Source organism: Pholcus phalangioides, unplaced genomic scaffold, assembly GCF_987345545.1.
Source record: "Pholcus phalangioides strain wild (caught in Gottingen) unplaced genomic scaffold, Ppha-v1.0 ptg000011l_1, whole genome shotgun sequence".
In the NCBI taxonomy this organism is placed as follows: domain Eukaryota; kingdom Metazoa; phylum Arthropoda; class Arachnida; order Araneae; family Pholcidae; genus Pholcus; species Pholcus phalangioides.
The window spans coordinates 18,090,205-18,378,562 of NW_028301604.1; the positions used below are offsets into that span (position 1 = coordinate 18,090,205).

The window sequence follows — 288,358 nt, forward strand, 5'->3', positions numbered from 1 at the left end:
CGTTTGCTTCCCTTGAGCCTGTTCAGAGAAGAGATGTTTGAGATTTCTTACTCGTGAACACTATTTGTTAATAGCTTGTGTCACCTGCTGCTGACACCGTCTTCTGTTTCACTAGTCTTTGGAAGAGAGCATGACCCCTGCCTTTCTTTATCCCCAGTGATAGATTGTGGCTCAGCAGATACGCGGTAAAAGTATCCCACAGAGAACATCTCTACCTCCAGGTACGCGCTCCTAATTATGAATCAGGCTTAGTATCATTGCATTTTTGTTCTTCAGATATACAAGAAAGATAAAGTCTTACAATCACTATTCGGAATAAACTATGTTTGGATATCTATACAACAGTGAGAAAAAAAAATCTCTGATTTGAAAATGTCAAAAACTATGTGAGCGAATTGAAAACCACGATCACAGAATTAGACTTTTTTTAAATTGACATTAGTATAATAAACATATTTAACCTCTCTATGGGATCCCCCCCCCACCAAAAAAAAAAATCTCACATGACTTAATTAACTCTTAAATGCTCAATTTTTTTTGCGCTGAGAATTTATTTCATACTTGATGACGTATAGCCGGAAAAATCATTTTAAAAAATATATTTCTAATTGCACTGCTTATACAGGGCTTTATTGAAAACGTGTAAAGCCCAAAAAATTTCACGTAAAATAAATGTATTAAAGTAATGCTACTTTCCAAATATATATCTACCTTCTTTGTGCGATTCAAAATACATTTTGACTATATTTACTATAATAAGATTCGAATTACAAACTTCAAAGTAAAAAAAAAGAAACTCGACAAATATTTTAATACATTAGCGAAATCACAGCCGCACATGCTCTGCATAAAACAAAGAGTTTTTGTCGTTAATTGGAACATACCAGCAAATTCAGAATATACATTAGAACGGAAAGAATATGATTTCACCTTATATGCAAAGGCGATTCTGAAGTTTTATCTTTAAACTGGCTGCAGTAATGAACGTTTAAAAATCCTTTGCACATATGCAAAGTGCACATTTAAGGGTTAAAGGTCAATTAAAGGGTAACTTGTGAGCTTCCAACGAATGTAATTTCGTTCCAGTTAGTACAAAAAAAAAAAAAAAAAATCAATCCATTTTTTTTATTGACTAGATTTTTGAATATTTGAACGAAATTTTCATCTCAAATCATGTCTTGTCTTAATATAAAATAGTGACTGCAGTGAAAGTCATTCATGCCAATTCAATTTCTGAATTTCTTGTAAAATCCAGTCTTTTTTTTTTTTCCTCCCAGTCAAGCAAAATGCATTTGAGAAATAAAAAAAAAAAAGGAAAGGATACAGAAAAAAAAGATTATTAAATTTTTCACGAATAAGTTCCTTAACACCAGAGTTAAAATTTAGCTCTTTCAGCAAAATTCATATCGTTCTCTGAAAGAAATAGAACAAAAAATAAAATGCATTCTAATAGTTGGAGAGAATGTTTCTGAGAAAACTTGGAGGAAAGAGAACATGTAAAGTAAAAAGGGGGAAAAAAAATGCAATAGATATATATATATATAAAAAAATGGCGAGAGTAAAAAAAATTGTTGCGAGTTTAAATGCTTCGATCTTTTTATGAACAGTTCTTTCTAGAAGTTCTTCTATCTTTTTAATACGTATCTTGTCAAGTTGAGAGTTATTCTCGCTCACGTACTTCTTTTTTTTTAGTATAAAGTTTTCAGCTACTCGACGATTGGAAAGAAAAAATATGCTGTTATCTGTTTTTAGGAGAGTGCGGAAGGCTCTTAGGGCTCCACAATTTTTTTTACTCCTTTTCTTTGTTGAGTGTTTCCTTTTTTTTTTTTTCATACATTTTTTTTTCTATCAAAGCTGTTATTAACCCTGTTTCTTTTTTCTATTTTTTTTTGGTTGAACTCGTTCTAAAATTGTCTACATCTGAGGCTAATTGAATTTAGTTTGAGCCTTTTCTAACGTCACTGATGCCCTTTTTGAATTACTTTGTTAATTGAAGCTTGGATTTTATTCTTTTCTTCAGTATCGATTATTTATTTTTTTTGTTTTAGAATTTTTTTTTCTTTTCGTGTCACGAAAGAATAACGTTTCGCGGTGATCAAATGAAACTATGTTCATTAGTTTGCTTCACAAATTAGTTTCCAGCGGCTAACAAGATGACCGAATTCTATAAAAAAAATCACTCAAATGACAATTAGTTGTTATTTTTGCAATATTTTGTGATTTACACAATAAGGAGAATTGAATTTTGTTTTTTCTGTAATTTTAAATAACGTGATTATATAATTTTTTTTTATAATTCAACGATGAACGTTCAAATAAAGAAGAAAGAAAACAAATGCTCTTATATATATATATATATATAGACACCCATTTTTGCTTTGAGAGTGCAGGTGATAGAAAAAAAAGGCGTATACATTGACATCAAAAATTTAAAAAAAATTATGACGTACGCCTATACTTATATATAGATTATTAGTATCAATTTTTGATTTTTAAATTTTTATTTTATATTAACGTCGTTGTGTCTTAGTTAAGTTTCGTGTTTTTTACTTAAATATTTTTGATAATGAATAATTTATAATGGAAGTGCGATAATAAATTGTTTTACTGGCATTAAGTAACACGTTTTGATTTTTTTTTTGATGTGAAAACGTCTTTAAAATCGATGCCGGGCGAGGAGGCAATCGGCAATAGCGCTCAAATGAACGACAGTTTCTATCGAAGTAATTTCAAACTTCAATAACTCAAGTAAAAATAAGGATAGAGAAGCTATCTTGGTCTCGTTTTAAAGAGGAAAGACGGAAATTTTTGTCCGTACAACTTTGACATTTGTGGCAGCCGAATAGCGCGGAATGCTCTCGCTCACTCTGAACCCACGATTTTAGATTTTTCGGATTCAACATGTGTCCACAAATGGGATCATAGCTCAGAGATTAATCATTCGATCCGAGTGAATCAAGTGTTGTTTTAAAGAAAAGTTTATGTATTGTAGCTCATTTTAAATTTCAATTCTGTATCTTGAAAACTCTCTCGAAAAGATACAAGGCTGTGAATTTGAAAAAGTTTAAAAATGGCTAGTTTTCCTTCAAATGTCGCAGTATATGAGGGGAAAGTACAACGAGTTACAAAAATCATACACAAATGCGTAGAACAAAATTTCAAAGAGAATAACACCAAAGACGCTGGGCCCGAACCTAAAACCAAAGTGCATTGCGGTCACGAATATAGAGGGTGATGCCTTGAGTTCCTTTGCTGCAGATTGCAATAGTGAACAGGCATTTTGTATCTGACATGTGATACATTTATTCTTATGTATTTTTGGGTACAGAATCAGAATCTGCCTTAAAAATGAGCTAACATGTAAGGTTTATTATAATGAATTAAGGTAATTTTAGTATTTTTTAAGGTTTTCGTATTGTTTGCGTTCTTTATTTTGTAATGCACGCCGGAATGCATTTATTAAATTAAATTTGCGACTATATGTTTCCATATTGCTCGTTGGACAACAACAAGAACATGGATTGCAACATGTCACTAAAAATCCACTCTTACATTGATTTCTTCCCGAATACTTCAGATGCTTATAATGATGAATAACGTGAATGCTTTCACAGAGACATTCTCCCTATGAAGCATCGTTATCAAGCACATTGGAATCCTTGAATACATGAAAAACAACTCTCTAATTTGAATTTTTAGGACAGGAAAACCAAATAAGTTTTTTTCATAACTATACAACTTCTTTCGATATGAATGACGTATGGAATCTACACGTTATTTGAATAATTTTTCTAATTGGAAGTATGCCCCTAGACTCAACGGTTCGCCAGTAACTTTTTGGTCAATGGATTTAAAACATCACATTGTAGGCAACGTAAGGACAACTCAGGCGGCATCTCAAGAACCTGGTCAACTACGGATGTGGGTTACGATTTTTTTTTACTTTGCTAACGTATCTAAACATAAGCTAAGATCCCCGTCAAACCACATTTTAAAGTACGAAAAATTTAATTTCAGTTTACTCTCTAAACATGGTTGAAGTTTTCACGAAAGTTACTGCAGTAGTGTCAGACACTGCCTATCCTTTTTTTCAGTAGATTCCTTGTTTTTGCCCGCGATTAAAGTGTTATTACTCTTAGATTTCGTGTTTAGAAAATTATTGGAGCTTATGCGGGGTGTAATGAAGCCTTTGAAAGAAAAGAAAATCACTTTCGTGTTTCATTTACTGCTGCACAAATGACACGAGTGATTTGCATGGCGTTTATGCAAATTTCGGTGAAATTACTGTATTGAGGTAAATATATTCTATGCTTAAACTTTGGTTGCTTTGCTGCAGACGTAAAACATCGTGGTGAAAAAGAAAAGAAAAGCGATAGATAGAAGGGAGAGAAAGAGAAGTGGAAACTAAAAAGAAAATAAGAAAAGATTAATGGACGTCTTGCCGCAGGATGGTAAGAAGTGTGATTACTTTCCCAAAGCATACTTTCTCAGGGAGATTTATTTTTCGCTTTGGTTTTGCTTTGGGTTACCGAGGACGACTGCCATGGTTTTTCATGCGGAAAGGTGGTTTGTTTATTTTCTGTGCATATCCCAAGGAAATTCGAGTGATATTGGTTTCGTAAATATCATTGAAAATGAGCAAGTACGAGGTAATCGTAAGATATTGATGACAAATGACAACCAATAGGTCATTTCATTTGCCAGTGAGAATGCATTTCACACACGACTTTCAAAATCGTTGATGGTTCTACCTTTGTAATTAAAAAAGCGTATAGCGACCTGATACTACTTCTACCATCTACAGTATTTCCTTTTTAATATACGGTTGTTTATTGGAGAGTTTATTTCGTGAGTAGTACATGTGTTACTATCTTTTATGTAGGGATATTGTCCTATTGAGTGTTTAACTCTATCTTTAAAAAAAATCATTGAAGCTACTTTCTCATTCAACGCGTTTTTAGAAAATTATATATTTTTGAAGCCCCCTATATAAACAACTCTCTCAACATGTTTAAACGTTCCGGAAAGTTGAACAAAAGGTTAAAATAGAGAAAAATAGATGGTATATATGAATGAAATTTCTATCTGTGAGCAGAAACTCAAATTTTTTGCTCTACTGACGTCTGAAAAAACAATTTATTTTAAATTCTGTTCTGCAAACCACGTTATGTGATGCAAAAATTTTAATTTTTCTCAGCCCTCAAGATGAAAAATATTTAATTGATTCTAATTCTACATCGTTGGTTAATAAAATAGTCACGCTGAAGTTTCTTTGTGTGTTTCACTCTATTTTCTTTTTCAAACAAATAAACTTTCACTTTTCCTTTCTGCTTATGCATCACGCATGAAGTATTTGAGGGAAAAAAGTAAATGTATTCGTGCCAATGACATGATACAAATGAATCGGAAAGAAAAACAGCAACTGTTAAATGTTTAAAAAGTGCGCAAAATGATTTAGTTCAGTTTTATTTGATGCGTGATGATTAGTATAACCAACAGAAAACAAATCAAGCTTCTTTAACGCTTGTTAAATGTTAATATGCATATGGGAGTTTTTCTATGTTTATTACGTTATTTTTTGTTTTCTGTTATGCAATAGATTAACTTTTATCCACTCAGCATCAAATCAAAGAAAAAAATTTAGAAGTATTTCTCAAAAGAGAGAAAACTGTTCATGCATTTACAGAGAAAAATATCACAAAAGTCGAAGCAATCCAAGCGAAGCAACTTCTTTTTGGCCCAAGTTATAAATCAGTTCCTGGCTAAAATAAAATAAAAACTTGTTTTTTTCTCTAGTGAACCAAACCTACTGATAATTTGAAGTTGTTTGATGGAACAGAAAGAAAATCTTCACTGCTTAAATCTATCGACTTCCATAGGTTTCTACCAATCGATGAGAATACAATGTGAAGGGGCTGTTTGCCAATTTGAAACTGCTGAAGTTGATACAATTGGCAGCAGTACTGATCCATATCGTTTTGCGTCTGATTCATTGATTATACTTTCATGGCATGCTTTTTAATTAATGATAAATGATAATAAAATCTGTTTCCCTATAGTGATGTGAAGTTTAGTTGATTTTCATGAAACCTCAAAAGAAAATAACAGAAATATCTCAGTTAGGTTAGTTTCAAAAACGATAGAGGACAAGGTCTTATATGTTTTATTTCGAGGTCTGGCGAATTATATGTATCTTCTTTTAAAAATTTTGATACGTTAATGTAATCTAAAATATATAAGGATGAAGAGAGGAAGAAAAACGCGCTACTGTAGGTTTCGCAAGAAAATTAACTACAAAAGTTGCGAAAATTCGTAAATTCGTATTTTTTCAAATGGCGGTCTAAATATAGGCTACCAATAATATATTTGTAGAAATAATAATAATAATAATAAAAAATCAGAAATACAGCCAGCTTTCATAGCACTGATTCTCCGCACACACGCGCGCGCGCACAAACACACACACACACATACACACTTAAAACCGTTGAGGTACAATGAAAAACCAAAAATTTATAAAATGATATGTGAGTGGGAAAAGTGTCCACCAGCCAATATTTGGGCTAAACGTATGTTCGAGTTTTCGTTGAGAGGCAGCCGTTATCAGTTAACGGTATTTCCTTGATCTAGGATATACCCAATTATAGCTTACCAGTGACATGGTAACAACGAAACATGCAATAATTATCAATTAAAATGTACAAAGAATCAAATCCACTTACTTGATAAAGTGTAGAGGTATGAAACGGATTTAACCCAAAGTTTCAAAACTTTTCCTGACTCGCATTATAACTGCCACAGTGGAAATCACTAAACATTCTATTAATTGCCATTTACTTTTAAGAAGAATATTTTTTGCCGATTCGATTGTTTGAGCTGATAAACACACGACCGGATTATCGAGAGTTTACTGTATGTTAGTTAACTGCCATGGCTCCCCCCCACCACAACACCGAAAATAATGATAATGAAAAAATAAGGAAGGAAAAAAATCCATAGTTTTTTCTGTTATTTACGTTGTACGCATAATCGTATACTACCTCGAACGGAAAAAGTAAAAATGCCCACCCCCCTCTCTCTCCTTCAGTCAACATACTTTGAACTTTGAAAACTACTCCGCCTACTGACAGTTGATCGACAGGTTGGAGGAGGAATGGAAAACACGTTTGACTGTAAAAGCAACTTCAACGCAGTAGCTGGACTCGCTATTGCCGAAATAAGAAAGTTTCAAGAGAACGAGATAGTTCGGGATTGCCGAAATAAAGCGGATCAAGTTAGACGAGATACCTCGCCATTGACGATGCATGAGTTGATGGAAAAAATAGTGTTGCTTTTCAGAAGTCGATGACATCGATGACTCAAGACCTTTTCCTAGCCACAATGTGATCACAAAGAGGTAGAAACTTCTATTAGCTAATTCAACAGCTAGCCCGTCTTTAGACCATAGCATGTATTTGAACATTCTCCTCTATACAATGAAAATAAAAACTAATTACACTGAAAAAATGATTTTCGGAAGACATTGTGCATTTTCCAAATTAAAAGAAATTCTCGATTGTTCCAACAAAGAAGAAATGTTTACGTATTCTTTCACTGCTCTTATACGGTACAATTCTATTCACAAACTAACAACGTCTAGGACAGAAAGATCTTTCCTTTTATTTCTAGAGAGGCTTTTACATAGTGAGCCAGCAGCATCGTCGCTCATAGCACTAGGGGCAATCCTTATTACCTTATGTTCGAATAGGTGGCCTATTATTCTAGAACTCGATAGGGACTCGGAAATAAAGTCATAAAAAGGGAGCTATTTAAGTGATCTGTCGAACGGGAACTCTTTATCATTTGCTCTACAGGAAAAACTTCCTTCGTCTCCTAACTTCTTCTTTGCGTGTTACGAGATAAGGTTCTGACAATGTTCTTTCTTTTTGATCTTTCAGCTCTTTCGTGTGGTGTTTTTTTTTATTTCAACAATCGCAATAGGTGAAATAGCCAAGAATATCTGATTTAACATTTTGTGTTCTAGAATAAAATACGGCAAATCTTTGATTTAGAATAAAAATATTAATAAAAAGTAGTCCAGAATAATCATCTCACGGTTTCAGGTCTATGTAGTAATACCCCGACTTACGCTATTTCGGGTTACGAGATTTTCTGCGAAAAATGCATATTTCTGGAATTCAATCATAATTACATGATTATTGCTGTGATATTAGAGATTATTAAGTGATTATCAAGTAAAGAATTGTTTTATTCGATGAGAACGTGATATGTGATGAAACTACACTGATATTTGACAAGCTACAGTATATGATGATGAAAATTTTGCCTGGATTTAGAAATGGAATCCCAAGGCTTGTTTGGTACCTGCCACTTTGACAAAGAATGTCACAATTTCATACCTGAAGTACAACGCCAGCTTCAAAAAAAAAATGTTTGATGTGATGCTCTTTGATTACAATGCACCTGTTGTGTAACTTTGAATTAATTTCAACTCATGAATGAAAGTTGTTTTCCAAACTCCAAGCAGATTTTTCATTCTTTTTGATAGGTCAAGGTGTTATCAAAACATTTAAAGCGATTATCACGTGAATTTTCTCAGATTTTGGTGGAATATAGTCGTTTTCCCCGGACTTGTTCATTACAGTCATAGCAAGAAAGAAAAAAACAGGTGGTCTTCAAAAATTTGCTCTCAATTAACTAATATATTTGTATGCATTTTTATGGAAAACTGTATCTCGAGTTACGCGGTTGTTGCCGGTCCCACCTATCACGTAACTTCAGCATATTACTGTACATGAAAATAAAGATTTGTTACTCATTTTACACAAGTTTTGACATTTTTACATATAAATACTATCACGCACTCAGAAAAATTTTCCAAACCAAGTTTCTGAAAAAACTTTTATTGAAAAAAATGTCCCAGAAAACCAAATATAGATTTCTATAATACCTAGGAACAGCAACTACAAAACTATCAAATAATACTAAAGAAACTATAAAACATTGAGGAACACACACACATACACACACACACACACACACACGCTGTCCACAAGGTTGTCAATATATAAGAATATACAGGGTGAATGCAACCTATTCTGCCAAACGGAAGGGGGTGATAGACGAACCCAAGTGGTTCGTGAAACACCCGATCAACCGTGTTCTATCTCAAACCGTTTTCGAGTTATGGTGGATAATTGAATATGGAAAAAAAAATGCATTAAGTCTGAAAAAAACCAGAATTTGTGAATTTTTTGAAAGGCCTATACGCAAACTAAGCACACATTTGGAAAAAAAACAGAAAAAATGCTATAAGGAGACATAAATTTCATTGAAATATTTGGTTTTAATGGCGAGCTACAAGCGCTGAAAGATTGGCAAAGAGTTTAAAATCGAATTGTCGCTAAAATTCTTAATCACCAATTCTGCAAACACCCTTCTAGCTACAATCGGTAAAATTTTCCAGAAACCTGCCCATCAGCTTTCGAGAGAGAGAGAGAGAGCTTACAATAAACTACACTATATCGGTTTTCTGGTTCAGGAGAAATTTAGTTTCTGTTTGCAATACACATGACTGAAATCAGTGTTTGTCGAAGTAGGTATTCGACAAAAATTCGGAATTGGCGGTTGGCGGTTGGTGAATTGGTGGATTTTCACAAAAAATCCTATAAGGTGACACTACCTCTATCTAAACGATATCCGTATTTCATGGCGAGCTACAAGCGCTGAGAGATCGGTGAAGTGAAAAATCGAATTAAAATTACTTCGACGAACGCCGATTTCAGTGATGTATTGCAAACAAACGACTAAATTTCCCCTGAACTATATGACAAATTTGGCTTATTCTAGGCACTATGGAAAGCTGTTGCAATAGACAAGTTTTCGGAAAACTTGGCCGATTGTGGCTAGAAGGGTGTTTGCGGAATTGGCAATTACAATTTTTAGTTTAGTAAGATTGGCGAAGAATCGCCAATCTTTCAGCGTCTCTGTACCTCGTCATAAAATCCAGATATTTCAATGAAATTGGTTAGACCTCATATATTTTTTTTGCGCTTTTCAAATATGTGCTTAGTTGCGTGTAGGTTTTTGAGAAACTTCACAAATCCGGGGTTTTTTAGACTGCACGCATTTCTTTCCATAATGGATTATCCACCATAACTCGAAAATGGTTCGAGAACGGACAGGGTTGACACGTTGTTTCATGATCCACTTGAGCTCGTCTATCAATCCCTTTCGTTTGGCAGAATAGGTCGGATTCACCCTGTATAGCTTGCCAATTTTTCTCGCTATAAACATTGTGTTTCTTTTTAAACGTGGCTATTGTGATGAAATTTTATGACAACATTAGGCTAGTTATTTTCATGTACCATATTTACAACTCTGTTAAAAAAAAATGACCCCGTGACGCTGCAATCTAGAATCATTCCAAACCAACTGATACTGGTGTCCTTAACTCGAATCGTTTGGTCAAGATGTATCGACGTAGTTCATGGTTCATCCCATTAAAATTCTTGAACACTTAAACCTCATATCTCTCTGACACCTACGATCTTGTAATGGAAACATATCCAAAGAATGAAATCTCTCAGTAACCGAAGCCTTGCCTTTTTCCGGGACCAAGCCTATACCTTTGGGTACACCAAAATCCTAGGTTTAGCCAGTTTTACATTTGTGTATTTTCTTTAATCTTAGGGTAACAAATCCAGCTGGCCACTATAAAATTTATTTTGAATCATGCTGCAGTAGACGCCACTTATTGAATCACGAATAATGTTATCATTCGGGTATTGTTATCACCAAGGTTCGGATGTTGTTGCCCTGAAAAATCTTGCACGCACGCTCACACACACGCACGCACGTACGTACGCACGCACACACAAAAGTGACTAAAAAATTCCCTACAAAATGTCATCAAAACAATAAAACAAAGTTTTCTAGAAAAACCGGACGTGTTGGAATGTCGAAACAAAAAGGTTTGACAGCATCAAAATCATATATGCAAATTTTTTTCTCTCTCGTTTAAATTTCATCAAAAATGTGTTATAATTCATGAAGCGGTTAGGAACACTGGCGTTATGGCCCCCACAAGGGTGGGACTGACAGGGTTCTAGCTTTAGGGGCTGAGATGATTCTCTTAATTTGTTTTTCACAAGAAATTCACTTTTCAGAGGAATGTGAAAAATCTGACCAAAGGGCCACGTCACTAGATGTGGAGGCAATGACTGGCGTTCTGGGAAAGGGAAGAAACCGGATTTTTTGCTGTAAAAAACGAAAAATGAACGCCCCAAATCCCTCCGACAGAATCCTGTGTATGCCTAGGTTAGGAAGATAAAAGCATCTTTTATTTTCCAAAAAATTCAAGCATATTTTTTCGTAAGTGCTCGATGCAATCAGTATTCATATATTCTTTTTCAATCTTTCCATTGTCAAAAAATTTAAAAAGGGAAAAATATCGTGAAAATGCCAAAAGATGCCCTAACAGTGAAAAAAATCAGAGAAATGAAAAAGATGCAAAACAATGCGAATGTCATCAACATCTGGGCCCTGATTATCACTTTCGCCAAGAACGGAACGGGCCTATATTATCAGACGGAAAGTTTTCATTTATTAGTTACCAGGAATTCTCGGTTTATGTTACCAATTTTTTTTAAATCCAAAGTTTTTCCTTATGCATTTTGAATCGGAAGATGTACCAGAGTGTTACTTTACTTCAAGTTATCACACTGCAGACTTTGTGCTGAAGTGCTATGAAACCCCACCCTCCTCCATCTTTGACCATTTCTATACTATATTAACGCATCCCTCATCGAGCCAGAGTAATCACTATAAACGCATGGCGCAGCGTTCGCAATGCATTTTTTATAGTGGGGGCAAATGAAATGTAATGATAATAACCTTCAGTTTTTGGTCAGTTTCTTTTACTTGATCAGTTTCATCGTTCCTCAGTCGACATATGATCATATAATTAGCATCATTTTATCGATAGATTTTTTATGATCGATGACTTTTTTATGGATAGAATTATTAATTTGTTATTGTAATCAAAAACCCCGTGTTCCGATGTCATCACATTTAGCGGTGTGCGGCGTGGTATTATTATTAAGAAATAGTATCAATCCTAATGAGAAAAAAATACCAGCGAAACAACGGCAAATACTCAATGAGAGTTGGAAATGATATAACAATTTCTTGGACCCTCTGAAAAATCGATATAATTTATCACAGCCATCAACCGAGTGTGCATCGATACTTTCGAAGTTTGAATATACCATTTTGAAACTTTTGGAGAGAATCGACTAGAACACGTCTTTTACTTTGACATGCTTGACTCCCGTTGTCGTGAAGGGAGAAGTTTCTCAAATTCTTTTCATAAAAGTCAGAAGGGAAGAGAAAACGACAAGGCAACACATTCTAGCGGAGCTTGCTGTTCATAAATATAATGCAAACTTTAATCTATCGTTGAATTTATTGGTTTTCGAAAGGAAGAACGTTGTTCAAACTTCGTTGAGGCAGAGAGAATCGCGTTAAAATCTCATGGTTTCCGTTGATTTCAGACGCTTATCAATTTGTTTCGACATCCAACTCTTTCACCAAATTTGATATGACATTTAATATGAATTTCTTGTACGATCCAAATTCCTACTCGTATTATACTCGTAAAAGAGAAAAACTTCACCCCATAACCCCAGTTTGTGAAAGGAATTGAAACTGATATCCCCTTGAAACTGCACGAAATGCATTTCGAACTTTCTAAAATGGAGGTTTCTTTTCTTGAATGGTCCTTTTTGTGAATATGTGTGTTTCTCCCAAAGTGGCCAATATCGCCCCCTCCGGAAGATGGAATGGTCCAGAGGGGGCGATAGAAGCTTTGGGTTTAGTATAGGATCATATGGGTTGGCTTTAGTTGGGGGGCGATGATGGAGAAAATATCCGAAAAATGGTGCAATGCAAACTAAAGTTAAGGAAACTATGATAAACAGAGAATGCTCAACCTTCAGGACAATGTGGACCATATTCATTGGTTTGAAAACTCGTCACGGGCCACTAAATTAATTGATCTGAAACAGCACCGCAGGTTACTTAAGTGATCTGTAAATGAGCATCGGTCCGCTTGAGCGATCTGTAAATATGCTGCGGATAACTCTTAAGTAATCTGGAACTATGCCGAAGGTCCATCAGGCGATCTGTAAATATGTCACTGGTCACTTAAGTGATCTGGGGTTGTGCCGCGGGTTGCTTAAGTGCTCTGGAACTGTGCCGCGATGATTTGTGAATATGTCGCGGGTAACTTGAGTGATCTGAAAATGTGCAGCGGGCAAGATGTGTGATCTGAAAATGTGCAGCGGACAAGATGAGTGATCTGGAGATGTGCCACGAGTCACTTAAATGATTTGCAAATATATGGCATGGGTCACTTAAATATTGTGTAGCTGTGCCGCGTTGTCACTTAAGCTGCGGGTCACTTAAATGATCTATAACTGTACCGCGAGCCACTTGAGTGATCTGAAAATGTACCATGGGCAACATGATTGGTTTGTAATTGTTTGTGTCCTGAGCCACATAAATGATCTGGGAATATGCCACGAGCCAGTCAAGGGTACTGCACCGCGGGTCACAGTGATGTGGAAATGTGGCGCTTGGTTCAGATTCGCATCAAAATTAGGTTTGAAGCAGCAGCCCACACCAGATGAACCCAAGGGCCGCATTTGGTCCGTGGGCTATAGATTGATTGGAAAAAGAGAGGCATCTGCTATAGAAATTTCATTTCACTGATGATAAAAATGGATTATTTTTAAATTAGTCTCACGACAATAAAAAAAGAACAAGCTTGTCCCGTATTCACTACTTTTACCCCGAGAGAAGAATTCATTTTTTCTACTGCTTTCTTTGAATGTACAGTATTACTTTTAATGTATCAATGACGTGAAGATATATATGTCTCGGTAAGAGCCCGGAGAAACCGGTAAAACTGTGTTTTACCAAGACGAGTTGATAAAAGCTCGAAAGATGCATGTAAACGTTTTTATTTCGAACTTTTCCAAATCGAAGCCCGTTCTTAATGAATCGATTAACCATCATCAACTTATTAGTTCCTGACGCTTCAAAATCAATAAATATAAGTATGTAATAATTACACAATAAATTAATAATTAACTTATGCATTATTTAACCCTCATGAACTTTTCACTTCCTGACGTCAGGTGATAATTATCATTATATAATTGATTAATTGATTTGAAGTTCATAAAGCTCGGAATAAATAAATTAATTTACTCCTAACAGTGGAAAAGCCAGTTTTTAATGAAAGTCTACTGAATAATTATAATTATCAATTAATTGATCAGTCAATTAATTAGAAAAAGTACCCAAATAACATGTATAGACCACACATACATCATTCATATTCTAAGGGGTTGTATAGTTATTAACATGAAACAAAATTCACTTTTTATACAGACAACCTATCCTAAAAACCCATTTAGACTGTTGTTGCCCTGCCACTCTTGAGGCTAACAAAAAAATGTTCCACGTTTTTAAATGAAATTCGCTGATACATTTGAATTCAAAAATTGGAGAAAAGGTTGGGGGGGGGGGACAGCATAAACTAAGGGAAAAGCTCTTTTTACCTCACTTATGCTGTTTTTATCGACTTTTTTCAGAGTTTTGAATTCAAATATTTCAGCGAATGCTGAAATGTGGAATTTTTTTGTTGGCCACAGGATAGACAGGGCGGCAACTTTGTAATTGGGTTTTGGAGCATAGAGCGTATACGTATGAAAACCTAATTTGTTTTATTTTAATAACTATACAACCCCTTGCATAATTAATGCGTATCTGAGGTTTACACATTATTTGGATACTTCTTTTAATTGTATGACTTTAGGATCAACGGTCCGCCTGTGATTTGCGGTGCGAGATGTTAGCTATGCACCCTGTATATAGGCTCTTTTTAACCTCCTGATTCCTGAAGAAAACTTTGAATTTTTCGTATATTTTTCAACTCTTGAACTACCTAAAATTCTAAAATTAGTTTATCTTGACAGATGAGTATGAATAATTCCTTTCCAATTCTTTACGACATCTTGAGCTAATTTTGAGGTCTTTGTGAGCACTTCTTTTGTGAGAATTTTTTAACTGCTGTCTAGTGCCTCCTACAGGTGAAGCCAGGATTGAGGACGACAAAGACAAAGTTATATAAGCTATTGAAAATGTCATTAGATCGGCGAAAAATCATCATGAGAAACAAGCATCGACTGAAATGGTCGCCTTTAATCAGCAATGCCACATGGATTCTACTTTCAATTGCGTCTACGAGGGCGTTCTGACCACAGTTTTTCGATATGACACTAATAAAAATAAGTTTTACGATGGAATATGCACATGCGATGAATGTATATCTTTTTTTAGAGTGCAATTGTTAAAAATCAATTGCTATACTTGAAATATGTTGATAGAAAAAAAAATGGAATTTTTTAAACTAATTTTCCTGAACTGTTATTCAATGCACCATTTATTCGTAACTGATCTCTGAAATGAGAGAGTTTTGAAAATTTCCAAGAAAATTTGATTTTTTTTATAAAAAACGAATAAATAATAGTAAGCGTAAAACGTGAAAAAATATAATTAATTATTAGTTTCGTAGGAGAGAGGGAAAATATTTATAATCTTATAAAATTACAACTACTAGACTCATGCATAAACCATTCAGTCACAAATGGCTTCGATAATGGGTTGAATAATGTTTATAAAATTGTAACTGTTTCTTCATGAGAGTGTGAATGTTTTTTAATTAGTACTATGATCAAGGGCGGATGGGAGGATCACCCCCCCCCCCCAAGTGAAATTCGATAATTCATGAAGTTTTCGGAATTTCTATATAATAATATTGCAACAAAATATTATACAACATATTCAAGAAAACTTCGACTAAAAACCGGGTAAAACCGGGCCATTTTTCAATAAAGTCGGGAGGGAGGAAAAAACAGAAAAATGTTACTATCACAGAAAATACGGGACGGTACCCATACTGATATTAATTTTTAGCAATTTTTAAAATCACCCCTCACAACAACGAGCTCTAGATCGGCCCCTGACTATGACAGCATCTACGATAAATGATTTCATGGTAGTAGGTACGCAAATAAATGTTTCATCATGTGATAAATGGTTTCATTCCAGTTTCTGATTATATGAAATGTATTGATCTTTTCTGTATCTTTTATCTAAGAATATTCTATAAACGTTACGGTGGAATGTAAATGTTCTAATAAATTATATGAATGTTTGAACACTGAATATCATATTAATCTGTTTTGTAATCAAAAGCGAAGTCTTTCTTTCAAAGTTATGCGATAGTAAGACAGCTACTTCTTATTAATATAATATAATCAACTGATTTTACAGGGTGCGAATTTGAAGTCTCTATACACCGTTTATCTTTTGAATCGTTGGTTCTAGGGAATCTTTCAATAAGAAAAAGTATCCACAAAAATAATATGTCAATTTTAGTTGTCATTTACTGATCTAGGTATATATGAACTGAGACACAAATATAATTTTTTATATGGTCCTCTTCTCTTTCAACTTCCAACGAAATAACGAACCCCTCCGCTAATTATACGCAGTACAGATGACTGGATACCAAGCGAAAATAAATGGACAGAAAAGTCACATTCCTCTGTGGGGAATCGAATCACCAACCTCACACTTACCATTAAGCTACAGAGGACAGCCATTTTCTTTCCGAGGAATACTATGTTCCTTTTTGGGCTGAACGGGACTGCGCAATAGACAGGCCTCCTAACTCAGCAGCAGCTCGTAACGAAATTAGCTTCCAGATCGCGACCTAGAACGAAACGATGAACCTCCCAGCTAATTATACGAAGTACAGATGACTGGATACCACGCGATACCACCAACCTCGCGCTTTCCCGGTGCGTTCTCTCGCAACCCAAAAAGGAACATGTGTTCCTCTGAAAGAAAATGTCTGTCCTCTCTGTAGCTTAATGGTAGAGGAGCACGCACCCGGAAAGTTCGAGGTTGGCGGTTCGATTCCCCACAGAGGAATCTATCTAATTATTTTCGCTCGGTATATCCAAACATCTGTACTTCATTTTAACTTGCAATTAAAAAGTTGCTGTTCTGTCTCTACTGAGCCCAACAAAAAACAATCCATGTTTCCAAGTGCAATATTGGACGAGATATTTGAATTCAGAAATCACTAAAAAAATGAGAGAAATAGTAGCATATATTAAAGGATAAACTGGAGAAAAAAATCTTTCTTAAATTGCAGTTTATTGAAGTTTTCTAAATTCGAGATGACCTCTTGCTTTTCAATGAGAAATATCTTGGCAAATAATTCACTTAGATGCATGGATTTTTTTTCCGGGCTCCGTGGAAACAGGGCAAAAACTTTATTATTGGGAGTTAAAAGATACGGGACACCGTATAAGAAATAAAATTTTGTATCTCGGTACATATACCTAGTTAAATAAATGAGGTATCTGAAACTGACACATTCTTTGGATACTTTTTCTCGTAGAACAACGGTCTTCTATAACCACGGTTCAAAAGATAAAAGTAATGTGCATGGACTTAAGGCTGTACCTCGAATATTAACAGTTCAAAAAGAAAAAAAACAAATAAGTTTTCAATCAATCTCACAAGAATCAATTTATTTCTTTTCAGATACAATTTCGTAGTGGTGCGAAAGTCAAAACACTCTAATCAGACGTTTCAATATTACGTTTTTTTTTAACATAATTACAATACTGGAGAGCGATTGTAATCTGATAAAATTTTGGAATTCACTACACTCAACAAAACAACATATCACGGATTTCTAAACGTGAATCAGAACACTGAAAAAGTCTTGTTCTGCTTATAGCAATTTGATACGAAGAAAAAGTAACAAAACGAGGAAAAATTATCCACTTTCAACAGTGACACGCCATGCATCGGCAAACATTACACATGTAAAACACCATACTGTACCTAAATCCTAAAAAAGAAAAACAATTATGCTTTTACAAGAAGGCATCCATTTCGTCGTAGTATCAATAATATCAGGTAACAAATTCTTTTCCTCCTTATATAAGTCTGACGAAGTATAATTGACAACTCTTGCATAACAAGTAGAACACAAGCTAAAATCATCCACTACTTGACAAATCCAAACAGTTAAATTGTTTTATCCATTTGTACATAATTATTCAAAAAACGTGAAACATATATATATGGCAAAAAGTTTAAATAAAGTTCAGTTTTTCAATCATAGATTTTTTTCTCAAATACATACACATATAAGCTCAGAGCACAAAAAACAAGAAAGAAACAATATGTTTGCCCTCCAAGCGCTATCAAATACAGAATTCTCTTCATCACATGGGATATAAATTATTTGAATTCGAGAACTTGATTCACATAGCCTGCTTCTTTTATCTCTTGAATCGGTGTACATAAAGATATACGAGCTTTTACTTTTACGTATTTCCAACCGCCGAGTTTCAGTTCTAACATAAGCTCCCAATTACACAGTTAAATTCTCGGACTTGAAATATATAAAGTTTTACGGAGGATTTTTAGTTAGGAAACACTGCTCAATAAACTGGATTTTTTTAATATACCAAAACGTTCACTTAGAATAATGTAATTATGATAGAGAGAAACCACCACAAACACTCTGTCAATTTTATTAACTTTTTAGATACGTTCATAAACTATAACGGTGCATGATTCATTCATCATCACTATACATAATATGTTTTCTCGAATTTATTTTCTTGCAGGACGGTGTCACTAATTAAATGTTAGATTTACTTGAAAGGGATCTGGCTAAATATTGAATACTGCTATTTTATTGTCAAGACATTCACGTGAAAAATCGATACCATTTTATTATACTTGAAAGTATGTTCCGCTAAACTTTTGTCTTCTAAAGAGGTACTATTTTAATAATGGTTTTGGATACATGAAGAAGTAAACATCCGGATATTTTCACTAAGAAAGTGAAGATTGTACTATTGGTGATAATAAAGCACTGCTCTGCACCGGCGTGAAGCCAATTGAGGTTGCACTATTGGCATATGTATGTTTCAAAATGATCCCTCTCACGATCAAAAATATACTATCCTCGAGTGTCTATGATATCAAGCGTACTTAGCGCAATTTGAATTCACGTTATACCGGAAATTATGTGAAATTGAATTTCGAACATTAAATACGTTTTTAGCACAAAGCTCTTTACTGCCTATCCCTGATTATTTAACTCCACTATCCCCTCACTAATCTTAGTAATTCTGAAGTTTTTACTCAAAGATTGTGACGAAACTAAAATTTCAGGTACTGATCATCCGAGCAGTGTTTCAAAATACAAAAACTTCTTTTGCCGTTCATCAATCGGTGACATATTTGAATGCAACCGGGGCAAAGAAACCACTCCGAGAGAGAAACAAATGTATGGTTCTGATTCCAGAAGCAGAAGGATAGAGTGCATACTCGTTTTTCAGATTTAGCATTAAGTTGCAGATCTAACAAGCCACAGTATGAATGTCAGCGTGGCTGAGCACAATACAAACACACAGTGTCGAAAGAAGTGATTATCAGCCTGCTTTCAGATGATATAGGACATGACTCTGCAAATTTCAAATTTTTTATAGAGTCACGCGGTACATGCACGCTTATCAACATTCACACGCACACTAGCATACGTTTGATAATTTTGAAAAGAGGCAAAATCTTTTTTGAATTGAAAATTCATTTTTTTGGGGGAGGGGTATGACACACTCACACTTTCACACAGAAATAAAAAATATGAAAAAATGAACGGAACTCACTTCTTTACACATAGTTTAAATTTTTATACATATTTCATATATTACAGCAACCAACTATCTATTAACCAACATTTTAACACTATATATCCATCGATAAAACGCTATAATGAACATAATAAAATAAGTAACACGTAGATCGGATTATTCCCGAAAATGAAACAGAAATCATCTTTTTTTCCTGTTATTTCGAGTTATTTTGTTTTTTGAATTTAAAGGATATGAAAACATTTCGAAAAAATCCGAGACTTAAAGAAAAGCTTACGAGAGATTGTTAATATTCTACAAGAATTTACATAAAGATGGGTTACAGTTAAAGCAGCATGGAAAAAATAAAATAAATGTATCATGCTCAGAGTTATTACACCATGAAACGCTTTTGCTACAAGCCCACAAAATGACTACATTCTTAAAAAAAACACATTAAACGGAAGAAAAAATTTTTTTTAATAACTGCGCTTGCATTCGTAGATTAAAATCGCATATAAAGCGAATTTAATCTACTTATTTCAGTGATCAAATGCAGATATGAACGAGTAAACAGGCAGTGCTAAAACCCCCAAGATAACCGCATATGAATTACTTTGACATGAATGAAAGAAAATTTCACTTTTATAATTTTTTAGTATAGAAATGAAGTATTTGAATCACTCAAGAGTGTATATATATATATATATATAAACAAATATATATTCAGAAAATCGGAAACTAAATGTTTTTGATGGTTTACAGAAAATGTGAAGCAAACCATTTTTTAAATAGACATAATTTTCTAATCAGAATCGAAATTAGCGAAATTGTTTTTACAATTTTTAATAATCAACTTTTGTCTCGGGATATAACTTTCGCGCATAATAAAAATTAATCATTGGATATTTTTGTAAATTTTTATTTTAAACTTAACTGAAGTGAAATAAAATACTGCGTTCCCACAAAAAACAAAAAAAAATTAAGAATATTTGTTTTTCATACATATCGATGAAAATCTTTGTTAAATGCAGTTGCGAAGAATTTTTCAATCTGACGCGTGAATTACGATTACATTAAGAATTCGCATAATTTATTACGATTTGAGCAGGTTAATACAGGCTGGAGACTGAAAAAACCCGGGAGTCAATTAGTGTATATACGCATATATTCAGCACGCTCATAAGAATCATGAGATAAATCTAATTTGATTTGGAGCGTCTGTAAGTCATGCGGAACAATTAAATATTGATGATTTTATTAGACAGATATTCATGTCAGGCAAATTTTATCAATGAAGCAAATGGTGGTATATGTTACAGAAAGCTCCTTTTCCAATTTCTCTATTACATCTAAATTTTCCCGATTGGAATATGGAATCCAGCATCTGCTCAAGAGAAATTTTGAAATCGGAATATATTAATGAAAGCAAAATTAAAATTCCAATTCAAACCGCTCTGAATTTCTTATATATTTTTTTTTCCGATTCACACGCAAGCACAGTTGAGAAACATACAAAATGTTTTTATTATTAGATAGAACAGAATCTGCTTGTTAAGTAGCAGAGCCAATGAGAGAGTGACGTTAAATTATAATTATATATTCGAAAGCAACAAGCGCCATTCCAATCAAGAAACGACGAAGGTGGGGGCTCGACCAGATGAAAAACAAACGAAAACAGTAACAATCAATTATAGCAATTGATTTACAATTTTTTGTTGAGAAATTCTTCAGAAAATGTGAGAAACAGGACTGTCATCAATAGAAGTGATGTGGAAGTTGTAAGTGTACTGGAGCCTCCTTTGGTGAGATCGCGGCGTTTCATCATAACTCTATCGATTACATGAATGATGCCATTCGTAGCCTGAACGTCTGGCCTCACGATGTTAGCTTGCAAACCTTCCCATTCAACAATAAGTTTACCTGCAGTATAGATTAATCACAGCTATGAATAAAAAAAATATTTTAATTTTTATATTTCTTGACCTTTTAATGAGCTATTTTTATTCAAGCGTACCATTTTGATATCCTGGAGATATTTTGAACATGCCATGAACCATTTGGATTTTATCTTCACGTTGCAAATCTTCTTTTGTCAGCTGAGAACCAACTACAAGGTGGCGATCCAGAATCTATCGAAATGAACAATTTATTTTTAGTAAAACTCTGGATAAAGTACAACTTTTTATTCGATTAACTGTTTTATATTGCACGAATAAGATAATTTGCAGCTAAGAGAAGAACGGAAAATTATTCACCAAAATGGGTAGATTGAAAACGGCTCTTTCATTGAAATCATCGGGTAAAAGTACCAAGTAATACAATTGCGTTTAAAAATTTCAGTATGATTAATATATATACCAGTGTTATCCGAAAAAATAATTTTGAAGAATAATTTCACTCCTCTTCCAAATTATAAGGGATATTTTTGTGACAAGAGGGGGGGGGGTATTATTTTTTTGTTAGTGGGAAATAATTCTATTGAAAAAATACCTAAAAAAAATTTAGGATGATTAATTGAGGAGTATTTTCACCCATTAACGAAATTCGGAAGTAAAACTGAATTTTGATCAAGCATTTAGATGTGTATTAGCTAACACTGATATATTCCGCAATTTCTTTAGTATAATCAACGGCTTATAGCCCCGGTTTGGTGACTGTCACGCTTAAATATACAGAAACACCTTACATATATGTTATAATTCGTATACTATGTTGTTATTGACGTATTTCCATGGATGATGTCACTATCCGCTATCCATACGAAGGTTTTGAACTGCTGGCTGATGCGAAGATAAATTCAGGAAAGAGGGAAAATACAACTAACCTTGCGGGAAATTGAACCCACGTCTTCTCACTTTCTGGGTGAGTGCCCTAGCCGATTCCACGCAAGAGCAGTTAAATTGTTTCTCACTCCTGAATTCATCTTCGCATCGTTCAACTGTTGAAAACCTTCGTATGGATAGCGGAGAGTGACGTCATCCTTGGATAAGTCGCCATCTACTGGCAATATTAGTATTGTGAGCTCTGGCCGGAGTGTTAGGTCCGACCGTCCATGTATGATCCCGTTCAGTGCACATACACTCGAAGGAAAGATTGGTGCTTTTTGCCTTTGTAGTCTAGTGGACTAGGGCACTCACCCAACAAGTAAAAGGATGTGGGTTCGATTTCCCGTATATATATATATATAAAGGGCAGTTTAATTTTCTCTCTTTCCTGAATTCATCTTCGCATCAGTAAGATGTTTAAAACCTTCGTTATTTACGTAACTGGCATTTCGGAATAAAATTAAATATACTGAAGAGGTCTAAAGTGTTTTCACTTCTGAATAAAAGTTACTGGAAATTCTCAATTACGCGAACATCACTTTTTTCTAATTTCTAAAACACAATCCACCTATCGTGCTTATGCTGCGATACAGAATATATCCAACCGACAATGTCTTGACATGCAAAACTCAAACATTGATTAGCATCATTTTATAAATGATTTTTTTTAGGAAAATATGTTGTCTAGAAACAAGGAACACCCATAAGTTAAAGAGGTCTCTCATGAATTTAAAAGACTGTCTCAATCAATAAACCTCAGCTGCCGTGAAGTGAGCATGCTTCCCTAACGAAAAGTCAGAATTCCATGTCATTGAGCTCATACCGTTGATTTACCAGTCTTGCATTTTTTATTATTTTTTGGAGCAACTAACGTAATGGCTGCGTTGATTTTCTTCAGTTTCTGAATCCCGTGACACAAATGGATTTTGTTAACACGCATTAACGAGAGCGAATGACGTATCCAACCATATCGGCACAGCAGTATTAATTTTGATTTGAAATAGTAGACGACAGTATATATGCAGAATATGTATCACAATTTGCGATATTTTAGCGGCACATGAGGGCTCAACTTAATAATAGTCACTTTGCCCTACTTATTTCAAAATTCTTATTCCTATATCTTTCAATTCTACTATAACATAATTATCGTACTTACCTTGTGAACGTGGTAACTGAATTGGCCTAAATGTAGTTGCTTGTGCTCAGATGGCATTTCTCGGCTGAGATCCTCCCAAGCTTTGCGGTTCGGTACGAAAAAAGTGTAGCTCTTTTCTTTATCATTGAGTTTCAGGTTCCATTCCTCTTGTTCGCTGAGCTTGAACGTAGTGCTGAAATAAATAAAATGAACACAAACATAATTTTAAACATTGAAAAATGAAAAATGACTTGAGAGAGAAGTTTTGAGTTAAGGGGTCATTCAAGTATTACGTCATCGTCGATGAAGGGGGGGGGGTTTCCGCTTTGCTGACTTTTGATGACAAGGGGGAGGGGGGTTTGGATGATGCTTACGTCATCAACCACCCTTTATTAAAATATGAAATATTCCTAATTCCATCTTACTCGGTGCGCCAAAAACGAGAAAAACCTTTCAATAGTTTGTGGGCACTTAAAGTAACATTCCCCCTTATTGATAAGTGCCATACAGAGCCACTGTAGTGATCTCTAAATTTTTCGCGCATCCAAGTGATCTGGAAATGTGTCCGGACCGTTCAATTGCTCTGGAACTGCGTCACGCATCACTCAAATGATCCGTAATTATATGCCGCAGATCACACGCACTTAGATAATCTGAGAATGTGCCGCGGGTAATTTGAGTAATGTAGAACCGCACTGGAGGCCACTTAGGTGCTCTTGCCACATGTCACTCAAGGGATCTCTAAATGTGCCACGGATCGCTTAAGTGTTCTGGAACTGTGTCCCGGGTCATTTAAGTGATCTGCAAATGTGCCACGGGCCGCTTAAATGCTCTGCAATTGTACCACGAGTCACTTAAACTATCTGTAAATGTGCCGCTTAGTTCATTTTTACAAAATTAGGTTTGAGGAGGACAGGCCGCATCAGATAACCCCCAGGGCCATATTTTGTCCACGGGCAAGGGCCTTTATGCGATTTATCATGTATGGCTTAGAGGGGGGGGGGGTCGCAATGAATTTATTAAAGATAAAGTTTGGGTTCATAGCCTTCAAATAGCATTGAAATTAACAGAAATTGATTATAATAACATATAAAGGTATTTTCTTAAGAAATTTTAATTTAAAAAACATTTTTTGCATTTCAAAAATAAATTTTTGATCGTCGGGGGGGGGGGGAGGAGCACGAGCCCCCTTCCCCTTGCCTCTCATACCCTTCATGTACGTCTCTGATCCCAATATGCGTTAGGATTCAGAGGGGCAGAGCTAATGACAAAATTTTGCTGACAAGGGGGGGGGGGGTCAAAAATGGTTAAAAATTTGCTGACGTAATACTCGAACGGCCCCTAAAGAGAGTTTTCCAAACTCAATGACCGAAAGGTTGAGGAACTAAATTTTTTTGCTTTCGATTTTTATTATTATTATTTATCCTTGGTTTCGAATATCAAAATTATTTATAGCTGTGGAATGTCAGGAAATGTTTTGTTGAAATTTGAACATAAAAAAGTAATTAAAATGAGTTCTAACAATTGAGGAAATTAAGAGTTTTAGATTTTAATTTACCGAAAATCTTGATACCATTATATATAACTCCATATTATAATTCACCATTACAACTGCGTATTACAATTTATCATTACAACTGCATATATATAATTCACCATGCATATATATAATTTATATATATAATTCACAATTATTATTAACTGCATCTGCAGCTACAAATAATGAAAATTCGACGTGTTTTAATACACGGCTTGACAAATGCTCAGAAACAGTGTTGTTTTGCGTCATACCTAACGATAAATATCCTTCAAAGAAATGAAACTTGGCACATTTTTACTAGACATCCTGAGGTATCTTTATTAAGCAAAATGAAACAGAGATATCGCCACATGGCAAAAGAAAGATAAGCAAAAAAAAAGGTGCTCTACAGCGACTTTAAACAGTTACGAAAAGAACGAATCACTGTCATTAATGAGATGGGTTGGAAATGAAGGCGTTGTCTATCGGTGGCCGCCTCAAGCTCACTAGGGAAAATGTCTCATCTATATCTTCCCCCGGTTTTGAATCCCTGAGAGATTGTTTTTTCCATTCGACCTTCAAGACAATTTTGGGTTCCCGTATAGTTTGAGGAGGTTATGTCTTTGAACAATATGTCTGCCAAGTGCTGGATGTCGTGGGACGATCACCACACCTCTAGAGGATAAATATGTCTGCCTGATGGCGAAAAGAAACAGAATTGCTACTTCTGGCCAGATAGCCGCAGACCTTGCTAATGCTACTGGAGCTCGCGAATGTGCTAGAACAATTTCGAGGTGATTGAATAATGTTGGCTTGTATGCACAGAAGCCTGTGAAATGTATTCCGCTACGAGCACATCATAGTCGACAAAGATTACGTTGGTGTAATGAGCGTATTCATTTGGATCAGCAACAGTGGTCTAGAGTCATGTTCTCTGACTAATCGCGCTTCAGCATCAACTGTGATTCTGGACACCAGCTACTGTGGAGAGAGCAGGGAACTCGTTACCATCAGCAAAATGCCCAAGAGATTGATCGCTATGGCCGGGAAGTAATGGCGTGGGCGGGTATCATGCACAATGGTGGCAGAACTCCGCTTCATATCTTTGATGGAGGCATTGTAAAACCACAGCGGAATTGCTCCGAAATTCTCCTGGGTCATGTCCGTCTTTTCCTCGGTACAGTTGCTCCAGACTTTCGGTTCGTGGATTACAATGCCCGTCCGCATAGGACAGATGAAGTGGAAGACGCACTAGCAAGATATTAAGCGCATGTCATGGCCTGCATATTCGCCGGACCTAAATTTCATTTCTCAAAGAAACAACTCTCCTCGAACTATACAGAAACTCAAAACCACCTTCAAGGACAAATGGGACAAAATCCCTCAAGATCTCCTCAACAATTTAGTGGACAGTATGCACAGCAGATGCCAAATATGCATCAGTGTTCGGGGAAGTCACACTTTATACTGAAGAATTCCTATCAGCCCTTATTTCCACTTTTCGTAACTGTACAAAATTGCTGTAGAGCTTCTTTTATTTTCTTTTGCTTATCTTTTTTGCCATATGATGATATATTTTTCATTTTGCATAATAAAGATACTTCAGGATGTCTATTAAAAATGTACTAGCTTCATTTTTTTGAAGGATGTCTATCGTTAGGTATAACGAAAAATACACTGTTCCTTAGCATTTGTCAAGCAGTATAGAAAATTACTTCTTATAAAAACTGATTTTATGAACCAATTTTGTTTATACTATATAATAGATTGATGTTTTGATGGATCGAAACAAACTTCCTGAAGTTTACATTCTGAACGCTTATAATATATATGCATCTATGTCAAAAACAAGCTCCGTACCAAATTAAAAAAAAACTTTTTGTCTACGTCATAATTCTTCCCCTTCACTGTCTATTTTTGGAGATCAATAGCAATCACGTAGACGTTTTTAAATTATTAAGACATTTCAAAGCATATTTATGTTAATCTAGAATTGTTTCCATGGTTCGAAAGCCCGAATCTTATGTATTTAATTTGAATTACGCAAAAAGCCACAAGGATATAATTTTAAATTAGTTTATAATCTTCGAAAAATTCATTTATTCTAAATATTTTTAATTCTAATACTCCAAATATACTTGCAATTATTTCACGAAAACACGTGGATTTATTATGCGCAAGCAGCCACATAGGCATATTTAATGAGGATTCCACGCAAATAATTGAATAAATATACTGTAAGCTCACTTTGAATTTATTACATATAAGGATGCAAATCTTGAATGAAAACGAAAATGAAACGCAGTGTTTCTTGGTAACTATTTTCGTTAATCAGCTTTAGGATCACGAAAGAAGTTTCAGATATCACATCACGCACTCTGTGATAACAAAATGGATAGGAATAAGTTATCCCAGTAATTATGCAATACGTTTATTCACATCGTTTCTAATTCATAGTTAAATTTGTATATATATAACGCAGTTTATTTATTAACACGACATGGCGCTTTAGCCACTTTGTTCTTAAAATAATTACTTTGATAATATCAAATTTTTATGATAGAAATGTGCTGCTTCGAGAACGTGATATGCAATTTAAATAATGGATACGGAAATCTCTGAACGTTTGTGGGGGGGGGGGGGGTTTCAGGGAAAAAGATGGAAGCTATCGTTAAAACTCTGTTTTCAACGCATTTTTTTGAATTTTTTGAAAATTTGCATAGCCTTGCTTTAATTTGATATTTCACATCGAACAGTTTGACGTATTTTTGATCGATTAATAACTAACGTAAAGGCAGCACACTGAAAAATAAATTAATACCTGGATATGTCTTACTTTTTAAATAGATATCTTACATTTACACGGGAAAACTTATAAAAAGCATGAATAACAGAAAAATAAAATAACAATAATGACAAAATAAAAATTCCCATATATATATATATATATATATATAACAGGGTGAATAGCTAACAGCTGGCACCACAATTTACTGGTGAACCATCGATCCTACATGCATAGTTGCAACTAGAAAAAGTTTTCAAATAACGTGTGGAGTTTGCCAGAGACTGGCAGAGACAGACCACAAAACTAGCTATTGGAATAATACTTCATTACAGTTGAGAAACCGCAGATCACCGCCATTTTAAGCGGAATAGAGCTGTATGATGTCTGAGATCGAACACCAGCTCTGCATGCGAAATCTCATTCCGATACTCAATTTTTGTTGAAGGCTAACAAGGATACCCATAACCATGATGCTACACTGGAATTGTTTATGAGACTTGAAATGTATGTTGGGTGTTAATGTTGAATAAAACTTGCGGAAAAGTTAAGATATGAAATCTGAAATTTTCATTTTCAGCAGACTGCACTTTCTATTCTCACATTTACTTCATTTTTTGAACAATTTTCACGAACATTACAAAAGAAACACTTCAATCAACGTGCATGAAATAAATAATTCATAAGAGTACGTGATTCCACTGGGAGAAACAAGGGAAAATACTTTGGTCATGCAATCATCATTGGTATGTAGAAACACTCACACCTGCTACCTGAACAAAATAACTAGCTTTTTACCCTTAAAAATTTAAACACGACTCGAAGGTAATTTGTCACAGAGAGAGTTTCCATAATAGAAAACTTTGTTTTGACAATCCTCACTAATGCTTTCACAACATAAAGACAAATCACGCGAAAATGAATTGTATGAGTTGCTGAATGTTTTATTGCAAATTTCGAAGAGTTCTTGTTTGTACTACATGTGCAATGAATAACGTCTGTTACGCATGTACAATATATCTAATGTGTGTGTGTACAGATGTTTTTAAAATAATATTTATTGACCCTATTGTACATTGTATGGCTGACACAAGGAATACTATTTTCAAATCTTCATTTACTCATATAAAGAAATGGGTTCGTATCTCAATGTGTTTAGATGCTGGATGATCGGGACTGAAAAAATAAGAGTTTTTAAAGTACAGGGTGCCCCATAAATTCGTAAATAGTTTAAAAATTCATAAAAGTTGAAATCGGTAAATCTAAATGTTTGCGGGAAAAAGTTATTCTCTCGAAGGAAGATTTTTTTAGTATAAAAAAACATTTAATTCAATTTTTTGTTGAAAGAGGGTACTGCATGTATGCAAATCACTGAATATATGCAAATCAGAGTCCTATAAAATGCAGGATGAACGATTAACAGCTCATTTCTGAATTTTCCTGTTACTGGCGCTTACATAAGGTTTTCATGTGATAGGTGGATGAAGCTTTATTGGTGAAGTGTTGTTCTACCAAGTCACGAATCACCATCCTGAAGCTTTACGAACGTTTTGGGCACAGAAGAGATTGAAGAGAGGCTCACAGGTCTAATCACTTCTGCTGAACTTGTTTTTTTGTTCCTCTATCGACCAAAATTAGAACTAATTTTTTTTCTGTGCCAAAAGAAATTCCCCTTTCTCGTGAGAATAACTTTTTCATAAACCGTATTAACCAATTCCTTTAATTTTTATGGATTTTTAAATTATTTACGAATTTATGGGACTCCCTGTATTTGCTGTGCAGATAACTTATGACAGAAGACTCACTGAAACAATCATAACAAATTTTTATTGCCATACACATTTCTAAAAAATCTGTATAACCCACGAAACTTTGTTGGTTTGATCTATGAATTTTTACGTTACTAATCGCATCTTCATCTTTTAACGGCCATATTCACCGACAGAGTATAACTACAATCGCAGGTTAAAGCATTAGTGGCCGTATTCACCAACACAGTTCAAACTGCAATCGCAGATGAAAGGATTGAAAATCGAAACGGATTGGTTATATAAATGCGTGATTTTTACCAATCTGTGTCAATCTCTAATCCTTTAACTTGCGATTGCATTTAAACTCTGTTGGTGAATACGACCGTAAGTCGCGAAGTATACCTGAAAGCTAATATTTAAATGAAATTGGGGATTGGCTGTTGTGGAAAATCGTCAAAAGTGAAACCTTTAGTCTTGTGTGTGTGTGTAAGGTATTTTTTTCCCTCTTTTCATCAGATTGCTACATGACTGCCTAAACTGTAGATAATAGTTTCCGACGTGTGTTTAACAATGAGCGGTTTGGAGTTTTTTTCACCTCCAGCCAGTTTTTACGTGTTTGATAATTTTTTTACTTTGAAGGTATGTCAGAAGCCTTCAAACACAACTGTAGTCCCGATCAAGTAATATCTTTCAAACAGTAACGTTTTATTACATGATACTGAATCTTTTATAAAATCCAATCAGAAATATTATCTTATGTACGAAAATGTCTATATCACATTGTAACACATCGCAAAAAATGATCTTTGATTCTTTCCATATATTGCATGAAACAACTATCTATGAAACACATGTGTGGACAAACATGCCTATTTAGATTCAACCGTTCCAATTGAATAATGATAAAGTTTTGACACCCAAGTTGACGAAATTCGTCGATTGTTGAAGAGCAATGGCGTTCATGCATTTGAATGCTGAAAGGCAGATGATAGAACTAAGAGGACATTGAAATGGTGAGTTATTGAACTTACGTATTTGACTTGAATTATTCATTTTATACATCTCTTATACCAAACCTCTTCCCACATTGTATCAATTCATAGAGAGGTATTCCTCTATCGAATACTCTCTCTGCTCTACTATAGAATTCAACATAAGTTAGAGGAGTATAATACTGATACGAGATAAGGGATAAACTTATCACACATCGATTAAACTATCTTCGGCTCAGTAGATAGTAGCTATGGGTGGCGAATAGTAATGACGTACTCGAATTGTGGGGAGTCAGTTTATATCCTGCATGTTGGAGAGCTTGAAACTAGCTTCCGATGTCTTTCATGTGAGTAATCAACGAAACGTTCCGGCATGATGTATCGCTGGTTGTCTATAGAAGCATTAATACATCTGAACGCGCCCGATACACATTAAAGGCATATAATACGAATCGGTTGTCTATCAGTTCACGAAGACACGCGCTTTAGCGAGCCAGCCCAATACAGGCTTCATACTACACGTAATTTCAGTGTCTGATATAGAGCACCTGAACAATATTCTTCTATTCCTCACAAAAACCTATTAAAAAATACAGTAGTCTCTCAACTATCTGTCCTAGTTTAAAAACACTAATAAGTTTATGGATGTTACCTTTTCACATTTGTATAATAATTTATCATTGAACAGTATCCTTGTCAGAAACTTTCCTAACGCAAGGACACAAGAAAACGGCGACATGACCACAGAAAAAATTGCTACCGCAAGGAGTCTCGCATCAAGGGGTTAGCACACCAACCTCTCGGTGAGTATTAAAAAAAAGCTGACGTTCGCGGAATCGGAAATAAATTGTAGGTCCCGGTCTAATTATATAGCCCTTGCGTGCAGAAAATCACCGTGGTGCGACGGAAATGATCCTGTGATCAAATTGAACAGTAAAATATGTTAAAATAATTTTTTAAGAACTTAGCCTACGTTTAACGTTTATGTTTGTTTATTTTGAAAGTGTATGTATTTGGACTGTATAGTGTTTTTCACAGGGAGGCACCTCGCACTCCCTGTAGAGAATTTCAATTTCCACGCTGCCTCCCCATGAAGTCCAAAATGTGTTGTTTTTATGATTTGCATATCACAGGAAATTGAAGTTATAAATTACAATTTCACTACACTAAATGTGTCCTTCATGCAATAATAATGAATGAAAATAACCCCGTGGATCCACGGAGGTCCACTGAAAAAAACTGCAGCACACAATGTACATGATTTTATGCTTCCTGCAATTAAGTTAGACGTTATAAAGTTTACCTTGAAATGTGTGCAAGATTTTTATTCTTGGACTTTCTTTTTTAAAGCAATATAGTTCACACAGAACATAACAAACACACATTTATTAAGTACTTTCTTGTACTCACCAACACAGTTTAAACTACAATCGCAGATTAAATGATTAGCGATCGACACGGATTGGTTAAAATTCTCGATTTAACCAATCCGTTTCGATCTCCAATTCTTTCACCTGCGATTGCATTTTAAACTGTGTTGGTGAATACGGCCGTAAGAGGTCAGAAAGTATGAATAAGAGCGGGTTTTCGTATAAAAAGGATATTTTTGATTTTATGTGGGCTGGGGTATAAAGTGCTCCCCAGCGCGACCCAACCCGCAAGGGTAAAAGGCTTATATCCCGGGTGGGACAGAGCCTGGGTCGTGACTGGTCTGTCGGGGTAGGAAGTGAGTATTTATGAAACACTGTCCTATCTGGCTTTTCCGTTATCCGGCCTTCCCTTTCACCACGTTAGGCCGGAGAGTACAACGTCTACTGTATTTGAACGTATAAATTAACTATTTTGCACGAGAGAAAAAAAAAATTAATGTCTTCTATAATATTAAACGCTCAAATGCGGGAAAAACTGATTTTGACATTTCCTTTCGAGTTTATTTGCACTGTCACTATATATAGTGCATGCCATCGAAAGCATTCTTCAATAAGTATTTATTTCACTAAGGACATCTGCGGATGTTTTTTATAGGACAAATTTCACCTTCAAAAGATTTCTTAGTGATCCGTCCGTCAAATGCTTTATGCACTGGTTAGTTTTGATAGGAAATGTAATAAATGGGTTCAAGAAAGACGCATAAAATGTGTGTTAGTGATAGCATTTAGACCATGACTCGACAAGTACAACAGACTTGGCGAGATGAAATTTCTTGCTATCAGGAAGCAAAAAAAAAAGACGATTTGTGGCCTAATACCGAATTTTCTTACACATTTGTATGTGCACGGAACGTACGTACCACTGAAGTCATTCACAATGACGTCAATATGCATGCAAGAATGTCGGCAAACACAGGAAGTGTTATAAAATTTATCGACTTGTGATCTAGAAAGATATCGGCAAACGGTCCATACTTAAAAAATAGCTCTCGTATACCAACTAGTAATCAACGCATACTGCTTTTTTTTAACGTGAATGTCTGAATGAACAGCTTTGGTCATTGTTTTTTTGTCGATAGTCATTTTTATGCCCCCGTTCTCGTATACAAGGGAATATCTGGTTCTTTATTTACCACCATTTTAGTGTTTTCCCGCATCTTTGCTACAGTCTAGACGTTTTCCCAGGGTACTATCAGTATGTTTTGCTATTTTGCATAGGGCCTAATCATTTTTAGTGTTAGGAAATAAGATAGCTAATACTAATAAGCATAATATTTTTTGGGGTGTGTTGTGTGTGTGTGTATGTATATATATATATATATATATATATATATATATATATATATATATATATATATATATATATATATCTTCTTCGTGATTAAGTGTTGAGCATTTTATTTAGTGTATTTTAGTGTATTTTTACGTATGTTTTGCATTGTAATATTACATTGTTAATTTTAATTAATATTTTCTTGTAATTTTCTCGTAGAAATTTATTGTAAAGTATCTTAGGTTATTTTAATTTGTTTTAACGATTTTCTCTTTCCTTTATGAGCGGAATTTATTTCACTTCTTATCTAGCTTTAGCATTAGTATGCCTCGACCTCGAATAATGTTGTGCAAAGGTAGCGACGGGAGGTTTCCCTGAACAGGGGGGGGGGTAGTAGCCGATAGTTTCAAGTGTAAGGGTTGTTTGGAAATGGTAAGACTACAGCTCGAGGTCGAAGCATTGCGGGACAGAGTTAGGGTTTTGGAAGGCTCGGTATAAAGAAGCCACCTGTTGTCGAAGAAGCAATCTCCACGTACAACGACAGTTTAGAGGGGGGTGGGTGGTTGAGGGTGAGGTGGATGGTGATAGCGATATTGGTTTAATTATCGGTGATTCTATGGTTAGGGAACTGTGGAACAGGGTATGTAGGGATTTTCGGGGTTTCTAGCGCTGTTGTTTTCCTGGGGAAGGTGGCAACGTAGACGAAAGTTCCCTGAACAGGTAATCATGATCAAATCAAACAAATCAGGTAGGAACAGATATTAGTGAGTCTCTATCAGAGTAACGGGACTTGTTATTATTCGCCCGGGAAGGGGTTCAGATGCGGCAGTGATTCCAGCACTGGCAAGGGGTAGTAGGTGTTATAGTAGTAAGATCTACCACTTTAGGGATCCTAACTACATCGCCAGACTTCATGATGTAAGCATAATGTTCCTACATGTGTAAGCATAAGAGGGTTGTCAGATTACGATTTCAATTACCCGGGTATCGATTGGCAGAACCTTTCAGCTAGAGATTAATATGAAAGAGACTTTCTTAAGTTGGTGCTCGACAATTTTTTCTATCAGCCTGTATCAGAAGCCAAGAGGGGTCTGCTATTTTCGATTTAGTTCTAGTTCACTATTTCCGAGAATCTTGTTGAACAACTTTCGGTGGGGACGAGTTTTCCTTTAGTGATCATAAGGTTATTAATTCGTTTTGTAGCTTCTTCGCGCATAAACCCGAACAACAAAAGAATGGTTCCTTGTTTTCGAAGAACCAACTTCGAACTTTTGAAAAAAAGGTTAGGATTGATTTTCAATGACCCGTTGGTATCAGTGAGTGTGGTAAGTCAGTGGGAGGGATTCAGAACAAAACTGTCCTCTGTTTTGCACGATACCATACTCTTTTTTCGTAAAAAGCGGGTTTGTTCATCGCAACCCATCTGGTTCACGGATAAGGTGCGTAATCTTTATCTTGAAAACAGAAGGAAACAGAAGGAAAACAGTCTGAGAATACAAAAGTGGAAGAGATGACTTGTCAAAATTTACTGAAAAAAGAAGGGCGTCGAAGAAAGCGATGAGGGATAGTAAAAAGTAAGTTGAATCTATGTTGGCGGATAACATTCGGCTCTGACCTAAAATAATTTTTTAATGCACGTCAATAATGGATGTAAGGGGGACTGCTGGCCCCCTATCGGTTGGAGGGTCTAGAATAGGAAGCAATGTAGAAATTTTAGTGATTTCAATGAGTTTTTCGCATTAGTTTTTGAAAATGGAAGCGATATGCAAAGTACCAGTATAGCATGGGGTGAAAAACTCCTCAACGAAATTAAAGTGGTAGATGTGGAAGTTCTAAAACTGCTAAAAAATGTATGTGCAAGCAAACCACCAGGACCAGATGATATCTATCCTTGGGTCCTGTGGGAATGTGCAAATAAATTGTTGGGGTGAGTCGCACAGATTTACGGGAGTAGTGTTACTCAGGGTATCATCACGACGGATTGGAAGCTTTCTAATGTGGTTTCGATATTTAAAAAGGTTAGTAGAGAAGCCGTGTCCAATTATCGTCCAGTGAGTTTGACGAATTCACTCTTGAAAATCTTTGAAATTATTATCAAAAAGCAATTGGTGAAGTGGATAGAGGAGAATAATCAGGATAATCAGGGTTCAGAAAGGAGAAGTCATGTATAACCAACCTACTTTGCTTCTATGATCACGTGACTTAGGCTTTGGGTAAGGACAAAAATGTAGACGTGTTCTGCTTTGATTTCGAGAAGGCATTCGATAGGATCCAACATGGTAAACCCTTGAAGCGTCTACATGAGATTGGGATTGGGGGCAACTTGCACAATTTTATTGAAACGTGGTTAAGAAATAGGTCACAACGGGTTATGGTGAACGGGGAATTTGATTGGACAGGTGTGAAAAGCGGAGTCTTTCGTGGAAGTGTCCTTGGCCCCATACTTTTCACTTCTTATCGATAAACTCGATCAGGGTACCAATGGGATTGTTAGGAAATTCGCACACGACTAATGGGGTAGTCTGGAATCAAAGCGATAGGGAATTGCTCCAGACTACCCTTAACCGGATTGCGTCGTGGGCAACTGGATGGGGCATGCCTTTTAGAGTCGACAAGTGCATGGTCATTAATTTTTTTTCGAAAAACCCACTTTCCCTTACGATTTGTGTTATTATTCCGGATGGAACTAGGATCACCGATCAGGGCATTCTTATTGATGAACGAGTTAGGTTTTCTGAACATCATTCAGCGGTGGTCAAAAAATCGAACAGAATGCTTGGTTTCATCCTCAAAAAGGTCTCTTCGCACTCTCCAAAAGTGATATTTCTACTTTTCCGGGTCTTAGTTCGTCCTGAATTGGAGTATGCTGTTATATTTTGGAGACCATACCTTCAGAGGGGCATTGACTTGGCTGAGGGGGTTCAGAGAAGAGCCAGCGGGATAGTAATCGAAGTACCAATAAGTAAAGTACAGTATAAATAATAAAAAAAAAAGTAGATTGTTTTTCCTCCTTGTTTTATTATTATTCTCGGTGTTGAGTGAGAGCATTTATCACCTTCCACAAAATCAGCAAAAAATAATAATTTTCTTAAAATGTGTAGCTTTTGCTGAGTGTTTAGTGATTTCCACCGTGGCAGTTATAATGCTGATCAGGGAAGTTTTAAAAACCACTTAATGGGTTGAAACTATGTGTGGTATCATATTTACTTAACCCTTTACTTTTCTTTCAGTTTTTCACATAGGCACGAAGTGTAAAACATATTCTATGCCGAAAAGACGATGAAATTCAGAAAAATATCAATGTCATAATGACGAGATTTCATATCCACTCTTTTCTTTCCAAATTAATCGATATTCACCGCGATTTGGAAATCGGAAGTTTAAATCATCGGTGGGTGGGGGGGGGGAGATTGATCATTTAAAAATCTTATGGGTACCTTAGATCTGTTATCTACACATGTAGTACATACTATTGATTAGAGACGAATTATTTATAACGTGAAAAAGGAAGTCCTTTATTGAATAATAATAATAAAATAAATCGATAAAACCCACTAAGTTTCATCTAACACTCTTTCAATGCGTATAGTAGAATTTCTGAACACGCTATATATAAATGGGAGCCATTACGAAACGGCAGATCGAGTAATTTAGAAGAAGATTACGTTTCGAACGTGCTTTCTACACAAAAATAAAAACATTTTCTTGACATCTAGTCATTACGTTTGTTTTACTAGACGTAATGCATGGTGAAGTATGAGCAAGTCTAATAAAATCTTCCCATACTGTAATATACATTTCTATTAGGTCTAGTTCAATGAAATTCAAAACCGCTGTCAGATACTGCATGAACGTGATTTTTCTTTTTGAAAATCTCTGTAACAAAAGCAATGACTTGAGTTTCTCGATACTGTAAACGAAACGGATCATGAAATTGATTACATAAAACAAAACTTCCAAACTAGATCATTTTACATCAGAAAAAATTTCTTTTATACAATTTCAAAGTATGTTTAGTTTAAAAAATACGCATTTTTTATTTTAAAAGAGAATTAATAATCCATCCAATATTTTTTTCTAATTTTAATTTATTGGATGAATTTATCAGTTCTTTTTAATAGGATAGTAATTTTTGATACATAGTTTTTATATGTCCTAGGTATGTTGAACACACAAGACGTTAAGGCGAATTAAAATGGTCATTGGTGAAGTGTAACCTAAGAGATAATATCAATAAATCATGCATTCATAGAAATATAAATATTAAAAATAAATTATAAAATAGAGACTAGATGAAAAGATTAAGAGCTTTAGAAACAAAATGTTTCAGGGCTAATTCATAATCGAAAGAAATGCGTAAATTTCTGTCATTCAACAGTAAATGCAACAACAACTATTTGCTGTCCTTTCTTTCGGCATTTGGTGCGTATTTCCCAGCCTGCACTTCTGCACAGTCGAGCTTACCATAGCGTTCGCATTTTTCTCGTGATATTGTCCACGCCATACCGTAATCATAAATTTCGACAACGCTGCACCGAAAAAAAAAGAATATGGGTGTGGTTTAAGCACGGTATATATATTCGCCTCCCTAAATTACAAGGATCACGGAAATTTCGAGTTCAAAGATAAATATACTCAATACAGAGCAACCATGTTTCTTTTGATACATTTATTCGAATATATTTTTTCCCGGTCGTTTGTCTCTAGGTTGTTATAGAAAGTAATGATCTCGGGATACGTATAACATATCTCGATATACAAGACATACACACGAAGATATTGAAGTGTTCCTTAACTGTCGTCAAATGATCAATGAAGTCTGAAAAGAAGCTAAAGAAATATGGTGCATAATAGAAACTTCTTTTTATATCATCTCCCCTCCCAACACGCATGCACATATACTGTACATAAAGACCCTGCACATGCATATATACATAAAGAGAATGGAGGAATCATAAATGAAACTAATTTCATTTATATTATAACAGTGGGTTACTCACTGAAGATCTGGGTCATGCTCTAACTTGCTGTAAACAGTCAAGTATGGCATTCCGAGGACGCGGTTAATGACATGGAGAATACCGTTTGTAGCTCCAAGATCCGCCATTACTGCTGTTGCATTCACTCCTCCTCCTTCAACTGTGAGAGCTGCAAAAGACGAATGGAATTTTCTCGTGTAAAGTGAGTGATACTGACCAACAAACGTAGTGAAGAGATTCACGTTGTTGTTGTATAAGGATTAGTCCTTCCTCTATGCAAAACTGTATCAGTAACATTTATAGGACAAATGATAATTGGTATCTACAGTACAGTAAAACGATTTGGAAGCAAAATGTGCAATGTAAAACTTAACCTTACTTCAAATTAAAACTTTTAATAAAAAGTTTAATGTTGTATCATATGAGAAACGTAAGCATTTTTGTCTTCTAGAAATATGAAGATAGAGTGAATACGGAAAGTAAATTTTCAGCAGTTAGATGATTCAAATACAAATACAAGGCCGCAACAGGCAAAATGCCCAACGAGGTGGCTAAGGAAAAGATGCTCATAACAAATATGGATGGCATATATTACTAAAATACAGCAATCCAATCAAAAATGCAATTACAAAATAATGTATATACACATGATAAAATATTATTCAATGCCCATAAAATGTATTTATCTTTGTCTTATTCTAAGTATGGATAACATCTCGACTTAAGCATGCTTATTAATACTTTCTAATTCCCACCATGTTTATCGTTTCATGCAACGTCATTTCATTTTAAAATTGAAAAAAATACCACGTATATTTTCTGTTTAAAAAGTGAGTTACTCAAACTTAGATAGCATTTAAAATATTTTTATAAAATGTGAATTGTGGTGTTTATTACCAACGATAATAATTTAAATGCTACGCACTTCTGTTACGATCTTCTCCAACAGCTCTGAAGTACAAGTTTCTCTGGTTGTCAGAAGCCATCATGTTCCAAAATTTGTCTTCGCTGTTCCACACGTCAATAGTCGCAACAGATTGCATTACCATGTGAAGATCCAAAAGCTGTAAACAAAACTTTTTTCACTTCTCAGATAAACTCTGAATTGTTTCTGTCATTATTAATTATCAAATTATGTAACTCAAAAAGTCTAATCTCTGTTACGGCTCTCAGCTGCACTTTCATGTCTGATAGATTGCTGTCAGAAATTTATGAGCAGATTAAACCAAATCTCATTTCTGAAAAAAACAGTGGTCCATTAGATATTAAGTAAATTTCTGTGGATACGCCAGCACTTCAATCATGAGCCAACAGGAGATATTGATAAGTGAAAACACAGGACGGGCATTTAGATGTATGTCAATATGTTACAAAATGACTTTGCACAGTTCATCGAAGTACCCGTGTTTCTATTTATCCATTTTGAAGACGCTACGGGATCACATGACCCGGAAACTCAAACGAGAGTCTGCTTTCAATCCAATTTTCATTACTACGCAAACTACCAATCAGCTAATTTTGTGGCTTTTAGAATAGTGAGTTGAATGGAAAATCTTGGATAAAGTCATTATGAGGACATCACAGCTTTAGCGTTCGAAGTCAGCTATAATTTTTATGAGAGAAAACAAAACATTTGAATAGTTGCCTTCACTTCTAGCAACTTTTCAGACTTCTATTCAGACCGAAAGCGATTTTATACTCGATAACATAGGATTTATTCGCCCCGATATATATAAAGAAAACAAACAGCTACAAAGAAATAGGTAATTGAGCAGAAAGCATTCGCTATCATGGAACATTTCTTTTTTTTATTCTACATTTACTAGATATATTTGTTGTTGCTTGTTTCGGCTTACAGAAAGTTCACAAAGAACTCTCCTCAGTTATTGAAAATACACAGGTAGTTTCAAGGTTCTCAAAAAAAATCTTTTCTTTCGGGGCAAAGTAATTTTTTTCCCGGAAAGAAAATGTTTTTTTTGCAAAAAATGATTGAAATATAAATAAAAGAAGATCAATACAAAATTTGCTATACGTGTTTTAGTTGTCCTTGAGATTTAGGAAAAGAAATCATACATTGCCGTGGCAAAAGCAAAAACCTTATTGCACATTACCTCCGGTATCCATGTTGACATAAGCTCGGAAAAAAAGTCTTATTTGAAACTTTTTTAAATATCTTTTCTTCGGGCATAACAAATAAAATAATAGCCTAAGAAACACAATAGAATTATTTTTTATTCTTATGCGATATTTTTTTGTCCGCATTGGGATTCTGGTTTTCTTTGTGTTTATACTGAATCTACATTTTGCGGAAAACATGAACCAAACGCTTTGAGGTTACATAACATATCCATAGAAGTAGAGTCGGAGAACCCTTGATTCTCAGAAATATATTTTAATGGGTATCGATTGGTTCCACTTTTTTTTTAAAGAAAATGTCTTAAATTCTTTATTTTCGTCATCGCGGAAATTGCGTTGTATCATTTCTTTGTGAAAAATTAGTGAATGTATTTTCAGAAAAATGTAATTTGTGTTGCAATCCAAACATTTTTTTTTCCTCAACCCTTATTTGTAAGAAGTGGCCGCTGACATATTTGCCCCCAATCGATTGTAAAAGTGACCGCGGAATGGAGGTACTTTTAGCATCATGATTAAGGAGCGATCGTTCGTTCTGAGTAAAACTGTCCTTGACGGGACATTTTTCATTTCGAATAGAGGTGGCCACCTATTTATGCATTTATTTTGCAAGTATGAAGATAAATACGCAGTTCAAATGATATCTAGAATTTGATAAAGTTCATGTAAGTTATGAGGCGTAGTGTGCAAGAGTGGTGCAAGTCCAAAATAGACTTTCGGAATAAGTAGTTCTTTATGGGAACTTTTTGAATGCCGGGATTGCACTATAAAAGTTTTATAAAAACTTTCTTTTATGAGACTTGAAAAATTCAACCAATAAGCGCATCGGTTACATTCGAGCAAATGTAAGCGATAGTCTCATTGGTTGTTTTTTTTAATTTTAGTAAAATATCTTTTATCAAATTCTTATAGAGTAATCCCGACCTGATTTAGAGATATTAAATAAAGCATTTTTTTTATTCACAGTTAACTCATTATTGAATATGACTAACTATTTGAACAAGTGACGATTATTGTATACGATTGTGCAGGTTAAGCTACCCATGTATGGTGTGAGTCAGGATCGCTGTAGTAATCGTTTCTCGCACGAAGAAGGGGCCGACAATGCCTCTGGCGCATACCGCAGCCCATGCAGTAACTTTAGGCGAATGCAGTGGTTTCTCTTCACACAAATGAGGATTTTCGGAACCCCAAAATCTCCAGTTTTTTTTTTTTAATTTTAAAAAATTAAAAAAAACTAAATTCGAAATTTCTGTACAACATTCTTACAGTTTTGCTAATAAACGTACCGTTTACCGCATAATTCTATTGATCTTTGTTGTAGAGATATTTAATTTTGAAAGGGCTTATTCGCTGATCACCCTGTACAAAGGCAACGAATTTTCTTCCCTTAGAGCTCTCGTACACTGAACGTGAGAAAACGTGAGTTCGTTCTCCGCAAGTACAGTTGAATTTTCTTTCCTGGATTTATCTTCGCATCAGCCAGCGGTTGAAGGTTTCAACCGCCGTTGCACTTTTTTCGTCTGCTCACTCATTTCTTAGAAACAAACATGGAGTCATTGGGAGAGATCCTTTTCGAAACCGCCTCCGCAGTAATTTGCGTCAAGAGGTATTTTCCTAGAAATATATTGCTCTTTCAATCCATTTTTTCTGTTCTGGAAATGAAGAAAAATGAGAAGAAAACGAATCTGAAATATACAGTTGATGAGGAACAGTCCGAGTATTTTTTCTTTCGAAGACTTCGGTGGTGATTCGGCAATTTTCAAGTAAAATGGCCCTATGTAGCTGTATTTACCGATACCTCGGATCTCTACGGTGTTGGACGCCCACGACGAGGACAATCGAGTACGCCCTCTCTCCAGCGTTTACAAATAGGAATACATTTTCCCGAGTTGTTACTCTTTATCAAAAAACGTTTTGCAATGCTCCTACTCCTGATATTTTCAGCCGAACGTTTAAACTTTACTGCACACAGCTTTTTTTAGCAACTTGATTTTCTTCGTTTGTCAACAATGTCATACTCTCTTTTCTACTTTTGCTCCTTACCAGCAAAAGCTATGCGTGTTGACAAAGCTAAAAATGCCACATTGTTACGAGTCATTTTTACAGGTGTAATTCTCTGAAATAGCGTCAAATTTCAATTTTTAATACACAAAATGTGAGGAAAAAACTCGTCTATTTATTTTTTTATCAGCCTATAATATAGATAAACTTACATTACGAGCTGCTGTAGCATTTTCTTTGATATTTCTTAGTTTTTCTCCATCGATAGCCTTGAAAGCTTTATCTGTTGGAGCGAAAACAGTTTTTTGAGCTGCATTTCTAAGATGGCTGATGAAGATTGGATCTTTGTTCACTAGACTGTAGAATGTTCTAAAAAATAAGGAATAAATCTTTGAAAATCAAGTGAACTGTCAGCTACTTTAAATAACGTAACTATGAATTAGTGCTGCGTATTTTTCGTACTGCTGAATTTATTCTTCAAATGGAAATTTAAATCGATAATTTTGCTTTTTCGTGAGAGTATTATATTAAACATGAATGCATTAATTTAGTTAGATGATAAGATGAAAATGTGTAGGACATTTCACAGAAAATGGGAGGCATATGCTTTTTTCGAGTAATGCTGATATACTTAATGTTTTTAAAAATAATAGTTAATGAAAAAATTTTAACTTAAGATAAACACAATGTGCACACACATATCAAGAAAACATTTATTTTCTGGATACTATAATATAAAGAAAATAAATGTTTGCTTGATATCTTGGGCTGAGAAAAAGCCATCCATCTCTCACAATGTGCATAACTTAACCAGTCATTGAATCAACAGATTCGTTCACACCATTCGAATCACTGACATAGGTAATAACCATTCCAGTGTCACATGAATCGCTAAATGTTAGCCCTTAAATGCGTGATTTTTTCGAATTTTACTGCTTATACAGGGTCTTAAAGAGGACGTACAGAGGCGTCTCAAAAACCACATATAACATAAATGTATTGAAGTAATATTACTTTCAAATATATAACTACCTTCTTTGTGATTCAAACTGCAGTAAGGAAAAGATCGGGTTGAAACATCAAGGTAAGAAGAAAGAAATGCAAAAAGAAAGCATTTAAACAAATTAGTGAAATCACAGCCGCACGTGCTATGCAACAAACAAAGAGTTGTTGCGGTGATTGGCTCATCTACCAGCAAAATCAAAATATAAAGTAGAAAGAATATGACAGTGTTTGTGTAAAGGGGATTCGAAATTTTTATCTTCAAAATTACTGCAGTAATGAACGTTTAAAGCACATATGCAAGCTATGCATTTAAATGTTAAAACTTCGCCAAGATCACAAGGACTACACGTTAACACCATCGGTTTGACCATGGAGAGAGGAAGAATTGTTTATGCCAAAGTGTTCATCTAGGTTCTAAACCGAGAGAAATGTATAGGTAAAATTCGTATTTTAGGTAAACGTGAAAACAAAAAAATTTCAACGTACTTTAAATTGTTGTCTTTTTCCTTTTCGACGAGATCTAAGATTTGCTGGTCGATAATAATCAGAGGGTGACTGATCAAGTGAACCACTCCATTACTTACTGGAATATTTGGTTTCACGATTTTTGCCCTTACGACTCCTTTCCTATGACGTGCATCACCTTGGATGGTGTTACTTTCGATGAACCCTATCAAAAAAAAGGAAAAAAGAAAAATAACGATTTTGGAAAAAAAGAAAATAATTGATTTGAAAAGCATTGATATCAAATATTCCTGGATATTGAAAATAAATTCAACTTTAGGAAGAGAATATTTTTCTAATTAAAATAGTTATGATTCGGAGGGATAGTTTTCATATTTCAATTTAAAGTTCTTAACATTTTTAGGTATTTCTTTTAGATTTACAGGTTTGAAAGCTAGAATGTCAATGAAATTAGTTCCCTTATTGAATTTCAGGAGTTGGACCTGTTTTGCCATTAAGCAATTGTTCCAATCATATATCGGAAAGTGGGTGCGGCTGTTCTATGTCATTTGAACTTCTATTCATATTCGTATTACCGTTCGTATAAAATGTAATTTTATAGAGACGAAGAAAATTTTCATTTTTCTGTGTCCGTAGGTGTTTAAAGAAAGTTTAAACGCAGCGTTCGTAGGTATTTCGACTTCAAAATTCTGCATGCCACCTACGAGTATTTACTCAAAATTTTGCATTCCTATGCATCCAAAATGTTTATTCAACATTTTTCTGAATTTACAGATTATCTTTAGTAGATGTAGTTTAGTTTTAGAACTAGTTTGATTGGAAAACATAGAGAAGAAGAGATACTGATGATTTCTTTATGTGTAGCGGAATTTTTCAATGATCTAAAAAAAATTCAGGAAAAAAATTTTGTCAGACCAGCATCCAAAACGATTTTTTTTTTTTTTTTTTTTTTTTAATAACATACAAACATATATACAAGCATATACAGAAACACATTTAAACATACACTTTTGATCTCAAGGGACATGCCTGTCCTTCCAGTAGGTCTACAGGGTTTCTCAGTAGATTATTTTTCTTAGCAACAGCCTATTATGGTTTAGGTCGGTTTATAATTGTTCAATATACAGTTTTTTTTTTGTTTTTTTTTTTGTATTTATGTTACAAAGAAATTTTACATACAGATGGATTGTATCATGTGGTTGTATTATTGTTGTAATATAGATTCTAGACTGGTATTCATAGAAAACGTGAATATATTGTTATTAGATCTTATGTAATTATTTGTATGATTGATTGTATGGTATAGATTCATTATTTTTGGAGCGGTGTATCTATAACTCTTTTGAAATAACGTTTTATTTGTATTTGGCACTTTATATATGTTATTTAATCTAGATGACGTTCTATTTTGTTTCATTTCTAACCAATTATTGTTTAAGAATGAAAATTTTATTAGTCTATAAACATAGTTTTGTCTTATAGTTAGCTTATGGCATTCTGTTTTGTTGGTGTTTATTGTGGTGCTTGTTATTTGGGATCTTATCTTGTTATATATATTATCTAGTTTTTGTATATCTGTTTGATATGCACCTCCCCAAGCAGTGATTCCATATGTTACTGTTGAATATATCCAAGCATAAAATAAATCTTTTAGAAAGTTATTGTCTATTGTGTCTCTTAGTCTATAAAGAATTGCTGCATATATTCTTAATTTTTTTATTATTTTTTCACACTGTGATTTCCATTTTAAATCATCTTGTATTATTATTCCTAGGTAGTTGTATTCATGTACTCTTTCAATTTCTTGACAGTTACATTGTAATATATGTTGACACGGACAATGATCATGAATTTTTATACTTAAATTTGCCAAACTATTTATGTTTCTTGTTTTTAAGCATATGTATTTAGTTTTCTGTATGTTTAGTTTTAGTTTATTTTTCTTGAGCCAGTTACTGATTTTAAATAGGTCCTCTTCAACTTTTTTTATTAAATTTGTAATTTCAGTGTCTTCAACATACAGTACTGTATCGTCCGCGAATGAGATTAATTTACCATTTATGTTGAGTTTGAATACATCATTTATGTAAATGAGAAACAATATCGGGCCAAGCACAGATCCCTGGGGGACACCTTTTTTTACTTCTATGAATGTACTCATTTCTTCACCTATTTTAACTGATTGTTTCCTATTAGAATAGTATGATTTAAACCAGCTCAATATGTTTCCACGTATACCAGCTGTTGACAATTTTCCTGTGAGTATCTCTAAATCTACGTAGTCAAAGGCTCTTTTTAATATTGTATCGGCTCTATTGTATGTTCTACTGTTTATATAGCAATAGTAATCTATTATTCCCTCAAGATTGTCAATATAGTAATTAAATAATTCTTCACTTTCAATCCATATTTCACTTAGGCATATAATATCTATTAATTCATTTAAAGTTCTAAGAAATACCACCAGACTGTCAAAATTTGCTCTTATACTTTGAATATTCAATGTAAGAAATGTCAATGTTGAGTTTGGTTCACTGGGGCAGTTCATACATTTTTTTGCTTCACTAATGTCCTCCAGAGGTCGTTGGTCCTGCATTTCGAGAAAGTTCTCTGTGATCATTTGCACTGTGGCTTGATTCTAACTTTTGCAAATGCTCTTGGTTTGTTATCCTGATTACCCTTGAAGTTTCATCCCTCCGGAGAAATGTTTTCCCTTCTTTCGCCCACGCGAACTTGAAATCCAGTTTGTTTTTCGTTTGTCTAGCCAGGTGAAATAACTTCTTGTTTTCAATTGTTAGATGTTCGTTCACATATATTCGGACATCTTGAAAGATCGGGTTTATTTTATCTGCTGTAAGGGTATTTTGTCGCTTAGCCTTTTGAATCCAGATGTTTTTTGATGTTTCACTATTGAATCTTACTATGATTGATTTGGGTATATTCTCATTTCTTGTTGGGACTCTGTGAGCACATTCAATTTTAGTTTTTTCAGGTATTTGTAGTTGTGTTTTTACTGCTTGAATTATTTCTTGTATATTCTCATTTGGGCTTTCTGGTATTCCATTTATCTCAATGTTATTTCGTCTCATTTTGGTTTCTAACTCATTCATATGATATTTCAAATTTCCTATTTCTGCTTTCATGTTTTTATTTTCCATCTTGAGTTCTTGATTTTCTCTACTTATTTGTTGAACCATTTCTTTCAAGTTTTCTACCTGCTTTGAAAAATCTTCCATGCATTTTGAGTTGTATTCTATAGACTTTATAACCTCCTTCATTTCATTTCCCATTGCTTCTTGTTTATGTATGATTTTTTCTGTGACTTGTTGGATGGTTTCCATTACTTCCAGTTTGAAATCACCTATGATTTTTTCTATCCTGTCAAAATTGATTTGCGTTAGTTCAGTTTATTACAGTATTCGTACGGCTGAAAATTCGACAGTATTACAGAAAATTCATTTACTTAATTATATATATTTTTTCGATATCGTCGATTTTTTTTACATCGACATAAATTATATTGTATGAAGTTCAGCAAGTTTACTCACACTCGATATCATCGTCCTTTTGATGAACTTTATTGTCACCTATTTTATTAGTAGTCAATCTAAGTTCTACTTTTAGACCCTTCTCGTCATAAGTCTCAGATTTGTACGATTTCCTGCTCATGGTACGGGTAAAGAGAACGTGCTTTGCAATCACGTGTCCCTTCACAACCTATTTGAAAAAATGAAATTTAAAAAAAAAGAGAAAAAAAAGTTTACTGAAAAGTGTTTTAAAATTCGATAATTAAATCTTTAAATATTCGAATATTGCGAAATGACAATGGAGTTCTAGTAAATTAGGACCCGAATTATCAGCTCTTCGATCAACCGAAGTATTTTTCATTAATTCATTTTAAAAATTAGGGGCAGTAAAATGACTTTCTAAACGCCTAAACACCCCGCGAAACTGGTTAATAGCATGTCACAGCGTGTAACAAGATATCTGAGGGTATTGAAGGTAGAGAATTTAACCGATGTTTCTCGAAATGGGTGATATCGTCCCTTGAAAAGGGTAGTGGAACAGATCGGGGGACGGTAAGCTACAGATGTAACATGGGATCTTATACATTGGGTTAGCGCAAGGCGATACGAAATTTATTATTCCCGAGAAGGAGTTTGATGAGAAAAATAACTTCAGACGACTCTTGATCAAACATTTCAAACCTTTTGCTCCTGAGCAACATCATGGTGTTACCTGAAGCATTCAATACTGCTCTATGACAGAAGCCATTCCAATGCTATTTTTTTAACGTACAGTGAGTAATCTTCGAAATATTATAAACCTTAAATGGATCACAATACTGTACGTACATTTATAGTGCCTTCACATTTGATCGCCATAATGCATTGTGAAGTAATTAAAAATAACTTTTATGGAACGTAATTTTCACCATTTATATCTTTACCAGGTAGAGTCAACCCACATGAGCTCGGATAATCGGGGTCCTACTGTATCTCCATTTATTTTTTTAAGATATCACTAATTACACTATTCGTTTGTTTATGGCACATTGTACGAAATATAATGTAGGTAAATTTCACATATATTCACGCATATACAAATACGCATTTTTATACACCGAATATTCAAATGCGTCGATAATTATGACATGAAAATTACATAATTATTTTAATTTAATTTAGTTTCATCCTTCTCAGATTTGATTACAGAATTAAACTTGAGGAAATAAAAAAAACACGCAAAACTCCAAAATAGACGAATAAGAAGGCATTTATTAATAAATATTCTATAAAGAACACAGTGAGAAAAATATATCAGCATTGAACCCATCGTAACATACTGTTTTTCAGTGCAATAGACATTTTTTTTGCTGTCTTTTTCAATATAGAGACGCATTTTTGAACCTAAAACAGTAATCACGAGAAAACAATATCATAGGTGAGAAATGAAAATAAATAAAGGAAAACAAAAAGAGAGAGATATAGAAATACCAACTAAGTTACAGGTCATATTGAGACAAAAAAAATAGAGGAAAATGCAACTTTTATCGATGTTCTTTTTCATTTTTTTTAGTTTTACTTTGAAGATAAACTAGTTCAGCCTATCTCATACACATACATACACACAGAGACAAAAGAAACAATAAAAAAACGTTCAAAGGACTTTAAAGGGCCAAAGCGAACGCAGGTGGTGGTAGGCATAAGAAGAGATGAACATAAGAAAAAAGTCCAATAACCAAGGACACATTTTCTTTTGCTGCATTTTTTCATCCCTTTAAGAAATTTCTTTATAAGAAAATAGCTTCTCATTTTTTTATATGAGCAAAATATAGAATTTTACGTTGTTTTCAGTTTTTATTCCAAAATATATATATATACGTATATAATTTTTTTACGTTGCTCTAGGAATTTTTTTATACATTTTTTGTATTTTCATCTGTACATAAAATATTCATTACCGATAGCGGGAAATTTCAAAGCATGCAGGCAAAGGAATGAAAGGGAAATGGAATTCTTGAAGCGTGAGGTATAAAAAAAATCGTTTTTCTTTGAAATAACTTTCGAAACTTCTGATATAAAATGCTTAATGGTTTTTTGGGAGATCTGATGGAATGTCAACAAAAAATTTTTAAAACTATATGGGTAGAAAATGCATAGTGCCCATAAAACAGGCTCCAACAGCAGTAACAAGGTCGTTTACTCGTCACTTTTTGTTTTGCTCTTGGACTTCGAAAAATAATGTGATTAGAATTTGGTGTATTATTGTCACATTGAAATAATGTATAAATAACAATACATGAGTTGTTTTTATATGAGTATGTTTCTTTTTTGAAAAAATGTAGATATTATTTTATGTAATCCACAGAAATTTTAATCGTGAATTTTATGCTATACACATTTTATATAATACACAGGTATTCATTAGAATGAGGTAACATACAAATGCAAAGGTCACAGCAGGCAACTTGCCCAACGAGGTGGCTGAAAGAATTATGCCCATAAAAAATATGGGTGTCAAATATAACCAAAATACAGCACCCCAATATAAAAAACATCTATCACTAAAAATAATAATTAATAATATATAATACACTGCCCATAAAATGATTATGGTTGTGCTATCTAAGTATGGAAAGCTTCGCGATTTATACTCCTATGCCTACCGTACTTTTTTTAAGCGTGTCAATTTTGTGTTAGAATTCACGACCCCCGGAGGTAAGCTTTTCATTTGTAAACAATCCTATTAGAGTAAAACTCCCTGCGACACCGCAACTTGGAATAGTCTCTTACTAAACGATACTGATGTTCCCTTGTCGAAGCAGTTGATTGACGGTGTATTAATAACTCCTAGCTTATCCTATTTATCTATCCTATTAAGTGTTTGAAATGTTAAACACTTCGATCATATTTCCTGACACCTGCGTTCCTCCGATCTAAAGATATTCAAGAAATCAAGTCTTTCTTCATAGCACAGGCCTTGTGAGTCAACAAGAGCAAAGCGTAGCTCTTTCTGTACGACCCCCTTCCCTCAACCAAGACACGAAATGAATATCTCTATGTTATTCAAGGTTGTGGACCATCTCGTGTACTTGTTTTCTGAGAATGCGATTGATAAAGTAATGAAACATGCCAATTTTCTCATTTCTTCTTTCAAGATGGGGAGTAAAAAAAAAGTTGCTTATCATGAAATAACTTACATGTTTGTCCGTGTCCTGCAGTTTCTTGAAGTTTTCATTGTCTACTGTGCCAATAGGAAGGAAAAACGTGTGATTTCCGACCCTCTGGAAGACATTTTTCTCTTCATCAGTCCTCACCCGTGTAGAGAATGCGCTATAAAAGATTTAGAAAATACCGTAAGTATCCTTCTAAATGTTTTCTGAATTTTTGTTCTCTAAATTTATTCATGGTATCATTTGTTTCACATACAAGAAACACTATCATTTACTATGAAAATATCTTTTTCAGGAGTATGACAAAGTCGTTTCTTGCCCGTTTGCACCCGAACACCATAGCTATAACGTGTTAGATAGGGTATTATCGATATCTGTATTTTACTAAAAAAACTATATTTAAATTTTTTATATTGTTCAACAGTATATTTTGAACTTTTGAAATAGGGCTCATTTAATTCGAGACTAATTATGAGGTTGACCCTTTAACCCCATAATCGTCCTGTGAACAGCACCTTCAAACGGTCACAGCTTCAATGATCATAAGCACACATTTCGCCTACTGTGATATTTTAAATGTAATAATAAAGATATACTATTGCATCAGAATCATTTGAAGTAATTTTAATCAAATTAAATTTTCATAAAATGAAAATCTCGTGAAAATAAAATGAGAATTTCATGAAAAATTTCGATCCCTTTAATGTTTGGTCAAATAAGTTGAAGAAAAACCAAAATTATTTAATACGCGTAATTTGTGCGATTCTGTGTCAATACTGTTTCTATAATATCTGCCACTAGTTTTCTAACTATGAGTGAAGTGTTATGATTGAATGATTTATCGTTGTAGGACTGTTGCTCTCTGTGGCGATACTTTTTAACGGGGAGATCGGCTCGCATTTGCGCCTTGAAGTTGGGAATCACAGAAAACCAACTTCAGCCGACCACCACTGTGGGGTTCGAACCCGGATCCTCGCATCGCGAGTCCGTCACTATAACCACTCGACCACCACAGCGGAAAATTTGGTATTTGTATTTGTAATATCTGACTGTAAATTAAGTTTCATAAAATAATATGTGTCTTCCCCCCCCCCCCGCCCATTAAAAATTACTTTTAAGAACATTTGGTGGAAAAATATCGGCAAAATCACAGACCCTACAGTCGTTTTAGGGAAAAGATTTCGCAGGAAAATGTCGCGAAAATGCAAAAGGTTAAGAATAATTGTTATTCTTATCACTATGGGAAATGTAGTGTATTAAACGGTTTGAAACACTCAAAAAAAATTTTTTTTAGCAAAATCATGCTACATCCAATTGTGAGCTGGAATTCTCACTATACATACACACATTTGTTAAAAATTAGCTAGTTTCTCAAACTAATTAAAGAATATTTTCTCTCTGAAACATTTCAGTTTAGATAATAAATTAAGAAGTGTGAATGTGTGTGTGTGTCATCACTCTTAGATACGCATTTTTTCATAGATCGTTCATAAAAATCACTTGAAATCCTTTTTTTATTAAAATTTCAAAAAGCTATCTGAGAAATACCATAGTACATGCAGGCTTGCTTTTATGATCTTCCTTAAAACTTTAATACTTGCGGATGATTCCGTATTTGTACAAAACGTTCACTACTTTCTAAGAAAATTTCAGAAAGATGATAGGAACAATTACCTAGACTTATACAGAATTTCTATCCAAGTATATTTATATAGTATATGTATATATACAGAACCTTCACTGGATATGTGTGCATCCTGTTTAGATTTAGATAAAAAAAATCTTTGTAAATTTAGTACTTCCACACCTACGTTAGTTCGGGCTAATGAACATTCAGGTCCTATGAAGTTACAGAGAGGATTAATTTCAGCCAAACTTGGAATTCATTAAGAAGTGCCACGAAATTACTAATTGGCGGATTTGTTTCGGGAAGGAAACCGGCTACGTTAATTGCACCTCTCGTCCAAATTCACCCTCTTTCCCATGAAGATTATTATACCGTGGACGGAAAGGGTATGCAGTGGTTCTCTTGTGTAAACGTCCTGGGGGTTTTAGATTTGTTCGATGGCAGAAACTGCATTTAATTAATAGGTTACTTTTCTCAGTTACCAGTTTATATTTTCAGCTTCTGTTTGGCGAAAGGCTGGTGTTCGTTTTACGATAAGAGAATGGAAAGGAAAGAGCTGCTCTACGGAAATCCACCATATTTTCGATAAATCCCCAATTTTTCATCGAAAATGATATAAAAAATATTCTCGAAATAAATTTTTTAATGCACTTTGTTTTTGTTTTAAATGATATTTAACTATGAAAAAAATTATTTTATCAATGACCAGATCAAGATCGTTTGCGCATTTTTTTAAATTTAAAACTGACACAATTTTTAAACGGTCATAAAATTTAAATTTAGACGCAAAGCTGTTGGTACGAAGGTTTTAACAGTCTAGAGCTGATGCTGAAATGAATTCGGCAATAAATCCAACTGTCTCTGTGGGGAGGGGGATCACACCACATCTTATCGCATGTCGAGCGAGCGAGCTAGACCACTACGTTACAGAAGCGACGAACTCTTTCTTAACAGCCTATATGCATTGACATAATCTTTAAATAAGCCGGCATCTGGTAGCAAAAATGTCAGTGAATGTAAACTATTAGCTTAATTAGGTCTGACTGTCCATGCACGGTCTCGTTCAGCGTATATAAACCACAAGGAAAGAAGTTCGTTGGTTCTGTAGCGTAGTGGTCTAGTGCGCTTGACCGGTATTCAAGAGGACATGGGTTTGATTTTCCGTAGAGACAGTTGAATATTATTCCCCGAATTCATCTTCGCATCATCCAGCTGTAAAAAAACCTTCGTATGAATAGCGGAGAGTGACACCACACGCATTTTTAGATAAAAGATGTTGTTAAATAGAAGAATTCAACCATATAAGTGAAAAATGATCTGGTGAGAAAGAAGCACACATTATTTATCTACAATGCAGTCGTATTTGTTTTAAAATAATTGAACAAAAATGAAAAATCAGACTTTTTTCAATTATTAGTAATCGATTTGAGTAAAATAAAGCTCCAAATTATAATATGTCGAGCATATTTTTCGTTTAATCCCATAAATTTTTAGTTTCATATGATTCAGTGATGCGTTTGTTTTATTTCCCATCCGTTTCGACGGTATTTTCTCAACATGATAAATGTTCAAAATCACCGTTAGTGATCAATGCTTCAAGTTAAAAGAAACCCTATTTTTCAGGTTTAAATGCTTTTTATAGTTGTCTTAGTGAAACCGGCCGTTCATGAAACAAATATATATAGTCGTTTCTATATATATATTTCAAATTTCTTTCAGATCAAAAGATATTCCTAATCCTCGGAGTTTCTTCATTGAAGATTACGGATAGCCATGTCTTCCTAGGAATGATGAATCTATGATGTATCATTAATAATTTTTATCTCCCCATTTTTTACAGGATTTTTCCTGTGCTTTTCGGAAGGAAAGAATGGAGTACAGAAGCTTAAATTTCACTTTATTTTATTTAAGATTTCACGTCTAAAATTTTTAACCTTTTTTTAATAATACACACATGTGGTATTATAGTAAATTTAATTCATCATTGAATCCCATGAATCATTCTCTTAATGACACAAGTGAAATGTTAAAAGTGTTATCATTTCTGTTAAGTAATTACTAAAAATATTGTTCGGCAGTGATTTATTTCCCATCTTCAAATACCTCTGAAAAAATTAACGGTAGAAAATTTAAGAACGGTGAACGATAGAACCAGAGTGATTTAGTAGACACAATAAAAGTCCGAAGACGAGTAAATCTTAGGTTTTATCGAAACGAACTGGTGAAAGTCGGAAAAATACTCCAGAAAGTTCCTCTTTTAGGCTTTGGCTAAACCAATTGGAAAACCCAATCATGAAAGCCCATTTCCTTCTACTAGTGATTAAACCAGCACGCATTTTCCGGAATATGTCAGTAACTAACAGACACATTCACTAAAACTTATTTCTAGTCATGGGCGGTGATACAAAGGGGGGGGGGCTCCCCCCAGCATCAATGAATGCATATACATATATATGGATTAAAATCATCATCATTCTGCCCTGCTCAGCGTGAACATTGTGCCCTCGCCCCAAACCTTCGAAGTTTATCACCGCCTATGTTGCTACTTAGTACTTAACATTTATTAACCGAATGATATTATTAATTAATCATATATTGATAAAATTAGCATATTTATATATACGCTTATGTGTGTGCATATATTTTGTGATAAATATTCAGGAAGATAAAAAACCTACGTGTTCCAAAAATTTTATTACTTAGTTATAACGATACTTATATGTATAAACGCTTCCATTATGAGATTTTACCAGTTCGCTTTGGTCATTTTTGCCGGTTCCGAACGGCAGTCTTTTTTTATACTCACCGAGAGGTTGGTGCGCTAACCCCTCGATGTGGAACCCCCCGCGGTAGTAATCTTTTTCTGTGGTCATATCGCCGTTTTTGATGTACCCCTGCGTCAGGAAAGTTTCTGACAAGGACGAACCGGGTATCTCGCGACACCTCTAAACATCCTTTGGTACTTCAGGCGAGTATCTTATCGACCTGGGCTACCGTGCCCAGTTCGCTTCAGTTAGTCCTAGATTTTACCCCTAAAGTCAAGGATTTGCCAATCTTTGGGCCTTTAACGTGAGACGCACACGCATATAAGGTGCAGTTAGAAAAGGAATCCAAATAACGTGTGGACTTCAGATACGTCATTCATATTGCAAGCGGCTGTATAGTTATTAAAGTGAAAAAAAAAACTTTTTATACGGACACCCTGTGTTTAAAAATCCATCCTATTAAAAAGTTGTTGCCATGTCTCTCTTGAGGCCAACAAAATAAATTCCACGTTTCTAAGTGCAATAACGGTTGAGATATTAGAATTCGAAAATGGAGAAAAATGAAGAGAAAAAGCATTTTCCGCTAGCCTATGCTGTTTTTTCCTAATTTTTCTTCATTTTTGAATTCCATTTCTTCTGTTGGCCTCAAGAGTGACAGAACATCAATTTTCTATATAGGTTTTTTAGTAGAGGGTGTCCTTAAAAAAAGTTAATTATTTTATTTTAATAACAATACAACCATTTACAACATGAATGGCGTATCTGATTTCTACACGTTATTTGGATACGTTTTCTAATTGTAAGTATGCCTATAGGATCAACGGTTTGCCAGTAAATTACGGTGCCGACTTCAAGCTATGCACCCTTTACATTTGTTTATTATAAAATCAAAGTAAAATATGAAGACTGAACAAAGGAAAAAACGGGGAACTTCGGTTGTGATAGTGGATTTTCCAACAATATAATTAGGTAAAATTTAAAAATTAAAATTTTTATACTTATATCTTATTCAAAAAATATCGAATAGTAAAATTTCGGTCCTAAAACTGTATAGAAAATAAACAAGGTATTGGTTGGAAGACGAATCGGTGTGTCCCCAAAAAACATAAAACACACATAATATCTGTAAATCACATTTACTCAGCTACCGAGTCAAGTTATCGATTTGTGACAAGAAAATTTAGAGAATCCTCTGCGCGGTACAGATAATGCCCAAAAGTAGTACAGAATGCCGCAAAAGAGCAAAATTAATGAACTCAGCTCATAGCTTAATTACATTAGTAATTATTTTTATTAGCTACTCGTCCCACCCATCAAGTTAAATTAGCACCAAGAATCTCGAACGAGTTCTTTCACGCATTCTCTATGTTTTAAAAGGGCATTTTTCCTATTACCACATCTAGATATGCCATAGTTATGCTGTGAAATTAAAAATGACTTACGATTATGGGCCAATAAATTTATCGGCGCGTTCATAAAACATATTAACGGACATCATACAGTAAACGAGTGAAAGAATTCCTCATAAAAAACATATCTGTCCTTGAACTTTGCCTTTTATTAGATAGCACTGAAATATGAGTTTATGGAATTCAAACTCAAAATGACGATCTACGTGTTTTTTCAGCCATTCGGATTTCTTCGTAGTTTTCAATCAAATATTTTGTTTCATCAAATAATTTAAAAAATATACTGTATCTTTTTTTCTATTTTTCAATAATAGAAAATGTTGATGATTTTTTTAATATCATTTCAAAAAAGTTAGTTTTAAAATTTGATCGTTTGATCATTTTTGTTGCACCACTGTTATTTTCTGCACACGAGGGCTAATTAGACTAGGGCAAACAATTTATTGCTGATTCCAAATGGCAGCCATTTTTTATACTCACCGAGAGGTTGGTGCTTTAACCCCTCGGTGTGGGACTCTCTGCGGTAGTAATCTTTTTCGGTCATGTCACCGTTTCTGTTGTACTCCTGTGTAAGGAAAGTTTTTGAGAATTCCGAACCCCGGATATTAAACTTGCGACAACTCTAAACATCCTCTGGTACTTAAGCGAGTATCTTATCGACCTGGGCTACCGCGCTCTAGTTATATCAAAAACGAGACATAACTCATGTTTCAGCAATATCGGACGATTCAGACATCTCTATGTCATCCCCTCCCCCTTGTGCCAGAAACATGATTGCACAAATTTCAGAAAATTGGAAAATTACTTTTGAATGTTTACAGTATGTCATGGATGCCATTTTTCTAAAATGACATCCGCAGGATGAATGAACGCAGGAAAAGTAGTTAAAAATCAAAAATTTCAATCCTCTATTTCTCTGAAAACTTCAAGGTGTAAATTTGGCACTATAACGAGATGCTCAAATTTCATTCATTAACCTTTTTATTGAGGTCTGCATAAAAGCTTTGATTTTCAGATCGCTCTCAATTATTATTGTATTGAGATTCGATACGGTTGAGGTTCCCTCTATTTGTTGAAAAAATAATTCAAATATATTCTATATATATTTCTAAATTTCAGAATCAACCGAAGAGTTTTTCTTAGTTTCGGGCACCATTTATAAAGTACACTGAGTGACCACTTTAAATCCCAAATTGTATGCTAAATGCTGTGTAACATTACTAAGAATAATTCTACCAAAAATTCTTTGTTTCAACAATTTCATTTTCAAAAATACTGTTAAATGGTTATTAGAAGTTATTGAAAATTCTGCTCAAAATTTAATTTGAGGAAACTATCGATGTTTTATGTGCAGTTTAAGAATTCAGATGTCATCTTACTTACTTACGCGAATAGTTATTTTTTGAGCATGGAGATGAATGAGCATGAAAATTGAATAATTTAATGAATGAAGAATGAAATATTTTTGTTAACAAAAATATAGAACGTACATATATGCGAGACATGTTAGATTTATTTTAGTAATTTAAAATGTTTTGTGTTAAAAGTCGTGTCACAAATAATTGACCATGTCACTACCCTGAGATTTTGAGACGAATCCCAGACTGTTGGCAAAGATTCTTGTCAACCATCTTGGCCCAATATTTTGGCCGAACAATGCCAAAATATTCAGGCATTTTACAAAGTTTCATTATTGTTAGTGAAATAATCAATCTACGTTTCTGGCAGGTGTTTGCGCTCTGGCCGTTGCCCACTCAATACTACAGTGTGAGGTATGATTTAAAAATGTTAATCAAATACTGACATTGGGGGGGGGGCAGGGCTAGAATACGACTTCTGTGAAGTTATCCTTGCCCCCATGTACATAAATTAATTTGATCGAAAATGCTCCTCGAGTTTTGATGCTTGATCTATAAATTCCATTTTTGCCTTAGACTGATTGTCATGGCGACGAAAATATGTCGTGGTGTTGCATGAATTGATGAGTGAATATACTTTCTAAAATCATATCAAAGACATTTGGATTTATAGAACGTGTTACGGATATACGGAGATGTGAGGGCTGATGTACAAGAGGATGCCAAATATTTCGTATATGGATGTACGAATGTGGAATTTCGTCGAAATGAATCTATTGCCGGTAACGCGTATATAAATATGGAAATTACTCCGCTTCAGCCAAAACACTAGAATCCTGCTGTCGAAATAACGGCCTTTCTTTCGCTTTTCTTCATTAGCGTATTTTGTATCTGAGCCCCTTTTGTTATGAGATAGAAAAAGATCTAACTCTCACAGCTGTAGCATTGAAATATTAATATATTCGAGAAAGAGTCTTCTATTCTCGACAACATGGTAATGCTAGAAAAATCTTCCTGATTACAATTGCAAATGGAGAAAATTCGCTTTCTTTCAACTCTCTCGATAATCTTGACTTTTGTTCAAGTTTCATTCTGTCAAACATAACTTCATGCATAAACTTCTCAGAATCATTCAATATATGGCTGAATTACCTATCTCTGTGGATAACAATACATAAAAACCGGAAAATATGTTCCACAAGTTTTAGATGAATTGCATTAACATGGCTTGTTACGCCTGCCGTTACCATCACTCGGCCTATATTATAATCACGAAATTCTTTTAGAAATGTTTAGGAATGAATAACGCAGAGTTTTGGAAAATAGATATATCTCCCTAATAACGAGTACCCCAATCACGAAACAACTTGTTTTTTCAGTTTTCCTTCATATTAATAAACTTTTATTTTCTGCAACACCACTTGGTTCAAATTTACAAAGAGGTTCGATCATTTAAATCATGTTACTGATCATGACAGTTAAACCAATTCATTCCACGGTTACAATTTATAATATAATCAATGTCCGTGCAAGAGGCACTTGGTTTTGCTAAATATTTATGATGCTTGTCTTGATTGGTGTTTCATTCATAGTTTAAAAGGGACTTTCAAAATATATTGTTCAACTTTACTCAACTTGTGTTTATTTAAATACAAGGTGATTTTAAATTCATCGGAAAAAATTTAAGAGTTGATATAAATCCCCTAAAAACAAACATATTTGATCATAGAATGTGCTGTCGAATCGCAATAGCAAAGACAGTAGAGGGTGTTTTCAGAGAGTGCACAACAGCATTTCACCAAAAACAAATATATTTTTATGACGAATTTGCTGTGACATGTGCTATGAACCGTTCGAGGGTGCATATGAACTTTATGATTGGATTGTAGTTTGTTTTTTATTAGGTGCATCAAGGTTATGCTGTGTCAAACAATGGTCAAGCGGTATAATTACAATGTGGTAGAAGTTGCGTTACCCAGGTTACACCATTAGAAGGCTACCATACTACATGAACTTATTGTAGCAAATTTGTCGTAAAAATATGGTATTTGCTTTTGGTGTGCACTTCTGGTCTGAAAAATACCCTCTACCGCCTTTGCTATTGCAATTCGACCACAGGTTCTATGAAGAAAAATTTTTGTTTAGGAGTGTTATATCACCTATTGAAGTTTGTTCATAAATTTAAGATCACCCTGTATATTATTACTATGATATTGATAACAATTATTATTTAAATCATCACATATTTTGCGTTGAAAAATTTGAATAAAAATTATATAATTGACTTTCGACTTACAAAATAGAATTATCGCAAATACCGGCCATCATAAATTCATTCCAGCCATTACACAAAATTTTACTATAGATAACTAATAACAACTTATTTAGTTTACTTAATTATTTCCAGATAGAATATTCAGCATTTATTTATGAGCAAGAAAAATGAGGATCAGATTTGTTATGGCTTAACAACAAGTAAGTATTAATAACCATCGAAGTATATTATTCGTAAAAAACCAAATTAGTAAAAAGCTTACTCTAATGGTTCTGTCAAGTTATATATACTAGGTTGCTTCAAGAGGTCCATTGCTGTTGGAGGTAAAGTGGTAATAGGCTTGTACGGTTCCAAAAGTTCATCGATGACATAAAGAAGTTGCTCGTCACCCTCTGTTCCTCTGTACACGTTTTCACGTATGATTTTGGCATTATTCACGAAATATTCCTGGTAAAAAATGGGAATAACTTCTATAGGTAAATTTTTTATCAACTGTAATGCAGGGTGAGCAGAACTTGTCTTGCGCATTTCAAAAATAAATTAATTTTTTTTTTTTATACTTTTCCCCATTCAATTAAAATTAGAGAACTGAATATAAGAGTAATAATAGTAATCAAGGCTCTTTCGAAATCCAAGCTACCAAATACTTGGAAATTGAGTATAATTTAGACGTGGGTGAAGTCACCAAGAGTGGACGCACCAAAATTTGGTAGTTGTATGTGAAAAATAAAATAACAACACGCTAAAATAAATCCTAATACGTACTGTGCAATATCTAGTGTGTAGTCGTTTTCATATTATGATGTAGCGTCATCAAAGCGTTATTCTCTCAACAAATATTCTATATTTCTCAGAAACATTTCTCGACCACGAAAAGCACTTGACTGTTGACGTTGGAAATGATTCTATTTTTATCTCCTGCTCCTGATACACAAGATGGAGTTGATGTAAATTTTCGTTTTTCTTTTTCTTGTCTTTTTTTTATTATTATTCTTATGTTTATCTCGGAAGATATGTGTGTATATGTTGACGACGCTCAAGGTGTTGTCATTGTCCCCTGCATATGTGTAATACGTGAATCACCTTTTATTTAATTAAGTATTATGTTTTCAGAAAACAGAGTGATTTATTCACTCGTGGTACCGAACAAACATCACACGCGAACTTTTAAATTTCACATTAATTATAGAAAGGTACTATGGACTTTTGGTTCTCCGTATGTAAAGTGTAAACCACGTAACTCTGAACATGTAAATGAATTAAACAAAAATTGAGAATAAAAAACTTTAGTTCCAAGGAATAACAGTGGTTCAGAACACTTTTTAATCTTATTTTTTTCAAAGCTGTGATAATCTGTTTGAATTGTTATTATTGTAGTCATTGCTAGTAAAAGGAGATTTTTTTAAAGAAGATTATATAGACTGTAATGAAGATTTAATATCCAGTGTGTTCCATTTACTCCTAATGCGGCTTTTATCTCATCAACCGTTTGTCTTTGAGGTATAGTTCTAATTTAAAAAACGTGTGATTCTGAACACGTTCTCAAAACGTGTTCAGAAATCGGTCTGTATCAGTTTCGAGAGCATAAATACAGTGTGTCATAAAATAAAAAATTGAATTTTAATACGCTCCTCCTGTCCTATAATTTTCAATTAGAAGTTGTGCTGTTTCTCCTGAGTCCAAGAAAAACATTCCATGTTCCTAGGTGCAATATTCACTGAGATATTTAAATTCAACTACCGAAGAAAGTTGGGAAAGAGTAGCATAAACTAACAGAAAACGTTTCGTTCCCTCGTTTATGACTTATCTTTCGCTACTTTTCTACGATTTCCGAATTCAATTCGAATTCAATTATCTAAGTGAATATTGCATTTAGAAACATGGATTTTTCTGTTTGACTCGTTCAAGAGACCGAACAACAACTATTTAATTTGGTTTTAGGGGAGAGAGTATCCGTATAAAAAAATTAGATTTTTTATTTTATGACACACTGTATTTTCACTCTCGAAACTGTAACAGATTGATTTCTGAACATATTAAGAACATTTTTTTTTAAAAATTAGAATAATACCTCTAGGACCAATGGTTGACTGAGATAAAGGCCGCACTTAGACGTTCAGGACACCCTGTATGGATCACACTTCACATAGTAGAACGATTTAAATAACATTTTAACGTGTTAGAAAAATGGCAACCATAAATGAATATTTGGTTGCTGCTATACAGATTTGGATACACTGTAAGCCATGTTTCAGAATGAAATCACATACCTTCGGTTTTCTGCGCTCAGTTTCTTTCATGCTAAGAAAAAGTGGTGCCATTCCAGCTAAGTATGGTGGTGCGAAAACAGGGAATAATTCCTTCTTAGCCGCAACACTCGCTGCAGATGAAAATAAAAAGAAAGTAAAAAAATATTTTTATCACTCTTAAGGGAAAATTTTTTGTAATTCTAGCAAAATTAAACAATCGTCTGAAATGAAACCCCTGTAAAACTTGAATAGTTGCTTCATTGTAAGCATAGTTCTAGTATAAGTAAGCCGAACATCAGGCGAAGATATTTTGTTATTCATTATTGTATTTTATTAGTGTTGTTTTACCGATTTTTTTTCTACTTTTAGAAAATATCCTCATTGGATCAAGTTATGGAACAGACATTTTATTCCTAAGAAAAAACTTTACTTGAATAAAAACAGTAAACCATATGAACATTGATAAATCATACAACGTATGTTGAAAAATCTATTGACTCGGAAAAAAATCACCCCGCTTTCGAAAATTCTAAGTACGTATTGTACTTTGTAACTTCGAATGTAACGTTTTTTTTTGTTTTTGAAGATGTAAGCTTTTCAAGAGAATTGTAACTAATAGCCAAACTTTGCACTTCGTATATGGTGGTAAATAATGATAGCGTATCTCATAAATATAGAGACTGAGTATTTTTTTGAATAAAATATGAACGAAAACAACCAAATTTTTGACAGGCAATTATAAAAGTAATTAATGTACGCCTGTGCAGTAATTTTAAAAGTAAAAAAAAAGGTGGCTATTATAACATGCATAGTAAAATTCTAACTCAGATTTTTAGAAAAGTTTAAAAAAATGCTGTCTCACATTTACTTTAACAAAAACTTTATTATTTTATTTTATTGTTTTGTTACAAATTTTACAACTTGTTCACACAAAGTTGGATTGTATAAGGCAATACCTCTAATCCGCATATATAAATGAGTTGAAAACTTTGCTGTGTATATATATATGTCTGTGTGTGTGTGTGTGTTACTGCGAAAGCCCGAAGTGGCCGGCCTGTCACGAATTGGCTAAGAGTTTTGGAATAAGTCCGAATTTCAGGAATGACTCGGAATTTCAGCCTCCATTTCGCGAAATGGCTGGAGATCGCTGGTGAAAGCTCAACGTGCTGACGTAAGACGGCCCAGTAGGAGCCAAATCCAATTTTTTTTCATAGCCAACGTGTGATACATGCATATATATAGCAACTGCATTGGATTAGCTTCATGTGACGTGAGGGAAAAAAGTGAAATTTGAGAGAAAAACTTTAATATAAACATAGTTTTTTTCTGCCAAACTTTGGAGAACAAATGATTACCGCATTGTGAGTATAGTTTGATGGGCTGCCATAACTAACGTTGGCATAATTATCACGAAAAAATATGCTAACTTGGCGATGATAACAAATCTTGTCATTTGTTATCGGTCTTTGGCCGACACCGTCTGGCCGAATTCGGGTTTTGGCCGTAACATATATACATACATATATATATATATATACACTACTGTATAACATTTTCCTCGCAAAGGGGCTATAAAAGTGTGGAATTTTATAGAATGGATGGAATGTTTCGTAAATTTTTATGAAAATTTCTAGAAGTAAGTTCAAGCATGAGATAGCGTATGGCGAAAGGATGAGCTAGATGTTCAAGAAGAACATCAGAAAAAGACGATTGTGCCATTCTCCTCGATTGTATTCATCGCAATAGTTATTTTTATGTGTGTTATGTTTTCCGGTATTTGAACTGCAATATCCCAAAAGGCACACACGTCATCGTATCCAAGAAAGTGACAACAATGTGTATACGCAGAAGGTGTTTGTCAAGATTTGACGAGCACTACAAATAAGCTCTATCATTGTTAGCTATATCTCGCATGCTTTGGAAGAACGATAGGTAACAATCATTTGTTTTAGTGAAAGAAAGTGTTACTTTGCTGGCCCAGATGGTTGAAACTACGTATTACTGGCACCATTTGAAACGTGAATTTTGCAATGCCTCTAGTAGATAGAGCTGAGGAACGCACATTTGGTATGATATGCGTAGACTTTGCATCCAACCAATTGATCAATACAGAAGTCTCGAGTATCCCAATCCCGAGAATTCGTGTTTCTGGATATTCCAAGGCACTGAAAATTTTCGCATTTCCTTCTAAAGACCGTCTCTATTTTTTCCTTCAATAACCAAACTTCTTTATTTTTTTCCAGGAATACTACGTACGTTTAAGAAGACAGAATTCCGAAATTAAGACTTCTTGAAATGACGCAGAAAATTTTTGTGCTTAGGTGGCAAAATGATACAAGTCACTTTTTCAAAATCTCACGATGGCAAATTTGCAAACAATACTTTGTCAAAATGCGATACCGTGCCTTTTTGATTTATTACAATTTGCCTCCGTTGCTCCATTATAAACTGGAAGAGGAAAACGAAACAATTGTTACCTTCCAAAATTGTGACAAACGAGAGTCCGGAAAGCGAACAACTCAATTTTTTGGAAAGTGACTTATGACATTTCGCCATCTGAGCACAGATTTTAACTTTCGGGGTGTCGCTAAGAAAGAGGAGCAAGTTTGACCGTGGACAATTAGTGGTGGATAATGGCATTGTCCCCAAATCACATACGTAAAATCATTGGAAAGGCAGCTGAAAGCTATCAGCGTCTCAGCGTTGTTCACCACATCAATCCCAACCTTCAACTCTTCTGAATCACTCTCTCATCTTCGCGCACTTTTCACATTCTACATTTTTTGAAACACATCATGTAACAGAACTGCCTTTGCCTAATAAGTCTCAAAAAATCGTCAACGGATAAGGCAAATACCTCCTAAAAATAGGAATTTTTTAGTATTTACTGGTATTTGTCTTATCCGTTGACGATTTTTCAAACATCATGTAGCACCTGTATCTTATTCAAGAATAATAATACAGTAAGTATGCTAGTACTGCTTTTGCTTGCCTTTTTTTAAACGTAAAACCAACATTTCAGGCACGTTTTATTGTTTTTCGGATTGTTTGAGTTTTGAGTTTTTCGATAATCCGAGGTGGCTTCGGTCTCATCCAACTCGGACCATCGCGACTCTGCTGTATTTCTTTTTTAAAAGGAAGACAGAATTCCAAAGACTCTCAGGATGTTCCTAGTCACCACCTTCTGACTTTAGCGTAAAGTACCAGGCAATGCGTTAAGACAGTACTCCCAAACGAAGGTCTGCCTCTACAAAATTTGGTACGGATGGCGTGTACTTAGCTCTGACCTTTCCCTTTTAGAAACAGAATTAAGATTCGGATTCATTTTTATTAATTTCATTTTTTAATTCCTTCTAATAAACTTTCATTTTAGACATATCAGCAGAGAAAATCATGAAAATATTTTTACGTATGTCATCTGGACTAACTCATATATCCACAGGAAGAAAGTTATATTATTTTCATCCTCGAAAAAATTGTGTTTTTAGAAAAATACATTTTAAAACTTATTTTATGTAATCGCTTTTTTTGTTCATATATTATTAAAAGAAAATAATCAATAATAATAATACTTATGAGACGCACCATATTACATGATTGATATACGCTGTTTTAAAATGAGCATAATAAAATGCTCAACCAAAATTTTATTTATTTATTTTCTTTGTAAACTTTGAAAGCACAATTTTCTGCATTAATAAATTGAGAAAAAAATATTCGCTTTTCCACAAAACCACTTTTTTTTCTCTAAATCGAACCTAAGTATCCTTTTTATTGTATAACTGGAAAGAATGAGAAACAAATGTTCTTATCTCAGATTTTACTGAACAAAATAAAGAAAAACATGATATTGTATGAGATACACAGTGATTTATCAGAGTTCCGAAGATATCTTTGGAAGAGAAAGTCAATAATGCTGCATCGTGCACGCAAGAATAGATGGAAAAAGGGTAAAACCCAAGCTACGAACTGTTCCAACCAAACAATTTCGATATGGAACTATCGTCATCTAGTATATATATATGTATCCATATTATACTGCCCCTCTCCAGAAAAAAGTGATTTTGCGCGAAATAACTCTTTGTTTCCTGAGAAAGAAGAAACTATCCAGATAAAATGTACAAAGCAAAGGGTACGCAAAGATTACAAGTCAATGCTAGAGCAAAAAGCGCTTTAGAAATCTCTGCTTGATTCTGAAAAGTTTTCCAATAAATCAGTAATCTTCAACAGAGTGAGAAAGTTACTTTATCTGACCGTCTCTGAACTAGAATAACGACTTTTAAAAAGGACGGGATTAAGCATTTTATTTATGGCGCTCATTTTCCGATACGAGATAAACTAACAGAACACATTTTAAATTTCTGGCGAAAAGCATTTAATAACAGATAAAAGCGTTTAAATTGCTTGTTAAATGATAATTAACTGCAAGTGCAATAAGAAGCTCATCTTTGATTCTTTGCAAGAGCGTAGAATAACAACAGACAAATTCTCTCGGATTAACATCCTAAAGAATTCGGCTACTTTCACTAGAACTAATTTAAATTGGAAATGCAAATCCAATATGACTTAGTTAAAGCCATTTACATTTGACTAAGCACGATAATTATTTGAACATTCCCTGCAGCTTATTAGATAAGGTTTTCGACGTTCTGAATGCTATTGATTTTATAAATAATCAATGCAAGTTTGAATATAGAAATATCTGACACGACCAAACCGAAATGCTGTGCATATCAGAAAGCATGTATAAAAAAGAGTTTATTCATTTTTTATTTTATTTTAAAAACGAATTTCAGACGTGCAAAATTAAGTAATTGAGATTCAAGTTCGTTCAGTTGAAAATGTATTGATTGAGCATTATTTTTCCCAAACTGTCACTTCAATACAATTTTAGTCTTTTGTGACAGACTTCATTTCATTTGATATATGCACTACTGATTTCATAGTTACAGAATTTAAAAACTGTGGTGGTTTAAGTAAAATGTTAGATAGTTTAAAATGAATTGAACACGATATAAAACATTTTATGTAAGAGGTATTTTTTTTTACATTTTTTCGTAAAAGTATAGTTACGTACATAAGATTATAACAGTGAAATTTATTATATCTGTAGATATACATACAAAAACTATGCATGAGCTAAGAAAAAAAAATGAAGTCCGGACAAGATATACTATTTCTATCATTTTATGTTGCCGTTATTTTCAAAGTAAGATTTTTCGAGATTGAATTAGTTTTTAAAATGTAAGAACAGAAAATACTTTCTTCTACAGCCATTTATCGGTGCTCTCTGAAGAAACGAAAAGTAAAATATTTGTAATTTTTACTCAATCCAATTATCATCTCGAGCGGTGACATTTGTAACTGCTACACATTTATAATGAGGTGAAAAATTCACGCTGTCCAAATATTCCGGGTGAAATTGACGTTATTCTTATGTTAAGAACATTTTTCGAGAATTTTGAGGGAAGACTGCGAAAGAAAGAAAGTTGCTTGAAACTTAATTAGCATCCTGCAGTTTTCCGCTAAAACTTCATCTCATAATTAAAACCAGACAGAAGTCCTTTCAGCAATTCCGAAAGTATTTTGCTATTCATTACAGGCCTCTCAAAGCCCTCATTACGAAACAATTTATTTCAGTTGCAGCACTCTAGCTCATTTGTCTTAGATACGGACGCAGTCACAATGTCTAATTGAAGATCAATTAGTGAATCAAGGCAGCAGGTTGCAGCGCCTTTTAAGAAGCGAGGCATATCACAAAAACAGATGACAGCTTTTGAGTATCAGCAAGGATACTCTCGATTTTTCAGTTGCTCTGGAGCCAGCCATCGTTCGGAACGAGAAGTGTTAAAATTTTTTTTTATCTTTTCTCTATTGAAAGTTTAATTGAGAGAAAATTTGTTAGTCTCTAAGCACCAAACATAGCGTGTGATAATCGTAAATTAGTGATAACTTTTTTCTGGATTTACCAAATGTCTACGCTGGAAAGTATCCATTTGAAGATCGTAACTAAATATCCTGAAAGAAAAATTAAACAGAGAAACAGCAAATACAATGAGGGGGAAATGATTTTCTATAATACGCTAAGTACTCATCGATTGACAAAGATATTCGACTTACGACAGTTGGGTTTGCAAAAAGAGTTAGAATTTTGATAATGCAAAGTAGTTTTTGTCACTCAATACAACGGGCATTAATTATGTATTTCCTCCAAGTTAAAGATTATGATGGTTAGACTGTCTATTCCAAACACATGAACTGTTTAATACGCGTTTTCTAATGGGTTTAAATTTTTTTTGTTTAAATAGTACTTGTACCTTGTGTTTAAGACCAGTTTGATTGAAAAAGTTCCGGTGTTTATTCCACCTTCTGTATGACATTCCGTTTACTATTATTTGGAAAACTGCTTTGAATCATACACGAATTAATTATCGAGTTAATATGAATATAAAAAGAATGAATATAAAAACATCCTTTACGTCTGAACATTTCACGAAATTTTTGAATACGCAAACTCAAATATGAGAGAGCAGAAATTAAATTATGAGAGACACGAATCTTTTTTGAATCGATTGAACTGAAGTCTTTCAAGATTTTTTTTAAATAAACTTTTTTTAAAACAACTAATTTAAAATTTGCACATACATATAAAATACTCTGTTTAGACAAGAGTGTTATTGGTACATAACAATTTTGTTTTCTGCATATAAAAGATATGCACTGATTAAGAGAGATTATAAGCACTCATTCTCGAACCAAAATTTAAATCTCATAATCTATGAAATGAAAAATATACGCTTCAGTCATTCACCATGGAGACGAAAAGTCAGATCTAAAGCATACGATCTTCATTACAAAATTATGAAAAAAATAAGCTGTTGAATTGTTTTATTTAAAAAAAAAACGGAGTTGGTTTCACATCAGTTAGCTTTAAAAAATTTTAATTAAAAAATTCATAATATTACATTGTACCAAAAATCATCTTATAGAGTTTAACCGACCATTTTAGGTCAGTTAATAAGGTAAGTGAGAATAATATGGTCATGCTAAGCTTCAGTCATTTTTGCTGAGTCGTGTATGACAGTCTGAAAAACAATGCTTTAAAAAATGCTTTGGGGAGTTATTACAAAATATGTGTCTCCACTGTATATCTCAACGTAAAATATGAAAAAATAGGTTTTTTCAGAGTCTACTACCTTTTGGATGTATTCCCAACATGTGAAGGTTATATGGCCAATGGAGTCGTCAGCGTACATATCTCAACAAATTAACAAGCATTTTCACGAAAACTTTTGATTTAAAAAGTTATTCAACTGAACAAATTTTTAATTAAAGATAAAATACAAAAATATACTTTGCTGTAAATAACCTTTAACTAAATTAAAATAATTAATCAAAAATTGATAATTTTTTAAGGGAATTAATTAAAAGACACATTTCTCTCTCTCTCTCGAACAGATAAACCATTTTTCTTCCTTCTTAAAGAATAGAAATTTACGGGGACTAGAAATTTGGTCAGATGAAATTTCTGGCACAAAACATTTGATACTTGCACATGCGCAGGGAATATATCATATCCGGCCATAAAATCAACTTGCCAAATATTCTAAAGAAACCTACATGACAGACAGAATATTATACAGATTGAAATGAAAACGAATGCAGTTGAAAAGCATTGAAAACTACAGGCCATGATTAACGAACTAAAGTTGTTGAATAATGGAGCGTGAGAAAAAATACAAATGTATCACGAAAAATAACAACGTGATTATTTGAATGACGTTTGCAGTGCAATATGGTAAACTGGTTGATCAAACAAGCAAAAATATTTAGGTCATGTCTCTTCACAAATAGCCACACAGTGTAAGAACATCGCATTTCGAATTCTGTTCGAAATGAAAAAAATACAGAAAATTGGCATATTACCATCAGTCACCAAGTTTCATTTCATGTTTTTATAAGTATTATTTTGTATTTTGATCATGAGTAGTGCTGAATTGAATAACTTATTAAATTTATGTGATGTACCCTTATAACAAACAAACTACTTACTTCGAAAAGTTATATTTGAATAATTTTAAATTACTTTAGAAAATTTTGAGCCAGTAACGTTATAAGAAAAAGAAACTCAGACATCCCATTTACCATATGTTAATACGGAGAGTCGAAAATCTACGAGAGACTAGACTAGAATTTCATTTACTTTTCAGCGGCCCCAACATGACTTCGGCAGACGCTGCAAAAACATCTATCAACCTGAAATTCTGTCTTCTATGTGGGAAGGGAAAAACGTAAAAAAAAAATATCTATTCTCTATAGTCATTAAAGGGATAGGGTAATTTACTCAGGAACTATGCTCATCTCCTGAGTGCTTCATGGATCATTTAAGGTAGGTTTTTTTCCAGCCAGATACCCTCATTTTACACTGTTATCTAGATAGCTTCTTTAGAGAGCATTTTCAAGGGTTTTCTTTTTAGCGCACCGGGAACATAAACGAATAACTTTCTAAAAGAATGTTATTTCTTCTACAGAAAAGTCACCAGAGCTAACGCTCAGTAAAGAGAGCAATAGCTTGGTTACCGAAAGTAGCTGTTCAATTTTCCTCATCATTCTTCTTGAAGATACAGTTTGAAAAATAAAACATTATTGTATCACCTCACAGTTTAAAAAAATGATTTATAAACAGAATTTAAAATATATATATATATATATATATATATAATTTTTCAGCAACACATAAATAAATGGTTTGATAGATAGGGTAAAAAAGGGTTTTGCATATTGTGATGAGATGTATAATAATCGTTAATAAGATAATTGGATTTTCAACTTCAAAAAGCATAACTTCCTGAATCAATGTTTATCTACTAGTTAGGTTTTTAGACATTTATGATGGAGTATATCTGAATTAACATTCATATAATGACGACAATTGCAGTGCCGCATGAAATGACTTCATTGCGTACACAAAAATAAATCCTAGGTGCTTTCAACATCGTTCAGACATAAAAAATTTACATAAGACAAAAGACTTTCTAGATCCAGTTTCTTTTGTCAAAAAGGCTTTCCAACCAATAACATGTAAATCCGAAAAAACGAATGTTCCTTTCAGAACTTAGAAATAAATTTATACTTGTATTTTTTAGTATCTTCATAAACTGAAAAGAAAAAAGAATTGTTGATTTTGTTGTTAAAATACTGAAAAGTTCAGCCATTTAGTTTGAACAGTATTAGTTTTATTACGGATTTCTGAAAATAACAAAAATGTCTTTTATTTTGAAAACGATGTGCAGAGATGTCCGAATTTTTATTTAAATTATATTTTTTGTGTATTTGTTTGGTATTGCTTTGTACTCCTAGTTATCATCAACTTATGAGGTATTCAAGTAAACTTCTGTTCTTGGGATAAAGTTCAAAAATAGAACCAACATGCCTAGTTCAGCATTTATAGAAAATATTTGTTTTAGAATAAAACAGCAGCAAAAGTTGGAATTCAATTTAATAGAGTTGTAGTTTAGGAGTAATATATAAAATTCCATAGATAAATATATTTGCTTCAAATATTTTCACTTCTTTAGGTAACAAAGAATTTTTTAACGTGAAAATATGTATTTATCTTACACATGGTAAATTTGGGAGCGGTAGTCCAGGTCGATAAGGTACTCGCCTAAAGTACCAAAGGATGTTTAGAGGCGTCGCGAGTTCCCGAGGATACCCGGTTCGTCCTTTCCTGACACAGGGGTACACAACAGAAACGGCGACATGACCGCAGAACAAATTGCTACTGCAGGGAGTCCCGGTCTAATTAGCCCTCGTGTGCAGAAAAATGACCGTGGTGGGACAAAAATGATTAATGATTTCACAAATACTTCTATTTCATATAGATAAACAGAATAAGATGATTTCTATTTTCCTTCAAGAACCACTTGTTACGAATCAAAGAAAAAGTTAGAAAAAATGAGATACGAAGATCTCCAGAAAATCAAAGGGATTCAACGTTTATGACAGTTTTCTGATCTTCACATAACTTGGTCAGATCAAATCAGAATGTGACTTTTGGCCGGTTCCTTGCTTGAGTCATCTCTCGGTTTAAAAACTGGCTCTTAGAGCCCTATGAAGAAGGGGGGAAAGGAAAGGCTGTGTAACTGACAGCGGTAAGTGCAGTGTGTGTAAGTGTTAGCGTATAAGAAGGGTAAAAAAATTTCAAATTTAGCTGTTCAAGAAGACACGATCAAAATTAGGATCATTCATCCAGACGTCTAACAGCGCCATGTGTCCAATATAACTGTTTTTTATTAATTAATTCCAGTTCACTCAATTAAAAATGAAGATCAACAATTTTAATCGCCAAAGTCATCAAATACAGCAGATCAAGACAAAAATGCCCTTCATTCAGTTTTTTGCTCTTTCTTTTTGATTAAAATACGATTAAATAGTGCCAAAGTAAATGTATATATATGAAGAAAGAATAATTAGTATATTAAATAGCAAAAATTATGCGATTTAATAGGTGCCAAAATATAAAAGTAAAATAGGTGACAAATAATACCAATTTAAACAACACAGTAGCTAAGAAAAAGTTTATATACCGCGTGATTCAGAAAAAAAATGGGAAAAACTTTAAGAGGTGATAGTGCAAACAGATACAAACAAATGTCATCAAAGAATGCACGGTCTAACATGATACGCAAACGCGCTAGCGGGTTCCGAAACGGCCGCTCCACAAACGTTAAAACGACATTCCTGTTGAAATTTATCGGGAGAAAAAGAACACCATACATGCAAATGTAACCTGGGGAATAAGATGCCGTATGCAAATCTGCGTCACAGTGAATAAAAGTAGCGGACGCCAGCACTTCGAACTCCAGCGTGCAACCGTTCTGACAGTTGTAACGTACGGGATAATGGCGCACTTTATTAATACTGAGTTCGCGTCTTTTATTCATTGCGACGCAGATTTCACATACAGTTTCTTCTTCTTCCCCAGGTTACATTTTCATTCATGGTGTTTTTTTTTCTCCCGATAAATTTCAACCGGAATGCCGTTTTAAAGTTGGCGGAGCGGCCGTTTCATGTTAGAACATGCATTCTTTGACGAAAATTGTTTGTATTGGGGTGTGTGCTATCACCTCTTAAAGTTATTCCCATCTTTTCTGAATTATCCTGTATACTTAATCATACATAAAAAAACAACTGTGTTATTGCTTACAGAATCAAATTAAACAAGGAACTAATTGCATTTCATTTAATGCGATGGAACTTGTTTAGTTGGGACAATGCCGTTAGAATTTATTTTGTCAGAAAAATGACCATATATTTCAGTTTCGAAATTTCTTGGCTGGTTTTAGTTAACATGTATCTGTTTTTTTTTTTTAATTTTTAACAAAATAATGAAATAAAATAATTATTCTATATATTGTTTTTACTTTCGCGGTGAATTTTAATTTAAACTGCTTGTGATACTGTCTTCAAAAGTTCCATATCGTTTCACAAATTTTCAGCACAGATCGGAAATCTAAATTTTCTTATGCATTTTTCAAATGAGGAGATATGAATACTCGACACTTTTTATGTTTATTAAAAGTGAAAACTTTTTATGTTTATATATCCTATATATATATCGTATGTTTCCAATAGACTTGACCACCCAAAAAAATTAGAATCTATTTTTGCCTCTACAGATTGTTTTAAATTCAGTTTCTTTCCCAATACCATAGGAATGGAACAAGCTCCCCTCTACTATTGTTACTCCCCCCACTATCTCCGATTTCTTGTCAAATGTTACAAAGCATATGTGTACAAATCTACCGCATTCTCTTGTATAACCCTTGAATGATCAACAATATTGCATAAATAAAAATTCGTCTTGTCATTTGGCTCCATACACCAGGTACACACTGCACCGGTACGATATGCGATACTACCGCAACATCGACACGATTGTGTCGTCATAGAATCGATCCAGTGTGAACCCGGGCTTAGAGTATAGCATACTAACTTTTGGTTCAACGGGACGGGTTTCGCGGATTATGAATGTGTTCGTGCGGATTTTCATCAATGATCGTAAACGAAAAGTTCCCTTCGAATCCGCTCTTGTGTACATGACATAATTGTAGCGTGACGACAAAAGTACTTACTGACATGAAACGAAGCCAACTTCGTGTCATTGAGAGGACGTTTGCCAGCGGCCCTTCGTATAGCGTCATTGGTTGGTGCGAATATTGTGACTCGTCGTCTGTCCAAAAGTACTTGAAGAACCTCATCTTTGTTTATCATCTTATAAAACTAAAATAGAAAACAGGACGAAAAATCAGTATCACATTTCATGAGAGCGTATACCTTGTAACCATCTTTTCAAATGCATATATCTATGATTGACTAATATAATATGATAAATAGTTTTCAGAAATGTTTTAAGAATGTTAAATCTTTCATCATTAGTCAAACGAAGAAGTATAATTCAAAGAAGTTTCTGTTCCATATCGTTATTATATATATGAACTTTTTTATCTTTCCTTTTTTCTCTTATGAGAAGAAATAAACACACCCAATATTATGCAAGAGATATTTCTGCAGAACGTTTCATGCTGCGTTACTCAATGGTGTTTAAGCAAACTTTAGAAATCATTCACTTCTCTGACTTAAATGACACTACTCGCGATTTGCAAACGTTGTGTATCAAAGCCATTGAGTGCATATGCTCCTTGATGACGCGTATGTAAAAAAAAACAGCATTTCGTGCATAGAAAAAATGAAAGAATTCTAAGCTATATCTTTACGCATTATTCGGAAGCATCTCCGACACCTGTGCTAAAAGAGAATGAATGTCCACAGAAAATTCTAATGGGATAGAAGCGCCAAAAGGGGATGGGGAGTAAAATATAAAGAAAAAAAAGTTTGCTGAAACGTCTCCCCCCCCCCTCCCTTAACAGGCTTATTTTCATTTTAAAATCGTCGTTATTCTTCATAGTTTTAGTCCCATTTGTCATTCGCCTTTATGTTTTTCCCGTTTCCGACCTTTCAGCTTCTCTCTTATACTTTTTTCTATTCAATTTCGTTTTTTTTCTCATATTGGAAAGAAGGATATCGTTAATTTTATTTTGTAATGGTTTTCCATGCAACTGAAAACATTTGATACGTGTTTTCGGAGAGTTATACTTTATTGCCGTGTATTTTAAGCAGGAATCATATGTTTGAAAACAAGTTTTATAGTCGTTATAACAATTTGCACCTGTAACTAAATTGAGGTTGTTCTTGTCACTTACCTCTCACACAGCGCTCAATGTTTTTGCAATACGTTAGGCATTGTCTGGTTGCGAAATTTATTATTTTTCACCCTCTCCACCCAACATGTAACCAGAGAATTATCATAATAACAAAATATTACGGATTCCAGTGTGCATCTTTGATCCACCTGTATAATTCTGGAAGAGCAACCTTATTCCGATAAGGACCCATTAAAACGTACGGACACCCAATTCCAAAAAGCGTTAAACGAAAAAAAAATGCACTTTCTAATGATATCAATAACGATGAATCACACACACAGATGGCTTCGCTTTTTCTAGTTCAGTTTTTTATTTCTAAATACTGACTAATACATAAAACACATAATGCTTAGATTATGTGTTAAATTAGCATTATTAAATAATGCTTATTTCCCTGGACGGATCATGCTGATCCCTTGGGAATACGTGTGGATCACGTTTATTCCAAAAAAAAAAAAAAAATTATAAAAAAAAATATAGGTGTATGTTTATGGATGTTTCCCCGCATGTACTTTTAAATGACATATATTCTTTATCGTACAGTTGCATTTATTTGAGACTAATTAGTAATATTGTAAATATTTTAATTGATGTGTTTCGCAGAAATCTCGATCGATTATGCACAGGTATAGGATCTGTAGTTTTTCTCAATTATTATAAGTATATAAACATACATCGTTATGAGAAACTGAAAAGTGTATCTCTGGTGTATTGGTTAGCGTACTTGCTCGGTATGCAAGGGGAGCCGGGCTCGATTCCCGGAGGAAGCAAATCGCTTTTCTTTCCAAATATCAGTTTCGACATTAACATCCAATCGATTTCTCAGTATATTTCGGGTCGAAAAAATACCATCTCTTCATACATCGTATCCATACGTTTAATTTACTATTTATCACGAAAAATGCTCCTTCACCTATAATTTCTCCACTTGTTTCACAATACCAATCCGGCGCTTTTAACAGAAACTATCTGTCAGCGAAATAATAACTGTATTCAAACGAAATCAATTGTGATTGTTTAACCCCAGCCATAAGCGGAAAACAAAAGAAAACGAGAACAATTTTAAGTTTGGGGTAAGTTTCTCCAAGCGTAATTGATACCAACGTTGTTCCTAGCCAGCACTTACGCGTAACTTGTTACTGATCACAAGCTTTAATCCTAAAAGTTATAAACTTGCTGCATAACGTGTGAATAATTTATCACAACGCCTAGGAAAATGACAGCCGTTCACCATTAATGGTTTCTGTATGTAAATGAGCATAAATAGTGCCAAACACACAAGAGAGCTGTCTAAACAAATCGCGTAAGCACATAACACCGCAGTTGAAGTTGCACGCATATTCTCGAATGATTATCGTACACTGAACTACGAATGAATTAGAACGACGAAATCGTTGGTTAGGTTGAAATCTCTTATAATTTGAATTTTTCGAGTTCTGCTTTCCACTAATTCAATTTTCACTGCATGTATGAGGCACGGAATAAAAAGGTTCTGATATTTTATGGTGAATTGCGTGATACTTTCTATACAATAAAATGCCCTAGATGCTTTGAATATTTGTTTCCTTTAGTTCGCGTACGCGCAAACGAACAAACTGAAATATTAAGTATAAATCACTGAATAAATCTCATTTTGTTCGATTTTATATATATATATAATGCTTATTTTATATGAAAAATGTTCTTCCCTCTCTCTCTCAAACAGATTTCATTTTTCATACCCAATGAAGAAAAACATTTAACTCAAAGGAAATTTAAAATTAAGTTTTATGCGTACGCTAAGGTGGTGTCATTAGGAAAAAATATATGGATGTCCAAATTTTTTTTGGCATCAATCAGTTCAGTGTTGTACCTTTGTCAAGTTAGAATATAAAAACACGTATACAATGAATATAGCCGTTAGAAAAATTAGATTTCTGTATGATTATAGAGAGAAATAATTGAAGCAAAATAAATCGTTGAAATTAAAAGTTCACTCTCAACAACGTCAACACGTTTTTAAAATTTTCAATAATTTTTTGTGATTTATATAAAAAGATAAGCTGTGTTGCATAAATGAAGATGCATCCAAAAATCCCCAAGTGTCTTGTAAAATAGTCAGCAAATTATGATCGTCTGGTGGAAAAGTCACGCCGAAATTATTTTTCAAGAGCAATGAAGATAATCGGTATCTCGTATTTCTCTCCTTTCCGAAATCAGTTCATCCGATCGTACATCAGGTTGAAAACAAATGAGAATCTTGGAATTATTTGATTCGAGAAATTCACTCTCTGGGAAGATTATTTTAAATTTAATTTAAGGAAAAATGAAAATAAAAAGATTTTTTTGCATCAAATGTAATCGCGTGGTATACTGGAATGAGCACATCAAATGTAATTAATCGGAAAATACTGAATATATCAAAGGCATGCTTTAAATTTCAAATTAGAGAGAACTTGCAATATATCATATTGAATACAATTTGCAGATAAGAAGTCAAAAATCGTTGTATGGTCACAGGAGGGGGTAGGAATAATTTACAATCAAATTCCTAATCACAAAAATACTCCATTTGTGAAAATAGCTTCGAAAATCAACAATGGTTGGGTGTTAATTGTTTTCCTTATAATCACCTACATACCACACTGTACTTGTAATGAACATGCAACTTTGAATCGTATTCAAGGTTACATTTAGGCTGGGTCACACCGGCTAGACACGACAAGGTAAGACAGCTTTAGATGAGCTTAGTCATTGTTGTCTACGCTGCTTTGTATGGCTCAACGCACACCGGGGTTAGTCAGAGACAAATTGAAACGTTGCGTCATACAAATCAATGTGAACAACAATGACTAAGCTTGTTTAAAGCTGTCTTGTCTAGTCATGTCTAATCGGTGTGTTCCCAGCCTACGTATTTAATATAAAACATATTCTTATGGGATTTAGGCAAGAAATTCGATTCGCTTAGGGAATGTAACCCGATTTCCATTGTCACTAAACACGAACGGCAATGTTTCAAACCTTTGAGACGATAATAAAAAGATCTGGGCGGTTGGGAACGGCAACAAAAAGCTTTTACTTTGTTTCTATATGCTCTTTAACTACATATTCAGTTAGAAGAATTTTTTACAGTTCATGAAATTTGATCAAATAAATTCTTGGTGAACTATAGAAAGAAATTCTAAAAGTTTTTCGACCGCTTCTTTTGTTTTTAAAAACAGAAATGAAGTCCGATGGATCTTTCATACTTAAGGTGTCTTTCCGTTTTGCAAGCTCTGAAAACGTAAAAGCTTACAGTTATCCGATAAAAGTCTCGAGAAATCCAAAGGGCTTCTGTTTCCTGTGGTAACGCATTTTTTTCAACACTTGTTTAAATCTCACACAAAGGAATTTTTATTCACTTTTCTGACAATGAGTCCATGATTTTTAATGGAAACAAAGTTTATTTATGACGGATCAAGAATATTGATAAATTACGAAAAAATAATCTTTTTTTGTGAAAGGTACTCTACAATGCCATTCTGGTTTACATTGCTATTTTAGTCAGCAATTCATTATGACTAACTATGAACTCTGGAGCTACCGAAGTTTTCTTTTACCCCCTTTTGAAACTTTGAGGGACGAATAATTATTTAAAATGTTTGAAACAGCATGATGAGAAACCTTTGAAATTGATGAAAAGTTGCAAATTTGCTAGGTCTCAGAGTTAAAACAATGCCCCGCGTCACATTTTCGAAATTCAAAATGTGCCAAAGAAGACACATTGGGGGCATAAACGGTTACATGCTTTTCGAATGGGAGGAGGGTTAATTTCCCTCTCCATCCTCCCACCCATGCTAATAATACAATTTTTTTGCTCTTACTCATATCGCCACCCGGGTCCGCGTATGATTGGGGATTGTAGTGGTAAAGCTAAAAGGCTGTAATAAACTAGATTTTTAATAAATTCTAATAAACTAGACTTTTAATAAACTTATAAGACTCTACCAAACTCACAACATTTAATCACTTCAAAATGCCATTTTTAAAGCCTTAAAAGTAGCAAAATATATTGGATAAAATTAAGTAATTTTGTATAATTGCACACACAGCGACAGTATAATAATATGTTACTTTCAATTGAAGATCATTTAGCGTATTATTATTATACAGGGTGAATCCGATCTATTCTGTCAAACGTAAGGGGTGTTAGACGAGCGCAAGTGGATCATGAAACACCCCAACAACACTGTCCTATCGTTAACCGTTTTCGAGTTATGGTGATAATCGATTATGGGGTGTTTCATGATCCACTAGGGGTCCTCTATCACTCCTATCACCCCCTTTCGTTTGGCAGAATAGGTTGGATTCCCCTGCATTTTTAACAATGTTTCGTCTACTGCCGGATGTTTATAAGATGAGTTTTACCAAGTTGCTCTGACTAACTTTTTCATGAAGATTTTGTTTCCATCATAAAACATAGAAAAGTTGAAGTTCTCAGTATAATGTTTTCAGTCATCTTTAGCATAAATAAATTTATAGTTATTTGAATGCTTCATCATTGCTATAACAGTTTTTTTTTACTCTATAGTTTACCTGTACGTTGTTATTATCAGTACGCTTCCCATTTTAGATGACCCGAGAGTTACTCCAGAATCATAAAAAAATATCTTGATCCTATATATATGGAAGATCTTACGCTCGCAATCTCTGCTTTATAACACGGGTTTCGACCGAACCAACTATTCCTATAAAAGTTGCGTGTATCCTTAGAGATTTACCGTTATTATCAGAGAAGGCAGTGGTTTTTGGTCCAGGTCTAAACCAAAAAGAGAACGAAATGAAGAAATAAAGTTACTTTCCTGCAGCTATCAGTCTGTATATTCATTCGTAGTGGCTCTTTCTCTAAGAAAAAAAAATAAAAGTAACGTACTTTCTCTCCATATGTTTTCTTGAATAACTTCAGATCTTTCCCAACAACCTCATTTTTTCTCTCAGAATCCAACGCGAAAACTACTCAAACCATAGAATAAAGGGTACGTTCCACAAGCGAGTCTTTCCACGATTTTTTTATTCAAACAAAGCTTCATCTTTACGTGTCTGTTGGTACATATATATTTGTGCTTATGTGAACATCAATACACACATCTAAAATTAGTCTGAAAGTCAAATGCCAACGAAGAAGATGTATATGTTACTGCCAAAGTCCGAAGTGCAGCCAATTCGTGACGGGGCGACCACTTCGCGAATTGACCGGACATCCCCGGTCAAAGCTCGATGTGCTGATGTAAAGGTGCCAATGCAATTTATTAATCGCCAACATATATATAGCTGGAGCAACATATATATATATTGGATTACCTCCATGTGACGAGAGAAAACAGTAAAATTTGAGAGAAAACAGTAAAATTTGAGAGAAAAACTATAAAATTAATTATATAAACACGTATATATATTTTTTTTTGCCAAATTTTGGAAACAATGATTACCGCTTTTTTATGAAAAACGGTTTTTTATAAAAATATTTTTATGATAAAGTGATTACCTCATACGGGACGGCCCTCCCCGCCTTCTAACTTCCATATAGAAAGTTTTTGCTTTGTCTCTTCTCAGCCCAACAACAAAAGTCTGAGAAAAGTTTGGAAAAAACAACATAAATTGTTGAAGGAAGCCTTGTCTGTTAGTTTTTGCTGTTCCTCCTCAACTTTTCTCCGATTTTGAATTCAAATATCTCAGTGAATATTGTAGTTAAAAGAACCGGATTTCTTTTGTTGGTCTCAGGAAAGACAAAGCAAAAACTTTATAATTGGGTTTTTTAGGGCATGGCGTCCATATAAAAATTTCGGTTTTTTATTTTTTGAGACACTGTATTTCCATTCTAAAAACTGATACAAGATGATTTTCGAACATATTTTTTTTAGCTTTTTTTAAATTTAAATCGCAACTCTACAACAAACGGTTCTTGAGATAAAGCCCACATTAGCACTTACAGAACCTGTATATATATATATATAACATTTAATATGATAGTAATAATTTCTTTCGTGCATGTAGTCTGAGTGATCATAAACATTGGTCATAACATTGGGTCATTCATTATTAGTCATAAACATTGGGTTGATAAACATTGAAGTAACAATATTTCACTTTTTCACTCTTATTAGCACTGCCGATAATTTTAATTAATGATTTGTTGTGTATTGTGTGGTTTCTTTGTTTATTTTGTATTGACTTTTATAATTTTGTATTGTTCACGGTTGTATAATTTTTTTTGTGTTTGTTTCTTTTTATTTTATTCCTTAATTATAATCAAATTTTTTAATCATCTATACAGGCATCATTTGCCTTTAGATGGTAAATATGTTCTGTTTAAATTCATTTATGGAGAAGCAGCATAAGATAGCTTCGGATCATTAACTTGTTCTGTTAAAATAGCATAAAAAATTCTTTAAGATTCATGTAATCTAACAGTATGAAGACCCGGTGACTACTTTGAAAATAAAACGAAAAGAAAGTCTTTGACAGGTGGAATTTTAGTGGTTATTAGCAACATTTTCTATAATTTGAATTAGTGAGCTACAGCTATTTGATAAAGAAACGATAAAAAAAGTTCCAAAATCATTCCGTTCCTTTCCACATTAGTAGATGGGTGATGCTAATTAAAAAGAAAACCCGCCTGGCAGACAAGTGTGTTAACGTACCAAACTACTATTTTTCTTTCTGGACCCCCCAAAACTTTCTATCATCACTGAGAGAAAAGCAATTTACATTTTGATCATTTCTGTCGCACCACGGTCATTTTCTGCACACGAGGGCTAATTTGACCGGGACCTACAATTTATTGCCGATTCCGAACAGCAGTGTTTTTTAACTTTATACTCACCGAGAGGTTGGAGCGCTGATCCCCCGATGCGGGACTTCCTGCAATAGCAATATTTTTCTGTGGTCATGTCGCCTTGTCTGTTGTACCCCTGTGCCAGGAAAGTTTTCTGACAAGGACGAACCGGGTATCGAACTCGCGACACCTCAAAACATCCTTTGGTTGGTACTTTAGGCGAGCATCTTATCGACCGGGCTACCGCGCCCAGCAATTTACAAACTTCAAACAAACTTTCGAAATGAAATCTTAAAAATATGAGTGTGTTTAGTGTTGTGCAAGATATGCAACCTCCAGTCTGGTGAGAACTATGACATTACAGCCGTCCACAATAGCCTTGAAACTGTACAACCGAGATCAATTAACTCCCAGGTGCATAAAATGATCATGGCGTGACATTGAAATGATCTCTTTTATTAGAAAACAAATCACTAGTCTCCTGGCACGGAAGCCAATAACAACGTGCCTTCTATGGATGACTCAGCTTGATATATTTCGATCAGTAGCTGCGAAGACAGTTGCCTGGCGGTATACATCTTCTGCCACCTCGTTAATAAAGCTAATTAGCGGCCGCCTCTTGCCATAAATCACCATTGATGGTCTTAGCGAAGAAATCTTGATGCATTAGAAATTGATAGATTCTTGGGATATTCGAAGAGGAAAAAACTCGCTGTCAGAAATTTAGTGTTAGGTGGAGATAGAATTCTTCCAAACCGCAACAAACGAATATTCAAATTGATATACTCTTTATTTTTTTTTATTGAGGTCCATTACCCATGACACTGTCAATATAGTGAGTAATACTTCATATTTTTGCGGAAAACCCACTATATCGTGGTAAAGAGATGCTAAACATAACTAACGTTATCAATTGTGTAGTCATTAAGGTAGGATATGTTATTTTCAGTCGAAACCTGTCCCTACGTTTAACTCTATTGGACAGGCAGGAAAATAAAATATGATATATAATTTTTCACCAGTACATGGATTACAGAATATGGTAATCGAATATGCATACACCCAGAAATTCTGATTGTTGTGTCGTAAGAGCTATTGCTATTTCAGATTTGCTATCTTTTGCCGATTCACAGCTTGCTTTAACGTCTTACCTTCGGCGAAAGCTTTTAAAAGTTTCATGTGCTAAGCTGTTGTATTTTCACTCAGAAATTGCCGCCGAATTATAAACATGTAGAAAATTGAAAACCAATACCAACGATTATACCTCAAAATCCGTAAATAGAGACACCAAACAGCGGTTTCAATACTAACATAGCCCTTTCTTCAGTGGGAAAGGGCCCGCGTTATAACAGTCTCTGAGTTCTACACGTTATCAGAATCAACGGTTCGCCAGTAAAATGCGGCAAGAAGAATTTATGGAATTACCTCTCGTACAAGCTAAATAGTAAAAACGTTTGATTTTTATTAATTCGGTTCAGTTTCTTGGATTGTATAGAGTATTTTATTAAATCTAAAATTTATTAGCATTATACTTTTTTTGGTCATAATTAAAATATGTTGTGGGTCCATATAAACATTTTTGGATCAGCAACATAATACACGAACTTAACTACAACGGACAGGATGGTGATGGTTGTTGTGTTTTTGTATTTCGAGGGGGATTTTTTGGGGTTAGGTTATTTAGTTCTTTTTCAATTTTTAATTATAATTTATATTTTGAGCGGCTTATAAGTTTTAGTAACGTTAAATATGAATAATTGCTAAAATTTGTTCTCGCGGTTGTATTAGTCTGAATACCTATCTTCAATGGTTGTTTTTTTCGATATGTTTAAAGCAAACAAATATGGTAAATGTGTAATAATTATCGAACGCAGTTCCTGCCTCACCCTGAACAATACTTGAAAAAATATCCACTAGCTAAATGATATGCTTGCTCACAAGAGATTTATTAGTTGGGTTGCTGTATTTTTGAAATATATGACATCTGTATTTTTTATGGGCATATTTTTCTCAGCCAACTTGTTGGACATTTTGCCTGTTGTGGCGTTGTATTTCTATTAGTTCTAGATATGTGAACATTTTTTGTAGTAACTTATTCAAACTCATCTGTCGACAGAAACTAATCTTAGACAGTTTCATAGTTAAAAGTAAACTTAAAAAACGTAAAACTCAAAATCACCTTGAGGACTGAGAAGAGTACCGTATATAAAGAGAATAAATATAGCGTTATGGATCTTTGCTACATCGAAATGACAAACCTGAGTTCCGTGTTGCGGTTATCGGAGACATAAACTATTTGAAAATGGTCGCATCATAAATAGACTTACAAAAACTGAAATCGATTTTCATCCAGGATTTTCCACACGTGATATAACCAGTTTAATGGGTTATATCAAAAAACTGCGAGAGACGATATTCCTCACAATCGTATATAATATACATTTTAAGAATAACTTAAGCATTTGGGTTTCATGCATTTACAATATACGAATATAAAATATAAATTTAGGTTTTTCAAACTCCGCTCTTATCATGTAAATAGGGGTTTTATCTTGGTAATGCGTAAAGCTTATGAAAAACAAAGTAAAAAAATCAACTGCATAACAGAATCGTATTTAGTAGCGGAACTATTCAAAAAGAAAGTTGTATACACATGGAAATGAAAAAAATTCAAAGCAATATTTAGGAACGACATTTTAGTATGAATAAATATACTGTACCGTATATTATTAAAGCGAGTTTAGCTTTTGCCAAAAAGTGCATTCTTGCATCAAGGAACAAACCCATTCAAGAGAAAAGAACTTTCAATACGTGTCCACAATTTCTATTTTCCCTTAAAATACCACCTTTTCCTTTTTTAGCCTCTTTCTATACTATTTCTAAGAACCGTGATTTGAGTTTTTGTATGCTGACAGTTAAGCGAAAATCGATGCAAAATTGCTGAAAACACTGAATTTTTCCATTGAAGGTTTGCTGTTAGGTGATGCTCCATCTGAAATTCCCGCATACATGGCTGTAGAGCACCAAAAATACTTCGGCGAGCGCAAGAACATCATATAAGCCAGCAGCTACTCGCCACACTGTCATGCAGCGCTGAATAACAACAGATCTACGCAGATGATAAAATAAATAACGAGAAATGGTATTGGAAAGCCAAAAAAGACAATGTCAACAGCATACATGAGAGTATGAATGACAACTATAGTTTTATTGGTGATGTCCTGTAAGTCAAAATTCGGTCTCTATCTCATCATCCATTTGTCGTATAGAGGTATGGTTCTATTTTAAAAAAATGCTCAAAATATGTTCAGAAAAATCACTCTGTACCAGTTTCAAGAGTGGAAACAGAGTGTCGTAAAATAAAAAGTCTAAATATTTATACGGTCCCCCATCCAGTATTTCTCCTATTAGAAAGTTGTTGCCTTGTCTCACCTGAGGTCCACAAAAATTTCTTAATTAAAAACATTTATTAACTTAATTTTAAAATTAACTTAAACAATTTAAATATTATTCATATCTATGTAAATCACATAAACGCAGTGTGTTCCTTGAAGTGCAACATATTGTCAATATTAAAAAAAATATATTGACAATTAATTTATTTTCGTCATGAGTATGTCCTGCATTCAGGGTACTTCATTTGCTAAATATAACCCCTCAAAAGGTTTCCCAATGCTTATCAATTAAAGGGTTGAACTACAAACGCGACAAAAACCAACCATCTTGTTTATTTTTGTGTACATTTTTAACCATTTTGGCAATCGATAATTCGACTTCATTATTGAATGCACCAGTGAGATGATGACGGCTGGTTAGGAGAGCGAACTCACTTTTTTTTTATCTCATTGATATAACAATAAATTTTCTCAGTCATACTACATAGTGGAAGAGTTGATCAACTTTGCCCAAGAATATATTAAATATACTACATAGTCCTACTAGTCATTTGTGACAGAATATATACTTTTACCCTGGAAAAATTAAAAAAGAAATTATTAATCACAAGGTTTTTCCATGAATTTTACCTAATGTTAGTGAAACAATTCTCTTATTTGACTGTCGAATGATAAAATCTCAGTGTGACACACTAAAACCCCCGTTTCACGAATTCCCTCAATTTAACTGATAATTTTTATGTCCGTGTAGGCCTCTATCAGTGTTTATATCGACCAAGATTTCAATGATTTTTTTGAAGTTGTTGCCCCACTTACTTAATTACCATCAATTGTTATTATTATATTATTTTGGCGATAGAATTAATTTTTCATATTTTTTATAGCTCATTCATCATTCTTAAAAATTCTTAGAAATGTGCCTGCGCTGTAATAAAGGATCCTTCAGTTTAATGGATAGATTTGTATACTGCGCGGGATACACTTTTTGCTCACATATCCTGAAAATAGATTGCAAAAATAACTTACGATTCCCTAAAGAGTTATGGTGGGATTTTTTTCATGAAATCATATACCATTTATTTTTGTAATACTTGGAATAATTTATTTGAAACATTTATATGATCTCGAAGACCATTTTTTTTTATTGGTTCCGTTTTTTTATTCCTGTCCAGTGGCCATTTTTCTTGTACGATTGCTTCATTTCACTTGATCGAACGAGTTTTTAGTTAAGGGAAAAAAATCAAAAACGAGTCGAGTTAAGTGCAAAAACCGATTCCCCTTTTTCAATTATAGCCTTAGGGGTTGCAGAAATTCTCACATCATCGAGCTTTTCGGGGGTAATTAAGGTCTCAGCAGAGATTTCTACCCGTTTTCAATAGCTTATGGAACACGCATCAGATTTTTAAACTTTTCGCGAAGCTAAGGTAAGAATTCGATAAAAAATAAAGAAAAATTACAGTGAGAAATGGAAATTTTAAATCAAGAAAAATATCGATTTTACTGTCTGAGAGCAAGCATTTGTTTATTTTACTAACCAAGTTTTTTAAGCTCATATCATTACCAGTAGAAACAATTGTTATTTGTGAATTTATTCATATTGCGTGTGCAATTTGAAAGTAATGTAAATTAATTTGGTCTCGATTGCACGGAAATCAAACTCTAAATCAATTTTTATAGTTGGGGGAGGAGAAATATAAGAATGAATGTAATTTTAATAAAATTCTAAAATATATACATATACATATACTTGTTTATTTATATTTATAACTTATGCATATATATATATTACATATATTATTATATTATATTATTGATACAAAGTCATAAAATTGTTTTAGACCTTCAGAGAAAACAACAAATATGAAATGATTCAGCAGCAACTATATGTAAAGTAAAACATTTGAATGTATTAATACAGTCAACATAAGTGTGTTGATATAGTGAATATAACACATATACATATAATACCAGCAATATAAATTCAACTAAGGTGACATTGTTGTATACCGAAAGACGAATATATTTTAAAATAAAGCTAAAATGATTTCAAACATTACTATGCTTGCGAATTCGTATAATATTGAATGTTCAATAATGTATATAAACACTGATTTTAGCCTGGTAAACAAGATATCTCTTGATATATTTTGAACTATAATTAGAATAAAGATATTTTTTGAGCATAATAGAAGTATATATGTTCACATGTTAATGGTATGTGTGGATGGGTTTCACAATTAATAATTCTAATGGTAAGACTGTTGTAAAGCGCTCTCGCAGAGTGGCCGTTGGCGCCTTGCTGGATGTCACCAACAGGCGCCAAGCTCGCTCGGACGGAGAGAGAAAAACCTCTTTTTGAGAAGCTGACGAAAATTAAAGCTGTATTAACGAGAACTTCTTAATACAGATTTGCTGATGAGAGAGTGACGATTTTTCCATCTCTTCTGGTTCTCGTCGTTGGAAAGAGAGGTCAGCTCGAATTTTTGCTCGCTTACCCTTAAAGTTAAAAAGTAATATAATTATTTAATATGATAATCAGCGCAATTTATTGTGAAAGTCGAAAAATAATGAGCTGGAATTACTAAAGATACCTCCCAAATGCATTAAGTAAGGTTACTGGAATCTCTAAACTTACGAAGGTTTTAACAGCAACATATGCGGATATATATTTAGGAAAAAAAGAATATTAAACTGCTCTTGCGGGGAATCGAACCCACATTTCCTTTCTTGCCGAGTGAGAGCCCTAGATCACTAGACTACAAAGGCAGCGAATGTCTCAATCTTTCCTTGCAGCTGGTGTGTACTGAACGGGACCGTGTGTGGACACTAGCTCCAAGCACACGAGGACAGTGCATACGATCTCCAAGGAAGCATCGATATATCCGTTGCCTTTGTAGTCTAGTGGTCCAGGGCGCTAACCTTACAAGTGAGAGGACGCGGGGTTCGATTCCCCTCAAGGGCAGTTGAATTTTCTCTCTTTCATAAATATATCTTCGCATCAGCCAGCTGCTAAAAACCTTCGTATGGGTAGCGGAGGGTGACATCATCCTCGGATCTCTAGACTCCTCGTCATCAAGATGACAATGGATTCGTGGACTTTGCGAAAATAATTAAATTGTTGTAACTAGCGCCATGCAAGCGAAATTTTTAGTTGAAGAATATGTTAGAATACAATGCTTTAAAAATTTATTTCGTTTTCTCTTCCTGAGTTTTAATAGAGTTTTAAGTGTATTTTCTTTGTTGTCCTATACGACCACGAGTACTCCCCTCAGTGGAAGGCGAAACCATCCACAACAAGACCTCCAACGAATTTATTATCATAAAGAATGGTCATTAGGATAGAAAAGGGTGTTTGGGGTGCTCAGGGAAGACGTATTATGCCATGTTCACACACATTCCAAAATGTCCGTGAACTGAAAACCTCTTTAACACAGGAGTGAACAATGTTGTACCAACAGCTCATAGACAAAGTCGTTTTATGCATGGGCAGACACTGCAGAGCAACCATTGAAAGTTAGGATAGCATCGCATTCCTGACTCAGACATACAAATTTCATTCTATGTTTAGAATATTCTTTCTAACATGGCTTTATTCTATCTTTAATAAGTATACCTTTGTGCATAAGTATCTTCTCTCTCTCTCTCTCTCTCTCATGGCTGTTTCAAAATAAATTCCCTTAATTGAAATTTGTGTTCTTTTCACATGTGTTATAATTTTTTTTTTGTTTTTATATTATTTATATTATATTTTATATTTGTTATTATATCAGTTTTTCCATCAATTAGCGTGATACACATTGAGGTCTCAATGGCTAGTATTAGTTTCATTCGTAATAGTTTCATCGTAAACGAATTGCAGAGTAAAAACTAACTAAACGGTCCTTGGATTTTGCACACCAGTTTACATATTAGGTCATTATATTGAAGACGTTTGTGATATCATCAAATGTGAATTTCAAGAAATGTAGATGATCAATAAATAAAATAATTTGAAGCCTCAACATTTATTCATTAAGAAGTTGAAATGTTCTGAAAGGAGCTATAATTAAAGGTGATGTAAAAAATTACTCATTGAATAAAAGAAATATATATATATATATATATATATATAAAACAAAATTACACATCTTACGAGAGTTTTTGATAAACTGGAAAAGCTCCATTTCTCACTTCCTCGCGTTTTTGGACGTTTTCCCTTCAAGTGAACTCTTATATTTACTCTTGACTAAATATAGTCGAAGCTTAAAGAATTGGTGATACCCTACAATTTGAGACCTCTTCGTCATCCATTTTTATTCTTTGTTTCTGACATCGTTTCCTCCCGATTACAAGTTTCCCCAACCCCTTCAGATTATTTTTAACACAAGTTAGCCTTAGTCTTTGACAGCGTTTCCATTGGAAATCATCGGAAACTGGATTATAAGCAATCGATATCTGAAAGTTGAGAGAAGGGATAACAAGCGAAAAAGAAAATATTGTTTGGCGTGGATCCACAAAATCGGGAACATTCTTTTAAAACAACAATCTTTCAACCTTCAAATGTGCGTCTGTTGTAGTTTATTACAAAGGATAAATGATCTTGGGAATCTTTATGACGTTCATAAAGTGAAAATATTGAAATGAAAAACATGTTCAGCTAATAATTGCCACCAACCTCACAGTAATAATTTCTCTTTTTTTACCTCATCGTGATTTGCTGGATTTTGTTTGTTATTGTGCCTAACATAAATATGAGAAATTTTACGAAGAAAAGTTATGAACTTATCTCTATTATACAGGATGTATAGCTAACTCCTCGCACCGCAAATTACTGGCGAACCGTTAATCTTAGAGGCATCCTTTCAATTAGAAAAAGTATCTAAATATATCTTGTAGACCTCAGATACGTCTTTCATATTGCGAGGGGTTCAATGTTCATTAAAATAAAAAAAATAATAACTTCTTATACGGACACCTTGTCCTCAAAAACCCATTCAGAATGTAGTTTCTCTGTCCTCCTAACCCAACAAAAAAATCCATGTTTCTAAGTGCAATATTCACTGAGATATTCGAACTCAAAAGTTGTAGAAAGAACAGCATAAACTAACAGACAACGGGTTTTTTACATCATTTATGCTGTTATTTTCCACCTTTTCAGTGTTTTTTTTTAAATTTAAATATCTCAGCGAATATTGCACTTAGAAACGTGGATTTTTTAATTTTCCGCAAGAGAGACAGGGCAAAACTTTCTAATTGGGGTGTCCGTATAAAAAGTTATTTTTTTTATTTTAATAACTACTTAATTGTATAATACTTATTCATAAATTTTCATGTATTGTCCTGCCATTCCGTTTAAACTCATATAATAGCAAATATTCGCTCTTATAAAATGAATAAGTAAAAAATTCCTTGGGTTAGTAAAATAGTCGTTGGTTTTCAAACGAAAAAAAGTTTTAATTTTAATTCTATTTAAAAAATTCTGCTTTCGAAACATTGTGATATTCTTTCCAATAAATTCCTTATCCTGCCAGACATTCAGCTGTTGTAAATACATGTGTCTAAGGCCAGGATTAAACTATAAAAGTTTAATAAAAAATATTTGAAAAAATTAAAAAAACAACAACCAGTAAGCCTATTGTTTACATTCGCTCGTATGTAACCGATGCAATTATTGGTTGCATTTTTCACGTTTTATAAAATAATTTTCATATAACTTATAGGGTATAATCCCGGTCTTTAGGGTTTGTTTACTTAATACACATGACTTCATCATTCTGTTTAAAGTTTAGCTGAGGCAATTTTATAAATTTTTGTTTCATAAACTTAGTTAATGGACTAATAGGGATATATATTAGCTTCTAAAAATTCGTAAATACAAATTTATGTATCCTAAATAGTTTTCTTCAGTATGAAGTTTGTTATATCGCTATAGCTACTATTGAGCAACACTATTGAAGAACTGGAACTACTAGAACATTTTTCGAGAAGCGTTTTTTGGTATTTTGGTGTATCATATCATTTCATTCTTTCTTTTTATTGAAAAAGAAAATTGTCGATCGACGTATAATTCGATAAAACGAGATATAATAGCGCAAAGAAAGTTAATCAAGGGTCATTCCAAAATGAAAATGAGTTTTGTCGGAGCGATAATTTATTTTGATCATTATGAGAGACAAAACCATAAAGCCTATAAACAACTCTTGTTATAGATGAAAGAAGTGTACTTAAATTCACTTCTGTCTGAGGTAATATACAGTTATAAGAAATCATTCATTATGACCCTTGAAGAGTGAAACTGAAGCGTCAGCCGGTTACTACAAACTAAGTTTATTGCAAAGCCATTATAAGGTCTTCTGATGTACTCAAAAGTGGTCATTTTATAGAAATAACGGCTCGTGATCCTTTTGTTACAGATTTCTTAGATGAAACTACGTACTACTTTTCTTTCTGTTAAGTATATATAACTATTCTTGCACAAGAGTCAGGAAAAATCTCACATTGGGAGTTAATTCTAAGTCGTTAGAGGTAGTTTAGATAAGTGCTTGCGAAGCGATAATGTTCTCTAGAAGGTGAAAAGAGAAGGAAGAGGTGAGATCTGCCAAAGTCAGCGATTTCGTTTCTTCGTGTCCTTTTTTATTTATATCTTTTTGTCTTACTTTCTTCTCCAAGTGGCGACCAACCCACTCAACTGTGTTGTGCTAATGGCTCATCTCTTTGCAAAAGGCATATTGCTGAGTTTGTTCATTCATAGTCTACGTTAGTTAAGAAAAATTCTGAAACTTCCGTCAAAGATGATACAGTTTACAAACACACTGATTAAATCAAGTTAATTTCAATTTCCAAATTTTTGTAATTCTGGTTGATTTTTCCACGCAACAATAAAATTATGATTTAGCTAATGGTTATTTATCTGTGCGGGGTTCCATCGCAACGCATACTTTTGTGAGAAATAGAGAGTGGTCGAGAAGTCCTAGACACATTTTGAAAATTAATAACAAATCAACCGAATGTCACAAAAAGGTGCGGTTTGCATCAAAATACGTACCATGGTCTAGACGTTTTTGGATAAAATAAAAAAAATTCAAATTTCACTCACAGGTGGTACAGTGAAACAAAAACCCGACATAACACTGAAAATGCAGCACAAACAGGGCATAATTGATGTTCTGACAATTTGCGTTACATAAAACTACCATATTTCAACATGATCACCCTTTCATCTGTTTAGATGTAGCCCGAGCTAAAAAGTGCGCTGATGTTGAAACATGATAGTTTTATGTAAGCAAATTGTCATAAAAACTTGTTTTTTTGACAGATTTTTACAGTTTTTCGTTTAACAGCACCCCCTATGAGTGAAATTTCTTTTTAATGTAAATCAAAAAAAAAAATTAAGTCATGATAAATATTTCAGTGCATACCGCACCTTTTTATGTGAATTGGAGGATCTGCTATTAAGTTTTTCAAATATGTCCAGGACTTTGGTTGTTTTATGTAGAAAAAGATGACTCATTTAAAAGTATAAAATATACGGGGTGATTATAAAAAAACTATCCCGACATATGGGCCCCTAACTATCATACCATTCACAGAAACTGAATGAAATTTTGGCATAAGGTATTTTGAGGTATGCGCTCAAGAATGATATGGAAAACAACAGTGTCACTCTAACAGTTACGGTTACAGTGAGAAAATTTCGAAAATATCAAATGGCAACACCAAGATTTTTGTATTGGAATGCGATCTCCATACTGAAAAACACTAAATAGCGTTCGAATGGCACCTGTAGCACGAAAATCCCCGGAGCTAGGCAAGGAAAAAGTAAAAAGGACTTTGCCGTGCACCAGAGCATTAATGTTCGTTTCATTCGTCACACCGTTTCTTCGGCTGAGATCCCAGCCTGATTAGTCCTCCACAAGGTAATGTGGAAAATTTGTGAAACACAATAAAATGCTTTATTTTATGCTGCTTCTCTGTCCTTATTGGTTGTCCTCACTTTTAGCCTATCTACCGCCGGTGATTCTCATGCTACAGTTGCCGTTTAAACGCTATTTAGGGTTTTTCACAATGGAGATCACATTCCAATACAAAAATCTTGGTGTTGCTATTTGATATTTTCGAAATTTTCTCACTGTAACCGTAACTGTTAGAGTGACACTGTTGTTTTCCATATCATTCTTGAGCGCATACCTCAAAATACCTTATGCCAAAATTTCATTCAGTTTCTGTGAATGGTATGATAATTAGGGGCCCATATGTCGGGATAGTTTTTTTATAATCACCCTGTAAATAGAAGAATGAAAGAGGATCGTAAAACATATGAAAATTGATATTGATATAAGAAATTGTTGAATCTGTAAAGTCAAAGTAATAAAACGACAGACGAATTATGAATACAGTATATTTACTTTTTTTCAATTCAAAAATTTGACTTAGAATTTTATTAACTATATAAAAAAATATATTCATATATATTTATTTTCTTCTACATTTACGGGAATTTGATATTGATACAAACAAAGCGATTGGTTGTGAATTAAAGAAACTTATGCTGTACTGTGAAAAAAGTAAATAAAACTAAATAAACTGAAGGTAGTGGGAATAGAGCCAATAAACAAAAAAAAAAGAAGAAAAAAAAAATTTGAAAGCCTGTAATATAAGAAAGATGAAAACACGCTTTAGGCAATTTTCACTCTGAAATGTATTAATGCTTTGCGATTTCAATGTATCACTTTATTCATTCTTCTTTCAAGGAAAAATTTATCAGTTATAAAAGATATGAATGCATTTGAAAACGTTTCTTTATATCTTTGAAATCTGCTGCGATGAATAAAAATAAGAAAGCTTCGCTTCTTCCTGAAAACATAAAAGGAAAATAACTCATTTGGAAACAAAATGTTATCAAATCCGGCACAAAAACAAAACAAAAAATCTTCGCCCCCGGCATTCTTTTTATTCGAATAAATCGCGACGGAAAATAAAAATTAATTCAAACATTTCGAGTTTGTTTCTTACAAGGAGATCTTCAAAATACGCCAGAAAGGTAGCGATATTAATTTTCTTTATTTTGTTTTGCCATTTTTTTGCTCTTCTTTTAAAAGCAAATTTTCATTAATACGGATATGAAATACTTTTGTGGAAATTGAAATGTGCCCTTTGGCTGAAAAATAAGTTTTTTTTTGAGGGTTCAGAAAGCATTTGAATTGGATATTAATTCATTAATTCATTATTTGATACTGATTGGATGTATCAAATACTCAATGCCTCATCAGGAAACAGAAGGCGAAAGAAAGAAAACTTCAAGCTGTCTAGATTATTTTTTATTTCGATAAGGAGAAGGTAGATAAGAACTGTTAGCGTACGATTTTTTTTTGAATGTTTATGTTACCCGAACGCCAGAAAGAAAAAGACATTGAAAGGTTCGAGATTTTATGATAAATACTGAACTAACTTTTATCTTTCTTTTCGATCAATATTAGGAATTTTTGAGCAAATGTCCTGTGATTGTGGAAGAAGGATGAATAAATTTTGTTCTAATTAAATATTTTTCATCGATAATCCTTATTTATTTATTACTTTTCACAATAACTCTAAATTTCTTCTTTTTAAATTGGTTTTCATTAGATTTTGATAATTTTGAATCATCTTATAAAAATCCTATGAAAAACAGCATTTTCACGCAAAAGAATAATAAAATACGTAATTCTTAAAATATGTTTTAATAAATGTCAAAACACTTCTGTATCGTACACGTATTTGATATGGATACCTTTGTGTAATCGGTGTTTTGATAATTCGTCCAAATAGCATTTATTGGATGTTTGTTTGGCCTGTGTGAAACCAATTTGTAATTAATTTTTTTCTCGCATCTTAATTCATGACGCTGTTGAATTTAGAATTCTTATTCGAGCAAAATGCACTTCAAAACAAAATTTAATTGGCTCTTACCGAAGTTCATGTTTTGCTACGAATTTATTATGTTGACACTCAATGAAACCAAAAAGAAGACTTAGTTTAGTTTCACCTGGGTAAAAATATAATTACAAAATATAAATATATATAGTTTTTCCTTAAATCAATTTTCGGCACAGAAATAAAATGCAAGATGCGACTAAAAATAGCGACCATTCTAATTTAATAAATTAAATAACTGCATTTTATTATTCGAGTGTATTGCAAATATTTGAATCTTTATGAATAAACTCGCGGATATCAGAAACTGAAACTAAACACGTGGATATATTGGAGTATATGTTATTAAGAATAATGAATCCACCTTTAGTAATCAAAAACTTGAAAACGGATTTCTAATTAGAATATCTTTATCATTAGACATAAAAAAAAGAGGTGGGGGAGGTTTATTTATTGATTCAAAATAGAATCTGTCTTCATTTATTTTCAGCATTTATCTTGCCGATTCCAGCTAGTATTTTCAGTTTGTCAACATAATTTGCTTTTAAAAAAATAAATCACCCTTAAAAGCAGTTATTTAAGAAGATATTCTTCTTTTTTCTTGTCTCCATGTATTCTGATAACTATCTATGGTTACGAGGATTCAGGGAAAAAAAATGAGATACGAGGGAAATTTGTTGAAAAAAAAATGTATTGGGAAGTTCTTAGCTGCATAATTAATGGTTCCTTACTGCGCTAATGACACGTTTCTAACCATGTTCCAAGTTCGGATAAATGGAAGATATCGATTTCTTCGAAATTTTTTCTTTTATTTCTTTTATTTGACTACTTTTTCTTATCTAGGATCCACTTTTATTACCTTGTGAGAAATCACATATTCTTCTTTTTTTTATTCATAAAACTGCGGCAATCTTTTTAAAACAGGAAGGAAATTTCAAGGATATATGTTTTCCGAGAAAAAAAAAAGTCCTATTCTGTTTTAAGTAGGCACTCGGGATCTTCATTTTACAACTGAATATTTAAATTAAAGTTACGCATGGTTTTTAATTGTTGCTCAGAGTTTGTTTGAATATTTTTTTCGTGAACTATATCGATCATTCTAATGTTTATCGTGGTAAAAGAAAAGTTATAATTCAGGTAACAGACAGAAAAATTAGTATAGATTAATGATGTAATAAATATGAATAAATAAAATAGTGATGTAAGTGCTTCATTTGAAATTTTACAGTTCCATTAGTTCGATATTCAATTTTATTCCAAAAATCTTGTTAAATTTTATCAATAAGTTTTGAGATGTGAAGCAACATAGATGGATATTTTCTTATGAATTTCGTTTGTTCGCGAATCTAGTGGCAATTAATTTTTCTGGGACTGTTTTCAGGAGCCGACTAAATTATGAATAACATGATTCGTGTATAAATAAATATTTTGAAATTGCATACTGATTTCTTAACGTTCGCTTACTATGAATATACAAATCAGGCAGATTTATTGCGTGTTTCAAAACTTCATTTTTCATATCGCCCAGAATATTTAATATAGAGATGTGACAGTAGAGTTTTGTGCAACCTGGCGAAGAAAAAACAAGCAAAGTTCACATTTGTGATAACGGGAGGGATTAGGAATGAAATCTTAAGCGTGAATATGAAGAATGCCATTATAAAAATGACTCACTACCTTTGGCATGTCAAAAATGGTAATCGACAGCATAGCGGCAATTCTGTTTTCGTAATGAATGTGTACAACTACCGACGAGTTATCGGAAAAGCACAAATGCACTGTTCGAGTCGAGGTGAAAGGCAAATTGAACATGCGCATTCATCCACTCAAAATTAAAGGCTGCCATAACTCCGTGACCACTTTGATAAACTACTCTAGATTTCTCGGAGTTCTCGCCCTATAAATTGTTGAATTTCCTTATATCGTTTGTATCGATCAGTAGAGTGCGTTTAGTTCTCCATAAAAGAATGAATAGTTCTCTATTAAAGTTATGAAATATTGTGAACGTCGCGTATATATACAGTATGAAACGGCGAATCTTTCTGCACAATATTTTCATTTTCCCTATTTACCGTAAAATTGGTAAGACTTTGTGTATGGAGGGTTTGCTTCAAAGAAATATATTAGAAATATCATATGAAGGTTAGAAATCTTTGTGATTTTTCCCCAAAATGACTCGTAATCACAAAGTCATGTTTTGCATTTTTTAAATTTGAAATTAAGTCAGGCAAAAAATTTTCACAGACATCTTTCACATTTCCAGAGAATTGAAGGAAAATGCAGTGCCAACGCTCTCACCAATACATAAAATTAACATAAGACATATAATTTTTATCGCGTGTCAAAGGATCCTTGAATTAAAACTAGCGTTTTATTCTGTTGAATGCCACTATTCCATGCGACCTTTTTATACGGTTACCCTGTCCTTAAAAAACCTAATTGGAAAGTTGTTACCCTGTGTTTAATGAGCCCCCCTCCAAAAAAATCGCTGAGATATTTCAACTCGATTATCACTGAAACAGAGAAAAAACAACATATACGTATCAAGCGTTAGAACGAGCTTATCCGTTAGTTTATGCGGTTCTCTGCTCTGCATTTTTAGTGATTTTCAAATAACCAAGCAAATACTGTGCTTAAAAACGCCGATTTTTTTGTTGGCCTCAGGAGAGACAGGGAAACATCTTTCTAATTGGGTTTTCTGGGATAGGGTGACGAAATAAAAAGTTGTTTTTAAGTTTTAATAACTATACATCGGTAGTTATAGCATTACTATACGCATAATAAAATCTATAATTTTATATTAAACAGTTTTATGTAAAGGGGAAGTACGATATTCCGAATGGCTGCTTCAAAATTTTGCAGGCCCCAGGCAGATTGCCAACTCACACTGTCGTGGCCGGCACTTCACTGTAAAATGGCTAGAAATACACATACGAATTCTTCAGGGGAAAAAACAACAAAAAATAGCATTTATTTTTGTTTCAGTTCGAAATGAAGATTTTTTTTCAAATCGAATCAATTTTTATTAACGTAAGAACGAAGAACAAAATAAAAAAGTGAAAAAAAACAACCAAAGATCCCATACTAGTCATTACAATTATATTACTACGGTTATTACAATAATTTTCAATGTTAAAATGAAAATTTTTGTTAATAAAATTTGTTAAATATGATTATAATTACATATTTAATAATTGTTACTAATAAAATAAATGCTAATTTAAAAAACAAATTCGTTGATAAATAAATACAAAAAATAAAGTAAACGGAAAGAAATACAAATACAACGCCACAACAGACAAAATGTCCAACGAGGTGGCTGATAAAAAGATGCCCATAAAAATATGGTTGTCATATATTTCAAAAATACAGCAGCCCAATTAAAAATACACATGATAAAGTATTATACAACGCCCATAAAGAATACTTATGGTTGTCTTATTCTAAGTATGGATAGCTTCTCGATTTACCCCAACATGTTTATCGTATTTCTTTTTAAACGTGTCAATTGTGTTACAATTTACTACCTCCGGGGTTTAGCTATTCCATTTATTAACAACCCTAATAGAGAAAAATTCCCTGCGACTCCATAGCCTTGCATTGTCCCTCACTAATCGATACTGGTGTCCCCTTGTAAAAGCAGTCGATTGACGGTGTACTAAAAGTTCATGGTCCATCCTATCCATCCCATTGAAAATTTTGAACACTTCGATCATATGTCCTCGACACCTGCGTTCATCCAATGTAAACATATTCAAAAAATGAAGTCTCTCTTCATAACTCAAGCCCTGTGTGCCAAGAAGGACACGCGTAACTCTTCTCTGCACCCCTTCAACCAAGTCTATGTCCCTCTGTAGGTATGGTCCCCAAAACGTTACAGCATACTCCAGTCCAGGACGAACTAAGCCTCGAAAAAGAGGAAGAATGACTTTAGGAGAACGCGAAGAGAAACCGAAGAAAAAAAACATAAAAATTTGATTCTTCATACATGAAATTTACTTTTGACTTCTTACTTTGACTTATCCTGTATGTCAGGATCACATGATGCTAATCATTACTACAATATTTGCCTCGAAATACTTGTCTTCTTATTATTAAGATATTTCCAAGTGAAATGGATTTTTAAAAAAATTCACGATAAAGTTCATGTGTGAGATCAAATTATTTTCGAGTTACCTCTCATTTCTGAAGTGTTTAAAAAGCTGAGGCAATTTTGAGAATTTGATTTAAACATCTGAAACGACTGGAATTCCGAAATTTCATGGAATGTTGAAGATTAGACTCAACCCCCCCCCCCCCCCGTAGACACGTATCCCCTCTTTTTTTTCAGAAATGCACTATTATTTCTGAATGTAAGTTGGACAGTACATTTTTTTTCTCAAAAATTAATAAATTCCTGTATCTCGAGTGTCTGAAATTTTATCTCATTTCCTGAAATAGCAACGTTCACATTCTTCTCAAATCAGTATCTGAGATAAATGAAATTTATTGAGATGCCTCATGATAAGTGGTTTTACTCGGTTTCTAGAAATTGCATTGTTGTGTATTAGAAATGCCTTCGATGTATTTGATACAGATACAAAACATTTAAGGCAGTTTAATTTACCAACAAGATGCAGAGCATTTTCTTTCTTTCGAGGCAGACATACTAAAGGACACATAGCAACAATTTAATAGGTTTAAAAATACCATATTTCTCATACGCAAGATTCTTTTGATTTCAGAAACTCAAATTCCAATATTTTCAGGAGGAACATTAGAAAATGTCAATTGATCCTGAAATTGTAAATATACAAGCATATTATCTTTCAAATCTATCTTTCAGTTCTCGAAAAACTGATTGCTCCTACTCAAGAATCGGTAGTATTTCTTCGCGAAATTTTAAATGTGGGAATGTTGTAATAAACAGTTTATATATTCAATTTTTTGAAATTCAGTATTAACATCGAAAAACGATGAATAGGATTGAAAGGAGTGAAGCAGTCCAGACGTGTTTGAAGTAATGTGATACGTTTATTCAAAATTCTTTAAAAATGAAAGAGAGTTGTGAGTATGAAGAGCATGAGAGAAAAATAAAGGACATTCAAATATTTTTTTTGTTAGTTCGATAAAGTTTTACGGGAACTAATCCAGCTACAGTAATACTATAAACATTTACAGTATGAAATATGTTGAAAACAATATATTTTTCAACGTTAGAAAAATGTAAAAATCTTTATCGTTCGTGAAAAAAAAAGTGCATGTTTCTTGTATCATAATCCAATTTTCAAGAATAACAGATTTTATAGTGAAAGTAAACTGTAAGTCACCATGTTTTTTTGCATTTTATGAACATGATGTGAAAGAAGATTTATGATTAATTATGATTAATTCATTGACAAGGAAAGGTTATTGCATAATCATGAACCGAAGCGATTTTCCTCGTGTTCGATCTTTACGACCATTAACCATATCCATGTGAACAGTCATTTACTTATGAATGTGATCTTCGTCTAGAAATAGTCTAGACCAGCAGTCGACACTCGCCCATCATTAAAGCTAAAATATCCCCGACGGATGAAAATTCAACTTGATAATAGAGAGAGACATTACGAGTTTTGTGGGTTGAAATCCCGATGTTTTTGTAAGAAGCTTATTTTTCGGAGCGTTAGAAAAGGGTAAAGGTCTCTAGAAACAGATAGTGCATACATATGACGGGTGTCAAAAGCCTTAGTTGTCACTCTGCAGTATAATTCCGATCGCATTTAATCAGTAGTAAATTTGCGATATGATTGTAATTATACGATAAAGAAAGAAAATTAGACATCACGATCGACCGGTCGATCTTGGAACAAATTTTTTGTCAACTTTTCTGAATATATTACTTAAAATATTTTTTATAAGAAATATAAACATAGTCGTGCTTGTGTGTGTGTAATGCTCAGAAGGTATTATAGTCGAATAATACAATTTCACATAAGTAGATTTTGGGTTAACTTGTGACACACCCAATTAATACCAGTTCAGTCCGTCTCAAAAGGTTAGGTAATGCCCTTTCCTTAAAATAACAAGAAAAATACGGCGAGTAAAATTAGCACCTTTAATGGATAATACCTGTAGCACATTTCTACATTTATAGAAAAAAATTTCTACCAAAGAACACTTAGAGAATAATTATAGTATCGAAAATACAAAAAATGACTGTCTAAAAAGTTAAGAGAAAATTAGATTTACAAAAATTACAGGCTTTCAGTAAATAATAGACTTTCTATTTTTTCCTAACAACCTCAAATCGCACTATCATACATGGATATAATTAAATTCTATAGGGTTTTTAACATTAAAGCTGCACCATGCTTCCTCGATAGAGCTCTTAAGTCATCAACGGTCGAATACTGTATTTCATTTGCAAACACTGTTTTTTTTTAAATAATGTGATCAACACGTATTCCCAAGAGATCTTTACGATCTGTCCAAGGAAATTTGTTAGTGTTAGTAGACATCCATGCCCGAACCGGGATATTTTATCGTATTATTTATCGTATTATTTATCGTAAGTATGCCCCATAGTATGCCCATTCCAAATAAGATTTAAGTAATGACTCATTGAAGGCTAGCCTAAAAGCGATAGATTTTCACGATTAAAGAGCTTTTTTGTGGCAGAAGATCTTTAAATAGACACGTTATAATGTTGAAATGTCAAGTTTGGTCCTCCTAAATCTTCCCCAGTCAACAGCAAATGTTCTCGAGGATCTTTAAACATCACAGTTTTGACAACTGTGAAGTAGTCTCTTTTCTCCATCTCTCTTTGGTGCTTCCTTGTCACAGGCGATTTCCTATAACCACTCTTTTATAAATCAAATAAATCATCTCTTTAATCGTGTTTTGTTTCGCGTAAACTTGTACTGCGTTGCCTAAGAAAACCAAGTTTTGTCTTTTCGGACATACGTTGATTCAATACACATCACGCACTTAATTTCGACCTGCTCAAAGCAATAAGAAGTTATTAAGGAATGTATGTATTTAATCGTACAAAATATATGACGACTTCGACAATTTTTTTGAAATGAAAACCAATCCGATAGCTTTCCACTTTTATACTATCATGTCTCTGATACGCAATATAGCCGCAATCTTCGAAATTTGCATATAAACGGAAATTTTTCTGATCATTTAGACAGCTATTTTTAAAATTTTTTAATTTGAAATATCCAAAACTTATTTTCATCGACAATGACGGAAGTTTAAAGTAGGTTTATTCTGATCGTAAGCAAAAAAAAAAAAAAGCAAAATGAAATCAAAATGTGAAACTTTATCCATAGCGCAGTTAAAAGTCTATAGTACCTAATCTTTTCAGATTGACTGTATAAGAATACGATACACGTCAATTTCGTGTGGAATAGACAATTTTAGACAACGGCATTTGCAGGGAGTTCAACTATGGAATATACAGGTATCAAGCTGCTGAACATAAATGAATGGGATTGAGATTCAGTAGTAGACGCATTGTCTTTATCTACGAAACTTAAATTACGCTTGAATTTACAATTTTAATATCCATGAGATTTGAATGGCATGGGTAAAAGATATTATTAAAGATTTTATAAACACTTATATTTAAACACGTAGTAAACATATTTTGGAAGGTATAATAATATTACCTGAAGGTCACCTTGAAGTAACTCAAAAGACCGTGTATAGATGTATCCCAAACGAAAATGCAACATTTTAATCATTGCGCGTTTTCATTTACCCAACCACAAAATCCATGTGCACACAGTTGTACATAATAATCTCTGTCATGCTTCAATAGACTTTGAGAGAGTTATTCGCGCTTTTGGATTCATTTTTTTCTTTAATTTTGGAGCTAATTCTTTTCATTAGTAAAATATTGAAGAGCGAATGGTTTCTGGGTTTAGACAAACGAAGCGCAATACTGCTAGTCAGTTCACGCTGTTTGATTTGTGATTACCTTTGAAAACTACACGATGAACATTGGAAACGTTTTATTGATTACGGAATGTATTTGCTCTCTCCTGCTGTGAACACGCTGGTTCTCGTAAATCATTCGGAATTCGCATAAATTGTAGTTATGCATATCACAAACATGACCGGACTTGTATTTCCAGAAAATCAATCATTTAAGACCTAAGGCATATTGATTATCTAGCTCGATTGTCCTCTGTTCCCAAAACATGAAGAGCATTAGATTTTGAGTATATTCTAACATTGGCGAAATGTCAGCGATTCGTGTAGTAATTTACGAGTCGAAATCATTTGAAAGTTGAATGAATGCATCTGTTCACATAATACATGTATTTTCTCTAACACTATTCTATGAAAAAAGTAAAGTAGCGAATGTTAAAGTGCTTAGAATTTGTTAAGATAATGAGAATATAAATGCTAAAAATTATGCTGATTGCGAGTAGAATATTATTAGTATGATCCGCCATTTTTATTGCAAGGATAAAATTATGGAAATAAAAATGAAAAAAGGTATAATTACGTTAACAAATTGAACAACTTGTATGAAGAGTGCATAAAAATAACTATTTACATAGTTAAGTGGTTTTCACGGAGACAAAGAATGATCATAGAATTTGCTAGCATTCTTATTTCGCAAATTTCACGTCTGAATCACTCAACATAATAACAAATATCTCCAACATAGCGAACCACTAATTATTTTTTATAGAGTATCCTTAGATGAAAATATGTCGAAATCATTTTGAAAAAGTGATAAAACATAAATGTTGAAACAAAATACGGAAACTGGTTATCAGTAATTATATTATCCGCAATATTTTTTCCACTATAAGATATATAAGCCTACTGATGATAATGAAATATATAAAAATTATAATATTGTTAAAAAATAAAAAATTGTTAGTTTTCATCATGAACTTTCTTCATTTTGCGTCAGGATATTGAATGCATCTCCGCGTTTGGAGTCATCAAAAAATAGAGATTGTCTTATTTATTGTCGGATATAATTGAAAGAAATATTTTCAATCATGAGATGATAAAAACATTTCACAGAAAAAGGAATACAGTTCTAATAGTTCCTTGCTGGAATAATCTTTGTCTACAAGAGGATGATCTTTAAAACATCTAAAATGTATTGCCAAATGATTTACTTTCAGTAGAGGGGAAAGGATATTTTTTCTTTCGTGGTATAAATATCATTCTGCTTCAGCTTATCAGATGGTCAGCTTTGGCTTTTTGTTTCTTCACCAAAAATAAGTCCGCAAAATCTTATGTAGCCTTCACTTCCCCAAAAAAAAATATTTGAGGACCTGAAGACTTTGGTCAGCATTCGACAAAAACAACGCATTGCTGACCCTAAGGTTGATCAATCATCCTTGTGGATACTACAGTGAGTGATGATCTTGGGCGGTTATTGGTAAAAGATAGATTGATTTTCCTTCCATAGATCCTCTTTAAAAAAGCATGAGTAGACTATTGGATCGCAATTCCCGGAGCACAAAACATGACTTTACTGAACAAATGTGAATAAAGTTTAACAGAAGAATTGATCAAAAACGTTCATCATTGTCATCATTTTTTGGGAGCAAAACGACCTACAAAAATGTTCATTGCATAATAATAATTCCAAAAAACACCATATTTTTCAAAAACCTCACGTTCACTTATCAAATAAATAAGGCAAGATTGTATCATCATTACATTATTAAATATAGATTGTCTTGGTAAGCAAATGCGTATTATGTTTCAAGTTACTCTTGGTTACTCAGTTTAGAACGAAATACGGTGTTAGAACGAAAGTTTAGAACGAAATTCTTTTAAATTCAAAAGAAAGCCGTAAACAATGTATGACAGAACTTTATCTAATGAAGAAACGAGAGATTCACACGAAATGAATCAATCATTAGCGAGAGATCTCATGCTCATTAAATATGAATTACATATTATCTTTTAAAGCGCCCAGTCAAAGAATTAAAAAAAATGTTTACCTTTATTTAATGTAGATATGCGGTTGCGTTTTTGCCGATTTTCCTGTTTAAATTCAAGTTTGAACCTTAACTAACTCTTCTTCGTTAAAAAAAGAAAGTAATCAAAAAAGAGGAAAACTTTGTTGTTTCGTTATACTCAAACTATTTATTTTGTTCTAGCCGGTTCAACGTTGCTGGATATAGTTTTGTTTATTATTAAAAAATATTCATTCAAAACTCGGAAAACTGGTTATCTGCACAGAAAGATAAAAAAAGAGTTTACCAAAAAGAATCCATTAAATATACAAAAACTTAATGCTATATAAAACATGCCCGCGTTAATAGTTTTTGATGAGTTTCCCAGGCATTTTTAATGGGAAAAAAGACGTTTCTGAAAGATTTCAGTAAAGCGCTTTCACTTTATTTTAGGGCATACAGCATATTTTAAAAAGAACCATGGTTCGAATTTTTTCTCATCTACTTTCAAGTTCTATGTTGGTTATAAATAATAATTAGAGGAAAGTTCCACGAATTTATTCCCTATTTGTTTGTATTATCAAATTAAATACTGGATGGATCATGCTGATTCCTTGGGAATACGTGAGGATCACGTTATTAAAAATAATAATAAAATAGTACGAAATATACAATTTTTTCCCCCTGTCAAATTATAAGTTATAAAAAGATGAAAGAGTTCCAGTGAATCTAACAATAGTATTTTAAACGTTTGGAGAAAAAGTTGTTAAATAGTTTTGCTCTATTAAGCATTGTGCATGACGAAATAATTTCAAATAATAAAATTTGAAAGATTTTATTATTTTGTTATCAGTGGAATGAGAAAATTTATTTGCAGTTATTATTTCTCGAAAACTGTACTTAGATCGGAATATGAATTGATTTCTAAGACAAAATATTTCATCTGCAGATGGAAAAAGAATATATAGTTTGCCATTCATAAACACGTTACTGAGAAACTCGTTATCAGAAGGATCAGTAAAAACCTTTCGAGCCAATTCGAATGATAAAAAAAAATCGGGTGCCATTTGAAAGCAGTGGAGTAGATCAAACTTCGAAAGTAATCAATAGACCACACGATACTTTCCACTACATCAATCTTCATTACATCGTACATGCCTCATAACTAATACAGAGCACTATCGGAAATGAAAGTACTGAACCCTGTTGTCCGTGAGATACCAAGAAACATCACCAGTACTTTACAGACTGACGTCATCGACTGCTTTTGGCGCCCGGTTATTGATTAGAAGTTTACTGTTTCTAATCTGGTGCAGTACTTCATTCTACTTTTAGAAATTTGCGGTTATGCTATGTTCTCAAATTCAGGTGCGGAACAAATCACTGCACATTTTTTCTAATGCACCGTCGTACTATTATACTGCGTTTAAAATACCGATACACTGGTATTCTCAAACGATTACGTCGTGATGGACATTGATAATCAGCTCCTCAAATTCTGTTTGGACGATTGTTGTATGATTGATAGTTCTTATGAAATTCACATAATAACTCCGTATTAAATCATATCGGATAATTTAGATAGCCTTGATATACAGTACAATCGATATGATAGATGAATTATTCTTTGTAGGTATACTTTGAAAGGTGAAATAGTTAATTATATATATTATATGTAAATGTAATTTAGACATTTTTTGTGTAATATTTCTCAATCAAAAGCAAAATTTACATAGAAATGTCCTCTTCACTTGTGTTAAACACAATTATATTTCTATATATTCTTTTTCCATCTGCAGATGAAATATTTTGTCTTAGAAATCGATTCATATTCCGATCTAAGTACAGTTTTTGAGAAATAATAACTGCAAATAAATTTTCTCATTCCACTGATAACAAAATAATAAAATCTTTCAAATTTTATTATTTGAAATTATTTCGTCATGCACAATGCTTAATAGAGCAAAACTATTTAACAACTTTTTCTCCAAACGTTTAAAATACTGTTGTTAAAGATTCACTGGAACTCTTTTATCTGGAAATTTATAATTTGACAGATTACAAAAAATTGTATAGATTTAGTACTATTTTATTATTATTTTTAATAACGTGATCCTCACATATTCCCAAGGGATTAGCATGATCCATCCAGTATTTAATTTGGTAATACAAACAAATAGGGAATAAATTCATCCACAAGATTCATCGAAAGACTGGTTATTTGTGGAGACTATGATTACAAGGAAGAAAATTCATCTCTGCCCCACGGGGACTCGGACCCCGGTCTCTCGTTCGCCGGACTTGGTGCTCTACCAACTAAGCTATGGAAACAGAATATCGCAACCTTGGAGAGTATATATATATGTTGAAAGGCTTCATACATGGACGGCGGCAGCAATCAACTAATAGCTTGTAGGCCACCAGATGACCACATGTATACAGGGTGTTCTGTTAATGGACCGACAAACTCAGAGGGTTGTTAGTAGACATCAAGAGGAACAAAAATTGCAATGGAACATGTTGTCGCAAACCACGGTGAGAGGGTGAAATTTGCGGAAAACACATGAAGGTTTCGACTTCACGCTGGAACAACATAACGTACAATAATAACTACAAAGATATTTATTTGGTTAATTATTATAAGAGTTAAATACTGACGTCATTGCACAGTCTACAACGACGTAAAAACGATTGGAAGATACCAGGTATGCTTTTGATGTCCATTTTGTCGCCCGCAGCGCATGCGTTTCGTGACGCTGCTTACGTCAGATATGGTGAGCGAACCCACGAACGCATTCAGCGATCAACTGCCATCCACCTTTTGTCTCCTCTGGAATCGGAGCCTGCATGCGTTTTTCACGATTTTCACCCTCTCAACGTGGTTTGCGACACCATGTTGCATTGCAATTTTTATTCTTCTTGATGACTACTAACAACCCTCTGAGTTTGTCAGTCCATTAACAGAACACCCTGTATAGAAATGTCTCTCCACTCGTTAAAGATTCATCGAAAGACTGGTTATTTGTGGAGATGATGAATTTTCTTTTCCTCTTGTAATCATCATCTCCACAAATAACTCTAGCCTTTCGATGAATCTTGTAAAAGCAAAATTGCCAGGAGCTGATAAAGAGTGAATTGCGATGTTCGGAAAATAAACTCACGAAGAAGAATAACTCGAAGAAAACTAGAATGTTCAAAAAACTTTGATGCTACTCACAAGAAAATCGTAAAACAATATTAATTACATAGTGATACGATTTTTGTCTTCCGAAAAACTGCGCATAATGCGTAGAACATTTTTTGAAAGGTTATCACCAGATTTCGTACTACCATGGAAAATCTTCCGTTTTTTCATAGAAAGAGCGAAAAAAACTTTTCATGAAATACGATGATAGCAGCGGATTTAAAAAATAAAAAATATTGAATGTTTTACGGGAACATTTCTGCAAGACGTTCACCGTGATACGAAGTCAAGAAATATGTCATTTCCTGAGAATTTGTCCTTTGCGCATCGTAAAAACTCAAAAGCCATTCAGCATTAGAATTTATACGAAATTCGCAACTATTGGCGCATACAGAAGGTACTATATAACAACGTGTACATATATACTGCATATGGTATATACTACAAAAATCTGTTTCCACATAGATCAAAAAACAACATATATATATATATATATATATATATATATATATATATGTTGTAAATGTTGAAAAATTAAAAATAAAAGTTTTAAAGCTAGAGTATAGCGCTTAAGGCAGCTGCATACACATAACTGGAAATTGTACAAGTAAAATATTAGAGCAAAGAAGGATAAAATAAATAAATGGAACAAGAGGAGGTCGTCCTGAAGGGGGAATCCCCCCCACATTGTCCAAAAAGCAAAAATGTTTCTGATCATGGTAAGCCGAAGATAGGTATAAAATTATTATCCGTTCAACCGACATTTTTGCGATAACAAGCTTTGGAAGTCATGAGAAAGTAAAACATGAGAAAGTAAAAGCAAAGTTGGGTAAATACAAAAATTGAAAATCACTAGAAAAATAAACGAAAAAATACATTAGTGACACAGTATTTAATGGGCACTACTACAAAAATGTTTTCCAAAAAAATTTGCAATATAATAGGAAATTAAAAATATACATAAATCCTACCTGAAATTCAACTTTTTAATAGAAATATCACGAGATTGTGATTATTTTCCAAATGGCGTTAACTAACAAGTCGAAAACCGTGGGTGAACTTTGAAACCCATGAAGGTAGATGGATAGCCGTTGCCACTCAAGATATTTAAAAAGTCAGAAAAAGCGTCAAAGAAATCATTTACATTATTGCACGTTTTTTTGATTCTTGAAAGTTGTTCAAAATATATTTTTCAGAAATTTCGTGGCAACGGCTATCCATCTTACTTTATGGGTTTCAAACTTCACCCACGTTTTTTGACTTGCTAGTTAGCGCCATTTGGCTCACAATCTCGTGACATTTACATTAAAAAGTAGAACTTCAGTTAAGATTTATATAGTTTTTTAATTTCCTATTATATTACAAACAGTTTTAGATTTAGTGATAGGTTCACATTTTTGTGATAGTGTCGATTAAATACTGTGTCACTAATGTATTTTTTCGCGTTTTTCTAGTGATTTTCAATTTTTTGTATTTTTTTTTTTTTTCCAACTCAACTTTGCTTTTACTTTCTCATGTTTCTTGGACTTCCAAAGCTTGTTATCGCAAAAATGTCGGATGAACGGATAGTAATTTTATACCTATCTTCGGCTTACCATCATCAGAAACATTTTTGCTTTTTGGACAATGTGGGGGGATCCCCCCCCCCCTTCAGGACGACCTCCTCATTGTTCCAACTTTTTACCTCATAGTAAGAATAATTGTGGCCACTACTATTATCCCCAAAACCCCATATATTTCTAAAAATGATCAAAATTTACTGATTTTCCCTGAACATCATGATCACTACGTAGCTACCGTCAAGTATGCATCACTGATAATAGCATTATTTGTGATACTTGCTGCAAGGTCCACATGTGCACACGTTCCCCTAGCATTTCGCACACCATAGTCTAGAACAGAAGTCTTCAACCTTATTCTGTTGCGAGCACTGCTTGTACCCATCATAAAAAGAAGAGCACCCCTTACGGCAAGTTTGACATACGAATCCATGAAAGCATCATGATTTCAATCCGTGAATGCAATTTCTACAAGGTGTTTCATTGGAACGTTGATAAAATGCTCGCGATCACAAAATCAGTCACAAGAATCGAGCACTCCGGCTATTTTAGGGAGCACCGTGTTGCTCGCAACACAAGTTAATCAGTCTGAAAAACTTATTGTGGCCATGCCATCAAGCTATGCGGTTTTGTAAGTTTTGCATCTACTTATTTTACGTAATTTTGAACAGAAAAATTATTGGAGTTATTACTTTATACATGCATCGTACTTACGAACACGAACATGCCTGAAAGGATTTTCTCAAATGTTTCAATCCAACTGCAAAGATACACCAACTTAGCGTTCTTATTTTCTGAACCATACATGCATTTTTTATTTTAAAATTGAAATTTGAATACAATAATTTGCAAAAAACGTACCATTTTATTCTGAACAGATTACAGATGCATCTCTGCAAAGTGTCTTGTAAACATCGAGCGAAAAATGTTTGTACATATCAATTTTAAGAATACACTTACCGTAAAAATATACTTGTAGATGAAACAACATTTGACTAAATCAACTGCTGTCGAGAAAACTTGGCTACGAAATTTTAAAATGTACCTAAGTGACGTGTACAGTTAATTTTCATTGAAATAAATGTTAAATTAGATTTTCAAATTCTCTCAGATATATTGTAAGTTTTCTTGAATGTTTCTCGAGAGATGGCAGAAAACGTGTAGGAGCTGTTTTATACTGATTATGTTTCGAAAATATCCCCTAGGAAGATTTCGAATTAGAGAGAGAGAGACTTCACGAAATAAACCAAAGTTAATTTAGACCTAAGAGGATTTATTGAAATACTCATATCTTCAACTGAAACGGAAAAGATATTATCAAACAGGTGAATTTCTCTAGAAAATGTCGAAATTGTTAATAGTATAAGAAAAAATCTTAGGAAGACCGACGACAGCTATTCCAAATTCAAATTTTATATGTTTATCTCTAGAAAAACAGGAATTTTCCATATCTACTCTATATCTTTGAGCTTACATAGGTATATATCGCTTTTCACAAAACAAAATACGTTCAACAAATGTTCGTTCAAACTATGAACCAAAAGTTTCAACATATTTATAGGTTTTATTTTGGCTTTCATCAGAGAAAAGCATAGGCGTCGAGACTTGGGAACTCTGAGTACGTGAGGCCACCGCATTTCCCCTATCTACACTCTTCAATAGTGTGTGCAAAATGTCTACCAACCCTAGGCACTACTGGTATTGTTTTCGTGCAGGTTAGGATTATCATATGCGCTAAAGTAGGAAAACCATCTAATTTAATTATTCAGACAGATTTCTTTAAGAATGGTTACTTATTAAAAAAAACCGGTTCATTACGAAAAGAGAGCAAAAACGGATATTGATCCTATCAAATGATCCATGCAGTAAAATCTCTCTATAACGATACTGTAGGGACCTAGGAAAAATATTGTTACAGGCAGGTTATCGTTTTAGACAGTTTGAGCATTTGCGCACCCAATGTTTATGTATGTTTAATGTGTTACTTTTTTATGATTTTATCATGAGCTTTCATAATAATTACAAAGGTTTTTTAAAAACATCAAAATGTAAATTTTAGTTAAAATTTTTTGCTAATATTTCACTATTTTTTTTACTAATGATAAACATAAAAGTATGCATGAAAAGGGATGCAAACATCATTTTATTTCATAATGAAATTACAGAAAAATATATTAACTTTGTGTTGATGCAAATGACACCGCATACATACACATGTTTAAGTCCATCTAACGAGTTCAGATTCACATCGGAAACATTATGTTGAAACGAAATCTTCAAGTGAGTTAAAGTAATTAGGGATATATGGCATCAATAGTAGAATTTATGTGCTGCAATCTTTTGTTTCTCATATTCTGGACCATAAAACTATCTTTACAGACAGGTGCATTTAAAAAGTGATTACCTCTGGAGGCAAATTCAAAAAACATTGAGTAAATAGGAATCAAATAAAACATCATGACGGACAGTATCGTTCTAGACAGAATCGTTATATACAGGTTTCACTGTATTAGGTATTATCTATCTAACGAGAGTAGCAAGATTTTATATTAGAAAATACGATGATCTTCTATTAGTAAATGAATATTCGTAAAACTCTAAGTTATATCCAAAATATAAAACTTAAAAACTAAAAACTTTATAAAACTAAACTTACCTTTGTACCTATACCAAGATGGAGAATAATTTTGTATGGATTAAAAAAACATTGAGTAAAATGTTTCATTTTTCATCATCTGGTTTGAAACGAAAAACGTTTCTAATCGCATAGTATTTTTATTAAAATAAAAATAGTCATGAGAAAAAAATGTAACTTTCCTGATACAAATAGTTTCGTCCGACATCAATTATCATTCTTAATAATGGCTCATTGCTGACAAATATATTATTTCCATTTTTAGCAGTTTTGAAAAAATGTTTTCAATATAGTTCCAAATGACATGGGGAAGGGATTCACTTTGAAAAAATGTTTTTCCCGTATCATATACCTAATCTAAATAAGATTACTCAAACTTTAACGACAGTCTATTTCTAGTCTACATATATCCAGTAGTCAGGTGGTCAGAAATATTACATCCACGCAAAAATGTTTCTTAGAAAATGATCATTTGGAACATGTCCCCATGCTTTTCATGGTAATTAAACATGACTTTTTACGTTATTCACACAGAAGCAAGGTATTACTTCAAAGGTATTACAGTAGTAAATACTTATTCTGCTTCAAACTCGGAATCCTCATAAGATATGAGTTTTATGACATTTCAGCAAATGTTGAAGATTGTTCAAGTTTTCAATTTTATTAAAGATGACAGTGAACATTACCATGATCTCATCAATAATAACTATAACCTGTTAGCTGAACATTGCATACTGTACTAAAAGCATATTTAAATGAATAGCTAGATGAAATGAGTGATTACATTACAATGACCGAGAGTCATGAAGTAATAAGAGCAGCGATAAGTGACGTGAAGAGATATTTTGAGTGAATTATAAAAAAATATATATATAAATAAATGCGTTTCTGCAAAAGGGTTTTATAATTTTCAGCTTGAGTACCCCCAAATTAAGTTCTTAAAACATCATAAATTGATAATTACGCGTTTGTAGCCTTTTTTACTTCGTTAATCCCATCATCCAGGGATGATCAGCGTAGTAGCGTGCTCAAGCATCCAGGGATGATTATCATTTTTCCATTACAGACGAAATTCTTTAAATGACGTATAGATATATATAAATATATATAGTTTTTTTGGATTGGTTGGACGGGTGTACATTTTTGAGTAGTAATTGAGTGCACCCCTACCCTAATCGTTATTTTGTCGGTATTTGTATTAGAAGGTGTCTATTTGAACCACAACTTTTTTTTTCTATTATATTCAATTTACAAGTCCAATTTACAAGTTTTCAATTACAAGGTTGATTGCCATCTGTCTTTCACAAAAGACAACTACATTATATAAAGAAATTTTGTTTACCCAGCCGCAGTGAGAGCATCTTTTTACCGACTATTCCCGCAGCCTAAGAGTCAAACATTGCAATTGTACAATTGTAGTAAACTTGTGCAAATATTGATGCGAAAACTACATATTTCCTGGTAAGTTTTGTTCTCTCTAAAAAATAATTTTTCTGGAACTATATCGTACTTTATTACTTGCTACAAACTTGTAAAGAATCTGAGTTTTAAAATAAAATTTATAATATAAAAATAATCTTCTAGGAGAGTTGACAAATAAAAGTATTGTATGGAAATTTAAAAATATAGGTTGTTTTCTTAAAATAGCGCAAATATAGTTTTTCTCCGTCCGTTGTTCTGTAAATGTATTATGGAGTTATTCCAGATATTCTAATGGAATGCTGAAGGCGTTTGCAGTTTTCTACAGATGCTATGCGCTCTTTATTTTGAAGCTTAAATTATTTCTACAGTTAATGGTGCTCTATTTTGATAGAAACTGTGCGTATTGTTTACGTTTTCAGTTCACGTTTTATCCATTCCCACCGATCACGTTTGTTTCTTCACATTTCTGTAAAACACATTGAAAGAGAACGATGTAAGACTCCGTGAGAATGAACAGAAACCGACAAAAGAAGCTGTAATAATAATGGAGAAGAAAGAAAATGTTTCCCTTTTTCCACAGTAGTACCTTTTCAGGGAAGAAAACTCTAAAAACAAATAAACCCTTTATTGTCTGTGCGTTAAACATTAGAACTTACAAAAACAATAGCATTTTTTTAATGACTAGCCAGAAGAGTATTGAATAGTAAATTGGAAAATAAAATTTCTTGGTTATAATACATTTTTTTAAATCTCTCATATAGATGTTTAAAATCTCTTTTATTCAAATGCATTTAGCACATCGTAAGAACACGTTTTAAAATAACGACAGTTATAGAAAAATACGTTTTTATGAATTTTATATGTACTAGTAATAAATCAAAGGTAGAAAAAAAATTAACGGCTTATAGGAGAGAACCACCCATGATTACTTATAAATTTAAGTTGCAAGGGCATTTAAGTTGAGGACAACTCTTCAAGTTAATTTGCAGGTCAATCAAGTTCAATGCGAGCACTTTTAGTGACTCTGCAGACTTCTAAATGCTGTTCAATATCTTGCCAAGTGTATAATAACATTTGAAGTGTCATTAAATGAACTGTGCTGCAGACGCTGTTTCAAATCATGTGAAAGCTTTCACATTTCATTCAATTCGTACACGGTGTTAAACACGCTCAACTGATCTAAATTCAGCTAGCCTTAAGCAAGCACTGAGCCTTATGCTGTGCCACCCACATACTACTCTACTAAATCGCATAAGTACCTCGTAAACATCCCTCTGAGAAACTTCTAATGAATTTTTGGATGTTAGAATAATTTGTGTATGTGTTGTTCATCATCGTCAAGTTTGTTTCTGAGGAATGCCTGTCATTTGTTCGCTACTACTGAACCGTACATGCATCGGTACAGTACATGCAAATCAGTCTTATAAAATGCAGGGTGTACGACTAACAGAGATAATATCTGCATTGTGTTCCTATTACTCGAGCTTCCATAAGGTTTTCGCTGTGATGTTGGCATTCGAGGATAAAGCACAATTGGTGAAGTTCTTTTATTTCACCCCTGAATAGCCGTCTGAGGCTTCACGAACGTTTTGGACACAGCAGAGATTGAAGAAAGGTTCAGGTCACTCCTGTTGAGATGACGTGCAGCACGCTCTATCGACAAAAATTTAAACGATTTTTTTTCTGTACAAAAAACAAAAAACAAAAATCCCCTTTCGTGAGAATCGCTTTTTCACAAGAAGCGTTCGAATATACCAATCCCTTCAAATTTTATGAATTTTTAAATTACTCACGAACTTATTGGACACCCTTTATATCAAAGGGGGCGTGTATCGAAGTGAAACGTTTCAAGTCCATGGCAAACATAAGAACACTTGCTTGACAAGTTTTAACACGCATGTTTAAATTTATTTTAGAGTTTTTATAAACCATAAATCATAACTAAAAACCTGTTAAATTTTAAAACTAATCAAATTTTAATGAACTTAAATGCAGAGAATTTGAAATCAGAGAGAGTTAATTAAGGTGATCACACAAAATATGTTTCACATCTATAACCTTTTCAGCATATAAACATATTAACTGAATAATGCCTCTTTTTCACATGCTTTCAGAGTTTCAGTTTCCATGACGATCACTTGTGCGTTTTGTCACGAGTAGTTTTCTGTTGTCTGGAAACTACTCCCACTTCCTCTATTTCAGTGTAACTTCACGAAATATCTTAAACATGGGGGAAGCAGGAAAAAAAATATATTTCACAAAATTTTACCGCTTGAAAAATTCCACGACAAGGAACATAGTAACCCGATAGGAAATGAATGGGAAGCGAAGAAATTTCCTTTTCTGATATCACGCACGTGTAATATGCATCGTAGAACATTTTCTCTTTTCAAAACAAACTCTTTCCTCAGGAGTAGCGCTAACAATAGCGAAAGATGGTCGATGAGAAAAGGACGTTATCAACTCAAATCCAGTTTTGTCGTTGAATGCGGTTATTTCTTCTTTGGTATTGGAACGTTCTGTTATGTATTCCCAGAAGTCAATTTACGTCCAAGCTCTCTCTGTGTTCTTTATTTTTATTTATTTTTTCTCATTCCGATGACACAAGAAATAGCACAGCATAATCTGCATTCGCCTTGATCGATCAAAGAAATGTGCTTTGACGCAAAATTGTAAGAGAGAGAACTTCTATTTATAACCTGCGAAACATTCTGGGTTTGATTTCCGAGTGACGTGGAAAGTTCTTTTCAACATATTACAGAACTACTTTTAAAAGTATTACGGAAGTCTTTCCTTCCAGAAAGCTATACCAGATGTATTAAACTAGAAATCGGTTTTTCTGGTATATTTGGAAAAAAAAAAAGTATTTGGCAGCCCACAGCAAACGACCAAATTTTGAATTTACGTGAAATTTGCTTGGCGATGCTTTCACCAAGTTTATTTGAAGTTTGCGAATGATGAGCATTTGGAGCTTTAAGTATAAGTGCAATTTAGAAAAGTAACGGCGTACTTAGGAACTTTTCCAAAGACGTTTGAAAAAAAAGCTAGAGGAGCCGCTGTGGTGGTCGAGTGGTTATAGTGACGGACTAGCGATGCGAGGATCCGGGTTCGAACCCCACAGTGGTGGTCGGTTGAAGTTGATTTTCTGTGGTTCCCAACTTCAAGGCGCAAATGTGAGCCGATCTCCCCGTTAAAAAGTCTCGCCACAGAGAGCAACAGTCCTACAACGATAAATCATTCAATCATAACACTTCACTCATAGTTAGAAAAACAGGTGTCAGATGGCAGCACTACACATAACAAACATTACAGAGAAACAAAAAACTTCACGTCAGGTTTCACTACACGTACACGCACATTCCCGCATGTACCGATTCGTTAGGGGTTCCGCGCGGGAGGGGGGGGGTGCATGTGTGGTGTAGCAGTAGTAGGTAGGGCCTCCAAAAAATGGCTCGGGGATCCACGATGTTCTTAAGTCAGCCACCTCGTTGGGCAATTTGCCTGTTGTGGCGTTGTATTTGTATTTGAAAGAAGATCCAACTTACTAATAGAAATGATGATTGTATAAGAACAAATGTGTTTGTCCTTACAACACATTTGTCTATGTTTTACTATGAAGATTATGTCATTTTTTCGTTTTTTAATTGCAATTTGGAAGCTTGTTTTTGTTTTGTTCTTTTTCATGGAGTAAATAACAGAAATTTATAAAATAGTCTGTTATGCAAAACAAATTTATTTCAGACTTAATAAGGTGAATAGTTATTATTGTGATCGTGTTAAATAATGATATTTTAAATATTCTTTGCAATACTAAACGTATTTGGTGTATAATACCGGTATGCACCAAAATTATCATTATACTCAGGTCATTCCAAAGCATCAAATCAATTTCAATCGTTACAGAGATAAAACTCTATATTGGTTATAGCTCACCATGAATAATCTCTCTTACCCCGAATACACTTTTAAATTCTTTAAAAACACTTGCTGAAAGAATTCTGAAACCCTTCGACTGACAGGCTGAACAAAATTACATTTGTCCCATCAACCTCTGCTTTTGAAATCGCAAATTTATTGGTATCAATATCTTCTCTTAAAAGTTGTGATAGTTGCGCATAGGTTTGCTAAAAGTTTCAGATTGACCTACGTGTATGTATAATATTTCCCAAAAATAATATTTTTGGAAGAATACAATATATTTCAGAATATTTAAGTTTCTATCTTTAGGAAATTTGAGCACGCTCAATTGTTAATTATTTATAGATGTACCCCTCTTATTCTGCATTACTTAGACTGTAGCAAGTGCTTTAAAATGTGCAATAGACTTGCTGTATGAGAAGAATTTTCGGGTAATAGGTGGCAGGTTCCGACTAATGTTAATCCCCCTAGCTATGTAAGATCCTCTCCAATGAAATTGCTGACGTGATATAATCATTATTTCGCTCTATTCCTACTAGCACGTAATCATTAAACTGACGATCCACAATGCATAGCCGGGTTCTTTCGCAATGCCCGTCCCCAACTGCCTTTTCTAATTGGGAAAAGGAAGCATCATCATTCTAATCAAAGATCTAATACTATGCGGTAGTCCCCGCTGACAACGTGAACCGCGCACTCGACTGCATCCCCATGCGGCCACGGAATAATCAAGGAGCTCCGGTTGCTAACGAAATTGTATTCCGGCCTCCAATGGGAGAAAGAGTAATAGCTGAGACGACATACTAACGAAATGGCTCTTATCCAGCATTCATTTTAATCCTTTACCCGTTTTTTCTTTGTTTCTCATTTCTTTTTCCAGCTCAGTATTTTACGTTTAATGATGAAGTTCAGATGATAGTTTGACAAAAACAGCGAATTTTTTTAACATTGATATTCGCCCAACGTATGTATCAAAATATCGAAGAATATCAAAAACAGTAACGTGTCAAGCAAAAAAAAGAGTTTTGGGTTTCACTGTATACATTGATTATAATAATATGTATATTATTATACTATCACAGAAAATTGAATTCCGTACTGAACAGGGTGCGTAGGAAAGTCATTTTATCCTGGAATAACTCGAGAACCGTTTATCCTAGAAACATATTTTCAATTAAAAAAGGATCCAAATAACGTGAAGATCTCAGATGCGTCATTCATATTGCAAGGGATACTGCTGTATGGTTATTAAAATAAGATCAATACTGGTCACCCTGCCGTAGAAAACCTAATTTGAGAGCTGTTGCCCTGTCTTTCCTGAGCCCAACAAAAGAAAAAAAATCGACGTTTTTAAGTGCAGTATTCGCGTAGATATTTGAATTCAAAATCGCTGAAAATGAAGGAACGAACTGCATAAACCAAAAATGTCTCTTCATAAGATATGTCTAAATTGGTGCTTTTTTCCGCGACAGTGCACCTTCTACTGGCACACGTGACATCAAGGCGACCATGTTTTTTCTATTTTTATGATGTCATCCAAACAAACTTTGAGATTTTTGAAGATTTCAGATCAGGTAGTACATTACGGGATATCATTGATGGTAAATTTAAATTAACGGTAATTATAATTCCTAAATTATAAACTAAATGAACATTTTTTGATCGAATTTCTTATATGCAGGTTGATTTTTTTCACGTTTTAGTGAGTGCTGTGTAAATATAAAATAATTCACGAGCTCTTCCCAGGGCCACATCAACGCCTTGGGCAATCCCGACATGGCGTGAGAACCTTAGATGTGTTGGAGGGATATTTATGATAATATCTAACGCTATGATTTTTCTTTAAGTACACTGCTCAAAACAATTAGGGGAGCAAGCAAAAAAGTGAAGAAAACCGTACGAGACAGCCACGTATTGGCATACAATGGATAGTACACGCGTATCAATGCGCAATACAGAAAAAAGACGTAAAAAAATTTGGAATTAAGCTTTAATTCTTTGAAAAAAGATGATTTAGGGCAACAATTTGGTTACATGTAAACGAAAAAAAAGTACTGTTTAGACATGCATGAGTTTTAATAGGGCGTGTGGTCTCCTCGAACAGCTAAGACTGCTGCACACCTGTTTGCCATGGATGCGATGAGGTTATCGATCAGACTTTGGGGAATACTGTTCCACTCCTCAAGAAGTGCAATCTGCAAGTCTCGGACAGTAACAGGCGGCCTTGGTCACGCAGCAATGCGTCGTCCGATTCATGGATTCAGGTCAGGAGAGCACGCTGGCCATTCCATACGTTGTATTGTTTCAGCTCAACGCTGTATTGTTCAAGCATGTTCTCCACCAGACGAGCTCTATGCGGTCTGGCATTATCATCCTGGAAAACAAAGGAATATCCAATGGCTCCAGCGTAAGGGATGACATGACGTCGCAGTATCTCGTCTGCATACCTTCGGGCCGTCAAAGTGCCATTCCAAATGATATACAGGTCCGTACGTCCGCCTATGCTGATTCCACTCCACACCATCCAATCAGCTCGTCTGTATTGTGACCTTTCACGAACGAATGCGGGGTTATTTCGAGTGCCCCTGTCCCTCCATACCAGAACACGTCGGGTGTCACACTCCAGACTGAATCGGGACTCGTCTGCAAACAGCACTTGGCTCCAATCATGTTGCTCCCAATCTCGATGTTCAGCAGCCCATCTTCTTCGGGCCGCACGGTGGCGTGGGGTCAACGGAATGCAGACCATTGGCCTACGTGCATAGAGCCCTCCCTCATGAAGCCGATTACGTACTGTTTGGCTGGACACCCTTCGTCCTGTTGCCATGAGCAACCGCCTTTGCAACTGCGTAGCATTCTCTGTTCTGTTTCGACGGGCTGTTAACCATATATACCGGTCATCAGTTGCTGTAGTGGCGCGTGGCCGACCTTGCCTTGATCGACGTCTAACATTTCCTGTTTCTTGGAATCGATTCCACAGCCTTGCAACAACACTTCTGGCGACTCCAACAGCGTCCGCGACACTACGTTGTGTTTGCCCGGATTCCAGTCTGCCTATAACACGCCACGCCATGGATTCCGGTAAATCACGTTGTTGAGACATCCTCAAGTCACCTTGTCTCAAAAAAAAAAATACTGCGCAATCGAATTTCACAGTTACGGCAGTAAAACAGACGTTTCTGCAACATCCCGATTTCTGCCCTTATCTCCTTTTTCTGGTTTTTGACGTCATGAACTTTGATTTGCATATGAAGTTTTCTTCTTCCGTTTCCTGCTAGGCTTTAAATTATGGACGATTCATTTTATGTTACTTATCGGTATACATCTTTGCGTAATTTTGTTAAAACCATGTGCTCCCCTAATTGTTTTGAGCAGTGTATATCACTTTCCCAGGAGGCCCATGGTGCTGTTGAAACACTCTCTTGATTCTTCCACACACATCACATTTTTCAAACATTTCGTGGAAGCACACGAAAAATACTTAATCAACTTTGTTGCAGGATCCCCCTTACCGGATGCAGTGTCGGTTTCTCGCATGGGCAAACGGGACACGTGGCCTTTACCTTTAGAATTTTAGGAGGTCCCAAAAATTGGATGTCATTCATTTTTTTATTTTTTCAAACCTTTTTTTCCGTATAATGTTGCAAACGTGGAATTTACTTTGAGAGTAATTACGTAAAATTGTAGCTAATTATACTCTGTAGCACGCATATTCAACCTGTTGCTCGCGAGCACCGTGGTGCTTCCCCAGAGTGCGAGAAGCTTGTGTCCGATTTCATGCTCGAGCACTTGATCAACGTCTCAATTCGAACACTTTGTGCAAATTGCGTTCAACGATTAAAATCATCCTGATTTAAAGAGAATTCGTATGCTGAACTCGCCATAAGGGTGCACCCTTTTTGATAATGGGCACAGACAGTGTGCTTGCAACTAGAAAAAATTTGCCTCAAAAGGGAGGAGAGGGTAAAAATTCATGTGTTTGCCCAAGGCCTGAACTTATGAGGAACAGGCTGTGCCTTTCAGAGAGTACTAATAATCTTCGCTATTTTTTCAAAAACTGTAGTTTTATGTAGATTTTATTTTCATGAACAATTATTATAGCTGCAACCAGAGGCGTACGCAGGACCGACTTTTTTAGAGGGGCACACTGAGTTTAGGGGAAAACGCACAAGAATACTTTGTAGACAAGTTTTGTATTACTAACTGTCGCGCGAAAGCAAGGCTGTAACTAGGATTTTTGCACGCCCGGAGCAAACATTATATTGCCGCCGCCAAAAACTAAAGATTCGATAATTTTATAACACCACGTTCTTTGTTCCTACCTAAAACTGCCGCCCCCTAAGTTTTTCCGCCCGGGCAGTTACCCTCCTGCTCCCTCTGGTTCCGGCCTTGATCAAAATACGGTATTTTAAGTTAAAAAATTGATTACAAAAAACATATAAATGCATTTTCTTTTCATATTCTGATTTTTGTACGAAAATGTTTTAAATTTTTGAATTTTTTTAATCATTTTGGGGAGAAAAAAATCATGGGTCACATACTCCTACATTTTATTATTATGAAAATGTGATTTAATTTTAAAATTTCAAGTTTTTCACTTCTATTACCACAAATTTAGTGTCATGGTGTACCAATAAATACTCGAGGAAAAACAATACTGCACCGACCGACTAGACTTTTAAACGAAAAAGTTATTTAAATAACGTATGGGATTACGACTTAGCAAGTGCGTACAAAATAGAAGGATACAGTTTTATTAATTTCTCTTTGTTTTGACTATATTCCGGTAAAGTTAATGAAAGACTTGAGCAATTTTGAATGATTTCATCTATATTTTTCGTCTTTTATCGCCCTATTTTCATATGATATATTTACATTAAAATGTGGAAATTGTATCCGCTACGACAATTGCATCATTATGTGAATTGAAAGGCTTTCCGTATAGGTGTAGACAGGAAAAAGGCGCGCGTTTAGCGGTGAAAAGAGAAAAAAAAACCCATGAGTATTACGTCAGCATCGATAGGGGGAGCAGTGCCGTCTTAACACTTGAGCCCGGGGCCCTCAAGGGAAGAGGGGCCTCAGAAAAAAGAGAAATTCACTAGTGAATTATTTATTTTCCTAAATATTAATTTTGTGGTTGAAAATCAAAGATGGAGTGAGTTCTAATGATGCGGTTGTATTTTACTGACTAAAATACAACTGTTCTAGTATAGTAACTTAGTGCATTTAATCATGCGTATGTTTCATTGGTGAGCATAAATCATTCTTTCTTGGACCGCGAGTTTCATTTACGATCGACGTCACAAGAAGGGTCAAAGAGTGCAAACTATGGTTTCAGAGTTTATTAGCTTCATAAAAGGAATGATTTTCAATGTTAATAACCACGAAAAGTTTCCCAGTAGATAGAAGGTTGTGGAATAACCTTCTACCCACATCACGCACTTGGTTGCAGCGAACGTGCTACAGCATAGAGCCGTCTGATTCTTGGAACAACAGCAATTTTGCCTGCAAAGTGTAAGATCATCAAAACGACTTCTCATAAAAGCCCAGATATAACCGTCCCCCGAATCTCAGCTGATATCATAGCCGTGAGCATTGAATACTGGAAGGAAGCATTTGGCAAAATGACGTCGTTGAAGTTTTGACATTTATGGTTTTGTCGACGTCCGGTCATCATCTAGACGATGGGGGGACACTCGTATTAACCAATAAATGGTTACAGTTCTCAGAAAGTTGTAATGATCGTGCGTGCTGAACAAAGTAAGATATCTTTGGCTGGATGTTTTAATAAACGCATTGAGGAATAAAACCATTTTCTTTTATGTCACATGTAGAGTTATTAATGTACCTGTGAGTGATATGAAATGTTTATGTTCAAATATATTTATTTTTATGTGCTTATTTGAAATTTATTCTCGAAAAACACTAAAGAAATCCTTGACCATCCTGTGTATCGACTATGAGAGATAATAATAGAGTTGTAGATAGTATAAGTCGATAATGTTGTAAAATTCAAGATAAGTGAATTAAAAGTCGATACATTGTTGATATCGATGAACATAAACATATAAAAACCGCAATCACGAATATAAAAGTTCGATTAATTTGCTTCAATGTCTTATTTTTGATACATATATCGCGTCTAGTGTGAAATATAGCAGTACAATAGATTTTAGAGATCTAGTGTAGTAGTTTTAGATCTAGTGCAAAATATAGCAATACAATAGATATTTAGTTAATTCAACGCTTTTTCGAATTTTTTCAATAATTCATAGTTGGAGGAGAAAAAATCATTTTTGTATGAGCAAGTTTAGTTTGAAAAAATTATACAAAAATCCCGACTTTTTGCTTTTCTCGATCAAGTTGCTAAACAACAAATTTTTAAAGACTAATAAGAGTTTGAAAAATTTTTAACCCATAAAAAACTATTTTTGAAAGCCCATTTAACTATTTTTTTAATACCCATTTTAAAATTGTTCAGATGCAGTGTATATATTGAGACTGTGTACCACTTAATACCGATTATGCTTATCAACCTATAATCGCGTGGCTCAATGTGTAATATTCAAAATACGAATTTTTTTTGTCGTCATTAAGAATACGGAAAGTATCGAAAAGTTCAGATTGTAATACGTTAGTGAAAGTATATTTCTTTGACAGCATAAGAATGATAAGAAAAATTCCTAAAACAATTTCATAACGAATGATCATCAATTTTTTCGTAAATCAGGCTTTCAACATGGTCAACAAATTCTGCAGTGATGTTGATTCGAAAACAATGGAATAATGCAGCACCAAGATCAATTATTATAAATATAAATTATTAAAATTTTGAAAGAATTTCGTAACTGATGATAAATTTTAATAATGTGTATGGTAATGATTAAGTTGCAATTTGTTGTCATTTTAGGATCCAGGATAGATTAATTGGATAATGCAATTTTTTTTTACAGTGCATTGGACTGCGAATTAACCAAGTTCGACTGTGTTTTGAAGAATAATCAAACATTTATTTGGTTCAGGTCATTGTAGTTCTTTACGAATTCTTTATTTAATTCTAAAAACTAAAAGAAATAGGCCTATTGTTAGTTTGAACAGGTTTCCGTGTTATGTTGTTTTCTTATATGAAAAGTTTCGACGAAAATTGGTGAGAAATAACTCCGAAATGATTATTTATGTAATTCCTACTTTTCTATATATCATTCAGCTAGAGATGTGAACATTAAAAGTTCAATACAAAAAAGGTGAGATTTAGACACGATTTCTATGTGGAAACTTGGCCCTAGAATGCCCATTTCATATCAATTGGATTTATAATGCTATGTTTTTCTATCATGGCCATTCTCTGGTAAGTCACAATGAAATAAACTATTAAAAGTTATTTTTGTCAATTGAGACCGACATTATGACATTTTGTTTCACCTCAATACAGAAATGAAAGACGAAAAGATATCGCAGCATTGGTTCACACACTTTTATGGAGACATACAATTTTTAGAAATTTTGAAGAAAAGAATGAACTTTTGAATATATTATTTATTTCTCGCACCTTAAAAATTTGAGTTTTTTTTTCATCTTTCAAAGCAACTACCATTCTTTTACATTTTGATGCTGAGTATGTTTAAAACGTATTCAATGAAAAAGTAGAGTGAAGAGCTAAGCCTTTGAGAAATAAGCCTACATATTTCTCAGTGATCATCGATCGAAAGATGTTTAAAACAAGTATACGATATTCATAAGCAACGTGTCGGCACAAAGAAAGACATGAAATAAGAATCGAGAAATTTTTGATGTGCATCCATGACTTGGGAACGGAAGATGAATAAACTAGGAGTCGAACTCATATCAGAATCTGAATGGAAGCGTAGAATAGAACAAAAGGTAGGAAGAATGGCAGTAGAAGCATATTGAAAAAAAAGTAAGACTAAAAAAAAGCTCGAGACAAAAGAGCCTAAAGTTAAAGCAGGGAAATGGAATGGATGACGTAAAATTCGGAATATAAGAACTGAAATTCCTTCGTACTGAAAGAAAATGAAAAATAAAAATGGGATTGGGTAGAGTACACAAAATACTCTTGGAAGAAAGAAACAAAATAAGAAATGTAGTCTATCACGAGATAAGAAGAAGCTGCACAGTTCTTGAACATGCACTAGGAAATGAAAAAGAAATACATCTTTCTCAACTCAGAATTGAGAATGAGGCCTCTGCAGTACACTTATCTCGAAAGAAAAAAAACGATATGAGATTTGAGCAAAAAAATCGATATGAACAAAAAAATGAAACGTAGAAAAGTACTGTAATAATCATCACTTCGATACACTTCTGATGAAACCTTTAAAATACTTGCGCAGTTATAGATCATGTGCCAATTAATTACAAAACTCGGTTACTGGTCCCAAACAGACATTGATAGAAAACTTTTAACATAAACTCTCATATTTAATTTCAGAAGTGAATCAATGAACTAAATGACGTAGAATTTTGAATAAAATAAAATAAAAGTTTTTCACTTAAATATAATTTATGCATATATAGACCATTTGATCATTTGTATCGCACCACGGTCATTTTCGACACACGAGGGGTAATCAGACCATGAAATACAATTTATTTCCGATTCCGAACACGACAGCCTATATTATACTCACCGAGAGGTTGGTGCACTAACGCCACGGTGTGTGACTCCTTGCGGTAACAAATCTTTTTCTGCGATCATGTCACCGTTTCTGTTGTACCCCTGTGTCAGGTAAGTTTCTGACAAGGATGAATCGGGTATCGAACTCGCGACACCTCTGAACATCCTTTGGTACTATAGGCGATTTCACTCGCCTAAGTACCTATCTATCGTTATCTTATCAATCTGGGCTACCGCGACTATTTATGTACAATATTTTCAAGTATCTAGATTTTACTAAAATATTATGTTATGGGAAAGTCTGTCTCACAGGTTATAAAACGAGTGAATTTTTCTTTGATAATTTCAAATTTACCATGGTAATTTATATACTTTTTAAACTAAATTTACTGTTACTGGATAGTCTCTATAATGAATCAAGTAGTATAATTGATTGTCAATCAACTGTAGCTCATCAAGTACAAAAAAAAGAGTTCAGCAATCAATTTTTCCCAGCCAGGTGACTTTATTGCTTACCGAAGATCGACTTCGATGTATGGTGTGAACAGAGCCCGACTTGTGCAAGTGTACTGTGCCACAGAAAATACGTGTAGGCCTAGATAATAAATTTGAAAGAATAGAACTTTTCTTTTTAATGAATGTACGGTACAGGAAATTTTTATTTTTAAAGAATGGATATATAGGGACACTGATAAAAAAATACTTTTTATTTTGACTATTTTTATGTTGTATGTATATGCGCTAGGCCTGGTTTTTCCATAGGAAGGGCGAATATTTGCACCGCTACCCCTCCTATGATTTTGGGCCCAAAAATCTAACTACACAAATTAGTTTTTTCAACCAAAAATAATAAAAATCATCCTCACAAAATTAATACCTTGGAGTTTGATTACACAACCAATATTGACGTTTAAAAGGGTATTTAGATAGTCAATTAATATAAACACCCAAGTACAGAGCCCGACTTTGACTTCAAGGGGCACCTGAACAAAGCAGAAGTACACACACACACACACACACACAAACTCATATACAAGTGAACTTGGATAATTCTAATTTTCGGATAATTCGCATTTTAGGAATTCCTGTTGAAATTTCTATTAAATTTAATTGTAAATTAATCTGTGGGCGCGCGGTAGCCCAGGTCGATAAGATACTCGCCTAAAGTACCAAAGGATGTTTACAGGTGTCGCGAGTTCGATACCCGGTTCGTCCTTGTCAGAAAACTTTCCTGACACAGGGGTACCACAGAAACGGCGGCATATGATCACACAAAAAATTGCTACCGCAGGGAGTCCCCCATCGAGGGGTTAGCGCACCAACCTCTCGATGAGTATAAAAATCAAACCTGCCGTTCGGAATCGGCAATAAATTGTAGGACCCAGTGGTCTAATTAGCCTTCGTGTGCAGAAAATGACCGTGGTGCGACAAAAATTATTAAAGTAATGTGTTTAATTCGATCTTTTTTCCTAATGTTTTGGATAATTCGAAGTTTGATTCAGATATATGCCATTTGCGAAATTTCGTTTTTCTCTCAATTCCCGGCTATAACTTTTGGTCACCTTTTCATTTATTCCGCGACTTTCTGATATTTTCTAAAATATAGCATGAAATTACAATTAACTAAATCCGAATTTGTTTTTTTGTGACTGTAAGTACGAAGCAATGCTTTTTCGTTATCAGTCCCACACACACACACTCTCACTGACTTTTGTCTTTCCGCGGACAACAAGTCTTTTTGTTTTACTGTTTTTTTTTTGTTTTACCCCACTTTGGATGACTTCATGAGCACCTGTCAATGCCTGCAGTTGCAAACGCTACTGCTGAGAAAATCTGAAACTTTGTAAGAATGTGATAATCCTTTCTTCACAGAGACGAAATGTTTATAAGCTAGAGTGCTGAACCTAGTCACTTGTCTAGTGAAATGTGTTGGAGATTAATGACTCTAGCATTATTGCTGGTTTATTTTAGAATACCAATGTAGATTAGAAACATTTTAACGATGTCCAAATACCTCTGGTTTAACTCTAAAAAACTATGGTAGATTTATGAATACGGACATTGATGAAGTAGGGAATAAAGTCACATTTAATATTCTCATGACGAGGACGAAAGCGAATCTAAACAAGCGCGCGCGCGCTAATAAAGTCCCTATACAAACACATTCAGAAGCTAAGGAAATTTTAGAAAAAAGTAAAGCTGTTGAAGAGCTAGAAAAACGCATTATCAAAAACCTGAAAATTTTTACAATGTTTAAGAGCATCCACAAAAGAAAGTGAAAATAATAAATTTACAAATGAAACAGCTATTTTGTGATCGCGCGTTAACGTTTTATACAAACACTAGTTGCAGCATCGAGGGAACTGGTGCAAAAAGTGATAGCATTCATTACATTTTTATAATTGTCAAGAGTTTTTGACTTTTCAGTGAAAGTAGAGTTGTCTTAATCGATGGATCGGATAATTCGAATCTTGGATAATTTGATCTTTTTAGCTGTCCTCTTTTAGATTCGAATTAACAAAGTTCGACTGTAGTATTATATTTTAACAAACTAACAATTTTTGACCCTATTCGTGAATGCCTCCAAAATGGTCCGAGTCACGTTAATGAGATGAACAGGTAATTTTATCTAACCATCGACCGAAATAGGGCTCGTTGTTTTATTATTTGATCATGATCGAAGGGTTACCAACCACTGAACCAGATGCATGGAAGGGTCACTATAGATTCGTAGTGAATATTATAAAATATTTAGCGAGAGAAGAGTTTTCTCAATTAGTACTAAACACTTATATATTTACCTGCATACTTATACCAAACAATCTCGTACAATATAAAATAACGCAACAGACTGTGAGATGGTTTATGTTAGTCGGTAGTGACATTTTGAAAGTCTGTAATTGCTGAGAAATATCTTAAACAGATAAAAAATACAAATATCGCAAATTTAAAAATGAAAAATTTGAAAAAAAAGTGATTGTATTACTTGAGAGACCACATATTTTACTTCACATGGAAAAGTTTACTTTTTTAGTGTGTTTATATGATTGATATAATGACAAGAGCATGAAAAATATTTGGAACTTCCTTTTTTCTGAATTTTGCCTAATTCTAAAAATAATGTTACAAATTCACTGTTATGTGACGTTATTCCGCTGCTTAACGTGTTTATGAATAAGGAAGCAAATTTTTACTGCTATGAATTTACTAAAAAATTTTAACTTTTTCAATATTTAGATGACTAACAACGAAAACCGGTTATAATTTTTTTCGTCTGTTTAATGCGAAACAATAAAAGCTTATGTTGTTAACAAAATTTCTCAATAAACGAAAGTAATTCCAAATGAAAGGAAGTTGTTTCCCGCAGGCAAATAACAAAACGATTTTTTTAATTATTCAAATATAATAGCTGAAACTCCTATTTCTCCAGCATTTAAAAGAATGTATCATCGTTTTTCTGTTTCCTCAAGCGAAATTAGACATATAGATGTGCTCATTAAGTTGGGAATTTAAATCTTCTAATGAAAATCTCCCTTCCTAATGTTAAAAATATTTTTGTTTCATTCAGGACCGAGACAATGCTGTACATCACGACGCATGTAAACAAATTTCCATTTACATAACCTAATAAAAGATCAGTTTCCTCGAATACTTTGAAAAATCCAAAATTAAATATCATGCGAGAACATTTTTTTTTTATTTGAAATTTACCATCAATTTGTGGAATGAAAATTAAATAAGCGAGCCACATCTTTTCGACTCCTAATTGTTCATCCTTATGCGAATTAAGCAAATGGAAGAAGAGGAAAATATATGCATGGGAAACGCATTCTTAATCTTTTGCTTCATTGTTAACGGAAAGTCGAGACATGAATTAGCATAAAAATTCAGTAAAAGTACATTACTGTACCTCGTGCAATCGAGGGATTTTATGAACCCTACAAAACGGAATTTTGAAGGAACGTGACTAAATTAATTTTTTTATACCATGAAAATAATATATCAAAAGCTATAAAATACTAGAGTTGTTCATTATATTTTTGCTTCCTTTTTTTGCATGTATTAGCTAGTGTTTCATTTGTTTACTATAGTTTGATCGAGTAAATTCAATTATACTCTTTTTGAAATTCAAATTGTCAATGCAGGATGAATTTAGTCCTCGTTTCATGTATTGAACTTACCGCAGAACTAGTTTATTAAACAAGATTGTGGAATTGAAAAATATATAAATCTTATTTGTCACGATCGGGATCGAGGTAAGATTTGGAAATGAATTCTCACATTTAGTCTCACAAAATCAGTGTTTATTCATTTTGACTCAGAACTTGAGTAATAGAAAATATTAACAAAAAGCTTGTTTCAAAAAATAGTTAATTTATTTAATTCTGAATTATGATGCGAATACTTCTCTCTTTTAGAAAAACTATCGCAAAATCTTGGTTAATAGCATTTGGTCGATGTCCGTTGGTTTAAATTATCCTCGAGATGTTGGAAGTCCGACTTCTAATGGAGCTCATATATCAACCAATGTTTCTCGCATAGTTTAGTTATGTATTCTGTAATTAGACTCGCATTTAGATCATTCATTATATAGTAATTGTATTTCTAACATATCATGTTAATCTGTGTTATTTTCTGAGGATCCTATTTCAGATTTAGAGCTCTGACATCGTCGCATGTCGAAAAAAATCAAAGGCAGGAAAGCACTGTAGTAATTCGTAAAACTTGCTGATGAATGGCGTATTACACCAGCAAACTGAAAACAGAGTTTACTCCATGTAAAGTCTTCAGGCAGCGAACCCTGTTCCTGTGGTTTGCTGGATGATGTTTTAACATCAAACTACGGAAACGTTTCTGTAAGGCCCTTATAAATATGTATATTGGGACTATATCTAGCGAATGTATATAATAAAAATGTATATTGAATATATACTTGTTCGTACGTTACACTACGACATGCATGACTGTTACTAACTTTTATTCACCATACAGAAATATTGACATTTTATATATTTCGTTTTTAAGGACGCAAAACAGTTCACGATGGAGTTTAAAAAATTCTTGTATAGACATTATTATACAGGCGGTAAGCAAGGAGAAAGGGAATACAGCAATGAGATCTCTTATTGTGTGATTTATTTGACACTGAGTTTAAAGTGATAACTTTGAAATGTGATATATCACTTGTACTTACCTCGTTTGTGAGGATGTCCCCAATAAAATAAACATCTGAATCGACTTCGTTAAGAAAAAAGTTATTTCTCAAATGCATATAATTTCAAATATAAATTTCAAAACTCACCTTTTTCAATGTATGTCATTTGCAATTTGAATCATTTAATTATTGTAGCAACAAAAACGCTGAAATATTTTTGTTAGAACATTTCATACTACATATAGAGGGTCCAAAATATTGTCCTCATCAATCATCTTATACCATCAAAGAGTAGGTCTCCACTATAAACGTTGGGTCTCTGTCCACAATTAGATGATGGAAATGTCCTTATCTCAAATCTATCAATCTATTAAAAACAATTGCAGTGACCCTAGTGGCGTAGAAATTAATTTCATTTTAAAATAATTCAGTCTTGTGAAATTATGTAAATTGTGACTTCATGAACACTGAATGTTCTCTGAAACCAAAACAGAACACGTTCAATTAAAACTCCAAATTCATTTGTTATTTTTCAAAGGAAAAACAGGTGACAGAGTTTAAACAGTGCATCCAGTTTACATAAACGGTTCTCGTCTATGAAATTGATGTATCTAGAACAGAGGCATACAAATAACAAAGGCAGCAACAGGCGAAATGCCTAACGAGGTGACTGAGTAAGATGTCCATAAAAAATATGGATATTAACTATGTATATTTAAAATACGTAACCAAAAAATACAATTGCCACGAAAAAAATAATAATTATGATAAAATATAATACACTGCCCATAAAAATCATAGTTGTCTGAGCTAAGTTTGGATAGCTTTTCGATTTATTCCAACATGAATAACGTGGAAATAAATTTAAGTGTTTTAAACGTGTCAATTTGGTAGAACTCACGACACCCGCAGGCAAGCCATTCCATTTATTCACAACCCTATTTAGAGAAAAACCCCCATCGACACACCGCTACAACACCCTAGAGTTCTCCCTGGCGAAATGATACTGGTGCTCCTTTGCCGAACCAGTCGATTGACGGTATTAATTAGTAACTTATGGTCCATCCCATCCATCACCTTGGAAATTTCGAATACATCAATCTTCAATTACATCCCACTGCAAATACGCAGGCAGACCCAATAGCCCCCTACAAAAAGATAAAAAATCAAAAATGATTTTTTTAAATATTTCTGTAAAAAAATTCAAATAACTCGAACGAAAGTACTTTTTTATACAATTTTAATCGATTTCTGTTGATATAAAACACTTTTTGAAGTTTCTCTATGGAAGTTTCGTTTTCCCTCCGAACCCGGTTTCAAAGAGCACACCCAAAATCAAATTATTATCATCACCTTTTGACCGTTCAATGTGATAGTGGCTACATTTTTCCTCTGAAGACCTCACCCGTAGTGTGTCGAAATGCAATAAGAATTTTGTATTTTTCCATGTATATTTTTTGTTGGTGATTTCTGAGTATTATTGGGTGAAATAAGTTTACTTCTCCCGAACTTTGATTTAATATTATTCTTTTCTCCCCGTTGATCCCGCCCCCATTTCAAGTCTCCAAAATTATTCATTTTCAAGTATTCTCAAACAATTTTTTTTCATGAAGTTGGGAAATTTAGCATGCCTTTGAAATAGTGTGGAATACTTTACAACTTTAGAACTTCTAAATTGTTTTAATCAAATTGTTTAGCAAACAGGCATTTTCATTTACAACAAAAAAAATCCTTATACAAAACTTTCATTTATAAATAACGCAATGTTATTCATTTTCGGCGGTTTCTATGCAAATATACGAAACGTTGAAAGTCCGACTGAATTTTCCACCGCAGGCTAAAAGTCTATCAACGATCAAACATTCATGAGAAAGAAATATTCTTTCTTTCCAAGAGAAATTTTTCAAATTGCTTCTAATGTTTGCATTATCAGTGATCTTAGATATTTATGACATATTTTATAAAGAAATTATTACCTTCCTAAACGTTCGGTATTGAAGGCTTGGTTCAAAATATAAATGAGAATATAGAAAGTAAGCATTTCACAAAATCAAAGTGGTCTCTTTAGAATAAGTAAATCTGAAAATATTTCAAATTTGAAGGTATTTTGTTTTTTTATTACTATTTTTATTTATTTTTTCAAAATGTGGCAGTTTAACTTCAGCAAGAATATTTATTTACCTCTGTTCAGGAAGTAATTATATTAACGATTTCTTGTGTGGTTCTCATGCTGTTATACGTTTGAATGGAAGCATTTCTTTTTTCCTCCACTCGACGAATAGTGCCCGAAGCCATAGAATAAAATGAAAAGTTATACCCCAGTCGTAAAATACTAATGGCTGTTATAAACCATCGAGGAAAATTGCCGATCGATGCTTTGGAAGAAATCAAAATAATGCCGCAATAGGAACGGCGGGAATCCCAATGAAATGCTTTTCAGTTCAGTTTCAGCATGTAATATATATTAGGTATACTATTTTTAGGAAAATAGCTCATGATTTCTTCTAAGAAACATTAATATTTCACGGAAATCACCCGAGGCACACAATGCAAGGTGTATTATTTTGCCCTCTCAGTATAAAGTTCAAAAATTCATGTGTTGTCATCCTAAATAGCTGACGCATTTCCTGCTCTGCTTGGATTATTTTATTTATACATAGAAAAAAGAGCCTAGGAGACCATATAGTATTTTCGTTCTTTTTATTCCTTTTTAACAAGGTGAGAGGAATACATAAAGAAATGAAGAAACTTCATACAATACTGGGTGTTGGTCTGAAAAAACAAAATGAACATGAAGCATTTGAAATCTGGACTCTTTTGAAGATGCTTGAATATCCAGCGTGGAAACGTAAGTTCAAATAACTCCAGAACCGTTGCTTAGAAATGTGCTTTCGATTAGAAAATGAAATTCAGATAACGTGCCCATTTTAGATAAGTCACCTACCTCTATTAGTAGCGGTTGTATATGAAGTGAGATACAAAATGTAATGCTTTCTGTCGTCTCCTTCACCAGTATTTTAAATTAAAAAGTTATTGTTCTGTCACTTTTGAGTCCAGCAACAACAACAAAAATGTCATGTTTCTAATTGCAATATTAGATGAGATATTTGATTTCAAATATCTCTGAAAATGTGGGAAAGAACAGCCTATAGTCAAAATTCTTTGAAGTTGCAGTTTATTATAACTTTCCTACATTTTCACGTGCCTCCTTAACATTCAATGCACAATTTCTCAGCAATGAAAGTTAGAGAAGAGGGGTGGGGGCAATATAAAATATTAAATCTTGTATCGCGTTACATATATGACCTTTAGTAAAATGAAATGACACATGTCTAAAGTACACGTTATTTGGATTTTTCCAACTTAAAGTATATTTTTATAACAAACGGTTAACTAGTTATTTGAGCTCTAAACGGATTAGAGTTAAAAACTGAATTATTGTAAAAGAACCATTGATTTATTATAATACTATTATAGTTATGGTTTTTTCTCGAAACAAAAGATAACTGAAGAAAAAACAAAGCAATAAAAAAATAAAATTTCTAATTTTCTTTGATTTTTCTCAGATATCACTTTTTATATATTATTTACCTCTTATCTACTCTATAATATAAAATAACAAACTCGAAAAGGGCCTGTTGCTAAGCAACCGAGTGACGGAAGTGAGTGAAGTTATTGAGTGACGGAAATCTGTTACGTTTTTGTGTTACGGAAGTCGGTTACGATTTTGGGTCAAGTATTCATTTAACTCTAGCACATATTGGGACCCATTTGACCCATCGGGACCATGTTATGTGCATGTACCGAGAGGCTCCCATATCCTACAGCAGGGCCCTTAGGCTGGAATTTAGATGGCGAGCCCCCAAACCAGCTTTTCAGGGCCCCTCTATGGTTTTATAGTGTGAAAAATCAAAAAGTGATAAGAATCGTTCTGGTCCTGTCAGCCCTGCCCTTGTGTGGGTTGGGGGGGGGGGGTCATGCCGAGAGGTATGTATATGTATAATATACATATAACAACAGTGCTCCCAACACACAGGGTCGGGGTACCCGGGGGGGATTGTACGTATACCTTCATGGGAAAGTTAAAAGTTTTCATTTCCAGGGGCCCTTGATGGATCTCATTGTTTTCTTGCTGCTTCAACTTTGAAAAATTTGCGATAGCGGAAGCACAAGATATATCCAGTCTGAGGGGCTCCAAAAAATTTGCGAATTCGGTCACGGGTAGTTGCGTGGGTGGTCCTGGATATTCGTTGGTAAAACGAATACAAATAAAAAATTTTCATGGAATTCGCATTCTTTTCTGTTGTAGAATTTGCAACAGCGGATGCCCGAGATAAAACCAGTCTGGGGCCCCACTAAAAGTATGCGAATTGGTGTCCCGGGTAATAGGTTGGGGGCCCTGGATTTTATTCGTTGGTAAAACGAATACAAATGAAAATGTTCCATGGCATTCTCACCGGGGGATAACCGACAAGCTTTCAAGTCGGGGCCCCATGTTTACAGGTTTCATTTTGGGGGCCCTGGATGAATCTCATTCTTTTCTGTTGTAGAATTTGCAACAGCGGATACCCGAGATCAAGCCAGTCTGGGGCCCCACTAAAAGTATGCGAATTGGTGTCCCGGGTAATTGGTTGGGGCCCTGAATTTTATTCGTTGGTAAAACGAATACAAATGAAAATGTTTCATGGCATTCTCACCGGGGGATAACCGACAAGCTTTCAAGTCGGGGCCCCATGTTTACAGGTTTCATTTTGGGGCTCTGGATGAATCTGATTCTTTGTTTTTTAACATTATACAATTTGCAACAGCGAAAGACCGAGATAAATCCAGTCTGGATTCCCCACTAAAAATCTGCGTATTGTGTTCCCGCTACTGGATGTGGGGCCCTGGATTTTATTCGTTGCAAAATTGAAAAAAATGAAAAATTTTCGTGGCCCCTTACAGGGGTGTGTCCGACAAGCTTCCAGGTCAGTGCTCCATGGGAATGTTGATAGGTTCTAATTCGGGGCCCCTGGATGTATCTCATTGATTTTTGTTGTTTAACATTGTAAAATTTGCAACACATCGGTAGCCCGAGATATATCCAGTGTGGGCCCCACTAAAATTCAGCGAATTGAATCTGGGGCCCCAGTTTTTGATTAATCTCATTTGTTTTTTGTTGCTTTATCATTATTTTTATTAAAATTCGCTTCTTCAGTAAGCTGGTGCTTTCACACGTCTCTTTCCATAGCACGCTGATGAAGTGGGACGAAATAAACAAGATATGTTATGAAGAGAAGGGGGGGGGGGTTGGCCGCCAAAGGTGGCAGGGGGGCATATATATATATATAACATAACTGCATATGTATATATATATATATATGCAGTTATCCTACAGCAACTACATCCTATTAGAGTTAAATTTAATTGAATTTGCTATTGTATGCATCTCTAACCGCAATCCTGTGACTACGAATTACAGATTTTATCGCTAGAAATAATATGGCAAGTTGATAGGAAAGGTTTTCTTTTGGTTGATATCAATCACTGTTAAGAAGTGAAATATATTCAAAGTAATTCATCTACGTGCATCTGTAGATATTTTGAATGTTCCTGTACATGTGTTAATTACATATCATCCCATTCATTTTCAGAAGCTTCACAAATCCAATAACTATAACCAAAATCTGATATCTTAGAGCAATACATTTTTCTCTGCCAGACATTCTATTTCTAGCGCGAAAGATTACGGCTAAGACTTTGAAGAGTGGAAAGGGAATAACAAAGCTATATGCACCAACCCACATGAAGCAATATTTCGCAGTCTTTCCCGATAAACTCTCGCGTGGTTGGTTTCTGAGACTCTCCATGCATCCTTTACATCATGGGCGAACAAAACGCCCATGTTCCGATGAGAAGCGAATTCTTCTAGCGAAACGTGGAATGTTGTGATGGGTCTCATAATTTGCTTTCCTTTATTAAAAGGAATCGATTGTTTCTTGCTTATGATTGTTCTGTGGTGGAAAGTGGTTGCTCATAAGCTTCATCGAGCGAGAATTCCCGAACTCTTTCTCATTACTCCAAGAATACCGTTATCTTTGGAACGATGCTATCGTGGGTGATCTGCGGAGCGAAAACTATTAAAAAACCGCTACTGAGAGACCATTTATTGATTTCGACACATTTGTCCTAACAACCAAGTAACGAAGGTTCTCGACAAAGCACCCACCTACCTCTTCTCCATTTTTCTCCCCCTTCAAACGCCTGTATTTGGTAATTTCCTCCTTTTCGGAACATTACCCATTCAATTATGTTTTTGTGAAACGCACAGATTTTGCCTTCTCTTTTTTCCAAGTTTCTATAGATTTTAAGAATTGGCAAAAAAAAAAAAAAATAAAATAAATAAATAAACCTATTTGTCGGATAAATAGTCGTACAGTATTCATCAAATCAAGATACACTCATTCTATTATGCTGGCATCGAGCCATAATATATCAAGAGAAGAATGATAACTGTTTCTAGGGTTACATAAAATGTGAAATAATAATGATATTTCTATTTTAAGACACATTAGGGACATTTATACACGATAAAAACTTGAGTCCGTTTCACCTCAAATAACTCGTAAACCTTTCGCTATAGAATCATACTTTTTAACAAGACAGGATTACTGTTCTTTCCGAGTTCACCTCAGCATAATATCCAGAAAACATCTGTTTCCTTGATATCTTGGGCTGAGAAAAAAAAGCCGTCTATCTCTCATTAGCCGAGATATTTGAATTCAAAATCACTAAAAATGAGGGAAATAACAGTATGTGAAGCATAGAATGAGCTTGCCCGTTAGTTAATTTTGTTATTTCTCTCGTTACCAGGAATTTGAAATTAAAATACCTCAGTGAATATTGCTCATAGAAACATGCAATTTTTTGGAGGATTTAAGAGAGAGAGAGAGAGAGAGACAGAGCAACAATTTCCAAATTAAAAGTTGAAAATTGAATCAAATTCAAATTACAATTTCGAATTGAAAATTTTTTTTCATACGGAAGACCGTATGAAAAAAATTACATTTGGTATCTCGGTACACATATTCCTAAGCGAATTAAATGGTACATCTAATAGGGTCACGTTATATGAATATTTTTGCTGATTGAAAGTATGTTTCTATAGCCAACGGTTTATAAGGGAATTTGAGGTAAAACGAACTTTGATATTGAAATCTTGATATCTTGAATAGTGGAACGAGAGTCCTCGCTGAGTGTAGGCTCAGCAAATTTACCAACTTACGTTTTCACCTTCTATATATTATGTTAAATGCATTTAAGTCTTAGCAAAAAGATACCCGTGATTTTCCCGAGTTCAAAACAGAAGAATTGAACATTTCTTTTAAACAAAATAAATCGTACGGAAGTACGATTGTTACAACTGCGGTTTGTAACAATTTCTAAATTTTTTGCATCTTGACTTACATTCTACTAAAATATAACTTCCGGTGATTTCAGATGAATATAAAAAAAAAGAAATACTGACTACAACTTTTCTGAATTGACATTATATACGTATTAGAAAAACTAGACTACTTCTGAGATCACACATACATATAAATAGAAAATGTAGGAATTCAGAATGGAAAAATGGAAGAAACTTATGAGCAGGAAGAAAAAAATCATAATTCGTAGTTTTTTGACTTAAAAAAAAAAAGAAACAATGTCTCAACTGATCTTCTTTTTGTATGAAGGAAAATGGACAAAAATATTTCCGTATAAATACAGGCTCATTCGACGCCGCTAGTACGTGACATTTCCAAGTTTGACCATCGCCAGCGCACTTTATTAAAAGAAAAATTTATATGGCAGTGGAAAAAAGGAAGCAACCGTATTCGTGGGACCGAGAAAAACTTGTTTTCTGCCGAGCAGAATATTTTTCGTATTCATGTCCATTCTTCCAAACAAGAAATAAAATGTCGAATTTAGTTCTTTTTTTTTTCAAGAAAAGGAAATAAATTTTTCTTCATTTTTTTTTTGCTCATTATTATGTTCCCATGTTGCGCACAGCACATTAAATTTGAATTCTTAGCATTTTATTTTAGAGTCCTTTTCCTGTAAGATCTATACTTTTTCCTACAATCATTTGCTATTTTTTTCCCATCACTAGCTTCTTCGATGTTACAAAAGCTTAAAAATGGATTGTTGGAAGGCATGTACATTACGGTGGAACGAAAAAAAAATTTTCGAAATTCCCATTGTAATAGAATTTAAAATATGCCTTTATGTGAAGAAATGAAATTCCTAATTTTTTTCCCCCAAAATTCAAACTTCTTGAGGTTCCTCATCGCCCCTAAAGTTTTACGCACGTGTAGAATTCTGTAACATGACATCGCGGAGGAAACTTTCCTATCCCCCTGAACACGTGATTGATTCAGTGAACTCGATGTTTTTCCCTTGTTTTCAGTATTCATCTACAATCTCACCCCTTAACTGAGAGGGTGTATAGCAGTCAAAATGACGACCAGAAGCTTTTATTGTTGTGACATTTTAGGAAATCCTAAAAGCTGGATTCTCGGGTCTTGCCCCCCTATGGCGATGTTAAGCTTAGTTATTTGCTGACTCAACGCAATACGAAGGCACAACAATCAAGAAAAGATCCAGCTATTGCAGACATTCTTGAAATTATCGTGCCAAAGATAGAAATTATTTGGAAAACTGCTTCAATTCCTACTATGTCTCACCAACGGATATGCAAAGTTTTCAGACTTTTACTGTAAATACAAGAATCTTCTGAAAAATATGAAAGCAAGGAAAGATTCTCAAACTTTCAAGTTGAACTTGAAATCTTTTCAGTGCGAAGTACGAAAATAGTTCGACATTGTAGCATGCAAATGTGATTTTGAAGACTTTAAGTGTGACAAGTTGAGAAAGGTCCCAAATTTAGAGCGAGATTTCTTCCAAGATCAAAAAAGTACACGCAAGATGGCCATTGGTCGAGTAGATGTCCTAACAACGAAGAAATTGAAAAACAATGAACAAAGGAAAATGAAAATGGTATCCCATTCAAATCCATCTCAAGAAGAAACGGCGGAAACTAGGTCATCAACCACTGTAAACTCATCTATATCCAACGATTCTGAGGAAAGTGATCTATATGAGCCAAACCGCAGTTTGCCGTTGAAGTTAGCATTTCCATCTACTAACACCTGAAGTCGGTTCATCAATCAGAGCCGAAGCAAGTGCTTCATTTGCTTTTGAAGTTCTACCATCATCCTCACAGATGAGAACTAAATTACCAAATGTTGCGCTTGCTTGTGATAGAACTCGTGTGTCTGGTCGATGAAAATAAGGCGTGAAGAGCATCACAGAGAATTCTTTTGCAAGATAAAATTCCTAGAACAAAATGTGCGAATGGAAAGCTAGTCATATTTGCCGATAATACAGCTTTCATATGCCGAAAAAGACATCATAGCGAATCTAATACGAGATATAGAAGATCATCTAAGACGAATAAATTAGTGGATGAATAACAACAAACTACAATTAAATATTGAAAAGACTAAATATCAGTTCACAAAAACAAGAGAAATAAATAGAGATGCAGAAATATATATATTAAAGTTCATAGTTGTGATCCAATTATACAGAAAACTGCAATTGCCAGAAAATAGAAAGAGTACATATATTTGGGAATAACAATCCAAGACGACTTGAAATGGAACATATGCTGTGATAAACTATTAAAAATACTTCGATTCAAAAATCAGTCACTGTATATAAACAAAAAAACTTGATCGATGAAACATTTTTGAAAGATGCTTTTGTTCTATGTAAATTATAAACTTTGTGCATGGGGTGGAGGCTATCAGAGCAATATCCAAAAACTGAACAATATTTACAACAGAATAAGGAACATGATAATACAGACAGATAGTGAAAATACCAATAATATCCAGTGTCATGTTCTAAATATATATTCGTCAGATATATATTTATAAAATAATTAACTTTGTGATACGAAACACTGACTGGTTATTTTTGAATACAGGTAAAGCAGCAATTAGAATTAAACATGATATTGAAGTATGAAAAACGAATTAATATTTATTTCAAAAGAGTTTTTCATTCAATGCTCCCAAATTAATGAATAAATTTCAATAAAACGCCAGATGACAAATGATCCCTTCAATAAAATCCAAGTGTATAATTATGCAGAAACTATCGTAAATTATGAAAACATAATTTATGTGCATATGTATGTGCTCACTTACTATACAAAATTGAATGTTGTTGTATATGATATTTTTTTTGTATTACACTGTTACGTATATGTAAATGAATGAGTAATTTTTTTTTCATATGTTTCTAAGGCAAAATTATAGAATTGGTAATTATCATACATGTATAATACGCAAAAACGTTACGCGTCGGCGGTGAATGTCAAATATTTACCATTTTTGGTTTCCAGGAACGTTGTTGTTTCCTTGGGGGCACATAATGTATGTGCTCGATGTTCTTTTCCTTGTTGTTTTTTTTGCTATTTTATTGTTCGTTTAATTGTTATGTTCTATGCAAATGTTCGTGTGGAAAAAAAAAAAAAAAACCTTTAAAAAATACAGTTTGAAAAATACACAAAGGGCTGTTACGCGCAGAACACGTTGTACACAACACTATGTAATGTGCTTCAATTGTATGTGTTTCGTGTGTCTCTGCTTTCACTTTATATCACACATTCGATATATTAACATCAATAAACTAGCTAATCACCGACGAATGAAGAAAGATACAATGACGTATAGAAAAGTTTTAGAATCTTAATATCATAATTCGAAGAAATTTTCGAATTATGATAAGATTAATTAAGATTCCGTAATTTTAAATGGTTTTATATATTTTTTCGTAAAGCGAAAAACATAGGAAAGATAAAACAAACTTGGTGGCGTTTAAATGTGATCCTTTTAGAAAAATCCTTCTTTACTCCAAAATAATAAACTGCTACAAAACTGATATAAAAATGGAGGAAAAATTAATGACAGAGGAAAAACTGCGATATATATATCCATGAGGAAATACGAAATAAATAATAATGAAATAAAACTATTTTGATTGCTATGGTGGTCTGTTACAGAATTTTTATGCATCGTGAGATGATTTCGTTTGCATGGGAAATAAAGGTGGCTCGCGTTGACTACAGCTGCAAAAGAGAAGAAATTTCCCATAGCGTTTGGTTTTTCTTTTCATTGTATTTGCCCAGAGCTATATAATAAATAAGGGCTGTTTCATGAGCATTGGAGTCGGTACCGGCTGACGTCAAGCGTGACGGCATTGCTCAAACAGAACCGAGTGCACCCTGTCAATTACGATAATTTGCAATCGCTGGTACTGCCCATTCCACTGAATTATTTTCAAAATTATCTTTTCGATTATTGTCATTAATATCTGCCTATTCATTGGTTTGCTTTTTACAACTATTTCAAAATTTAAATTATGAAACTTTGCATTTGCTTATGAGGTAACTTCCGCTGAGAATATTTTTCTCGGATCCATTTCAGTTGCGTATAGTTTACGTACGTTAGTTAGTTTTTATTGGGTTGATTGAAAGCCAACTCGAGACAGAACATTTTATTTATCTTTTAAAATTTCTAGTATTTTTTGATTATCTTTTTTGTTTTCATTTGAATTAGGTGTAGCTTTAAAAAGCCTTAGAGTTCGTTATTAGCTATACAACTGTAACATAAAACATGGGAAAGAAATATAAACAAATCCTAATATATATAAAAAATGTTAGAAGTTATTATTATTATTATTATTTTAATGCTAATATCAAAAAACAATACTTTTACTTACCAACTATTTCTTTGATTTAATCAATTTTTTTAGCTTATAGATCATAAAAGATTATGAAAATGCCACACGTGCATATTTGTGCCACTTCAAGAACCCCATGAATGTGAGAAATCGTTCCCTTAAAGTATTTTTGTAGTTACTAAAATAACCGAAGTTGTTTTGGTGATAGTGCATATTTTACATTTGTTCAACAAAAATGAATATTTAAATTTCGGTGTTAATTTTTCGTATTTTGAAGGTTATGCACTTTAAAATTACATCTGAAGGAGATGAAGAACACCATAGTATTTTATACTGATACCTTGTCATAGTCAACAGAAGCCGTGAGAGAGAGAAATACAATAGAAAGACAGAGCTGCACAAAAAAGTTTCGATTTATTATTACAATTATTCTCACTAATTTCCTTCGAAATTACTTTTGGAAAAAGAAAGGTCGCGTAATTTTGCGCAGCCATTTTCTTTAAATTCCGAAGAGACAAAACAAAAATAACTAGCAATTGACATTTTAAATTCATTTGATGTATTGGAATTAAGAGACCAGTAAATCAAAACCTCTGTATCCGCTCTTTAATTTGCATAAAGTCACAAAAACATTTTGATGACTGGGAGCAGGTTAGCCGTTTAATGATGAACGGCATCGACTCTGTAAAAGAATGCATGCAGAGAGGAAATACTGAGCTCAAGTTACTTTATTACTCTTCTGTAAATTAGGCTTCAGTATAAAGCAGCCTATAACTGAAAAACGCTTAAAAGGTTCATAGGAAGAATTATTGCTCGAAGCGCTCTCCAGAGAATCTAAATGCGCTGAATGGAATTGGAGCTTTCACTGAGCGAACGTCCATTAATTACGGCATGTATCCGGTTCTTGGCAAGAAAATGAAGAGCGTTACTAATTGCATTAACCGTGAAGTTTCTGAGTATGATCTTCATTAATCGAAAATTAACGCCTTTCAGGGTCATTAATTCCGCATTTATTGAGCTCCGCGCCTCAGCGCAAGCTGTTAAGTTCTACGGCCCATGAAAACGTGATCTGGAAAGAATTCTCAGGAACAACACCCACCGCTTTAAAAGAGGGCTTGCACTAGCAATTGATAAAAGGTTATCCTCTTAGCTGCGCTAGTCCGATAGAATTCATATACGTAAACGCCTCTGCGTTACTATATTTACCATCTCGCATTTCACTGTAGATGTCAAAGTTTTATAAATAGCATTCATCAATACTTTGGTATGCTTACAAAACGAGCCTGTTCCAGCAAAATGCTCTGAAACGAACTTTGTGACTTCAGAGAAATTCAGAATTGTGTCGTGTGTTTTAGATATCAGCTCTATACATACCATTAACTGAAAAAGCTAAAAGAAAATTGAAAAATTTGGGTGATATATATGTGGAATACGACTTTTATTTTTTTTTATTATTTCAATTTTGAACATTGTAGAAACGTGAAACCTGTATTTCCATAATATTTGGTTTCTTGCGTTTGCAGGAAAATGTATCGTATTTAAAAATAAATATCATAACTAAGACAAATGCATGAAAAATAATTTTCGTGGGGGTAATATGGAGTGGGGGTTAAAAAAACCTAATTCGATTTGATCAAAAACAATATTTAATGAGTCTTTATGACAATCAAAATCAAAAATTTCATAGTTTTTTTGTAGTTGATGAAGCGGTGGTGTCTATTTACGAGAGTCACCAATGCAATCTTCCTATACTGTCCCAAACTAGTCAAGGTGGGCCCACAGAGAACAGGACCCACACTTTCTAGACCTTTCCTAATAAAGTCATATGGTAATATGGAACGCTATAAGAGAGTATTATCTGAGTTGAGCTAGAGTATCTCTTCAATCTTAGATTGAAAGTTCAGTAAGATCTTTTATCTCACTAAACTTTCCATCTTGAAGAGATATTCTAGCCCAACTCAGATAATACTTATACCGTTCCATATTACCCGACACACCACATGTGAAAAAATAACATTCCATCTTACCGGAGATAACCGCTAGCCAAAAAAAACACAACATAGTAAAACACAACACTAGTGATGTGTACATTGTGCTTAACTTCAAAGTATTGGCAACATTACCAATAATTTCATACATCTTTGTAAACTTGTCTGAGTAAATTTCAGAAACTACAAAAACAAATGATCTCCTTTAGCAGCCGTGGTAATGATGACAAACGAGCGTCACTGACTCTATAGAATTATGGGGGCATTTTGAAGTTGCTTATCACTGCTCCACTTGAAGGCCATAGAAAACCTGGTATTCCATATTTTCCGGAATATATTATTTTTTCTTTACTTGCTTAGAATCTTATTATTTTTACAATAATCAACTCACAACCCATTCCGTTATCTTTTTTTTTTGGGAATAGACTATTTCGAGTTATCCGTCGATTTGCTATTGCTCACAAATTTAAAATGATTTCGTTTCGAATAAGAATACAACACTGAGCAAGAGAAACCCAGCAATAAAAACATCATAACCTTTGGGACATTCTAATTTCTGTTTGATAAAATGTCTGATATACAATAGCACGTAAATTTTCTAGCACACGAGGAAAACATGCATGCTAGATTACAGTATCATGTTGAAATTTGCATATAGATTAAAAATGTATATTTTTCGTAGTTCTGTTGAGATGAATATAAGTATATATTTGAAATCGTATTTTCTTTTTACTCAATCACATTTATTTTATACGACACTGTATGCTTTATATTGTATGGCATGAGATTTCTTGAGGCAAAAGCTTCCTACGTAGATTTTATCCTCTTTAAAGCAGTCTCTAAGCAGCTCAGCATCTTTTTTATTCCTTACTGTTTCGTCTTACGGAAAGCTTAGTGTCAGAAGAATTCTCTAAATCTAGCTTTTAGAATGTAACAAACTCAGGATATTATATATATATATATATTTATTTATTTATTTTACGAAGATACACATATCCTCTCGAAATAAATAGAGAAAATAAAAATGAAAAGAAAAAAAAGACATTTCTATTCTATTTTTATGGGACGCGTATATTCTAAGAAAGAAAAAAAATGGGGATACCAGTTCACTTTCTTGAAGAATTTCGTACCTTGTGCCATTTTCATGAGGAAGCCTAGTTGTCAGATATTACGCATGGATGAAGGCCTGTCCTACGAAATTTCACTCTTCCTTGCGTCCACAAGATAGCCAAGCATTTTTTTTTTTATTTGCTTGTCCTTTTTCTTCTCTTGATGTATAGTAGGTACTCCTGATTTCATTTTTGTTCGGATATATATTTATTTGCTTGACTTAAATCATATTTCGGATACAAACTGGGCCCTTGATAATGATAGAAAAAGAAACGTGGAAGTATAGAAATTTTCAGTTCCAGTGTGTGTGTGAGATTCATTTAAGAGGGTGTTCCTTTTTTTGCATATGGGAAATATAATTGTGAGATTTTTTAACATTTCAGATCATTCATTTTTTGGAATTTCCAAAATGTTTTTTTTTTTTTTTTTTGCATTTTTGATACTCAAAAAATGCATTAAAAACGCTGATGTGAGATTATCTTCATTTTTTCTATTTTCCTCAAATTGTTCAAATTTTTTTAGCCAAGATGGTGCAAGGTATATTTATCTTTTTATCTTCACATATAATTTTTTTTCAGAATTTTTTTGCTAAATTTTATGTAATAAACTTCACTTTTCCTGGAGTAACTTAAGTGGTTTGGGAATATGTCACGTGCCAATCAAGTGATGTAGAACTGTACTGCGGGTCTCTTTAGTGATCTAGAAATTTGCCGATTAGTTCATTTTTACGAAATTAAGTTTTGATGTCAGGCCACATCAGATGACTTTCAGGGCCATTTGTTGACCTTATATACTCTTGTAGATGTGCCGTTAAACAATTTTATTTAACCATTGATTTATTTCAAATTGGGTATACGTGTTTTTGATTTTGCATACTACCCTTACACCAACACACACGCACACATGATAAAAATAGCATGACATCAATGTAATTTAATAAACATTGATTTTGCAAAAAATAAAGGAAGCTGTGGGGTTCATGAAATGCGGAAAAAGATTTGAGATCCATTCATAATTACTTGATTCGTAATTTTTTTTATTTTTTTGGTTTCAAAATTTAAAATTTAATTCCAAATAAGATTGAGTCGGTGAAATCTCAATCTTTTCCGTCATTTTTGTGAAATGAACAGTTTCCTTTATTTTGAATTTAGTTTTATTCAATTGCATGATTTTATCATGCGCGAGAGGTATTATTTAATAATGCATTTTGTCTCGAAAATTTATTCATTTCTCATTTTGTCAAAAAAAAATCATAGGCATTGGAGATGTGTAAAAGTTTGTATTAGCACAGGGTACCATATATAGTCAAATGCATGTGTGCCAAATTTTAAATACGCCAATAATGAAATAATATTTTTATTGTGCTATTTCTACTAAAGCATAGCTTTTCACCATTAAAAAGGTACGCGAACCCTTAATGTAGAGATGTTGAGAAAATTAAGAAATATTGCCTCTGTTGATATAAAATTTAGAATTATCATTTTATTAGAATTTTTTGTGGAATATTTTCACCCTTGAATTATGTTATCCCCATTGTTGTGTCTCAAAGCAACGTAAGAAAGTATTGGGAATTGTTAGATTCTAAAAATATTTATCAACCTCAAAATTCTACCCGTTCGTTCAGATATACGTTTGACTTTATCCTTACTGGAGTAACAGTTGTATTCTGAATAATACGTCACAAATTAAAATTACTATCGATCTTGTATTAAATTGTTTACAAGAGTTTCATAGTGTGTAAGCAATTTTCTTGATACTTAGTTCCACCACGCACGTGCTATCGTATTTTTTTTACAAATTACGTTCTCGTCATATAAGAGACGTCATAACATAGATGTTTCCACTACGCGAATTTAGAACATTGATATGGACGCTGCGTGAAGCCTATTGGTTACATTCGTTCGAATGTAATTGTTCGAATAAAAGAGGTTTTCTAAAACTTTTATAGTGTAATCTCGGCCTAAGATAATAGTAAATTGCCTCAATGGTGATCGACCGTGTGTTTGAACGTTTCAAAAGATAAAGAGAAAAATATCATGGTTGTGTGTGAAAAAAATCTGTTTTTAAAAAAATAAGGGAAATGCTAAGTTGCCGAATCTCTGCAGCAAGCGTGCGTAAAAGAATGCAAGGGTGACTTGAGCTTTAAAGATGCATTTCAGTTGATAGACGATGCAATTTTCATGTTTGTATTTGAGTATTTTCAAAATAACTTGGTATTTTCAAAAGTATGAATCTTTCTCCCATTGCTTTATAGTTCAAAACTTCGCTTAAAACGGTGTTATCTGCACAAGACAAACATGCTTGATTTTTTCAAAGTAAATTTAGGTTGTGTAAAGCATTCAGAACGATTACGATTCTAAGAGAAAATTAATTTTTCTCAATTGAAGATGATATTGTAAGAAAGGTGGGATGTTTCACACAAAGTTGCAGCGAATTATTCATTCGCGAGATAGATGATTATGACATTGGAAGTTTCGAATGTATGCCAAAACTGATTCCATTCAGACAAGAAAAGTCAAACTCAAAGTATGTGTGCCTCTGAACAGAATATAATTTCTTTTAACAATTTTTAATAGTGGGTGCCACTTTTGCAAGTAGAGCAAAAATGCCCATGAAAATGAACTCAACTACTGAAAAAGTTATGACAGCAGTCGTTTTGTCACTTGCTTCTCTCATAACTTCAGGAGACTATATTCTAACACAGTGAGGATTCTGTTTATATAATATTTGGAAATCAGAAAACTTTGATACTTCTTCATTTTCGGCATTTAGAGAGAGAGTATATAGATTTATAATACATTTCATAATCATTTTCATATTTCGAAGGCCTCAAATTCTTCCAGTTGCGAATTTAGAATCCTTGCTGTTTTCGAAATAAATTTTTATCTGTTTTATCAATCACCAGAAGCTGCTCTGTACGATCAGTCTACTTCATTAAAAAGATGTAAACATTTTAAAGGATGTTTAGTGATTTTTACTATGAAAAGAGTTAATATGTTCATGTATATGCCAATTTTTCAAAAGTAAATTTTTACTGTCTTATGATACAAAGAGTGAAATAGAAATGACGGATCGCATTCCGAGTAAAAATCATATCCGCATCATATTTAGCCACTATTTAAGTTTTGAAATCTGATTGTTTCAGCTCCAGTTATTCACGTAGGATTGTACTCGTTTCACGACTTTGTTGTTATGATGCAATAAATCGTAGTTTCCAAGAGGCAAGCATTAAAGTGATGTCCATTATCTACGTTGAGCACACACAGCTTACTTACAAGGCTTATCTAGCACTTTCGTGAGCTGACTAGCCGTTGCAAGAAGACCGATTCGATTGTAAGCCATGGAAGCGAGAAATATTTCCTTTCCACTCGAAGCATTTTCTTCTACTTTAGCTTCCGCTATATATCGGTGAGAAAACAAGAAAATACACCAAGCTGCTACTGCTGAGTATTTCAAGTCGCAGAATCCGGTCTGATTTCCGCCAGTTTCTCAGGTTTATTGGTCAAGGGAACCCCTTCGAGTTCCATGGGGAAATCAAAGAAACCTTCCATATTCTCGGTGTTTCCTAGCTCGAGGGTGCAGACTTCTAAATCGCTTGATAGAACTTCTATCTATTGTACAAAATATATAACCGAACTTTTATCGAATTTTATCTTCATAACCTTGCATTTATCTGTCCCATGACTTACGAAAATAAAAAATATTGCCGAGTTTAAAAACTGTAAATCATGCATGTCGAAAAATACCAATCGTTGTCAATATACGGTTTCTTGAATATGAATGACGTATAGGACGTCCGTAATTGGCATACACAGCGTAAAATGTTTCTGGCATGGCACACACTGTTAATTGAAATGTTTTCAAATATAGACACTTCAGAGAAATGTTATGTTATTGGCTTGGGAAATATCTGAGGCTTTCACTGCTGTGAAGAAATTGTAGTTGTTTTATTTTATATCTTGCATCCTGATCAAAAACTTTTTCGAAAAAGATGGGATCATTCAAGTACATTCAACTAAAACTTTACCGATAATAAAAAAAAATAACTTTCTTCATATTTATTGGATATATGAATATCAAATTTTTCCCCTTGAATTTTCATGATTTATTAAAATTTAAACAATCATACAATTGTACTACAAAATTACAATCAGCGCTGATTATTAGAGCTACGGATAATGTTATCATTTGGGTATTGTTATCAATTTCGCAATGAACGGAACAATACCATAACATAAGAAAATCCGTTTATAGTTATCGGGACGTTGGATAATATATCATTTTTTCAGTCAAAAGTTTAGTTTTTTTTCGCATTCCATTCTGGAGCTAAAAGGTTTAACAAAACTTATTTTTTCCTTGTAAGTTATCGTTATCAGGCTGCAAGATTATGTTAGAGGTTAGAAGGTGTACCCTACTCTCCTTTCCTTGTTGACAAAAATTTCCGTTCTTTATGTCGTAATCAGCCCGTAGTATTCACTATGATCCATATACGTGTGCAGCTGCTTTTGCAATATCCTTTCTATAGTGAAGACAAATTTATGACGAAAATAAAAGCCCCTTTCGGTTCTGGGTCAGTTTCTTTCAGTTGACCAGATTCAAATTTCTTTTCCGAGAGACTCTCTCAAGGGAATCTATGAAACGTATTGTACATTTAAAAAATATCGTAATTTGTAACATACATTACACAGCTCTGTTCTAACGCCCTACAATGGCTGAGCAACAAAAATGCAAGATTTTATCTGAATGGAAAAAAAAAATATCGTTTTAAAATAGAATAAAAAAAAGGTAAGCGGAGATAATAGGAGGATGAAAAATAGAGTTGTCACGTTTTACCAATGACCATTTACATGTCCCGTTCGACCGAACGGGATGTATCGTCACTATACTTGCAAACAGAACTTTTGTCTGATATAGTGATCATTCGGTTATTGTAGTCAGAAATCCTGAGTCCTGATGTGATCACATAAAGCGGCGTAGACTGTATATAAAATAATTTGCGATCAGTTCTTAAAGATTCAAATCAATATTTGCTCTTGTACTACTTTTTAAACGATGAAAGCAATATAAGTTGCGATATTCACTGAAATATTACCTAGAAACGATGATATATATAATTACCTATATTATTTCTTTTTTCTTTTTATTTTCTTATGAATGTCCGAATCACCATTTTCGGAGGGGGGGGGGATACACACACACACACACACACACACACACACACACACACACACCCACACACACACACACACACACACTTCAAATCCTAAATCAAATTGCAATGTGTCCTGCACCGTTACTAAAGAATAACTACTTTTGCAATTTCATCACACCAGAATTTTGATTGGTTTCCATTCATCCGCATAAAAGACATTTCTTAAAGATAAAAAATAGAATTCAATAAAAATAGTTTTATTTTTGGAATAGAAAGGAATTTCAAAGCAATTTAATCTCATTTGCAGTTATTTCTTGGATACATGATGAAATACAAAAATACTATTTTGAAAGCACGATTGTTAAATGAGCAGCGCGGAACGGAGATTAAATAACTAGTCAAAATTGCAAATATTTCTTTCATAGACGAAAAGATGGCATTCTCAATTCCAAAAATAGCTAGAGGGATGAAATTCAGGAGAGAATCTACTCGAAGCATTTCATCTGGTTTTCTAGATGGGGTTTCCGTAGAGCTTGAGACGCTTATAATATATTCGCACTGCAAGGAATGCTGACCTGTGTAAGTCGAATGTCGGGTTGCATCCACTTTCGGATTTTCACGTTAAAGGGAACTTCCATCTTCACGAATTGTTATCGAGAAGGAAGGAATCCCACCTCTATTCCATTGCCTTTGTGTGCCATCTTCTGCATTTCTACGTTAGCCAACTGCTCAAACGTATCTTTTTAGGTTTTCGTTGAAGACTTGGGAAAAAAATGCATTCGGTGCGAATGCAGCTGTTGCTTTCGATTTCCTTTTAGAGGTAAAACGCCTGGATAAAATGCTTTCCCAATATGCCTATTTTGAAGAAAGACGTTGCACATTCCACATCTGATGTTCCATAGAATTTTTTCTGAAGAAATGCCGTTTCTGTGTGGTAAGAATAAAAGTGTGAACGCAAAAAGGGACTAGAAAAAACTATTCCTAAATCACTGCTCGAGAGAAATAAATAATAGTGAGAAATACTGACTGCAAAATGAGCACTCATTTTATTTCAGTCACTATCTTGGTGCATGCTCTTCTATTTCAGCTACAATCTAAATGACTGAGAAAGATTAAATAATTGGTGTTCACGATCAAATGTTTTATATAGATCACAGAAATAGTATATTTTGTCGTTGAATTTTTAATTGTGCACATTCTCAAAAATTATCGCGATATTTTTTCACCGGTTTGTTCCTCATTTCTCATAAACTATTTAATAAATATAAATAAAAAGAATAGGTGACACATACTTAAAAATAATCATCTCAGAAATTATAGAAAACAATAGAATAATTCTTGATCGGAACAACTATAAAGCTATAAAATATTCCAAGTGAAATGTAGGAAATCTTTTTACTTGTTTTAAAATGGCAAACAATTCAAAATGTGGCAATCTAAACAATAACTTAATTAGTTGAAAAAATATATAAATGAAAATGACACTAGAATGCGCTTTGATTTGATGAAAAAACCTTCCATAAGTGGCAATATTTCATCAGACTCAGAATGAATATGCATCCATGAATATGAATAATAAAAGTAAATTCTCGCGAAAACATTTTTTTCCCGATTCCACCGGGAACTAAATTAGCGGAATTAAGTGAGTAGTTTGCTTTTCTGCTGCATTTGGATTTTTACCTGTTTTCTTATTTATGGATGTCTCATGAATTCTTCATATTTTTTGTCACTTCTTTTTCATTCGCGTTTTATTGTCACTAGTTTTTTGGATATGCTTTCATGTGGTGAAAAAGCGAATAATTTGTGCCTTCAGGTTATTTTTGCCTTACTTCGACTTTTCTTTCCAGTTTATTTTTTGTAAACGCGTAAATTGGAAAAACAAAACTTAAAGCTTAGAGATGAAAGAATGACGTAAAAAAAACGCACAGTCTAACATTTTTGAACTGTCAAAACCTTTGAAAGTGTCTAAAAATGTTAAGTATAGTATTGCGCATAGAATGTGAGTCACTTGCTGAACTTGACACTAGGGTGTTGCTCTTATACTTTTCTGTCTCGTAAAAAAATAAAATTCTTTAGTAACGATGTTGCCCTTTCCCTTTTGTTCTGAAATTTTTCTTATTTTAGAGTCTTCGTGTATCAGCATACTAATTAGTTAGTGAAATACTTTCTACAAAGCCCTTGAAGCTAAAATAAATAATAAGTAAATATGAATAGTGAATATTTATGAATGTTAAAAATTAATGGAAGTAATTAAAATTTTGTATTCAATATTTTACGGTTATATTCTCTTTTAAATGACAAGCCGTTTCAGTAATAGCAATTTTTAAGAGGTTTTTATTTTTTACAAAAAATCCTTTTCACATCCAAATATATTAAATGGTATTCGTATAATCTTGTTGATCAAATTACTACTGTCCATACCTACGTTAATAAACATCTTTCAAATTTTGATAGTTTAAAATAAAGTTTCGTTCTCCCTTTCTCTCAAAATACAGCGAACGATCTTGAAGTAACATGCAAACCACATAAATTGATGGGTGTGGGCTGCTTTGGATCATCCGGTACTGGTCCTACAGTGCGAATAACAGACACCATGGACCAAGAAAATATTTGAACATTCTAAAGGCCTATACGTTAGCCCTACAGCAGAGCTCAAATCACCCGAGGATGGATTTTTCAACAAAACAATGATATGAAGCATACAACCAGATCTGTGAAGTCATGGTTTATTGCCAAAAAAATGAAAACGACACTTTGTGTTCTTTCACTCACAGGAATGTAACATACGAAATTCCCGTTGCAAAAGTTTCTTTTCTTCTAAAATGCTTTGCGGTTTGTTTACATTCGTACCTCGTGTTATTAACATGTTGAACTTAGATTTGATATTATCGTATGCATGACTCAAGAAAAAATTAAAAAAAATTATCAAGTGTTGAAGAAATATAAGTAAAATTGTTGTTCCGGCTAGAACAATTAACTTGGAACAATTCATTGAATCTTTTTCTCTCAAATTTTGAAAAATGTCAAAAAGTAATACACAGTCGATGCTCGTTGTGTATTATCATTTCATTATAACGACTCATAAGATAAGTTCCAAATGTTTTCACACAGCAACTACCTATGGTTTACTTTCGATATAACCGCCACCCGATATAACGTTAGTTTCTATGGAACGATGAGATTCATTGTAACGACCATTGGCTAATACGATTTAGTTTGGTTTTTGAATTGGCTAAAAAAAGAAGCCAAAACTAACTATTAATATCGGATAAAAATAGAAACATAAAAGCATTTATAAAAAATAATTAATGTGTAATTAATCTATATGATTACAAAGAAAAAAACTAAATTTAACAAAAGTAGAAAATGCATTATCCAAGGGATGCGAGAAGGTAAATCGTATGGCAATGGGGTTGCGGGATAGAAAAAGTTTAAGAACCAATGATTCAACCCGTGCATTAAAATATTTGAAAAAAAAAAAAAAACCGACCGAATTTTTTTGAACGCAGCTGTATATAACTTATCCTTTCTAATTCTAATCCGATAACAGCGTGTGCGTGTTTCCGGTATCTATCTATATATATATATATTTCCATCCATTTATGGATCAGTTTGCACGTTGTTCTTTTATCAAATTACTTCGTTAGACGTAACAAAACGAAATCGATGACGATACTCGTTCAGAGCGAATGACTTTCAAAGCTCGTCCTCGTGTTCCTTCAGGAATGTGTTCGGTGTTTACTTTATTATTTTTCAAACCGAAACGGAAATCCATTCGTTGTGTTGTTTCGCACCTTGTGTGTGGTCCCTGTCCCCCACGGCCAGCATCGCACGTACAGAAGATCCAAAATGGCGTCACAGGTCACGTGACGGACGCCGTTCTCCATCTGATCGATCGGGCCACATTAGCTGGGCCGAAGGGACGAAGTGTTTCAAAGCACGCTGGATCTAGGTCACCGCAGGCTATTCTGAATGCATCATTTTCCACGTACTTTTTGTTGCTCTAGGGTATGAGGCATCTTTTTCGAAGACAGAAATATCTAACTTTTCCACACCATCGTTCCCCGTTAGTTGATCACTCATTCGAACCGCGAAAGTCTCTCTCTACTTCCTACTACTAACACACACACACACACACACACACACACACTTATCCTTTTTTCGTATTCCTTAACCCAGTTTCCAGACTGTGAATTCTTCGTTCCTTTAATGTGAGCCAAGGGGAATACCACCTGTCATAAATAAGAATGACAGCTAAATGTGTGACATCGAAAAAAAATCCTACCTTTAAAGAATACTATACAGTCAAACTCGGTTGTAACGACACCTCGGTTATAACATCAATAACACTGGACAACAAATTTTGAAAAGTTTTCTGCGTCCTGAGTAAAAACAGTCAATTTATATGTAATTCGGAGCGATTAATACGAATCTGATGAATACGAGTAAAAAAACTGTATTTTCTGCAGTTTTTCGTTGTATAAATGCACATATAATACATATATAGTAGTACAATACAAATACATAGAAACACAATGGAAAAAATTATAAATTTACAAAAAAAGACCCATAAATATATAGAAACCTCGCAAATATATGGAGGCCCAATGCTAAAATACTGAAATCTCGCTATAACGATAAATCCCTCTACAACGATATTTTTCAAATCTTGTTTAGAATTTCCTTTGGTCTAATGTTAAACACCTCTCGATACAACGCTATCATTTACTACGATAAATTCCTCTATAATGATATCGTTTTAAGAGAATTTGAAATCACTACAATGATATTTTTTTATATTTCGCGTCACTTGTTTTCGTTCTTCCGAGGGTGTCTAATACATCATTAATTTGCACCTCCTCATCATCGAAAGTGTTTATAAATTTGTTGGAGTTGTTGTTTTCTGTGTAAGACAAGAAAGTTCAATGCGGTACACCTCTTTAAAGCAGCAACGATTTTAACCGAATTTTATGAATCAACTGATTAATTACAACTTTTCGCGGCAACTAAATGCTTAAAAGCTCATTCCTCGAAGTTGGGGACCAATATTACGGCATTTTACTGGTGAACCGTTTATCCTAGGGCATACTTCCAAATAGAAAAAATATCCAAATAACGTATAGAACTCAGGTATATCATTCATGTTTGAAGGGTGAGTATAGTTATTAAAATAAAAAAATTAACTCCGTGTGTCCAGAAACCCGATTAGGAGGATGTTTGCCCTGTCCTTCCTGATGCGAACTAAAAAAATTCCACGTTTCTAAGAGCGCATATTCACTGAGATATTTGAATTCAAAAAATAGAGGAAGTTGGAGGGAAAACAGCATTAAATACGGGAAATCTGCATTTAATGCTGTTTTTTCCCAATTTTCCTCGGTTTTTTGAATTCTATGACCAACGATTCACCAGTGTAAAATATCATACGCCTTGTTATCTATGCAACCTGTGTAATTAATTCATTCTTAACATGGTGACATCTAAATAAAGTACTGAAAAGTCCGAGATAGAACATTTTCAAGGTGATATTCGTGCTCAGCAAGTCACCCATTCAAAATCATGTATTTTAATGTCGGACGCACTTTCATTATTGTCCACAAATACCGATGGTAAAGCATTTTTTTCAACTTTACATAGCAATATCTCAAAAACAAGAGCCAATAAAACTTTGCATGATGATATTCGTGTACAGCAGGCCAAAATCATTGGGAAACGTATATTTTCATGTCAGACACGATTTTATTGTAGTCCAGTGTAATTGGCGGTCTCGGTTGATCCCAAAGAAAATAATGTTAACGAACCGTGCTTATAACGTTGATTAATATGCCATGAACTCGTTTTATTGCGTTTTTGATACCTAACAATGGAAAAAAGAATTTTTACGAAGTTTGGCATTCCAACGTGCTCCTAATTAACATGACTTGTATAATAGACATTTGCATACTATATACTCTATACACTTGTATACTGTATTTTGCCGTAATTTCAGCCTTTCCGACTTTTTCCATTACAAATACAGTAACCACCGCTTACAAGAATCAACTACTCATAAGAATCAAGTCAGCAAAGTGAAAAAAACCAAACGTTGTTTTAAAGTAGGAAAATCATCGGTGATAAGAATCAGATTTCCGCTTATACGAATCAGAAAAAATTGCTCAAAATCTGCCACCGTTTATCTCGGTGGTGGGAACTTGTCGAATATTTTTGGTTATTCACAAGGTTATTTGGAGGATTACACTCTTACACTCATTGTCACTCTTACCTTTGTAACAAAATCTCATCCCATATCTACATTTTTTTTTCAAGGCAAGCACAACTCAGGTCTTCGCCATGGGATATTTACTACCTAGTGAGTTGTGCCGGAAGTGTAAGTATGTGTGCCTAACAGTCTGAGTGCGTATCTAGTGCTGTGTATGATTTTTTAGTGCTGCCATCTATATCTCAGAAGTGAAGTGTAATGACTGAACATTTGTACTGTTTATAGGACTGTTGCTCTCTGTGGCGAGACTTTTTAACGGGGAGATCGGCTCGCATTTGCGCCTTGAAGTTGGGAACCACAGAAAACCAACTTTTGGCCCATCTTTCTTTTAAAAAATCCTGTATGTTTGTTCACTCCTGAAATGTAACAAAACATGAACTATTCTATACCCTAGTCTTGGAAGAGAAAATTAACTGTTTTACTTAATAAAAAATGCATCCATTATATATTTCAAATCTGGTTAAGCAACGAAATTTTCAACTGCGGTCAAAATGACCACTCGGTAGTTCTAAGCATAAGTAGTTTTCAAAAATCTACGGAATGGTTTAAAGTTTTTGTTTTGGCTTCAAAAGATTCCTTTCGATGAATTTGGAAAGATCACGGTGGAAAATTTTCAATTTTGAAAAAGAGTTCCAAATGGCGATCAAAATGACTCCGCGATAGTTCTAATGTCAAACTAACAAATGCAAATACAAGGCCACAACAGGGAAAATGCTCAACGGGGTGGCTGAGAAAGAGATACCCATAAAAGAGAAGCCCAAATATATCAAAAATGGGAATAATCGAGAAGCTATATATTCTTAGATCTAGTGTATTTGTTATGTTGATTAAATTTGTTATTGTATATAGATATATGGATCAATGATTTCTATAGAGGTAACAAAATTAACATCAACAATAACACCTAAGCAAGGGCAAACACCTAATGGTGTAAGAAAAAATATGAATAGAAAATGCATACGGAAACAGTGTCACATATATGTTAAACCAACAGTGTACACTTCTCCCAATGTCTTAGTTGCAGTCTGAGGAAATCGGGGGATTTCAATTATGTAGGAATTAGAAAAGAACATATTTGATTAAGAGGAGCTGTAATTTTAGTGGAGAGCGAAGAATTTAAAGTTTGATCATATAACCAGCAGGATTTGACGACGTGAACATGCGAGGAAGTCTATAATTTGTCAAAGTTCCTGCACAAACCAGAGTAAGGCCTAAAACAGCTGGTTGTATGTTATGTGAATACTCATGTGATGTGTATTTTGGACTACAGGTCTGTTCGTTGTTAAATCGTTGAAGTTCCGGAACGCAAAAGCGAAACATTCGCACCAGAGAGAGAAAGCATCTGCCACGGATTAGTAATGAAGTTCAGCTTCGAAGCAGCCGATCCGTCATCTCGTGACAACCATCAGTTCGTTAAATTTTGTGATTCACGACAAAGGGATTTGCTACCACGAGGACGGATTTTGCGGCTGGACGTACTCGAAAACGGAATCCGTGACTGACTAATGACAATCCATTAGCGCGAAACATCAGAAGCGATGGCGGCTGACCGTTTCATGCTAGTCATTAATATATCTCTGCTGTTGCATGGTTTTGATAATGAACGTCGAAAAGTCAAAAATATAAACCCACTTAAGTTATTTCACATTTTCCGAGATTCTAATATACATATACACACACTCATAGAGTATAATATATGCATATCATATATTGGATTCGAAAAACCAATGATATCGCTTATAATGTAGATAAAATTAAATTTATGAAATATAAATTCTATTTTCACTGATTTTCGTGCATACGTTTTATGAAAAACGATGAGAAACTAAATAGACAACGAGCTTCAATTTAATATTGTGCCATTTAACTATTTTGAAATAGCTATATAATGTTTTATCGTTGTGAATTATATGTAAGTGAGTATGAAATATGAATAAATTTAAAACATTTTTAACGGGCGTTTTACTCGAAATATTTCATAGAGAGCAGCGTCATGTTAATATTACGAATTCGATTTACTGAAGGACGATGTAACAATTTATAAAGTTTAGGAATATATATACTGAACACCGACGATGATTTCATATAACTTGTCTAGAAATGCGGTAAGGCCATTGTATCCGCAGGTAATTGGTTCGAGGCTTTTCTACGTATAATCTGAACTTGTATAGTATATAATAGCTTTTGTGACCTGAATTATTGGGCACATGCTGTACAAGCATCTTACATAAGTAATAATTAAAGCTAATATTACTAGCAACTTAGACAGGCTGTCCCAAATTGTTTGCACAGCAGATATCTCTGTAACCGTTGAAATTAAAAACATAACGTACTTCCAGATACAAAAAATTTTCAAATGACGTGCAGTTACTTAAAATCTCAAAAATTTGTATGGGTGGTAGACATGAAAAAATAAAGAAATTTACTTTCTTACAGTCCCCGTGAGCTAAAGCTGCCAATTATTGAAACGTAGATCTCGCTCTCAAAAGCCATTTGCAAAAAATATCATATTTTTAAATGCAATATTTATTGTGTGTGTGTGAATATTAAATATATAACATCATGATGTTTTGGCAGCATATTGTCAAATTTTCATTGGCTCAAAAGATGTCATTTTTAGGGACTAACACAAACAGAATTTTCTTTTTCTATTTTCACCCATTTTATTTTATAGTTTTACAATTTCATTTTTTACTCATTATAAATAACAATTGTATCTTTGACAACTATGTTGACAATAACAGAATTTTTACAACTTTGAATTTAGTTTACTTTTCCCAATTTGTGTATCTCACCACACACTAAATCATTGGCTATAAATGCTGAAAACATCAAAGTCAAATATCTCCATTAATATTGTATTTAAAAATACTCAATTTTTTTAAATGGCTTTGAGAGCCGCATTTACCTTTTATTAATTGGAGGTTTCGGAACACAGAATCTACACAAAAACTTAATTATTCTATTTTTTCATGTACACGACATGATGATAGAAAATTTGACATTTTGAGTAACCGCACATCGTGTGAAACTTTTTGTATTTGAAAGTATATCTTTAAAGTCAAAGGTTGCAGAGATATCAACTGTGTAAACAATTTGGAACAGCCTTATAAGCAGTTTATTTATCTTTTGAATCTGAATACACTGAAGATGATTTTCATTCACGCAGCTCATCTTAGGTATACGATTTGACAAGATTTCATGCCAACATTTATACTATACTTGTGTATATGCTTCAACCATGCTCATGAGGATTATTTTCCGAACCGCGGATACAGAATATACCTTCATGATTACCCAACTTTATTTCATTCCAGATTTTAGAGAATGTGATGCCAAAAACTTGCGTTATGTATTGATAGTTCGTCTGTAAGATATAACTTTTTATATAAATCATAAGTAACTTATTCTAAATGCCCTTAACAAATCCAGTTTTTCACTGTCTTCTAAACACTTACATAGACTGAAACTAAGCTGGCACTCCGGCAAATCTGTTGAATTTCCTTCCACCCCAGTGAAGTATCTGAACTTTTTTTATCGCATCTCCAGATGAAGACTGTATACAAAAAATTACACCGAATTTTCTAATCGAATGATATCATGATATAAAATATGTTCCCTCATATGAGGCCCGCGTGCGTAAAAAATACTCGTATTTATTTTAATAAGTGAACTTCTCTATTTAAGGTATACAGTGATACATCGGGTAACAAATGCCTCGGTGTGCGAATTTTTGGGCTACCGAATTTTTTTTTTTTTCGTGATTTTTCTTCTTCCGAGTGTCGATTCGGCTAACGGACATTTTCGTTGATATAGATTCACCTACTAACCTAAAACAGCTGCGTTGTGAGCTGAATTTTGGCACCAAGGATTATCGGAATTACTCTTACTTGAGTCCGATTCACTCTTGTCTACCTCTGAATCTTTTTGCTGATTTATCTACACTTTTTTGCTGGAAGTTTCTGAACCACTTCGTGTAAAATTCAGCTAATAGAAAATAGATTGAAAAAAACGAAGGCTATGTTTTCAGAGAGCGCGTTATTTCCCTACAATACTTTTTAACATAAAGCTGAGCTCTCTGAACATTCTAATAGCTTATCTTTGTCATCTGCGTGTATCCGACACAGAAATAAGCTGACGGAATCCCAAATAGGAGGGGCACCGACGAACTCGACTGGGTTGTGTCAACACCAGCATTTGATAGCTGGTGTTGGTTGTGTGTGTGTGTGTGAGCGTATACACTAGTGTAGTGTTTCCCAAAGTGGGCAATATCGCCCCCTGGTGGGCGATGGAATGGTCCAGGGGGGCGATAGAAGCTACGGATTTAACATAGGAGCCTATGGGTTCACTTGAGTTGGGGGGGCGATGAGAGAAAAATATTTCTGAAGAAGGGGGCGATGGAATGAAAAGTTTGGGAAACTATGCACTAGTGCAAAATAAAAAGATCTTCGATATCTCTCATCTTCCTGTAGATTCTCGTTTATCCAATTTTGAAGCTGTTCATTTTAGCCTTCAGTGATTTTTGTATTTCTTTATAGCGAAAAATAAATTTCGGGCAGATCTTAGTGTCGTTGCATCATCGTTGTGCAGAAAAAAACGATCGGGCACAGTGTTGGCAATTTTTATGCCGCACATCCAATCACTGTATATTTGTGAGCCAACCCGAAAGATTCTACACCAAAATAAGAAGAAACGAAATAGGATGTTGTGGTTAAAAATGTAGCAAACTTGCTAGGTAGTCTTATCGGACTACTCTCATGACGTTCAGGTGAACTTGGCAACCCGTTTGGAGGCCTTCTATCTCTAGGAGGTGCTGTTGTAGCTCTCCAGTAAATCAAGATATTTAAATGAAATTATTGTCATCTTATGGTATTTTTTGTGCTCTGCTCTTTTCAAATATGTGCTTAGTTTGCGTGAAGATTTTTCAGAAATGCAAATACATATACAAGGCCACAACAGGCAAAATGCCCAACGAGGTGGCTGAGAAAAAAGATGCCCATAATAAATATGGTGATATATAAACTTCACAAATTCGGGTTTTTTCTGACTTGACCGATTTTTCTTCCATATTAGATTATCCACCATAACGGTTCAAGATAGGACAGGGTTGGTAGGATTTTTCATGTTCCACTTGGCCTCGTTCATCACCCCCTTTCGTTTGGTAAAACATGTCACGTTCACCCTGTATAGAGAATATTAATTTTACTCGTAAGCTAAAACACTCATAACTAAAACTACTACTGGTATATTATTGGGTGGTCTGAAATTGGCCACTTCGTGAATTGGTCAATTTCGTTAAATATTAGCCCGCTCAGTTCGCGAAGTAGCCAGTGAGATCCCTGGCCAAAGTCCGATAACAAAAGACATAATTTGTGATCGTCAAGTTGGCGTATTTTTCAGTGATAATTATGTTAGTTGTGGCAATCCATCAAACCGCAGTCATGATGCGTTAATAATTTTTTCTCGAAAATTTCGCAGAGAAAATTATATATGTATGTATATAATATATATAATTTTTATAGTTTTTCTCTTATATTTCATTTTTTCTCTTGTCACAGGGAGCTAATCCAATATGCGGCTATATATATACATGTATCAAACTTTGGTGATTTGAAAAATGGATTTGTCTCCTACCGGACCATCTTACATCAGCACATCGAGCTTAGGCCAAGGATGTCTGGCCACTTTGTGGAATGGCCAGCCAAAATCCGAATTATTTCTGTAATTCGGACATTGGCCAATTCGTAAACTGGCCGGCCCCGTCGTGAATTGGTCGAACTTCGGGCTTTGGCAGTAACATATATACTACAAATATCGATACGACAACAAAAACTTTTTTAAAATAGGCAGTGTTGAGATGATCAACGACTTCAATCTAACCTTCTTGTGTACACTGTGGTATTTGACGGTATAATAAATGAAATGGTCATTTAGGCCGGAAAATAGCGAACCGAATTTTTTTTAAAGATGAAGTAGTTTAATTTGGAAGCTAGACAGTAATAGCTACATATATACGTTGTTATCTTTTCTAGCACTTTAAAGACTGTAATTTCTTTCTTTCTCCGTCGATCGTCCTTTGTAAGAAGGTCTAAATCGCATTTTCGCAGCCGTACTGAACGCTAAAGAATTGATTTTCCAGTTCCCTCAACAAAATGTACGTTCGTCTTAACCTTTTTTTTTTCGTCTTATAGTGATTAGAGAGATCATTCAGACCCTGAATTTTCTTCCCGCTGATTCATTTTTTCTTTTGCCCTTGCTTTACCCTCTTATAGTAATCTTCTATTACCAACCGAAATAAATCAAATGTGTTCCAGTAGATGTTAAAGAGAGAGAGATAGAAAAAAGAAAGAGAGAAACTATAACTTTTTTCCGTTGCATGTGAAAAATTCATTTTGGTCCAATTTGATAGAAAGCACCAACTTTATGGTATTGTCAAGGGCCTATCTTATTTTTTTCCCTACATGTTCAATGCATTTGAAAATTTTCAATGTCGTCTTTGCAATATAATGCACATTATTATGAATTTCCTAATAAACTGGGGATAAGTAAATAACTTCAAAATAGTTCATTAATATATTTAAAAAAGTCGAATAATTCTCCTGAAGTAATAAGGGAGAGAAAACGAAATGTTCCATATCACACACACATTTCGCTTTCTGCAGTTTTCTGTAACATGAATCATATCATATCAATTATGTATTTCATTTGCTTATTCATTTTTTGCACCACGAGAATATCTAGCCTTATTTTAAGTGAATAAATTATGTTGTAGTTCATAAGAAAAAATAGACGCGGTGATTTATCTTTTTCGTTGAAGCTAATATGATTTTTTTAAAATCAGCGATGATATTTTTACATAAGCTGAGTCGGAAAATTTAGCACTATATCGGAATATTAATACATAGTATTTAGCATCATTCATTGACAATTTGAATTAAATTGCCCAATCATATGCATTGATAGTATTTTAAATACATGCTCTAGTAAATTCGAATCAATGGTATAATTACTTCACCAGACAAAAATCGAATTTCCACTCCAAACTCAATTTCTTTTATCATTATTATCGTTTCCGCTTTTCCGCTTCCTCAGGTGTGGAAGTTCTCATGTGCTTTTTTGACATTTTTTCCCCTTTTTTTTGTGCACACATGCGGTATTATTTGTATTATATTTATTTGCGTTATTATTATTATTATTGTGCCGTTATTATTATTATTATTATTATTGTGCCGTTATTATTATTATTATTATTGTGCCGTTATTATTATTATTATTATTGTGCCGTTATTATTTGTATTATTCTTTGCCTTTATATATTGCAATGTGCTGTTTATGTTTCGTTTTTACTTTTTTCTTCACTCCACTGTAATTGGGTATATGCATGCTGTGTGAGTTTATGAATAAATAAATAAATGTTATTATGATTATTTTATTTCTTTGGCCTGGTTAGAAAGAGTACATGCAAAACTTTTCTAACATCGCGATTTATTCGACAGGGGTATTTCTTAATAATACTTCCACAGTTTTCGAAATAACACTAAAATTATTTTGAAATCGAAAAGTTTCCGCACAAAACCAATTTAAATTACTGTAAACATTTTCACAATCTCTTATGAAGTAAAAATAGGTTAAATTTATTTGGCTTCTGAAGAAATTCATTTAAACATTTCATTTTAATACGAATTCAATTGACGCTATAGACGAATATTTGCCAAAAATGTGTTTTGTTTTTACTACAAATTTAATATTTACCTTTGTTATTATTACAAAAATGGTAACAAATATCTCCGTGTCATTTTATGGCTTCGCAATCAAATGGAAATAAGCCGTTATTTTATACATTTTTCGTTTAATTCTTTTCGTACAATAATCGTAAGTATTCGAAGTAATTTTGAATATAATTTAAATGTTCTGATAATGTATTTATAACCAATGATATTCACAAAACTTGATTTAATAAATGTTCATGAGCTTCATTTGCTTTTGCAGATATCTATCTGTCAACTTTTGAACTTTTACACCTCCCCAGTAGAAAGTTATTAAAAATTGGGCACTGGAATATTTTACAATAGCCGCTTAGTATTATCTTGCTTTTGAAGGTTTATACTTTGCAATGCTTCGTTTAAATTAAAAAATACATTGTAATTGATTTTTGGTTAGTTGATTAAAATTAATTTTGTTTCCGATAAACGACCGCTAAAATTAGCCTTAGAGAAAAAGTTTTTTTTCTCTCTTTGAAAAGGCATGAAAAATGATTCAATTTTTTTAGTTATTCATGATTAGTTTTAAAAAAAGATTAAAATAAAATAATTTTTCATGCTTTTTGATTAAAAAAAACATTTTTCTGTAAGTCTAATTTTAAATGGTAATGTATCCTGAAATCACAAAATTAATTTAATACCGTTATGGTATCGTTTTTATTTATTTTTCGTCAACCAGTTTGCATTAAAAAAGCATTTATTGACTAGAATATTTAATAGAGTCAGAATTTATTTAAAGAATATTTGAATATATATGGATATAGCTAAATTTTGTTCTGTAATCTATCTCTTAAAATATAAAAATACAAAATGAAAGAACCAGAATAACATCTATATTGTTTTTACGAGACATGAGATAGACATGCTTTCACAAATATATCTCATATTATCCTACTTAAAGAATTTTGCGCTTTAAAAAAAAGATGAGAACTCAATGTGTGCGTATGTGTTTTCGTTCAGTTTCTTTTATTTCGACATTATCTGTACTTATCAAAACTTTTTATTGAATATAAGAAAAAAATGAATTTCTCAATTCTAATAAACTCATTATATTATCAGCTGATTATGTATTATTCGATTATTTACTGAATTTTTTATCCAATACTTGGGTTTTCTCACACAGTAATTAATAGCCGTCCTATTTTGCTGATTATCCAATTCTTTCAAATTCTACCCAACTAAATTACCTTATACTAATTTATTTAACGAAAAATCAATATGCAGAAAAGATTCACAATAAAAATGCACCACTAAAGATATTTTGCAAAGTACGTCATATTAGTTATTATTCTATTCTGGATTTAGGCTCATAATGCTAATATATAGACTTCTATCTCTCATGAGTTGAAAATTTGGGAGTACAAACTTTTTTCACACATATATTTGTACATTCTGTCTCTATGGGTGCGTGTATACCTAAAAGATGCGGAATCATCAAGTGTGATACAATAGAAAAAGGAGTGATATATGATAATGAAAGTTGTCAATACTTTTTAATGCATGTCTTTTACTGGTAAGTCGTTTTGATAGAATATGTATCATCCATATATACGGAAAGAAAAAAATGTAGTTAACTAACACATTTAGGCCAATGACAGTTGATTTTATCCTTATAAAAGTAACTGGATGGTCCTCATGAATATAAGGCTACTGTTCTTTTAAAAATCGCAAAGCGCATTGTTTATTTTACAATTTCTCAGATAAATAATTGGTGTAAATATTCGGGACTATCAATATTGATTCAATTCTTCTCTGACATATTACACGACCGATAACGCAGCCGAAAGTTTTCAGACTAAAAATATATTCTTTACTACACATCAATTTCGATTTATTTCAAGACAATTGGCACTTTTCCAGATACCTCAAACGATTTTCCGCGCCGTATAAATGCAGTTGTTAAAATATGACTGACTAACCCTATAAGGTGATAAACTCTAGATGTAAACCAGACCACCAGTAAGACAGCATCATTACTCGCAAAGGACGCTAATGGCACTATAGTGGCATCTTTTTTTTCTCGGTCACCTTCTATTCTCTGGGATAGCGGCTAAAATGCAATTTCATTCCACATCATCTGTCTTTCCAAAGAGAATTTACTCTCCAAAAGAATTATAGAGCTATAAATGGAGGATGATGAAGAAAAAGAAAAAAAAAACTGAGCTTTTCATTAAAACTCTTCTCAAACTTGAGAGTGTTTTGGTATTTCCGGTGAATAAGGGTCTCTTCAAAATAATGAGATTGAATTACTTAAAAATTGCTTAAGTTTTCTCCGTAAACGTGAGCCCAAAAAGCGCTCACGCAATATTGAGCTTGCTTACCTGACATTTCCATGGCACTCAGCTGTAGATCGATGTTTGCATTGTATGAACTTCACCGAGAAAGAATATTTAATCTGTTAGGTATTTTCAGGTAATTCTTGAGGTAAAATACGAAAATAAGTAACAAAAAGCTCAATTTGTTCGTATCACCAACCAATTGCCAGTAATTACAAAGAAAAATTATTTTTAATTTCTTCAAATATTTTAAGCCAGGTTTTTCTAGGAGCAATCTTCTACATGTCACGTGCAGCGTGAAAACGCTGATTCGTAAAAAAAACCCAGAATTTCAGGTTTTAAACCAATCAGCGTGTTCATACTGCACACGTCGTAAAAATTCTTACTCTTAAGAAAACTCGGCTTTATGACCAATTTACAGTTTGAATTTACATGAAATATGACAAGCTTACAACCAACTTGGTTTGAAAGTGTCTAAAAAATACACATATATCTTCAACTGAGTAAAGATTTTTTAATATAAGGGTAACTGTGTGTGCGTTGTACCTTGACCATAGCAAACCTTGAAACACTTGAAGTAGTTTTTATAGGATTATATTCTAGCTTTTGTTTTGGAGCGCATTGGAAGACATTGGAAAGACGTTTGAAGACATTGGAAATACATTAGCTTGCAACTAAGGGTGGTCCCTTTATCTTTGAGCTTGACAGAGATTTTGGAAGTAGGCACGTTTTAGTAAAAAAATTGTGTGCGTGTTTTTGCCATGTTTCTTCTCAACATTGCAAGTTTAGTGAAATATTTTTAGTAATTATAATCTGTTTGTGTGTGTAATCCCGTGATAAACTATACCAAGTGCTCAATAATACCAATCACTGTGAATTAAGTTATTAATATTTTTCACAAATGGTGGAACATCGTGTACATTGAAACCAAAAAGATCGTGTCCCATCAAACAGTCTAAAACTTGAAATTTTCCTAGTTTACCTTGAAATACTTGACTTGCACTAATTTTTATTTCTTCTCTTTTTACTTTTAGATACAATTAATATTTCAAATTTTTTCTATACTTCTCTCCAACAAAAACGGCAGCTGCCTCATATCTTCTCTTTCACCCCTCTTTGGTTATCTCTTGGTCAAATTTGTTGGAAAATGTAAAGATTACGGCATGGGATGTGTCCAAAAAAAAAATGTCCTTAGCAGGATAGGTGAGAAAACATTTTATTGTTCATCAGTGCCAGGTATAGCAAATGGCATCGCGGGTGTTGTATCTCTAATGAAATCACGCAGCAACAAAGGAAATGACTAAACTAAAGATTTTATTTCAATATACATGATTTATATTGGAAAAATAGTCATTATATTGTTTTTTCCAGTAAAATATATATTTTGTATCTTTGTAATTTTGAACTGTTTCATGGTACAACAGGGCGAATCAAGCCCCTTTGTGGTATCTTGGAACATTTTAGACTTTTCAAAAATCCATATTTCACTGTTACAGTAAGAAAGAAAGGTAATTTAAACGTCACATATGTTTTATACAGTATACCAGATACTAAAAATGAATCTAGCGAAATTTTAAGATAAAAATAAGAGAGACACACAGAGAAAAAATAAGTTTGAAAAATAATGTTCCAATGTGCAACAGTCTCCTCTGCTCAAGGAAAAAACTTAAATCGTGAAAATACTATTTTTTAATAAGTTTACAAATCTCTCTCTTTGTTAATTAAAATAGATTTTTTTGTATGCATTCGATAGTGAATCACTGTAGATATATCTAACAAGAATATTTTCGAAAGAAATTGTAAAATTTCTGAATACCTTTTTTATTGCGAGTTATCAGGCGCAAACAATGAAAAACACGTTTTTTTAGGTTTGACGCCTCGGGGGAGGAAAATATAAATTCTAGTTTTGAGTTCTCGTGATTTGCCGTTGTTGTCTTGGAGCTGCTGTCCTTGGAAAATGAGAGATTTCACCGTCAATAGGAGAGGATATTCCTTTCGAATTCACTGAATGGGATCCTAAGGCGTAGAACAAACACAGGAAGAGGGAAGAATGCCCATTTATTTATTTCCTTCAGCATTTTTTTCAAACTCCTTTTATTTCTTATTTTCCAACAATGTCTACTCACGAGAAAACAGTGCTTTAGGATTGGAGAAATTCAAGAAAAGAACCGCTTTTTATTTTTTTCTGCCGGGAGCCAAAGAAGAACGGAATTCTTCTTCTTGAAACTTTTTTCATCGAAAACAAAAATCTTGGAAAACATACGTAAATAATATTTGTATTAACCTAATGCTGAAAGTGGGACAATGTCTAGTGTTTTGAAATGAATTTTTTTTTGTAGCAAACTTAAAAAATATATATTTTTAAATATTGAATTTTTCTTCTCCCATAATTTTTTAAAAAAACAACAACATTATATTGCATTTAGTATACTTGATATACTGGGTGAACACTTAAGTCCGTTTCAGCTCAAGTAACTCGCTAACTGTTGGTGATAGAAATATATATTTCGCTAGTAAAAATATCGAGATAACGTGCCCATTTTGGAAATGTCATTTCTTTTACAAGGACACGCATTTGAACCGAGATACAAAATTTAAATTTTTATACGAGCATTCTTTCTTTTAATTTTAAATTAGAATGAGACTGCCATGTCTTTCCTGAGCCCAACAAAATTTTTCAAAAATTTGAAACATTAGCTGAGACATTTGGATTCAAAAACTGCCAAAAACGAGGTAAAAAAATGGCATATAATAAGTTCATGTGATTCATACGCTGTTTTTTTTTCTCATTTTAAGCAATTTTTGAACTAAAATATCTCAGCTAATATTGCAAGTAAAAACATGGATTTTTTTGGGCTCAGGAGAGGCAATTAACTTTCTAATTAAAAGTTAGAAGGAAAAGGAGCAGTATAAAAATTAAATTTTGGTACGTATACAGTCCTTAGTAAAACGAATGATATATCTAAAATGAGCACGGTATTGTGATATTTTTATAATTAAAGTATGCTGTATCACGAGTTATCTGAGCTGAAACGGATTTGAGATTTCACCCATAATTTCATTTTTCATAAGATCAGGTGTTATCACATAATGTAAACACTGACGTATTAAATGGATCCGTATTTAATGGCGAGCTACAAGCGCTGAGAGATCGGTGAAGTAAAAAATCGCATTGTCGCCAAAACCTACTAACATTACTTCGAAAAACGCAGATTTGAGTGAGTATTGTAAACAAACGCTCTAAATTTCTGCTAAACTAGATGGACAATTTGGTTTATTCTAGGCCCGAAAGCTGATGAATGGGCAAATTTTTGGGAAATTTGACCGATTGTAGCTAGAAGGGTTTTGTTTTTGCAGAATTCGATTTTGAACTTTGTCAATCTTTCTGTAGCTCGCCATTAAAACCAGCTATTTCGATGAAATTGGTGTCACCTTATAGCATATTTTTTTGGTCTTTCCAAATGTGTTAAACTTTTCGTTAAACGTTTAAACGTTCAAAAACTTCATAAATTCTGGTTTTTTCAGACTTTACGCATTTTTTTCTATAATCGATTATCTACCATAACTCGAAAACGGTTCGGGATAGGACAAGGTTGATGGGGTGTTTCATGATCTACTTGGACTCGTCTATTACCCCCTTTCGTTCGGCAGACTATGTCGGATTTATTCTCCCCCACACATACATATTATATATCATGAATCATCATGAACAACAACCATTTTCAATCCACTGCTGGATGAAGGTCTCTAGATTTTACATATTATATACATATAAATTGTTTTAAACGATGCATCAGAATAGATATGCACCCATGCACCTTGGGACTTCAACATAGACCAGTGTATTTGAGAGGTTAGGCTCTTTGTTAACCCTACCAACTTCATACATGTCACCATAGGGTAACTTACTACAGATTTGACTTGGTGGGAATAATTTCTCTACACTCTAGAGAAAATGTTTGTAGATTAAAAACCTAGTGCTGATGGCATTCGTCATGTGCGTGAGTGTCATTTTTGATTTGTTAATTTTTTCTTCGTAAGTTTTTCTTAAGCACGTCGAACTATCGAACCCACGAAATTCGTTACGCCTGCCGGTTGCCAGGTGGTGTTTTTTTGTTATATCTCTGTGACTCGTTATCGATTTATTTATTATAGTGAATTTGAAGCTCGATCGCCGTAATGGATATAATTCCTTTGGCACGGTTTCAGAAAAGATCTAAAGCATTATTCGTTGAAGCAAATTTGAAAAAGGCAGCCACAACAAAGGCTGACTTCAGCGCCTGTGAAATTGTCTCTGTGGCTTTTTGTCACAACTGAAATGGAGAGTTCTTTTCACGATTCATCAAAGCAGAACTTTCCGTCTTATGCAGCAGCCTTTGTCTTGGAGCCCTATGAGTTGATACTACTTCAGTTCATAGCATTAGCAGTTTTGTTATATATTTTTATGTGAGCAGTGCTATTTATTTTTCTCAAAATTTTCCAATTCTTTTGATAATTTCTTCGTTTTAATTTTTTAAATTTGTATTGATGTACTTAGGAATTTATGAACACATATTACATAAAATCACAACATATATTTTTTACTAGCATTTCTTTTTTAATATTTTCTTTCATTTTTTTTCAACCACCCTCTTTGGACCTTTTGCTTCTTGTTGTGACGCGTTTGTACTAGTATATTTGTGTGTATAATTGAAAAGACGAATGTTTTTTAACAGCTGGCTGACGCAGAGATATATTTTGGAAAGAGAAAAAATTCAACTCCCCTGCGGGGAATCGAACCCACGTCCTTTCACTTCCCGGGTGAACGCACTAGATACTAGACTACAGAGGCAACGAATTTCGCAATATTTCTTTGGAGCTCGTGTGCACTGAATGGGACCGTACATGTACGGTCGGGCACAATTCAGGCCAAAGCTCACAACTGCTGACAATACCACCAGATGGGGACTTATCCGAATAGTGAAAGGACGTGGGTTCGATTCCCCCGCATGGGCAGTTGAATTTCCTCTCTTTCCAAAATATATTTTCGCATCAGCCAGCTATTAAAAATATTCGTATGGGTAGCGGAGAGTAATTGAATTTAATTCTCGGATAATTGAAGTGAGTCGATAGGGAAAAAAATCATAGGAGGAAAATAGGTAACACCAAAATCTGGGAAATCTTGCTACGAACATAATAATATTGTCACTCTCTTTCATGAAAACGATAAGAATATTAAATTGAATGGGCATATATTGAATAAGAACAGCGTAAATTTTTTTTTTAAATACATTACTAAAAATTAGTTTATTATTATAATTTTTACGTAAGTTTGTTTTAAAAGAACGGTTTGTTTTTAAAGAACTCTCTAACTTGAAAAACTATCTATTATTATTATGATGAATCAGCGAGAAGACCTATACGTATTATGAGCATCGACTCTTAATATTTATGGAGAAATTATAATCCTAAAAACTGTTAAACTTATTCAATGTATAAAAATATATGTTACGCTGAAATGAAGAAAAAAATGTACAATTTCATTTTCTCTAGAATTAATCTGGGTAAAATGCTTGTTTGAAAAACTGATGTTTTGAACTGTTTAAAAACTGATGTTTTTGAAAATTTACACACATACTGTGTTTGGTGTTCCGTTAAAGTTGATAATTAAAACTTCAATATCGACTGCATTAAACTGATGAAATAAAATAAGTTTTTCATAACTTTCATTAGAAAATATTTCATAGAGAACAACCGATTTTAAAAACTAAATGTTTTGAAGGAATTTAAACACTAATATAAAGTCAAACGGCTTGAGTATTGTCCAACATGCAATATTTGTCAGACGTGTGGAAAATGCCCAGCAGTGCCAAAATATTCCTAGAAAACTTTTTCGTCATTTTTCTCTTAAATATATAGGGTCATTACTTAAGGCCCTTGTCCGCAAACTACTGGCGAACCATTGATCCTAGAGACATACTTAAAATTAGGAAAAAGTATCCAAATAACGTCTAGATCTCAGATACGTCATTGCTATTGCAAGGCAAGCGTAGTTATCAAAAGAAAAACATTTTTATTTGGGCACCCTGTCCCAATTAGACAGAGAGAGAGAGAGAACGAGAGTAAAAGTTGTCTCCTCATCTCCCCTGGGACTAACAGAAAAAAATTCCGCGTTTCTAAGTACAATATTCGCTAAGACTCTTCAATTAAAAAAAGTATCCGAAAAGAAAGATGGGAAAGAACAGCACAGACTAACGAACACAAGCTCAGTATGCTCTTCTTTCTCTTCTTTTTCAGTGATTTGTTGAAATCAAATATCTCAGCGAATGTTGCAGTTAGAAACTTGAAATGTTGTTGTTGTTGGCCTCAGAAAAGATAGAGTAACAGCTCTCTCTTTCTGTAATTGGGTTCTTTAAGATAGGATGATGAAATGAAAAGTTAAGTGTACAACCCCTTGCAATATGAATGACGTTACCTGAGTTCAATGGCAACCTCAGACAAAGTTGATTTGTATCAAAATCAACGGTTTTCTCAGTAAATTGTGATTAAGGGAGTTGAATAATCACCCTGTATACCAACACATTTATATGATATTTGGAATTTTATTTGGTAAACTCCTTGTGCAGGAAAGGAAATTAGCAAATCAAGACATCCTGCTCAGTTTTTGTTACGTTGGCATTACTTCCGTAACAGCCGTTTCCACCATTGTCATGTTATGTCGACAACGTGTGGGGTGCTCGAGCTAATATTGTTGTGAGGGAAGAGCGTTTTTCTTTCATTTAACTGATCAAATTAAGATTACCGCGAAAAGCTTTCACATTCAAAAGATTAGGAAAATACTGCTTTTGTAGGGGTTTTAGGGGGAGTACTGTCAGAGGAGGTTTTGCACTGGAAGAGGATAACACGAGTTCAACTGTGCTAGGAACTTTTGTAGTTGTTGAAAAAATAGGTGCTGCAAACATTTTGTTGGGAAAGTCATAGAAGGTAAGGCGAAGAGTTCATGGTGAAGATGGGATCCTAATAAATTTATGAAGAAAAAATTTGAATTTTTTTTTTTTTCCTAGAATACGAAGATTGTTGCTGTAAAATTGGAAAAAACATTGATAGAGGAGTAACTTCCTCCAAACCAGATAGGAAAGGATACACATGCCACTTTAACAGGGCAAATTCAAAACTTTGCGAGACTTTGAGAATTTTTTTCTTTCTTCTATATATTAATGTTTTCCAATATTTTTCTTCTTTCTGTTTGTTTTTTTAATATTTTTTCTTTTCTACTCTAGTCCCAATCATTATTCTAAGTTTAAAATATATTTGTTTACGTTTGAAGTCTCATTTGATTCTTTAAAGCAAATTACTTGTGCTTTTACGGTTATTTGATTTTCATTTCTGTTGTGAGAGGAGAAAGTTTTTTCTAAAAATAAAAAATGCATGAGATTGTTAAAGTTTGAATTTTTTTCTTTTTGGCAATTTGCGCCTCGTCCCAAAAATGTGATATTTATTATGACTTAATGCCAAGACACAATTCTCACCCCAAAAGCAGTGAGTATTGCCACCGAATATTTCTACTTTCACATATATATAGGTATGCATTGAAATTCGAAATTATAAAATATATGATTATACAGTAAGGTCTGTACGACAGTGACACGAAATGACGTTACTCTAAGTTGGAGAGCATAGGTACCACAGCAAAATACGTGAAATTTTGGCAATTTTCACCCCATCAGACGGATGCGTTCTCGTCCGTAAAGACATTCGTGGTGGCTAAATAAATTCAGAATATGACTATAAAATATTCATATTATTACGATACGTCAATGATGTAGTGGTAAATGTGGTTTTAAAAACCAAAATAAACCAATTTAGTTCACTTCATTCATAGTATCTTGTTGCTTCAACAATTAGTAATTTTTTTTCCGACGTTTGTTTTTTCAAATGATGAGTGAGAAACATATCGAGTAAATAATGTATATCATATACATCGTTTGGAGAGAGAGATAAATTGGTGAAGTTTATTTATCTTATAGTATACTTTATTATACCCTGCTAGTTACATGAACCAATTTATAAATTTATGATGCATTCATCTCACGCAATAAACATATTACAAAACGGGAATGTAAAAAACAAATCTCAGGAAAGCCTTATCTTGAAATATATATATATATATACTCTAAATGTGGCAAACTGATCAATTGTGACTCAATATTCATCTACGTCACGTCCTATGACTGTCAGACTAATACCGTATTTTGTTGCTATGGTCTCACGGCAAATTAATCTAGCCAATGGAATCTATAATTTAGAAGTGATTCCAAAAGGCTAGGCAAATACGTCAGAACAGGGAGTCAGACTCATGTGCTGGAACGAGTGTTGATGCGCTTACCTTTCCCATTGCGGATTGACTCAGCATTCATCGGCTGAGTTCACCGTTGTGGTAAACAACAGTTATGATTTAATAAGAAAATGATCGGAAAAGTTTGCCGTGGAAGTATATACTTCGAAGGGTGTTTGAAACAACCTAATGAAAAAGAGGGCTAGTTTTCTGTCTTTTTGTCGCTGAACAATGTTTTTTCACCAATGTTTTCAACTAGGATTATATGGTCACAATACAATTTTCAAAGTTTCATTATATGTTGCGCTTATTTTTTTCACATTTATCCATATACGTTTACGTATGTTGCGCATGTGCGTATAAACACACATTTATTATAATACATTGACTTTCAATATGACCTGTTAAAATGTGTTCATAAATTTATATTTATACAGATTTCTGAATACGAAGGTTTTTTCAACAGCTCGCTGATACGAAGATGAATTTAAGAAAGAAAGAAAATTCAACTGCCCTTGCGGGGAATCCCATTTGCCGGGTGAGCACCCTCGCTCAATCCTAAATTTCTGAATGCCTGATACCGTAAACTGGGGTGATTTTAAGATAGGTGGGGAAACTTTAGGATAATCATTATTTTCATATTTGAAATTATTTGATAGACTGAGTTTTCATGTTACCGTCACGTTCTTGAATTGTTAACAACAATTAGTAGAATGAGAGATGAGGTGCTTTCTGAGTTGTATATTCTGAGTATATATATATACGCACCAGTCAGAATATACAACTCAGAAATTGTTGGCGCCGTGTTTCCTCTATTTAGTGATTATCGTAACTTTTTAAAACCTCTTAAAACTCTGATTAGTGATAATCGCACGTCAAGTAAAAACAAACTAGTAACTAATTTGTCAGTTCATAATTTTATAATTATTAGTTTACTGTATGAATTATTTCCGTATGTTAATCAAGCAGTTTTTACGTAATAAAATGTAAACATATTACATTTGACAGAGTAACAATGGGGCATAGCTGTCTAAATGTTGGTAAGTTCAGAAACGTAAAATACTATGGAAGATCCTATCCTAGCAAAATGAATAAAATGTCTGACTTGGAACAGAAGTTAATTGTATGCAGAAGGCAGGAAAATATTGAAAGTGGTCAAACGTAGAGGAAAAACTTTCGTACCTTGCATACGAATTTTAAAAAAAAATTCTATACTCACAAAATAATTAAAGGTGATTTGTTTCTGGTCGACATGAAGTAATAAGTTTAATTTAATCTTAATTAATACTGGTACAGTTGTCATCTATTTTTGTGTTTCAATAAGACGGTGTAAATAAGTGAAGCATTTTCAAACTTGTATATCTTCTCTCATCACCTATATCTCAAGAAAAGTAGCTTGAAACTTGACTTGTAATAATTATTTTTTATTTCAGGTTCATTTCATTTGTTTACTTAATTGTTGAAAGCTGCATAAAAATAAAATTTTTAGTCCTTCTTAAATTTTAAAAGAACAAAAAGAACTTTACAGGGAGAAAGAAAAAATATTTTTAAGAAACAAACAGAAGAAATTATCATTTTTTCATTGTAAAACTCCTCTTGTAGAATTTCGACAGCAGGTAGAAATTCTACAAGAGGAGCAATACTTGTCCTAATACTATTACGGTAATAGGACAAGAGTACTAATATAGTTTTCAGAGTAGAGAAAATACTACCCACGAACTACAGGGTAACTTTAGGACAAAAGAATTATGGTCTCTCCCTGTTTATTTTATAAACAATTTTAAATAATCGTGTGGCAAGCATGAGAGTTATATCTATACCCCCAGAAATCATGTTGTTAACAATTACAGTGCGGATATCATATTCAAAATTGTGCAATACTTGTCCTAAAGTTACCCCAGTTTTTACGGTCATTTAAAATACTAATTTCATGGATAAATATGTGCACAGCATCTCGCAAGAAAAAATTATAAAGGTTTTTTGTTGCTATTGAGAAACACGACAGAAATTTTAATACGTTTTACAGGATATTTTCTCTTAAAATTGCCCGTTAGATTAGGGGAATTGCACATCATTATAAAATAAAATGTTAGGTAATTTAATTTTAATTTAATTTAATTTTAGTTTAATATGGATTCCTCAACTTTCACTATCTGGAAAATCTCGTCTGCAAAGTGTCCAATGACGCCATGGAAACGTAGCAAGTCAGAGATGTAACTTGAATTCAAAATGACTACCGGTATTTCGAACGCTTGAATTTATGGTTAAATAATTTGAAAGAAACGGCTATGAAATAATCTAGAACCCTTGTAGTGCTATTGGAATGTGTTAGGATGATGGTCATTCACAAAATGCGCAAACTTTCAATGTCACGTTGATGTATTATATCGAACCCTACCACACACATCTTAGATTCTTTTGTCAATAACTCACCACAAGGAAGTGTAGCAGCTGCAGGAAGGACAAACGCTTGCGTGATGCATTAGGGCATCAAGATCGATTATAAATCCATCTGCACAAAAGATTCTTGAAGAACTTGAACATTCGTCAATCTTCCGAACAACTCAGTGGTTAGAACTTTTTTTTCTTATGACCTCTAATATAGTATGAGTTTATTTGCTTTCTATTGAGAAAATCATCTCTTGTTGCTTTCATTATAAATGAAAGGTTAAAGGTATCGGGGAATAAATTTTTTCTAATGTAGGTTTAGCATTTTTATCGTAATTTATGTTGATAAAAATTTTGGCTATTGAAAAATTGCGATTCAAATACCTCATATTTGTAATATTTATCAGTAAGTAATATTTCATAGAAATATTTTTGGAAGCACGTTTAAGACACGTAAGCTTTTTTTTTTGTGTATTATATATAAAATGTATATCATATCATATACATCACTTGAATTTGATTCAGACCCAAATTTAAGGTGTTTAATAGTTTCTCGTACAAATTAAAAATGTCAAATACGGTTAAAAGAAAATAAATCTACTTTTATTCATGAAGTTATTTGGTGATGTACTGCGAATACATGAAAGGAGATAACATATATTATTATTGAAAATTTTGTAATTTTTCTTGCAAAACGCAATACCTAAAATATATTACACTCCATTCAATTGTATCATGAGTATCCAGTTACAGCGACTTTTTTTTATTGAATTTTTTGTTCAGCCCTTTACCTAAAGACGGTACTTCAGTGTATCAGGTTAGATAATTTGTTATGCACTAATTAATTGCTTGAAAATCAGAATTTCTTTTAATTTTTTTATCTTTAGAACTAAAATGATCTACCAAGTAATTTACATAATAACTATTTGCAATTTTATAATGATTTGTAATTTTATAATGATTTGTAATTTTTTAATGACATGTAATTTTTTAATGACATGTAATTTTATAATGACATGTAATTTTTTAATGACATGTAATTTTATAATGACATGTAATTTTTTAATGACATAATTTTTTAATGATTTGTAATTTTATAATGACTTCTAATCTAATGTATTTATATTTATAATTGTTATCATTTTCTTCTTATGCTACGCTCCATTAGAAAAACTTAACTGATTTGTGTGATTACTATTGGTGAAAATACAAGAAAAAAATTAAAAAATAAATAAATAAATAAAAATCATATGCCCAGTATGTAAATATAATTTCGTTCAACCGAATTTCGACTAAATTCATAAATACTTTCATTTACTAATAAAACTCTCATGCGATATCAAAATAGTAATTCAATTTACATTCGAATGCTTGAAAAACTTTGAAAGTACGATGGAAGCAATTATGGATACTTATACATTTGTTTTATATCCGAATAGATTTGAGGTGTTATGAGAAATATTAACAATACTTTAGATCATGAGAATCGAACTAAATATAATGACTTGGAGTTCCATGATTCTCTCCTATTCAAAAAAAGAAAGCAAAAGAAATAAAAATGCGCTGAATAATATTGCGCGAGGTAAATAGTTTAAATTTATATAGCGTTAAGAATGAGAAATGATGTCAGACGAGTAACTGCACGTATTGAGGCGACTAAATATGACCTCTTGACCAACTTATCATGCTCCGGCCGACTACTGGCCCGGAATTCGTGTCGCGTTCAAAAACGTAAACAAGGGAAAGAATTTTGTACTTACGTCTGATAAACCCGAGTCCTGGCTCAATGCTTCATAGATCGTCTTTGATGCTGCAAAGTGGGTAAACGTATAAAGAAGTACTAACGCGGTTTGAAATGTTGGCTTCATTTTCTTCTGTTGTGGTCTTCTGAATCCTGGAATTGGGAAAAAAGTTCAGGAAAAAGTTATTTTTATTTAGTTTTTTTTTCCTTTTTTTCCTCGTTTAACAATAGCGTCACCGCGCAAATGCAATGGCGACCTGATTTCCGTTGATGACCGAAACACAACTCTACATCATGCGACTCTCAAAACCATAAACACTCACGAATAATGTTTTTCGCAGAATAGTCTTTGCGCTACTTCGACCTTTTATTCTACTTGTTTCGATATCGTGAGAGAATGTTCACGAAGCTACAATCCGCTCTCATGCAACTTGAGTTCAGTCAGAGAAAAAACAACACTTTGGGAAAAATTTCTCCCGATCCGGAATGAGTCGGCCTGGAAGACCAGCTGTGTGTAATACCTCTACTGGAAAATGACTCCGGATCGAAGCAGTATTGCATCGCCAAAAGCCGGCGCCATCCGCGCCCAAGTGGCCAAAAAGTACTCATCGTGGGTCACAGTGTCAGCCGGAAATCGTTATAAGTTTAGGGAAAAATGGGAGTATTGACGGCCCAATAATTACTCCCGGGAAACCCTAATTGTGTTCTGAAAGTAGGGAAACCATCTTTGTCCGGGACAAAATTTCTCTTGAAAAATCTATAAAATGTTTGGAAGTTTAATAAACTGCCCGATATATATACGAGTAGATATAAAATATATTGACACACTGAAATGAAATTTAATTTTATTCTAAAATAACTTTAAATTCCATATAACGAGTGATTTCGAAACAAGGGAATAATGAGTTTGCAATTTACCGCAAAATGATACACGAAAAAGTATTTTCTGCCTTTTTTATTCGAAAGTTTTCAGGTATTTTTAACGAAGAAGTTATTTTTTCATTAGCATCCCACGGTTCAGGTCATTACTAGTTGCATTCGCAACTAATCACAAGTCAGAAAAACCCATTTCAATAATGTAAACTTCTGTGCGTAGGTACACTCAGGGCCCGATTTTCGCATAAGCAAATGGGAAATTTTCACTGGGTCTCAAAAAATTTAAGCAACGCGTATCAATCAACGAATGAAAAATCTTTGACTTTATTCGCAGGGATCCTCGTACTTTTTCAGCTGTCCAGGGCCTTTCATATCAATGCCGGGTCGTGGACACTCAGTAACATGTTTTCCTCTTGCCCACAGAATGGCAACCAGCTTGAAAATGCTAGCTCAACACACGACCAGATTATAAAGAGCCTGTTGAAAAAATTCATCCAATTTTCAGTTTTGCATGCATCTCCCGTGGTTCATATTCCAGGAAGCATTCCGTCCTTTTTCCATACAGAAAATTGAGAAGAACAGTCTTGTGGTCAAATTTTATCATCAAAGTATGTGAATTAAAATAATTATTATATAATTAGTATCTTAGAATTCTTTTATTTTTGAATAATCACCAATACTCAAGTGAAATCTGCCTAAAAATCTCCAGAATCCTCAACCAAAAAAAGGCGAAACAGCTCCTCTTGACACTTCTCCGCAGGATTGCGATGGTTATGATAGTGATGAATGACATATACTGCTTTTTGTTTGGAATGATCGGTGTCAAAATATATAATAAATAAAATGTCCCAATGCCTTTTTTTCAGGTGAAAGCTGTTGCAGCTTATCTTAAATCGGGTTATCGAAATTATTACTCGATACTAAATTTATTTTTGATAGAAAGTCCAGATGATATCCATACATAAAGGGTGTCACAAAGAAGAAAAATCGCTAAATTTAATGGGCGACCGACTACCTTCAAATGACGAATTTTATGAAAATTGTTGAAACTTGTTTTACTAATTTACTGTATTTGAAATAATTTTATTTTGAAATTCCAAAACTCTTTTATTTTCGTCTATGCAAACAATTTTTGCTACATAGTTATCACTAGTTAAATCATATGGCTATGGTTAAGAAGCACTTTTCCTGAATGTATGCAAGATATTTTTCTGAAATTTTTCAACTGTTTCAAATAATATTAGCTGTGCAGGGAACTAAGAAATTGGCAATATGTTGGGAATTGAAGATTTTACAGCTGTTTAAATATAAAATATAAAAAACAAATTTCGTCAAAATTCAGATATTGTTTCTAAAAAAAAAATTCTTTTTCAGAGAATATTTAGTGCATTTTAAAATTTTGTTCATTGCACCGATAGCAACCATATCAGCATAAAGTATTAAAACTATTCCGATATACTGCCGTCTGACGGTCCAGTGGTTAGGGAGTTAGCTCCTGACTGCGCAGGTCTGGGTTTGAATTCCGGTTCTCTCGGACATGAATGTCTACTAACACTAACAAATTCCCTGGACAGATCGTAAAGATCTCTTGGGAATACGTGCTGATCATATAAAATATATGCATCGGTTTTCTCAAGGTGCAATATCTGGCTATGTAACTGAGATTCAAAAAAAAAGTAAGCTTATTTATAGAACATCTAAACAGTTATCAAAATGTTTCTGAAATTGCACTGGATTTTCTCAATTTCTACCGTATTATGATTAAAACAATACGTTTTGTAAAAACCACAGAATTGTAGCGACTAACAGCACCTCAAAAATAGTCAGTTGCCTTACCGTTATACGTAATTAAATAGCATTAATATTGGCAATAAATAAGTAAATGACTCAATGTAATTTTCTGTCAGATGTCGCAACTTATCTGAAATTTAAATAATTGGGTTATCGACACCGAGAGATAGAAATAAATTGAAAAAATGATAAATAATTTCAAAATTAAATAATTGAGAACATAATTTCATACGTCGAATAAAAAATTAGCTTCTCTTCTGTTGTAACTCCTCTCAATTTACACACAACGTATTTTATTTTCGCATATCTTTTATAAATATTACATTGATTTTTGAAGTTCTTTACGCGCTCGGTCATTAGCATCCTTACGATGGACGACTGTGAACTGATGCCAAAAAGTTTTAATATATTTGAAAAGAAATGCCCACAATCGTGAAAATAAGAAAAATACCATCTATGCCTAAATTTTCAAGTTTTCGATATTTTACTGTATTGTAGCGTGTTAACTTATGATTGCACTTTCCACTTTTCAGGAAGCCACGATCTTTTGTTCTGTTGGAAAGAGAGTGACAGAGTAATATAAAAGAGGAACTATTTTGGCAATGGTTCAGAAATTCTTTAAACTTCGAAATATAACGTTTGCCATGAAAGTAGAAAAAAAATCAAGTTGACCAGATGCCCATGTCTAAGCAATATATTTCATTCTGTGCCAACACATGTGAACAGAAACGAAAGCAATATATTTGCTTAAATATATGAAAAACATTATGCGTAAATCAATTGTGCTCACGAATCTCGTAAAAATACGATTTTATATTTTAGAACTATGTTTCAGACGGCAGAAAAAACCATATTGTTCAATAGTATTTTATTCGAAACCAGAATGTTTTAGGAATGTGCAAACAGGGCCATTCGTTTTCCCACGATACTCAAAAATAAATAAATAAATGGCGAAGCTACGCTCATAGCATCATTCAAAACAAGAATTTCCGTCCAGAAATCTTAACAATAGTGTATTTCATAATGCATGAAGTTTTTATGAATTCAAATTCGAATTGAAGAAAGAATTAAAATTGTTTTCACTTGAAATCATCCGTTACCTCATGAATAAATATGACAGTATAATTTTCGATAGTCGTGTTAAACAGGGTATTTTTAAGGAAAATGAAATTGAGGTAAGTGAATAACTAAATTTCAGCATTGAGAGAAAACAACATAGAGAATGCTTTTTTAATAAAAAAATATTTATATGTATATATGTCTGCTTTGTTTATGGGAGAATTTGCATATTTCTGAAACTTAGGAAATGTTTTATTAGAAGTATCGCGAATAGACAGACATTTTCTGCCGTATAAAATACGCAAAATGGAATGTTATATTCGTGTATACACAATACACAATGTAAAATATACATAAAAGGAACTAAAAACAAAAAATATGGAAACTCTGGAAATTGCAGAAGCTCAAAAGCCACTCACGTAAATTAAAATGAAATAAAACACATCAAATACGGTAATAATATTAAGAGCAAAATTATAAAAAAATATTGACGAAGACTGAAAAAGTGAGGTGAATTGTTTTAGGATTACAATTTCTCGGCTCTCGACAGCTACTGCATATAGTTTCTCTCTTATGATGCAACTTTTATGCCAAGAACACCTTTTTATAACTTGAAAGAATGCATTACTAGAAATTGGATTAGATTTATTTATAGTTAATTTATATTAGACGTACTATACGAGAAAATCGAGTAAATTTCTAAATTAGGTTTGTTTACAATGAGATTTTGCAATCTCATATCGGCTTGTTCACGCATATTCTTGCATATGCAAATTATTTTTTGTAAAAATACGTATTCCAAGTCATTTGTTGCTAATGAATCGTCTGTTAACATTTTCTGAAAATATAGATAGAATCAATAACACGGATGACGATACAGAGTTGCATGACGATTCATCGATATCAACTATATTTCAAACAGTATGATTTTTCTTAGCCCACGTATACTTTCTGGGTATAATATAATATCCTTGCTATATTTCAAACATTTAACGTTACAATATAATTTATAATTCCATTTCATAAAATGAATATAAAATACTTAATTAGTGGTGAAGACTTTCTTTCAGGCATTGAGAGATGTGCGAGTTGAATAGGATTTTATAAATCCTATTATTAAAGCTCATTGAATAATAGTTTATTTTGTTTGATAACCATCTTCACCACAATATTTGCATTCAACGATAAACATATCGTGCGATATTTAAAACTTCACTTCTAAGAAAGTTATAATTCTCACTTATCGTAGCTTAGTTTTTGAAGAATAATTAGAAAATCTGATAGATTTACAATTTGTGATTAATTAAAAGTCAAAATCGAGGATACCGTTTCAGGCAGTTTAATGTCTTGCATAAAATAAACTGAGTAATGACTTAGTTTCTCTTGTAATCCAGGAGAGGCTTCGGCTTTTGGGTATGCTCATCCTGGCATGAAAGACAGACTCTAGGAGTTTAAAACGGCTATGATTTACAACAGTTTGGAAAATTCAAATTAGTCTAACAAGAGCGTGTTCTTCAACTCCTCGTTCATGGTATTACTTATGCAATCTCTGGTTCTCGTGTACTATAGAACTTCTCAACGCACCAGAATTAGTTTGCTCCGCCGTTAACGTGGATCACATTAAATTTATAGTACTCAGGAAAGTCCAATAGACACTCTGTCAATACACACGCTGTTTCCTTTAGTTCAGATAACTTACACTCAAATATCTATATCATGGTCGTTTGAAGCAACCACTTAACAACGTTTAATGAGGTGCACCAACTTGCTATGTATTCAAATATAGAAACAAGTTAATACCCCAAAATATTATCTGATAATTTGTATTTCTATTAACGTATATTGAAATAAATTGAGTATAGGAAACTCAGAGTTTATGAAATAAAAACTGAGTATATTGAAATAAATATAGAAAGTGAAGATTATTATTTCATTTAATGTTTAACGGTTTTAATATGTATCTGCAATTTTTTAAACAACAAGATATGTTAATATATGTAGCTGAAAATCAGCTTCATTGCGTACAAGTTTAGCTACTAAATCACGTTCACTCGTCGTAACCATTTCTCTGAGGTATTTCTAACGAACCTGCTCTGAGGTATGCCTGAAGGGGTTAAGCATTCTTATGTGTGGCCATGGCCATGGTGTATGAGGATTGTAATGCCTAAGTAAGATATGCGTTCTTTGTGATTGAAGTGCTGCCATATTATCTTCGAGACTGGAGGTGAAAGTGGTAAATGTTGTATTTTATGTTTTTGTGTGTTTTAAGTATCGTGTTTAGGGTAATAGCTTACTACTGTGAGAGAAACCATCGAAAAATTACATTGTTTCATCCATTGCCGATATATACTCATGTACACAAGTATTGTTTATGTTAATCTTTAGGATACGAATACAAAAGCAAAGAAAAGGGGAATAGAAAAACAATACTAAACTGATAATAATAATTAGCACTCCATCGAGCGCAACTGATCTAATGGGTGCAACCGCCCCCCCCCCCGTCTATTCACATTTTCTCTTCTCTCTCCTTTCCTTGATGGCACTGGTACTAGCGTTATATTAGGGGTTTTATAAAAGACTACGTTTATGTGCCTCACCTTCCAGCTATATTAGCCGAACTGAAGATACGCATAACAGCAGCAGTGGTTGCAAACATGCTCGTAAAAGTTTGGGACGAATTTGACTACTGTATAGACATATGCCGTGCATCCCAAGGTGGATATATTGAGCACCTTTAATTCGGTTTGTAAAAAAACTTTATGATTAGCCATGTAATAAAAAATTAATCTCAAGTGTCTATGTTTAATATTTTTCGTAATATACGCTTTTCAAATCGGGTGATTCTTTTTGAAACACCCTGTATTGCGCTAACGGGAAGTTAGAATAAAAGGAAACGCGCGGTGAAGAAATCACTAATGAATGCAACACAGATATATTTACACGTAAATGCACAGACACAAAATACCAAATTAATTGAAAACAATTTCGCGAACAAATATTTCATTGATAAAAATTATTTTATTTCCAAAATATGAAATAAAAAATTAAACAAATAATTAATATATATATATATAAATGATTTCAATAACACTTTGTGGCGAGGGTAATTTGAATAGCAATTATATATCAAAGTCACAAAAAATTATTAAAAATGACAACAGGTGGCTACTCATCACCTCCCGTGCTTCTTGGCGATATCTATAAAAACTTCTTTTCCCCCCTATCGTTCAGTTTTTTTCCCATTGAAACCAAACTGTCTCTCTAGTTATTTCTCTTCTTTCTTTCTTTCTCTGTCTGTGCTGTTCCTAATCATGTGTTGTTTGAATGACGACACTCTAAGTCTCTAGGGTTGCGATATTTTAAAATTTCATTCTTCGCCTCTATTGGCATTCAAAATATTAATATCTACCCTGGTTTTGAGTGACCCATAATAATTCCGCCGGGTATTTTTATATTTTTGTACATATTTAAATGAGTAGAATTAGTGGTAATTTTTTTTAAACTTTTTCAGGATGACACCTTTAGACCCTCTCCTTGTCTTTGCACTGACAAGTGCAAAGACAAGAAACCAAATTTTATAAAAATATAGGTTTCAAGTTTCTACCATATTTCAAATTAGAATAATCGAAATAATAAAAGTGATATTCGTTATTACCAGAATGTACTATACGTATTACTTGTCAGTCTGTGTTTTTAATTTTTAAAAAATATATAATTTAGAAATCAGTTGATTCTTTCTGAATTAGCCTGTATAATCTAGAAAGTTATCTCAATCTATACTCTATCTAAAGTCTGAAGAATTTATTTTCTAGAAAAATGTGAAACTTAATACTGAGACTTTCTTATTTGAAGAAAAATATGCCTGCTTTCATGTTGATATGTAAATTTATAAAAATTCCAGAAAGTAAATGTGAATCAGAACGAAGACAATATTTATTTATTGTAGCTTTGTTATAGATAGCTATATATATTCCTTGTCACCTCGGGCATGATTTCAGAAAATCAATAAGTTGAAATTTTTGCATTTCTTCACTGACGACTACTGCTACGCAATTCGAATCAAATGCAGTCCTCTTGTCATTCTGAACCACACAATATTAGTTGGGGCATGGGAAGGAGCCAACTGATGCTCAGTCATATTCAGCAAGACTGGGAACGTGCCAAATGACTGCCTTGGAAAGGGAATAGCCAACCGCATCCTAATTTTGGATCCGTCCATAATAGCTTGCATGAACGATAAGGATTTCATAAAATACAGCGATGAAGAAGAGACAAACATCCTATTCAATTATTAGTAATATTATCTTTTGAGCTGAAAATTATGCATTGTTTGTGTGCTTACGTGTTCCTAATTTATATCAGGTCACCTAAATTTACCATGTCAATATAACTAATTATTTTAGGTTGGACTTATTGAGATATTTGGTGGCTAATTAAGTACGTGCTATCGTCGTTTTACGAATATATCTTTATATGCATGTAATTATTGTATTTGTGCGTATGGGTTCTTTTCTGAATTATACGTTAAAAAACATCAGGAATTCTTAGTGTGAATTATTATTGCTGGATCTAATCTGTAGCTTTATTTTTGCTGACAGACAGGGCCAGCCTTATCCGATGTGGGGTCTGGAGCAAAATAAGTTTGGGGTTTCTTAGCTCTGATTTTTTTTATTTTGCAGGGATCGGGCAACCCAAGATCCTTGCATTATCACAGAATATACTGGAATGCTGGAAAATATGTAGTCACTAATGAAAACTCGGAATCAATGAAAGAGAAAAAATCCCAGCATTGATGAAAATTTATAATTAATGAGAGAAAAATCGAAGAATTCATAAAGATAACGGAATCAAATCAATTGAAGCACAGACACCTTGTTTAGGCTATTACGAAAAAAAAATGTATTTTTGCTTATGTATATTTTTCCACTTCTATTACCATAAGTGTGGACCCCCACCCCGAAACCACAGGGTGTGATGTGACCGCACCTGTCGCACACCCTTAACAGCGGCTCTGCTGACATTAAAATATGAATAGTTATTTAAAAATTTCATTTGTAAAAAATATTTTTTAAAGATAGATACGAGTCAAAAGTAACATTAAGTTGACATCTGTGGATTACAAGCAGGAAATTGTGGAATTATTATTATAATTATCATATTTTATAATGACTCACATTTTCCGAAGTAATGCTTTTCGGAATGAACGTTTTTCATAAATCTTGAGTATCAGAAAAAGACTCCTTCAAAACGGACAACTTCATCCATTCAAATTAGACTTTGCACAATGTCAATTTCTGAAACCCGTTTCTAATTTCGCATATGCAATGAGAAACTCTACCAAAGAGACGAAATCCATTATTCAAAGAAGTTCGAAGACCAACTGGCAATTAATCAGTAGAAGTCTTAAAGGTTGAATGGTCAAGTAGAACAGGAATAAAACCATTGTTATAGAGCGAACAACCACGGAAAATGGTCTAATTAAATGTCATCGTTGGCAGCATTATTACTGTTTGAGATAAATTGCTTTCTAATCAATGACGACCTTATTACATACATTCAATACTCCTCTACTCATCCTTCTTTAAGCAGCTGAACATGGTATATTATAACAAGAAAAAATAGATCTATATATAAAAACTGTGAGTAAAATAAAGAAAAGAAAACAAATAATTTTTTGTCTCGCATTTCCATAGAAAAGTTTGCTCCGAAAACAGAATTTAATTCATATCAAAAATGATCAAATTGATTATCGATCGAACTGCTGACATTTTAACCAAAGAAATCGATGCAGGGAGTGGTATAAAAGTAGGTTCTTTGTTTAATTGAAAAAAAACCTTAAGATAGAATTGAATAATCCTGTTCTTAAAATCATTTGAAAAAAGTAGCATTCATATTTTTTTCCCTGACGGAAAGTGGTACAGATGGAAAGTGACTAACTGGTTTTCTTTGATTTCGGTTAATATTTCGGTCTCCTTCATTGTCAATAACTTGCACACGAAATATGTAAGAAAGAACAAACTTTATACATGTTACAATGTGATAAATTGGTTATTATAAACAATATTCAGTTATTATGCATAATTACCAATCGTCTTAGTAACTTTGGTAAATTTATCCCTTTCACCGGTGATTATGCATAGCAACCAAATGTCGTTGGTAAATAAATTGATAAATGCAGTCGATCTCGCTTATAATGTTCCGCTTAGTACGACTGATTTTTGAGAATTTAACTTTTTTTCCTACATTGATAATGTTAACTTTTCCGGGATACAACGTTTGAATTTTTTTCTATTCCCGCTTACAACGTTCAAAAAATTCACATCAGGCTTTTTCCTCCCTTGAAAAAAGCGTACTTTTCCACAGGTAAAGAAACAAAAATCGTGGTTATTTGTGTGCTAGCGGTTAACTATTATGTGAAAACTAGAGGTGGGATCTCTTTTATGGCTCTTTGGAAGCCGGTTATTTTTTTCGGCATAAAGAATCGACTGAAAGTACGTTTCTTTCTTTTTTTCAAGGGTTAGGTATAATAATTTAATTTTTTTTCTTTTTCTCTCACTTTGTCCAACAATAGTGTGCAGAGCATGAACCGCCCTTACCACTGTTCATATACACCAGAGTAATTGAAGTTATGCCCCGAATAGGAAGACTAACATCTAGAAACTAGAAAAAGTTCTCGAAAGAGATTAATTTTTCTCCTTTTCGGTCTTATTCAAATTTGCCGCATTAGATCGATTCCAAAAAACGAATCTTCTCATAGTGGTGTTATAGACCAGTGGTGCGCAAACCGTGGGTCACGTCAATGAACTAAGAGGATCGGTCGAAATAAAAACTTCCGAATAAGAAATTAATTTTCATTTAAAATATGTCAAAACTAAAGAATGCCTTTATTCAGGCGAGATAATTACTATGTATCATCGGCTCCGTAATGCCAGAATCCTTAATGTGCAATGTGCAAGAAAAGAACGTGAAAAATGACGTTTGAATGTTTATGTTACCAATGTTACTCGATGGAAGTTATTTTTCTAAAATGTTTTGAAACTTGTGTTTCAATAGGGATACACGTTTGCGTTTTAGGCACAACTTAAGAAAACAAGGCATCCGAACAACTGATAAAAAAAGGGAAAATTAGTACATTCATGCTTCTGGCATGCGGCGGACGATATCGAGTTAGTATTTTTGCAGGGTGACATAGGGTATATCACCCGATTTCAAAACTGCATATTTCTTAAAAATTAAAAACACAGAATGTGATGATAAGTAATATGTGAATATACGGGGCGGGGGAAGGGAGAACGTTTTATGAACAATTTTGTTAATGGTCGATTTCAAGTGTAGAATCATTTTGCAATTGGATGATTCTTTCTTCCATGTATACGAAAAATCAAGGACCATATACCTCGCTACGCTTTTATCTTACATAAGCGATACTGAAACATAAAAAAAAAAAACCAAAGTAAATATTTATATTATATTAAAAAAAATTGAATATCTTTGGAAATCAATAACGCCTAATTAAAATCGAAACAAGCGTTCCGAAAAGTGCTTTTGGGACAGCACATTTACTGCCAAAAAATCGGAATGTCCTGGAAAACTGGAACATATGCTCAGCCTATGTAGGGGTTGTTGATAAATGTTTTTGGTTAAAAGAGAGTAGCGCTTCGCAAAAAGTTTACTCACCATTGTTATAGACAACTCTATATAACAAAAGAATGAAACTGTGGATCTTCTCATCCAACTCTGAATCTATTGATACAAAATGAAGCCAGAAAAGAGTGAGATGAACACAAAACATAAACAACTTGACAGATTTTTAGACGCCAGCATCAAGTAGCATTTGAAAGCGGCTTTTTCAGATAAGAAAAAGCGGATTTCCCAACTGTGTTTCTTGGAATTTAATTCTTCACAGAACAGCCAATACGATGCTTCCATGACCTTTGAAATTTCGGAAAATGAAGCAGTAACATCGTTAGATTTTGCCGAGCACAGTTCGAGTCAGAATGTCTCAGAGCAAGTTAAAAAGGAAAAGCTCCAAGTGTAGGGGATTAAAAAAAAATTCTTAAATTTGTACGTGTAGATAACCCTTTGCATTCGACCGTTACTATGGCGAAAAAAAATCATTTTACCTCCCAGCACGTTAAACACCATCCTAGGTTCAAAGATGCATTGTGCATCAAGACCAAAAAATGAAAGATTTCTTTTTTCTATTTTTTTGTTTTTCCCTACAAACTACATCCCGTATAATGCACGTTAATATTTAATGGAATAACAAATACATAATTTCTTATTACATCTCTATATGTACCGTAATGTTTGCTAATAAATTTAAAATAACTGCATAAAAAATGTGCATGTCTTACAATTCTTACAGACATTTCCCGCTTATAACGTTTTTTAGTTGTGGTATTTGAAAAACTTTATAAGCGGGATCGACTGCACTTGGAATTTATCAGCTTTATCTGCGATTACGCATAATACCTTACTATAATTGGAGTGTGCAGGAACGACCATTGGAGGGGGGCACAAAATCTTGGGGGAGGGGGCATAGAAATTTTCTTTCTGAGAAATTTTGAGTCACCATCCTTCAAAAAGCATTTAAATTAACAGAAATTGATTGATGTAGCAGATAAAGGGTATTTTCGATATTTAATTTTCTTCACCGAAATATTCAATTTTTTTTTCTCTAATTTTTGGTTGGTCTAGAGGGAAGGCAAGGGTGCTCTGAGCACCCCCTGTGTGCGCACGCCTCTGATTGATGAATTTGATAAATATGAAAAAAGTGCGAATGAGTCCAGTATGTTTAATGAATATAGTCTAACCCCGATATAACGATATCTAATTTTACGATCGTACCCGGATATAATGATACATTACATGTGTATGGATTATCATGTATAATATATCACATAGCACGATTTATCCTGTTTACCAACAATGCGACGCTTGGGTACTATGCATAATCGCTGCAAAAGTGATAAATATAGGGAAATTTATAAAACTTACCAAAATTCTCGGCGATTATGCATAATAACCGGATTTATCACATCTACTGTACATATGTGTGCATGTAGCAATTAATATATAAGTGTTGTTATACGTATATAACTACTAATGTGTGTGTGTTACTCATATATGTGTTGTTAAAATACATAATTTACACATATGTATTTTCAAATGCAAACTTCCTAAGAATAAAATAGTTTCCCAAATTGGTGACCTAATATACACTGAAGAGCCAAAAAAAACTGGCAAGGTTATTTATTCAAAACTTTTCCGAGTTTTGAATGAATATTTTTTAATAATAAACAAAACTATATCCAGCAACGTTGAACCGGCTAGAACAAAATAAATAGTTTGAGTATAACGAAACAACAAAGTTTTCCTCTTTTTTGATTACTTTCTTTTTTTAACGAAGAAGAGTTAGTTAAGGTTCAAACTTGAATTTAAACAGGAAAATCGGCAAAAACGCAACCGCATATCTACATTAAATAAAGGTAAACATTTTTTTTAATTCTTTGACTGGGCGCTTTAAAAGATAATATGTAATTCATATTTAATGAGCATGAGATCTCTCGCTAATGATTGATTCATTTCGTGTGAATCTCTCGTTTCTTCATTAGATAAAGTTCTGTCATACATTTATATGTATCTCGCGTTCATTCATCTACATCAAAACTTTTCTTATGCTTTCGATTGTGAAAAATGACTTTCAAGCAGATTACTACTTCATTTTTAAAACGATACATTGAGTGTTTTTCACTAGAAGGAACACCCATGTATGCAACATTTGAGCAAAAGTCATTTTATATTAATTATTCAAATTATTCATATAGTTTTATTTTACTATTTTTCTTTCATACTTTTTTTGGTATTTGCATCAACGTACATTGTTGTCAATCATCATCGGATTATGAGCTGAAAAAAAGCCCCAAAAAATAACCATTATGACTGTGTGTGTGTGTGTTAAGGGAGTGTCACGACCCATGAAGTCGGTTTTTCAAAAATGCTTTAAAAATATTTTAGATTAAATGCAAAAATTTTCGTGTCAATCGGTTAATTTGTTATTTGAAAAAAAAAAAAAATAATGTAAATGTATACAAGAAAAAACACTGGACGTGATTTTCACAGATTGCAGTTTTTTTGAACTCACATCTCTCCTAATATTAAAAAAAAAACTACTGCACGAGTAGTAGTTTAATTCTGAAATTTTGAAAATTCTAAAATTTTGAAAATTCTGAAATTTTGAAAATTCTGAAATTTTGAAAATTCTGAAATTTTGCTAAATTCTGAAATATTGCACAAATGTACATTCGGCATGTGTTAGTAAAACGAACCTCCGATATAACAATTGACCAATGGAAAGTATTTAAAAAAGTGTTAATTTCAGATTTTTGAAATTAATATTTTTTTCAAACTTTAAAAAATCATAAAAATCCAACGAATATTCAGATATTCAAGTTTGAGGTTCATTTTACTAACACATGTTGTATAGATATTCCTACAAAATTCCAAAATTGTTTATGCAGTCGCTTTTTTTTAATCTTACAGATGAACTCAAAAACTGCCAAATCTGAGGAAATTCGTCCCTCTTAATTCTTTCTTTTATTTTTAAAGAACAAATTTACCGATTGTCACGAAATTTTTGCATTTGATTTGAAATTGGGTGAAAAATATTTTTAAAAGTCATTTTAGAAAAATCGACATCAGGGGTCGTGATATCCCTTAAATTAGTGAGTATTTGAAAAAAAATTGGGATAGACTATGTCATAGACACGACCGCAAGTTTTGACGTGAATACGTTTTTTGTCCCATGAATCGCGCAGTAGGTACTGATGACATAATGCAATTTTGCCATTATCATCGGCATTGTCTTTGGAATAGCTAACAAACGATATCAATGTCGTTTATTATCGTTGTGAACAGCTCGATTATTTGCTACGAATCAGGCCTTGCTGCCCAGACCGGAAAATATATTAAAAAATCGAAGTAATATCACACATTGAATTTGACTTAGCAATGTGCACCTGACGATGCTATTGCGTTTGACTTGCTTTGGGTACTTCCTGGCATATAGAAAAATAATGGTTGCGTGTCTAAAACACACGACACGATGTGTGTCTGTAGATTTGAATCCACCCTTATGCATCAAGAAACACCATGATGCTGTTATTGATAATATGCATGGTTTTTACAAATGATGATAAAATAACCTTATGATATATATAAACTCAGTCTTAACCCTTTATGGTCTAGTGTATATTTGGATATACTAGGCAAAAAAAACCATTATACCAATTTCTTTTCTCAATTTTTTTTGGTATGTTAAAAAATACATCTTTTAGTGTCATTTCAGTAGAAAATATATGGTTATATAAGTATAATACTTTTTTTTATCTAGAAAGTGTTGTTTTTTTGTCGGTGTAATTTTTTGAGAGCTGCTGAAATTTTACTTGTTAAGCGATTTATATAATCGCATCGAATTGAGAAGGAATCAAAAAGACAACTATTGAACAACAAAAATCAAGGAAACAACTATTGAACTTTGATGAACGATATTTTATCTGTTTAGCAAAGTAAAGGTGAACTGTATATTTTACCCTTGATTAACCATTTTAGCTAATTAAAGAATTCACTCCAATTAATTAAATTGCTGTGTTAATTTATTGTGTTGTTCAATTGAAAATTTATTTTGTTGTTCAATTAAAAATTTATTTTGTTGTTCAATTAAAAATTTATTTTGTTGTTCAATTAAAAATTTACTTTGTTGTTCAATTTTGTTGTTCGATTTTTCACTTCACCTATCTCTCAGCGATTGTAGCTCGCCATCAAATACGGATATCCTGTAGATCCGGGGTTCTTAACCTTTTTATTTCCACGGACTCCTTCTGTCAGTAGAGTGAAGATCGCGGACCCCCTTTCTGAAAAGCACTTTTAAACACATATAAAATATAATAAAATCAAAACTACAAAACAGTCATATAACGAGTATGTGTTTCTTATTCTTTTTATTCGCCGCCTTTGAAATGCACAGTAAAATTTGCTTGCAGCCAGCATTACACTGTAAAAGTTTGATAAAAGATATTTTACAAAAAGTTTACAGTGCTATTTTATAATATATATGTATATATATATATATATAACTTTTATAGTGATGTAAAGCAGAATAGACATGTTTCGCACTATCAAAATTTGTTCATGAATCAAAATCAGTTGCAATAATTCTTGGATTAAAAATTCGTGAAGACGTCAGATGTTTCCGGAGGAACAAGAAAAGCGCATGTGCAAGTGATAACTGAAATTATATCCACGTTATCCATGTGTATTTTAAACATTCCACTTATACCGTTTTGTTTTTTTCTTACATAAACAGAAATCGTTTAGAAATTGAATGATTCAAAGACCTGCTTCTGATAAAGTTGAAAACTTTTATGGCTATTGAGACAAAATTTCTTTCAGAGTCAGTGGAAGAGTGTTTGTTGCCAGTGCATATCTGTGCAAAACCAGTGAGCGACAATGGCTTGAGAGGAGCTTATTTTTTTCACCAAACTAGCAACACCATATTTATTTACAAGCGTCGCAGGAGCTCCATCAATGCAAATTGAATGAAGTTTCTTTTCCAACAAAAATTTTGTGTCTGAAAAAATGTTTCTAACATTTCGAAAGCATCGATAGCCTTTGTAGTTTCTCTAAGATACTCACAAAATAATAATTCTCCTTCGACGGCTCCAACATGCAAATAGTAAGCGAAAACAAGAGGATGGCAACATTGAGAGATGACTGTACTTTCATCCAAGCAGATACTGAAGGCAAATGGCGAAGCTACCAATAACTCGATGAAATTATGAATACACTTAATTTCGTGCAATGTATGAAATTTAGGTGAAATTTCCTTCAATTTAGCTTACCGACCCCCTGAAATGCTCTCACGGACCCCCAAGGAGTTCATGGATTCCCCGGTTAAGAAACTATGCTGTAGATAGAGGTAGTGTGTCACTTTATAGGTTTTTTGTGCAAAATCTCAAATTGTCGCTAAAATCTGTAACCGCCAATTCCGAATTTTCGTCGAATATCTACTTCGGCAAACGCTGATTTCAGTGATGTATTGCAAACAAACGACTGAATTTCTCCTGAACTAGATCACCAATTTGATTTATTCCAGACACTATCTAAATCTGGTGGAATAGACAAGTTTTTGGCAAATTTTACCGCAAATTTAGCTAGAAGAGTGTTTGCGGAATTGACAATTAAAAATTTTAGCTATAATTTGATTTTGAACTTCACCAATCTTTCAACGCCTGTAGCTCGCCATTAAAGCTAGATATTCTAACAAAATTGCTGTGATCTTATAGGGCAGTGTTTCTTAACCTTTTTCAGCTCATGACCCCCTATGGATCAGATTTTTTTCTCGTGGCCCCCCTGTCCTATCCAGGGCCCCCCTCTACCCTCATTCAAGAGTGAGATACTTTCTATTTTTTTTCTTATGAATGGAATTTTAATAAATCAGATCAATCTCTGGAATCCTGGCTAGGCACGGATTCAAAAATGGTGGATTATCATCCCTCCCAGGAGTCAAATTATATGGTAATAAATGGTCTGTGTAAAATACGGCACGATCCAACGAACCTGCACGATAAATCGACCCTCCCAACACATCAAATGTTGCTTTGGCGGCCCTCCATACTTAGCTGGAAGTAACAGTTAACATATGAAAATCATAGTACCAAATCCCATATAGTGCAGTCCCCTCCCATTATAGACATGAAGACACGGATCATGCCCACATAGACCCAAGGGTTAAGATACCCCTGGTTCTATGGACGGATCTGATGAATTCTGAAAGCAGTAATATTTTTCAACCATGTTTCACTTTTAAACCTTTTCTAATCACAGCTCTCTATAACTCCCTTCACCACCTGTCGTGGATCACCTTTCTTCTGATTTTCTCCCGTGGCCCCCCTAGAATATCCCAGGACGGCAAGGGGGCCATATGGCCCCAGGTTGAGAACCACTGTTATAGGGTTTTTTTCTGCGCTTTCCACAGGTGTGCTTAGTTTGCGTGTAGGTCGCTCAGAAATTTCACAAATCCGGGGTTTTTCAGACTTAACGCATTTTTTTTTCCATAATCGTTTAGATTATCCACCATAACTCGAAAACGGTGTGTGATAGAACAAGGTTAATGTTATGTTTCATGATCGATCTGGGCTCGTCTATCACCCCCCTTTTGTTTGGCAGAATAGGTCGGATTCACCCTGTATGTATATATATATATATATGTGCATGGCAACAAATTCGTTGAAGTTATAGCGTTCCGGTGTGTACTGAGAGGTATGTAAGAGAATGTGCAAATTATATCAGCAAACTTCTTTGAACAAACATGCATATTTTGACATGTTATCAGCAAGAATGATAACACACACGACATTTCTCGACATTCAAAATAAACAACTTTTGAAAGAAAGAAAGAAAAAGCCTGCTCCTATAGCGATTTAGCTAGTGTCTCACTCACTTAAGCGTGAGAATTGGCCAAGTTATGCAGAGAATCATCTAAGAAGACACTTCGCGTGCATTTTTATAAGACCCTTCGGGATTTTACTCTGCACATCTTCGGTTGAATTTTATATTTACCTCATGCCTATATCTTAAAGAACCTAATCTCTCTCTCTTTTTCTCTTTGATCCATTCTACGAATTACATAAGAAAAAAGTCCGTACCACCGCTATCTGCACATTCTTTTTTATTCCTCTTATTTACTCACCATTTTTCACTGAGAAATACTTTTTCCCTAATTTTTCTCTCAAAAAATCTTGATGCAGGTTACGGTGCTTTTCTTTCTCTGAAAAGCTTTTAAGCTGTAACTTCTTCGAAATTTACGCATTTTTCATTCCTTTTGCTCTAGGGAAGAAACCCCCTGTTCTCATGCTGTTTTTACCATTGGAAAGGATAATACTCACATATTGCGTGCGTATGAGGTGTTTTTTTTTCTAAAATATATACAGTATATATGTGTGTGTGTATATATATATATATCATATTCTTTTTCTTTATTTTCGTATATGATGTCTGTCTCATATGTAAATATATTTCAAATTTCTAGTACGTATTTTACTTTTATGCCGAAAACGAAGTTTATTTAAAATGTATTGATTTCCATTTAATTGTTTTAAAAGCTTTTTAAACGTTAATTAAATGAATCACGGGCCTCGGAACGCGATTGCTATATACATTCAGATAAATTGTACTCTGTGTTCAGGTCTTAAAGTAAAAATTTAAATGAACAATTTTTTTCTTTAGCTCAGATTTCCTGAGCGAATTTGACACGACGTTGTAGAAGAACGTGAACTGTGGATATTTTAATTAAAGTGAAGTACCACTTTCTCTTGGTTCTCGAAGAATCAATTCAAGATGTGTAAATCCCTCGCTCAGATTATGGGATCAAGAAAGCTTATTCTCATTCACCAACTAATCCGAAAAGGCATTAAAACTGATTGTTGTAATCTTTGAACTAATGCGGTATATTCAAAATGAAGAATATTAACATTCGATAATCTCCTTCATCACGTAACGTATTAAATATACGTCTTCTGTATATGAGCGATAAAGCGTATCTACTAAAGCAGCCGTTAGTCATTCCTGCTGTCTAAAGTTCGCCGAAAGTCAATAGAGCAAAAGCCAAATAATTTCTAATCATTCAGTGAGTAACATGCTTTGAGAAATGCAAATACTATTGAAATACAATGATCAAAATAAAGTATAAAAACAAACTTCGTAAAATCATATGATCGGAACGAATTTTTATTTTTGTCTTTACTTTTGCTGGGGAATTACAGACTCACAAATATATTTTATAAAAATCATAAAAGTAAAGTTTTGAATAACATAAATTAATTGAATAGTTCCATACTGTCATTTCAGAAAGATCTAGAAATTATGGCAAGTTTCTTTGAAATTGCACATATTAGTTTATTGCGAGTGACGTAAATTATTGTATGTTTTTTTTTTCTGATCGACATTTAATTCTCTGATCTTAAATGTACATGAGTTCTAGAACTATTCTACAGGGTGATTCTACATTCATGGGACAAAGTTTAAGAGGTGATATAAGACAACCAAACAAGCATTTTTGATCATGGAATGTGCGGTCGAATCGCAATAGCAAAGACGGTAGAAGGTGTTTTTAGAGAGCGCTCATCAGCACTTCACTAAAAACAAATATCATATTTTTCCGACGGATTTGCTACGATGTGTGTTATCAACCATTCGAGGGTACATATGCACTTTCGGATTGGATTGGAGTTTGTTTTTTATTGGTGCAGGACCATCAAAATTATGCTGCTCCAAACAATGATCAAGCGGTATAATGACTTGTGGTAGAATTTGCGTTACCGTGGTTGCACCGTGAGAAGGTCTACCACATTACAATACCCTGCACCCCGGAATGGTTGATTGCACTTGTTGCAGCAAATCCGTCAGAAAAATATTATATTTTCTTTTCTTGAAGTGCTCTCTAAAAAAACAGCCTTTACCACCTTTGCTATTGCTATTCGACCACACATTCTATGACTAAAAATGACTGTTTGTTTGTAACTGAATGAATGTTTCAGGGTCTTATATCACCTCTTAAAGTTTGACCTATGAATCTAGAATCCCACTGTAAATGAAAACTATATTACTGTAGAGGTGGAAATTTAAAATTGTGTGGTTTTCGAAATATTTTTCGTATAGTGTCACCTCGTTCTCTTCGAGGGTGACTTCTACTTAACTAACATATATAATTACCCAGTTAGTAATTAGCAAGATTTATAGTTATCCATCGTATAGAGTGGTCGTAAATTTCATTGTGTCTGACATGAAAAAAACAATTAATTAATTATCCCAGTAAATACAAGCACGGAGACACTTTTATAGTATACAAATATTTAATTCAGAAATGGCAATCACAGTCGTTAACATTATGTAAGATGTCTCCAATATCCATTTGAGAGAATACATTACAATACCTTCAACGGGTGATTCAAGTTATTAACTTATGCATCTGACAGACAAGTCCACATGTAACATCCTGACTCTTTACTTAACTAGACATTCAGGTCACAGGAAAAGTGGATAAGTGAACTCACCCCGGTCCTCGTCTGCGATCTCACTGCCATCCTAAATCTGCTCACTACATCCATACAGCACTACGGCCCTTTCACATCCCGCGACTCTCTACTAGAGCCTCAGACTTTTTTATCCCAACCTCCGGGAAAACTCCAAACTGTCTCTCAGCCAAAGAAATATTTTTTTTAACTTCCATCCCTCTATACCACCGGGCCTCCTGATTTTACTTCTTCCTCGACTACTCCCTAAAACTCCGGATTCCTCCGTAATTTCACTCTTCTTCACGAGATAACTTTTAATTTGATGCCTGCAGCCTGAACGCTACCATTGGACTTCTAATTGACCATTCCCAATGAAAGATCTGTCCTATTCACGTGTCCTAATAAATTTCGACCCTTCCCAAATAATTTGAATGCTGCGTGCAACTGTGCCTTCATATTAACACATAAGGCCACCCACATGATACCTGCAGATCACAGGTGCTCTAATGGGGTAATGCGGCTTTGTATTTAGATTTATATTCTTATATCCATTTCAAAGCGAGCCCACCCTTACTAGTCATTAATTATAAAATTTCATTATTCTTGCTCTTAACTTTTACACGCCTACGCCTCGAGAATCGAATCTCACATTCAGTGACAGCGTCTATTCACGTATTTTCGAAAAACACCTTTCTCCTATCACCAAGCCCTGGGTCTGCCCCATGCACTGCCAGGTGACGATTATAAACCCGTGTGAAAGTCGCAACAGCAGTTTGCCTAAGGGTAATCTATACATGACGATTCGATTTCTTTCTAATATATTCTCGCTCTTGAATACCCTCTCTTTCTTTTCATGTTGTGTTCAAATTGCATCTTCTTTTCAGTGAAGGTCTCGAATCTATTGGCATTGACTATTCATGTATTTTACATCTTACATTCTTATTCCACAGCCTCATACCTTGCCAGATGAATTGTGCTTCATCGGCAGTTAGCCTAAAAAGCGCCTTATTTTCATACATAATCTTTTATCACTCGTGGTCCTCCTGCACGTGTCCTTTACAAATATCTGATGCCAAGCTTTTCAATTGCTACAAAATCACCTTTTAAATAATCATTCGATGCATAATAATCCTTAAACAATTAACCATTTAAATAAGCTAACTCTTTAACTAATTAAGTTTTATACCAAAATAATTACGAATAATTGTGAGCGGAGTGGACCCGCTCATAATAGCACATTTACAATGTATGCAATGTCATTTTCAATTATTTCGTATGCATATGCACTGTTGCATTAAACGCAGATTTTCAGCGATATCGAACAAGAGCTCAACCTATCTTTTCACTAACACACTATAATTGAACCCTCAAATCATGATGAAAATTCGGTTCTTAATGACTCTTCGGAACCTCAAGATTGAAAAAGAAAATTATCATAGACATTGATTTCATTCTTACATTAGATGAACATTTTTCTTCCCCATGATGGTTGTCCAAGTATTTTACTGATATTAAAAAAAGTAAAAAAAAAAACAAAAAAAAACCCAGTATCCCTTTTTCTATCACTGTTTCTTGAGGAAATATATATATATATATAATTCTTTTTTCATTATTATTATTTCTTATCAAATCAAAACTAGTAAAAAAATGTTAAAAAAGAAGATAAAAAAATGAATTTCCACATACCCGAATAAAGCATATTTATGCTAATGAGTTTGCAAACGGCTTCACATTCATTAATGGGTAAAAAAAGAATCTATTCTGATTGAATTTTCTGTAAAAACAAATTATGGATGAAAATTGTACAACGTTTGGGCGGTTTCTGGAATTTCAAGGGCATCGTTACATCCAGCGAAATCATATTTTTCCTTCATGAAACATGAATGAGCTTCAAGAAAAATTAACTAAATATCGAGCAATTTCAGTTCATATCCACGTTCCATTAGATGAAACTACCAATTTATATCTAATAGCACAATCTCTGTCCATTAAAATTACTTTAAATATTAATTACAATAAAATTTTATTGGAAACGCATTAGTGCATAATATGCATAAATTATATTTAACTATCATTCACCCATTTAAAAAACGCATTCAAGGATTACAATGGTCAGAAATGAAGGCGTCTTCTTCTCATTTAAGACGTATGCTGTTACACAGGGTAGTAAGAAAATTCGCTAGGCCACATTTTACTGGCAAACCGTTGATCCTAGACGCATACTTCCAATAAGAAAAATAATACAAATAACGTGGAGACCTTATATAGATACGTCATTCATGTTTCCAGGAGTTGTATAGTTATAAAAACATAAATGCTGACTTTTTATACGGACACCCTGTCCTCGAATTCAAAAATTAAGACAGAGCACCATAAATAAGGGAAATAATCGTTATCCCTTGGTTTTTGCTATTCTTTCTCGATTCCCCCTCAAATTCAGTTATCTCAGTGAATAATTAAATTTTCACTTACAAACGTGGAATTTATTTTCTTGGCCTCAGAAGAGATAGGGCAGCACATTTTTCCAGTTGGGTTTTTGAGCACAGCGTGTCCATATACAGGGCGTCCCATCATGATCGCCCAAACTGTGCACACCCAGATTCCTCATTGTAATACGTAAAAAATGCCTTGTACCTGTACGACCCATAATATTCGAGAAAAATGCAAAAGAAAAGTATGACGTCATATGCGGTGCAAGAAAAAACTTTATTGGATACATGAACATCGATATTTTCACATGTTTATATAGGATGTTCAAAATGCGCGAGCCGTGGATCATGTGTGCATGTTTCTAATAAAGTTTTTTTTCCTGCACCGGATATGACGTCATTTTTTTCTTTCGCATTTTTCTCGAAAACTATGGATCGTACAGGTACAGTTCTTTGGGCATTTTTCTATGTATTCCAAGCGAGGAAGCTGGCTACGCAGAGTTCGGGTGATCTTGATGGCACCCCCTGTATAATAAAGAAGGAATAAAATCGAAACAACGAAATTTCGTTATACACTACAAGCATCATTCAGCAGAAATAGAAACTCCAAGATGTATTTTTCAAATTGAAAAGTAAATAGTTTGAGACGGAATTGTTGATTTGAAAAAAATAAATAAACAAAGCTATCTCTTAGTTCTTCTTCAGAAGGATACGCCGCAGCAAATAGCAGAAATTATGAAAACATTTCTGATAATATCTTGGCTTTAAGCCTAAAAATGGGGTACTAGTTCCCCTACGTTTGAAATGTGTACATCGGAATTTAGTCATACAAAAAAACAATAAAATGTACAAAGAAGAACATCACCACGCATAAGCGAGCGTAGATACAAATAAGCGATGCAGAAGTAAATGAAATAACCACTTTAAATTGCTTACCAAACAGCGCTGAAGCCATATCTTGTGATGAACAGAACTTTCTGTGTAGAAGAGACATCACGTTGATTATATAACGAGTTTTCGTGCACACACCGACTGCACATTCTGAGCGGCCTTAGCTGCCTGTTTAAAGTGTTGTTGTTCAGAAGTTGCACTATATATATATATTTATATACCCCCTTGCAATATGAATGACGTATCTAAGGTATACATGTTATTTGGATATTTTTTCTAGCTGGAAAGGATGCCTCTAGGATCAACGGTTTTCCAATGAAATCTGGCCTAGGGAATTTCCTTACTACCCTGTACATAAGCATATATATAAAAGTATAAAATGAGTTTCTCGATTACTATTTCCTTTCCTCACAGACTGATTTAGATTTCGTTGAGGTTCCATACTGCTTTACCCAGACGGCATGAAGGTGCTTTAAGGAATACCGAATTTCCATACAGTAAATTTCATGCGTAGACTCGTCCTCTGAGATCCTAGACTGATGCTTCTTCATCAAACTGTTATAACGCATAGAATTATTACCTCTACTCTAACTGCTAGAACGTGAAATGATGTGTTCTCGTAAGCTCGAATAAATAGTTACATCTTTGAACTGGTCCTTAGTCAAAGCTTTCAAAACGTTAGTGGATTAAAAGCATTTTAGTCTGTGATTGACGTTCTGAGCGTTTTCACTGTTGGGACATTTTTGTATTATGGCAAAACGCCAAGCTGCTCTGGAAACTTTAAGAGGAAACTAATGCGAAGGTCACAAAATCACAAAACTAAAAACAATAAGACTATACGGATATAAACGTTTTTCGCACGTATCGACCAAGTTTTTATTAGGCCACAGAGAATGTTAAAAAAGGGCAAATATGTGATTAATTTGTAATACAAATATAAAAGGCCATAACAGGCAACTTGCCCAATGAGGTGACTGAAAAAAGATGCCCATAAAAAATATCGTTGTCCATAAAAAATGTGCTAAAATACAGTAACCCAATATAAGAGCATATATCACGAAAAAACTAATAATTAATGATATATAATATTATTAATCATTTTTGAAATGCTATTGATTATTAGTTTTTTCGTGATACATGCTCTTATATTGGGGGTTGCTTTACTTTAGTATATTTGTCATCCATATTTTTTATGGGCGTATTTCTTCAGCCACCTCATTAGGCAATTTCACTGTTGTGGCCTTTGTATTTGTATTTGTATTCGAACTGAATAATATATTTTCCCTTTTTAAACGTCTTCTGTGGCCTGAAAAAACTTGGTCGATAGTTGAAAAAAAGTTAGAATCCGTATGGTTTTAGCGTTTTAAGTTTTGTAATTTTCTAGCAGTTTTGTTTTATTAAAATGTTCAATTAATATCTTCTTGTCGTGTTTTACTTTGCCAACATATTTTAGCGAATGAAATATAATACATCTACGGGAGTATAGGAACTCGTGTTTTGAAACCATTAACATAGTCAAGATGTATTTTAGTAAATGTCATTAGATGGAGAGATTTTTATCGGCATGTTAGTAAAATCTTTCTTTATAGCACTTAAGTTACGGAATATCTCTAGAACAATGTTATATCCACTACGCTGTTTGATAGAATATTTCCTTTTCACCATTCTCGAAATTAAATTTTGCTTTCATTTATTCTACAAGGAATGTGAACATCTTATGAGACTAGAGAAGCTCGTATCAGACGCAAATTGATTTTTTTCCCTGGTATAGTCGTGCTCTTGGTCTGAACTCACGGTAACGAACTGTTGTTGGGTTATTCCAACGTTGTCTTTCTAGTGTTTCCATTCGTAAAAGCAACAAAACGGAAATGCAGGAGCATTCGTGCACGTTCTGGAATTGTTCGATGTGTGTATGTGTGCTTTCTTGATTCACTCACTTCTCATTGTAAATCGAAAGGAAACGATGCAAGACAGGAAGTAAAGAATCCGGAAATGAATTGCAAATTGAGAGTCCTCGTTTCGAAAATTTTACTGTTTGGCAATTGCAAACAAACTAGTACAGTTTGTTAAAGCGACACATCCTATCTAGTGTTAACTCTGTGTTTGTTGTACCAATTAAGTAAAGTTTTCGTTCGCTGGTCGACAAAGCAGCATATTAACAGAAAACTGTTGTTGTTTTGCACGTTCATTATTTTCATCGTAAAAGTATCGTATTTCTTGGCCTATCCGCTTGAGTTTCGAAAACATAGGAATGTGGAGGAATATGGCATGCACGTTAGTTTTTATTTTGAAAAACAGTTTTTCCAAAAAAAAATTCACTACGAACATTATTCTATAAAAACATTTGATTTAATTAATTTTTCTAAACTACTGTGAGAAAATGATTCTTTCCAAAATTATGTTTGTTAGCCGAAATGCAATTTCCCATAGGTTTCTAAGTTAAATCATTTAATTTGTTCCGGACACCACCCAAAATTTGAAGATAAGTTTTATAAAACAGTATATATATAAACACATTATAAAAAACACATAACTAACCAAAGGCTTGGACGAGCAGCTTCATAACCGAACGAAGAAGGATTTAAAGGGGGTTAAAAAACTGAATATTTTCTTATTTCACAGTATTTACACAACGTTTTTACTTGGAACTTATACAGCGTAGTCTCTCTCTCTTCTCCCATACCTTCAAAGTCTATTCAAGACCAGCTTGTCAGATACTGGATCTCCATCAGAAGCTGGCCTCTGTCTCTTTGCTGGAGGAGAATTTCAAGATCGGTCAATTGAACTTCACCATTTTTTTAATGTTTTGGAGTTATGCACTTGTCTCCAACTAAGACATATTTGACTGCGCATTGTCCAGCAGAAGAGCAGAAGTATAGCCTTTCGGGAACGTTTCTCATGTTTAAAATACGTTTTCATTGTGGGTCCGAACATAGCCCCATATACCTCTAAGCAGGGCCTCTAGGCTGGGATCTTTGGCGAAATCCTGATGAAATATTTAACGGGCCCCATTATAGTGAATTCGTAGTGTGAAAAACAAAAAAATAATAAGAATCGTCTCTTGTTGAAGCTTTGTCAGTCCCACCCTTGTAAGGACTATAGGTCCGAACACTTCCATTCAACCACCAATTTATGAAAAAGTTTATCTTTACAGACGGAAAATATTATCCCCTGTAATGATCAATTAGTTCAATGTTTAAATCCTTGCCACATATAATAAAACTTCTGGAATTAAAAAAAAACATTTTCTCGTGTACTTAATAATTTCACATGAAATGATTCGGAAGCTTTCTGAATAGGGAAAATATAGGTGCTCTCCAGTTTGACATAAATTCATGTCAAAGTCGTGAAGGACATTAATTTCGAAGAACTCAACCAAAATTTTGTCGTGTTTGCGCGCATTAACTCAATTGAATCTGTATGCGAGCCTGAAAAATCGGGACAAAATCTTCGCAAGCTGGATCAGTATTCGTTAACCGTGGTAGAAAAAACGCGAAAAAATCATTGGTAGCCGAAATATATGTAACCGAGGTGCCATTTTTTAATAGAAATATTTGTTTTTTGAATGCACAAGTAAAGAATATTTAAATGGATTTAAATTTAATTTTGGAAAACTGGTGGCTACTTTAATTTCACAGATGCATTTAATGTTGTTTTTCCCCTGTGATGTTTATTACAGGAGTATAGCAATAAAGGAAAAGATAATGCATTATTAAGTGAATGGAAGTTAATTCATTTCTGGTGACGACTTCCATTATGTTTAGAAATCATCTATGAATTGTTAATTTGAATAAAATAATTGTAAATAATTGTCGAATGATTTAGTACATGTAAAGCCTTCCTTTCACGTGAAAACATAAAAACTACAACATTGACATATTTAATTCTAAGAACCTCCTTTCTAGTGTTTAGGAAAGTAGGCAGAAATGGAACGATAAAAATGAGATTTATTTATTTTCTTCCATTAACCGATTAGTTATCATTTTAATCAAACAACATTTTGTAACATAAATAAAAAAAACTGAACCGTTATTTTGATGATCATTCAAAAAAATTCGAGAAAAAACAAAATTTTTAGTTTCGTGCAAGGTAATGAAATAGAATAGAAAATTTAATTGAACAACAAAATCCAGAATCTCCATAATGTGGAACTAAAAGCATTCCAAAATAATTGAACATGAAATTTACTCAACGTATTAAACAGCAGAATATTTAATTTTTTTTTAAAAATGAAACTGAAATGTACTTTTTTGCGACGGGCTAAAATAATTTATTTTTCTCTTTCTCGTAACTAAATTAAAAAAAACATAATTATAAAATTATACTGATCAGTTTTCTTGCCGTTATGCTACGCCGAATTAAAACAGAAGCAATTACTAATCAGTAAAAACACAATACAGTAAAAAACAATTTTTATTCAAAGCAAAAATGGTTTTGACCATTGCAGCGCTTGACTATTTAAAACTTATTTTAATTTCAGTCGATCGAAGCATTGTTACTTTGTTTTTGTATCTATTGCAGATTAAGATACAATATATTGAGATTTCATCATATTTTATTCGAGATTTGTGAATTCATGGGACTAATAGGGTTGATACGATTTTCTTACGATATATTTATGTATGTATATAATTGAAAACGATATGAGTGTATGTATTTTGCTTTGAAGAAAAGATATCTTTCCACTTCGATTGTATCATTAATGCTTGAATAATTTGTTTCTTAGCGACAGAGCCTATTTGAGAAAAAACGTTGGGTCTCCAAGGATATAAGTATAATGCTAAAAAAACAAAAGAAGACAAATTGCAATAAGCCATTCTTTCTGTTTTTTTGCACTCGATAATAAGCAATGAATTTTCTGAACATAAGCTAAAATTTAAATAACTATGAAAGTAAAAAAATAAACTGCATAAATGTCAACGGCGTAATCTGCTTAAGGAAAATGAACCTTAAAAGCTTTTGGTTTCATTGTCCAAAAATATTCGTAAATCCATTTGAAACTGCACTCGGTTCAGTTAAAAGGAATTAAAAACAATTCCGAGACTAAATTAACTATTTTTGAATAATATTTTTGAGATAAAAATGTCAAAAATAATTAAATTGAGATAACGAGGGAGAAAAGAAAGTAAAAATATAAATTCCCCCTGCATTTAACTTTTAGTGATTTTTTGCATTTGTCCTGTTTTTGATAGCAGTTGCGTTAAAAATTGGTATATATTACGGTCTTATATTTCATATATTAAAATTCTAAGCATTAAAAATTCGGCCTCCCACAGATATTGACCACGATCGAATCTACATTACACTACCATGACTACAAAAAACAAATATTCATGAAGAAAATTCTATACTGTCTTTTGTTCTTGATGTTGTTACGCAAAACTCAAAAAAATACGAAAATATTCCATATTTAGTTTGTTTTCAGTGATTTATCATGCTTCGTGCATTTTATTTAAATATTCATCTTTACCATCCAAATGTGCTACCAGTCAGAGGTTTTATAGTGAAAAATAATAAGGACGCTGATGTTTTGCTTCAATTTTGCCGCTCTAGTATTTAACGAGATATATGTTATGCCAAGAATGACGAAATTCGAAAGAAAAGAAATTCCCTGCGTAATCATTTTAATGATTCTTCGATGCGGAAAAGATGTTATTAACATCGTAGAGATGTTTCTCTAAGATACAACTAAGGATGGAAAAGCGCTGTGTTGTCTTTTAATTTCTGGAATCCAAGCTCGGTTAATAATTTTGGCTGCTTCATGACAGTTTGTCGTTTCGTTGCGAGGATTTTCTGCTGAAAAATGAATGTCAGAGAGCAAGCGTTTCAAAATAATCTTCTCACTATGTTATTGTTTGCTTTGCGAAAACCAGAATTAATGTAAAAGTATATTAAATTCGCAATATAGCTTTTAACTGCTTCCAAGTATGCGTGCAACATACATTAAATACAAAATAACGCTCAAGAGTATCTTTCTTTTTAATATGAATTTAGTGGAAAAAAAATTGTTCTCCTGAAAAAATCTTTTGTTAAATTATTTCTTTTGTAACCGTCTCATAGCCGAATGGTTTGCGTACCTTCGGTTCAATACTTGACATTAGACGGATGGGATTGCTATAAAACCATAGATGGTAGGAATTGGCTCATAACTTTAAGTTTCGGTTTAATAATTAATTAATTAATTACAATTTTGGTTGGAACGAAATGATCGTAAATGATAATTTCATTTGTAGAGAAACATTTTTTCCTCTTTATTTAAGTCCACAAAACACTCACCTATAGTTTACAATAAATCATGTGGTGAATACTGTAAACTACGGTAACTCGAGAACTGTTGATTTTTTTGGTAAGTAATGGAAAATGAAGCGCCATCATATTGCAGTATTTACTGTAATATGATGCCGTTGGGTAACTCGTAACGGCTTGCCCAGCGGTGTTATTTTTCGGAGTATAAAAGTACTTGAGAACGCAAAATATGCATTTTGTTTAATGTTCAAATGCGTTCTTCACAAAAAAATAAATAAATTAATTAATTAAATAGAATTGAGTTACATGTAGCTGTAGTATTCATCCCATCATATGGAAATCGCTAATGAAATAGAAACATTAGTGATTAGAATGTGATGCTTATCATCTATCCAACCACTAATTGAATGAGAATTTCGTTTACTAGTAATCAGTGCTCCTCAAGTTCTCTTTATATAATACAGAAAACTGAATTGTGTGACTTCGGTACCTTTTATATTGTTTGTACAACATATGTTGTATGAATCTCTCATTATATATATCTGGAACAGAAGATAATTTTCAACTTTGGTTCAGCTATAAATTTTGATGAATCTGTTCAAATGTTATAGATAGGCTGATTCTTTGGAGATCTAAGTCTGGTGTAAACAAACCACTATAAAAAAGTTTATACGAGATGTTGTAAAAAGACATTCTACCTTAACTCTAACTTTAAACACTCATTTTAGAAATGAAGGTAACAGTAATTTTGCAAACAATGATACACAGAAAGATGAAACATTTGATACGTACGTGTGATGGACCAACACTATCTACAGCAGAAGGCCTCGACGCGAAGCTCGTGACGTCACTGAAGTTCATCTCATCTATAGCTATTGGTTATAATCAGAGCCACAACTAGATACTTTGTCACCCGGGGCAAGCAGGAATTTTGGCGCCCCCTGCATGTAGAGGAGGAAATTAAATGGTGAATTCGGCGACCCTTCTGGTTCAGCGCCCGGGGCACCAGACCTGCCTGCCCCCCCCCCCCTAATTGCGGCTCTGGTTATAGTGCGCCGACGCATGTGTCCTCTCCACCCTTTTTTGTCGTATATCCAATGGCTATAAGTGAGGTGACATTCTTAAGTGACGTCACGAGCTTCGCGCAGAGGCCTTTTGCTGTCGATGGTGTTGGATGGGCAGGCCTGGAATTTCAATAATGCCAGTTCATGCAACTAATTAGAATTTTAACTAATAGATGCCGTCATAGTCATTTGACTTTACACCTTTTTCATGTGCCGTCATTTGAAGGTTATTGTTTAAAGGCTGCATCAGCTTGAAGAGTTCATGTGTAGGGCATACGCATGCAATGCAGTAGAAGAAAATGGCTTTATAACTCCACTCCTCACTTTTGTCATTCCTAGGCCAGCGAACATTTATAATAATCAATCATATACTATACAATCCACGAATTAATGTAGATTGCACTGCGGTGCCGTCTATTAGCCAAATTCGTAACCAATTTCACGAACCGACGTATCGTGAATTTCTAGGGCGGCCCATTGAACGAACTACTTGTTTTATCTTTCAAACATGAAAGATGTTTGAATTTCACCTGAATTTCACCGCAACTTGAAAATAGTAATCTATCATCGTTTTCAATTTACATGTATGTCATTTCAAAGTTAGGGAGTCCTTTCTGAAACACCCTGTGTATGTAATTAGTAAAATTCAACTGATGCATTTTTTTTACTGGCATTCTTGACTTGGTTGGCTCCTCTCGGACTATTAAGCCTAAATACGTTCTTTCTGAGCTTGCTATCATGCTGTGACACCATATTTCTCACAACAAGTGAGAGAAACTCAAAATACAGCGAAACCTTGATATAACGATATTCTGCGGACCAAGAAAAGATATCGTTGTAGAGAGATTTATCGTTTTATCGATTATCGTTGTAGTTAGGTTTCACTGTACATCAAATACATCAAAATATAACACAAAATTATCCGCATCAATGCCAAACTGGTATGGAAAAGTTTTCTCCCTTTAAAGTTTTTTATAATTTCTTGTTGTATAATTCTAGAAACTGTCGTAAAAGGTTCAGTTTTAGTCAAGTTAAACTGAAACGTATGTTTTCAAAACATGAAATGTCCGATTTCTTTCATTCGAAGGGAAATTATTTTTTCCACCTATTAAATGAATTATCACTCTCAACTTTCTTGACTTATTTTGTAATTACAAAAATTTCAACAAAATATGCGAGTAAAACACAGGGTTTACATATTTTAAAAACATCTAATTAATCAAAATCCTGTTGATACGAACTGAAAATCTAGCATACATATGAACAAAATACGTATTTTTCTGTTTCGTTAGCCATGAAAAATCTGAATCAGTTGCATTTTTTTCTGGTTTCTCGTTTGCTAATTAAAATGTTTGAAATCGTTGCATTGCCGAAAACAAAGTTAATTATAATGGTGAATATACACCAGTATTTTCAATTTTTCTTTAATAAAGCGGGAATCATTGAAGCGGACTAGGGCTTATTAATAAACATTTTTCTTTATAATGAAAGCAAATGAATAAAAAAAATACTTTAATCCAACTCATGTGCTTACTCGTGCTGCTCAATTTTTATTTTACTTTTTTTTTAAACTTCAATAAATGCAATTGATTTTCTTTTCTCCATCTTTTTCGCTCGAACTGAAAATTAGCGAGTTCTGATGTAGCGCACACCTTTTCCTTTTTGCTTCAATTTCGGCTTTTCTAGCTTTGGAAATTTCATTATCGCTTTTTCCGTGCTTTCGAGACAAGTTAAAGATGGAAGTTTTTCAGCTTCTTTTACCTTTCGGGTCGATTCTATATTTGGGCAGGGTAGCTGATGCAAGAAACGGCTGTTTTCTTTAAGAAGGAAATGATTCACGGAATCTCGGTTTTTCGGCAAAAAAAAATGAAATTTTGACATTAATGACTGCGTTGTGACTGCAAAAAAGAATATTTAACTCGGCGGGAATTCAGACTTGAAAAAAAGACTTAAATTTCACCGGATTAAAAAATAATTGTGAAAAAATCATGTTGAAATCATCATAGAATTTTCTCATATTATAGAGAAAAAACAAACATGATGCAATTATTTATGAATAAATTTGTCCAGCTCATATCATTAAAAGCATATCAAAGCAATGACTTAATATTACCGCCGAATGGGGTGACGTGGGTACATGCTCTAATTTTATATTTCAGATGATGCCATAGCCACTCTGAACGAAATAGAGATTATTTCTATATTTATATTATTATAATAAATATATAATAATTTAATAACTGTAACATAATGAAACAGAAAATAATTATATTTTACATTCCACAACGAAAAATTTCACCGAACCTGAGTACATGAAACTTATTGTACAATTTTTTTTTAAATGCTAATTAGATTGCTAATTGAGATTTTTTTCTCGGTAATAAAACTGGCTTATAATCTATGTTTAAATATATTTAGTCGTCTTAAGACGTTATTTAACTAAAATGAATATTCTTACTAACATGCTTACGAAATTAATATGAAAGTATTTTAAGGCCGTTGGGGGGAAATCAGAGAGAGAGTGTTGGAGTTGATCCAGAAGAAATCTTGTATCAGCGAAATATTTTTAAAGTTGGGTATTGCCGATCGCTAATTTTCTAAAGGTTTTATTTAATATAATCCTTGATTTTTTCATGGTGATTTCTATCAGGAAAAAGTTTTAATTTATGTTAGTTACGGTTCTTTCTGAAAGATTCTTATATTGAAATATATCGAACATTTCCTGCCAAACCATTTTTATTGCCTACACGACCTTGTATTTTATATTAGAATTTTCCCGTGCGTTTTTTTTTCTTTTTGTGAGACATTACGCTTGATCGGACGCGAAGCCTTTGTATTTGCAACAAAATTCAATTAAAAGAGAAGAAAAATCTGAGCAGACAAGAAAAGTTTACGGGAAATAAGGTAGAAAGGCAAGCCAAATTGAGATTAACGTGCTTTTTTTCCTTGACTGAGAAGAATGGAGAGCGGAAAGACTAGGATATAATCGTAAAGAAGAGCAAGTCTGCAGTTAATGCGAAGCAGTTGGTCACCAAGAAAAATATCTTGCTTGGCGTTCTTAGGTTTTTTTTTAGCTCAAGCTATTTCGAGCATATTTTGTTTAATATATCACGAATCTGCTCAGAGTCCTTGATTAGTCCTTCCAAATAGTCACTCTAGTTTTAAATATCAAATCTATGATATAAAAAAAAAAATATGAAAGCATCTACTATGTATGTTACCGTGTCGATGAATCGATAATCAATTATGCATAATTGCTAGTCGTCTCGATAGGTTTGATACGTTTCACTACGTTTATGACTGTTCGGTAGGTTATAAGTAATTCTGAAATAAAGTTGGTAAATTTGATTAATATGGGAAAACAATTTTCATCTCTCCTCTCTTCAATTAATCTGTAATTTGTTTTTCCCGTACCTGATGCGTACACCAAACGTATTTACCCATAAAAATTGAATTAAATGAAAATGGATGTGAAAAACATAAAAACAAAAATTATTATCGGTCTTGTAAATGTATGACTTTCTTCACATGCCATAATGTACAGGGTGGATCCGACATATTCTGTCAGAGCAAAGGAAGTGATAGACGAGCCCAATCATGAAACAACCTGCCAATCCTGTTCTATCTCGAATTGTTTTCGAGTTATGGTGGATAATTGATTATGGGAAAAATTGTGCGAGGTCTGGAAAAAAAACCAGAATATTTTATATATAATTATAAAATTCGTAACAGTAAATAATGCAAGGCTAACCATGAAAAGCAATATCACATCTATTCGATATAGGGATATTTATCAAGTGCCAGGAGTCAATAAAACATTATTTAAAATGAGTTTCTGTTACATTGCCCCTAAAATACTAAATCTTTTCATACAATGAACCGTATGAATATGAGCTCTAATTTCAATATTTACTCATTTGCAAAAGTTATAAATCTATGAAGAAATCATGTAATAAATACAGATAACTGATAACAGTAACAAAATGCTTAACAAATGATGGATAACAGTAACACTATGCAATACCGATTACACAAATAAGATGGAAAGTGGCGGTACATATAGATAGTGGAGAGTGACATCATCTTCGGATAAGTCGCCATCTGGTGGCATTGTCAGCAATTATGAGCTTTGGCCTGAGTTAGGTCCGACCGTCTATGTACGGTCCCGTTCAGTGCACACGAGCTCCAAGGAAATATCGAGATATTCGTTGCCTCTGTAGTCTAGTGCGTTCACCCGGAAAGTGAAAGAACGTGGGTTCGATTCTCCCGCAGGGGCAGTTGAATTTTCTGTCTTTTCGAAGCATATTTTCGCATCAGCCCCATAGCTGTTAAAAACCTTCACAAAATCATATAGCAGCCAAATTTGACAAAAACTTGTCCAATCCACCAGCTGTGGAAAGAGTCTAGAATGAACCAAATTAGTCATCTAGTTCAGGAGTCATTTTTTTGCAATACATCACTGAAATCTGCGTTCGACGAAGTAATTTTAGTAGGTGTTTTTTGGTGACAATTCGATTTTTCACTTCCACTCCCTCAGTGTTTGTAGCTCGCCAATAAATGCGGATATCTTGTAGATAGAGGTAGTGTGTCACTTCATAAGTTTTTCTTTGAGCAAAATCTCAAATTGTCGCCAAAATCTGTAACCGCCAATTCAGAATTTTCGTCGAATATGTACTTCGACAAACGCTGATTTCAGTGATATATAATGCAAACAAAAGACTAAATTTCTCCTGAACCAGAAAAAACCGATATAGTTTATTATAATCTCTTTCGGAAGCTGGTGGAATGGATAAGTTTTTTGGCACATTTGACCGATTGTAGCTAGAAGGGTGTTTGCGGAATCTGCAACTAAAAATTTTGGCGACAATTCGATTTTGAACTTCCCCAATCTTTCAGCGTCTCTCTCTCTGTAGCTCGCCATCAAGTCCAGATCTTTCAATGAAATTGATATGTCACCTTATAGCATTTTTTGGCTTTCTAAATGTGTGGATTATTATTATTTTGCTGGTAGGTCTCTCAGAAACTTCACAAACCCGGGTTTTTTCGGACTTCGCACAGTTTTTTGCCATAATCGATTATCCACCATAACTCGAAAACCGTTCGAAATAGGACAGGTGGTGGTAGGCTGTTTCATGATACACTTGGGCTCGTCTATCACCCCATTTCGTTTGGCATAATAGGTTGGATTCACCCTGTATACAAACAAAACTAATATTACGGATAGAATTCATCATCCTCACAGATTGAAGTTGACATACTATTCCAATAAATTTGAGTAATTTCTGTGACGATTCATCGTAGTTACCAATACAACCTGGAAATTATAGATAATTACAGTAAATGTGATAAATTCACGGTATATGAACACGGTTTGTCAAACTTACCAAAATATTCGGTTATAATGCATAATCATCAGATTTCACACATTTACCGTAACATATATTTCACGATTCATATTTTGCTTTCAAGCAGGATAAGATTGTATGTAATTGAACGATAATATTTTTACGAAAATTCACAATACAGTGGAACCTCGATATAACGCTACTCTGTGCACCAGGAAAAAATATAATTGTAGAGGGGGTTATCTCCTCTCAGTATATCGAGGGGCAATGTTATCATCACGCTCTATATCAAATTTATGCTGTTGACGTGTCTTCCAAATCCGTTATTCCTAATCGTGCCACCAGGAAAACAATGCGAGTTTAATTATTTATTCGCTTCGAAAAATTATAACTGATTAGTTGATTGATAAAATTCAGTTGGATGCATTGCCCCTGCAAAGCGTTTCAGTGATTTGTAATTTTGTCTAGCACAGAATGTTTAGATACTGACAATATCATCAGTTTTTTTAACTCCTCCCCCCCCAAATTGGCGCGAAATACTGATGTTATTATATACGCCCTCGGTAGAAATAAAACAAGTAACGAAATCAACATTAAATTCTCGATTTTTAGCGGTTTTTCCAATTTTGTTTAAAAAAATGTTATAGAGATAATTCATCACAACAAAAGATATCGTTATAACGAGAAAAGCTTAGCATTAGACTGAAGGAAATTTCAAACAAGATTTGAAAAAATATCGTCGCAGATAGATTTATCTTTATATCGAATGTCATTGTAGCGAGGTTTCACTCTATATTCCGCATACGAGTATGTTCTTATGTTATGGGTTGAATACAATGTAGGGACACATGCGAAAACTTTCGCAATCAGTGATTTTAACAATTCGGTGATTTTTTTGACTTGCTAAGCCATGCCCTAAAACTGAGAGTAGGACCAGATGTTTGTTTTGCAGCTGTGACAAAAATCTTCGTTTAATCACAATTCTAAAATAGGAATTACAATTCGTCTTGATTATAATGCTTCAAGTGAGTCTCTCTCTGATTTCACGCCAGCCACACGAAATGTCATGCTTTGTTCAGTAGAATACACTCTTCTTTCTCGTAAAAGTTATTCCAAAGTTTATAGATTTCTGTGGCCTCCACGGTTCAAGCGACTGGAATAATGGGCTGTTTCTGAGATAACTTAAGTGCCCTGGGAATGGATATCGTGGATCTCATCCGCAAAAGCATGGTCGCTATTGCTGGCTTTTCGCACTAAACATAAAAGAATCTGTCGCTTAGGACCACGGCTTAAAAACATGAAAGAATGGCTGCTTTTCAGAATATACAGTGTATTTTTTGCGTGAACAGCATAGGCTTAATGTGGGTGATAAAAGGCGCAAGTAAAGGATTTTGGCCCTTGGATGGAAATGTTAACACATTTCTGAAACCAATATATTCATCGATATTCTTCAGTAAAAATGTGGAAAAAAAAATAATTTAAATCTTGAATATACTGGAGTGTTTCGAAATTTTCTTTATTTTTTTTTCCTTCAAAATATCACCTCTTCAACAGCTAGGTCATACGATAACATAGAATTCTGACTTTATCAACACATAACGAAGGTACCCTCATTTTACATATATACGTATAACAATAAACTGTATCGAATTCTCATATGTCTGTTTTGAAGTAAAAAAAAGAGTAAAAAAGGCCCTTGATGGATCTCATTGTTTTCTTGCTGCTTTAACATTGAAAAATTTGCAAGTGGAAGCCCAAGATATATCCGCTCTGAGGGCCAGATAAAATTCTGCCAATTGGGCCCCGGGTCCTGGGTTGGGCGGCCCTGGGTTTTATTCGTTGTTAAAGTGAATACAAATGAAAATTTTTTGTTGCCCTCCCTGGGGGGAGGGGGGTTCGACAAGTCTCCAGGTCGGGGCCCCCAGTGGAAAAGTTGACAGGTTTCATTTGGGGGTGCCCTGGACCCCCCTAACTGGTACCTAACTTTTGTTGTTTAACATTATAAAATTTGCAACAGCGGAAGCCCGAGATAAATATAGTTTGGGGCCCCCACTAAAAATTGACTCATTGGATCCCCTCTACTGGATGGGTGTGCTGAATTTTATTCGTTGGTGAAATCAATACAAATGAAAATTTGTCATGGCTCTCACAGGGAGGATGTCCAATAAGCTTCTCCTACTCGGCGGTCCCATGTGGATATTGACGTGTTTCATTCTGGGGTACTGGATGAATCTCATTTTTTTTCTGTTGTTTAACTTTGTAGAATTTGCAACAGCGGAAGCCCGAGATAAATCCAGTCTGGGTCTCCGCTACTGGATGTGGGGGCCCTGGATTTAATTCGTTGTGAAATTATTAAAAATGAAAATTTTTCGTGGCCCTCACGGAAGGGATGTACGACAAGCTTCCAGGTCGGGCCCCATGTAGTAGTTGACAGGTTTCATTTCGGGGAATGGACAGGTTTCATTTCACCCTGGATGAATGACATTGTTTTTTTGTTGTTTTAAACTGTAAAAATTGCAACAGTGGAAGCCCGAGATAAATCCACTCTAGGCTACCGCTAAAATTCTGCGAATAGGGGGTCCCGGGTCCTTGATTGGGGCCCTGGTATTTATTTGTTGGTAAAATGAATACAAGGGGAAATTTTTCGTATTCCAACAGGGCTCCAGTCTGGGGATTCCCATTGGGGAAGTTTTCTGGGCGTACTTGATGAATCACATTTGTTTTTTGTTACTTTATTATTGCAAAATTCGTCAATAAACTGGTACTTTCACATGTCACTTTTCATAGTATTCTGATGATGTGGGACGAAATAAACAAGATGTGTTGTGAAGAGAAAAAGGGGGGTTGGCCGCCCAAAGGCGGCAGGGGGAAGAGCCCCCCCCATAGTGTAGCATATAAAAATACACTATATATATACCTGTGGAGCATACGATTTTTATATAAGTAAGCCTAAAAATATCGATTGTATTTCTAAACATTTATTTGACACGAAAATATTAATTTGAAATCATTCGGATGAAAATATAAAAAGTCGAGTCGAAAAAATAAACTATAGCACGCTATTTAAACTTTTACGTACGTTACAATTCTGTAAATTAATTATCAAGAACAATTTATATATTCTACTCACATTATTAGAAGAAATATTTATATATTTTAAAAATATTTTTATATATATACGTTGAATTTAAAATATTCGTTGATTATAAATAACACGGCGTTAAAAAATTTTTTATTTGGATCCTGGCGTTTTTTAACCGATTTTGACTATATTTGTGGTGTGCTAGTTTCAAATATGCAAACAGTTTTCTCTATCCGCTCTAGTTTTTGAGAGTCAGCGTAGCTAAATTATGAATTAGCGAGATAGACAGCTCTTTTCTCAGATGTGAAAGAAAAGATATGAACGAGAGAGAAACAGATACTTTCTAGAGATATTATGCCGAGGTGAACTCGGAAAGAAAAGTCATCTGTGGGAAAGAAAGGTTCACAGTGCGTGAAATAAGGAAGGCAGGGTCGTGTCTCCAGTGGTGTAGATTGTAGCATGCTTGCCCGGTATGCAAGAGGCCCTGGGTTCGTGTCCCGGCGGAGACAAGATGAATTTTCTTTCCGAGTTCACCTCAGCATATTATCCAGAAAATATTTGTTTCTTTGATAAATTATGAACTATTTTAGCATTGAGTAGTAGTTAAGTTTTTTATTTGGATTCGTTTTTCTCTGTTCTTTTCTTCCTTCTTCTCTATAGTGCTATCAGCTGATTGTATGAAGTTGTATTTATTGACATAACCTAGTGTTTAAATCTAACATAACTACTGTTTATAATTGGAGGGTGTCTATATATGCCATGGCAGTCAGCGAATGTTTGGATCCGGTTGCTCCATGGTTGGGCTTGAATAAAGCAAGGTCGTGGGGCAATCCCGATCTAAATGGTTTTGAGTGTTTCTTTAATTTGTTCCAGGATTCTCATTTTGCAAATCGCGAACAACTACGTAACATATTAAGTTCTTTGTGTTTTGAGCACAGAAGAAAAGAAAGAATGACATCCAGTCAAAGAAATTGCAATAATTATCCTGATGTATTTTGCTACATATGTAGTAAGTACAACCTAAAAGAGAATCGAAAAAAGACATTTCTGATTTTGTTAAAAGAGCTTACCCTGGGTATTTTGGCGTTAGGCTTTTGGTGACCAAGATAAAGTTTGGACTCCACACGCATAGTGTGTGAACTTGTATAGAACATCTACGACAGTGGAATAATGGGAAGAGAAGGGGTCTAAAGGGCCCATTGCTCACTCACTTAACCAAAATGAAAGGGGAATACGATACTATCGCTTTGGTCAAGGAGTAGACTAAGTTTCACGAACGTCACTGAATAATTTGTGTTGACTTGAAAATAGTTAACTTTCTCTTTGGTCAGCAAGGAGGCTACACTAAATATCCTTGTTTCTTGTGCCTATGGGATAACAGAGAGCCAAACAATACCGCTGGATAGGAAAAAGAGTGGCCTACGAGAGAAAACATGGTTGGAGAAAGAAATGTCGTTCGTGAACCCTTAGCCAGATGAGACAGAATCATCTTGCCTCTGCTGTTTATAAAGCTGGGTTTCTAAACTGATCCTGAAAGCTCTTGATCACGGCAATCCTTGCTTTGCATACATAGGGCAAAAAATGCATGAAATAAGTACAGAAAAACTTAAAGCTGGAATTTTTGATGGTCCACAAATCAGACAGCTCATAAATGATTCTCATTTCGTAGATTCCGTGAATAACACAGCATGGACCTTGTTTGTCCTTATTGTCAAGAAATTTCTTGGTAATCACACGACTGAAAACTATGTTGAACTAGTTAACAGTATAATCAACAACTTTAGAGACCTTGGTTGTAATATGAGCATAAAGGCTCATTACTTGTGCAGCCACTTAGACCATTTCCCCGAAAATCTAGTCACTACGAACAAGGTGAACGATTCATGAGCACATGAAGACAATGGAGGACCGATGCCAGGGTAGATGGGATAGTCATGTGATGGCAGATTACTGTTTGAATCTGCAAAGAGACCGTGTAAACAAAGTTCACTCAAGAATTTCAAACGAAAGAAGCTTTCAGAGTGGAAACGAATAACTTTTCCCTTTGTTTTTGTTTGATTCTTTTCATTTCTGATTTTTAATTAAGCTATTGTGGATTTGCAGGAGTGTTGCTGTGTTTTTTAATGAATTAAAATGATAAAATTAATTGAGTTTTTTTAATTAACTTCTATACCCTAATCCTAATTTAATGTGTTAACGTGAATAACGCTATTTTCATATCTCACAAACAAGAGCTGATGGGGAAAACTAATGCCATATTCGTTTTCAGCACATGGAATACACATAAAATCAGTTTAAAAACCCTGGCACCAAAATCAATGTTGCGCAGTGTAATCATTTATTCAAATCAGGATAAATTAGGTACCTAAGCTCTTGTGTGATAATTCTCATTTATTACCAGATATTTTTACTCGAAATAGAAGTAGTCGGATGTTTTTTCAAAAATAAACTTTCATATTTGGAATGAGACAACAATTTTTCTCTTTTTTAGGATACGTATACGAACGAATTGTAAAGTAAATTAATATATTAAAGTTTTTTTATTCAGATATGGATAGTAAATGTTTGAACTAAACCTAATTGAGAGAGACCACATAGGCAAAACTAAATCCACTGAACTTGCTCAAGCCCCTTGTATATATACAAATACAAATACAAATACAACGCCACAACAGGCAAAATGCCCAACGAGGTGGCTGATAAAAAGATGCCCATAAAAATATGGTTGTCATATGTTTCAAAAATACAGCAACCCAATTAAAAATGCAATTAACACAAATTACAAACACTATATACACATGAAAAAATATTATACAATGCCCATAAAGAATACTTATGGTTGTCTTATTCTAAGAATGGATAGCTTCTCGATTTACCCCAACATGTTTATCGTATTTCTTTTTAAACGTGTCAATTGTGTTACAATTTACTACCTCCGGGGGTAAGCTATTCCATTTATTAACAACCCTATTGGAGAAAAATTCCCTGCGACACCATAACCTTGCATTGTCCCTCACCAATCGATACTGGTGTCCCCTTGTAAAAGCAGTCGATTGGCGGTGTACTAAAAGTTCATGGTCCATCCTATCCATCCCATTGAAAATTTTGAACACTTCGATCATATCTCATTCACCAATTCATTATTTTACTTGTACGAGTAAAATAATTTGATATGTGAAATGTACAAGATATTGCACTGAGATTTTTTACATACATTCGACTACGAATATTACATTTTGATGTTAAGAGTAATTATTATGGAATTTTGAGACGTAAAATTGTTTTGTGTGGTCAATACATTTTTCTTTTATCATATTCTGGAAAAACAAAGAATGAGATGCAGAATTGTATACTAAATACGTGCTTTAATGTATGTACAAGTAATGTGAAGGTATAATAGTTGAAAATACAGCTCTTTCAGTATTATTTATGCCCCATATGATTTATGAATTCATTTTTCCGGAGTTCTAAAACGAGTTCCTTCGACGTTTACTCAGATGAATGAAATACTGCACATTACACAAACGAATCCGGATAAGAGTATCACTAGCGGACCATAAGTCAACAGCTGATAGTGCTACTTCCCGTCGTTGTATGCGAGCCAATCAACTTGTCAGACGAACGTCATTATTCATGATCAGAGCCATGAGATTACAGTGCGTTGCCAGTTCATTTCGGTACCAAACTCCTCTTCCGACAGCAATTTCCTGTCTTAAACCACATAAACTGAAACTTTTATATCACTCACTTCAGATAAAAAGTACTTGTTTCAACCCGAGTGTCTTTTACACGATCTTAAATGCTTGACTATAAAAATAAAACAAGTAAATATGGTAGCAAAGTTTATAAAACAACATCATGTAGACGTATATCATTGAGTTTTTCTAGTTCGTATTCATCAACTCAGAAATAAAAATATTTTTTAAATATAAATGACAGTTGACGAGAATAAAACCATAAATATGTTGAGAAGTTAGTGCACAACCACAGAAAGATTAGGACGGCTGCCGTAATCACCGGCTCAAAATACTGCTGTCTCGACCTTTTATAAACGTGAGCCAAAATACACAGTTGAAGAGAACAAATGCTATCGGGAAAATCACTCGGAAAGTAAAGTCAACTCTTTTCGATGGAGGGATGTGTTCACTCACGTGCTTTTTCCATAAAGTCTTCACAGAAGTCGATGTCTAAGGAGATGATATGAGAAGTATTAAGTTCGTGAAATATAATAACGTATTAAGGAATCAAAAGTTTAAATATTATACACAATATAATAAGTAATTATATAATTAATACTATTAACACGTTTCTGTAATGGATAATAACTGAGACAATTTTATACGTGAAAATAATTGATTATTTCTGAAAATGAATGTTGATGTTATTTTCGAGTAATCGAATTAATGCTGTTCATGTGGAAACACCAGCGCATACGGGAGGGGGGGGGGGCTCGAATCTTTGACGAAGTAATCCGATTCACCAGAACCATCCGATGAATACACCAATCTTTTTTTATAGCATTGCTTATCCGAGTTTGCCGGATGCCTATCTTCTGGTTATTGTCAAATTCTGGAAGAACGCAAATTTTAGATCTGCATCCTCGAAAGCCTATCCCATAGCCTCATTCAAACTCACGAGATATTCGTTTTAATATAAATTTATTCGTTTTATCGTAGGTACTTGTGACTGAGTTTATATCGAAACTGTAATCAGAAAAATAGTGACAGTCACTGCAATAGCCACATTTGCTATAAAAATGTCATACATTTTTTTTCGAAAAAGTATAAAAATACTGATAATACTTACTATATGTCCACCATTTTCATTAACATATCCTTCTGAAATTCGGACTCTCCTCTCTCTCCTTGCTAACTGATTGACTAGAATGAACTCTAGAAATGCCGCAAAAACAAATGACAAGCTGGCAGCGGTCCATATATCTATTGCTTTCGTATATGATGCTACAGGTAGTGAACTGTGAACACCTGTAGTCAACATTACCATCATAAAAAGAAGTATCACCAAAAGTGAGAGTCGCAGAATTACGGCCTTTGGATCCAGCCAAAGGGACAACCAAGATACTGCTACCATGATAACAAACGGAATGAATATCTGAGTGAGGTAAAATCCATACTGACGTTTCATCAGTAGATTAACCTTCAAACAACTGTATCCTCCTTATATCAGAAAGAAAAGAAACAAAAAAGAAATTCAGTGCAAGAAATATACATATCACATCTCATCAATATTATACATATATTTATGTCTTCATAATTTTTTTCGCTATAATAAACAGATTATAATAAATAGATTCATTTTGTGTTTTATTCATCCTTAAAAATAATACGTGTTATGAATTTTGAACTTGATATGGGATCACCTAATTTATAACGATACAATACATTATATAAAATGAATAAACAGTTCTAATTACTGCAAGCTATTTGAATATAAGAGCAAAGTCAGTTATTGCAATATGTTCTTGAAAAAATATTTCGAGAGTCAGATGTATCCGTCTCTATGTATCAAACTTTTTTTTATATTCTTTAATATTTTTTATTTTAGTTAAGGAGAGCGAACAATGCTAGGACATCTTAATGATCATCAACATTCATAAAGTGTTCTGTATACAAAATATCTTTGATACAAAAAATATGAAAAATACCCAAATATTGTTTCATACGAATTCGAATATAAGAAATATAATCAAGATCTGAAAATGTATATTAAAAAAATAAAACAGGAGCACTTTTTAGGAATAAATTTAGGACATGTGAGAATAATAAGAAATAGCAATGGAAATGTATCAATCACAATGTTTTAAATAAAAATGTAAAGCACAATACACTTCCAATCTCTGACAGCAATAAAATACTAGTGAAAAAATTCAATGAGGACTTTATAACAGGAAACATAGAAGAAATGGAACTAGCTACAGACTGCGATTGTAAGGAGGAGCAAACAGTAACTAATTCTAACAACTCGGTGTATTTTTTCGAAATTGATAATAGTGAGATTGATGAGATTATAATAAAATTAAAGATTAACAAAGCAAGTGGATACGATCAAATAACCCCTAAGATATGGAAAATAATCGCACATTATCACATAGATTTACTAAAAAACCTAATCAACTCATCAATAATAATGGATTCTTTTATAGTTCATTAAAATATGCCATAGTACATCCCATATATAAAACAGGAGAGACAGATAACCTATTAAACTACAGGCTCATATTCTCCAATTCTTCCCATTTTTCAAAAGTAATTGAAAAGTGTATGAAAAAACAGCAAGCCATATCGAAAATTTTACACGATGGTTTTGGTTTTATACAGAGATTTTTCTATGCATAACTACGCAAATACAGTACAACCATTATGATTTTTAAATTCTCGATGAAGTAATGCTGACCTTTGGTAACAACATTAATCATTCAATTGTAACAATGCCCTCTTTAATCAGTTAGCACATTAAGTATACTTCAAAGAATAAAGTGTTATCAACAGCTTCTAATAAATTAAAGAAAATGGGGTAGAGGAAGAATGAAAGAGTAACAAAATGAGAAACTCTTTGCTGGAAAGAATTCTTGTTTTTTCCCACCAGAAACTGTTACGAAAGCTTGGAAATCTCTAGCGACGGGGGTAAGAATAATGCAGAGTATGCACCCATTCAAACATCTCACGCAATCTCACACAAAGCTTTCATTCGAATTTTCTGCAGGAAAGTTAAATGTCCCATTCAGCATTTTTCTCGGAGAAAGTTTCGATTTTCCCACTTGTGAAATGACCATAGTAGAACTGTGACATGAAATCAATACCTCATAAAAACCAAAATAGCGGCGATATTTTACTTTAAGAAAAGATCATTCTGACATTCACGTCATAGTCATTTTGTTACGTTATCTGTTACAAAGAATATTTCGGGAATAATAGCGATAAAAAAAATAAATTCATTTTTCGCTAATATATAAGGATTCACTTAAAATTCAGATTAAACTATTTTTCTCGATTCAGTATATCTAAATAACTAATTTGGGGGGGGGGGCTGACACTAAGAGTGGTGTAAGTCACACATTTTCAACAATTCTGACGTAGGTCTAGAAATGCAATCTAGAAGTGCTAAACTGTTTTGAAAGAAAAAATAAACCAAGTCTTCAATTGTTCGCCACTAGATTTTGAAATTACGAAATTTTTGACATACGAACCTATGACAACAATTCTACTTTTTAAACATTTTCCCCCTCAAAATAAGGATTAACTGACTTATAACACTCTGACTTTAACCCCTCCCCCCCCTCAATTGTCTAGAAACTGCAAGTACTAAGACAAAAAAGTTATGGAATTTCTGTTATCATCATATGTAGGAGAAAATTTTGAAATTTGACTTTATTTTTCATATAAAAATTGAATTACGTAAATAAATAGAAAAAGGATTCCACATGCTTTTCTTAATATTGAAATAACAATTGATGCGGAAAAATGCAAATTATACTACATAAATTTTCAATGTTTCCAAATTGAATGAAACCCATTTCCAAAGTGGATGAAACTTCTTGAGAGAGATGAGGTTGAGTCTGAAATATTTTTATATGTATCAGTGACAAATGTACTTTTGCGTTAAGTGTACCTCGGTTAACCGGGACAACTTTGTCAGTTTTTGAAAAAGATGATGTTGGTTTACAATAAGTAAATTTTTTTTTTGAGGATTTTTACTGATTTTTTCCCCGTTGCCAAAGTTGCCCCGTTCCCTGGGTGATTCCGAAATGATTTAACTTGGCAGTTGGAAGAAAAAAAGTAGCAAAGTTGTCCCAGTTGACTGTGTATTTATAATATTCATAGCTGATTTATTGTTTGTGTACATTATATGCAAAAAACAAAAAAAAGTTAGATAAAACTATGTCACCTTGGGCTATGTCACTACAATGTCCTGTAGCGAAATCCTCAAGAACGAAATTGGATGCATGAAGCATTGAATTGACTTGAAGTGGATTTCCATCCGCCCATACCAGCTCTATATCTTTGGTTGTATAGCCATCTTGCAACAGAAAAATCACATATTTAAAACGATTTTTGCAGGATTCACTTATTCACATTTAAAAGTTTCAAAAGCTGATACATGAACGTGAAGAAAACAGTATGGCCATTAAAATCTGATCATGTTTCATCATTGTACCAGTGATTTATTTCATAAAAAATATTTGTTGGATAATAAAAAAAACACAAAATATATAAAATATATGAAAGTTTCGGAAAGGTCGTTTTCTTTGTCTCGATCGATACCGAGTATGAATTGCGTGCGTAAAATATACGATATCCTCCCGGTTTTGTTCCAGCGATATAATTTCAAATCATTTCAAGTGACTGAAATGAGAATACTTACGTCTAAATTATACATAAAAAATGAATGAACCCCCTCAGAATGTAAAAATTTAAATTAACATGAAAGGAATAATTTTAATACGAAATGATGACGCCCCAAAGAAAAACTAGAATATTTCATATCCTTTTATCAAAATAAATTTTTGTTTCATCCGGAAAGAATTACAAGAGTTTTCCCGGATAGTAAATTCGTGATCCTTACGAATTATCTAGCGAAGAAAAAGGATTTTTGATGACGACTCACACTGAATATGATTCATTGAGAGTTATCACGAAATCTCTGAATTTTCTTTCCGTTATTTTTGATACTCTCATCTCCGATAGTTTAATTTCGAGATATCGTGTTGCCCTGATGTTTCTCTCTCGAATTAATAAAACGCTCTCTCTTTTCAGATAAAACTGATTCCACATAACTAATTGCTCTAACTCAGACAAATTCTTACAATGTTTTTATTCGCAGTTCGTATGTTTCCCAGACATCACATGAAGAAAATAGATTTCATAATAAATAGCTTCGTATTCTTTCTTTTAATCCGTTAATTTATGACTATTTATCCATCTTAACATCTAGATTTTTATACAGTTGTTAACTTAATACGAAATATAAGTAAAAAATATATCCAATTTCTCTTTTAGTTAACTATCAATGACCCACAGTAGATAATTAACTATTTTTAGTCCAATAGAAATTTATTCAACTCTCGAATGCGTAGCTTTGCGTCAATGCTAAACGTTTTATAGACGTTTACTTTGAATTGACTGGTAGATGTCCCAATTAAAACGATTTGTTTGTTGCAGAGCATATGCGACATGAAATTTCGCTAATTTGTTAGAGAATGTGTTTTGTTTGCATTTCTTTTTCTTTTACCTTAAAGTTAGCAACCTGATATTTTTTTGCTTACGATAGTTTGAGGCGCAAAGAAGGTAAGGTTTGGAATGTAATATAACTTCAATACATCTGTTTTATGGGTGATTTTTGAGGCTCTATACGATAGCTTTAAAGCCCTGTATAAGTAAAATATGAGATATATCTTTTTAATGAATTTTCAGGTTTTTTTATATACGTGTCCTAATCTATGAAAAAAATTATCAGCTCAAAAAAAAAAAGGAGTATTTAGTGGAAAAAACGTGTTACCTGACGGTGTGGAAAGTGACATCATTCTCGGATAAGTCGCCATCTGGTGGCAGTGCCTAACTCTGGCGTAAGTTAGGTCCGATCGTCCATGTACGGTCCCGTTCAGTGCACACGAGTTCCAAGGAAAGATTGAGATATCCGTTGCCTTTGTAGTCTAGTTGTCTACTGCGTTCACCCGGAAAGTGAAAGGACGTGGGTTCGATTCCTCGCAAGGGCAGTTGGATTTTATCTCTTTCCTAAATATATCTTCGCATCAGCCAACTGTTAGAAACCTTACGGATGTGTAACAGGTCCTACTAACTGTATGATGAGATGCCAAGGCAACGGCAAATATAGTTCATGTTATTTGTGAGGTTATATAATTCGAAAAAACTCACAATATAATACCAAAACTAACGACTCTTCCTAAAAGAGACGTGCTAAAGAGAAAAGATGTCACTCTCCTCTAATATGAGCGAAATGATAAGTCGCGAGACAGACATGGTACGCTAAGCGGATTCGTAAGAGTATGTCTAAATATCATTATTCAGTTTTTCCGAGGGATAATAAATAAATGCACCTGCCTGACTTTTGCTTTTCTTCTTTTTTCTCTGCTCAAGAACAAACCGGTTGTGACGGCAGTACAACAGGCTTCCACTATACAAAATCCAAAAGACACAACGCACGTCTCTTTGATGTACTGGTGGATTTTTGCAAAAACGAATTTCATTTCACGTCTCAAAAATCATTGCAATCTACCATTCCATTCACATCATATGAGAGCTCAGCGAATTGTTCAAGGACAATAATGCATGTGGCGCGACTTAGTAGACGTACCATGGTGATCCACCAATCGTTGATACATCAAAGGAGACTGCGTTATGTGGACGGCACGCAGCATTGATAAAATATTTCACTTTTCATATCTTTTCGAGCCAGAGCCGCACAAACAAAAACCAGATTAGTCCTATGATGTGTGCGAGCCTGATGAACATTGGTTACGGAATAACAGACACGTAACAAAAAAAAGCCATTTCACTATTGCTAATGTTAATTTATTTTTTTCATATATGATAAAATATAACGATATATATCGTGCAGTTAATTGTATAACCTTATATTAGCACGCATTAACTTATCATATTTCTTCATGAATTCATAAAATCCCAGTGACTCGATTCTTCACCGCAAATAGTAGTTGTCATCCTTCCAAAAATAAAAGTAGTAGCATCCTTCCAAAAATAAAAGTAGTAGCATCCTTGAAAAAATTCGAAACACTTCAATTTTATTTTGACCTATTTTCTCGTATATCAGAGTTGTGCTTGAATAAATGAATATATATTTTAGTTTCCATCTTAAAAAGAATAGTTGTATGTACCTTTTCGCGTTCAGAAATATCAATTACGATTAATTTCATATATTTTTAATTAATTCCGTTTTATGTAAATGATTTATACATGTTCACAAATTAATGACATTTAATTTAGTGAATTCACGCAAATGTTAAAAATTAATTAAAAATAGGTGCACGTGTCGTAACGAAAAAAAAATTTACTATTTTAGTGTTGGATTAGGTTTACCTTTCACAAGGGCAAACGTAGAAGGATAACATTTAAAAGAGCTCACTTTGATCAAAGTGCCACCTGGTTTATCAATAATAAAGTAAATCCCAATAATCTTAGAACAATGAACAATCAGATGCCAAATATTAAAATATTTGATAGGTTTTAAATTCAAAATCATCCCCGGTTATTTGCCATATCGTCAATGATATTGTCAATAATGCTCTGTAGTGCTATCAAAAACCTTATTCAGAAAATATTAATTTTCCTTTTTGGACTTATATTTTAATATTCGGCTGTGTGTGTGTTTTTTTCAAATGTAAGTCAATGATCGTCATGAAAGACTCAACAGAAATTCAAGCAAATTTGGAAAACATTCCACTGAGGACTAGCACTTTTACATTTTTGTAAATGATTTGATTACTTCTTCAAATGATTATTAGATATATACAAGAAATTATACAACTTAAATTAGATATAAAATTGAATACGGGTGATAGTAGAACTAGGTCGTGGGGTCTGGACCTCAAAAGGAATTTAGGTAAATCGTTCCTGCAGGTAGTCACAAGCCTACAGTTCGACAATTTTAACACCCTCCTCCCAAAAAAAAACCAATCTTCTGACCATGGTAGGGGTTTGGAGTATATTACATACTTCATATTAATTTAATAGCTTAGCGGGAAAATATTGACCGCATATAATTAAAGTTTTGGATATTTCACATTTAAAATGCACACAATTCGGAATCCAAATATACCGTAGTTTACATCGTCTATTGAGAGAGTGCTGAATATCCTCTTTTTGTTGTATAAAAGGCGTTTACCTATTCAACGAACCTGATATTTTCATGGAAAGAAAAATTCGAATTGGGTTGTGTGTGCCTCGTGATTACTTAGTCTGATTAAATGTCTAGTCAAAGAACCGAATTAGGAAGGAACGAGGGAGAAGCATACAATATTCAAAGGTTTGCGAGAAAGGGCCTCCTCCACCGAAGCAAATGAAATCAGAGCAAAATAAATTAGAAACTGCCGAGCACACACTGAGATTGGTGCTCTGGCATTTGATTGTTGTACCACTAAAGAGTTAGAGGTCAGTCACGAAACAGAAGGGAGCGAAATGAGAAATCTAATGAGTGCTTTTACGGCTTGGTTTTGCCAAATACACGAGAATTATCAATGTACTAAGATGAACTGCCGCTGAACCGAAAAAAAGTTTTTGGATCAGTTCTTCAATGTATAGACAGTGAGCGGAATGAATTGAAAATACCTAGTTCTTTTATCTACTACTATGTATATTCCAACGCATTCACGGATAACACAGGTAGAAGTGGTAGTATAAGAATGGGTACCGTAGAATTCAGCTATAGCTTCTTATAAATTTGATATCTTTTCAATACTCATACCAAATGAGTCGAACAAAAGAAGTTTCACATTCCTGAGAGAAAAAGTTGCTGAGATATATTTTTTTTTTAAAATTATGATTTTTATCACTTTCAGCACGTTTTCCGATGAAAGAATGTAAATTTCAGTAGAACAGAAATGGCAAACAAATTAAATAAAGATGTCGCATGTTTCAGATTTTCAACACCTTAAAATAAAGATAAAAAATTAAACATTAGAGATCAGTAAACTATTCATCTTTTGAGATTAGTTAACTTAACCCTTTGAGCTGCATTGAAGAAATCCACAAACCCCCTGTAAAATGTCATATCTTTTATAATTAAGTAGGGTTTCTTCAAATTTTCAGCAGGTGCAAAGTAAGGGGTATAGGAAAAAAGTGCTTCATTGAGAGAACAACTTTAAAAAATATGCGGGCTTGCTAATGCTAAAGTAAGAGAGTTTTCAGGAAGTGAAATATCTCGTTAATGCCGCTCAAATAAAAGATTAATTAAATAAAGTATTATTTTTGCCAGTTGAGACTCTACTGAGAGCTTGCGTATATTTATCATACCACTGCACCTCTTTCGTGAATTCTAACACAATTGACACGTTTAGCATGCGTGCTAATCGTGTTTATATATGAAAGCTATCCATATTTAAAATAACACAATCATAATCATTTTTCAATTATTAGTCTTTTCGTGATATGTGTCTTTATATTCGGATGCCGTATTTTAGTTATATTTGAAATATATATTTTTGTATATACCTCGTTTGGCAATTTGCCTGTTGTGGACTTTGTGTTTGCATTTGCATTATTTTGAAACTGGACTTCAGAAAGGGAAACCACATGTTTCCTGTATTTGTATTTCTGATAAATATATAAAGAACCATGTCTTTGAGCATGACAGCTTAGACTATTTTTCATTTTATATAATTTATGCATTTTCTATGATATGAAATTCCATGTCTTTTTCCTGAATTCATGCACTATTTTTCTTCCAAAATTCACTTTCTTGTTCACAGAAAGTCGAAAACAACACAATATAATAGTCAGATGTAAGTGCATGAAACAGAACATAAAATTTGCGAAGAAGTAAAATGTAAACACGTGCTCGCGAAATAGACACATAGTGACAACATATGACGACAAAATGAATGTTTTTCAGAAAACTCGAAGACATCAAAGGGAAGTTCCGTGTGAGGACGAATTCAAATCAATTTAAAGTTTATACTCACAACTTTCCAGTTCAAAAGAGCAAGTCTGTCTATCGAATGGGAAATATTTGAAATTCATAGGACAGTGCAACTTCAAAGTCAATCTGAAAGGCGAATGACTAATGTTATTTTATCCGAAGAAAATACTTCGCAACATTGCAAGCAAACAAAAATGAATTGTAATCAAAACACGGGGAGAAATATGGAAATAATGATGGTGTTTATTATAGGCTACTACAAATGAATCGAAATTTATATATACGTACAAGAATTGTGGAACAGATACTAAAATTTTCCAATGTCTTAAAGTGATACAAATAACAATAAAATACTATAAAAATTAATTTATTATAAAGAAGTACTTGCAAGCAAACATTGAAAATGCCATGTCATGTTAGCAGAACTATCTAAGTTCAAATGTTTTGTTTCTAACAAATTCTAAGATGATTTAAAGGTTAATAATACAAAATTGCAGTCATGGATAAAATGTTTCAGACAAAAAAAAAATTCGTTTTAAATAAGTTTTAAAATTAAATGATATATGAGTAGAGTCATAAAAAAAATAACTTACGAATGAATCGTCATCGTTCTTTCATGTGGTAATTTAATATTTTTCGGCATATCTTTGTAGATAAAGACGGGTATTGATATGTCGAAAATATTTTTGCATGGTATAAACAACTTTTAAAAGAATATACACCCTCAATATTTTAGAAATGATGATCTTCAAAAAATTTTTTACAAATTTGAACTGGGGGAACAAAGAAATTATATAAATGTGTCGAAAAAGTCAAAGCTAACTTTTTAAAAAAAACACTACTGATGTAGTATAAAGAACCATCGCTACGCAGATTAAGTCTAATGAAATGATATGGTAGAAAAACGATAAATATATGAAAAGTATTATAGGAAAATAAAAGGCTTTAATTAATTTCGATTGCATCAAAAACATATTGACGCATTTTTTCTTTTAAATTAGTATTTTGCGATATAAGAATTTTTAAATATGTAAGATGATAATGAGTAAATGGTGCAGAGTCATTGTAGTGAAATTTTGTTAAAACTCAAAATATATTTTTTCTGGAATAAAGAAATGCAAGATACAAATATTATATGTGTTGTAAAAAGCCAAAAAGTCAAGCAAAGACAAAGTCTTTGTGCATAAAAAATTTGAAGTCATAACAATTTAGTAAACTGTGTGCATATTTGCAGTTTGAAGGAAATAGAATAACTCTTATTTTATTATAATAATACGAAATAAAGTAAAAGAGCATCAGCACTTGAGATGCGTAGTTTACAAACATTTTATTTGCGATGGTTCACCGTTAGGTGTTGTTTTCCTCATCATTCTCAAAACAACGGTGAACTTTTACAAACGCATCCCAATGCAATTTACGAGAGTGTATCTGAATAGTTCCTTTAAAATTTGACTCTATAAAATGCCTTGATGTGATAAAAATAAAGAGTTAAGAGTTACAAAAGAAAGTTTAAAAAAGTTTTTCTTCAAAAATATACAAATAATACATAAAAGTTTTTTTAGAAAATTGCAAATACGTAAAATATAATACTCAGTTTGAAAAAAAGTTACTAGAGAAACAGTAAAAAAAAAGAGTTTATCTCTTGAATTTTAAAAAATAATGCTTTATAGGTTGAATTATTTTCTGTGTTATAGAGAGCAATCCTCAATTGCATTGGCTAGAAATGGCTAGAGAATGTAATTACTATCTTCGTTTCAGGCGTATGTAAAATGTTCTCTGGGAGGAACTCTTACATCTCTCTCCATTATTTTTTTATATTTTTCGAATAAGTTTGTGCATGGCAGCAGACTCTGAAAGTTGTAAGTCAAACTAGAATTTAATTCTTGTATTTCATATATGAACGTAAATTCTTAAATGGAGCTAAAAGGAACACGATTTGTCCACATCATCGGTTGTCCTCAAGGGAGGGGATCGAGCTGTCCACGGTAGCACTGTTGAGCCGGATAATTAAGATCCGATCGGGTGTTAAACCTTCCGGGTACAGGTTTGGAGCTTCACTCGGATACCTCTTCAGCTTCACTGGTTTATTCTAGAGCGCGCCTCGTAAATTAAAACTTCAGGATATTTACCCTCAAAATTTCCGTTACTAATTCATCCCAACCTTTACGGTGGAACAAACTATCGTTTCGCGGGTAGTACTATTTGTCTCCAGGTGACGGCAGAAATCTTAGACAAGAAGATCGATGTTAATAGGTTGGCGAAGAAAATGTTCTCACATGCATTTTACCATATCAAGGATTTGTGGAAAATGTTTTCTAATTTAGTGTTTCGTGTGAGAATTTTCGAATACGCTCCAATTTATTAGTCTCGACGCAGATATGAGCTTGAAAAATATACGAATATACATGTTCACAGACACATATTTTACTTTCAGATGAATCACTATTTCTTTTCCAATGCTGATAGATTGCAATCCAGTACAAAATCTTAGGCCTAACGAAAGAATGAATTACCAATCAATACTTCTCTATTAATAAGTAATACGACAGCATCAGCTGATTTTCGGCTAATCGCATTGAAGTTGGTATTGAACGGAAATAAAAAAGATTAGACACACAAAATAACTTTTAATGAAGTCAATTCTATTAATTAAGATTCTCGATATTGAGAAGAGGAGTCGCCTTATTTTTTTAGTTTTAGAAATAGTTCGTATGTATTTCTTTCTGGACTGTTTGGTTATTGGTGTGATGAATGTCAATCCGCAAAAGACTATCGAGCAGCCAATTATATTCGCGGTAGTTTATTGTTGTTACATTTTTCATATAGCCTGTTCGTCGGTTGGCTGACGTTTGTCTAGTAAATGCGACTTAATTCACGTTTAGAAAGTTTGCGAAAGCGTATTCTTTTTTTTCATTATCACTCTTTCTCGAACGAGATGACTTTTGAAAGTAGATAAATTACTTTGTCTCGCGGTTGACTTTTCAGTCATTCGTTATTCATTTTCATTCAAAGTTATGATTTGCACGTTCTCTCTTGTTGGGGAATGTTACAAAGCAATAATACACAAAAAATAGATATTCATAAAATACCTTTGGAAGGTAACCTTTTGGTTCGTTCGTATAAATGTATGAATTTAACTCTATAAGCTCTACTCAATGTGTAATTCCTATGTGTTTTTTCTAATATCTTTGGTTAAAGTACAGTATTATATAAGATATAAGATCTTAAAATGTTAGACTAATGACAAGAAAGTGTTTCTGACATTGAATAAAATGTTGTGTGCCGGTAATAAATCTGAAGAAACTTACCTGGTACTGAAGAACACCATGCCATGTGGATATATGCGAACGAACACATTCGGCCTTTGTACGTAGTGGTATTTTCCTTCCCTCTCGTTGAAAAATAGATCTGGAGTCCAAATTTTATTCACTACCGGTAATGGAATGCTTTTCACTATTCCTTCTGGATCTGGGTATCGTAGCCGTGGATCAATCCAGGTCTGTCTTAAGTACATTTGTACACTGAATTCCTAGAACACATTATTGTCATGCATGAAAAAGAACGTTGAACATACATAAGGGGTCATTCAAGTATTACGTCAGCATCGATGGGGGAGAGGGGGTTTCCGATTTGCTGACTTTTGAGACAAGGGGGAGTGGGGGGGGGTTGAATGATGCTTACGTCATCAACCACCCTTTATGAAGATGTGATATATTCTTAATGGCATCTTATTCGGTGCGCCAAAAACGGAAAAAAAACCTTTCGATAGTTATTGGGCAACTGAACTAACATTCTCCCTATTGATAAGTCCCCTACTTTAGTGATCTCTAAATGTTTCACAGATCTTTCAAGTGCTCAGGAAATGTGTCCGGGCCGCTTAAGTGCTCTGGAAACGGGTCTGGGTAGCTTAAGTGCTCTGAAACTGTGCCACATGTTACTCAAGGGATCTCTAAATGTGCCAAAGATCATTTAAGTGTTCTGAAAAAAAAATGTGCTACGGGTTCATTTTTACAAAATTAGGTTTGGGGGGGGGGGCAAGCCACATTAGATCCAGGGCCACATTTGGTCTGCGGGTCAAAAGTTTACCATAAAAGTTTACCTTAAAGGGCGGGTCGCAATGAATTTTTTAAAGAGAAATTTTGAGTTCTTACCCTTCCCAGATAGCATTGAAATCAACAGAAATACATTATAATAATATGTAAAGGTATTTTTTTTTCGTTTTTCGAAATTTTAATTTAAAAAAGTAAAACATATTTTTTGCATTAAAAATTTTTTTTTTTCGTCTGGGGGGAGAGGCGCCCCCTAAGCCCCCCTCCCGCGTAGGTTTCTGATCCCACCAACATGCGTTAGGAGGTAGGGAGCAGTGCTAACGAAATTTTTCTGACAAGGGGGAGGGGGTCAGTGTTTTGCTGACCTTTGCTGACAAGAGGGTAGGGGGTCAAAAATGGCTAAAAAATTGCTGACGCAATACTTGAACGATCCCTAAAGAACAAAAGAGATACATGAAAAACAAAACTTTTTTTTTTGAAATATCATGCTCACCATCTTGAAATCGTTGATATCATAGATATCAGAGATGAATATATTCACTCTAACCCGAGTAGGGGAATCTAGCGAAGGAAAGAAATATATCAGGCAGTGTGGTTAAAATTTTAACATCCACGCAATAACTATGTAGATAATTTCGAAAATGTTATTGAGTATTATAAAAGACATTTTCATTTTCAAAAAGAACTTATGAAAATTTACCGTAGTTACTTCATGTGTGGTAAATGCGATTCATTACAATAGTCTAAAATATTTGTTTTTTAAGGATCGATTTCCTTATCTCTCATTACGTGCTCACACATAATAATTTATTTTTATTTACATTTATTTACTATCACTATACAAAATAATGCGGATTGGATATAAATATGGTTGTGTTTATTTATATATTTTATTCAAGAATACATCAAAGTTAAAACTCCTCTTTCGAACATATTTTCATCTTTTTTTCACAAGATCAGGCACATAATTTCTAGTTAAGGTGGATTTGAATGATTGTGCTAAATTTTTTTGGATATTTAAAATCGAAGTCTATTGAATTCGTCCTCAGATGAGATATAATGAAAGTATACTAAATAATCTTAATTCGGAGAGATAAAATCACTTGATCTTATCGTTTTCATACATGAAGATGATTTTTATTATTCGTACAAATATAGTTATTCATATTCACAGAACTTGTTTCAGTTTCAGGTGTGTAACATAAAAGATTTTCCGAATGGCGAACAAATTTACATGCTTGAAAAAGTATGAATACAAATAGCAAAATAACAAAAGAATTCTAAAAGTTATTTTGTTTTATCACATATTTTTGGCAGTTTTACTCGCAAAGTATTTTAACTGTCTACTGTCCTAGCGCTGGTATGATCGATGGTGAGAATGATGTAGTTTTCTCATTCCAAATTCAGTCACAGGCTTATTTACTTCGCTCCTGTGTTTAAGAACGTGCTTCGAATTTACCATGAAAATTTGTCTTCTTTGGATATCTTTTTTTCTCACAGTCACCTATATTCATATGTTTTTGGCAATGTTCCAAAAGACAAGTGAGCAAATTTGAAAAAAAAAATTCCTTGAGCAACTTATGTCAGAGATTTTCCTCTACGGCGTCACTTTGTATAATATAGAGATGAAGATTTAGAAAAAAAAATAGTATATCGCGTGGAAGAACCACAATTTCTTTACATTAGGAACTGATTTCAACATGGTAATGAAAACTTATATGCACTTGATTTATCATACCATTTTATGTCTCTTATGTATAAGTGTTTTCATTTTATCTAAATGACAGCGAATGGCAACGAAAATATATATATTATTTCCAGAATAATTATTCACTGTAATCTAAAGCTAGCTTTTCTAAATAAACATAAGAAATTACTTCATAAAAAGCAATGGACTTGGTCGTGAACCGAGAAATGATTGTGCTGCAATTTATAGTGAAATCAACACCAAAAACCGAAAAATCGATACTGTAATCAACTTGGCGAGAAAGAGCCGGTGGGAAATCAATATCGTAGAGTAAGAATCGATTGAGAAAAGGCATCCTAGGTCCGAAAATAGAATAATGCTGTTTATTTTATCTTCCAAAGATTCACATTCTCACACAATTTTTGTTTTTTATAACCTACACAAAAGATACGAAACTAACTTTCTTGAACGCATGCTTCATCCACGGGAGACATTAATCAGAGAAATTGTGAATTATTTGGTATCATAAATTTCGCTCAAATTGATAGATAAAAAACTACAAATGGAAATGGTAAAACGATTTGAAGTTTTTTAGCAAAGTCTCATATTTACCAGCACTGCCTATAAGATGTGGCCTCAAGTTTGGGTCGTACGCTCTGAGTAACTTTTCTGTAATACTTTTTTCTAGTTGAACCATACTTCCACTAACTCTGTAATAAAGAAAAAAAAAACATTTAGGAAATAATAACACAATTATGGGAATCGTATTAAGCAAATCATATTTAATCAAGTAATAACTCTGGTGAACAAAAACTTTTTTTGCTATTTTAATAAACAGATTAAGGTTTTGAAACACTTTTTCAACGTGAGTGGAAACGGGTGATATCAATAAAAAAAGTAAGTACCATTTTGAGATATAATAACTTTTTTATTAGATCAGGGATGACCAACCAACGGCACGCGTACCACAGTGCTACGCGAACGCTTTTCAAAAATTAACGAAGTTCTATTCCATTTTTCAATCGAAAAGAAATTCTCTTAAAATTTTAAACAATCCTTTTTTTATGAATGATGGTCTTGTAATATGACAAACTTTGGATAACTCGCATTCGCAAGAAATACGACAGAGGAAGGAAAATTGAGCACAGATAGATTCGGCCTCCCATAAGAAAATAATTGAGAAAAGTACAAAAATTAAAATTAGGTGTTATAAATTAAAAAGACAATTTATTGGCAATAAAGACAATTAAAGACAATTGGTAAAATGAAACATACCAATTTTCAGTAGATTACATGAAAATAAAAAAAAAATGTTCGGTTGTATGAAATAAAATGTACGTTGCCAAATCGATAGATGCAACACAGTTTACAGAGCAACGTTCAAAAGATGTTTGTATGCGATCAGTTTATAATATGAAATATATGTAACAGTAAAACTTCACATCAGGTCTATATCTAAATGTTTTTTTTTCACCAAATTCCCACCAACGAACTTATACAAAAGCTGAACGCTATTCTTCTTAAAAAAGTACTTTAACGTTGTTGAGAATAAGTAATGCTTTCTCTCTCTCTTGACTTGTAGGTTTCTATAGGGATGTAGTCAATATTTATCTCGAGTGGTGTAATTAGGATGTGACTGTCTAATGTTTCTCCGTGGACTTGGATTTTCCCAATGAAGATTTGTTAGGGCCTACATGTTAACATTTCCAACCATAACAGAAGACGCTTCGGATGAGTCACTTGGGATTTTCTACTATATATTAACTAATTATACCACAATGTATGTTAGTGGGCAGTAGCCTACTTGTGTTTTGCAAGGAAATTAGGTGTACTGTATACCGTATATTCTCTCATACTACATTATTGATAGGTGAGATTAGAGTTTGAAACGGAGAAACCCCGTTTTCATTTCAACGTAACAGATTCACCAAATTTATTTTTGCCATTTCTGAGGAAGAAAATCAGAACAGAGTTTTGGTAAATTCTATCATTAGTAGAGAATGCAAACCATCTGTAGATAAGTATAATTACAGATCACACAACCTTATATATAGTTATCAGAAATATTTAGATACAATTTAAAAAAAGCTGGATAAACTTGATTACAGACTCGAGAAAATATTTGCTGCAAATTTCTATTTTTTATGAGTTATATTATAAATTTACTTGAAAACTTAGGACAAACTTTCCACTTAGTTGAAAAAATAGTTATTTACTACAATGGGTTTTGTAAATGATAATCCTAATAAAAGGTAGCCTCTCCAATTTTCATGCAAGTATTGCATGATAACAGTCATGTACATATTACATAGCTAAACAAGTTAGAAAAAGCATACCATGTTTTTCTCTTGTTCCATTTTCAAATATAACTTTGATTTTTGTAATATTTCATGCACGTATGTAGATGTATTCCACGCGGCAAAAAAAGGAAAAAGAAATCGTGCTATCTATGTAAAACGACGGTGTCTCACATATTGCAACGAGCAAGAATTTGTAACTCCTTTAATCCAAAGCATACTATCAAAGAAGGATGTAAAGGATCGAAGCAAATTCATTAAAACTGGTGTCCTACTTAGCATGTAGGCTTAAATTCTTTTAATGAGATCGTTAGCAAAAACTGCAGCCGCTTATTCTTCGGAACTTAAGTTAAAGATCCTTGTTTAGAGTACAAATAACAACATTGGCAAAGAGCACAATTTCTTCCAATGCAGAGCTTTCAAGATATTTCAAGTTAATGCGAATTCTTAAGTGAAAGTTACAAAAGTAAAAAGATGCAGTGAAACAGAGAATGAGAGGATTTACGGTTCGGTACATGGGTATTTTTTTAAATAAGGGAGTTCAATCAACAAAAGTATAAAAAAAAACTATCTTGATATTCTAATTTTAAGCATCAGAACCTCTAGTTTAACAGCTCTGCGAACAGGGAAAATACTCGCTATGCATGATAAGACAAGCAGGAACAAATTTCAATTCCAGCAACAGCGAATATGCTTTGATTATCTTTTTTCATTTTAGAAGATCAGCAAAAATTGTGAAAAATGAAACCATATTTTTCTTCGTTAAGAATTTCAGCTCATGACAATGGTCTTTTTCATTCATGTTGAAAAATAGAAAACATATCATAGTTAGTGTAGTTAATTCTGTTATATAAAAGGAGCCGAAATAAAAGTTTATATATCTGCAGGTACATAACGCATAAAGGATGATCGTAAAATAATTTTGCCTATATCAGAGCCCCAATAGCCGCAAAATTCAAACAATGCGAATGAAATTGGAGATATATGTGTTTCAGAGTATGCGCTGGATAATGAGCAGAGAGACAAAGACCTAGCTTTCGTGGTTACGGTTACAACACAAAAATTCGAAAAATTCAAGTCACTTTTAAACATTGCAAAGTGATCGACGAAGTAAAAACCAGAAATTGCGTTGAAATGGTACTTAAAGTGCCAGCTGTAGACGCAGACAAATAAACGCGTGCGAATAAACAATGCAGATCTTATTCCTGCCGCCGGAAATTTCCCTCCCTGTGGTTAGCGCACCAACCTCTCGGTTAGATTTCTTCCTTTCTTTGTCTGCGTCCGGTGCCGCCGCTTATGGTGCTATAACCTACAGGGATACAGTTTAGGTACCACTCCAATGCCATTCACGGTTTTACATCGAACTTTGCAATGCACAAATGTGAGTATTAAAGTTTTCGAAACTTTGTTGCTGTGATCGTAACCGCAAGGGTTTTGTTAGTTTTTCTCTTTATTCTCGAGCTCATAGTTTGAAACACACATACAGTCTATCTCGAATGTTGTTCGCATTCATTGATTCTTGCTACTGCTGGGAGCTCTTGTAACTGCAAAGTTTTTTTCTATGACTACCCTGTATATCTGCGGAAGTATATGTGTGTTATAACACAATGGACTAATATAATACAGAGATATCTCACAAATCAACGTTCAAATTTGTCAGGATTGCGTACGAGTATGAATTATCAGGTACACTTATGTGGAAAATATTCTCCCGTTCCATTAAATTTTCGAAGATATGCATTTATAACGTCGATGCTCATATTTTTCAGAAATCATATATTGCATGTCCATACCATAAGGCATTATTGTAGAATGTCTTCTTGCCATATTATTACTCTAACATGATCTGAGCTCATTTTGCATGGGCATTCTTGATAAATCATGTAAAGTTTATGCAACGTTATGTTGCGTATTTCGTTTTTAATGAAAGGACAGTGTAACGGAAAGTATATGCGATGAACATCAATCAAATTTGAACATCAATCACAGAGACATTCATTCAGACAAAAGGTAGCAGGCAGTTCCAATTTCTCATCTAAACGGATCTTACATCGGTGTCATGAACCCTCGGAAACGAAATGAACATTTCCTCGCATTCTGTGCTCTACGCTACGTAGCTTAAACTAAATTTACTTTGGCACGAAATAGAGCCATTTCGAATCGATACCAGCTTCCTTTCGATCATAGTCCAGAATACGAGAAATAATTTTGAAGGAGATGGTATTCATTTTCAGTCTCGAATGGGCACTCAAAATACTTAGAGACTTTCATTGATGCTGTATGTCATGTATATGCAAATGCCGCAGTTTTCACACACGAAGTCTATTTTAACGATAAAAATAAATAACTACAGTCACACCACTTTTTATTGCTACGTTTCTTTATTTTCAGTTTCTGAGCATCATTTTTATATGGTAGCTCGACGACATGCAATAGAAGTTCATATGATTTAAAGTATACTCATACGTTGAAAGGGGATTCAAAAAAGATGAAAAAAAAACTTTACGAGGAGGCAGTACTTACTAAACCAAATATTTATCGTCATAATTTACTGCTTTGACAACGAAACGTAAAATTGCAGCCGGACACTTACTATTTGGACAATGGCCACTCCGCAAACTTGAAAACGTCATTCTTTTTTGTGATTTTATGATTGAAGAAGACAACCGCGTATGCAAATTTTCTCTGGGAAAGACAAACCCTTAGATGAAGTTTCTTAACGCCGAATGTGTACGGCTTAATAAAAGGTTCGTTCAGTTTGCAGAGAGAAAGAGAGACAGTTTGAAAGAGTTCGTCAATCTCTTCCTCCACTGCTAGACGTGCATTAAGCTCGTATTCGATCTTTTGAGCCATTTTCATAATTATTTTTTTATAAAATGTCATTTTATAACTTCTAAATATCATTCTTGTGCTTTCACTTCACCTCTTCGATCGATTTCACCAGTAAGCACCTGTAGCGCAGGGCCGCAACTAGGGTGGTGCAGGTGGGTCTGGTGCCGCCGCACTAGAGGGGCCGCGAATTTCACTCTTTAACCTCTCTTTCAACATTATGGGGGGGGGGGGTTGCCAGGCATCTAGTTGCGGCCCTGCTGTAGCGTCATCACTTTTCATCTCTGACCCGGCAATCCATGACGTTAAACATTGGGTTTGGTGAGCATCTCGTGAAGTTTGGACACTATTTTTGAATCATCCTAAATGTATTAGTTATAATTAAGTTTTTTCTACTCTTGAAATGATCTTAGTTAATAAATAAACGCTCCATTAGTGAAGTTCCTGAAGACGAATTAAAAGTAAACTTCAATAAACTGAATAGTTATAGATCATGATAGTTTGAAATCTACATAACCTTCAACGATAAGGGTAGATTGCATTCCCTTCTATAGATTTTGGATTAAGTAGCACGTTTTGGTAGTGATAGTGTCACAATTATTACTGCAGTTGCGATCAGTGCATGTAACGTCATAGCTTATAGCATCTGCGAGTATAATAGCCTTATAATATTATCAATCTGCTTAGTAATGTTGGAATAAATCTCACAAGGTGTCACACTTTGTGCTAGTTATAGCGCGATATTACGTCGATTCATCTGTGCCCTGAACTACAACGTGTGATTCCTAGTCGATGCGATATAACTCAAACGATTCCCACTGATTCCACATGCCTTTCACACACTAACACCTTTAATCTTTCTCAGCAACTATTGTATAGATATAATATAACAATCATATAACTATAAATATCCTATTTTCTTCACACTTTCGACTTCTGCACCCCACAAACGTCTTGTATATTTTACCCAAAAAATTATTATCAAATAATGAATGTCTTCCAGGAATGTGTGTGGTGTTGAAATATCAATTAAAAATTCTGCATTTTTTAACATGTTTATTATTATATTATTTACACATACACACGTAAAATCTCCCTATTGAAATCTGTGTCGCCCCAATAATACCACACATTAATTTCCCCATCAAAAAAATGTACCCCACACTGATGAACACCACATATACTACTCATTAATAGAATTTTCTGTAATTTTCAAAATGCAGTTCTCTGCACATTGAAACTTGCACGTATAATAATAATAATAATACACGCCATCTTTGGGTGTTCTTTTTTTCTCTTTTCCTCCTTCCCATAAATGACTCATGTTTGACCTTGACGAGGAAGGCAGTTTGTACTTTTCTGTACAGAACTGTACACATCATTTCTAACTAATCTCTCTCAGCACGAACTCTCTCTTTTCCCCTGATTTCTCCAGCTTTGGAGCGTCCTTGTCTCAGTCAACTTGTATTTTTGGTTTTGGTGAAATGTAGTCGCATGATTTAATAGCTCCCTTTGGGTGCCGGCTAATAGACGCCCTTAAATTTTTATTTTATTGATAATATTATTTATATTGTTGTCTTTGTATTATTTGGTTACGAGAACGTGAGCTAAATAGTTGGGGGGTAGCGTGGGTGCCCCGAACCCAAAAATTGAAAGAGGCCTTCACCTCTGGCGAACTCGACGGATCCTGTGCCTATTCAGTGAAAAATAATGTTCATTACCGAACGGCTGATATTCGAGAATGCCTCCACCAGACCACTTAGATCATCAAGGTAGCCCACAACCAGTGCCTGACAGTGTCAATGTCGTCTTGTACTTGCCAACGCTCGTCCTCTCCAACGTTAAAGACAATCTGGGTGGACCGCAACATCATCACCGCGGCGTTCTCTGGTGGCGTTCTCACCCTCACATAGTCGGCGACGCTCGCTCTCACCTCGATCATCCGAACTGTCTGTAACTTTTCATTTTCTGTCGTATCCGCTTATTATTGCCCTTAGGCACGAGTAGCTTACTTGAATTTTGCAGTTCTACGCTATGCGAAAACTAATTTTTATGTCAGTATAATATTTTGTCGCAGGGCCCGATATTTATGGTATAGTTAAAAGGAATTTTCTATATTGAAAATAGGTTTTTTTATGTGGTCTAATCGTGTCTGACTACCTTGTTTCTGTAATTTCATAAATTAAGGAACCTGGGTTGAACTTTCGTGTACCCGCGTCCCTATTTCATCACGGCTACTCCTTAACGTGAATTACAAAATTAATCATTAATTTAGTTAATCTAATCAAAATAACCTTATAACAAGTGTCTACATAAATAAATGATAAAAATTTCATTTACAGTGGCTAAACGTTGTTGAAAGAATACAGATATAGCGTTTTGCAGGCTGAAGAATCTGATCAAGTTTGTGTTCAATTTTGTTACTAGTTAGGTTACATTGTCTCTTTGTTTTTGATTGCATAAATATTTTATTTTTAATTTTCTAATGTCATTTATTCACGGTAAATAAATGAACATTTAGAAATTGACAATAAGCTTATATGTGAAAGGCTTGAATTCGCCTTTTACAATTCGCACTGGTGCCATTTGTTTATAAATAAGTCCGTGCATAACATAGCGGGTTCAATCCGGGGGAAGAAAAAATATAACAAGTTTTCCCTATCAAACTGAGATGACCATCGATAGATGGCGCCTTAATTTCCAATCAAGCTCTATCGGTATTAAATTGATGTTCGGCGATGACCGGAGCGTAGTTGATGTACGGTAACGAAGCTGGGGGTGACTTGGGTACGTACACTATTTTCTAATTTTAGATGACGCCATAGCTACAGTAAATGAAATAAGTGATTCCAAGTTCAGCCGCCAGAGTGAGCCTTCATGATTAAAAATGTTGCCCAAATCTCCCATAACTATCCCGTTTTTTTCCCGCATGCTTTTATCACAACCTGTCTTTTAAGGTTTCATGAAAACATTGCAAAACTTTGTCCACATTGCTTAGTGGTTACATCCTACAGTCTTGATAGAAGTTTACTTTGATAGCCATACTTATTGGATTAACTATGGATGAGATAATTAATCAAATTAAATCAGTTTATTAAATACTGGTTGTTTTATTAGTGAAATGTTTAATATAGGCGGAGTGACTTGTGTGTGTGTGTGTGTGAGGGCAATATTTTATATTCGTTACAGGCACACACAGTTATGCAGATGCCACGAACATATAAGAAATTGTTAGGTTCCTGGCCCTGTATAAATTACACAGAAGATCAGTTTAACTTTTTAATTAATTCAAGAGATTAACATCACATTCTCAAGATTCTGAACATCAAAGCAGGCATTTACGATTAGGCAGATTTATATTGTAGACATAAAAAAATAATTATTTGTATTTATATTTGTAATAAAAATAAAATTTATACATTTTTACATTTTTTTTATTTGTACCTAATTATTTCTAGTTTGGTGAGATGGAAACATACTTTTCGAAAAGCTAAATATTAAGGCAATAGTGTAATTAACCCAGCTGGAAAGGTGACTTGGGGGCACAACATTGCATTAATTTTTCTACATTATAAAATAAGATGCAAAATAATTATCCTTGCATTAACAAATAACTAAAAACTTCTCCTTGTCTTGTGGTGCAAATTTAGTAAAAAATGTTAATTCATAAGGAAGATCATGGAAAAAGTGCTAGAAATTTGCACCCAAATCACCCCAGTTTACCCTGGTAGTAGTGAATTAACATAAAAAAAACATAGCTTTTATTTATTTTTTATTTTTTTGGAAATAGGGTGAAATTTTGGAAAATAAGATTAAATGATTAAGTGATTTTATTTTACTTTACGATTTCCAATTCTAGTTCCTAATAATCTCTTTTGTTTTCCACCGTATGAAACAAAACTGCTTAAGTGCTTGCCTATTCTTGGTCTCAGGTGTAGATCTAACCATGTTTATAGCATCTTTTTCGAACTCGTTTTTCGTACATCGCTGGTAGGCTCACTGACCGCCGTCTGCATCTTTTGAAGCGTGGGCCATGCGCCAGATCTTGGTCAGCCGGGGACTATTAATCAAGAGATTTTTTTTCCCAATGGCTTCGTTCCAAAATTCTAGCAAATGGCAAAGAATTCTTACTTTGTGTTCGCGCCGCAACAGGGACACAGCAAAATAAACGAATAGTGGATGGGAAAATAGAAGAGAAATTTTTTTTCTATTTTATCATTGAGTCTGGTGGGTGCAACGACTCTTCCCCCTTCATGCTCCACTTCTACGCAAAAAACCCTGAATGAATATTTTGATAAATGTTTTAAATGCGGGAATAGAATTTTTTTCATTTTTAGTGGGCGCCAGTGCGTTTTGGCATTGAATTAGATAGTATACATGAGATCGACGGCCTATCTAAACGATTACAAAAAGTGTTTGGGACAAAAAGCTCCAACAAGCACTAACATATGCACAGATGTATACAAAAAAAAAACAAAAAAATAACAAATTGGTAAGAACATTTACAAAATGTAAAGAAATTGAAACCATGACTGAGAAACAATAAATATATGAAGCTCTTTGTGCGAAATAATATTTTCCAGAAAACCATTTCTTTGCTTATTTTCCACTAATTACCCTAGTCATTAGTTTAACTACTTTATTCTCTGGTGTAAACTCAGATTTTTGGCATTTGGTAGGTTTAACAATTCGTGTCATGACATAGTCTATTTTTCTACATGAAGTTTTAGTAGTTATTCTAATTGTAGTGGACTCTATATACAGGATAATCTCCTCTCATAAAAACTCCACGTACAAACTTTTAGGGGAGGTAAAAAACACAAAACGGAATCACATAGGAATGTATCACCGGAAACCCCAACCTGATCAGCTGGAGGATAAACGAAGATGCAGAAATGACAAGCCAATAATGGGTGGAAAAACTCTTTATTTAACGATACTTTACAAGGAAAGAGTACCTGGAGGACCCTGAAAGAAATGGTCTACGAGACGCCCGTTGACTCCGACACCGAACTCGTCGCAGCTGCAAATATCCGCGAAATGCCGGGTATTTTTGAAAGGGTTCAACAATCAATGCTTCGCCGTTGTGAAGCATGCATAACAGTGGATGGTATGAATTTTGTGCACTTGCTGTGTGTGAAACTTAACGTGTACAGGTACTGATCTCGTGTAAAGTACCGCTAAATAAAGAGTTTTTCCACCCATTATTGGCTTTTCATTTCTGCATCTTCGTTTATCCTCCAGCTGATCAGGTTGGGGTTTCCGGTCATATATTTCTATATGATTCTGTTTTGTTTTTGTGTTTTCTACCTCAATTAAAAGTTTTACGTTGAGGTTTGAATCACCCTGTATAGAGGCTTTTGGTTGATACCTAAGCATCCGCTTTTATCACTGAGTCAATAATTGAACATTTAAACTGTCCGCACAGACTAATGTAGGGGTTCTGAACGTTTTTCAGCTGTGGAATAAAATCAACGGGATCAACTTCGTGACTCGTGGACTGTTTTTTTTTTAATAAGTGAAACAGGTGACGCAATAAACACACTTATAACAGGACTGTAAGTGGGTCTGTGTGACTTATCTATATAGGTCTCGCGAATCAAGTTTGGGTCGTGACCTATAGCTCAAAAATCTCTGGCCGTAAGTGGATTTTAGCGACCCATCTCAAAAGCCCTGGGTCGCGACCAGAGGATTAGAACCCCTTAACGGAAAGTGTGACAGTAGAAGAGTGTTTGAATTGGTTAACTAAGAAAAAAGATCAAGTCATACTTTCACACCACTGAAAACCGATGTTTAGAATTTTTACTGTTTATTTAATGATTAATTAGCCTATGCTGAGAGATATCATGAGCTCAATACCTCGCTGATACTTCATACATATTAATCGCAATAAGCTTAAAGAAAAAATATGACAAAAATGATAAAATCTTTAATGTGTGAAAAATTGATGTTTTTGGTTTTTCATCAAACAAAATTTTTTATCTTATTATAATAGACAATATGTGGCATATCATCCTTTTTAGGGATAAAAGCAATACGGAGTAAAATTTCTCGTTTCATTAAAACGAATTGCAGCACTTGAAGTCAGTAAATTTCTTTTTCACTTAATTTGGGGCCCAGTTTAATGACAATCGGAAACATTCCGAACATTTTAATGACGTCTGAATTAATGACGACAATTACGCAGTCTCTTTTCATCAAGAGTGCCGTTTCCTGCTGCTAGCATTACAGAGAACAGAGCCTCGCAGCTTCTGTTTCAAAAATCTCATTTGGAAATAATTTTTTCCCGCATCCAGCGTTAATTGTCTTCGAAATAACGTAATTATGCATACAAAGTTTAAGAAACGGTGTGAAAACATTGCAAATCATTGTTTAGGGGTCGTAGAAATAAGTACAGAGTTTACGGCACCCTTCCTTTTATAATGTAAAAACGAAAGTCGGCGTAAAAGAGCACAGAGAAAAATGTATAAAGAATTTGTGTATTCTACCTAGGTGTATAAATAGGAAAAAGCTTTTTTGAAACCACATTTTTTGTGAAATTTCATGAAAAGTAGAAGCCGTAAGGTCACTATAAAAAAACTATAGAGAACATATACTTTCCTAAGGCCGGCATTACACTATAAAAGTTCATTTATAAAACTTGCAAGATTCATTATTTATACAGCTTTTACAGCTTTATGCAGCTTATGGAAAAACTGATGAATCGATGTGTGGTGGGTTTTGCTGAGTATTTCAACTCCTCCAAACATTGCACCGAATGCAGCCCTCGGACCAGTTGTTGGCTACTTCGGTATATATCATTGGCTACTTCGGTATATATCATTGGCTACTTCGGTATATATCATTGGCTACTTCGGTATATATCATTGGCTACTTCGGTATATATCATTGGCTACTTCGGTATATATCATTGGCTACTTCGGTATATATCATTGGCTACTTCGGTATATATCATTGGCTACTTCGGTATATATCATTGGCTACTTCGGCATTCTTTTCACACATCATCGTTGGCATTAGCAGATTCAGCTTTCATCATCAGCAATGTTATTTTTGTTTCACAATGGAACCTATCTGTGACGCGCCCCGACATTGAATTAATTTTCAAGAGCATGAACTCCCATTTTATTTTCACTGTATTTGATGACATCAATTTTATTCGCTTCGGAATCTCCTCTGTTAGTGATAAGGAGCGACAATTACAAAAGCTGCCCATACTAAACAGCACGAAATCATGTAAAATCTACGAGCACAACTAGCAAACTGATATATATATATAATAAGGGTTTTTTACCAAACATTAACAAACTTCAAGCCAAAATTTCATTGAAAAGTAGCCAAAAAGTGAATCAAATATGCTGGCATCTAGTGAGCATAATTTGAACCAAAGTTGCAACTATTGGTACCCGTATAAGGGTTTTATTACAGGAGGAACGAGAGAGAATGAGTGAAATGTCCGTATCTGAGGGTGAACGTTAAGCAATGCATTATCTGAATAGGCTTTTTGCCGGGATATCTTTATTTTGCCGTAAAACGGGGGTGATCGCATCTGGGGGGGGGGAGGGGGGTTTGACCGTTGAGAGAGGTTTTAATATATACGCATTATTGTTTGAGAGGCATACACTTTATTATCAGCTTTACACAATTTCAAAGACTGCCGCATACTGAAAATACTTTATATAAAGTCACAAAATATAATTAAGTTAAAACATTCACTAAACTGCGCTAATAAATGAAAAGATTGTCATAAATATGAATGTTCTTGTATGAAATTCGTATCATATTCGGACGTCAAAAATTTTTGACAGTGTTTAATGTGCGAAATACAATATAACGCAAGAACACTTGGTCGTAAATTAAAGCGTTCAAACAAAATTATGTCGTTTATTATTTCATGTAAATTAATGTAAATTTATCCGAACTTTTAAAAGAGATATTTAAAGTAAAACCGATGTGTATAAATGAAGCGTGAACACGGATAATAACATCGGAGCTTGATATGTAACTGTTTGATTGTACTGTACTTGTATTGCCAATCTACTCATACATTATCAGAAAAAAAAATTGTTATCAATAGAGACATATATGCCAAAGCTAATGAAGGTAAATTATTGATAAAAAATGTCACTATTTGACTTATAATTTTTTTCGAAAAGATTATACTCACAAGTGTAAGTATGTACTGGTGATGAAAAGCAGATTTTTCCACATGCTGATCATTCCACCAGATCACTTTATCACTTGACTTGAAAAGCTTTAAAAAAAAAAAAAGAAATATAATATATATATATATATATATATATATAATCATGAAAAAAACCGAATATTTTCGTACGTGTTTGTGGGCATTAAAAATATATTGCACATGGAATTATACTAATAAATTATTTTTTATTATCTCAAATTACATTTATAATACAGTAATCTCACTGAGCTAATGACATAAAAACTTTATTCGCTTCATTTACCCTTTATTTGGCCGTGTTGCTCTCAAAAACACAACATGGTTTTCTTATATTTTATATTTCGAGCTCGTTTCGGCATTTGATGCTTCCTAAACATTCGATGATGAGCTGCTCAAGAAGTTTCTATTATTACCAGCAGAATGGCTCGAAGGTACACATGTCTCTTATTTCTTGACAAGTCAAAAAGCAAAAACAATTTTCAACCCTTGCATTTTGGAAGGACATCAACGCGAAGCTTGTGGCCTTCTATAGGTGGTGTTGCCTTTAGCCGATTACAATGCAACATAAATAAACAGTTGAATTTTAAAATTTAGTTCCGATGTCTTTTCCACTCTAAACATACAGTGGTATGTTTTTTTATGGAGTCAACCATTATGGCTTGTTGTAAAAATCTGCCTGTCGAAAATATTTAATGATTCAATGAAATAAAAGTTTTCGAAAATGCATTTAGAGAAATTTATTCAAAGCTTTCAAGAGTGTCAACATGACACTTTGAAAAAAAAAATATGCGTGAGTGAAAAAGTTTCATTTCCATCTTATATTTTTCCTAGTTTTATCTTTGGTTCTTTCCTTGTCTTTTGAAATTGTTTGAAAGTGTTGCACTGGTTATATAATCTGCTCAATCTATGTACGGCATAATTTCTTTCACGCGATATCAAACCGCGTATTGATATTAAGCGGGCCGCGAGTATCGAAGTCATCTATGGCCACTCTCTCGTCAGTTTTCCCGGATCATCTGCTATCGCGGCCACCACACAACTAGCATGCAATAATATACTTATTTCGGTAACTCTGACCAAATCTCAAAGGCTCCGTTATACTAAAGGCTTTCGTCCAGGTACTTTGCGAAAGAAAGTAATCTACGCCGCTTCGGCGTAGCTACTTCGCTAATACGGCGAAGAACGTGTAGGATTGATTTTTTGTAAAAAAAAGCGAAATTTACTCTCCCGCTCATGTATATGTACGGTAGTATATATGTATGGAACGTTCATAATGGACACTTTTGGAGAACTTAGCACAGGGCGTCAATGTGGTTTACTATGCAGGGTGCATAAGAAAGTCCCGTTATCCTAGAATAATTCACAAACCGTTGATTCTAGAGACGCATACTTTTGGTTAAAAAAATTATCCAAATATCGCGTAAACCTAAGATACGTCTTTCATATTTTAAGAGGTCATATAGTTATTAGAATTTAAAAAAAAACACTTTTCATTTGGTCACCCTGTCCTAAAATACCAAATTGAAAAGTGGTTGCCGTGTCTCTTCGAAGCCCAACAGAAAACATTCCATGTTTTCAAATGCAATATTTGCTCACATACTTGGATTCAAAACTCACAGAAAATTTAGGGAGAATAAACAGCATATGAAGCATCGAATGCAGCTCGCCCGTGAGTTTATGCGGTTCCTCCCCGTATTTTCTCAGATTTTTGAATTCATATAACTCAGTGAATATTGCACTTGGAGACATGGACAATTTTTTGTTGGACTAAGGAAGGACAGGGCAAAAACTTTCTAACTGCGTGTTTTAGGACAGGGTGACCAGGTAAAAATTTATTTTTTTAAATAACTAAACAACCCCTTGGAGTATGAATGAGTATGTGAGGCATACACGTTATTTTTATATTTTTTTCACACATTATTTTTATATTTTTTTCACACATTATTTTTATATTTTTTTCACACATTATTTTTATATTTTTTTCACACATTATTTTTATATTTTTTTCACACATTATTTTTATATTTTTTTCATACATTATTTGGATATTTGGTTAGTGAGTTATTCCAGGATAAAGGGACTTTGCTATGCATTCCGTATATTAACAAACATTTTCCTTCAGTGAACAAAAATTGCGGTCCCATGGAAGTCCGTTACCGAGAGATTCTGCTGCATGTACGTATAAAGGATGAAAACTTAAGTCAGTCTCACGCGGGACATTAACAAATGCGGAAAATTTACAGATCAAAGATCACAGTGAAAAATATGACCAATACACGCCATTGTCTACCAAAAATAGTTACAGAATTCTGAAGCAAAGTCATGAAGGACAGTATTGTGCTGTATGGGGTTTTTAATGTATTGCTACCTGCATGAGTGTGTTAGTTAGCCATTGACTGTATGAATGTATTAGTATACAACTACTAGGGATTCGGTTTGGGGCAAACAGAAGTTTGACCTAATATAATCATACCTACATTTCAGTACTATATTCACCTCTTTCTCGAAATTTTATGTCTTGCGCGGAAATTTTCAGCTTCAGTATAATATACGCGTACTTCATCAAATTTCATTTTTCACTCTTTCTGGCGTGGCTAACATTTTTCCCTAAAACTGTATATAGTTAGATCAAGATATATAAGAACCTCACACAAAATAGATTTCAAGCGTTTGTACACATAGACATCCGTATCCAAATCTAGATATATACATAAGTGATTAAGAAATCTTAAATTTTCATTAAATACAATTAGAAGCTTTTTGGATTTTTCAAAGTGTGACAGTAATATATTTTTTTCAGTCGTGAAAGAAACATTGGATTTTACATCATTTATACAAGCATATTTATAAGTGTAGTACTGCTTAAAATTAGTCCAACAGATGAGTATGAATTAGTAATTATCAAATAGTACTGCTTAAAATTAGTCCAACAGATGAGTATGAATTAGTAATTATCAAATGTTTATAACATCTGGAACTAATTTTGAGGTCTCTATGAGCAAGCATTTCATTCAACTAGGTGGACCTTTTCTTTTAAAGTGCTGTCTAGTACCTGCCACACACGACACTGGGACTGAGGAGTATATGGCAACATAAAAGTTGTTGTTTATTTTTTGAGGTAAATAAATTAGGGTAAGAATGTTGCTTTAATCTAAACTTTTTTCAATATTTGTTCCTTCTATTTTATATAAACTATTCCTAAAATATATATAATAACTGATTGATAACAATGGTGTTGGTGCGATAATTTTATTTTTATGCCCATGCATAATTTATTAAAAAAACATAAGAATAGTTTGGTTTGATGTTAGGAAAGAAACAACTTTGTAAGTTGATATGCTTCAAATCCTCTTATGTGAGAAAAGTATTATCTTTCGGTGAATTATTATATTTTAAATTCACTTTTATTGTATATACAAAGTTATTTTGCTTTACCGTGAAATGAGTTTCATCAAAGCTGAAGGAGAGGGATTTATATGAATAAAAAATGTGTTCTTTTTAAACTGTTATTATTTTTAAGAGAAAGAGCTATTTATCTTCAGGGGTCAAAAACTATAAAATCCACTTCCTTCAAAGTTTGCTTCATTTTCAAGGAATAATTATTTTAGATATTTTATAAAGTTTACCATGTTTTGTTGTTCAAAGTATCGCTCAACCAATAAATATTCTAGTTAATACCTCACGAAAAAGTATATTTTTGAAGTAACTTCTCGTTATTTAATTACTTCTTCCAAAGCATTACGTGCGGTGAATGTAATAGATTAAAGGTTATTCAGGGATTTACATTCAGAGCTCTTTTAATGTTGTATCAATTGATTGGGTAAAAGAGCATGTGGTTATTTATTATCTTGAACATGCAAATTGTGAGATTAAATTTTTTTTACATACTAAATAATGATTATGAGAGTAGCATGTATACATGTAAGTGTTTGAAATGATTTAATCAGAAGTTGTAACGTTTCAATAGCAAATAGCATTCTTTTCGGTAATATACATAGCATATTAAATTAAGGATTTGCTTTGATTTTTCAAGAAAAAGACGAAAAAGTGCTTTGGGTTTTTCTGTTATCGATATTTTTTGTAAGTATATTCTTAATCATCTAACACTTTCAAGCAAGAATAGATCATTTAAATTATTTTCACTCAATTACTCTCACAACACACACATACAATAATTTCAATAATTTATTCTTAGGAATTCAGTGCAATCAAAATACCTTTCGAAAGCTAGCTTCTATTCGGTTCTCATAGGTTTGATGGAGACATCCACTGTTAGTCATTTGATTTCACATAATTATGTTCACAGACTAATATGCGCTTATATGACTAGAATTATGATTTGCTTGAAAAATGCCGACAACCCTCTGAATCTCTGGCTATATGTAAGTATCTATATAAATTTGGGCATGGGTGTCTTGCGGGCAACGATGTTGTGTAAACTCTCGAAATCTGTTTTGAAGGACGCATAATATCCTGATCTAATTGTATAGTTTTAGAGGAAATTGTTATTAGTCTTGCCTGGAAGTGAAAAATGAAATTTAATGAAGCCTTATACTGAAGCCGAATATTTCCGAAGAAGGCATTCAGTGACACTAACGGTGTCACGATTTTACCGAGAAAGAGGTACAGGGTGATCAGCGAATAAGCCCTTATTTCAAAATTAAATATCTCTACAACAAACGGTACGTTTATTAGCAAAACTGTAAGAATGTTGTACAGAAATTTCGAAAATTTAGTTTTTCTTTAATTTTTTTATATTTAAAAAAAAAAAAACCTTTAAATTTTGGGGTTCCGAAAATCCTCATTTGTGTGAAGAGAAACCACTGCATTCACCTGCATGGGCTGCGGTATGCGCCATGTGTGCTGACAAATTGTTCCAAAATTGTAACGTAACGTTCAGTAGTAACCGTTCCTCGCACGAAGAAGGGGCCGATAATGCCTCTGGCGCATACCGCAGCCCATGCAGTAACTTTAGGCGAATGCAGTGGTTTCTCTTCACACAAATGAGGATTTTCGGAACCCCAAAATCTCCAGTTTTGCTTTTTTTTTTAAATTTTAAAAAATTAAAAAAAACTAAATCTTCGAAATTTCTGTACAACATTCTTACAGTTTTGCTAATAAACGTACCGTTTACCGCATAATTCTATTGATCTTTGTTGTAGAGATATTTAATTTTTAAATAAGGGCTTATTCGCTGATCACCCTGTACTTGAGTGAAAATAAATACAATTTTATGAATGCGAAGTTCCAGACACACACAAGCATTAACTAGTGAGTTTCCTATAGACGTCATCAAGATGTTGTTTACTTGAAATATTTTCACAGATGCGAGAAAACGATGAAGAATTGATAAATGTTCGTCAGTAGAAAAATATGCTGTATAGACGACACGTAAAAGAAGTTTTTGCAAAAATGTAAACAGTGCGACTAAATGTGCATATTTCATTTATAAATATGTAGAAATTATTGCTCAATGAGATGATACCAGAAAATTCCCTCGATTTTGTTTCTTTTTTTTTTTATTCCACAGGAAGCACTTGATAAGATGCATCGTGGTGATGACAGCTTCTTCAGCTGAGGGAAAGAGAAAAAATCTTCTACTAAAGTTAATATGAGTGTATTCTCAGGCGATGAGCTCAGCTTGTAAATGTCTCTTTGTGGGAAGACGGGAATTTCCATCGCGTGTAAGATTCGAAAATTTGTATTGTTACCAAAAACATTGCTATTACACAAAAAAAAAAAAATAAATAAATAAAAATAAATAAAAGAAAACAATTGAGTTCTTTCTTATTGTTGAGTCTGTAGAGGAATATAGTAATTTTCACTGTATGCATTACTATATGGTACCTCTCTCCCTTCCAAAACAAACTTGAAAAAATTGCGCGAATGAAATCCGTCGTGTGGCAGAAGAATAAAACAGCTATATACAGACAGCATGCTTTGTTATTTCTTAAAACTGTCATCCTATTGATAATAGAGATGAGTATATACAGGGCGTCCATAATTAAAAGACCATATTTTAAAGTAGCCTACAGGCGAAATCAGTCATCAGAAAAGTGTGAAATTTTCTGGAGGACTTCATGAAATAATAGGAATTTGTTTCGGGCGGGGGGGGGGGCATTACTTGCACATGTCGCCACCAGAGGGCGTTTCACTTTGGATACCTGTAGTAAACATGTATATTTCGTAAAAATGTTTACGAGATCGCGCTTTCTTGGTCAAATTGTTTTATCAAAACAGCAATTCCGCAGTAACTGCTCTACGGAAATATCGGACTTGGCAGAGGATTCGAAAAGGTACAATTCATGTTAAAAACCTTCGGAATATATATGCTAACAAAATTTGAAGCCACAGGATCGTTGGCTGTTCGTCCTGGAAAAGGAAGAAAATCTGTATCTATGGACGCAGTACAGGAGGTGGAAGAGGACAGTAGTAGTGTCAGGCGTGTAGCACAGGCGATGGATAGGCCACGTTCAACTGTTCATAAGATCATGGGGAATATCCTACGTAATTACCCATACAAACTATCACTTGTGCAGCGGTTGCTTCCACGTGATTATGACGCTCGACTCCGGTTCTCACTGCAGTTTCTAACTCGCGTTGAGGTCGATTCAGAATGACCTTGGAATATCCTCTGGACTGACGAAGAGCATTTTCACTTGGATGGTGCAGTCAACACTCATAACTGCCGAATTTGGGAACCAGAAAATCCGCACGCTATCTTAGAGGTTCTGTTGCATTCATCAGAAGTGACGGTATGGTGTGGGTTCACTGCATCATTTCTACGAGGAGTTACGTTCTACAGGTCCAGTGACATGTTCGATCACCGTTAAGCGATATGCATTGCTGTTACAGAACGAAATTGTTCCGGCTCTGCAAGCACGTCATTGCCTTGCAGACACAATCTTTATGCAAGACGGAGCTCTTCCACACATTGCAGTGTGTGTTAAGAATGTGCTTAAAACACATTTTGCAGAAGAACGTGTCATCAGCCGGCACTTCCATAATCTATGGCCTCCCTGATCTATGGACCTTAATTTATGCGAGTTTTGGCTTTCGGGGCATATGAAACGTCTGATAAGTCGTGACAAGAACTTTACCTGACCTTGAAGACAGCATTTCAGGCCACATTTCGGTCAATTGTGGAACAAGCCATCTTTCGATTTCACATAGTATCTGAAAATGATGGCCATCACGAGGAACATGTTTTGTTGCAGTAACAATTGTAAACGGATTTAACGGGTTATTGTTAAAATTATAAACGTTTGCGTAAATGTGTCATTTCTTTATAAAACGTCCTCTGGTGGCGACATGTAGAACTAATTTTTCCCTCTGAAACTAATTCCCATCACTTCATGAAGTCCTCTACAAAATTTTACACTTTTCTGATGACTGGTTTTACCTCTAAGCTACTTTAAAATAGGGTCTTTTAATTATGGACGCCCTGTACATTACATATAATAAAAATTATTAATATGATTGATGTAAAATATTCAGAAGGTATTTAAGACTTAACAAATGAATCAACCTAATCTGTAGCGTGCGGATTTTCACGACAGGGGAGGGGGGTTCGTTTTTTACTGCAAAAATACATCATAATTACTGCTCCCCGTCCTCCACCCCACATATGCATATGATTGTATTTTCTTGCGTATAATCCGCAGATGTGAATTTCGCTACTTCGAGAAAAAATGGCATCGTGTAATACTCATAATGCAGATTTTTATTCATCAATAATGTAATCTTTCAGGAATGAAATGCGTTGCTTTTTACGCTTTTGTAAAAAATATCTCAAGTTTTCTATTGACGTTTTTAAAAATCATAAAAAATTGCTTTTTCACCAATCAAGTTTTGAAAAATGTTTATTTCTATGTGAACCTCTCAAGAAAAAGATGCAGATAAGACGCGACGGCATAGAACCTGCACTAAGCAATTCCTATGGTTTTCATTCCGTATTATTTTGCGGAGGAAAATACATTATAAAGTTTCTAAACGACTATTCACTTAAAAAGTGCGTGAAATCGGGTGTTAATGAAGTATTGTATTTTTCGAAATAAGGGGGATAATCATATGTGTTCGGGATTTTTTTCGAATTTTTTTCTTTTTTTTTTCTTTGGTTTATGCCATAAAGATTTCTGATCCTTCTTCGAAAAATACTCTTTCATTTTTAACTCTAATACTAAAAATCTGATTCTTTTTAAAGTTCTTGTATTTTGTAGTTAGACATTATTTGAAAAATCAGCACTGAAAACTGAGCCACGGTTAACGGAAAATGCCTTTCAGATCCTCATGAATATTTCTATACTTTAATTTTCGTGATATTATTTAGTGGAAATTATTTATCAACAGAAAATCGAAACATCAGCAAATTTTTCATGCACCACAATATAGCGTTCTCACAAGGTATTGCTTTGAATATTACTATATTTTAAGTTATTTTTTCTCAAATATGCACATTTTCTGACAGAAAATAATATGACTGATATGAAACCACGATGAAATTCAAACAAGTCGGCATATTTTGTTATTTTAGACTTTTAAGACCTAACCGCTAAGCGTAGAAATTGAGCAGGGCTCGAAAGTAATTAGTTAAGAAAAAGATTTAATAAAAAAGTTGCCTACTCATCACATTCAACGATAATGATGTTCTGTTTTGTATACAGGGTATCCTGTAGGTGCTAATACGGCCTTTATCTCATAGACGTCCGGCGTAGAGGTATAATTCCATTGTAAAAAATGCTCAAAAAGTGTTCAAAAATTACCCCGTACCAGTTTTCAGAAGTAGAATACAATGTGCCACAAAATAAAAAGTATAAATTTTCATACGGTCCCCTTGTCTTCTAACTTCCGATTAGAAAGTTATTGCTCTGTCATTTCTTGGCCCAGAAAAAGAATTCCATGATTTTAACTGCAATATTCACTGAGATATTTTAATTCAAAAATCGGAGGAAAGTTATGAAAGAACAGCAGAAACTAACGAACAATACCCCTTTCCCTCATTTTTATGGTGTCCTTTTTCAAATGTTCTCAGATTTTTGAATTCGAATATCTCAGCGAATACTGCAGTTAAAAACATAGGATCTCTTTTGTTGGACTCAGAAAAGACTTTGAAACAACTTTTTAATTGGAAATTAGAGAACAGGGGCACCGTAAAAAAATTTAGATTTATTAATTTGCAACACTTTATTTTCTCTCTCAAAACTGTTACAGGGTAACTTTTGAACACATTGTGAGCATTTTTCAAGTTGGAACCATATCTAAACGACAAACGTTTGATGAGATAAACGCCGCATTAGCATTTACAGGGAACCCTGTATAATGAGGACGGAAAATTTGGGAAAATTTTCGCTTAGTATCAAAATTTCGAGGCATTTATTTACACCACAATTTATCCAAATAACAAAAACTATCGACCTAAAATTCTTCCTTGAGAAAAATTGGAGAATTATCATTTTCAGTAAACTTCAAAGAAAGCAATCAACATTAAGTTGTTCGAACTGGAAGAAAGGGAACCTATCCAAATATGTTGAGACAATAAATTTATGAAAAGACATTATTCATTGTGGAAAAATCTCAATTTAATTAACATCGCCGGAAATTACCATGAATTTTGTTTGACTGATTAAACCTTCGACTAAATTTCTTTCAATCAAACAGAAGACAATATATAATAGTCAAGCTAATTATCCTCCTTGTTTCAATACAAGAATGGCCGTGCTTTTTTTTCAGTAACTACGGAACATTTTCATGACATCCCATTTACAAACAAACTTATTGAAATAGTCTGCGCATTGAATAAAATAAAAATCAATTATGATATCATAGACGTAATCAAATAAGTAATGTTGACTGGTATCGTCTCAGAGAATCAAAAGCGAAAGTGATTAAATTCTGAATAGATAGAACTCCGCGACAGAAATGATTGGCAGATCATCATTACAAAAGAATTAAATTAAATAATTCTCATCCTTTTGTTATCACTGATGAGTCTTTGATAGGAAACTCTTTCGAAAACAAAACAATAGTTCGTTAATTTCAATACAATGGCTAAATAGCTAACATTTTCAATTAATCATACTAGAACTGAGTTTTGCTTCTCAAGAATATTCAACAATTGAATGGACGTGAGCAAATGTGTGGAAATATAAACAAGTGTAATGCAAAATTAAAATTTAGTAACGATTGTAAAAATAAAACAATGGCTCCTTCTGTTCTTTTGCATATTTTTATATTTCATTTAATGAGAAAGGATATGGAGTGATGATGATGAGATATGAGTCAATTTGGAGTTAAAATTGGAAAAGACCGTACTCTTAAAAAATTAAAAAATGTTAAATTAAACAAATAAATTAGGTGAAAGAAAATTGATGTCATTATGAAAAATGGTTAAGACTATAGAAATGAAGAATTCTAAGAGAATAAAACGTGTGTTAAACATCAACAATTTCAAATGTTGATGCTTTCAAATAACTATGTAATAAAATCAGTAGCCATAGACCAAGGCCTATCAATGCCCAGCTATCTAAGGAAAAAAAAAAATCATGGGTAAATTGATAAGAAGGTGCTATTGGAAGTCCGATGTAGCGATCCTGATGTGTTCCTTCAACATTTTTGTTCGACCGATTCTCGAGTACGTATTCCCAGCGTAGAATTTGATTGGTGACATTGAACTAATTGAAAAAAACCCAAATTAGCGTTTGACGAATTGACTGGCAAACCTCCGGGGGATCTTTACATCCCGAACGATGGCATTGTGGTCCGCAAGCTGTGCGCCGCGGAACGCCGGCCCTTACAAAGGTTGTTTGAAGCTATTCTTTGTTAAACTGCTTCGGGGAGCCGCTGATAAGCGTTGATTAGAGGAGCGCCCGGGTAAGAAAAGTTTGAGAACCCCCTTTTTTAACCTCCACATCGACTCTTTTACCGAACATAAAATTCATGAACTTAGCACCAGAGGTCAGCAGCTATGCATACCATTTGCAAGAAGGAATCGCTTACACATTCATTTTTATGGCGGACTGGCAGAGCTTGGAATCGCCTTCCATCCGATCTAGTTGGTATACCGACGTACGCATTTTGCAAAGGATTATCATGCTATGACGTTTTCAAGTTTCTTGATGAGCTACCCATTTTAATTAATTGCGCTCATGTATGTACAGTATGTTATTATTTGTTCCTTTTATTTTTTTTCTTTCTCGCAATATAAATGTAATCAGCCTTTTGTGGATGTAAATAAATAAATAACAATACTCACAACAGTCTCCCATGTTACGGTATACAGGAGATCCAGTTCAAATGTCGCCATTTTTTTAACATTTTCTACAAATTACAAGAAGTTGGGAAGGATATACGGAACGTATATATTATATATAGAAAGAAACCCTCAAGAAATTGGTAAACCCCGGTTAGACTAAAAAAAAAGCTCACTTCTACATGAGCTATTAGCGTATTTTTCATCTGTCGATAACGGACACCCATGGGACCGAAAATTTTGTCCGCTAACGAGGAGTGGCCGTTAATGGATAGTAAGATACACTGAGTCGTGGTAATTCAAAATTGTGTCCGTTAGTGGAGGTGTCCGTTAGTGGAGGTGTCCGCTAACGGGAGTGTCTGTTATGGGAGGTTACACTGTAGAATGACCGTGTTTCTTATGTTAATGACGAGAGGCAGTAAGGGTACCTTCCTGGGCTATTTAAAACCTTCTGGAATAAACAGATGACGTAGAAATTTCCAATTTTTCAGACTTGACCAGTTCAAATTTTAATCAAATGGTAAAATTCCCACAAATTTTCTTTCAAAACGGAACATTTCCAAAATTCAAATTCGCATAACTCTCTTGAATGTTGATCAAGAAACACGGTATTTAAATGTTCTTATACCACTCTCGTATGCTACCTGTTGGACTATTTTCTACTTTTGTAAAACTAGGGATAAGGCTAAATTTACTTCTACTGTAAATTTAGCAAAAGTTGAAATGTTCCATTTTGAAAATGAGCGCCTCATTCGATCTGGGCATTTTATATATTTGCCGGTCAGAAAGTTTTATTATACGATATTGATGTTAAACTCGAACAATAAAATGTTATGCTCGATAAATGAAATTTATATAGAACTTTTACTTTTCATCGCGTGTAATTTATAGTTACTTCTTTTTCCTTCACTTCATTTGATAACTAGTCTCTTGACCTAGTGCAAAGTTGGTAGCGGCCGGAAAGTTAAAAAATAAAAATAAAATGCATTTAACAGTCCGCGAATGAGTTTGTGGCATAAGGCAAGTAACCTAAAACTGCACTATTCGTCTTATTTCATAGATAACATAATGTCTGATCCCTAACCTCTCTTATCACTCGCATACTCTCTCAATGTGGATTGCTCGAGATTCCGACAAAGAAGTGAGAACGTCTCAAAAACGAGCGCTCAACCACTTGTATACATATTTTGAAGATAATGATAGCTAGTGATTTTTTTTTCCAACTAAAGCGGTACTTTTAATATATTCTTGCAAAAAGAGCACCATTGTTAGAAAAAGCACAACAATTTCAGCTTTTCGGTGAAGGGCCTCGAACACTATGTGTTAGGCCACTTATTGTGGCGACTCGACTGTCTTGAAAAGCAAGAGTTGGCGGCAATCCAAATTCTCTAGTTTGTTTTTCTAACCCCCGTCCTTCGACTTCTGATTTTGTTCGTCTGCCCGAACTTTCATTGACGATCTCGCAGTCACGTATTCCCCATTATGTCATCGTAAGATTTATTATCATATCTATTTATTGACTCTGAAATCTTAACTCTAATCAAAATCTCAAGTAGGCAGTTGATGAATATGCAGAAATGCGTAATTTACTTTTTAAGGTCAGACATGCACCAATTAATCATCATATATAATTTTTATCCTGTCTGTGGTCGATGGTTATTATTATTTTTTCAAACACAATAACCGTCAAATGATTTTTCCTTTGTTTTTATGTGGAATCTATCGTACGTCTGTCCGATGCAAAGATTTGATTTAATAAAAACATATACACAAAAAAACTTATTTTTCTCACAGAAATTTCTCCTTATCTAAAGAAAGAACTAACCCTGAATCACAACATTCAAAACATTCATATAAAAAAATTCATTTTCTCCCAGGTTGAAAATGTTTTTAGCAAATGTTTTTCATGAAACTGTATTTTCAAACAATGAAAATTTCTTCATTTGAAATAAAAGTGATTTTGGAATTGGAGAAAACTTCCAATTAAGAAAACTATACGTTCTACACAGTGAAACCTGGATATAACGATATTCTGCGGACACAGAAAAAATACCGTTGTAGAGGGATTATCATTATAAGGTAACAGGTATTAATTACCATCATGTGATACGAAATTTATGCTCTTCTTGGCATCTCTTCCAAGTCAACATTATTAGTACCATCAGAAAATGCTTTTATACGTATTCAATTTCAACAAAAAATTGCAACTAATTAGTTAATTAATAAAGTTCGGTTAGATGTTCTGCCCCTGTAGATGTTTACGGTATCACACTTTTGTGTACTACTCAATTGAGTAGCTTCGCGACAACTGAATTAACTTTTAAAGGGGCATGTTGAGCAAAATAATAATGTTATTAGACACCCTCAAAAAAAATCCGCCAATATTGTTATTTCCTTTTGTGCAATATAATGTTTTATATGCCTTTTTCTAATACATATTTCAATATGTATGTTTGTTTGTGACGTATATGAATAAATTTGAATTTGAGTTAGAGAATTCTACATCACGTAAAAGATATGTGTGGGATAACTGTGATTTCTAATATATTCATATCTCTCTTGTACATTATTGAGGCTGAACCGAAGCAAATTAATAAACTCTTCAATACACGTATTCTTTTCTTTCTTTCGTCTTTAAGAAATTCAAAACATTTTTACTTGATATAGTCCAAATCTTTAGCTTCCTGAAAATTATTTCGTGTTTCCATATAAACTATAAGTATTAGTTCACTAGAAATCATTTATTCATTCAAGTCAAAGTGTATCAACTTCAGCCATGACAGTGCAAGTTGATAAAAATGGCTCTTTGATGAAGGTGGTTGGCAAAGTTTATAAAAGAGGTTGGAAAAGTTGATAAGGATGATGGATGAACCGAAAACTGACGTGACAAAGGTTGATACTAGCAGGAAACACGAGAAACTCATATTTATCCTTAAAAATTATATACAGTCGGACCCTATTATAGTGACCCCCGATGTTGCGCCAGAAATTTTCGGTGAACAAATCTTCCATTTATATTGATTACATGGGTTAATTTGTGATTCGATGTAAAGCAGAACTTGTTATAGCGTCAGGATTCTGCAAAAAAATGGTGACGTTAAATCGGAGTTTGAATGTATATGAAAGTGACTCGTGCATTATTAATGATGGTGTTATAAATATTTGTTTTGTTCTGCAAATTTCGGATTTTTTTGTGCATTTCGTTATCAAAGCAATTTTGATGTCTCTCGGTGTATCTACAATTTCAACTTTTTTAAACTACTGCAAGCTCATACATTCCTCTACGTAGTATCAATCTACTCCAATCAATCTGTATCAACAAGCCCTTAACAATGACGTTTTGATGAAAGCCCTGTGCGTAATACAGAAAACTTTGAAAAGAACTGAGTTCTATTACTTTTTACCTCACTTGACATTTGAAGACAAAGAAACGAATCTTAGAAAATAATTTAGTCCTAACCTCCCCTCCCAATCACTTCAAAATCCAGTCTATTTACATACATAAAAAACAAATTTTTGTAACAAAATTCCATAATGTTTTTTTTTCAGTTGATTACTATCCATGGTGAGTTTTGCCATTTTCTGACGTATCGCATCTGTATAATCCCTCAAATCCATTGAAACAACGTGCGATGATCCATCCTATAACTCAGAATATTGCTGTACAATATTGTCGGTTCTTCAGGTAAGAAAGACAATTGTAGTTTAACCCTCTCGACAGCATTGATGTCGTATATAGCCTCCTCAAAAGCCTCTTATTTTAACATTGACAAGCCCAGATATTTTGTTAAGTTGATTTCTCTATGGAACATTTTTCCCTATGACCCAATCTGCAAAAATAGCATCTGCTAAAAATCCGTAGGAAGCCTACTTCATTGAAAAAAAATATGGCCTTTTAAAGGAGGTTTAGTGATTTCTACTAATATGCCGCAGAAAGGGGTGAAGGATTTAATTATACATGACATGGTTTTTTTGTCTTTTGTTCGTTTATACGCAATATATTTTTGGAAACAGTTAACGTTCTCATGCTGCTAATTAAATTATTTAAAGTTTTGCTGTCATGCAGCCAATCAATATTTTACGATGAATAAAATAACAGGTTTCGATGCATAATCTAAAAAGCACTGACATTTACTGAAATGAATTTCACTGAATAAATAGGAATTTGAAATTATGACATCCACACTTCGATGACGGGGTAATCACGGCTACCGGGTCTCTTTGCTTGCGTGAGAGGTATTGCTGATGAAATAGATCTTAGCTTATGGGATATCAGTTGTCAGTCATCAGAGAATTGTAATTTACTATGAATATTAAAATAAAATAGTCACATTGTTTACACAGAACTTCCTTGGAACTTTCTTCATCTTATACTCATTATTCGGAAGTGACCTCGAAGAACTCGGCTCCTAATTGCCTACCAGTATCCAGATTTTTCAATCTACATGTCAAGTAAAATTTCATGTTGAAATATGAAATGTCACAGAATATCCAAAATTTACCGAAGTGTAAAATGTATTGCACAGGAATACAAAAGTGTATGTGTTACTTGATATAGAACTCGCGTACATCCTCAAAATAAATATTGCCGTAAACAGATGAAGCCGAACAATGATCTGCATAGCTAAAATATGTTGAATATAGAATATATATTATCATGTGGGAAAGTAAGACAAATTCTTATCTTACCATTCATTGGAAACCTTCCGTAATCCTAGAAAAAGAGAAAGTTGATCACTCATGCTAGTCAAACTGGAACCACAACAGCATTCCCATTCTGTTATGTTAACACTCCGTTATGAACTCGTATCTTCCATCTCTTCTTTGGTCAGTGGTTGGTGACGTCACTAGATAAGCATAGGCATTTCGACCGCTCGGTATGGGCTAAGAGTGAACGGCTCTAAATAAAGATCTTTCAAGTACGCCATGTTGCGTATCAGGTTTCCTTGGGGACTTTCTACAAATGATTCGCTCTTCAGCAATAAATTAGGAAATGGTGTTCACTGAAAGCGTCATTCAAGGGCTAAATATATGTAGCGGTATTTGACCCACACAAGAAATTCGATAATCATGCATTTCACGGGAAATGTGAGATTTCTGGGTGTTTTTCTCCTTGCATTCATTATTTGTAGGCTTCTTTTTACGATTTTTTTTTCTTTTGATTCATTCATTTTAGATGTTTATATACATACTTGCGTAGTGTGATAAGTGATAAACTATTTCTTTTTACTTGTTGAATTGTTTTTTTTTAAGAAAATGCAAAGCTAGGGTTATACATTATATGAAAATTCTTCAGCTAAATGTTTGACCTTACCAAAAATAATTTGTTGAAAATGATTATTTTAATTGTGATTTCAGCTTCATGTCGCAGCGGTTATGCGATTCGGTATAACTTTGAATAAGAAAAACATGATATACACTGACGCCATTAGAATTTTATGCTATAAGATCTTCTGTCACTACTAACTTTTCAGCTAAACTTGATATGTGTGTGCTATGTGCATACAATGTATACAATCCACCAACTGACACAAAGTTTTGAAAATACTTTTGCAAACCTCTCCGGAATTGCCATTTCCCTCGTCAGAGATGTCATTTCCATTGAAAATGTTATCAGTAACACTTCAAGCACAGTGTGTTGGAATATGTTTGATGAAAACTGGGTCCGACATTGGCGAATAGGGAAATTGCGAGATCAAAGGAATTTGTCCTTCAAACCCGCGGTTAGAAAACGGGGAGTTTGTTCAAATGAGATGCGGAGCAGTTAGAATTTTCGATATTGTTGCATGAAGCATAAATCAGACGATTTCAATTCTGTTGACAGAATTGAATCAAGTTACGAGTGTAAATGAAGTATTGTGTTCTTAGTTTGGTTATGTTCACCAAACATTTCATAGCATAATATGCATGAAATTTTGATCGCTCTACATACCAGCTCTTTTATGTATGATGGAATTCAAACTTGAACTAAGTTAATTGTAGTAAACCGGAACGACGTAATCATTCGAGAATATTTTTCTTAATCATGATACTTTCAAATGCAAATGATAGATAAAATATGAAATTTCTGTGACAAGGAAATACTTGAAGCGATTGCTCGAATAATGGTTAAACGAAACGATTAGAGAATAAATGGTAAGAATGTGCATGGCCAACAATGAATAGTAGGTGATATATAACACGTGTCAATAACAATTTTTTTATTGATGCTTCCAATAAGAATTAAGATCCCTAGAGGGAATAGAAGAACATGATTTAGTGAATAAAACAGTTCCACGTTGTATTTTAAATGATGTACGTGATCCTGTTAATTAAGAAGACACCAACGAATAAGGCAAATACACGAAAATAAAAAGTCCTAATGCATTTCAACACCAATGGGTGCCGTCTTCAGAGGAAAATTTAACCACTAGTCACGCTGACCGAGTTTCCCACTTGGGTTGAATACCAAATCTTAACGCTTGAAGTTGCTCAGCGGAAGAAGTACGTCTGTTCACTTCAAACGTCGTGGTCAGAATGAAGCTGTGAGCCTGCGTGAGATACTAATGCAGCGTCCTGATTGGACACTTGCGATCGGGGGTGTAGATTTATTATCGTTAACTAGTGTATTTTTGAAGGCCCGAATATATGTGCCTTCGTAGAAATCTGAATCAACTGTGGACTTGACTTTGTGAAAAACTGTCGCTTCTTGAAATTTGAATCTATGGCCTTCTTGCCAACAGTGAGCGGTGATGGTCGATTTTTCACATTCCTGATTCTTAACACATCGAACGTGTTCATTTAATCTTGCTTTTATGGGTCTCCTTGTCTGTCCAAGGATTAAATGCCCTTTTTCTCTCTCCCTCTTTAAAAGAAAGAGCTCCTGGGAAGGGATCATCATCATCATCATTCCCTTACATTTTACACCTCCGGTCATTTTCTCTATTATCCTCCTCCTCTACTATGTGTGGGCATCTCTTCCTCCTATGTGCGCTACTTATATATTATCGGCCCCCGAAGCCTATATGATGAAGTATGCGTTGCACTGCCCATATACAAACTATCCCCATTGTGTTTCTCATTCAGCTAAGTGGTAATCTGTTTTAAATATCTGCCCTCTGCCAATCCAACTGAACGGGCACCGCTAGCGATGGAGGCTATATCATCCATATCTCCCAAGGCTAACTGTGCTGCTCTGTAGTTTTCCCACTTGATCCTTCTACTCTCACCCTAGACTTGCTACTGTCTGCTAAAATTACTGTAACTTTAAGAGAACTGGGCATCCTTGTTTAAATCGAAACGCATACTCATAGCAAATATCGAAACCAATGTTTGTTGCGCACAGCTGGAGCGTTACTCCTGGTGTTCTTGTGAACGTGTCTCCATGATGAAATTTTCTCGTAAAAAGTACTTCGTTACTTGAAAGTTTGGGAATCACTGCCGCTGTGGTGGTCGAGTGGTCATAGTGACGGACTGCCATCGCAAAAACCCGGGTTCGAACCCTGCTTTTGCCACAGTGATGGTCGGCTGAAGTTGGTATTCTTTGGTTCACAACTTGAAGGCGCGAATGTTAGCCGATGTTCCCGTCATAGACTGCAACAGGCCTACAGCGACACAATTATTCGATCATTAGTTTACACTGACAGTTTTAAAAATTGATAAGAGATGGCAGCACTGTAACAAGCATTACACAGAAACTTACTTCGTGTTAAGTTCACAATACATAAACACACATATTCCAGCATGGCCCCGGTCTTCTTCGCCCACCTGCTAAAAAATCTCTTCATTCAGACAGAGCAGCGGACCATAATCTGGTTAGGAGAAGGAACGCAGAGTATGCGCTCGACGATGTAAAAAATACTCCTGTTGCGGTTACAGCCACAACAAAAAATTTTGAAAAATTCAAATATTAACATCCACTTTTACGCATTGTAAAATAATCAGCGTGTCAAAAAAAAAATCTCACTAGGAGTTGGTGCCTAGACGCTCGGTCAGGGACTTCCGCAGATTTGAAAAACTTATTGACCGAGCGTCTAGTGCACCAACCCCTTAATGAGATCATTATTTGTCTGCGTCCTGCTCCCGTATTTATGGTTTACGGTGCTACAGGTACCGTTCCAACGCCTTTTAGGTTTCTTTGGTAGCTGATCATTTTGCAATGCATAAAAGTGGATGCTGTTATTCGAATTTTTCGAAATATTTTTGTTGTGGCCGTAACCACAAAAACATTAGGGTTTCTGTTTCTTTCCCACATTCTCGAGAATATCTCATACTCTGAAACACCTATATCTCGAATTTCATGCATACTCGTTGATTTTTCCGGCCGCTAGGGGCTCGTATACCAGCAAAGTTATTTTATGGCTACCCTATACATGGCTTGCAACGAAGATAACATACATAAAACACTTAAAATCATTTTCAAAAGGCTAGTAAATCAGCTCTTCCTGCTCATAGTTACTGAAGAATTGATGTCATTATAAACTCACAAACTATATAATTTATGTTAGAGACAAATTTTTTGTTGATCTAGACTTATATGATATGGTAGCGCCCCATATTTTTCACATAATCGTGTTTACAAAAGAATCAAAAATTCTTAGAGCTGTGAGTCATCATGCTACTATCCATAACACTAACTATGAGGGGACTACTGACATAGAAGTAATAGTGGCCTATACGGTGTTCACCGTCTTGGTTGTACGGAATGCGCGTAAATTAGTAATTTTTGAACGATTTCGCCAATTAGTGAAATCGTATTTTTTTTTTTTTTATTCTTTGACAAAATGTTTTTTGGGACCAATGTATTTTAAAAGTGGTTTTATTCCGATTTTGATGAATAGAACTTTTTATTTTGACGATTACCGGTTGTTGGTTTAAAATATTTTTAATGAATGTTGTTTTAACGCAAATCACATTTTATGAATAAACGTTATGAATGAAATTAGTGAATGAATTTAAGAAAAGACAATCTGATCTGAGAGAATTTATATCAATCTATAAAAATAATTTAAATATTTATTGTTAAAAATACAGAAATTTCAAAAAGTCTATGCCACGGAAAGATTTAAATAGTTATTGTTAAAATTTTGAAATTTAAAAATACCTAATGCTACAAAATTTTATCATTTTATATTAAAATATCATTTTATACATAAACACAGGTTTATTCAGGACTGAAGAAAAAGTCTTACTTTATCTAACAAAAGTTAACTACGTATTTACGTTTTCTAAAGCACTATCATCTCCGCCTAATGTATTTGAAGGATCAATAGGATCATAGTAGAGTTGATCAACTTCGCCCAAGAATATTAAGAAGACACCAACGAATAAGGCAAATACACGAAAATAAAAAGTCCTAATGCATTTCAACACCAATGGGTGCCGTCTTCACTTGCGGAATAGTGCTATCCGATTGGTGTATTCGAATTTGCACTGCTGAAAATAATGATGGAGCCCGTAAAAACTATGATCGACATGACAGATTGAAATCGTGAAAGTTCATCATGATTCGATTGTGGTATGATTCAGACCCGTCTTAATGCGTGGGCTCAACCCGGGAAGATATAACTCCGGAAAGTTTTCGCGCCAGATGGTTGGATAAATCAAGTCCAATTCAAAAACGAAATATCCAATTTTTTGATACATTTTATCATATTAAAAACAATATAATGCTTTCGTTGATTCAAAACGAAAATATCTGCCAGCTTTAACCTGGTATAAATGTAAATATTTGAAACACTTGAGAAAATTATTTATTTATTTTCCAATCTCTTTGCGGAGGCTAAGACATCTTTGGCGGAGCACAGTTTGGGAACGCTTGTCCTAGGCTAACTGAAAAATCTGTCTTAAGTATATGAACTCATCAAAATAAACCTAAAAAATATCAGGCTGATTAGAACGTGCTAGATAATTTTCCAATTACCGGCCGTAATTCAATTCACCCAAGGCATATTACACAAACCGATCAGTCTCGCGCGTGATATTTATTTTATAGTCAAGAGATCACACCAGTATCTCTTAGTACAAGATGGTTGTAAATAAACTGACACTACTCAGACGTATGTAGCGTCCATTCTAATGAAGGTATTTTGATGAAACATGGTGTATAGGATGCATGTACAATAGCTCTAAACGACAGCTTATTCCCCAATGCAAAATTCATCAATATTCTTTCATTCTCAAGCTGTTAGAAATTTTCCTCTACCCATTATAAAAAACACGTGAAATTAAATTCGAGACAAAAAACTACGCAGTTGCCGATACAATAAAACGGACCTTTTTAATTCTCCTCTAGTCTAGCAGCAAAGACTCACTGCGCAAACGCGGTGAAATTCGCATAACGGTACGACAAACCTAAGTGGCTCTATAAGTTTAGAACAATTTTCTTTCAGAGAGAATATTCGATAATTTTTATCCTTTGAAATTTCAACAAAAAAATTTTCTGAAATGATTTATTATAAGCTAGGTATGGGTGTTATATAGCAGCTCTTATCATGATAAACTTATGTTTAGGAAAAACCAAAAAATACAGGTAGCTCTATCATTTTGGGACACACCTTAGCTCAATTTTTGACCACTAGGTAAAACAGTGGCGCTTTTTTAGCTGAGTAGTGTCAGTTTAATTATACGAACACTACTCCGACCTATGTAGAGCCCGTTGTGGTAGACGCATTTCATTGAAACTTGATATATATCTTATTTGCACGTGGATAAAGATGACTGCGATAAAAAGCGCAAATGTTTCACCTGGTGGTTGAAAATGTAACTATTTTTATTGATACTTTCTTTTCCCCAAAATTTATATTCCCATGGTTAAAATACCCCCATCGGAATGGGCGTCTGATATCGACAGTTTATTTCTAACCAGCATGCATCTTGGATATTTACAATTATAATGAAAAATATTTTCACTTGTACGTTAAATTTCCCATAATCGAAAAATTGTATACAAATACAAAGGCCCCAACATTCCAGATACCCAACGAGGTGGCTGAAAAAAATTTCCATAAAAAACATAAATGTCAGATATATCTGGAATACAGCAACCCCCCAAAAAAGACAGTTATCCCGTACACGTATATTTTTGTTACCATTTATTTTTTTATTATTATCATTATTTTTAACACGTATATATTATCACGTTATTTATTTCATCGTAAACATAATTAACATTTTTTCCTAACTTTTTATTATAGAAAATAAACATTAAATGTTTCTTTTGGTATTGATTTTGTTATTCTCAAAAAATTGCCATCTATCAGATTTTTACCACAAATCTACATATGTGAATGGTCCCTTGATACGGAGTCCATCAAGCAGAGTATGTGTATGGAGGAGAGTCAGCTGTTGAAAAGCTCTTGAATTACACGGCATAGAATATTTCGCTGTTCGGGGAAAAGAGGAAAAAGAGATGAGGCAGTAAAAATATAAAGGATAAAATAGTAATAATAATAATAATAATAAATGAAAAAATGTAACTCCTCCGAAGTGCGGTGCGTATTTCAAGAAATCAAGTAAGCGACAGGAAGAACAGTACAGCAACAACTAATAGGTGGAGCTCATCAATCAAAGCAAAAAAAAAAAAAATTATATTTCGTAGCTTCTTCAGGAATGAATAGGGTGGGGATTTACAGGGAGTAGTCGCTAGAGCGCTTTTATGAAAACTTTTATAAGCAAAGAGAGTAGCGTGTGTACGCAGCACATCATGGCGAATAAAGAAGGTAAAAGTGTCGCACACACATATATGTCTCTCATTTGAACGCTGTGTGTGTGTGTGTGTTTTTTCCATCTCAACGTTCCTTTTTCTTTCATTTCCACAGTTGTTTGTCGAGGGTCAGAGGAATTCGAATTTATTGCAGAAAGTTCGGAGAACTGGAAGAGTACTTGAAGGACCAGCTGCTTTAAAATAGCTTTTTTGATATATGAACTCGGAAATGAAATCGTATACAACATTTAAAAAGACAGGGTGGAAACACATATGTGTGTGGTGAATATCATACTTGAAGTCTTCCACTAGGGTTTCCACTTGAAGAAATATTGTTGGATGCGTTTAGCTTGTGTTAGTAATACAGTAGGATCCCGATTATCCGAATTTCGGGTTATCTGAGACACATTTCTATAAATTTATTTTGAAAATTGGGTGTAGTAAAATTCAAATTTAAATTTTATTGATTAGCTCGTGAGCCATGAATCAAGGTGGCAAAGATACGCCATTACATCCAAAAATAGTAAATAAAATACAGTGTGGCGGAGCGGATGGAAATCTGCAAACTCCCACTCCGGCAAGACTCCATACTCCCAGCAGGTTTTTTTACGTGCTTGAGGATCGCATCAAATGCAGGAGATGAAACTCTATTGATATATATGACTATTTATTAATAACAATTAACTAACATAATTGGTTAACGATTAAAACAAAGTTAAAAAATTTTAGGTTGTAGTTATAAAAACGTGCTATAGTAACATCCGACCAGTGGGAAGGTTAGGTGTAGAAGGCCATCTAGAACCAGAACCAGAATGGAAATTTTAAGGGGATGCCTGGCCCTTTGCGGGCCATCTATCACCATAAGGTCTTGGGGCTCGTCGCGTCCCCCTGATGAAGGAAAAGACAAGGGGGTAATGTATGTGTTGGTGTGAAAGTGCATGTATATATGAATTTCGAAATTATTTTTTTTTTGTCACATTCGGGAAAAAATTCTCGATTAAATTTAATGGTTCTTGGCATTGAAATTTAAAATTTCTGCAGGTAAGATGACGGCACAACCTCAGGAGGCCATCTAGAATCGTGACGATCTCCTTTTATAGCCGAAGGTCGAGGTAGTGCATGCGCCGCTACAACAGGGATGTTAGAACAAAACGCGTGCTAGGGTAAAAATAAATAAATACATTTCCACAATTATACAAACACACACAGAGAGAGTGTATCCAAATACAGGGTGATCAGCGAATAAGCCCTTATTTCAAAATTAAATATCTCTACAACAAAGATCAATAGAATTATGCGGTAAACGGTACGTTTATTAGCAAAACTGTAAAAATGCTGTACAGAAATTTCGAAGATTTAGTTTTTTTTTAATTTTTTAAAATTAAAAAAAAAAAACTGGAGATTTTGGGGTTCCGAAAATCCTCATTTGTGTGAAGAGAAACCACTGCATTCGCCTAAACTTACTGCATGGGCTGCGGTATGCGCCATGTGTGCTGACAAATTGTTCCAAAATTGTAACGTAACGTGCAGTAGTAATCGTTTCTCGCACGAAGAAGGGGCCGACAATGCCTCTGGCGCATACCGCAGCCCATGCAGTAACTTTAGGCGAATGCAGTGGTTTCTCTTCACACAAATGAGGATTTTCGGAACCCCAAAATCTCCAGTTTTGTTTATTTTTTTTAAATTTTTAAAAATTAAAAAAAAAACAACTAAATGTTCGAAATTTCTGTACTACATTCTTACAGTTTTGCTAATAAACGTACCGTTTACCGCATAATTCTATTGATCTTTGTTGTAGAGATATTTAATTTTGATATAAGGGCTTATTCGCTGATCACCCTGTATATTGCAACACGCAAATATATACAGTCAACCCTCGGTTTACGAACTTTATTCTTTCCTGAAGTTCGTTCGAAACTCGAAATGTTCGTAAACTCAAACAATTTTTCCCATAAGAATCAATGTAAAATGAAATAATACGTTCCTATCACCCCCACGTTTTCTAGTGTGAATTTTTGAAGCAGCTCCTGTGCATTACTTGAAACTAATCAAAAATTGTTAAAATAATAAGTTACTGAAGAAAAATAACAACAATATGAAAGAGATGAAATGAAAACAACGCTAGGGCCGTATTCGGTTTCATTAATATCACCTAAAGTGTATAATACCGCTGTTAAAGCCTTCAAAGTGTGTATGCCTGCAACACAATTTCGCTAAAATATCCTCCAAGCTAAATTCGAGGTCTCTAAAATATTTGCTGCTAAGGTTCGTCAATGAGATAACAAATGCAATATGCAATTTTCAATTTTTAATGTAGAATATTAAAATAATGTTTTGAGATATTGAGAATGTTAGTTTTAAATGGCAAAAAATATTGTAAAAAGTACTTGAAAATTAAAGTAAAAATTATTTGAAAAGTACTCTGATGTAGAGCTTCTTGAAGTTTGAAATGATCTGTTGATCCATGGATTATAGAGTGGATACTAGGAGTCGTACTTGGGGGTGTGAACACATTACTCAAACGAAATCAAATTCTTGAACTAATAACTCTTATCTCTCTCTCTCAAAAAAAAAAAGAAAAAAAAAAGAAAAAAAGAAACAGTCACGTGACCATAGACTTCTGAAATATCCCTCCCTCGAGATTCAGTCCTCTTTGCGTGTTCATAAACCAAGAATAGTTCGTAAACCGAATTTCTCACAAACCAAGCCGTTCGTAATATGAGGGGTGACTATATATAATCCACGTGCGCATGTGCATTGCGGTACGATACAGTGCAACGATCTCGAATACATCTGATTTCAGATTCATAAATCCTTTGGTTACATCTCTTCTTTTCCTCAAAAATCGCAAAGCTCTGTATAATAAATAACTTTTGACATAAATTTGTATACAGGAAAAATAAATTTTGTACTTAAGTCCAGTAACAATGTCAAATTATCAACTTGATCTTTGAAATATAATATTGTCTTATATCTAGATAATACTGGCAACGAAAAAGGTCCAAGGAGTGGTCTTGAGAGTTTTGTCTTCAACAAATAGAATATATGTTCGAGTTCGCAACCGTAAGAATATACGTTTAAGTGGTCACATACCCTTTAAAATGGGGAAAAGGTAAAATATCTTTAAAATACTATTTAACCATTGATTTATTAGAAAATCCCCCCCCCCACAGTTCTAATACTTAATTTTTTTTTTAATTTTCAAAAAAATACATTAAAACACCTTGGGTGCATGATAAAATGACATGGCATCGATGTAACCATACAATATTGAAATTAGTATAATGAAGAAAACGATTCATTTCATAAAATTAACAAAAAGATTGAAATTTCATTGACTCATTCTTATTTAAAATTAAGTTTTCAAAAATTTAAAAAAAAATAATTTACATTTTTTTTATAAATCAAATATTTTTACAAATACAAATACAACGCCACAGCCTGCAAAATGGCAACGAGGTGGCTGAGAAAAGATGCTCATAACAAATATGAATGTCTATGGATATATGGATCTGAAATCTAAAATCAGATGATGAAGTGGTACTACAAAACCAGACATGCACCTCGTCCATATTACTCTGTGGAACGTCTAACCCATTGTACAAAGTACATATTGGAATGTGTGTGTGTGTGTAGTGAACCTTCCGTGAAGTTTGTTTCTGTGTAATGTTTGTTATGTGTAGTGCTGCAAAGAGGATGTGGTAATACAATCCCAGGTTGGAAGGTGAATTTTCTTCCGTATTTTTCCTCGTTAAATGCATTTGATTCACTTCATCTTATATTTTATGACAATGGGACTTATTTTTGGTCAGGTTATACCGTGAACACAGTCGGTTTCAATGCTTAAACTAAGACGTTCATACTCAAACTTAAAGTAAAAATTATTATATACGTTTTACGGTAAATGTGATAAATCGGTTATATTACACGTAATAACCACTATTATGCATACTTACTAATCGTCTTAGTAAGTTTGATAAATTTATTACTTTCGCCGGTAAATTTGATAAATACTAAAACAATTGTCACTTTCATTGGAAATTATGCATAATACCGAGGCGTCCTTGGTAAATTTGATTAATACTAAAAACGTTATCACTTTTACCAGTGATTAGGCATAATAACCAAGTGTTGGTAAATTTGATAAATACTTGCAATTTATTACCTTTGTCTGTGATCATTCATAATATCCTAGTGTAGCTGGAGAGTTTGATAAAAATGATAATTCATACTTGTATCATTATATGGGGGTCTGACTATATTCATATGACATGCTGGACTCATTTGGAATTTTTTCACATTTATTTACCAAATTGATAAATTATCATGTATAGTATATAATATAATACGGTGTATCATGCTTCCAAACGAAGCGACGCGACGCTTGGATATAGTCGCCGATAAAATTGATACTTTTTTTAGAGCTTATCAAATTTATCAACGATGCTTGGGGCTATGCATAATCACCGGTAAAAGTAATACATTTAAGAAAACTTACCAAAATGCTCTACGATTATGCATAATAACCGGTTATTATATGTGTAATAACCGCATTTATCATATTTAACGTAACATATGCATGGCAAAGGATCGCAGGACATGATCTTTAGTAACAAAATTCGTAGTTGTTGTTCGCAGCCGATAACAAGTCTCATTCGGCGTTTGCATTTTCATCCACATTAGAATATGCTATTCGAAAATTGTGATGGCAAAGCCAGATAGATAAACATTTGAAATGGAGGGCGCCGAGAAGCGAAGCATTCCTTCCTAGTGCTATAGACTCTGTTAATGCATTGCAAAAGAGCTTGCCGAAATTTTTCCAAAGTATTTTGCATAAAATAATTTTTTTTTCTCGCAAAACGAAACGAGAGAAAAGAAAGCTGAAACGCTATGTGAAAGAATTACTTCGCATGACCTGTTTTCTACTCAACCTAGGCGAATAGGATTGGAAAGAAATATAACCTAAACTGCTTAGAATTCATGGGAAGCTGGAAATTCAATGATATACGGTAGTAGCGCGTGGAATTTCTGCCTTGTTTGAGAGAGAAATACTCGGTGGTTCTGTTTTTAGCGCTGGTTTTCTTTTTTTGCTTTCTTTTATAGAACGAAAACACAATAGAAGTGCACAAGTAAAGTGATGCGCACTTAGATAAATCGAATGGAAACATGAGAATGAAATGATTTTTGTGCAATCGATTTTTTTCATCGATTAATGGATACGAATGGCACGAAATTCAACATGCATCGATCTAATCGATTTCACGCACAGCCAGACAGTTTTTGAGGGACAGTCTATCTATTAATTATGCAAATGCAAGAGTGTTTACAGAACCATGCAAAGAAAAATGTTATCAACTTGCAAAATGCTTATTAAAAAACAGTTTTTCAGTAACCAGTCTTGATGATATGCAAACCATAATTAAAAAAGCCGAAAACCTGTACGATTATACCTTAAAATACATTACATACAATTACATTTAATAGGATTTTAATATGTGTGAGAATTTCACGAAGTCAAGGATTTATGAGTTGACGTTCCGTATGTGCTGCTCACTACTTGAAGTAGGCATTGTACTATGGTTTCTTTTATACTCCGATGTTTAAGATAGATCATTTCAGAGTCGCATGCTTCACATTTTATACTGCTTGATACGCTTGGTTAAAAATATAATCGAAACATTATTTACCGAGTGTCTAAACTTTTCTTTCAGTTGTGTGTGGTTTCAGTGGGATTCTCTCAGAACGAGAACCATTTAATGGAAGTTGATACCTTTAACATGGTGAAAAACTATACCCTAATAGAAATATCTTTAAAAATACTATTTAACCATTGATTTTTTTCTAATTTGAAATGCTTTTGATTGTATGTGCTATCTTGATATAAAGTATCTTGGGTACTTAAATTTTGTAAACTTTCAAAAATGCATGAAAAACATGATCAAATGCCATAATATTAATATAATTGAATAAAAATTTATTTAAGATAAAAGAAACTGTTTAGTTCATGAAATGAAGCAAAAGGTTCAAATATCATTGACACAATCTTATTTAAAATTAAATTTAAAAAAATTAATTTCAATTTTTTTAAATTTCAAATTTTTTTTAAATCAACAATTTAATTTTAAATAAGATTGATTAAGTCAATGAAATCTCAACTTTTTGCTTCATTTCATGAACTGAATAGTTTCCTTTAGTTTGAAACAATTTTTATTCAATTATTTATTACCATATTATTATTTACCATTATTATTTACCATAGTATTGATATACCATAGTATTTTATTTGCATTTCAGTTGTCAAGCTGTTTTAATGCATTTTTTCCAATTTACAAAAAATTAGGTATATAAGATATGCAAAACTTTATACCAGAGCATAGGATAGCACATATAATCAAGAAAAAAGTGCAAAATATTTGAAATAAATCAATGGTTAAATAGTAATTATATATATATATAATGATATTTATAATAGTTTTTCACCATGTTAATCCTTTCCGGCACAGTGTCCACATAGTGGGCTCACCTGTTTACACTATTTTCTATGCGTTTTGGAAAAACGTCTGCCCTTCACAGGGTTAAAGATATCAACTCCCCTTAAACATAAATATGTTGATTAGGGTTTCCGTTCGAGAATTCTTGCCGTTCTTGGGATTTCCCGTTCCGTAAATCAGGAAAATTACTCTTGTGACACATTAATGCTGAAAATACATCATAAAAGATTTTTTAAAAAAATCAATCGGAATGTTCGTTGAAAATTTACTTAATCTTCTATACATATAGCATAGCGTTGCTTGAGAAAGAGATAGTGGGGATGTGTGGACAAGAATAGATTGAAGAAAAAACGTGGAGGGTAGGGTTCTTCTCCAGTTTCTGTAAACCGTACTAGCAACCCTGCCTTTTATGAAATTTTAATGCTGGTTTGGGGAAGTGGAAACACGAGAGATGAACGAAGGAGGAAAAAAACGACATGGTGTTACGATTCCGAGCCTGTTGTGAATTCTAAATGTGTTACAGCGCGTCAATAGTTATCTCAATTATACTATGTGTGAGGTCCGTCCATTTCTGAAAAAGACGGAAGCTCTCTTCTATTCTAAAGTCAAACATGCATAATACCTAATATACTGTTTTTTCCTCACTCATCAGCACCCATTACTTTACGGTCCATTTTTCTATAGAGTTCTGTTCTGTTAATGGGTATGTATGTATTATTATATTTATCAGTAGAGTGATTAAGAGTGATGTGTAAGCATGTGATCAGCATAATTGGAATGAAGCCATCTTAGTGGTGCATAGGCGAGTTGTAATTCAAACTATGCAAAAGGTAAGGCATTCTTTATTTCCTTTGATAACTGTGGGAAAATTAGAGAAAATAAAATCTTATGTTGCGTTTATTTAATCTAATCTGCAACAGGAAAAATATGAGATCGCATAATTTTTTCGGAGCCTGGACAAACTGCAATGAAATTTTGGACCTGGTGACATGGCCGCCACTATGAATAAAGTACACAAGCACGAGTTCCAATTCACCTTTTAATGCAAAGATTTGTAAACCTACGTTTAACTGCACGAATCACTAATATTATAATAATATAAATATGTAATAAAATAATAATATAATATTAATCCACTAATTATAAAATTTATTATTCGTGTGGTGAAAGCGTCGTGTAAATGAAGTTGTGTGGTGCATAAATGAAATATTTCAACTTGTAACATATAATATAACATGTGATATTTCAACAAAAGTATAAACAGTAATCAAGGCCGAAAATAACGTCGTATGAAAGAGGAGATTCGTGTAAACAACGTTTCACTGTAAATAAGTGATTTTGGGAATTCTCGGGAAATATGATTTCCCGTTCCCGATTCCCAAAGGCTTCAGAATGTCGGGACTTTGGAAACCCTTATGTTGATATTGGAACTATAAAAATGTTGATATCTTTGCGTTTTAGATACCATGTATAAGTAATATTACATGATTTTTAAAATAACCTTCATGATATTTCCCGCGATATCCCCATTCTTTTTATTTACGAATTTTTATCACAAGTCATTGTAATGACTAGAAAATTTATAATTAATACTATAATAAATTGATGTATAGTAGTGTTGTGTGAAGCATACGTGAGAACTTTCAACAGACAGCGAAGTTCAAAATCTCTTGGTGAGGTGTGAAGTTAAGAAGTATATCAATTATCCAACTAAATATAATAATTAAATAATCATCATCCATTTCAGAAGAAATATTCTCAGATGCAATCAGACATTTCTCTTAAATGCTATAAGTTTTCGTAATTTCAGTGAACAAGAGAAAATTTGTTTACTTTAACTATGCTAGAGAACTGTCATCTGCATAAGTTATGGAATTATTTTATTATGTTTTTGAAGACATGACAAATTTCGAAAATGATATAGTATGCTCCATGGAATGTTCGAGAAATCCTTGAGGTATATTTATTTCACAGTGCAGCCGTCTTTTGCTCCTGAAGTAATTTTATTTTTGTTATATCCTTTCTGAAATCTCTTCTTATGGAAACTTAAGAACGGGGAACTGTCATCTGCATGAGATTTTGATGATTCCTCTTAACATTTCAGCGGATTACATTAAGGGCAATTAACCATGAACATAATCAGTTTCGATTTCTGTTAATGTGCTTATGTACTTCTATTTTTGTTTTGTGCATTTTGTGGACGAATATTTAATTTAGTTTCCACTAATAAGACGGAAAAAATAGTTTCACGTCCTTCTGAATTATTAGACTGTCATAAACATTCATATAACTATGCTGCAACGGAAGAATATGATAATTGAGGTTTCAATTTGATCTATCAAGCAGAGCATGGCCTGGTATTTTTTCTTGAAAATAAGTGATTTCTTTTTCAAATGAAGCATTAAGCAAACATAGCTGAGCAAATGCATTCTAAAACTGCATTGATAATGGAAATGAATTAAAAATTAATTTAATTCTTCGAACTATTTTTTACTAAAATTATTTTTAAATTGAATCATTTATGATGAAATATTGCACGATAAGAGATCAAACGCGACTTGATTTGATACCTAATTCTAACACGCCAATAGTCTCTATACAATTAATGAATGATGGCATGTATGTAAAACATGTATAAAATAATAAATATAAATTACTAATAATTGAAATTGCTGGTTTCTAATGATACACATGTGCTTTTGCAATAAACAATATTTCAAACCTCAACTTTCATGTCCATTTAGTTCGACGCAAAGAATGTAAACTAAATAAACTGAATAAAAATTGCAATTACTGTTATACTGCATATCTTGAGAATCACAATAACACAAGAACTCAGATCATCCAACTAAGAGATTCCCAAAAATATTACGTGCGCGGCACTAGTGATGTAACACACTTGTTAAGAGTCCCATCTCTATCTATTATACCATATATATATACCATGACATATTTTTCTATATTGTACCATGTACCTTTCGAGCTAATCATAGATGAGATATTCCAACATCTTGAATGCCAAAACTGAAATGAAAACGAAATTGAGGCGCTTTTTTTTTTTCCAGAAGGGAACATTTCTACTTTTTTTTTTAAATGCGTTTTTTGACATTTTCTGAATCTTTAGAATGAGCTCTGTTGGATTATGCAACAGGGTTTATTTGAACGGGAATATTTTTGGGTAGAAATTACAATGTAAATTTAGTTTATGTGGTGTTCGCCGCTGTGGTGGTCGAGTGGTTATACTGCCGGACTCGTGATGCGAGGATCCGGGTTCGAACCCCACAGTGGTGGTCGGCTGAAGTTGGTTTTCTGTGGGTCCCAACTTCAAGGCGCAAATGCGAGCCGATCTCCCCTTTAAAAAGTCTCGCCACAGAGAGCAACAGTCCTACAACGGTAAATCATTTCAACCATAACACTTCACTCATAGTTAGTAAAACTGGGGGCAGATGACAGCATTACACAGAAACAAACTTTACGTCAGGTTGCACTACACGTACACGCACATTCCCGCATGTACCGATTCGTTGGGGGGTTCCGCATGTGTGGTGTAGCAGTAGTAGGTAGGGGCTCGGGGATACATGATGTCCTTAAGTCAGCCACCTCGTTGGGCAATTTGCCTGTTGTGGCGTTGTATTTGTATTGTATTGTATTGTTGTATAGTCGTTCCTACTAAAAGCGAACATACCAACTTGTTCATTCATTTCGGTATTTTTCGTTCATTTTACGGTAAACCTCCCAATAACAGACACCCATGGGACCGGAAATTTTGTTCACTAACGAGGAGTGTCTGTTAATGTATAGTAAAATCCATTGAATCCCGTCAATGTATTTCGAAATGTGTCCGTTTGTGGATGTTTCTGCTAACGGGAGTGTTCGTTATGGGAGGTTTCACTGTAAAATAATCGCGTTTCCTATGTTACTCACGAGAGATTAGTATGGTGACCTTCCTTGGCTAAGTGAAACCTTTTGGAATCAACAGATGGCGTAGAAATTTCAAATTTTTCAGACTTAACCAGCTGCAATTTTAATTGAAAAAGGTAACATTTCCATTAATTTTCTTTTAAAACATAAAATTTTCAAAATTTAAATGCAGATAACTCCCTTGAATATTAATCAAGAAACATAATATTTAAATATTCTTATACCACTGCCATATGCTGCCTCTTGGGCTATTTTCCACTTTTGGGAAGCAGCCCATTCCAGAGAAAGAACGTTTTAACTTCTACTGCAAATTTAGTAATTGAAGAATTGTTCCTTTTTTAAAATAAGCTCCTTAATTAAAGATACAAAATTTCAGAGCCATATAGGCCTAATGTGGCTCTTTTTTTCCATGGAACAAAGATATAAATGAGAAGATAGTGTTCTGATAAAGAGCAAGCCGCTCGCTTTTTATCAATTTATTATGCTTATGTTCAATATATATTTGTCCCCAAAATATCTCGTGGTATTCCATGACCGATCTGAGAGAAGCATAGTGTGCCGCGGTGCGCCGTTTGGGTACCACTGGTGTATAGCAATCGCTGAGCGCTTCTTCTCCCATCACCCCTTTTTCTCTCTATAATTTGTGCTGAAATCGGGTCTCTAAACTTTCGAAAACATTTTCAGGTTCTGTATTCCACATTCCTTTTACCTAATATTAAGTCGATTTCTACCTTGGAGAAAGGTAATTGCTTTCATTACTTTTTATACAAAATTGAAGCGGATGAAATTTATGCTGTATTCGTGCAAATTTCCCAACACCCCGACTGCTTTTATATCTTCTACGTAATTTTTGTGATCCTACGAAATCCTTGAAACGTCAAAAATTTACTTTTTATGTGAACTCGTCTTACGGTAACAATGCTAAAGAAGCTGTTGATATTTCAAAAAAAAATTAGTTATTATAATCTGGATAAAACAACCTCTAAATTTTATTTAAAGGATCTAAAAAAATTGGGGTAGACTGTGTCATAGACATGGCCGACAGGTTTGACGTGAATACGTTTTTGTGTCTAACCTCGCGTGGCAGGTACTGACTTCATGCCCCCTCAAGGGTCTGACAGAGCTCCAGCCCGGACGCCCGGGACAATTTTTGAATTTCTTTTCACACTATAAATTACGAAACAAGGCAACGAAGCTGGTGCCCAGACGGGAAGAGATATTGAAACCGGAGTGATATCATTGAATGCACCTGTACAATGTGCATCTGGCGATAATATTGCTTTTGACTTGCGTTGCGTACTTTTTGAGATATAGTGGAAAACAGATTTGTTACGAATCAAGGTGGCGAGCTTGGTGCCCAGACGAGAAGAGATATTGAAACCCTAGCGAGATATTATTAGATTTTTCTTTGCGATGTTCATCTGGCGATACCATTGTTTTTGACTTGCGTTGCGTACTTCCTGATATTATTAGCATTTAAATAATTTCACCACACAATTTT

At 33.7% G+C, this 288,358-nt stretch overlaps 2 protein-coding genes and 1 non-coding gene across 4 annotated transcripts; 1 reads left to right on the forward strand and 2 right to left on the reverse strand.

Annotated features, from left to right (window-relative positions):
• Positions 1-17,658: 17,658 nt before the first annotated feature.
• Positions 17,659-181,490, reverse strand: LOC149080168 (fasciclin-1-like). 2 transcript variants are annotated; one of them, XM_089239204.1, is made up of 13 exons: positions 181,082-181,490; positions 74,598-74,745; positions 62,482-62,591; positions 60,474-60,658; positions 50,805-50,937; positions 47,650-47,818; positions 44,123-44,306; positions 42,844-43,000; positions 39,420-39,558; positions 38,516-38,663; positions 23,787-23,958; positions 21,817-21,931; positions 17,659-21,722 (listed from the first exon to the last, which is right to left on the reverse strand). In XM_089239204.1, exons 2-13 carry the CDS (start codon positions 74,734-74,736, stop codon positions 21,505-21,507), a joined length of 1,869 nt encoding a protein of 622 aa, XP_089095330.1. In that variant the 5' UTR covers positions 74,737-74,745; positions 181,082-181,490; the 3' UTR covers positions 17,659-21,504. The 2 variants fall into 2 exon arrangements, with proteins under 2 accessions (XP_089095330.1, XP_089095329.1); XM_089239203.1 differs by having other exon boundaries at positions 180,997-181,490.
• Positions 88,804-88,878, forward strand: TRNAV-UAC (transfer RNA valine (anticodon UAC)). Its single transcript has one exon. It is a non-coding gene; the product is annotated as a tRNA-Val (tRNA).
• Positions 181,491-224,182: 42,692 nt separating the features above from the next.
• Positions 224,183-269,589, reverse strand: LOC149080170 (glutamate-gated chloride channel-like). The gene is made up of 9 exons (XM_089239205.1): positions 269,452-269,589; positions 253,497-253,583; positions 240,816-240,913; positions 239,010-239,077; positions 237,776-237,996; positions 234,511-234,593; positions 228,741-228,872; positions 225,642-226,012; positions 224,183-225,022 (listed from the first exon to the last, which is right to left on the reverse strand). The coding sequence occupies exons 2-9, from the start codon at positions 253,547-253,549 to the stop codon at positions 224,849-224,851; spliced, it is 1,200 nt and encodes a 399-aa protein (XP_089095331.1). The 5' UTR covers positions 253,550-253,583; positions 269,452-269,589; the 3' UTR covers positions 224,183-224,848.
• Between the last annotated feature and the right edge of the window lie 18,769 nt (positions 269,590-288,358).

What these genes read in the sequence shown, in the direction of transcription:
- LOC149080168 (XM_089239203.1), bottom strand. Translation starts at nt 181,104, where the DNA reads ATGAAGCCAACATTTCAAACCGCGTTAGTACTTCTTTATACGTTTACC. An exon ending in AAAGGACGATGATATCGAGT is followed by an intron (nt 44,307 to 47,649) that starts GTGAGTAAACTT and finishes TTTTTTTGATAG; the next exon opens with GGTTCATCGAAAGTAACACC. An exon ending in GAGCATGACCCAGATCTTCA is followed by an intron (nt 23,959 to 38,515) that starts GTGAGTAACCCA and finishes TATTTATTTCAG; the next exon opens with CACTACGTTCAAGCTCAGCG.
- LOC149080170 (XM_089239205.1), bottom strand. Translation starts at nt 253,549, where the DNA reads ATGATCAGCATGTGGAAAAATCTGCTTTTCATCACCAGTACATACTTA. An exon ending in ACATCTTATAGGCAGTGCTG is followed by an intron (nt 239,078 to 240,815) that starts GTAAATATGAGA and finishes TTCCTTCGCTAG; the next exon opens with ATTCCCCTACTCGGGTTAGA. An exon ending in CTCTTTTGAACTGGAAAGTT is followed by an intron (nt 228,873 to 234,510) that starts GTGAGTATAAAC and finishes TTCTGTTGCAAG; the next exon opens with ATGGCTATACAACCAAAGAT.